The sequence below is a fragment of the Neofelis nebulosa genome, chromosome 2 (assembly GCF_028018385.1).
Source record: "Neofelis nebulosa isolate mNeoNeb1 chromosome 2, mNeoNeb1.pri, whole genome shotgun sequence".
NCBI lineage: Eukaryota > Metazoa > Chordata > Mammalia > Carnivora > Felidae > Neofelis > Neofelis nebulosa.
The window spans coordinates 177577623-177863744 of NC_080783.1; the positions used below are offsets into that span (position 1 = coordinate 177577623).

The 286122-nt window shown below is 46.5% G+C and overlaps 3 protein-coding genes and 3 long non-coding RNA genes across 13 annotated transcripts; 1 reads left to right on the forward strand and 5 right to left on the reverse strand.

The window, feature by feature from the left end:
* Positions 1 to 6690: 6690 nt before the first annotated feature.
* On the reverse strand, positions 6691 to 60591 carry LOC131504689 (uncharacterized). Of its 6 annotated transcripts, XR_009258120.1 has the most exons (9): positions 59314 to 60591; positions 52303 to 52413; positions 14059 to 14180; positions 12376 to 12447; positions 11469 to 11545; positions 10182 to 10305; positions 9566 to 9654; positions 9146 to 9343; positions 6691 to 8782 (listed from the first exon to the last, which is right to left on the reverse strand). It is a non-coding gene; the product is annotated as an uncharacterized LOC131504689 (long non-coding RNA). The 6 variants fall into 6 exon arrangements; XR_009258119.1 differs by lacking the exons at positions 52303 to 52413; positions 59314 to 60591 and adding an exon at positions 19559 to 19689 and having other exon boundaries at positions 9571 to 9654; XR_009258116.1 differs by lacking the exons at positions 52303 to 52413; positions 59314 to 60591 and adding an exon at positions 19559 to 19689.
* LOC131504690 (uncharacterized) lies at positions 30570 to 37484 on the reverse strand. Its single transcript, XR_009258122.1, has 3 exons — positions 37094 to 37484; positions 31252 to 31354; positions 30570 to 30948 (listed from the first exon to the last, which is right to left on the reverse strand). It is a non-coding gene; the product is annotated as an uncharacterized LOC131504690 (long non-coding RNA).
* On the reverse strand, positions 39743 to 42722 carry LOC131504691 (uncharacterized). Its single transcript, XR_009258123.1, has 2 exons — positions 41736 to 42722; positions 39743 to 41493 (listed from the first exon to the last, which is right to left on the reverse strand). It is a non-coding gene; the product is annotated as an uncharacterized LOC131504691 (long non-coding RNA).
* A 631-nt stretch (positions 60592 to 61222) lies between the features above and the next one.
* Positions 61223 to 201861, forward strand: USP24 (ubiquitin specific peptidase 24). Of its 2 annotated transcripts, XM_058717284.1 has the most exons (69): positions 61223 to 61674; positions 90967 to 91132; positions 92796 to 92863; positions 96495 to 96638; positions 97286 to 97408; positions 102998 to 103033; positions 103372 to 103437; positions 107892 to 107957; positions 110464 to 110538; positions 111123 to 111281; positions 111996 to 112110; positions 112318 to 112421; positions 114550 to 114657; positions 114843 to 114938; positions 115029 to 115190; positions 115389 to 115436; positions 117291 to 117350; positions 120738 to 120845; positions 121523 to 121672; positions 122543 to 122674; positions 123528 to 123639; positions 124765 to 124841; positions 126078 to 126218; positions 126403 to 126456; positions 127468 to 127583; positions 131677 to 131743; positions 131868 to 131978; positions 132702 to 132800; positions 132889 to 133062; positions 137567 to 137652; positions 137802 to 137895; positions 138927 to 139082; positions 142156 to 142253; positions 144988 to 145083; positions 145199 to 145427; positions 146065 to 146224; positions 147104 to 147259; positions 149472 to 149542; positions 150207 to 150367; positions 153566 to 153627; positions 156071 to 156262; positions 157250 to 157367; positions 159567 to 159711; positions 161825 to 161944; positions 163198 to 163323; positions 164850 to 164948; positions 165847 to 165929; positions 167240 to 167381; positions 167607 to 167726; positions 168049 to 168269; positions 168684 to 168808; positions 170118 to 170259; positions 170937 to 171087; positions 172315 to 172410; positions 173065 to 173168; positions 174722 to 174835; positions 179425 to 179521; positions 182144 to 182260; positions 182939 to 183031; positions 185054 to 185156; positions 186713 to 186834; positions 187758 to 187871; positions 189758 to 189823; positions 192441 to 192507; positions 193507 to 193585; positions 195614 to 195689; positions 196303 to 196389; positions 196736 to 196846; positions 199109 to 201861. In XM_058717284.1, exons 1-69 carry the CDS (start codon positions 61354 to 61356, stop codon positions 199169 to 199171), a joined length of 7920 nt encoding a protein of 2639 aa, XP_058573267.1. In that variant the 5' UTR covers positions 61223 to 61353; the 3' UTR covers positions 199172 to 201861. The 2 variants fall into 2 exon arrangements, with proteins under 2 accessions (XP_058573267.1, XP_058573268.1); XM_058717285.1 differs by lacking the exon at positions 117291 to 117350 and having other exon boundaries at positions 61224 to 61674.
* Positions 201862 to 216965: 15104 nt separating this feature from the next.
* Positions 216966 to 227400, reverse strand: BSND (barttin CLCNK type accessory subunit beta). The gene is made up of 4 exons (XM_058717287.1): positions 226991 to 227400; positions 220671 to 220765; positions 219018 to 219287; positions 216966 to 218095 (listed from the first exon to the last, which is right to left on the reverse strand). The coding sequence occupies exons 1-4, from the start codon at positions 227165 to 227167 to the stop codon at positions 217681 to 217683; spliced, it is 957 nt and encodes a 318-aa protein (XP_058573270.1). The 5' UTR covers positions 227168 to 227400; the 3' UTR covers positions 216966 to 217680.
* A 6253-nt stretch (positions 227401 to 233653) lies between these two features.
* Positions 233654 to 244285, reverse strand: TMEM61 (transmembrane protein 61). 2 transcript variants are annotated; one of them, XM_058717289.1, is made up of 4 exons: positions 244185 to 244285; positions 243725 to 243831; positions 239746 to 240095; positions 233654 to 234091 (listed from the first exon to the last, which is right to left on the reverse strand). In XM_058717289.1, exons 2-4 carry the CDS (start codon positions 243737 to 243739, stop codon positions 233770 to 233772), a joined length of 687 nt encoding a protein of 228 aa, XP_058573272.1. In that variant the 5' UTR covers positions 243740 to 243831; positions 244185 to 244285; the 3' UTR covers positions 233654 to 233769. The 2 variants fall into 2 exon arrangements, with proteins under 2 accessions (XP_058573272.1, XP_058573271.1); XM_058717288.1 differs by having other exon boundaries at positions 243725 to 244277.
* Positions 244286 to 286122: the final 41837 nt, after the last annotated feature.

Here is a 286122-nt window from a genome sequence, read left to right on the forward strand (position 1 = left end):
CATTTTGCGGATGAAGAAAATGAGGCACAGAGAGGTTAAGTAACTCTCCCAAGCTTGCATAGCTGGCACAGTTAGAATCTGAACTCAGGCAGCCTGTGCTTTTAAAGACCACTCAGAATTGGAGGTGGATGTTCGACCTCTCGGTTCCAGCCCCACCTCCTCCGAAAGTCAGAAGCTATTCACTAAAGTGGGCCCCACCCGTTAAACTGTGGTTTGTCTTGGGTTCATCTCTCTTCTCCCACCCAGAGCCCTCCCTTGGTCTGAAACAGCCCGTGGTCCGCACTGACAATAGACCAGGTCAGCATAGCACTTTTTCCTCTGTGTAAATAAACACTCACATCTCCGCTAACCCCAAGGCAGAAACAAGGTCACCTGCCAATATGTCTGCTAAGCCCCACGCCCCTCCCACCACTGACCATGTTTCTCTTCTTGCTGGCTAACTTGTATAGATTATATGGCTGGGCATCCTTGCCCTCTGGACAATGGGAACAATGGAAAATACAATCAGGAGATTAGAGGAATAGAAAATAGAGGCTGGTGTACTTATTCCTCCCCCTGGCCCAGTTCTCTGTTTTTCTGGTCGCCATAGGCTGGCTGAATCTCCCACCTGCTACCCGGGTCTAGCTGCCACCCCGGGCAGGGGCTTTCACACAGCCTTCTCTTCCTTGGCTCCTTCAGAGCTGGGGATGGTAAAGGAGCCTCTCTGTTGCTTATTCCAGGGTTCAACAACATCCCTTGTGGGTTCCCTACACCCTGCCATGGCGCCATGGAGAGCTCCCACATGAACTTCCCGGTGGGTCCTCATTTGAGTGTGCCTGCCGTTTTCTGAGTGACGCACAAGCCACTTCTTGATCTTCTGGATTGTGTGCTCTGCCATCGCCCAAGTGAGCTGAGACTGACACACAGCAGCTGGTCACTCACGGGTGGCGCCCATCCTAAAAAGCCCCCCAGGCTCGTCATGCTCACCAGCTAACGTCAGGATCCACCAGCTAACGTTGGGGTCCTCATTAGAGATGGTTCTCAAGTCCAAAGCCTGATCCCCAGAGCCGTGAGCCTCAGTCACAAACATGGCCCGAGTGAGTTCCCAGGCACCGAAGCTGGGTGGTGCACACACACAGGCTCTCTAATCCCAACAGCAGCCCTCCAAGCTTTGAGGCATCACCCTATGTTCCAGGCCAGAAACTGGGGTCCAAAGAGATGGACATCACAGCTCTGGTTGCTGAGGCTCGGCTATTGCTTGGCTGTGGAGGGGTGCCCTACATGCCTCAGTTTCCTCATCTGCATGCTACAGATATTCAAAACAGCACCTTCCTCCGAGGGCTGTCAGGAGGACTGAACACTTAGAGTAACAGCACTTAGAGCAGCACTTAGTGCAGCACTTACAGTCACGCCTGGCAGACTGTGACGTCTCAGTAAGCGTTAGGTCTTGCCATCCTCCTAAGGCACGCGGGCCACCCCAGCCTCATTCTGAGCCGCGAGACCACTCCACACCCACTAAGGGAGAGACGGCTGAGGCCAAACAGCTAGAACTGCCCCCCGGTCAGAGTGCCTCGGGGACTCGGAGCCTGCAGGAGAGGCATCCACGGGCTTAGGGCAAAGCAGGCCTCCAGGCGGGCAAGTTCAGGGTGTCCCTGGACCGTCCAGTGCATGCCAAGACCTGGTTATTTTTACAGGCCTGCTGGGAGGCCCCTCCCACACCCCTCCGTGACCACCACCCGACTGTTGGGCTGACCTTTTCCTAACCATCAGCGGCCCCAGAGACGCAGGCACCAGGCCAGGGCCCAGCTCACACCCCGCCTGCCAGAGAGCACACTGCCGGGCTGCCAATTGGTTTATAGTTGTGCTGCTACACCCAAAGACAGAATGGGATGTCTTCGGTTAGAAAGGAAATTGTGGGTTTTGTTTTTTATTGAATTAAGAGTGTCCCTGACCAAGAACCAGAAAAAAATGCATAGGGAGAAAAAATGCCTGGAGCCAGTCAGGAGGCCCAGACTCCAGTCCAGGCCTGTCGCTGGCTCGCTGTGACACCTTGGCTGGTCCCTTCTCCTCCCTGGACCCCGGCTCCCTTGACTGTGGAGTCCTGGGTGGGAAGGAGAGAGAGCAGCAGAGGGAAGGCAAGTGGGTTAAGCAATCCCGGTGGCCTCCTTCCTGTCCAACACTTCAGAAGCTCCCTTTCACCACAAAGACCTGTTACTCTGCACTTTAGAAAAATGAACCTTCTGCAATCCTAGCACCGGTAATCCTGCACCGTGCTTCCTCCCTGCTCGCTGCTCACCGACCAGGGCGGCTGTCTCTCATGAACCCGCAGCTGAAGCCCTCGCCTCCCCTCCCTTTCCTGTCTTCTGAGAGTGTAGGGTCTCAGAACTCACTGGAAATGGTAAAAATGACCAACGTTTGCATCAGCCCTTTGCAATCTAAAACTAACTTCACGGTGATAGCTTTGTTTAGCCTGAGATTGACAGAGGCCTTTCAGATCCAGTCCAAACATAAGGCTTGCCCCTCTCTACTGGAGTGGCAGATTGCATTGTCTTCCTTGTGGAGTCTCTAGCCTCCAGGGTGGCTGGAGGATCCTCTCTTAACAAATGAGACCACTCCCCACCTGGTGGTTTCTGGAAAAGCAGACTTAGATGTAGGAGGGGAATCCCAGTGGTTAAGGGATTCAATCAAGGACCACGGTGGCATCTCCAGACTGAGGATGTCAAGAGCAGTGCCCAATAACGCTTCTGTGAGGTCTGCAAGAAGTCCTTTGAGTGGTTCTTACCAAACCTGATCATTCTACAGCCTGTAACACCAAAGCAGATAGACCTATCTGCTTTGCAGGTTAGAGGAATATTTGGGCTCAAATCAATCTGCAAGGGAGAAAGAAAGAAAGAAAGAAAGAAAGAGAGGAAAAGAGAAGAAGAAACAAAGAAAAGAAAGAAACGAAAGAAAAAAGTTTCAAGAAGGAAAAAAAAAAAAATGAGCCCCTTGAGGCAAAGGTATCTGACCCAGGTCAGACTCTGTAAACAGAACCACATGAATGTTCAGACATGTTGGTCAATTAGCTTAATGGAACATTCACCACACCTTGCAAATGCTTTCTTCTTTTTGGGGGGACTTTAATTAAGTGGCCAGAAGAGGTCTGGTACAGAGGATGACAGATGGGAAGGGATCACCTTAGAGAAGACATTGGCACAGAAACAGAGAAATCTGGGCTGGCTGGGATGCTCAGCATTCATTAAAATTCCCAAAGTGTGAACTCACGCCTGAGTCAGACTGTCAGTGGGGAGGAGAGCGGGGCCCATAATGAATTCTGCAGCCAGAGGCCTATGCCACCGACTCCAAATCCAGCACCAGGGCTGAGGCAAGGAAGGTAGAAAACCAAAGTATGGAGAAGGAGCCTTAGGAGAGCAGGGGCCCAATCCAGAATGGGACTTGCCTTGGTGGCTGGGGTCCACCAAGGGGGCATGTTTGGGCCTCGGCCGATAGCTGGTCTAAGGAGGATGCTGCTGAGGCTGAAGAAACCATCCAGGCATTGCATGGTTGTGTTCTAAGCAGGAAAGGAGGCTTGGTGCTTGGAGCCAGGGGGCCTGTAGGACCTTCCCCAGCCCTCCTTTGTCCATCAGTCCCGCAAAGGTCCGTCTTGACCTGCTCCTCTCATTACTCCCCTCCAGCTCCCACCTTACGCACGAGTCCCAGACTCTTATTAACTTCTCTTACCAGATGTCTCAGAGGCCTTTCAAACTCAAGACTCCCTAAACCAGACTCCTCTTTCTGCCAACTTGCAGCATCGTCCTCTCTGTGCATGACGGGCACAACCATCCACTTGGACACCAGAGCCAAAAACCTAGGTATTGGCCTCGACTCCTCCCTTCCCATGAGTCACCAAATCCAGCCGGATCCCAAGCCCACCATCCCTCGCCACCCTCTACCCGGAATACCTCGGATGCACATCGGCACGTCCCTGCAGAACCTGCCTAGGTCCAGCCAATCTCCAGCAGTGCAGAAACTTCGGATGGCTTCACCTCCTGTTGAATCGCAAATGCCCTTCCCCAGGCTTGCGTCCCAAAGGCAAGCCAACACTGCCAGTTCTCATAGGACTCAAGATCTTAACTTGTTGCCCTAGGGCTCCTTGTTTCTCCTTCATCTGGGACTCCTGACTCGGCCCTGGCCAGGAACCCGGACCCCCCACCCCCACCACCATGCAGGCGCTCAGAGACCTCTCCGTGCAGCAGGTGAGCAAAGGGACAGAATAAGGATCGAAAGCAGAAGAGGTGGAACGACCTCCACTCCCATTTCCCTGGCCAGACCCCAGTCACAGGGCCACACCCAGCTGCAAGGGAGTCTGGAAATGTCGTCGAGCTCCACGCCCGGAAAGAAGGAAAAAGAACACGAATGTTGGTGAGTAAAGCATTTACGGCCATACCTGGCAAGGTTTATCGGGCAAGATTCTGTCTGTTTGGTTAGTTACCAAGTTTAGCCTTGGGAAGGAGATTGACTGGAATTTAAGTAAATTGATTGAAAACAAAAACCAGACAGAAACCACCTTGGGCAGGAGAAACCTGATGGATAGCAGCAAGAAAAATAAAGGTGAAAGGCCCCTTCAGACTCTGCCTCCTCCAGGCAGCCATCCAGCACCAGCTATCTCATATGGAAGATGGGGATTTCCTGCCTTAGAGAGGGTGGTTTAACTCCTGGTTTCTTGCGATGACCCAAGAGACCACAGGACCGGGCCTCCTCACATACTCTTAAGTGCCCAGGGCATCTCACTGGGTTACTGGAGGAGTAATAAGAACAGGAAACAGTTAGAAGATCCCAGGACACCCCTGGGGAGAACCATACCTGCAGCCCAAGCTACAAGGTCAGGCCCTTTGCTTACATCAGTGGGTCTCTTTTGCTAAGCTCTGAGCTACTCAGAGGCAGAGTTTCTCTGTAGTCCCAGGGCCTGGGGCAGCATCTGGCACGCAGTGGCCATGAATCCAGCTCCTCCCTGAACCACAGCCTTCCAGAACCTGGTCTGGGAAAACTGGATCCCGTTAGCTAGGACACCCAGACCTCAAGGACAGGCCAACAGAACACTGGCTCAATAACCTGGCTCTATTTTCCAGATGAGTCACCAGAGGACACAACCCAAGGGGCATTACTAAACTCAGTCCCTTCGGTTTTTTGCCTGCTAAGCGTATGTACAAACCAGAGTTATTGGCCAAAACACAAGTTGGAATGTGGGAGGGGATTACACATTCCTGGAGGAAGGGAAGAGATACTTAGTAGCCCCCCGGATCGGGTGTGTTTCCTTCGTGATGTCGTTTCATCTCCGAAGGACTGCATAAAGGCGGTATTTGGGTGCCCATTTTGCAAATGAGATAACGGGCGCTCGGGAAGTATAAGTAATTTTCGCAAGGCCGCCCAGGCAGTGAGCGGTTGCCTCCGGATTTGAACTCCAATCCTTCTTCAAACCTGCTGTCTTCTCACATACCGTGATGCTGGCCTCCTCCCATCGACGAGCCTGCTTAGGATTCTGTGTCCCTGCTCTCTGCCTGCCCCTCCCCTGCTCATGCTCTGTCTCTCTCTCTCTCTCTCTCGATAAATAAACATTAAAAGTAAAAAAAAAAAAAAAAGAAAAAAAGCTGTAAAGACAAACAAGGAATAAAACTCAACAATACATAAAACCCCAGGGGACAAGAATTGCTGTCATTAAGGAGACTGCCTGTCATCTAGGACACTGGCTTGCTAAGATCTTAAGTCTTTTGCATGTCCTGGTTTGTTTGGTTTTTTATTAAATTTTTTTAATGTTTATTTATTTGTGAGAGAGAGAGAGAGAGAGAGAGAGACAGAACATGAGCAGGGGAAGGGGTGGAGAGAGAGGGAGACACAGAATCCAAAGCATTCCAGGCCCTGAGCTGTCAGCACAGAACCCAATGTGGGCTTGAACCCACAAACCGTGAGATCATGACCTGAGCCCAAGTCGGACGCTTAACCGACTGAGCCACCCAGGCACCCGTGCATGTCCTGGTTTAAATGCCACCTCCTCTAAGGAGCCACTCCCCGGAAGGAATCTCTCTCTCCTTTGCCTGTACTGTTGGGCGGTTAGTCTAGAATTTATCATCTTCATTCCCCAAAGTCACTAAATGGTAATCCTATTGGAAGCAAGCAGCCCACCTTCTTTGCAGTAACAAAAGTAAACTAGTAGCCATCATTTGTCGGGTGCTCCTTATGTCCCATATGCTTTACTTTTGTTATCTCCTATAATACTCATGATACTCTTCCTTCGTTTCACCAATGTGGAAACTCACGGTCAGAAAGATCACTCACGGGGGCCAGGATCCAAACCCAGATCCAAGACTGGACTCTCTCCAATATATGACAACGCACAAAGTATTTACTAAAAAAAACATTTGTTTCATATTTGTAAATTCGAGGGTTCCAACCCCATCACCCTGGGTGTCACTTGAAAGTGAACATGATAGGGGCGCCTGGGTGGCGCAGTCGGTTAAGCGTCCGACTTCAGCCAGGTCACGATCTCGCGGTCCGTGAGTTCGAGCCCCGCATCAGGGTCTGGGCTGATGGCTCGGAGCCTGGAGCCTGTTTCCGATTCTGTGTCTCCCTCTCTCTCTGCCCCTCCCCCGTTCATGCTCTGTCTCTCTCTGTCCCAAAAATAAATAAAAAACATTGAAAAAAAAAAATTTAAAAAAAAAAAAAAAAAAAGAAAGTGAACATGATAATGTATCCATTTTTGATTGCTGCCTAATAAATCACCCCAAATCTTAGTGGCAGAAAAAGACAATCATTCCACTTGCTCCTGATACTAAAGATCAGAAATTCGGGCAGGGCTCGTTAGGGACCACTCCTCTCTGCTCCCCGAAATCTCTTTTTTTCTTCCTTGTGACCTCTCTCTCTACGGCTACTCTGGGCTGTTTACACGGCAAGTATGTTTCTCTCCAAGTTGAAAGCAAAAGCTCTCTTAAAAAGCTTCTTAAATTTCAGAATGTCAGTTCTGCCGCATTCTACCGGCCAAAGCAACTCACAGGTCCAACCTAGATTCCAGAGGGTGGAGAAATGAACCCCCCACCAGTGGGTGGGAGGAGCAGTGAGGACACAGCACAGAGGGACGTGGACCTAGGAGAAATCAACCCACAGGGGCCTTGTTTAGCCATCGGCCCGATACAAATGACAGATTCTGGTCAGAGCACAGAGCTGCAGGATTAACCGTCCACTCCCTTCAAGAAACAGATAGTGCCACTCCTGACCTAGAAATCAGAGCACAGCTGCATCAGACCCAGAACTCTTCGTGGATTTTTCTCCTTTCTCTGCTTTGGTCAGGGTTTGCTATGATAATCCTCACACGTACTTTACAAAGCTATCGACGAACAGTAGCACTTGTACAGAATTGAACGGGCTCTAAGTTCAGCCTTCTCGCCAACCAGGAGTTTTGTTGTGGCAGGGACCATGTGGACCCTTCTGGACCCCGGAAACCATCACTGGCACTGGCACCCCACTGGACACAAGGCACAAAACGGCCCCCGCCGGCACCAGGAGAAACTCCACTGGCCCCTGGGCCACTCTTTCAGAGTCAGAGCCTCTCAAGTGGACATTTCGTTATCTGGAAATCCTACCATGTGGAAAATTCCTGACGGGGCAGGAACTGGAGGAAAAGAAGCTATCTGTCAGGAGAGATGATTCAAGTCCACCGATTAGTGCCGGGAGAGATACAGCCGGTCCTTACTCAGCCTGCCGATCAAGAGCAGATGCCTACACTCAATACTCTCTTCAATGCGTGTGACAAACCACTTTTTCAAGTCCGCTCACTACCTGCATAGTGAATTGTATGAGCTCCCAGCAGATTCAGGTAGTACATGATATCTGCAACGGGGGCGGGGAGTGCAAAAAGGGGCTCTTCTTAAAGATGCGAGCCGAGTGTAAGGAAACCAACAAGGAGTATTGCAACGCCCTGGGGTCCACAGGAGCAAGGCTCCCTGAACTTAGCCATGGTCTCCTGGCTGGGAGAATACCCTGCGATGCCCCCCTCCTGCCACCCCAATCTCCTACCGGTGCTGGCCATTGTCTGATTCCAACCAGAAGAAGCCACAGGGCAATGGAACCCATAGAAGCAGTCTTTCAGGATCAACTTCCCAGGGCACAGGGCAAAGAAGAGAAGAGAATGGGGCTGGAAGGACAAATGGCATTTGATCCAGCATACAGCCCCTCGGCTAAGCAGCACACCCTGGGGTGTTCCTAAAGACCACTCCCTGTCGTGCCTGACTCAACAGTCTTTAAAATCCAGTTTTACCCGATCCCACGTTTGCAGGGAAGAAGGATAGTACACTGGGATTTGTCCAAGAGATACCCTCCAGGACTCAGTGCTCTGATGTATACATTTCAGATAAGAGCTTGGGTTTCCTGGAGTTGCCGTGTGAAAATCCAGTGAGCTCGTGAATGCGTTGCATCCTTCCCAAGTATAAAGCAATCTACAGATATGCTCCATCACATGTGATGGGGGCAGGAGGGCCCAGATATGAAGCCACATCTCCAGTGAAGGACACGTCTCGGCCAGTTCTGTCACACCCATGACCGCGCGCACATCACTCCTCGACCACAGGTCCAGGCAAGCTCCCAGATCCCTCACGGCCACCTCTGTTCTGACACGTGAGGCCAGCGAGGAGTCCGGCCGACCCTGCAGCGTCAGTGATGACCACCCGGGAGGACGTTGGGAAGTCAATCCCTCGGCAGCATGCCTGATGAGCTGGACATCCGTGAATGTCATCCGAGGTTTTGTTTTAGGAACACTCTTCTCTCCAGAGAGGCCCTGTGGGAGCACTGAAACCCACAAGGTTTATTTAGGGGCCTGTGAAGTAAGTTGGGGACGCCAAAGTGCGCAGTCCCCGGGGAACAGCCTTACACGGGCTGCTGGCCAGAGAGATTCAAGAGTCGGCCGAGCCCAAGGCTGTCCCTCTGCACCCTCACAGGACCCTTGCCAAACTCTCGGCAAAAATGGCTCCAGAATTTATGAGGCCAAAAGAGGCTTTTAAATGATTTTTATTTTATTTTTAAAAGAAATTGGAAGAGTGCAGCGGGAACAGCGATATCCCTCTCAGAGGGGGTGAAGCAGCACGAGAGCCCGTGGAAATGGGGTGGAAGCAATTACCATGTGTGTGCCCACTTGACTTACAAGTAAAATATCCATTTTAGGGGCCCCTGGGTGGCTCAGTCAGTTGGGCGGCCGACTTCGGCTCAGGTCACGATCCCATGGTTTGTGGGTTCGAGCCTCGCGTCGGGTTCTGTGCTGACAGCTCGGAACCTGGAGCCTGTGTCGGATTCTGTGTCTCCCTTTCTCTCTGTTCCTCCCCAGCTCATGTTCTGTCTCTCTCTCTCAGGGATAAATGAAGATTTAAAAAAAATTTTTTTAATAAAAAAGCAAGTAAAACTTCATTGGAGGGGGGAAGGAGGAGCAGACTCTGCCTGTGTTTCCCATCTAGTGGCTCCCTGCTGCCCAAAAGACAACAATGCCCCAAGTTCCTTAATCTGGCCTCTCAGAGCCTCCCCAACTGGCCCTGGCCGATTTTTACAAATTTATTTCCCAACACTGTACCTTACAGGCTCACAATCCGGACTCCATCCCTTGCTCTGTTGTGTGACTTTGGCCAAGGTATTCAGCCTCCCTGACTCAGGTTTCACACCCTAACAATAATGGCGTTTGCCCACAAATTAACACATTGGCTGACAAACCCCCTTCTCCCCCCCCCCCCCCGCCCTCACTGCCCCCCCCCCCCCGCCAAAAAAACAACTCAGTAAATAGCAGCTGATAGCAAACCAGTCTCCTGGCTATGCCATGTCCTTTGCTCCCAGAATCCTGGCCGCCCCGCCCTCCACCGATACAAACCCACCCCAAGTTCAACATCTCCAGCTGCTCTAACCACACAGGCCTCTCCCCTGGCCTTGACCTCCAGTCCACCAGAACGCCGGATAAACCAGTCACCCTGCAAAGGTCACCACCATGAGATAAGAAATACTGCTGGGTTCAGCACCCAAAAAGCCAAGTTTACATCACAGCCTCTCCGATGATTCGCCACCTGACCTGCTCCCCAGTCACTCAGCCTCCCTGGACTTCCATTCCTCTTCTCTAAAATAGGGAGAATGACCCCTTCCACTCACTGTGGAAAGTCAACAGGATGATAACATGGAAGGACTGTGTAGTTCTGAAATACCTGAAAAACCCCGGTATCTGCTGAAAAACCCAGGGTGCCGATTCAAATATCCAGGCCACTCCAGTTCACCATCACGAACAAGCAGAATTTCCATGGACTCCTTGCTCTTTCCCCATGCCCATCTCTGAAAAGTGAAAAAAAATTATGTTCAGTTTATGTTGTTGCTCAGACCACAGGAGTTCTAGTTCTCATCTGAAGGTGCTTCACAGTTTACAAGCCACTCATACATCCCCGTGCTAAGGACTCTACAGTTGATTGGAATAGCCAGCCAGAGTTCCCCACGTCAGCCTGGGTCACTGCTCTCCCTCCAAACCCCATGGGCCCAGGGCTTATAAAATTACTTGAAAACCAGAGAGCAACCCATCCCACCTGCAAAGGGCCAAAGCCCATGGGAAAACGGGATTCTTTGGAATGCCCAGTCACATGTAATGGAATCAAGCCAGAGTTCTGTAACCCGAGAAATAAAAGGATTGCTTCTTTTGTTTTATTTCTTGCAAAGGGCAAATCTAGCCCTTTGTCCTTCCCCTGAAGTTTACGGCCCCGGAACAGACAAGGAGAGCCCAATTTACCAACTCCGGCTGCCTGTCAAGGCTATGCTAAGCCACCATGTTTCTTTCATTTTGACCTTCTTGGCTGACATTTCTTAGTCTAGTTGATAACGCACAAAGTGTGCATTTTCTTCAAGATAAAGGAAGCTATCTAGGGGAAGCAGATTTATCTGTAAGCACAAAAAGATTAGTCAATTTGTTTAATGCTACACAGCGCCACAGATGGTGTTAGAACCTATGGCCTCTAATGGTCTAGGTTACCTCAGTGAGATAAACAGTGGAAATCCTGAAGTGGGAAGAAAATACTTAAGTCTGATTGGCAGTCTTGGCAGCTGGACTATCAATGAGAAAACCCACTGGTCCCAGTTCTGCCCCTAGTTCACTGTATAACCTTGAGTAAGTCAGTTCCCTTCTCTGAGGTTCATTTCTTTGTTGTTTAAATGAAAGGTTAGATTAGGTGAATTACAGCAAGTATGTGTCTGTGCCCCATGAGCTCACTCACCAAAGCCCATGCAGACATAAGTAATCAATCTCGGCATCCTTTCCCAGGAAGTAGGACACAATCCAGTGCTTCAGGCCATTGTCACCAGAGGCCAGAACTGGCACATAAAATAAGTAAAACCTACTTGCCATCCCTGAGCTAGATAATTTCTAAGGATTTTTACCAGTCTTGACATTGTGTGATCTATGAGGGGTTAAAAAAAAAAAAAAAAAAAAAAAAAAGCAGAAATCAGGAAACCTGGGGCCATGGCAGCACCCTGCCTCTTTCAGTGCCACTGAGGAAGGATCTCAAAATTTGGGTCTCTGCTGCCTCCCCTGCAAATTGAGAACAACAATTTTATTCTTCTTCATTTTTTTAATGTTTATTTATTTATTTATTTATTTTTTGAAGGAGAGAGCACAAGCAGGGGAGGGGCAGAGAGAGGGGGGAGACATAGAATCTGAAGCTGGCTCCAGGCTCCGAGCTGTCAGCACGGAGCCCAACGCAGGGCTCGAACCCATGAACCGTGAGATCATGACCTGAGCCCAAGTCGGACGCTTAACCGACTGAGCTATCCAGGTGCCCTGCGCAATTCTATTCTTCTTATCTTCAAGATCTTTGTGCAGGTGGAAATAGAGATGAGAAGCGTGTGAACGAGCTTTCTAAACTGAAGTCCTCACTATGAGAAGAACACTGATACTTCTTAAGCACCAGACTGGGTCCTCAGGTTTATGTCCTGCCTCATTTCCCTGCCCTCACCACTGCAAAGCTGGGTTTCTGGCACTTGCAACCAAAGGAAATCTGATTAACAGAGACTGCAAAGTCCTCCAGAACAGGCCTGTTTCCTCTGTGCCTTTGTCCCAGCCCAGAGCCTGGGGCATTCAATTAAGTATTTATTGGTTTTCTATGATTTTCTGTAAGAAATGGTGGCTCCTGAAACAGTAATTGAAGGCCTATTCGGGAAGGTGAAGTGTAACTGCAGGACTGAGCTAACAGTGGTCTCAAATCCTAAGGACAGGTCAGGGTATCCTGCATGGACTTTTCACCTCATGGTCCCAAAATGGCTGCTGTATCCCTAGACCTCACATTCTCACAGTGTGTTTCCGAAGTCAAACGTCAAGGGGGTGGCCAAGGCAGTAAAAGGGAGCTCTTGTGGAATACTTACCTCCTTTTATCCGAAAGAGACTCTTTCCCCAGCTGGCTTTTCCTTATAACTCCGTGGGTCTCCTGATCATCCCTGAGTGCAAAAGAGGTTGGGAGTATTAGTACTTGGGAAGAAGGCAAGGAAGGAGGGTTGTTAGAAATGGCCATTAGGCAGACGAGCAATGATGCCTCCCAGGGGAGGCATTTCAGGCATTCTCTATGTATTAGTTTCAGATTGTTGCTGGAGCAAATTACTACAAACTTATTAGTGGTTAACACCACCAATTTAGGGTCTTACAGATCTGGGGGTCAGAAGTCCCAAATGGGCTTCAGCAGGCTAAAGTCAAGGTGTCGGCAGGGCTGAGTTCCTTTGCAAAGCTCTAGAGGAAAACTCTTTTCCAGTTTCTACAGGCTGCCCTCAGCCGGGGCTTGTGGCCCCTCCTCCTCAGCAGCCTAGGGTCTTAGAGTGCCCCCTGACTCTGCCTCCTTCCTCTATCTCCCTTTCTGATCCAACCCTCTGCTCCCTCTTCTAGCTTTTAAGGCTTGTGGCTTGTGAGAACACTGGTTATCCCACCAGGATAGCCTCCCCATCTCAAGATGGTTAACTTAATCACACCTGCAAATCTCCCTTCGCAATGTAAGGTCATACAGTCTCGGGTCCTAGGGATTAGACAGGGACACCTTCCGGGTGGCTGTTCAGCCTGCTGCACCTCAAGTGATTCCTTGCAAACCTCTTCGTCCTGAGCACAGACCAACTGCTCCTGAAGCAAGGCTGAAAACAAAATGAACTGCAGACTGCAGAAATTTTCTAGGTCTGCCTTGCTTAAATTTCAGTGGTCTACCTTCAAAAGAGCCACAAAGAGGCTAGTTCAGGCCATTACCTGTCTTGACAAGCTTTCTACCAAGCCCCTGAGAGGAGATACACAAAACAAATTTGCAAACAAAAAGAAATGTTTTTTTCCTTGGGTTAAAGGAAATACTATTTTTTTTTTCTTAGACTATCCCACAGCACCCCCCAGTGCCAAGAGGCGGGAAGAAAGGCTTGCAGTTTGACAAAGAATTTTATTTAGCCCACCGTTTCTCAGCTTTGTTGAGACTCCCTAGGCACAGATGCCCAGGCCCTAACCTCAGAGACCCAGATGCAAGTAATGTGAGGTTGGGCCCAGATGTGAGGAGCTTTTGAAACATCCCAAGTGACCGTGTGTCCAACGAGAACCACTGAGTTCAGTGTAGCAATGAATACCATCCAAACACCTACGAGGCCACGGAGGGTCCAAAATAGATACAACCGTGCCCCTCCTTTCAAAGAGCTTCCAGTCTCAATAGACTGTGAAACGTGGCAGAGACGAGCCACAACCAATGACTGTGACACAGAAGGCAAGTTACTTACCCTCTCTGTGCCAGATTCTGCATCTGTAAAGTAAGACTAGTAAGAGTCCCGGCCTTATAGGGTTAAGAGCGTTAAACGATACAAGCCACGTAAAGAATTTAGTGTGGTGTGTGGTAAAAAAAATAAGCATGCAACAAGGATTAGGTGTTCCTGCCAAGTTCCAGGGGTAGAAAATACATGACCCACATGCCACCCTCCCCTGTCACTCAGGGCAGACAGCACTGATCTGAATGCTCTTTCCTGCCGAATCTGGACAAGCTTCTAGGCCAGTCTTCCAGGCCAGGCGCTCTGCGTATGTGGCTTTTCAGCACTCACCAGCTTGTCCGGCTCTGCCTCGGCCACAGCATTCCGTGCTGGTCGGGGCTCCTGGCTGTTCTTGTCCTCTCCACCGCTGCCTCCTGGGTATTCTGCAATGACAGAGGGACCTCAGAGTTCCTCTGAGGGCCAGACACCCAGAGTGACATCATAAGAACTCACACCCAGGGATTAAAGCCACTCCCGCTCACAGAGCCCTGACACCAGCCTTTTGCTAATTGCTTGATTGTATCTGATGAATCTCAGATAGCATCGTGTCGATCCCGCCAGGCGGGGATATTTGTACCCCCCGGTGCATCGATGAGGAAACTGAGGCTTTAAGAATTTTAATATCTAGACGGTGGTAAAATTATTCGGAGGCAAAAGAGTATCCGAACCAAGGGCTGGGCCCAACAAACTTGACCACACCTTTTAGCTTTACCTATCCATAACCTCGTGAAACAGAACCGCTATGCTTTGCCACAGTCCCAAAGTTTCAAGGCTTCCCTCGGTCATGACATTTACTACATTACATTGAAACTGTCCTGTCCAAGTAAGGGTCTCCCCCATAAGACTGAGGTCCCTCTGCTGCTATATTCCCAGCACACACATAAGCATACATATACGCCTTTTCTACTAGTGCCCTACTCATCCTTCAGTGTTATGCTTAATAGTCACCCCTCCTCCAGGTAGCCTGCCTAGACTGTCAGGTGTCCCTGCTCTACGCACCAGTATCAACCTGTATTTCCCTCGTCTCAGCACTTGCCAGACTATGTGGAATATGTTCTCTGACTACAGTGCAATTAATCTAGAAGTCCCCATAATGTCAGGATCTCACCATTCCCGTTTGAGCTCTACGTCGGGCTCTGTGCTGACAGCTCAGGGCCTGGAGCCTGCTTTGGATTCTGTCTCTCTCTCACCCTCCCCCGCTCACACTCTGTCTCTCTCTCTCTCTCTCTCTCTCTCTCCTTCAAAAATAAACATTAAAAAAAATTTTTTTGAAATCTGCCAAGAGAGTAGACCTCAAGTGTTCTTATCACACACACACACACACACACACACTAGCAATTACGTGAGATAGTGGATGTGTTAATTAGCTTAATTGTAGCAATCATTGAACCATGTATACGCATACCAAAACATCATGTTGTACATCTTCAATATATCCAGTTTTTATTGGTTAATCATACCTCAGTAAATGTGGTAGGGAGGAAGAAACACTAAATTATACTTAGTAGTGGCAGCTATCATATTGAGCTTTGCTCCAGACACTCACTACCCTAAGCACTACATAAGTATACACACACATACATATATATATAATCTCACCTAATGATCACTCCAAGAGCCACTTCGGTAGATTATTATCACTTTTCTCCTCTGTGGGAGGTAGGGTTGGGAGCCGGCAGAGAATGAGCCTCAGAAAGGTTGTGAACGGCCCAAAGTCATGCAGTTATAGATACATATGTGGCAAAAACAGAATTTGGAGCCAGATCTGTGTCTGCAGGGCCCAAGGTGGGGACCGCCATGCTCGATGCAGCCCGACTCACCCACAGCTTTGTGCAAAAGCCAGTGGCCCCATGAAAACTCGTCCAACCCTTTTTCCTCTTCCTACTGCGATCTCAGCTACTAGAAAAATTGCTAGATTGTGAACAGTTCATCGAATTCCATCACCAGAAGTTGCCAATGAAGAGCAAAGTGTTCCCGAGAATTGACACCCCCCCCCCAAAAAATAAGGAGCTTGAGGGATTGGTCCTAGTTCCAAAACTTGAGAAGGAACTGTTGAAGCAAATATATATACATTAACTTCCCATCAGAATCTGAGAAAAGAGATGGTTTTGTTCCTTGCTCCCTCCCTGGAACCTACAACAGTGCCTGGCACAGGTTCAGTGCTCAAAAAACACTTTTATTTATTTATTTTTTACTTTTTTTTTTAACTTTTATTTATTTTTGCGACAGAGAGAGACAGAGCATGAACAGGGGAGGGGCAGAGAGAGAGGGAGAGACAGAATTGGAAGCAGGCTCCAGGCTCCGAGCCATCAGCCCAGAGCCCGACTCGGGGCTCGAACTCATGGACTCACAGACCGTGAGATCGTGACCTGAGCTGAAGTCGGACACTCAACCGACTGAGCCACCCAGGCGCCCCAAGCGGAGTCACATTAACCCAGATAATGGTAGCACATGAGTGACGGCAGACAGCAAGGATAACCCAAAATCATGATAAGAGTTCTCCAAATATGGCACAAAAATTTGTTTCACGTAAATTTATAAATATTTCAATGTTTATTTATTTTTGAGAGCGAGAGAGAGAAACAGAGCATAAGCAGGGGAGGGGCAGAGAGCAAGGGAGACACAGAATTTGAAGCAGGCTCCAGGCTCCGGGCTGTCAGCACAGAGCCTGATGCGGGGCTCGAACTCACGAGCTTTGAGATGACAGACTGAGCCAAAGTCGGCCGCTTGACCAACTGAGCCACCCAGGCGCCCCTGTTTAATGTAAGTTTAAATGGTCAAAATTACATCTACTTCTTAAGAGCACAGTTATCCTTTTTTTTCTTAGATCTGCCCTCAAGAAATTAATAAAAATTATTTGATACAAAATAGACTAATCACTAATGCATATTTCCTCTTACATCACTGCTAACAATGATAATATGATCTAAAACATTCTAGTAATTAACGCACAATATATCACATGAATTGTTTGATGGAAAACAGTTAACGGATTGCTACCAACTCTCTAATGAAGGGGCCAGTGGACGTCTACTGGATGGAAGGGGACAGAGGGACAGGTGTGTGGCAGAAAACAGGTCAGGAGCGTGCTTAGAGGCAGGAACTGACAAGTTCAGGAGACCCGGGCAAGAGGAGGCTGAAGCCAGAGGAGGGAATTTCCAGGTGATAGTTAGACAAGGCACAGCAAGAGGCTCCAGGGAGGAGGGCGTGGTACAGCATTCCAGCAGCTTGGCCAGTCACAGCAAACTCCCTTGTCCCGGGACTCCCGTTCACTCTGATCTGCAGACTCTGCCTCCCAGAGGCTCATTTGTGGCCCTTTTCAATTGTTTCCTAAACGCGCTACCTTTCTGCACCGCAATTAATCCACCCCAACCCCTCCTCAGGGAGAGCTAATCCTAAACAAATTAAGAAACTGTTAAAAGAAGAATGCACAGGAATTAAGAGGAGCTCTTTACCAAAGGCTGTTAGAGAACAGGACAAAGTATCTTCTGGGAGTGGTTATGGGCAACCTCCTCCTACTCTTGACTGAACTGCATCTTGAAACCCTATTCCATCCTGATGGTGGGTGGCAAGAAGAAAATGCTACAGGCGGCCACTTCGGCCCGCCGACACAGCTGTGCCCACGTCCACAAGAGGGCAGCGGTGTGTGTGGTCTGAACCAAAGGTCTCCCCCTGCCATCAGCTGCTGCGATCAGCATTAGAAAAAGCAATATAAGATCCAGGGTCAGAGAGTGGAGGTGCCAACACACACACACACACACACACACACACACACACACACACGACACTAAGACCCAGCGAGCAGACCTGGCAGAAACAAATTACAGAGCCAGACTTCTTTCCCTACGTCCGTGGGTCCCACACAGAGATAGAGATCCTGGTAACGGGACACTGGGTCCCCATCCAGACCCAGTGGTGAGAATCTCTGGGGGAGGTTCAGGCATCAGTGATTTTTTTTTTTTAATTTTTCTTTTTTTAACGTTTATTTTATTTTTGAGACAGAGAGAGACAGAGCATGAACGGGGAAGGGGCAGAGAGAGAGGGAGACACAGAATCGGAAGCAGGCTCCAGGCTCCGAGCCATCAGCCCAGAGCCCGACGCGGGGCTCGAACTCACGGACCATGAGATCGTGACCTGAGCCGAAGTCGGACGCTTAACCGACTGAGCCACCCAGGCGCCCCCAGGCATCAGTGATTTTGAAAGCACCCCAGGGTGATGTCCTGCTTACCGCTGCCTCTCAACACAAAGGATACACAAGAAAGAAAAATTTGGGTCTTCTATACTTTCGCACATTTTGTGACACTGAACAGAAAAAGGCAAGAAAATGTGAAACACGAGAACGTGTATATGAAACAACGTGAAAGTCAAAGTCTCAGCAGAAAATAGATGTCTCACTCAAATTGGGTCAGTTGGAGAGACTGAATAAAGGAATTTCAGAAGTATAATCAGAGTGGAATAGAGGATCAGTTTACGGGACATTTACCCCAGGCCAGACCCAGAGGAGGGAGCGGGTAATGGACCCTACACAGCAGGGAGCTGCGGCCCTCAATACAAGGAAGCAGCCAAGGAACAAATACCCCAGACCCACTCTCCTCTGCCCTCTGAGCTCCTGCCAGGCTTCCATTAGGCCAACCTCAACCAGGTGCCAAAGGCAGGAAAACCATTGATGGAGTCCCTTGAAAATAGCTTCCAGGGACAAGGAGCAGGGTGGCAGGGGACAGAGAGACGATCGGAAGTACAAGCAATCACACACAATTCAAACATATATCTGTCCGACAAAAGCTGAATGAACAGTACTGTTTAAAGACGCTATTGGATGTAAAACAACTTCACTTTAAACCCCCGTGGACAAGGAGTAGACATTCTTTGCTAGTTTGAATACAATCTAGGCAAAGTCACCTCTGGGAAAACAATAATTGAGTTTTATTTGGACAAAAGAGGAGTTTCTAAACATCCTTATTTGTTTTTAACATAGTAATGAGCAACTTTTCTTACAACTGGACAACAAAGTTTTCATTAAGTTACAGTACAATGAGGCTACAAACTTCCTGGTTAGTACTATAGAATTTCCTTTCCGAGGCTTAGAAAAAATAAATAATTTCCTTATATTTATTATACAATACCTGTCTTTTCAAAGTGCCACAAATTATCTCATTTTTAAGGTAGTATCTTTACTCACCATCTTACAGATGAGAAAGCTCAAACATGGAGAAGTCAAACCATTCTCAAAAGGTCGACAATGGAGCAAGGGAAGAGGGACAAGGCCAGGCCCTCTGATGCCCCCCCCCAATGCCCCCAGACCCCAGACCTCCAGCCCCCCTGCACCAGAGTGTTTACCTCACCCTGGAGTTAGAGTCAGAAGGTTTACAGTTAAGAACTCAGCAGGGGCTCCTGGGCGGCTCAGTCGGTTAAGGGTCCAACTTTGCCTCTGGTCATGATCTCGCGGTTTGTGGGTTCAAGCCCCATGTTGGGCTCTGTACTGACAGCTCGGAGCCTGGAGCCTGCTTCAAATTCTATGTGTGTGTCTCTCTCTGCCCCTCCCCTGCTCCAGCTCCGTCTCTCTCTCTCCCTCCCTCAAAAATAAATAAAACATAAAAAAAAAAAAAGAACTCAGTAAAAGGGGGTCCCAACTCTAACAGGACCCCCCCCAGGTGACCTGCCCTAGTCACTTCCTTTCTTTGGGCCTCCGTTTCCCGTGAGAGATTTGGACTAGACTTATAGTTTTTAAGCATTTTCGGCAAGAGGACTTTTTCAAGCAAAATCTTACTTGGAAACCAATGATCTGACTTACCAGCTCTGTTCTTGCTGAAGCAGACGCCCTCTTACCCTGTCACTAACACCCCTGAGGAAATTCTAGAGGACTGTTCCAATTCCTTCCAGGCCTACGTTCTGTGAAATACTGGTTCCGTGAGATAGTAGCGTAAGCATTCAGGAAAAGGAGGGAGACAATTCATGCACTTGGTCAGCAAAGCCAACAAATCTCTTTCCTGCAGGAATCTCCAGGGTCTAAAATATGCTAACATGTTTTGTCACTCTCCGAGCTGGCGGTTTAATATAGAGTTGGGAAAAGCGTGATCTACACAAGTGTTTCTCGGTCTTTTCTTAACACCATCCACAGCCAGAAATATGATTTCTATCGCGACCACACACGCACGTGCGCACAGAAACAAGTTGCACAAAATAAAATCCGTCTTTCCTGCACTATTCCGCTTCCTTTTTCCCGTGTCTAAACTCTGTGTGAGAACGTACATGAACGTGCATGTCTGTGTGTGTCCCTGGGTCATGACGCGAAATTCAGTTCTCACCATGGGCTACAGTCAGAAATGTTCGAGAACTGCTGTCTTGGCAACTGTCGGCTCTGTGACTCCAGCCACGCAGGCTGCAGGCTGCTTGCGGGTCTCCGAGGCGCAAATTAACGGATTCTTTTGGGGGCCTAAAACATGGGAGCCTCTGTGCCTCTCCTCACAGCTGAGTTGGGCCAAAGAATGTGGACAGGATGGAGCGAAGAAAGTTGGCATTGCCCTCGTCTGGGAGGTACAGCTCAGGGACAAAGAGGGAGTTTGTCTCAAGGGCTGCCAATCCCGCCTCATTCACAGGCACTAAATTCATTCAGCCTCCACCAGCCCGCAGGCATCCCCTCTCGCCCCTTGGGGCCTGCCAGCCGCTGCTACAAGGGGATAGTGTCAGATCTGGGCAGCTCTCCCTGCCTGATGTGACGGGCATTCAGGTCGCCTGTGAGAATCGGAAATGGAGTCACTCTTGTCTGTTGAAAAACAACATCCTTCCCCCATAACCCCATGTGCTCCCTGCTCCCACCCCCACTCTCTGGGGACCCGGGAAACAAACCTATCTTGAGATGTGCGTCCGTTGTGGGGAAGGGTGCTGGCTGCCCGACGGCTGCTTGCAGGTCCCAGAGGGTCCCCATTCCTCATTCTCTCCCTGACTGGGTGTCCCTCCTTCTTACTCTGAAAGGGCTGCCTTTCCACAGCACCCTCAGCAGCAGCATGGAGAGAGGAGGAAGGAAAGGGAAGAAATCCTACCTTGTTCCCGGCAGCACCTTGGGTACCTCGTATCCTCATCTCAGGTATCCCCCGTCGTATACAGAGGAGGAAATGGGGCTTAGGGAGGTTGTCACTCAAGCCGGTGGATCCCCAGGCTCAAGACCTGCTAAGTCACAGGGAAGAGGGAGATGGCAGGAATAGCAGGTCAGAGGAGTCAGCGGAGGGCAGCCCCAGGCTTAGGCAAAATGGCCTACAGAAAGAAGACCCAAGGAGTCTATGTGTGGGCAGCTGAATACAGGTACGACAGGCGTCACAGGCTGAATGGCGATGGGGACAATGGCGGATAAGGCGCCCATTTTGTAACCACACAGACTCGGGGGGGTTTTAAATTAAGAGTCTACTCTTGAGAGCAGTTTCAGCTTCGCAACAAAACTGAGCAGAATGTAGAGTTCCCACATACTCCTGCCACGCACATCCAAGCCTAGCCCACCACCCTCGTCAACATCGCCCACCAGAGTGGTACCTGTGTTACAGTGATGAACCTACGTGGGGACATGACCACCACCCAAAGTGAGTGGTTTGCATCAGAGTTCACTTCCTGTGTTGTACATGCTTTGACAAATGGATGACGACACGTATCCACCATGACAGTTTCATGTAGAATGGTTTCACTGCGCTAAAATTCCTACCTGCTTCCCCTAACCACCCCTCCCTTTCTCCTCTCACATCTCTGACACTCGGCAATCTTTTCACTTCCTCTATAATCCTGTCTATTCATGAACTTGGATCCATTTAAACTCTTCAAAAGCAAATATCTAGCCTCAGATGCTTTCATTGGACAATTCTACTAAAGGTCTAATTTAGAATTAACACTAGTTCCACATAAACTCTTTCAGAAAATAGAAGAGAATAGAGTTCCTCTCAGTTCGTTTTCTGAAGCTAATATTACCCTGATTCCAAAACCAGACAAAGACAATCCTAAAAAAAGAAAACCACAGATCGATATGCCTTATGAATATAGATGTAAAATCCTTAACAAAATATCAGCAATAGAATCCAGGACATATAAAAAAAGAATTATACACCATGACCAAGTAACATGTATTCTAGGGATGCAAAAATGATTCAGTGTTCAAAAATCTACTGTGCTAGGCTAAAGAAGAACAATCATATGATCGTTATCAATCAATGGGGGAAAGTCTTTTGACAAAATTCAACACTCACTTATGATAAAACTCTCAGAAAAAAAAATAGGAGTAGAAGGAAACGTCTTAATTGGTCAAAGATCATCTACAAAAAAATCCGACAGCTACCATTATACTTAATGAGGAAAGATTGAGTGCTTTCTCCCTAAGGTCAGAACCAAGGCAAGGATGCGTGTTCTCTTGTTCTTTCCATTCTTAATCAGTAGCTTTCTGGGACTTTTAGTTAGTGCAATAAGGCAAGAAAAGGAAATAAAAAGCATATTGATAGAAAAGGAGGAAGTAAAACTATCCCTACTCTCAGATGATATAGTTGTCTATGTAGAAAATCCCCAAAATCCTCAAAAAAATTTTTTTTAACTTCTAAAATAACTGAGTTCAGAAAGGTCATCAAATATGAACATACTTAAATCAATTATATTTGTATACGCTAACAAATGAAAAATACCATTTACTCAAAAAGTAAATGCCTAGGTGGAAATCTAACAAAACATGTAGAAGACTTGTATGCTAAAAATTACAAAATGATTGGGGCGCCTGAGTGGCTCAGTCAGTTAAGTCTCTGGCTTTAGCTCAGGTCATGATCTCAGGTTCATGGGTTCAAGCCCCGTGTCAGGCTCTGTGCCAACAGCTCAGAGCCTGGACCTGCTTTAGATTCTGTGTCTCCTTCTCTCTCTGCTCCTCCCCCACTCACACTCTCTCTCTGTCTCTCAAAAATAAACATTTAAAAAAATTTTTTAGGGGCGACTGGGTGGCTCAGTTGGTTAAGCGCCCGACTTGAGCTCAGGTCATGATCTCACAGTCTGTGAGTTCGAGCCCCGCGTCAGGCTCTGTGCTGACAGCTCAGAGCCTGGAGCCTGCTTCAGATTCTGTGTCTCCCTCTCTCTCTGTCCCTTCCCCGCTCATGCTCTGTCTCTCTCTGTCTCAAAAATAAATTTAAAAAAAACATTAAAAAAATGTTTTTAATAAAAAAATAAAAATTACAAAATGATGATGAAAGAACTCAAAGAAGAACAATGAGAGACATACGGAGTTCGTGGATTGAAAGATTTGACACAGTAAAGATGTCAGTTCTTCACGAATTAATCTATACGTGTAATGGGATTCTTGTCTAAGTTCCGGCTAGACTTTTTGTAGATATAGAGAAGCTTATTCTAAAATGTATACGGAAACAAAGGAACTAAAATAGCTGAGACAATTTCAAAAAAGAAGAATGTGGGAGGAATCAGACTACCTGCTTTTGAGACTTATTCTGTAGCTACAGTAATCATGACCGTGTGACATCGGTGGAGGGACAAACACATAAATCAGTGGAACAGAAGAGGGAACTCAGAAATAGACCCACACAAATACACCCAAATACAACAGCCACCCAATGGAAGAAAAATAGCCCTTTCAACAAATGGTGCTGGCGTAATTAAACATCCAAAGTAGCAGAAAAAAAATGGACCTCAACCTAAGTCTCACACCTTCTACAAAAATTAACTCAAATGGATTACACACTTTAATATAAAATGTAAAGCTATAAATCTTGGGGGGAAAACATAGGGGTAAAAAAAACATTCAAGATCTATAAAAGGAAAAATGGAAAGAATATATTTTATAGATACTAAATTTTTTTTTGCTCCATGAAAGACCCTGTGAAGAGAAGAAAAAGACTGACTACGGTCTGGGAGAAAATGTTTGCGAACCACGTATCTGACAAAGGGCTAGATACATATCGCTGGAAATTTGAAAGTCAAAATAAAAACCAATCTAACTAGAAAGTAGCAAAAATGTGTGTAGAGACATTTCACTGAAGACGATCTATAGACGGTAAATAAGCATATGAAAAGATTTTTAACACTGTCAGCCATTAGGGAGATGCAAATTAAAACCACAGGGAGATACTGCTACAAATCTATTCCAATGTGCTAAAATAGAACAGAGACAAGACCAACTGCTGGGAAGGATTCTGAGAAACTGATCACTCATGCATTGTTGGTCAGAATGTACAATAGCACATCCACTCTGGAAAACGGGATGGCAGTTTAAAAAAAAAAAAAAAATTAACCAGGCAACTACCATACAAACCGGCAATAGCATTCCCAGGCATTTATTCCAGAAAAACAAAAACTTATGTCCATTATGTAAAAACCTGCCCATAGATGTTTACAGCAGCTTGTCTGTAAATCGTCAAAAACTAGAAACAATCCAGATGTCCTTGCAAATGTTTTACAAATGCCAACAATGCCACTTAATAACCATTCTTGTGACATGTCTTCTTATACACACGAGAGCTTAGCAGACACCACAGGAAGCTCTCCCACAGTCCATTTTCACCTTCAAGCTTATTCTAATGACTGAGACAGATTCGATCCCTGATTTTAGAGAGCTCGCACTTTCGGGGGAGACACTGGCAACCAAGCGAGTATAAACAATTGATTGCTGCAGCAACAGCTTGTTGTTACAAACCTCTGTTAGCTCACCGCTCTCCCGACCTAAAAAGGTGCCAAATCCAGTAGCTGACTTCACCATTCTACACAGGAACCTTGGACTGTTTGATACTTTTATGTAAAACTCATCACAAAACTTTCCAAAGGACTAGGTGACAGTCCCAGGAACCCTAATTAAATCTCTCTGGTTTAATTAGAAACACGGAGGTTCTCTGATCAATGGAGCAAGGAACAATTTGCCTGACTTAATTATTTTGTAAAAAAGATAGTCTTTCACCCTCTTCCTGGACCTGTGTATTAATGAGTCCCTAGAGGAAGTAAAGGTATTAAGAGCTCATACACCAGACTCAGATCATCCCAGCTTCCCTCCTTCTTCGCAGTTAACCTTTACTTAACTTCCTTAGGCTTTAGTTTCCTCTCCTGTAAAGAAAGACTTCGTGAAAGTACCTACCTGATTGATAAGGCAATTGTATCGATTAAATAAAATAATTCATATTGATAACGCAGTATGATTAATGCGAATAATTCATAAATAATGCATATTCATGCACAATGCCTAACATGTAGCAATTTCTCTATCCCATGACAGTAGTCCTCCCTCATCCATGGGGGGTACGTTCCAAGATCCAAGTACGTTCAGCTAGTACGGAACCATATATATAAATATACAAACCTGTATATTTAAACCTATGTTTATAGGTTTTTTCCTGTATATACAAACCTATGATGTTGTTTAATTTATAAATTAGGCACAGTACAAGATTAGCAACAACAACTAATAAAATAGAGCATCTATAACAACATATTGTTATAAAAGTCACGTGAATGTGGTTTCTCTCTCTCAAGATGATATTGTGCTAAGAGGGGTGAGGAAGGCATAGTGACGCTGCACAAGGCTACTCTTGACCTTCTGAAGACACATCAGAAGGAGGATCATCCGCTTTCAGACTGTGGTTGATCATGGGTCACGGAGACTGTGGAAAGTAAAACCATGGATAAGGGGGGACTACTGTGTATAACAGCGAAATATTCGGCTTCTTTCCTTAGAATGACTCTAAGGAGGAGTAGAAGGGCAAATCAAAGAATTTAAACATTTTTAGGGGCACCTGGGTGGCTCAGTCAGTTAAGCGGCCAACTTGGGCTCAGGTCATGATCTCACGGTTCGTGGGTTTCAGCCCCACGTCGGACTCTGGGCTGACAGCTCAGAGCCTGGAGCCTGCTTTGGATTCTGTGTCTCCCTCTTTCTCTGCCCCTCCCCAGCTTGCATCTCTCTCTCTCTCTCTCTCTCTCTCTCTCTCTCTCTCAAAAATAAATAAACATTGAAAAAAAAGAAACATTATTAAATCTCATGAAACACATTATCAAATTATTTTCTGAGAATGGCTAGATTGATCTACGTTCCCACCTGCTGTGTAGAGAGCACCCGTCTCTCCTTATCCTTGCCAGCTGTATGTGCTTTTATGGTAAAGTCTTTGTAATTTGATAGGTGAAAATTTGTATATTCCTTTCCTTTGTGTTTCTTTATCAGCAAGGTTGAAAAAAATTTTTAAATACCTGTTAGCTATTTGTATTCCCCCCTTGGTAGATCATTGATTAATATCTTCTACCTACATAATTATGAGGGTCTTCACTTTTATTGACTTGTAGGAGTTCTTTATATATTAAGGGTATTAATTCTTTGACGGCAGTGTGAAATGTACGATATATGCGTGGAAAGGCTGAGAGCAGTTCTAGTGCTTTGTCACTGGAATGGTGAGTAATGTTTATGAGATGTATGTGACCTTTACGGCTTTTAATTCTGCACAAATGGTAAGGCTACCATTGTTTTCTTCTTTTTTTAAACTACCTATGCATCATTTTCCATCCTGCACAGATATGAAGATACAGCTTCTGCTTATTATTTCTAGGGAAAGAGTGGATTATAGTGGGTCCCACTGGTGCCCCCTTCCCTACCTGGTGTGAATATTGCTAACAAATTTCTGCTGCCATCTTCTGCACAGAATTGCCCTGAAGCAACAGGAGAGCCCTCACCAGAGAGGCTATACCACTCCTTCCTCCTTCTTCCTTTCCACCTGTCCGCAGACCTCAACCAATAACGGATTGACGTTCGGGTACAACAGCCCCAGTCGCTTACCGTGAGATGGCACGCTTTGTGCTCCAGAACATTCCCAGGAGAGCAGAAGGGAGCCAGACGCTGGGGCCGACCACACTCTTGCTTGCCTTTTCTCCTCTGCCCTATACCACTTCCCTCTCTCCCCTTCTCCTGGGAGTGTTCTCCCAGTAAACCTCTTAAACAAGAATACCTGTCTCAGGCTCTGCTTCTAGGGGATCCAGCTTAAGGCCGTGGCCTTTCCAGGAATACTCATTTCTATTTGTACCTTTGTTCCCCAGCCATTCTGAGACACGCTTCTTCGTGGCCACCCTGAGCGTACAACTACTCCTTTATGGTTGAGTAAACCAAGTGGTGAATTGTTCAGTGGCTTGTCCGAGGTCAGCTGGTATGTAGTTAACGTTTACTGAGACCCCTGAGGCAAACTAACCTGAGTATGAACTTTTGGCCAATGGCAGCTAGAGCTTGGCCCAGGCCCTGATGAACTGAGATCTCACATCATGTTCCCAACTCCAGGGTTGGCTCCTTCTGGGCAGAAAATGATTCACACTGGCTCGGCAGCTCCAGTAGAAGGTACAGAAAATGACTCACCCGGAGGCCCAAGAGGTTGGAACATGCTGGTTTGCACAACCATACATGGCTGGAGCTGGAGAACCCCATACTGAGTATATAATCTTACGGATAGGGAAGCCAAGGCCCAGAAAGGTGAAATTACTCATTCAAGGCCAAGCAGCAAGGTTGTACAGCCAACAAACAGCAGGCCATGCCAGCACAGGGCGAAACTACGGGCCTAGCTATAATTGCTTCGCCTTCGAGCCCCCTTTTTATCTCCTGTCCCTTCCTTGCTGCTCAAGCTCAGCCCGTGGTTGGTTTGCCTGAAAGCAGCCCTCCTCCACCTCCTCATCAACCTTGCACTCCTGCCTCATCTTTCTCGGTTGCTCTTCTCAGCTCCTGCTCCCAGCTCCCCAGGTGCTGCTGGAGAAAATGGCACTGGCAGACGGGTTCCTGGCTTCCCTATCAGCTGACCCTCGCCTCTGACAGCCTTAGCTACTGGGGTGGTTTGCTCTCCGTCTCGTTCCATTATTGCCCACCCCTTAAAACACATACACTCTGAACAGCTTCTTCGAGAAGAGACATGACCGTGCATGTGCCCCCTGAGCCTTCCGTCCTGCTGCAGGAGAATTGACCTCTGCACCCAGATCCCCATCTTCCCTCTGCCCCTTCCACTGCTACCACAATGCCTCCTGCTCCCTAAGGGCCCAGCCCCTTAACGCAGACCCTCCTCTCTCCGGTATCCAACCTTGCCGTCTCACCTCCACCAATAAGCCCGCAGACTCGCTCAAGTCTCTCCCATCCTAAATGCAAGCCAAGCAACAAAATGCCCCTTGCTTTAAACCCTGCAGTCAAGAGCCAGTGGCCCAGATGCCTGAAGAGGCCACAGTGGCCCGGACCTGGTCCCAATCTCCTCCTCAGCCCCAGCGGCATCCACTCCCCACCTCTGACTCGCTTCTCTGGTGACAGTGAGGTGCTTCTATTTCCCCTGAGAGCATAAGGCTCTTTCTTGCCTTTCTATCTTTGCCCATACAAGCCCCTCCTTCTGGAACATCTTCCCGCTTCTCTCTTTTCCCGAGACTTGGTTCAGCTGCTATTTCCTCTAGGAAGCCTTATTCGCTGCCAAGCGAAGCAGAGCTCCTCTCTGCCTGTGCACCCTGCCACATAGACCACCACCAGGCCACTGACTGCCCTATGGCAAAACCGCGTGGGTCTGTGTCTGCATCTTGCACTAAGCCAGAAGCTCCAGAAAGCCCAGGGCTGTGGCATATCCCTGCTCGAATGGGGTTCCGGCACTGGCACCTGGGAATTTCTCCGTACCTGCCTATTCAGCCTGGCCCTTCCAGTGCAGGTGGTGTCGAGGACCCTCTGGCCGGCAGCGTCAGCCCTTGACGTTGCGACAATGCCGTGTCAGTACAGGTAAAACCATTCCCCTGGCCCTGCTGCAAAGAGCCTCCACTGCCGAAGAAGCTGAGCTCCGCCACCAGGAAGTGCTTGCTGGAGAACACCAGCCCCTTGTGTTTTCCAACACCCAGGAAGGAGATGCATACGATAAGAATAGGTCTTTAAACGTTTGTTTTCCCGTTTTCTCTCTTCTATTCCCTGACCTGTCACAGTGCCTTCCATACCAGTGTCTTCAACACACCCCCTCATCTTTGCTGTCACGTTGGTGTCCCTCTGACCTCACAGTGGCGAGAGTCTCTGCAGAGGATGGGGGCAAGGGACAACCTGAGCATACTCATTCCGTTTTAGGGGGGTATCCTAATTTACCTACCTGTTTGCCTCCAGTCTAGGGTGTTGCTGATGTTTTGCCACTGTGAGATAGGTCTCAAAGAATGTCTTTGGCTGGAGATATTTGCCCCGGCCCCTCCACTTACTGGTTGTTTAGCCTTTGACCTTGAACCAGTTTCTCATCGTCTCTCTGCCTCTGTTTCCTCAAATGCAAAAGGGAAATAATAACTCCCGCTGCCTAGGGTTGCTGTAAGGATCTACTGAGACAGACACTCCAAGGTACTTGGAACAATTGGCAAATGAGTCTTCTGATTTGCTTGAGGTAACAAAATTAATGCTGAATTGATATAATTCCAGATCAAAGGAAAGAAGCTTTATAGTTTAAGAATCATTTACTAAGGGGCGCCTGGCTGGCTCCATGGATGGAGTGTGGGGCTCTTGATCTCAGGGTTGTGGGTTCAAGCCCCATGTTGGGTGTAGAGATTGCTTAAAAATAAAACCTTAAAAAAAAAAAAAACAGAAAAAGAACAGTTTACAGAAAACTCACCCTGTGCCACGCAGTCACTCATGGAGGTAGGCATTATTATTGACCCTGTTTTACAGACAAGGAAACAGATTAACGTGCCAGCATCACTTAGCAAGCAGATAACAAAGCTGAGATCCAAATTCCAGTGATCTGATAACAGAACTCAGACTCTAGTGCCCTTAGCTATCGCCAAGATGATGAAACCAAACTGTGAGATTTCCATTATGTTTTGTCAAATACAGCAAAAATCTAGAGCCCCTCTCTCGTTACCTTGACACATCTCGAAGAATCTTCAAATTCCAGATGAGGAAACATTGTCATAAATAAATCCCTCTCAAGATACTAATCACTTTCTGTTTGTGTTTAGTTTCACCACTTAAATCTAGATAGTTTAAAAAAAAAAAACTACCTCGTTTTTTAAAACACTTGGTTCTCTATGTATCCTTTCCCTCTCTATCATTGAATACATTTAAACTGCTCTGTCCAAGGGGCGCCTGGGTGGCTCAGTCGGTGAAGCATCCGACTTCTGCTCAGGTCATGATCTCCCGGTTCGTGCTGTGCTGACAGCTCAGAGCCTGGAGCCTGCTTCGGATTCTGTGTCTCCCTCTCTCTTTGCCCCTCCTCCCCTCTCAAAAATAAATAAACATAAAAAAAATTTTTATACTAAATAAAAGACACTTTCCCCAAAATGGGAACACCAGTCCTAAAGAAGACAGGCATAAGGGGGAAAAGCGTGGATGCCATGGATAGGTGTGTGTTTGAATCTTCTACCCACCGCTGACTCTCAGGCGGCTTCATACACGTTGCTTAATCTCATCCTAAGCCTCATAAGTCAAATGGTAATAATACCATCCCCACAGGGGACTGGTATTATCATCAAGGATTAACAATAAAATAAAAGGCATCAAACTCGTAATAGACCCTAACTAAATGGAGGCAGGCATTGTTGGCATTACTAACTTAAGGCTTTTTATTTTTCCTTTTTTTCCCAAGTTACTCTCTTACTTTCCAGCTTGCACAGGAAAGAGCTTAATTACTAATTAAGACTTAAATCGTTTAGCTTGATCGCAGTTCAACGGGTTTTCCCTTTACGGTATTTTCTTTTTAGTCAGGTATTCCAGAGACAGCACACCTTAGTGCAAATATTAATGGTGGAATTTATCAGCTCGTCACAAAATATGGGAGGAGGAGGAGGAGGAAGAGGAGGACAATGATAATAAAAATACTTAGGGCTTCACATTAGTGTCATATTAATAGCTACCATTTATTACTCACTCTCTACATGCCAGGCCCAGTGCAAGGAGCTTGATTGTTTTTTCGGACTTAATCCTCACAGGCGTGCAAGTTACGAATCACAATGACCATTTTAAAGATGAGAACACTGAGTCACAATGGTGTTGTGCCCTGGGCTGTACGGACGGAAGAGGCTGAGTTCACTTTCAAACCCAGGTCTGTGGGACTCCAAAGCTCACGTTCTCTCTTTGACATCGGACTGCTTCCCAGTGAACTGGAATCAGCATCTCAAAAGCAATCACGGCCAGTGGACAGACACCCGGGGGATGTCCTGGGTATGTGTGGATCTCTCCAGAATCTGCTCTTTTGATGATCATTCTTTGCTGGGTGCCTGCACTGGAAACCATGACTTCATTTGAGATTCTTAACCCCAAGGCCAACATTTCAGGAAGGGCTCCCCTACCTTCAGTTATAAGCCCACCTCTGCTACTTATTCACCTTGACCTCCTTAACTTTCTAATCCATAAGGTGAGAATAATAATAGAATCTAACTCAAAGGGTTAGAATTAGGAAAACTAAATGAGCTAATATACATGTGCAAATTCCTAGTACGGTACCCGGGAACTTATTAGTTCTTAGCAAATATTTCCGAGTATTATAAAATTAACACATTATTACTAAATGAGAGACTAACCTACTTCCAGTCTAGATGTCCTTGCCCCGTCCTCTTTCCTTCCCTGCATGGCTCCCTCATCCTATCCCCCACGGTACAAAAGCTGTTTGGAGAGTATTTCTGCCTGGGGATAGGAATTTGGGAAGAAAACAAAATTAAACCAATCAGGCTATAAAAATTCCTCTTTGCCAAGATGGCTTTGTGCCAGGCCTGCTGGCAGTCAGAATGTATGAACCAAGGGGAGATGAAGGGTACAATTCCCTTCAGAAAACACCACCGCCAGGATCAATCTGTGGCATGAAGTCAGAGCGTGCCTCCTCTGTGACAGGCCAAGCTGGACTGGACAAGCAGGCTTCGTTGCCCCCAGAGGCCCCTGCAGAGGTCAGACCCCAATCCCCAAGTGTCACCCAGCCCTACTGTCCCAGCAAGAGAGTGAGGGCAGAGCCAGGGCCACCAGGGGGGGGGTCCCCTCTCACGGGGAGGGGCAGGCCTGGCCAGGACGTGACACATCTATCCCCGAGCAGGGGATGCTTCCTCCGGGTACCCAGTGGTGACATAACAAGCATAGGTCGTGAGAGTAGACGTGACCAGAGACCTGGTCAAGGTGGGGAAAGAGGGCGCAGTCTTCCGGGGAGCAAGAAAGGAAGGGAAAGCCCTGAGGCAGTAAGGTGGATAGAAGAGTGGGCTGAAAGCCGTATGCAGCTGGGAGCAGTGAGCTAGGGGGGAGGGTTGTGCCGGCCGAGGCGATGGCATGGAGACTCATCACTTCGCACCCTCTGGCTCTGCTGGGGAATCTGGTTTTGACCCTGAAGTAAATGGAACGTTTTAAGCAAGGGAGACACATGACCAGAGTTGCGTTTTTAAACAATTCACTGAACGGATATTCTTGAGGACCTACAAAGATCATGCAAAATGCTAAGAAGAACACTATGGAAACAGAATAACCCTCGCTGAGCACTCACTCAGTGTAGCAGGGCAATGAGACTAGTTGCCAGATGATCACAATGTCATGTGGAAAGGTAATGTTTCATTAGGAAAGTTTTTTTTGTTGTTGTTTGTTTTTTTTTTTTTAAGAAAAAAACGGCGGGGTGCCTGGGTGGTTCAGTCAGTTAAGCAGTCGGACTTCGGCTCAGGTCATGATCGCACGGCTCATGAGTTCGAGCCCCGCGTCAGGCTCTGTGCTGACAGCTCGGAGCCCGGAGCCTGCTTTGGATTCTGTGTCTCCCTGTCTCTCTGCTCCTCCCCCACTCCTGCTCTCAATCTCTCTCTCTCTCTCCCTCTCTCTGTCTCTGTCTCTCAAAAATAAATAAAGATTAAAACATTTTTTTTAATAATAAAAAAAAGTTGTGAGACTTCGGGCAAAGTGCTCAACCTCTCTGTTCACCAGTATTCCTTTTATTCAAAGCAGACGTTAAAGGAGACATGGGGGGGCGCCTGGGTGGCGCAGTCGGTTAAGCGTCCGACTTCAGCCAGGTCACGATCTCGCGGTCTGTGAGTTCGAGCCCCGCGTCAGGCTCTGGGCTGATGGCTCAGAGCCTGGAGCCTGTTTCCGATTCTGTGTCTCCCTCTCTCTCTGCCCCTCCCCGTTCATGCTCTGTCTCTCTCTGTCCCAAAAATACATAAAAACCGTTGAAAAAAAAAAAAATTAAAGGAGACATGGGATCTGGACCTACGGAGCGTGTATGGGGGAAGGAGGCCTAGAGGTGGAGGATAGGACGGGAAAGAACATCGATAGAGACCCAGAGGCCTTGAACGTGGAAGAGCAAAGCAGCCCCATTTGGCTGGGACCAAGCGTGTTAGAAAAACTGTGGCATAGAAAAGGCTATTAATGCTTTTTGGATTTTTACCAGGTGCTGGAGCCCCGCACATGCGAACACGTTTATTCACAACCACCCCGCAAGGGAGGTGGGATGTCCCTCATTTTCCACTCCAAGCGGTTGAAATTCTAAGATGTCAAGCAGCTTGACGAAGCTCCTGAAGGGTAGAGAGTGGATTGGAACCCACATCCTCTTACCCCAGAGCTCACACCCGCTCCACATGACCACGCTCATGCCTCCCCACCCAACAACCCCCTGTAGCCACCAGGACAGGACAGCATCTTTTCCTGTGGTGGCCCCCCACCCTCCCCGAGCACATTGGGCTGCCGTCACTGAGGACATCCCAGAGCCTGAGCCGCACCTGGGAAGGCAGTTCAGAAAAGAGTACTCCAAAAATCGCTTTGAGCGAAACGATGATGTCAGACAGTGCCTCCCTCCCAAAGGAGGTTCTTTGAGGAGTTCTGCAGTCATTTGGAAGTGTAAGATCACTGGAGGTTTTTAAAGCCTCAGTCACATTACTTTATATTCACACCTCTATGTTACCTTGGAGTAGTAACAAATTAAGCCGGAATCAGCTATTCACACTGAATGATTTTATAACACTTTCTCTGCTCCCACAGCCTGGCTATTTTAAATGCAAGCGACTTGCCTAAGGAAGCAGATAGGGTGGAAACGGCATTAAAAGAAGGTTCATAAATCACTCCAAGATCCTGGACCCTTTACTTCCAGAATTCCTTCTTCGTTGATTCTCCTAGCTCTCAGCTACATAAAAAGAAGGAAGTATGGGCAAGAAAAAAAAAAAGGTTAATTCTATCCACTCCCCCCAACCCCCAAAAAAAACGTTAACAGTGTGTCTTTTGCATTGCACGGTAAATTCTGTCATAAAAACAAACGGGAAACAAACCGGCAGGTCTTTGAGAATGGGATCGACAGTTGAAAGGGAATTGACATTTGGGGAGTTTAAAAATAGATACTCCAATAGAAAGAGCATCTGCCCGCTAAAAATATGAAGCAACACAGTCCTGCCGCCCTCTGAGAGCACTGACCAGGTTATTAGGCTATTTAATAATGCCCTATTTTTAGGGCTGGGAGGCCAGGAAAAACAGGCTGGCTTCAGTGGCTCAAATAAACACATAACGCAAGGACACTCAGAGTACGTCTCCAAAGTATCTAGAACTAAGGGCTTTTCATAAAGCAGAACAAAGTTTTCTGTGGCAAAGCAATGATTTGGCAAAGTTTTCCATAGCTTTCATAGGCTGCTCAGGTTAATGGGAAGGGTGGGGGGCGGGGTGATGGCCTTATCCTTTCTCATTTTGCTGGGATTGTTAGCATGAAAGGGACCTTAGAGACCACCTAAGACTGGATATTTGATGTGGATTGGCTGCCCCCAGTCTGAACCCTCTGATTCCTACGGTGGGGAACCCCCGTCTGAGGAGGGTTGGTGATCAACAGAACTTGCCTCCCTCTCTAGGAAGCTGTCTTCTAGTGGCCCCAGAGCTACTGGAGCTGGGGCTCTAACATATGACCAAACTCAGGGTGTCAGATTCACCTGCTCAGGCTTTGGAGTCAAAAGGTAATGACTCAAAGAAGGAGGGAGGGCGAAGAATTCTTTCCAAGGGTAACAGCAAAGGCAGCGACATCTAGTTCCCAAGGGCAGTGTGGCCAATGGTGCCAATGGTCCAGTGCCCACTGCTGAGAGGAGTGGCATGATACTAAGCACTTGGTGGCACATGGGCTGCAGTGGCTTTATGGAGCCTGGTCCCTCACTGAGATTCTGGTCCTGGTTTGGCCTGTATAATCTTCCTTGTTCTTGCCAGTTCTCAGGGTCTGGTTCTTCAGGCTTCCTGGTAATCCTGTGAGCGGTAAGCCTGTGAGCGGACCAATGTCCTTTCAATCAGTTCCTTTTCTGTTTAAATTGCCCAGAGGCAATATTTGTTCTTTACAACTAAGAACCCTGAGTGCCTGAACAACCCAACCCTGTTTTCTACAGATGCAATTAAGAACGAGAGGACAGGAGTGCCTGGGTGGCTTTGTCAGTTAAGGGTCCGACTTCAGCCCAGGCCATGATCCCGCAGTTCGTGAGTTTGAGCCCCGTGTTGGGCTCTGTGCTGACAGCTCAGAGCCTGGAGCCTGCTTCAGATTCTGTGTGTGTGTCTCTCTCTCTGCCCTTCCCCCACTCGCTCAGGCGTGCACGCACGCTCTCTCAAAAATAAACATTGGAAAAAAAAAAAGTGTTTAAAAAAAAAAAAAGAGAATGAGAGGGAAAAACACACAACTAGTTCGCATCAAATCCAGGCCTCAAAAGCAGGCCCCTGACACAGTTTAGGGTGCTTTCTCTCACATGGGTGCAGGCTTACAGAGGCACAGAAGATGTGTTCTGTCCCTGACTTGTGCTCCATCTCGGATGCCTCCCCCACACCCACCACCAGAGCGGGACAGGTCCGTACTTTCCTCCCCGGGGGTCACCACTGTCATGGCCTACCCACCAAATTGTTTGTATATTTCCCGAGTCATTCCAAATGTCATAACCTACCTACCCTCAGTCACTTTCCCTCTGGGCCCTTCCAGGTTACAAAGTCTCTTTAGAAGCTTCCTTTCTTCTGAAAAAGATTCAGTGAGTACCTCCACATGCCTGACTCTACACAAAGCACTAAGGATCCTACGGGGAGGAAATCAGAAATGGACTCAGATACCATGAACATCACAGGGCAGGAGGGAGACCGATGTTCATCAAATAATCGCACAGGCATGTAACTACAAACACAATAACTAAGAAAAGGATAGGCTGTTAGAATAGCATTTCACCGAGGGGCCTTTTCTAGTCTAGAATTCAAGGAATACTCCCTGAGGAAGTAACATTTGAGCTGAGGTCTAAAAGTCGGTTAAGTTCATCTGGTGGGAAGAGGGGAGGGAAAATTCTAGGCAAAGGATTGGCCTTCACAGGTCCCGAAAGAGAAGCCCAGGACTAGAAACTAAAAGAAGGCCAATGTGCCTGGCAAGGGGAAAAATGAGAAGGGTTGGGCTGAACTGTGGGGTGGAGTGAGGTCACTTGGGGCCTACAAACCTTGTGAAGGAGTCTGCTCAGGGCAACAAGCAGGCATGGGATGATTTTAAGCAGAGGAGAGACACGTGGCCATATGTCCTTTGAAAAGATGGCCGTCGCTGCCCTGTGGAAAACGAATTGGAGAAGAGACTAGAGGGGAGTATTTGCAAGCAAATTAGCAGGTGGTGGCCAGAGTTCAAGGGGGAGGTGATGGTAGCTTAGAGTCAAGAGATAGGATCAGACTGAGAGAGATGTAAAATCAACAGGACTCGGCGTTTGAGGAGATGGGAGAGAAGGTGTTAAGAAGGACACCACACCGCTGGAGAGTCAGTGAAGTTATTCACCAAAAGAGGCAGTGTAGAAGGGTTGGTTTTGAGAGAGACACCATGAGGTTGGTTTTAAGTAAATGGACTTCGAGGTGCCTTTGAGACTTTTGAATGGAAAGGGCAAAAGACGAGGCTCTGAATGTCGGGAGAGAAGATTGGAGGAAAGGTGTACCTTTGAGTGTGGCCTTGCGACCTGAGTTAGCTCCTCTTCGGCCAAGACGAGTTCTCAGAGAGCCCAGACCTCTTAAATCAACCTTTGCCTGAATTCCTTGCAAAACGGAGCACATTTTTGGCAGGAACAGGCCAGAAATCACCCCCAACATAGCACAACTGCTTCAAAGCCAGGCCGCCCGTGGCCTCTGGAGACGAGCTTCAAGCGCCCAATCTCCTCCCTCTGCTTCACTTGTTCCCTGCAGAGTCCAGGTCTGGGCGATTTCGTCGCTTGTTTCGAGAAAAAGAAACCACCACGAAATTTCTCATCCACTTTCACCTCCTCTCCTGGGTGGTCCTATCCGGAGGGAATCTGCTGCGTCGCATTTCTCTTCACCGGGAATACCAAACCCACCGACATGAATTGGGAAACTTCGCTCTCTTTGCCACCCCCCCCCCCCCACCCTCCACCACACTCCCCTCCTTCCTGCGCTTGTCCCAAGCAGCTGATGCTGTGGGCCACAAACCTGGGCTCCGATGTTCTCTGAGTTCCAGTTGGGTCTGGCGCTGGTGGGAGATGGAGAGCTAGACCCATCCCTCCACGTGCCAGTAATGGCTGCACCCCTCCAGGACCTCAGCCCCCAACCCCGGGAAGTCCCTCCTTCATGACTCCAGGTCCCGAGAGGCCTAAGTGGTGGCGGAGACTGCCCACCGCAGCTAGTCCCGGTCGCCCCCGCAGTCCTGGCAGTTCCCCTTCCTGCCCTTGCCTCTATGAAATCATCCCTTTGTCCAGTGCTCTTCCAAATTCCATCCAGGTGTACTTCTGCTTCCTGCCACAGGACCCTGACTGACACACCTGCCCCTGTCCCTTTTCATTAGGGGAGCAGGGGCTAGACGGTTGAAAAATCAAATGACAACAGGGGTCACACAACCGTAAAGTCATGGGCAAAGTATAAGCACCTGTCAGGCAGGGACTCAACTCGCATTTTTGCACCTTCCTGACTTTTTTTTTTTTTTAATTTTTTTTTCAACGTTTTTTATTTATTTTCGGGACAGAGAGAGACAGAGCATGAACGGGGGAGGGGCAGAGAGAGAGGGAGACACAGAATCGGAAACAGGCTCCAGGCTCCGAGCCATCGGCCCAGAGCCCGACGCGGGGCTCGAACTCACGGACCGCGAGATCGCGACCTGGCTGAAGTCGGACGCTTAACCGACTGCGCCACCCAGGCGCCCCAGCACCTTCCTGACTTTTGAAAGCAAACTCCCCCAACCTGCCTCAGAAACACTTCCTGGTGGGCGCGGCTCGTGTTTCTCACCAACGTGGCTAAATTTCCGACCAAAAGACATTTCCGAAGGTCGGTTGACTTAGATGGTTTTTTTTTCCCCCTGCAACACCGAGCAACACTGATTAACAAGGAAAGGTCTGTTAATTTTCAGTGAGTTGGCTTCTATAAACAGGCAGTATGTAAAATTCTGAAGTAAGTAAAAAACCTGTGTCCTCCCTTCATGCTGCTCCGGGGCTTTGAAAGGAGAGGAGGAGGGGCGCCTGGGTGGCGCAGTCGGTTAAGCGTCCGACTTCAGCCAGGTCACGATCTCGCGGTCCGTGAGTTCGAGCCCCGCATCGGGCTCTGGGCTGAAGGCTCAGAGCCTGGAGCCTGCTTCCGATTCTGTGTCTCCCTCTCTCTCTGCCCCTCCCCCGTTCATGCTCTGTCTCTCTCTGTCTCAAAAATAAATAAACGTTAAAAAAAAAAAAAAAATTAAAAAAAAAAAAAAAAAAAAAAAAAAAAAAGAAAGGAGAGGAGGAAAGGAAGGAGAAAAGGTAGCTAGTGATACTCAGCTGTTAGTGACCTGTGACAGCTCTTCAGAGTCCTGGAATAATTCCAAAGCAGTGTATCTGGTTTTCCTATACAGCAGGCTCTCACTCCTGTACCCCCCCAGGTCTGTCTGTCTGTCTGTCTCTCTCTTTCTTGTACCCCCGGAGAAAAAATGGAGAAACCATCAAAAGAGAGTATTTGTTGAGTAATAGTGGGCCAGTATGGTCCTTTGGTGGCCACGCTGGTGGTGGTGGCTCAGAAGAGAGACGTCACTTCGTCTTTCTTAAGGTCTTCTTTTCGCTGGAGTTGGAGTGTAGTCTATGCCTCCGACTTTTGCATAGCCCACATTCCACCTAATCTTTGTTCCTTTCCTCTGACTCTGCTATGGCACCTTATGGTAGCTGACGAGTAGGCATGTTAGGTGTGCCTTTATTATTTTTGACACAGGAGAGTTGTGGTAAACACACACACACCATTACGGCTGATGGATTGCCTAATACTGTATCTGCGTTGAGTACGGCAATAAGCTTAGTCCTAGAGGAAGCAATGATTCACGCCTCCCCCAAATAATGAAAACAGCACCTAGGTAAACGAGCAGGTGAAGGTGGAGTTAAAAAATGTACAAGCATCCCCAACTTCACCTTGAACAGCTCCCCAGAGCCTTGGCTTAGCATTTGAGATTTCCCATTGGCTGCCTCCTCCCTACGTCTCTAACCTTCCATATACAGATTCTCTATCCAAGTCCTGTACGCTTACCCAGGCCTACCTCTGTGCCTTTTCCTCAAACCCAATGAGAGAGATGATCCAGGAATTCATCACAGCCTTTACTTCTTCCCTCTTCCATCCACAAAATATCTAGCATGCACCTATGCTCCAGATGTGGGAGAAGGATGGGCTAACCCAGTCCCAAGCTGACCGGGAGCTGAGGGGTAAGGTTGCCTGACCTCATAACCCTTGCATGGCTTCGACTTCATCGGTAAGATAAAGAGTGGGGGAGGGGGGAGCGGCGCCTGGGTGGCTCAGTTGGTTGAGCATCCGACTCTTGATAACGGCTCAAGTCATGATCTCATGGTTCGTGCGTTCAAGCCCCGCATTGGACTCTCTGCTGTCACCACAGAGCCCACTTCAGGTCCTCTGTCTGCCCCTCACTCTCTGTCCCTCCCCCACTCATCCCCTCGTCCACTCGTTCTTTCTCCCTCAAATAAATAAATAAAAACTCAAAAAACTTTTTTGAAATAAAATGAAGTTAGATGGGGTCAGAGACAGAGGCAGGGAACAGATGACATAAGGTAAGGAACTTGGATTTTCTTTTAATTGGCATAGTAAGCCTTCTAATAATTTTAAGTAAGAAATCTGACATGATCTGATTTAAGTATTTTACTTTTGCATTTTGAAATAATTATAGATCCACAAGAAGTTACACAAAAAATGTACAGACAGGTCTCGAGAACCCTATACCCCCCCCTTCCCCAATGTTAGCATTTATGGAACCACAGTACGGTAACAGCACCATGAAATGGACATTGCTACAATCCACAGAGCTTATCCAGATTTCTCCAGTAGACATGTGCTCGTGTGTGTGTGTGTGTGTGTGTGTGTGTGCATGTGCGAGTATCTATAGGCAATTGTTCTAGGCAATGTTGTACCACGGAGCTTTGCACAACCACCTCCCCAATGAAGATTCAGAGCTGACCCACCGTGTGGCCCTCTTGTAGCCATGCCTACGCTCTCCCCACAAGCACTAACCCTGGCAATCACTAATCTGTTTTCCATCTCTATAATTACAACATTTCAAGAATATTACATAAGTGGAATCGTACAGTATGTAATCTTTTGAAATTGCTTCTTGCACAGGGTATAATTCCCTTGAGATCATCCAACTTGTTGCCCATGTCAAGAGTTCATTCCTCCTTACTATGGAGTAATGTTCTATGGTAGGTGTGTACTACCCATTGGAGGACATCTGGGTTCTTTCCAGGTTTTAGCTATTATGAATGATACGACCATTTGTGTGCAGGCTTCCACATGAGCATAAGTTTTCATTTCTCTGGAATAAATGCCCAAGGGTGCAATTTCTGCATTGTATGGTATGTGAGTTTATTATTTGTGGATTTAGCTTCCATTTACCTAATGGCTAATGATATTGAACACCTTCTTCTGTCATTGCTTGTCCTTTGTGTTTCAATAGTGTCTCAACATGTTTTTTTGCCCATTTTCTGATTGCATTGTTTCTTGAACTTTACTGTTGAATTTTGAGTGATCTTTGTATATTCTAGAGAGAAGCCCTTTGCCAGATAGGTGATTTATGAATATTTTCTCTGATCTGTGGCTTATATTTTCATCTTTAAAAAAATTTTTTTTAATATTTATTTTTTAGCGAGAGATAAAGAGAGAGACAGAGTGCAAGCAGGGGAGGGGCAGAGAGAGAGGGAGACACAGAATCCGAAGCAGGCTCCAGGCTCCAAGCTGTCAGCTCAGAGCCTGACGCAGGGCTCAAACCCATAAACCGCGAGATCATGACCTGAGCCAAAGTTGTACCCTTAATCGAATGAGCCACCCAGGTGCGCCTTATCTTTTCGTCTTTTAAACAAAGTCTTCACAGCGCAAAAATATTTAATTTTGGTGACGTCCAGTTTATCATTTTTTCCTTTTTTTGGGATTGTGCCATTGGTGTCAAATCTAAGGAATCTTTACTTCATCCTAAATCTTGAAGATTTTCTATGTTCTACCTAAAAGCTTTGTGGTTTTAGGTTTACATTTAAATCTTGGTCCTAGTTTTAGCTAATTCTGTGAAGATTAAGTCACATTTTTATTTCTTACCTTATTTGATTCTATTTATTTTTTGCCTATGTATGCCCAGTTGTACTGGCACCATTTTTTGCAAAAGCTATCCTTTCTTCATTGAATTGCTTTTGCAACTTTGAAAAAAATCAGCTGGGCGTATGTCTAGGTCTAATTCTGGGTCCTCTATTCTATGCCATTGATCTGTGTGTCTGTCTGCCAGTGCCATACTGTCCTGATTTCTGCAGCTATATAGTAAACTTAACTTGGGAGTGATTCTTCCCAAGTTACTCCTCCTTTCTAGACCGTTTTAGCTGTTCTAGGTCCTTTGCCTTGACAAATAAATTTTATTTTTAAATTTTTTTTTTTTTTTTTTAGCATTTATTTATTTTTGAGACAGAGAGAGACAAAGCATGAACGGGGGAGGGTCAGAGAGAGGGAGACACAGAATCTGAAACAGGCTCCAGGCTCTGAGCTGTCGGCACAGAGCCCGACGCGGGGCTCGAACTCACGGACCGCGAGATCGTGACCTGGGCCGAAGTCGGCTGCTTAACCGACTGAGCCACCCAGGGACCCCGACAAATAAATTTTAAAATAAGCTTCTCTAATCTATAAAAACTCTTGCTAGGCTTTTGACAGGAATTTCATTAAGCCTGTAGATCAACTGGAAGAGAACTAACATCTTCACCATGTTGAGTTTCAGTAAATGAATAATAAAGGAAACTTACCTTCTTTGATTTCTTTCATCTACATCATCACGTTTAGCATACAGATCCTGTACATGCTTTGTTAGATTTATATTTAGATATAAATAAGTATTTCATTTTCTGAGGGGCTGTTGTAAATAGTATTGTGGTTTTAATTTCAATTTCCACATCTTCCTTGTTAGTGTATAGAATTTTATGTGTGTTCATTTTGTAATCTGATGCCGTGCTGAACTTATTTGTTCTGAGATTTGTTTTGTTTCCTTTGGAGGTTTTGTGGGCTTTTTCCCCACTCCCCACTGATTCCTTGGGTTTGTCTACATGATAGACAATCATGTTGTCTGCAAATCAAGACAATTTTATTTCTTTCTTTCCAATCTGTATGTCTTTTCTTTCTTTTTCCTGCCTTATTGTGCTGGCGAGGATTTCTAGTACTATGCTGAAAGTGGTAAGAGTGAGCATTCTTACCTTTTTCCTAATCTCAGGGAGAAAGCATTTAGTTTTTCACCATTAAGTATAATGTTGCTTGTAGGATTCCTTTTGTAGGTGCTCTTTATCAGGTTGAGAAGTTTCCATTTCTATTTCTTGAAAGTTTTCATGAATGGGTATTGAATTTTTGTCAAATGCCTTTTCTGCATCTATTGATATGATCATGTGGATTTTCTTCTTTAGCCTGTTAATATGATGGGTTGCATTGATTGATCTTCAAATACAAACCAGCCTTGCATACCTGGAATAAACAACCTTTTTGGTTGTAGTATATAATTTTGTTGCACATTGAGGCACCTGGGTGGCTCAGTTGAGCATCAGACTCTTGATTTTCTCTCAGGTCATGATCCCAGGGTCATGAGATTGAGCCCCACATTGAGCTCCATGCTGGGTGTGGAGTCTGCCTAAGATTCTCTCTCTCCCTCTCCCTCTGCTCCTCCTCCCAACTCAGGCTCTGTCTCTAAAATAAAAATAAAACTTAATTAAAAAAATCTTTTGCATAGTGCCAGATTCACTATGCTAACATCTTGTTGGGTATTTTTACACCTAAGTTCCTGAGAGATATTGGTTGATTTCTACTTTTAAAAGATTGCTCTGGTTTCTTGGTGGAGAATGGATAGAAGGGCATGACTGGCAGTTAGTAAACTAGTTAAATGTTGTTATTTTCTCTCAACTTTGAGCTTCTCCCTCAACCTTAATCTGCATTTGCTTCTGAAATTATGTTTGCCTTCCCTGGGTCCAAGGAACACTACAATCTGATTGAATATAACCCTGGTGACCCTAACCCACCAGCTCCAATGAGTTTGCTCCAACTCCAGCAAGAAGAAAGAAACTTTCCATTCCGGCCATACAAGTCCTTGTGTTCAACGTGCCATGTACCTTGTTTATGCCCTACCCCGCCCTCAAGATGTCATTCAAATCTTGGAACCACCTCAAGCTTTCCTAACCATTCCAGTCAGCTGGGAATTGTTCCTTCCTGTCAGCTCGTACAGCTCTTATTGTCCACACTACTCATTGTACTTAATTAATTCACTTATGCAGTCAGGAAACATTCATTGAGCACTTTCTATCTTCCAGGCACTTTGTAGATACTGGGACACAGCTGTGACCAAAAGGGATGCAATGGAATTTATAGTCTAGCATTAAATAAAGGTTCACACAAGCATATATGTGTACACATTATGTTTGTGTGTATATGTATATGTTGTGCATATGCACTGTAAAGAGAGAGAGCTACAAATCAAGATACGTGCTGTGAAGACAAAGTACGGGATGTTTGGAATAGACTACTTTCATTTCTGCACATATTCCGGTGTAGTCGAAGTTCCTTGAGAATAAAGACCATATTCAATACTGCTTAGTCAAACTTAGAATCTAACCCATAATAGGTAAGCAGTGGATGTTTATTAATGATGATAGTGACCATGAAGAGAAACAGTATCGTTTGAGGAAGACTCTTAAGTACTAGGAGCTGAACAAAAGACACTTTGCATTCCTGAAAAAAGTAAGCGATCTATTGAAGCCTGGGTGGCTCAGTCAGTTAAGCATCTGACTTCGGCTCAGGTCATGATCTCGCGGTTTGTCAGTTCCAGCCCTGTGTCGGGCTCTGTGCTGACAGCTCAGAGCCTGGAGCCTGCTTCACATTCTGTGTCTCCCTCTCTCTCTGCCCCTCCCCTGCTTGTGCTCTGTCTCTCTCTCTCTCTCTTAAAAATAAATAAACGTTAAAAAAAATTTTTTTAAAGCAATCTATAGAATGCATTCTTTGTTGGTTTAAAGCACCAGGAAAAAAATAAATTAAAAAAAAATAAAGCACGAGGGCACCATCTCCAAGCGTTTTATCTCTGGCAGGGCTCTGAAAATTGCTTTGAAATGCCTACCTATTTACCTCAAATGTACATGCATCCAATCTCCAAATTATTGTTTTCTAGGACTGTGCATAATGGTGTACTGATAAATGTCCAACAGTGGACTCCTTCAAAACAAAAACAAAACAGAGTTGTAACATTTGCTGGGATCTGTGGTGCAAATACTCCCACCATGGCCAATTCAGAGCTACCAACATGCTGTCACTAAACACAGAGATGGGAAGAAATGCATAGTACTACCTTTGTTAAACACCGTACAGACACAGCACATGTGACGTCAAAAAGCATAGTTAGTAGTAACATATTAGGAAATGATGGGGGCTTTTCTTCTTTGAGTATTGCCTTTTTCAATAAAATTTATTGAATTGGAAGTTCATATAATTCGGGGCGCCTGGGTGGCTCAGTCAATTGAGCGTCCGACTTCGGCTCAGGTCATGATCTCACGGTCCCATCTGTGAGTTCAAGCCCCATGTCAGGCTCTGTGCTGACCGCTCAGAGCCTGGAGCCTGTTTCGGATTCTGTGTCTCCCTCTCTCTCTGACCCTCCCCCGTTCATGCTCTGTCTCTCTCTGTCTCAAAAATAAATAAATGTTAAAAAAAAAAAATTTTTAAAAAAAAGTTCATATAATTCAACTTTAATGACTGTATGGATCAGCTGGCTCAAAACGTTCCTAAAAATTTAGAAATTGGCTCTCATGACACCTAGGAGCCAACTCCCGCACCCCACGGTGCAGCTTAATAGACCCATATATGTCCCAGATGGGATCCCACTATGCTGAGTCTTTAGACACAGGGGAGAAGGCAAAGTTGAATTTTGCTACTGAGGCTGTTTCCCTCAACCCTCGTCTCCAGCTCTGCAGAACAGCTAACAGGCATGCTGAAAGCTTCGGTGTGGCAACACTTCAAGATGGATGGTGGAAGAACCACTGACAGACCACCTGTCCCCTGTCTACTTCAACTAGGAAGTCTGGAAAAGTTAAGCATTCATTTTCCCAACTTCCAGTGAGGTTGAGTGGCCAGTGAGACATGACAGTGCTGGGGGGTGGATAGTGGTCTGGAAAAGCTTTTTGCTTTTCTAGTATAATGACTACATGAGTGTTTTACCCTTCCTACCTATCTCAGATATGAATATGATGTCTGGAGCTGCAGCAGCCATTTTGGAACCATGAGGCAATATGCCTGAGGAAAAGGCCAAGAGAATTGAAGAGCCACCGGCTGTGGGTTCATTGGGCTCCCAGACTAAAACCAAATCTGCATATTCCATCAGACCTGGTGTTGTATAAGGGAGAAAGCACTTATTCCTTTAAGTGCTTGTGTTAAGTTTTCTGCTACTTATAGCCAAAACTATCACCAGCCCGTATAGGAATTAAAGGCAACTGATATAACAGGGATAGTCTTGGGTGGTTTTCATCTTCTTTAAGTTTCACAACACTAGGAGAGATGACATTTATAAAAATGTATAATTTGGGGCGCCTGGGTGGCGCAGTCGGTTAAGCGTCCGACTTCAGCCAGGTCACGATCTCGCGGTCCGTGAGTTCGAGCCCCGCGTCAGGCTCTGGGCTGATGGCTCGGAGCCTGGAGCCTGTTTCCGATTCTGTGTCTCCCTCTCTCTCTGCCCCTCCCCCGTTCATGCTCTGTCTCTCTCTGTCCCAAAAATAAATAAAAAACATTGAAAAAAATTTTTTTTTTAAAAAATAAATAAAAATGTATAATTTATCATGGCTAGTCACACTTTAAAGGAAGGGTGGGGTTTTTTGTTTTCGCTTGAGAGAGAGAGAATATGTGTGCGTGGGTGCAATGTCAGCATGGTAGGGGGAGAGAGGGGGAGACAGAGTCTTAAGCAGGCTTCATGCTGGGCATGGGGCTCAATCCCATGACTGTGAGATGGTGACCTGAGCCGAAATCAAGAGCTGGATGCTTAACTGACTGAGCCACTGAGGTGCCCCAAGGAAGTGTGTCTTAAAGGATGATTTGAGAGAGCTGCAGCTATGTGGACCTTAAAAACTTAATTTCAGTGTAAGTTTGCAAAGGTTTGAACACTTATCCCTCTTCAGTAAATTAAAAGCACATCAGGGGCATCTGGGCGGCTCAGTCGGTTAAGCGTCTGACTTCAGCTCAGGTCATGATCTCGTGGTCTGTGAGTTCGAGCCCCGCGTCGGGCTCTGTGCTGACCGCTCAGAGCCTGGACCCTGCTTCAGATTCTGTGTCTCCCTCGCTCTCCGCCCTTCTCACACTTGCACTCTGTCTCTCTCTCAAAAAGAAATAAACATTAAAAAATTTGTTTAAAAAAAGCACATCACAGACATTTCCTTTGGATAAATTAGACACAAACTACCTATTGATAGACGTAGCATAGCATCCACCCCTACATTCTACCGAGCAAGTAAGGACATTTGTTTTGATTAACAAACTCCAGGAAAGATTTTTCCTTTTATCAAAGTTGGCCTGGGTTTCAAGGAGATAAAGAACAGGTTTAACTCCCTTGGGGCTGGGTGGTGGCAGCTACTGAGGGGGAAGAACTGCTTGCTATGGGGTGGCTGGTCCTCTCCTAGGCACACCAGAGGCCTCTGTTTCCCAGGGATCTGGAATTCTCCCAATGAGAACCAAGAAGGAAACATGGGAGAGCACAGGGCTTCTGGGGCTCAATCAGCCAGTCACCCAGTGGTTAGAAGTCCCTGGGCTTTCCAAATGTATGGAAGGTGGAGGCCTCCCTGACATGAGTCAGGAGGACTGGGAAATTGCACAAAGTTCCAAGGGAGAAAAGCGAGGGTGGGGTGACAGCCGCCACACCAGGAGATACTTAAACATCGTTGGATGCATTCATTCCAACTGGAGGAGTGGAATTCCTGCCAGCCAGCCATTCTCCAGTCATTCAGAGGAGGGACATGTACTGAGTGTCCACTGTCCATGACGTCCTGGGAATGTAGCAAAGGAGGTCCTGCTCCCATAGAGTCTTCAGTTTACTAGAGAAAACAGTTAAAAAGGAGGTATAATGAAATGGGGTGAGTGTTACAATACCTGAAGGCTATTATTTACAATTCATTCGTTTCCCTCTGTGTGATGCCACAGAACGAAGAGAGCGTTGGACAAGAGCATCAGTGAGCCTTGCTTGGTTAAGCCATACATAGACATTCTTCGGTTGTCTGTCCTTGAGTAAATCTCTTTACCCTTTCCATGTTTCTTTTTACTTTAAAATGAGGTCAAGCTAGGTGGTTCTGATTCTATTATTTATATTAAAAATAGAGGTGGGGGGGCACCTGCGTGGCTCAATCATCCAACTCTGGTTAAACGTCCAACGTGGTTAAACGTCCAACTCTTCATTTCGACTCAGGTCACGATCTCACAGTTCGTGGGTTTGAGCCCCACATCGGGCTCTGTGCTGACAGCTCGGAGCCTGCTTGGGATTCTGTCTCCCTCTCTCCCTGCCCCTCCCCTGCTTGCTCTATATCTCTCTCAAAATAAATACAAATAAAAACTTTAAAAATAGCGGTGGTAACTCTTAAGAATATCTCCCACCTGCCTGTGATTGCCCCATTTGGTCAAGTACCATTTCATTGTTTATCGGCGTGTCCTAAAGTGTGTTCCAAGGAATACATTATTTCCTGAGCGTTTCCTGTTTCTACATGGATCTAACTTGGGTTTCCTGGGCCTGCCTTCCTAGTACTCAAAGCCAGATCTGAGGTTGATCAGCTTACTGCTGGCAATACCATCATTCTACAGCAAGGGCAGATCTTTTGAACTGGTTCTTCTACATAAGTATATTTTCAAAGCAGTATTAACTCAAAGTCTTAAGTTCCTTGGAGAACCAAGGATCAGCTTGTAGAAGTCCATAAATCTTTCAAAGGCATGTTAAAAATGGATAAAAAATCTGTGTGTGTGTGTGTGTGTGTGTGTGTGTGTGTGTGTGTGTGTGTTGGGGAAAAAGAGTTCAAGGGGTTCATCAGATCTTCAAAAGTGCCCATAATGCCAAAAGACTTAGGAACTTTAGGCTGGAGATTATGATATAATCTTGATATGGTCTCTCCATCTTCTGAATGTCTCTGTTTCTTACACCTTTTACCATTGTTACTATAGGGGTGTGCATCTTTCCTAGCAGACTATTCCTTCCTTAAGAGTGGAGATTGTATCTTATTGAAACAAGTTACACACACACACACACACACACACACACACACACACAGATTTTGGAGTCAGACAGCAAAACCAACCATAATACCCCTTTCCCAGCTATGGAGATGGACAGCAGAGGGGCACATGACCCCCACTGGCCAATTGAGTTACTTTCTAAGATTTTGCTAAGTGGCACTGGCTGGGCGGGCAGGGGGCCGTGGGATCCTTTCCTCTCTGGCTGCACACAGACCTAAGCTGTGCATAGGCCTGTGTCCTTTCTCGCGAGGACATCAGTCTGTAAAAGGAATGAACAGACTTGGCAAACAGACGGAAGCAGAGGTACAAGAAAGAGAACTTGCTGGTTTCAATGCTCCAAGCTTCTCAGTTGCATGAACCAAAAGACGCCCCTCTTCACCGAAGCAAATTTGCATTCAAATCTGTCCCATGCAACCAGAGTCTTGAGCTGTTCCGTGAGTAGACCTAATAACGTCTACACCTCAGGTGTGGTGAAATTGAAATAGCATGTAATGAAGAAACTGCCAGTGAGCTTTCACCCGGCTTGTGACTGTCCCATCTCAACAGGTACCTTTTATTTGTTCTTCGGTGCGTGCAAAGGGACTCTAACTACACAGGCTGTAACTAGGTTTTCTCTGAGTTGAAAAAATGACTAAATAATTTGATAAAGGCTTGGTTAAACAAAACTCTTTCCCAAGGGACTTTCCAGAGTCTCCAGTCTTCTATGTTGCCTCTTGAATTCCCAGCTTGGGCAAAGTCACATGACCACAGGGTCCTACGTCAAGAAGCATCTGTGAACACGTTTTGGGAACCGCGGCCTCTGTGGCCAATTCAGGAGTTGTGCTGTCACAAACACTGCTTCGGGGACAACCTGACGGTCATCCAGTCCTTTTTCTACTGAAGCAGAAGTCCAGCAGCTTTTCATCCCCCGTTCTGATGATTACCAGCCATGAGCCTTGGAAAGTCACTTGCTTTCCCTGAGTCTCCGTTTCGGTCACCAGTAAGGTGATGATAATAGACTGCACAACATCCAAGAACCCATCCAATTACCCAGGCCTCTGCTCTTGGGATTATGAAAGGTTCTGAGAGGATTGAATGCAGGGGGCAGTGGACACTCTGGGCCTAGGAAGGTCAAGAACGGCCCAGGCGGTTGAGTGGGGAGAAGTGAGCTGAAACAGGGAAATGCAATGAGGGCTCACAGCCATCACTAGAACCAGCTCCATTTTGGGCGGGGGGGGGGGAGGGGGGGGGGGCGTGGATCTTATGCCAACGTTCTGGCATAGCAATCTCTGGATTTTCTCACCTCTCTTAAATTGAAATTTCTAATAGTACTGGATTCTATGGGTTTGTATATTGTTTTATGGGGCCTCATAAAACAAAAGGTTAAAATGACACAATTTTCCCTTGTGGGTCCTCAAAGGCCAAGAAAACCCTTCAGCAAGAGGCAGAGAGCAAAGATCGTCACGATTCAGACTCCGAGTCCTGAAAAGCATTGGGTTCTTTCCGTTCTTATTCAGTTGAAATGTGATCAAGAGGGGTGCCTGGGTGGCGCAGTCGGTTGGGCGTCCGACTTCAGCCAGGTCACGATCTCGCGGTCCGTGAGTTCGAGCCCCGCGTCAGGCTCTGGGCTGATGGCTCAGGGCCTGGAGCCTGTTTCCGATTCTGTGTCTCCCTCTCTCTCTGCCCCTCCCCCGTTCATGCTCTGTCTCTCTCTGTCCCAAAAATAAATAAATGTTGAAAAAAAAATTTAAAAAAAAAAAAAAAAAAAAAAAAAAAGAAATGTGATCAAGACAGCTGTGAACCAAACCCTTTTCTCTTCTGTGACCATCAACTAACAAACAGGAACCCGTAGTGTTCCTAGGGATGCTGGTAAGTGTCAATGAGATGCCAAAGAGAAAACCTTTCGAAAACTGCAAAGCACTCCACGAATATATTATTTTTATTACTATTCCTAACGTTTAAAGTATTAATTCTGGCTTTCCCACAGACATGACTTCAGGCGAGTAATTCGTCAGCTCCACCCTTTATATAAAACAAACGCAGTGAGGGATGGGAGAGATTAACTCGAAAATGATGGGAGACGCCTTTGAAAATTGAGGGTCACTGCAGTACTCACTAATTAATAGTAACCATGCAATTGTGAAGTTATAAATAGCTCCGCATCCTAGCAGAACCCAGAGTGCTCTGCTACTTTTTCACTTGTAGCCATTTTGATTCAGCCCATTAGCTCCACTGGCCTATAATTAGCACAACACCCTGGAAAATTAATCCAGCCTGGTGAGTCAACATTGGGGAAATGAAACAGACCTCTAAATCGTGTTGGAATCCAGCTGAAGTCTGAGAGCCGGGTCCTCCTGGTTTCAGAGGGAACTAAAAGCCTCAAATCTTGATTTTCTAGCTAAAGATAGAGGAGTCCTTCACTGTATTCTCGACAACCGAGTTTCAACGTTGCTATTAAGGTAAATATATCCCTTATTGCAATTTTCAGTCAGTCGGAGAATTGCAGCCTGTTACATTATAGTCATACAATGTATGACTTTTAAAATGCAACTTTGGAGAAATGAAACCTGCTGATACAATGAAGACAAAGTGTCCAAATCTCTACCTTCTGGCAGAGACCCTGAGGTCAGCCTGAGCAGGAGGGTTCGGAGGGCCAGACTAGCAGAGGAAATCTTTTCCTGGAAACTGAGATTGCTGAAATCTGAGCCCAGGGAAAGAGGTACCCAATAGGCAGGGAGGGAAATCACATGTTACTGTAGACAGGAGGCAACAAGCAGATTAAAAGCAATATGGAAGGCTCGAATATGGTGCCGTGAAGGTCGTCAAGAAGACGTGACTGCCAGTTGACCCAAGCTGAACTTGGGCCATCAGAGGCCTCTCACCCACCTTCCCTGTCCTTAGAACGGGCATTTCATTTGCCTTCACCATGCTAGAAGCTACCCCATCAGAGCCTTGAGATAACAATGTGGTACCGAGACCATCTGAACAGTATACATTACTGAACCCTGTTAATGCCTCTACATAGCCTTTTAAGATTTAGCAGGCAGGTGCAGAGATTCATTTGTCTTATGGCCACCCAAGACAAGCCTCATTTAAGTAAGTTTGCTTGCCTATTAAAACTGCCACCTACTAACATGGAGTGATGGAGTGGTCTGCCTCTTGTGTCGGTCTCTCCTGGCCCTCCGTGTACAGGGCTCAGTTTGTGAAACGAGATACGGAACCAGCTACCCAGGAGCAAGGAGATGAAAATGAAGAGCAGTGGGTAAAGACGGGCGTGTGTGCTTCTCCTAAAATGCTTTTTGCTTTCTTCAGCGGGCACATAGTGCCATGTGGAGGTGAGTGTGCGGAGTTAAAGGCCAGGCACTAGGTCATCAGAGAAATAAATGGGTCCTTTCATCTTTCTCTTTTTGTAAAGTCGTTTCACTTTCCAAATTAAATATCCCCAGTATCCTTTCCTTGTAAATGTTTATCAGCTTAAACTGTTTTGTTTCCAATGTACACGTGTGATATGACTGGGGAAGTCTGCACGCAAACTTTCCTAGTGAAATGTCAGCTCATGTAGGGCCAAAGTCATCATCTTCCCTTTTGGTTCAAACTCTGACTTCAGATTACCTAGCCTTCAAATCTAGAAGTTTTTCCTTTTCCTGGATCGTCAAATCCAATCGCCAAATCCTGAAGAATCTACTCTACTTCTGCATAGGCTTCTTTTCATTCCCCCCCCCACCTGCTTATTTAATCTCTTGTGTCCGACACATTAATACCATTTTAATCTCCAGAAAGCACATTCAACCACATTATTCCCTGACTCAAAACATTGAATGGCTGCCCACTGCCTAACAAATTAAAGAAAACTCCTCGGTTTGGCAGTCAACACCTTGGCCTTACCTCGTATGCCTCCTCTCCACTTGACAATCTAATAGCATATATTTATGCTGTGGATGGTTGGATTTGTAACTCACCTGCTACAAGGGAAAGGCCTTCCAAAGTGGAGGTAAGGGAAGGAATCTGCACGCCCAGGGGATAGCTCTGCCCATTAGTCACGGGGCGCCAGGGAAAATTCACTCCGGCTGCTGGTAAAAAAACCAAAATCTAATGTTGGACTACCATCAGGCCTGTCACATCATCTTCTTAAGTGAAGGAAAATACCACATTAACTTTTAAATGACTCCCCATTTGGCAACATACAGTCTTTAGTAAAGGGTGGGAGGAGCCTTGGACTTAAAAATTATGTTTTCCTCTTCCTTCTTCTAGTGTTCTCCATTTTTCATACTGATTTTTTTTTTACATTAAATAATCAGAATCGCATCCCTCTAAAAGTAATTGCTTTCCTTAATCCCCATCACCTATTTGACCCATCCCCTCACCTAAGGAGTGTACTTGTCATGATGAACACCACGTAATGTACGGAAGTGTTGAATCACCACATTGCACACCTGAAACTAATAGAGCACTATTTGTTAACTAATCAGGATTAAAATAAAAATTTTAAATAAAATAATAATAATAGTATCAAAAGGTTTGCGAGTCTTAGAATATATCTTGAGATAATTCTGGGGGGGAAAGCTATCTATGTGAGTTTTACATGAAGGCATTTGATTGCAAAAACAGTATTTCCTCCTTTTTAACTCTGCTTTTATAAAATACAAAATTGGGTCTGCATTATTTTTGTATCATTTTAGTTCATAAGTTACTCCATTTTCATGGTAAAAAAAAAATAAAAAATAAAAGCAATCGCTCTCTTTCCCCCAGCAATATTATTACTGTGTTTTTAAACAAAATACAGTATTAGTAGATTGAATCCAGTAACATATATGAAGTATTGTGCACCATGACCAAGTGGGATTTATCCCAGAATGCAAGATTGGTTTTACATATGAAAAATCAATGAATGCAATACACAATATCAGTAGAATAAAAACCATAAACCACATTGATCTTTTTTTTTTTTTAACGTTTATTTATTTTTGAGACAGAGAGAGACAGAGCATGAACAGGGGAGGGGCAGAGAGAGAGGGAGACACAGAATCTGAAACAGGATCCAGGCTCTGAGCTGTCGGCACAGAGCCCGACGCGGGGCTCGAACTCACGGACCACGAGATCGTGACCTGGGCCGAAGTCGGCCGCTTAACCGACTGAGCCACCCAGGCGCCCCCACATTGATCATTCTTAATAGGAATAGGAGAAAACTATCTCAAAATAATAAAAGCCATATACGAAAACCCCAAAGCAAACATCATTGTTAACGGAAGGATTAGATGCTTTCCTCCTAAGATCAGGAACTAAACAACCATGACTGCTGTCTGCATCTCTGTTCAACACTGTACTGGAGGTCCTGGCCAGGGCAATTAGACAAGAAAATAAACAAAAAGCATCCAGATTGGAAAGAAAGAAGCAAAACTATCTTTATTCACAGATAACATGACCTAAGAAATCCACTAAAAAAAAACCTATTAGAATTAATAAACAAGTTGGGCAAGGTTGTAGGTTAGAAGATTAATCTATAAAATGCAACTGTATTTCTATACATTTGCAATCAAACCATCCAAATTACGAAAACAACTCCATGTGCCGTAGCATCCAAAAGAGTAAAGTATTTAGGAATAAATTTAGCAAAAGAAATACAAGACGTACTCTGAAGAGCACAAAACACCTACTAAAAGAAACGAAAGAAGTAACATGTTCATGGATTGGAGGACTTAATATTGGCAAGATGGTAACAGTCCCCAAATCTGCTTACCGACTCAATGGAATCCCTAATGAGAATCCCGGCTGACTTCCTTGTAGAAGTTGGAAAACTGATTCTGAAATTCACATATAATTGCCAGGAACTCAGAATGGCCAAAACAATCATGAAAAAGAGCAAAGTTAGGGGCGCCTGGGTGGCTCAGTTGGTTGGACTCTTGAATTTGGCTCAGGTCAGGATCCCAGGGTCTGCCCCTCCCCTCTCCTCTAAAAAATAAAAACTAAAAAGATTGACCACAAAGAAACTTTAATCAAGACAATGTGCTATAGGCATAAAGATTGACATATAGATCAATAGGATAGAATGAGATTCCAGAAATAACCTATGTGCCCATGTTTAATTGATGTTTGACAAGTGTACAAGACCATTCAATGGGGAAAGAATAATCTTTTCAACAAATAATATTGGGACAATTAGATAGCCAAATACAAATGAATAGAATTAGACCTTTACTTCACACCATATACAAAAATGAACTCAAAATGATCAAAGATCTATAAAACTCTTAGGAGAAAACACAGGCAAAAACATTTTATGATAGGAAATTTGGCAGTGATTTCGTGGATATGCCACCAAAAGTACAAGCAACAAAAGTACAAGCAATAAAGAAAATAAATAGATTGTATTTCATCAAATCTAAGAGCTTATGTGCTTCAAAGGACACTAGCAAAAAAGTGAAAAGATAAGCCACATTATATTAGAAAATAGTTACAAATAATACACCTAGTAAAGAACTTGGATCTAGAATACAAAAGTCCTACAACATAATAATAAAAAGATGAATAACCCAATTCAAAAAAAAGGCAAAGGACTTGAATAGAAGATATACAAATGACCAAGAAGTGGGATGCCTGGGTGGCTCAGTTGGTTGAGCATCTGACTTCAGCTCAGGTCATGATCTCGCAGTTCATGGGTTCAAGCACCATGTCGGGCTCTGTGCTGACAGTTCGGAGCCTGGAGCCTGCTTTGAATTCTGTGTCTCCTTCTTTCTCTCTGTTCCTCCCTGCTCGCACCCTGTCTCTCTCTCTCTCTCTCTCTCTCTCTCTCTCTCTCTCTCTCTCTCTTTCTCTCTCTCTCTCAAAAATGAAGATTAAAAAAATTAAAAAACAAAAACCAAATGACCAAGAAGCAATGAAAACATGTCCACACAAGAACATTCATGTAAACAGTGATAGCAGCATCATTCATAATACCCAAATGGTAAAAACAACTCAAATGTCCATTATGAATGGATAAACAAAATATGGTATATCTATAATGAAACATTACTCAGCCAGACTATGGAATGAAATACTGACACATGCTATAGGACATGGATAAAGGTTGAAAACAGTGTACGAAGTAAAAGAAGCCAGACAAAAAAGATCACATATTGTAAGATTCCATATACATGAAGTTTCTAGAACAGGCAAACCCATACAGACAGAAAGTAGACTAGTGGTTGCTTAGCACTGGGGGGGATGAGAATACAGAAGAGATATAACTAAAGGGTATGGGGTTTCCTTCTTAGGTAATGAAAACTGTTCTAAAATTGACTTGTACACTTTACATGGGTGAACTGTATGGTATGTGAATTACCTCTCGAGAAAGCTGTTACATATTAAAAAAAGAAAGAGAGAAAAGAAAAAAAAATCAATGCCCAAGTAGAGTATTCATGGTGTAGCCATTAATGCCAATTTTTCTGGTGGCTGTTTTCATTGGTTTTTAAACATATACAATGGGGATGAATTTGCTTCCATCAAAATGTGGGACATTAAGGGCGCCTGGGTGGCTCAGTCAGTTAAGCGTCCGACATCGGCTCAGGTCATGATGTCACAGTCTGTGAGTTCAAGCCCCACGTTGGGGTCTGTGCTGACAGCTCAGAGCCCGGGGCCTGTTTCAGATTCTGTGTCTCCCTCTCTCTATGCCCCTCCCCAACTCATGTTCTGTCTCCCTCTGTCTCAAAAATAAATAAACATTAAAAAAAAATTAAAAAAAAATGTGGGACATTAAATGTCATTTTAGGGGCACCTGGGTGGCTCAGTTGGTTAAGCATCTGACTTTGGCTCAGGTTATGGATCTCACAGTCTGTGAGTTTGAGCCCTGCATCAGACTCTGCTGACAGCTCAGAGCTTGGAGCCTGCTTCGGATTCTGTGTCTCCCTCTTCTCTCTGTCCCTCCCTGCTCATGCTCTCTCTCTCTCTCTCTCTCTCTCTCTGTCAAAAATAAGTAAATATTAAAAAAACATTGGGGCACCTGGGTGGCTCAGTCTGTTAAGCATCCGACTTTAGCTCAGGTCATGATCTCACAGTTCTTGGGTTCGTGCCCTGTGTTGGGCTCTGTGCTGACAGCTCAGAGCCTGGAGCCTGCTTCGGATTCTGTATCTCCCTCTCTTTCTCTGCCCCTCTCTCTCTCAAAATAAATATTAAAAAAAAAAAATTTGGGGCGCCTGGGTGGCGCAGTCGGTTAAGCGTCCGACTTCAACCAGGTCACGATCTCGCGGTCTGTGAGTTCGAGCCCCGCGTCAGGCTCCGGGCTGATGGCTCGGAGCCTGGAGCCTGTTTCCGATTCTGTGTCTCCCTCTCTCTCTGCCCCCCCCCCCCCCCCGTTCATGCTCTGTCTCTCTCTGTCCCAAAAATAAATAAAAAACGTTGAAAAAAAAAAAAAAAAAAAAAATTTAATGTCATTTTATTTTTTCAGAAACAAATTAAAGCTCACTCAATGCCCCCTTGCCAGTGTATTGAGACATTGAATAATAGTCATAATTAGGGTTCCCTCTCCTACTGCAGGGGGGACTTATGCAAATTGTACAGGCTTGTGCATCTACAGCATCATCGGAAGGAGTCCTCTGGCCTGTGGTCTATACTCATTAACACGGAAGGGATCACAGTCTAAGCCTGCATAGGCTAAGGTCTTTTGGAGGAAGGTGATTCTGTCGATTCCCTGCCCTGCTAGAGACTGGGGGATTTTGTAGAGGCTGCAAATCTTGGGCTCAGGCCGTCATTTCCCTTTGAGCTCTACTTCCTGGAGCACTGCAAGCTAGCAAGGCAAGGCTCTTCCTCCTCATCGAATATCCAAAATACTAACTTCCTCCTAGTCTTGGAAAATCTCCCTCTGTCAAGGTCTGCTCCTTTTACCCACTGCCTTGAAGGAATTTTCTCCATCTTCTCTTCTATGGGGTTTCTGCTTCCAGTTATGACAGATTTGCTTATTTAAGATCATCCCTCTTACTGACACCAACTAGACAAGCTGGGCAGAATAGAATATGTGCTTGAAGGCACTGAAAGCTTCCGAGGGAGAACTTGAAGGGCCAAATCGCAAAGAGAAAGGAAGTACAGACAGGTAAGCCCCGTCATCTGGCACTGCTTTTCCCTTTAATGGGCTTGCTGATTAATCAGCAACCAAGTTAATCAGTCAACTCAATTCTCTACCTTTACCCTTTCTCCCTTTTAGATCATCCTTCACACAGTACTCTTCCTAAAATTTAAATAACAGCACCTCTCTCCTTCACATAAATATTTCAGTGGCTTCCCATTCCCTTGGAATGAAGTGCAAACTCCTTATCAAGTTTAAGTAGTCCTCTCAGATCTGGTGTTTGGCCACATTCCCAGATTCCCTTCCCACTATTACCTCTCTAGAGCTCCAGCCATATTCCGCTGGCTTTTAATTCTTCTCAGTTGCTTTCCCCTTACTCACTCCAGGGCCTTTGCACATACTGTTGCAGTCTTTGGATCGTTCTCTTTTCATCTCATATTCATTTTCCTGGCTTTCCTACTTCCTGGCAGATTATAGTTTAAATACCCTCCGGAAAATTTTCCAGATTTCCTACGCTCGGTAATTTTACCCCCATAGAAGGCAAGAAATTTGCCCCTTACATCTTGAACTTCCCTATCAAAGCACCTATCACTCTTTATGATTACTCCTTTATTGTCTGTCTCCCTTTAAAGACAGCAAGTTCTAAAAGGGCAGGAACTGTGTCCTGTTCTCTAGTCTTTTTTTCTCTAGTCTTTCTCCCTAGACACCTAGAGTTGTCTCTCTAGTCCTCAGCCTGGTTCAAAATAAACCCTCACTAAATATTTTTAAAATTACCTGTTAATATTGGAAAGCCCTCATATTTTGTCTTCCACACAGTTCATCATACCTCTCTTCAAGACCTGGCTATTTTTTTTTTTTTCTTCTAGAAGATTCTAGAGAAGGATAAATGTGAACTGAATGTTATTTAAAATTTTTTAGTCCTGGGGCGCCTGGGTGGCGCAGTCGGTTAAGCGTCCGACTTCAGCCAGGTCACGATCTCGCGGTCCGTGAGTTCGAGCCCCGCGTCAGGCTCTGGGCTGATGGCTCGGAGCCTGGAGCCTGTTTCCGATTCTGTGTCTCCCTCTCTCTCTGCCCCTCCCCCGTTCATGCTCTGTCTCTCTCTGTCCCGAAAATAAAAAATGTTGAAAAAAAAAAAAAAATAAATAAAATTTTTTAGTCCTTATAACATTTTAAAGATTTTACTGCAATAAAAATTAAAATGTGAGTGAAAGCATGACTACTCACACCACAGGCCCCTCCCCTATTATCCCAATTCGATAGGGTTTAAGGCCACACTTGCTTTCTTACATGCAAAAAAGTGTGATTACAACTATTTGCATCCTCAAATGACATTCTGGCTTTTCAGCCACTCCAGGATCCGGTTCAAAAATGGCCTTCCTTGTTTTTTGTAGCCTTTTGTGGCTCCTTTCCAGTTTTTATCACAGACTTTGTTTTTCTCTGCTTCCTCTTCTCAGCTCGGCACAGCTCCCTCTGTCATGTTCTATAAACCTGCCACTGTTGATGAGTCTTTTTATGTGCCATCTGAATTGGCCAGCTCGGTCTCATTACCTCTTGGGTTCTGTCTCAAATCTCAGTGGCAAACAATTTTTCCCTTTACCTGTTACTTATTCCCCCCCTTGTAATCCGTTTCTTAATTTGGTCACCGAATTACCTCGTCAGACACCGGGCGAAAATGAATGCCATCACTTTTCCATCATCAAATTTTGTCAGCTTTGTTTAGCCCTGCATCACCAGTGCCAAGAACAGTACCTGGTTCCTGATAAATAGCACATATTTGTTGAATAAATGAAGTATCTTGGTGTATACTTCATGATCGGCTACTTGGTTTCATTTACATTACTTTTGGTCCTCATATACCACACATAAATATTTAAGCACCATTGAGGTACTTGAAAGTTAATGCCACTTAGTAAAATTTTATTTCAATACATACCCTGGAACCTGATTCAGTTCCAGGCATTCTTCCCTGGTAGGTTCTTTTGTTGTTGTTGATGTTGTTGTTGTTGTTGTTGTTACTGTTTAAGAAATGTAAGAAGAAGGATTTGTTTTATTTCCATTCACAAATTGACTTTACTTCCTTTGGGGATAAGGCCTAGCCTTTGTTCCATAATACAACCTTTAATCAGTATACAACAAATGTAGTCACTTCATTTAAATGTAAACAGCGATGAACTCACCCTGGAAATCAAATTGTTGGTGTTTAAAAATATAGGTAGCAAGTAATAGGCAAGAAGGGTTCTGTGGTCCAGGGGAAGAGGTGCTAACAGAGTGCAGAGAATTTTCTGGGTACCGACCCTAATTTAAGATTTGGGACAGGTGGAGATTTCAGTAAGTGCTGGGTTGTCACAGGGAGGGGTTTGATGGGATGAGAAAGGTTAGCGGACTCCAGGGTTCTGGAAGAAACGAGGGTGAGGGCATTAGGAGATAAGCTGAGTTAACAAATACGTAGTGAGGTAAAGAAAAGACATCAGGATCTTGGGAGATGGTGGGGAAAGAACCTAGAAGCATGAATTAAAGGAAACTGAAGGGGGAAAGGAGCAAGGGCCAAGGCTTGGACAGTGGAGTCAAGGAAACTAAAGACGCAGCCCCTGGGGGCTAATGTTAAAGGTGGAAAGAGAAAGCAAGGCAAATAGGCCTCAAAGGGAAGAGGAATGAGTGCTTAAAGGGAGAAACGAACAGCGGTGGGGTCCTCCCGTAAAGGGCAGAAGCAGAGGGGGCAGGGTTCTCCTTCAAAAGGCAGAAACAGAGTCCTGAGCCAAGAGATACAGTAGTGTGAGTAGGTGGGTCAGCATCAGGAGGGGAGCACAGGTCCAAGGAGTTCGAATGAGTCTGTGGCTGGCCATGGGAGGCAGTCTGAGTTTTTCGGAGGTTTTCGCTAGCGCTGGGGTTCGGAGTTCGTAAAAATACGTTTCAGACGCCCAGGGGATTTCAGTGTTAAGAGTTTGGTGGAATACGGTGGGGTTTGGTGAGGGGCAGGTGGCCAGTGACGACCGGAACCTTCAGCGAGGGCTGGGAATCCATTTCAGCAAGGTTGGGGTAGTTTCAGTGAGAGCTGGAGGGATCTGGGTCGGGTTGCGTGTGGGTGGTTTTCGGCCCCGGTGGACCGATGTGCCCGGTGTGGGCATGAATTGAGGTGGGCGTTGGGGTGTATTTCAGGCAGCGCGGCGGGCCAATTTCCGTGGTTTGGGGCGAATTTCTTTTGGGACTGCGGCGCGCGTTTCAGGCCGGGCTGGCGGCGAAGTGCAGCCGCGGCCGAATGAATCCCACCCGGGATGGGGTGCGTCTCGGGCGCGCGGGGGCGAGCGAGGCCGGGAGAGGAGTCCAGCGGGGGCTCTGAGGAGCTTCGGGGTGCGAGGGGACCGCCGTCGGGGCTGGGCCGCACGGACGGCTCGGGGGACTTCGGGGACGTTCCGCGCAGCGAAGGGCACCTCGCCTCCACCCGTCCCGCTCCCGCGGGAACCTGTTGCCGGAGAAATAGGCGGGCGGTGGCGACGGCCGAGGACCCTCCCTCGCCTGCGCCCGGGTGTCTGCGCGGCCCTTTCACCCCAGAGACGCTCCGCGGCGCGGCCCCTCCCTTTACTGTCTAAATTAAAAAAAAAAAAAAAGCCCCCCCCAACACCCGCGCCCGTCCTCGGCGAACCTGGGGCGGCCCGGGCCGCTTCCGGGAGCGGAGGCGCGGCCCCGCGGGCCGGAGGAGGCGGAGGCGGAGGCGCTGGCGGAGGAGGAGGCCAACATGGCGGCGCGCAGGGCTGGGCCGGGCCGCCGCCGCGCCTGAGCGCCCCACCGCCCTCGCTCGGCTCCCGGCGTCCACGCCCGCGCCCAGCCTGGCCGGGCGGCAGCGGAGCGCGCAGGCCGGCAGCGCAGGGGCCCGCTCGGGCGCGGGAGCGGCGCGGAAGCAGCGCCGCGCGGCCCGCCAGGCCGGGGAGCCGCAGCTTCGCCGCTCGCCGGCCGGCGCGGCTCGGAGGCCCGAGCCATGGAATCGGAGGAGGAGCAGCACATGACCACGCTGCTGTGCATGGGCTTCTCGGACCCCGCCACCATCCGCAAGGCCCTGCGCCTGGCCAAGAACGACATCAACGAGGCCGTGGCGCTGCTCACCAACGAGCGGCCGGGCCTCGACTACGGCGGCTACGAGCCCATGGACAGCGGCGGCGGCCCCAGCCCCGGGCCCGGCGGGGGCTCGCGGGGCGACGGCGGCGGCGACGGCGGCGGCGGCCCCTCCCGCGGCGGGAGCACCGGGGGTGGCGGCGGCTTCGACCCCCCGCCCGCCTACCACGAGGTGGTGGACGCCGAGGTGAGGAGGGCGACCGTGACCCCGCGGGAGAGGCCAGCGGCTGGAGTTCCGCGGGCACGGGGGACACACCCCACTGGGCTGGGAGTGCGGAGGGCGTTTGGGGCGGGGGTTGGCTCGGAAACGGAGAGAATGGAGTCCCGGGCCCGGCGGGGGCGGAGGTCACCGGGCCGGGGTCAAGTGGGGAGAGGGACCCCTCCGGAAGGGGCTGAATGGGCCTTAAGGGACGCGGGGCAGGGCTGCGCGGCAGGGTGGGGAGGGGGTCTCGTGGGCTTCGGGCTCTGCACGCCGCAGGGCCGGTCGGCCGGGGATGGGAAGGAGGGTCCAAGGCGTGCATCTGCGATGCGGGAGGATCGACGCGCCAGCCTGGAGTGTGTGATGGGGAGGGCGCGTGTGTTAGGGGTCAGAAATGGGATACTCGTAGGCCGGGCTGGGGGCGGCAATTTCGTGGCACGGGCTTTTAGTGAAGGAGTAGGGGAGGCACCAGGTTCAGGGTCTGAGAAAAAGTGGGATGGGCCAGCCAGAGTAGTGGCCTTTGCTAGGGTCAGAGGAGGACTGCTGGGGTTAGGAATGGGGTTGGGGTTTTAGCCAAGGGCCGGAAAGAGGGAAGATTGGACAGGGTCTAAAAAATGAAGAGGGGCTGGTAGGGACCAGGGAGGAGAGGAATTGATATAAGGCAGGCGGGGGAGGGGGCTATGCGCAATAAGGTCTGGGTTGGGGGGACTGACGTTAATAAGGCCAGGTGGGGATTGGACTGAGGAGGTTAGAAGCAAGAGGCCAGGCTGGGAATCGAAGCTGAAGAGGCCTGGAATTGAAGGATGAAGCTGGGATCAGGTCTGGGCAAGGAAAGTACTGGTCACAGGCAAGGTCAGGAATGAGGGAAAAGTAGAGGGGAAAAGGGATTGCAGTCATACTGAGGGTGCTGTGCAGAGGGACAGGGGACACGGTGGGACAGAAATGGGAGGAGTGGAGGCATCTGTTAAGGAGAAAGGGTTCCATCTAAGCGAATGGCTCTGATCACAGATCTCAAGTCTGGGTGGAGAAAATCAGGCCTGTTTGGTTGGGGATGTGAGCAAAGACCATGGGGAGGAAAACCGACTTTAACTGCAATTTTAAAAGAGATCAACCAGAAACACCAGTGCTTGTGAAATAATTGCTCTGCAGGAAAATGGCAGCTCACCTGAAGAATTTTGGTCAGATTCATTGAATAGTGCATTTCGGGGGTCAGGTAGAGAGCAGCTTGGCCCAATCCCAGAAGTGCGCAGATCTCACAGATCTCAGATTAGTGGGCTTGTGTTTTTAAAATAGAGACTTGAATTTGCATAATTCTTAATGAAGCTAAGCCTTCTGAAAGCATTTTCCCTAAATTATGTTATAGCCTTTTAATTACACGCTTTTGCAGCAGTTGCTCGGGCTGAAGTCACTTGGGGGGAGAAGGTGGCACTTCAAAAAACCGGTTTCTTCACAAGATTTCTTAGGTGCCCAGACTTCCACACACGTGATTGGTTGCCCTTAACTAGCCTGTAACTCGGTTATATGATTGACTAGTGTGTGAAAGTAAAGATTGTTATTATTCCTGATTTGGGGAAATAATCCCACATTATTAAGTAAGTGTACTTAAGTCGCTTTAAGAAATGAGCTTCTCTTTGCAAGTCCCCATCACTCCCCTACTTGCTCATTCCAGTTTTGACCCAGTTTTGCAACCAAGGAGAAAGCCGTTGCTTTTTCTGCAAGTATTTGTATAACTATGATGTTCATTGTATCCTCATTTTGTGAGGAATCTTATTCTTTGTTTCTTTTGTCACACCTTGTAATTGTCTGTAATTGAAAAATCAAATTAAACGATGCTTGGTGGTACTTCAACATCAGCTGTACCGTCCATAGATTTAAGTGCAAAGAAATGGGACTGGCATCTTTTCACATGAATAACGGGCAGAGGAGTTTGATTTTAAGTAAAATCCAGGGAATCTTTATCTTTTCGAAGAATTGTGTCAAGTTTTCATTTCCTCTTGACCCGGGGATTTTTGGCCTGGGGAGGCTGCACCATTGATTTGGAGAGTTCAGGAGGGGCTCCTGGCTGAGGCTGCTTTACCCAGAAGCATATTGGTGGGCTACGAGCGGACACTTTGCAGGCACACGGGAGCCTGTTGAGAACGTTTAACCCAATTTCTGCCTCTAGATTTACAAATCTTCTGCCTGTCACCTGTGCAGCTAGCTGGGTGGTCATCCTTGCTGTAGACAGTAGGAAACTGAGGCTTTTGATCCCGGGAAGGATGCTGATTGTTGTTGAGCATCTCCAGCATGTCAGGCACTGTAGTAGATGCTTTACTATACATTCTTTTAGTCCTCAGTGAGGTTGTTAATAGCATCACTGTTTGAGAGAGACGATTAGTTCGTGGCAGTCTCTTGAACCTGGTGCTCTTAGGGCTTCAAAGACAGTGTGCTTTTTTTACTCTGCTCTCCTCATGGTTTTAGGATCGGCTTCATTTTAGCATAAGAAAGAAAAATTAAGAGGGAAAAAGACGATTTTGAGGCTGGGGAACTAGGCTAGGAATGATGGCAAGCACTGAATCAAGGCATTAGGAGTAGAATAATGAGTGGAATGAAAGGATGATAGATCTTTAGGGTGGAAGACTTCAGAAATTAAGAATTTGTTCAGCTCTTTTGTTTAAACAAACAGCCTGGCAGGGCCCAAAGGGGAAGTGACTTGTCCCCACAGAACCAGTTCATGGAACAAACGGATCTAGAACTCAGGCCTTCTCACTGCATGGCCCGTGCACTGTCTCCCTCCCACTGCCTTCCTTTCAGATGAAGAAGGGTCAGGCTACAGCAGTGGCTTAATGGGGAGGAAGACAAGGGAAGTGTAACAAACTGGCTGACGTTCATCAGCTCTTATAGAACCTACCTGTTCTGTTTCTTAAAAAATGAGTATCTTATTTTAAATTCTGTAAAGTTATTTTTGGTGCACAGGAAATTTCAGTTTTAGTGTCTTCTTCAGAACGTTTTGGGGATAAACAGATTAAATTATAAACGTTAAAAAAGAAAAAAAGGATTACATTTGTTTTTGTAGTTTGGAAACAGGCAGTAAACATTCAGTGCCTTCGGTGTCCCCTGGGCGGGGGGGGGCGTGGGAGTAGATAGTGAAGGTGAAGGTTACATTCTAGTGGCTCTCACTGCAAGCCTCTCATTTTACAAGAAGCGACTTCCCAAGGTCATGTAGTTAGTTAGGGCAATCAGTTTAGTAATTTGGGCCCATGCCGTAATTAGGATTTGGTTTAAAAATTAAATTTTGGAAAATAAAAGCAGTTAACTTCTGGTTCAGGAGAAGCAAGAAGAATGCAGATAAAAAACACCCAGATAGCTAACAGGGGGCAAAAAACAAAAAAAAAACAAAAAAACAAACCAACCCACCCAGATAATGTACCAGAACACATAAAACTGCTCAGAAAGCCACCTTTGCCGTATCCTCCAATTAAGTAAAGGTGTTGCTTCACACATGTTGTGTTTGGTCGCTACGAGTATTGTTGGGTACACGTGATTCATGGGCTCAGTGTCTGGAAGGGACTTTGAGAAACTACCCAGTTTTGATTCTGAATAGCATTACTTCAAAACCTGCCGAAGGCAGATAAGAGTTTGTTCTATTATTTAGGAAAATGGAATCTCACAGCTGCCCTAAGTAACTTATCCAGATGTTTATCACCCCCACTCAGAATTTTTTCCTGTTTCTTACCCTGATGGCCACTGCTAAGGGCATGCCCTCTGGTTCTCTCCTTCCCAGAGCTGGGAGAATCTCTCCCTTAAGCATTGTGATCCTTGATCTAGTCCATGGGATCAGTAGGAATCAACCAGGTGCTGTTGTGGGCATTTGAGACAATTGAACAATTGCGATACGTACTCTATTCATTATTGTCTTATTTTTTAGAAAATACTGAAAATGGAATTTTTTTTTTTTGTAAGGAGATATCAGCTAACAGCAAGAAATACCTTTCTTCACTGTCTAGTTCTGTGATAATATTCCCAGAAGTGACATTTAATACCGTGATCTGACAAATATTGGTAAATTCTTATTTTGTTCCTTTTTTAATGTGGACCTAACTTCTGGGGGTATTTTGTGAAAAGTATTTGCAAGATTTCTGTCTGTATTTCTTTCTTTCTTTCTTTCTTTCTTTTTTTTAATTAAAGCCCCAAAGTTGGTCCTGTTCCAGTATATCTAAATCACATTAATTTGTAGTTCTTTAACTTACCTCATTTCTGCCTCTTTTTTTTCCTTTGATAGTATGTGATAGTTCTAAATGAATTAAAATTTTAGTATCATCAGTGCTTATATTATTTATTTTAAAATTCATATTCCTCAAATAAAACAATCCTGCTACATTTGAGTGTGGGGTAAATATCAAATATGATTTGGTAAATTAAAAAAAAAAGGAAAAAGAAGAATCCATATACAGATTTTAAACTAAGAAGTAAACTAATTCCAAAAAATTGGTTGAAAGTGATGACATAAAAATAGGGAATCTGCAAGGTTAATTAGCATAGCCTAATTTTTGAAATAAGTATTTCCTTATAATCTAGTATACGAATCTCCTTTGGGAATTAGGCCTATGAGTTCATCTAACAGTTGGCTTCTCACCTTATAATTACCTGGCCATATGCTGTTAGAACGAGTGTAATTTGGCACAAAGGAAGCACCTTTTGTGTGTTGGTGAGTGCAGTTCTAGCAGAATCATAGGAGGTAGTGATAGTTTTATACAGCATAATGGTGCCGTTAGCTTAAAATTGGAAACCAGTCGCGATGGTAGAAAAGTAGATGTTTCGGTTTTAACAATTTGAAGCAAGGATTTCAACTTTAATACAACTTAAATAGCAGATATCAGTGTACTGCATACTTCTGTACTTACTGCCAGGTACCATATAACATTGATTTTATTTGAATCAGAGTATGAAGAGGAAAAGTTTTCACTTCTGATAAGAACTATAGTTAGAAAGATTTAGTCCAATAATACTGTTTATATCTAGAGTTCAGTTGTCCAGGAAATTTTCACATTTGAACCCGGAGAGAAGTAAGTAGACACGTAAATACGTAAAATTGAGCCATTGCAAAACATGCCCCCACATTCAGTGCGTTCACTACATGCGTTTCACTCATTTATTGTTTTAACTTCTTTTAAAAAAAACATAGTTCATGCAAATGCTGTTATTCCACGTCCTAGCAAATTGGAAGAGGTTTTGTTGCAGTCCCAACACGAGGCGATGAGCATTTAGAGGGAACCATATTTGATAGTAGTGAGAAGTGACAGGTAGCAGTTCAGTGGTACAGGAGGGGACAGGAAAAGTTGAAAAGTGGGCCCACCCAAAGCAGGCCGGCCCGTGTGTACAGGGCCAAATAAAACAGCTTTGTGTGCTCCATGACCCCAGAGGATGGCTGGTCTTAGTGATGTTGCACTCAAGAAAAGGTTCCAGTATGCTGTTTAGGAAGAAGGGTCGCTGGGGCACCTCGGTGGCTCAGTTTTTGTTTGTTTGTTTTTTCCAATATATGAAATTTATTGTCAAATTGGTTTCCATACAACACCCAGTGTCGGTGGCTCAGTGTTTTAAGCGCAGAGCCTGCTTGGGATTCTTTCTCTCTGCCCCTCCCCTGCTTGCTCATGCTGGAGCACATGCGTGCTCTCTTTTTCTTTCTAAATAAATAAATAAACATTAAAAAAAAAAGGGTCAGGAAGGGGCACCTGGGTGACTTAGTCAGTTGAGTGTCTGACTCTTGATTTCAGCTCAGGTCATGATCCCAGGGTCATGAGATTGAGCTCTGCACTGGACACAGGGCCTGCTTGGTATTCTCTCTCTCTCTCTCTCTCTCTCTCTCTCTCTCTCTCTCTGTCTCTCTCTGTCTCTCTCTCCCCCAGCCCCTGCCCCATGCACGTTTGCTCTCAAAAGAAATAAATAAACTTAAAAAAAAATGGGTCAGGAATGTGGAGTACAGTTTAGCAAGGTTTTAGTTTTTAACCAAGAGAAGGAAAGGAGAAGAAAGTTGGGCGCATGAGGAAGTAAGGTTCAGGTGCCTTGGAAATTCAGACACATGGGGCATTTCAGTGGAAGGGCTCTGGACTGCTAAGGCCCTGCTAAGAAGGTTGTGCTTTGTTTTTAAAAGAATAAATGTTTTCTCTCACCTTCCTCCTAGGGTGTTTTAGTTTCTTTTTTAAGTTAGTAATTCTCATTCTCATTAGTATCATAAGAATTTTTATTGCTTAGTATTGGAACATTTTTTACTCACAGTTGGATTTATGAAAATTACTTGTTAATTAGCACGTTAGCAGTAGGAGGTATTATTTATTGTTTAGTGTTGATCATCTCTATGGTGAGTTTTTGGCAAAGCATTTTGTAGCCTTTTTGTTTTTATGGTATGTTTGTGAGTTCACTTCTCTATCCAGCAATGGGAAACCTGGCTTCCACCATTGGCTTACATTTTGTGTGTGTGTGTGTGTGTGTGTGTGTGTGTGTGTGTGTGTGTAAGGGAAGTGGAGTCTACTTGGTGTTAGCTCTTAACTTTAAGCTGGTTAATAGAACATATAGCTGTACATTTGGTTTATTTTTGTTTGTTCTGAAGAGAAGAGCTAACACAATTAAGTCGAAATATTATTCTGGTAATCTTTCCAGAAATTGAAATGCTTCAGCCGTGATGCAGAGTTCTGTGGAATCTTTTGGTAGGACTGCGTTGAAGATTTGATTTTCCTCTTACAGATAAATATTAACACATAAATAACCTCTTAGGTGCCCACCCAAGTCTTCTCACTTCTAAAGATGAGCTTCCTTGTTCCAGACCCCGGTTTGCTTTTCTGTGGTATCACAGCCAGTTATTTGTGTTATAAAATTCAGTTGACACTATTTGATATGCTTTCACTTAAGTTTAAGGTGTTTGTGTTAGAAATATTTTGCTAAAAAAAAAAACCAAAAAACTGAGTAAAAGGCATGGTGCTTTTTAAAAAAAATTTTTTTTAATGTTTATTTTTGAGAGAGAGAGAGAGAGAGAGAGAGAGACAGAGTGCAAGGAGGGGAGGGCAGAGGGAGAGGGAGACCCAGAATCCGAAGCAGGCTCCAGGCTCTGAGCTGTCAGCACAGAGCCCAACGTGGGGCTCAAACTCACGAACCACGAGCCTAAGTCAGTTGCTTAACCGACCGAGCCACCCAGATGCCCCAGTGCATTCTTTATCATAAGTTTCCAAATGGTTTCTGAAATTAAAATCTTTTTCAGAAAGACTTATTGGTTAGATATTCTGTTGTCAAGACTTTCCAGTTTCTGCTTTGTGTGCTTTTAAGAATCCAGCTTATCAAAAATAGGTCAGCATTCCCCCCCCCCCCCTTCTCATTTCTCACCTCTACGTTGTCAATTTTGGTGGAAAACTGAAATGCTTTCTGAAACCTGTAGCTGGAAATCTAGAGTGAAGCATTTTGGTAATGATTTAAAATCTATTACAGATCCTAGAAATTTCAAGGTATTCCACACTGCAAATGGCAACATCATCTAGCAATTGTTTAATTTATTCTGGGACTCCTTTTCTTTTCTTATTGTATAGCCTATTAATTCTCTAAATATCTCTCCTGCCTCTTCTGTCTATCCCCACTGTTACTGCTCTGTGTTCTATTCCTTTCTTACCTTTTCTCTCTGCCACTCACTGGCACCAGAATGATCTCTCTAGAATGCAAATTTTAATCCCATGATAACCTTGCTCAAAAATGTTTGGTGCTTCCTCATCTTCTCTAGGTAAAATCCAAATGCAAACTTCTTTTCTTTCAAGGCCTCCATTCTTACCCATCTGTTCCTATCTCCTGACTTCCCAGTTTTGTGTTCTCCCTTGCAGTTCAGGGGCCATCTCTTGGCCCACTCGCTCTCCTAATCTCCAGTCTCCATCTGCCTGACTAACACCAATTCATTCTTGTTAGCTCCAGTGCCATATCTCTTTAAGGCAAAAGTAAAGTGGTGGTCATATTTTAGTTAAAAAAGTTATGTTTACCTTACATGTATCTGTTTTTCCACTAGGCTTGAGGAACACGTCTCATTTTATCTCTCTGTCTCTGGCACCCCAGCTCACAATATTTGATTGGATAGAGTGACGAATGAATGGAAAGAAAATTTTAAATGAAATAAAAAGTCAAATGATACTCGAAAGAGGATTGAACCTGTGGTTTGGGAGATGGTACCTTTTGTTCAGGGTTCTGTTGCTTGCTAACTCTTCCATTGGGCAAGTCAGTTTGCCCCCGAGTCTCCATTTTCTCATCTGTAAAATAGTGTGATCTTGGACTAGATCTGTAGTTAATTTTTTCATTCATTGACTTCTTTGAGAAATTAAAAGCGAAGAGGCCTCTCAGATAACAGCGTATGTAAATATATACGCTTAATGTTTAAAGTAAGCTGGTGCTAAAGTATTAATACTATTATTTGGGCTAATGGGATTACTATATTTCTCAATTAAAAAAAATTTTAGGGGCTCCTGGGTGACTCAGTTAAGCATCCAACTTTTCATTTCAGCTCAGGTTATGATCTTATGGTTCATGAGATTGAGCCCCACTTCGGGCTCTGTACTGACAGAATAGAGCCTGCTTGGGATTCTCTCTCTTTCTCTCTCTCTCTCTCTCTGCCCCTCCCCCTCTCCTCTCTCTCAAAATAAATAAACTTTTAAAAAACGAATTTTTAATGAGCTTTAAAAACGTATATAAACTTTATTTAAAAAGACCAACCAAACTATGGTGTTTATTAAAATGGAAATAGCTTTAAAAAAAAAAAAGACTATATTGTGAGTCTTAGGAAAATTTTGCCTAGACCCCAAAATTATTTTATAATTGTGCTATTGTTTCATTTGTGTTTTATCTAATTAAAATGTAGGAAAAAAAAGATTACTATTTCCTAGCATATCACTGGGAACAATTTTCTTTTAACCTAGAATTCATATTTGATTATCTACTTATTAGTTTCCAATTATTTTTAGTTCTAAGAAAACCATGGCTTGGAAGATGTGATTCAGTAGGACTTTCCAAATTTGAGTCAGAGATTAAGCTTTAATAGAGTTTCTGTTCAGTGGGGTTTTTTCTTTTTTTTCTTCTTCTTTTTTTTTTTTTTTTTTTTTTTTTTTTTTTTTTTGCATGCTCTCCCCTGCCATCGAGTATCTCAGCATTTTGCCTTGTTGATTGGATGACTCCAGTATGTTTTAATTGGCCTTTAGATTATCTGCCAGCATTTAAAGACCCTCAAAGGTCTGCAACTATATTTTGAAACCAGCTGTCTTTAGAGCAGAGGGGTTTTTGTTTGTTTTGCTTTGCCAAAGGTATGGAGTAGAGATGTGTGTCTGGCCAACACAGCCTTCCCTTGTCACCTGTTTCCTGTGACCTAAAGCAGTTTTACTCATGATCGTTGGGCTCTTAGTAGGCTCCAAACCAATCTCATCCATTATTTCCAAGAAGCATTCCACTCCCTCGACTTTTTCTGTCACGTATATACTTTAATGGACAGTACTCTCTCATGTCTTTTTGCACAATTTTAAGATGGTGGGATGGCTGTTTCTGGTATTCTTATTAAATGGAAGATAATTAAAGAGTTCTCACAATAAAAACTCTAGATACGTCTGAAATAATGATACAGTTCACATTCTAGTGATAAAAACAGACATTCAGCTGAAAATTGTTAGAGCAACAGAACAGTAAATAGCCCATTTACCAAAACAGCCCTTGATTCCGTAGGTTTTTATTGAGCGGTGATGGTGTGCTAGGCACTGAGCTAAGTGTTGGGAATATAATGGTGAACCAGTCACACATAGTGTCCTCTCTGTGATAGTTTGAAGTCTGTAGATTTCTTGTGCTCTAAGTGGAATACATCATGATGTTCTAATTCAGAAACTAGAGGCTTTGAAGAATCGGGGGTTGAATATGAAAGAGCTTATATCTATCAAAAGCATTTAAATAGTGCCTCAAGAATCTTTTGTGGTAATTTGATTTATAGTGGGATCCATTGCCCAGAAATCAAGTGGTATTTTTCTCAAGTGATACGTCTTTAGCACCATGGAATGTACAGAATTTGTATTTATTTACTTGTTGGATGTTTAATATTAGTAGTTGATGTTTCTCTCAACTAGGACCTCTTCTAAGAATGGTGCTAATTATTTCCTTCAAATTCTGTTACTTTTTGTTCTAAAATCATGAAGGTATGCGTTTTTACCAGAAATGAGAAATTACTCTAGAAACTGGTCTGATTTCAGGCTAAACATTCCTTATGGTTGTGGATAATACAAAAGAGGCTGTTTCAAAGCTAGAGCAGTGTTGATTTTAGAAAGACTTAGGATGGTAGAAATAGCAGTAACTATGTAAATGAAAACTTGTCTGGGATTAGTAACATAAGAAGTCCTTAGTTTATTATTAGTATTTTGGTTTTTGTGGTCAGTTTTACGTCGGAGTGGACTGTCTTTCCTAAAATACTTTAAAAATATTAGTAATTTTCATTTTGTAAGATTTACTTTTCATATCTGCCTCATTTGAAGTGTTTTGGGGAGTTACAGTAGCACAGATCACCCTATGTTTCATCCTTTCGACATCATACTTGTTTTTGAGAAAATGTCAGTTATCTATTGGGCAGTTGGTACTGTAAGTGTTGAAATCATGCCAGGCCTGTGCGTGTGTGTGTGTGTGTAACGTGTGCCGTAAAAACAATTGGTTCATGTTATGTGTATAGATACACTTACATCTGTGCAGAGTAACAAGTGGGTCCTGTTTGCTATTCATTACTCTTGAGGTTTTTATGGCTGAGTATAAACCATGTCTGTGATAGAGGAATTCTAAGCATTTGTTAAGGGGGATCAAAGATGAGGATCGGTGCAGGATGACCAGAGATTCACCCAGTTCATAGTGATTATAATGTGGGAGAGAGATATCAACAATGCTTAGCAAGATACACTTTATGAGACAGAAAAATTATCTGTAGAACTGAGAGTGTTTCTTGTCTGCCCCTCTCCCTACTCCGAGAAAAAAAACCCTGAAAGTGGTAAATTTAAGGATGAAAATGGAAGATTTGTTCAGAGCTGGAAGGGACCATGGGGATCTTGTGGTGTTAAATCTTGCCAATTTAGGAATGAGGACCTTGACCCTGGATCATTAGCAAAGTCAGGAAGGGAGTCTAGCCTTCTGCCTCTTTCAGCGTGTAGTTTGTATTCTTCACGCTGTCCTTCTGACACGAGGAAGTCTTTGACTGTAGGTCATCTTTAATATATCCTTCCTCTTAAACTCTCTGTATTTTAATCACCACCATTTCCTTTGTTAGGTATTAGTTTGCATTAAATGGGCAAAGTTGACATTTGATTCATTCCCCCCCCCCCAAGTATTTGTCTTGCTTTCTCATTCAGTGTTTTTTAATGTCCGTGGTTATTGATGTTTATAAAAGGTAGTAAGGGTTGAAGAAGGGAAGGTTGAGTAAGTGCTGTCACTTGTGAAGGTCTGTGTCTGTCCACTTTAGCATCCCTGTATAGCTGACCAGGATTAGTGATATCCTTGGTCCACCCACAGTTGCACACATGCGCTGGGTACTTAAAAATAAGCTCAATAATCAGTATGCAAATGTCTTGAAACAGTATACCGCCTAATTTGTTTTACATGTGTATCTCTTCCTTAACTTTTTTTTTTTTCTGTGTATCAGATACAGTGTTTATTATAAATATCAACTGGGATGGGGGCGCCTGAGTGGCTCAGTCGGTTTAGCATCCGACTTTGGCTCAGGTCATGATCTCACGGTTCGTGGGTTGGAGCCCCATGTCAGGCTCTGTGCTGACAGCTCCGGAGCCTGGAGCCTGCTTTGGATTCTGTGTCTCCCTCTCTTTCTGCCCCTCGCCCACTCATACTCTGTCTCTCTCTCTCTCCTTCTAAAAAATAAACATTAAAAAAAGTTTTTTTAAATAAATATCAATGGGATGTGTTATACACTTGTAGGTTTGAAATTAAACATTTTTAATGATACCTTGGAAAGGTATCAATATGCTAACAGCATAATATGTGCCTTAGATTAAATATCTTAATGAGTACAGAAGTAAAACAGTGTATATTGATTAACCCTTAGAGAATAACTTGAAAAAACCAGCCTTTAAACATGCTAGGTTTTTTTTTTTTGTTTTTTTTTTTAAATGACTGTGTGCGTGCTTTTTCTCCTACCTGGCGTGTCCTCCTTACCCCTTTTCCCCTCTTGTCATATTGGACCATGGAAGTTAGTCCACAGCACTGCCTCTGTGATCTCTGCACTTCATCTTTTCTCTACAAAGTAGATTTCATACAGGCTTGCGGTTGACGGAGAGTAATGAACGCCCTCCTTATTTCAGTACAGCCAATCGTAATGCTAACATATACCACATGTACTGTTGATCAGGTTTGCTACTGGTTTTCTGGTCGGGCTTGATACCTTCCATTATTTTTCCTCCCATTCATGGTTCTGTTTTTCCTGGTTAAAAGTCCCTCCTTGACTTTGAATAGAGATCCTTACATTCCCCTGCCACAGCATTTATCTTTCCCGTTGGAATTATTCACTTACTTGTCATGCAGACTGAATTGTGAGTCTTCTGAGGACAGGGTCTGATCTTCTGTATTTCCTGTAGCGTTCAGGGTAACACTTGACATAGAAGGTGCTAAATGAAGTGAAAAATTCTGATCTGGAAAATAGGTAGTTTGCATCACCATTCTGGAACACATTTTCCTTCATTTGCAAGTATCAGATAGCATCTGAAAGCTAATCTTGCCTAAGAACCTACTCCATAGCTTGAAGGCAACATAAACATTTTGGGAGTCCTATAACAGATTTCTGTTGTGGGATTTATCTTGTTTTACAGTTTGTGGGAAGGAACTTTTCTTGAACTGTTGCCAGCGTCGTTAAAACGGGCACCATTTTGGTGCATAATAGCACATTAAATTTCAACTTTGGTATGCAGTACCACTCCCTTTGCTTTATAAACTTTTCTATGGCTTGCACAGAAAAATATTGAACACAGGAAAAAACGTGATGGCTGCTGGAAGAAGCAAGCCTTTTTTTTAGCCTTAGGTAGGACGGTTTGCCAGTCTGTTTTTCTATGGTTTTATTGCATGGCTTCATTGAGCTCTACTTCAGTAGGGAGAAGATTATTTGCAGAGATTATCGTTTCTGGAGAAGAAAGAGAAAACATGCTCCAGTAGAATTAAAACAGGAAACGGATTTTTATTGTTAGTTTTTGTTTCAGATTCTTTTGTTTCATTTATCACTGTAATAATCATTAATGATGTTACTGTTGATTTAAGTGGGTTCATTTTCAAGTAAAGCTATTAAGATGTTCATTTTTTATCCCTCTTTTGTCACCCCAATGTAAAAAAAAAAAGATGTGTAGAGGAAGAAGGAGGAAGAAAGAAACAGTAGTATGGGAACCATTTGTTTAACACTGAACAAATATTTATTGAATGCCTTTGACTCTAGTCTGTTCTCTGATTGCTAAAACACAGTTCCTGCTTTTAAGGAGTTTACAGCCTATTGCAGTGGTTATGAATGGTGGGTAGGGATGGCCAGCACCAGGTCAGAATCAATTGGGTTGCTTTTTCAGAATAGCTTGTCCCCAGCAGAGCTTCCAGCTGTCCCAGGATATATGCCAGAGCAGGGAGTACGGGGTAAGACTGCTTAATAAAGCATTAGAAAAGGTGCGTGTTCTGTGGTCAGCTACAAATCCAGTGTGGATGTAATTTGATTGGTATGCTAGATGTATTTTTCCCAAGTTTTCATCTTGAACAATTTCCACCCTATGGAAAAGTTGAAACAATAGCACACCTTTTGTACCCTTCACTTTGAGTCAATGTTTGCAAGCGTTTTGTCACATTTGCTTTCTCTCTCCTCTCTCTCTAACGGCACACACACATACACGCGCGCGTGCGCACACACACATTTTCTTTCTGAATCTTTTGAAAATAAGTTGTAAACGTCATGACACTTGACTTTTAAATACTTCAGTATGAATCTCCTAAGGACAAAGACATTCTTCTACAGAAGCACAATACCATTATCTTAGCAAAGGAATTTAACAGTGATATATTAATATTCTCCATCATTTAATTCATATTTAGATTCCCCCCACTTATACCAAAAATAGCCTTTATAGACATTTTAAAAATAACCCAGGATTGAACTAAAGAATGTGCATTGGATTCAGTATGTCCCTTTAATGTAGTTTCTAGAATAGTCTTTGTATCTTTTTAGTCTTTGGATACTGACATACTGACATTTTTTAAAACAACCCAGTTCTCTTTTCTGTTTTTTAAAGATTTTATAATTGAAAAATACACAAGGAAGTTTTATCATGATCTGTTAAGGCAGTAAGGAAAACTGAACGAAAATATTAACTTCTTCCACCACATAATTTTTTCCTCCTTAGTATGGCTGCACTTTCAATCATCTTTTTCTGACTTTTACAAAACGTTAGCATTTTTAGAGCTTCAGAAGAGAACTTGGATCCATAGGTAAGCATTTTCATTTTAGAGATGAAACTGAAGTATGAAGATACCAAATCTTATGCAAGAACGTGGTTCTCAGCCAGGGGCAGTTTTGCCCCAGGAGATATTTGGCAGTGTCTGGAGACATTTTTGGGTGTCACAACTAAAGGGGTGCTTCTCGCACCTCATGGGTAGAGGCCAGGGATGCTGCTTAAACATCTCACGGTGCACAGGACAGCCCCCCCCCCCCCCCCCCCGCCTCAGCAAAGAACTATCCAGCCAAAACTGTCAGTGATGCTAAGGTTAAGACACTCTGGTCTAAAATCACACGGCTAACTGCGGGACTTAAACTCATTTCTTGACTGTCAGTTCTGTCTTCTGTCCACACATGAAAAACACAGCACCTCGCTTTGTTTCCCGTTGATCCCCCCCCACCCTGCCCCTTCATCCTCATTTCTTCACGCTGAACCTTTTGATTAAGGCTAGTGAATTATTTTCTGGCTATAAGGATTAAGATGGATTAGAACATATTGCTGGAGAGAGCATGGAGTATCTTTCTAAGAGAAACATAGAAGTGCTTTCAGTGGAATTTTGTTCCTATAATAAAAATCTGTGCAGAATAACCTTTAGGAGCAGTTTAGATCATAATAGCACTTCACTTCTGTTTATATGATGTTTGAGTGTATAGAACGCTTTCACATATATTATCTTACTGAGTATTCACCAAAACCCTTTGTATTAAAAGCAAACAAGCGGCCGTCTCCTTTTCACAAGCGAGGGAATAAAGGTTCACAAAAAGTGATGTATCCCGTCTGACTGCGGTTCAGTGGGTATTCGTCAAAATTACATGAAGAGAGATTGCAGTTGAACTTTTATCTGTGCAAAAAAGGAACAAACCATCTCAAAATGTTGTAAGCTCCTGGTCACTGGACATATTTGAGCAGAGGCTCTGGGGTTTTTCTGGGGGTATAGAAGGGATTTACATATCAGATAAAAGTTCAGACACTGGAAGTAGAATGGAGACAACATGTGGCTCTGTCATTGAGTAACACGACCTAACTGGGACGCCAAACCTGTGAGTAGGTAAAGCTTCCTGTACCTCAGTGTCTGATGTTCTGGGAACAGAGGAAAGCACTTTCATTATGCTGCACTCTGCCTTTGGTGGCAGACCCTCACACACAATTCTCTGTGCCTAGAATCCCGTCGCCTTCTCTTTCATTTCATAAGGATTTAATTCACTTGGTGCTTAACATCGATCCACTCACCAAAACGTATCGAGCACCTGCTCTGTGTCGGGGGACCGTTGCACATAATGCAACAGACAAAACAAAAGTCCCGCCCCCGTGGAGCTTACATCCTAGGTACAGGGAGGCAGGCAGCAAACAGGGTAACAAGCAGGATGGCAGCTGAGAAGTGCCACAGAGAAAAAGAAAGCAGGGGACGGCGGGGAGAGCACGCTGGGCTGGGGATGGGTATGGCAGGCCCGCTTTTTAAAATAGGTTATTTGCGGACAGCTTCGCTGAGAAGGTCGCGCTTGAGCAAAGACCTGCAGTGGGTGAGGAGCAAACTGTGTGGTCGTCCGAGGGGAAAGCGCTCTGAGTCAGATTCTGTAAGGGGCCAGACAGTAAATATTTTAGGCTTTGCGGGCCGAGCGGTCCCTGTTGTAGCTACCCAGCTCGCTGTCACAGTGCGAAGGCAGCCACGGACTACACAAACCGGCAAGATGGTCTGTGTTCCGATACAGCCTCATATCCAGAAGGAGAGAGGGGACCGTACCCTGCCGACCCCTCCACTCAAGTGGAGGAACGCCTCGCGCAGAGGCCCTGGCGGGGAGCAAGGCTGGCCCGCTTGCGGGGCAGCGGGAAGGCCAGCGTGGCTGGAACTTAGCAAACAGGGGAAGAGCAGGAAACGAAGTCCGAGGTGAAGGAGGGGGCAGGTCCTCGCCAGGGCCTCAGAGGCAACTCTGCTGATGCCTCTTTGTCAGAAGGAGGAAGGCAAGCCTTGAGGGTTCTGAACAGGAAGGTGACACGACCTAGTGGGAAGGATCCAGAGTCTGTCTGGGGGGCTTACTAGCTCAAGACGCTTATTAAACGTCCGAGGAGAGGTGTCAGAGAGGAAATCGGATAGATGCGTGGAGTCGGGGGAAGGTGTCTGGCTGGACTGGAGCTAAAGTGTGAGAGCCTCAGCTTAGAGGTGGTATTTAAAACCAAGAGACTCAGCCTCTCCAAAGGGCCAGTGGCACTCCAAAAGGACCAACACTGGCTCTTGAGGGGTGAAAAGAAATCTTAGGTATTCTGGTGGTTTTCTCCAGATCTCACCCCTCCCCAACACAGCCTTACTCTTTAATATTTAATTAACGGAGATGAGATGATTGGGAAGAACGTATGGAAAAACCTCCCTGAAGGAGGGATCATGAAAACAAGGTTGGGAAACACCACCTGCGCAGTTGAAAATCCACATTGTAACTTTTGACTCCCCTGTAACTTCACTACTAACAGCCTATTGTTGATCAGAATCCTTTCCTGTAACTCGAACAGTTGACTGACACACATTTGGCATGCTATACGTGTTATGTATTAGATTCTTACAATTAAGTAAGCTAGGGAGAAGAACATGTTATTTCAAATCATGAGGAAAACGCATTGACAGTGTTTACTGTATTTATCAAAGAAATCCGTGTATGAGCGGACACACACAGTTCAAACCTGTGTTGTTCAAGTTTCACCTATACAAGACAACTTCTCGCGAAAACCTCATTTCTGTGATCATCTAAATACATGAATACCCACTAAGAGTTGTGAAAGAAGGGCCATAAGAAATGTCAGTAGAAAAGTTAGAAAATTCTCTGCTGCTTATAACAGAATGAAAATGAATTCCAAGAAAAATAACTTGCAACCAGACTCGAGACACAATGTATTAGTAGCTTGGGGACTCCCTGCCCTTGTCCGTCATCTCTCTTTTTCCAGGAAGCAGTCAGTATTTTAGGAATCATTTTCTCTGGTCCGAAATAATAGAAGGAACACCAGATCTGTACATCACTGTCTCTGAATTACTTTGAAAAATATTTAATACAAAAGACTGACCATCTCAAGATTTAGTGAATGTGACAAATTCGTGATACGGAGTCAAGTGTTCGTGTTTTCACGTTTTTCCTTAAGTACTTGACATACAGGATGCGATATGTTTATTTAAAAAAATTTTTTTAATGTTTATTTATTTTTTGAGATAGAGACAGAATGTGAGCAGGGGAGGGGCAGAGAGAGAGGGAAACACAGAATTGGAAGCAGGCTCCAGGCTCTGAGCTGTCAGCACAGAGCCCGACGCGGGGCCTGAACTCACGAACCGCAGGATCATCACCTGAGCCAAAGTCAGATGCTCACCCAGCTGAGCCACCCAGGTGTCCTGCAATATGTTTATTTGAGTTAATAGATTTATTTTTAAAATCATAGATCAGTTTGGCATCCTCATTTTTCTATATTGGTCGGAAATGTAGATTCTCTTCTGAGTACATTGTTGGCTAATAAAATAGCTCAGTATATGAATTTTTATTAAAAGATACTTGATGCAACGTTGCCCATCTCCTCTCCTTCAAGTTGAATAATTTTATCTGTATTTGTTGAGTCAGTGGGCAGATAGGAACTTATCTGTAAACTGACAGGCTGTGCCTACTTGAGTAGGTGTTGCTTCTTTGATCAAAGAAGGCTTAAATTTTAATAATACATCCTTGTTGAGTTCAAGACTTTTTTAAAACTCAAAGGCAGTTTTCTAAATAAATAACTCTGTGATTAACTTAAAAGCTTATGTAACGATATTTTAAAGCTCATTTGCGAGAGTTAAGTAAATTATCTTGTTTTGTATACTCAGCCACTAGGTAAGTGGCTGTATTGCCTGTATTGACATCGCTTCAGCTGCGCTTTTCATTTATTTTTGGGACAGAGAGAGACAGAGCATGAACGGGGGAGGGGCAGAGAGAGAGGGAGACACAGAATCGGAAACAGGCTCCAGGCTCCGAGCCATCAGCCCAGAGCCTGACGCGGGGCTCGAACTCACGGACCGCGAGATCGTGACCTGGCTGAAGTCGGACGCTTAACCGACTGCGCCACCCAGGCGCCCCCAGCTGCGCTTTTCAAACAGGCAAGTTTCTGGATATGGGCAGTGACATATTTTAACATATCTAACTGTAAATATAAAAGGAAAAATACTTTTGTCAGGATAACCTACTTGTTCAATCTAAAGATCTTTGCTAAACTGTGTAGGTAGGTTTACACTATACACTTGACAACATTTGTCAATTCCATGAAAAACTTTACTTCCAACTCCCTAAGTTGGAAATACTTAGTACTAAGGATTAAGTTGCCATTTTAAGTAAGTAAATCGTAAATAGTAAGTTTCACTCTGAACAGTTTGCCAATAGATGAAATTACAACCGCCACTGTTTGAATTCCTAGCTAGTTTATAGCACTGTGAAGTATTAGGGGAGTTACAGAGGCTTTGTTTATATTTTTATCTGTATTTATGGGCATAAGTAACATTATTTATTTAGGAAACAGGCTAAATTATATCCAGTAATATTAATTGTTTTGATTGTCCTTCTGGCCTATTCAGAAACCCTAATTTAACAACATTAACTCATTTATTTTCCTTAGATGATTAAACACACAAGATTCAGCGTTAATAGAAAATTTTCAGGTTAAAAATGACATTCAAGAACTGTTTGCAAGCTCATTTCTCTGTTGCCTGAATGACAGAATTGTGCATCTCTAACAAATGCTAAATTTACATAAATATTATAAAATAGTTTTTAAAATTAAGGGTTTTTTTTACATTTTAAATGACATTGATGGAATATCATAGTAAGTAAAGGCATTGCCTCAGAAGGCTGAAAACTGAGTTTTTATTACTTAATGTGCTTGAAAAATAATACTAGTTTTGAAATAACACTCTGTAACCTTTTGCTTGGGTTACTGTTTCCCTTAAACTTCTTCAGCTGTGTATACACTCATTCCCACCACAAATGCATGCACAACACCCAGAGGCTAGTGGATCCCCCGGCCCCCAACATTCACATTATCCTGTTCTTTAAAGACAAGAATTGTGTCTTTATCTCTCTCCAATGCCGAGCACCTTGGCTGGAACGTAGAAAGCTTTTAATAAGTGTATTTCTAATTGATTTAGAACCAGTAATCATTCATGGTTACTTGGGTATTGTTTGGATTTGGCATCTGATGAGAAAATGGTGTATTGCATTCCTTAATTCCTATTAAAAGCCCAATACCTCATTTCTGTTGGGAGCTATTTTGCAATAGGACGATTCTGAGCTGCTTTTGCGTGTGTCCTCTTGCTCAATAGGTAATTTTTGCCAAGGACAGGCTCTACTCAAAGCGATGACTCAAAATATTAAACCAACCTGAATTTGGGTTCGTGTCACCATTTCCTCCTCTCTTGCGATTCCCTCTCTCCGTAGTGGCAGCAACCTCCTGTAAATGTAACGCTGCTCTGAATCGTTCGTTAGCCCTCATGTATACTGTGCCAGTTCTTTCTTTCAAGGTCAAGAATGTTAACTGCTTAGGATGAGATTTTTTGCCTGTTAAATCTCAAATATGTTACTTCTAAAACTGCAGATTGAAAACTGTCAAATGGGCATATGTATTATTTTTACTACAGATCATTAGGTACAACCTTGTGTTTTGAAATTCTTAGATATATTTACATACTCACTCATGTTTAGTGACTACAACTATGGAGTTCATTTTTGTTACTCAACTTTTTCAAATAACCGCCTTGAGATTCAATTCACATACCATAAAGTTCACCCTCTTAAAGTATGCATTCACAGAGTTGTGCCACCATCGCTACTCTTTAATTTTAGAATATTTTAATCACCCCCCCCCCCGCCCCAAAAGAAACCTTATAGCCATTAACAGCCACTGTCCTTTTCTCCCTCCTCCCATCCTCTGGTAACCACTAATCGACTTTCTTTGTCTGTGAATTTGCCCATTCTAGACATTTATATAAACAGAATCATATGATATATGGCCTTTTATGTCTGGCTTTTATTTACAATAGTGTTTTTGAAGGTTATCCCTGTTTCTCCGTTGTACAGATATACCGTATTTATTCATTCGTCAGTGTTGACGACATTTGGGTTTTTACTACTTTTCGACTATTACCGATGCTGCTGTGCACGTTCATGTACAAGTTTTTATGTGGACATATGTTTCCTCTCTTTAGGGTATATCTTGTAAACATAGAGAAGACTACAGTTGCTGTGTCCTGTGGTAACTGGGTAACCTGAGGAAGTGCCAAACTGTCTTGCCAAGTGGCTGCACCATTTTGTAATCCCACCAGCAATGTATGAGGGTTCCGGTTTACCCACATCCTCACTGATTCTTATTTCTCTCTTTATTTTTAGTCATTCTAATGTATGTGAAGGTGGCATCTTTGGGGTTTGATTTGCATATCCCTGAGGACCAATGATACCGAGCATCTTCTCATGTACTAATGGCCATTGCTACTTGTATATCTTCTTTGGAGAAATGTCCATTCGAATTGGTTGCCCATTTTTTGAAATTAAAAACAAATGTTTATTTATTTTGAGAGAGAGAGAGAGAGTGCATACAAGTGAGGGAGGGATGGGGCGGTGGGGAGGACGGGGGGTGAGGGGGTGGGGGGGGGGGGAGAATCGCAAGCAAGCTCCACACTCAGCGTGGAGCCCAACAGGGGGTTCCGTCTCACCAGATCTCACCACTGGGAGATCATGACCTGAGCCCATATCAAGAGTCAGATGCTTAGCTGACCTAGCCACCCAGGGCCCCTCGTTTGCCCATTTTTTATTGAGGTGTTTGTCTTTTTGTTCTTTAGTTGTAAGAGCTCTTTTTAGATCAAAGTCTGTTATCAGATATGAAATTTGCAACTATTTTCTCCCATTCTGTGATTGTCTTTTCACTTTCCTAATGATGTCCTTTGATGCACAAAAGTTTTTAATTTGATGAAGTTCAAAATTCAACATTTATATATTTTTTCTTTTAACATTGTGTTTTTGGTGTCCTATCTAAGAAATAATTGCCTAATCCAAGGTCACGTAGATTGATTCCTATGTTACATTTTGAGTTAATTTGTATGTGTGGTATGACGTGGGGGTTTAGTTTCATTCTTTTGCTTATGTATATTCAGTTGACTACCATTTGTGGAAAAAGCTAACCTTCCTCCATTGAATGCTTTTATGCCTTTGTCAAAGATTAACTAAATTACATTGTCACCCTTGTTGAGAATCATTTGACCAAAATGTATGGGTTTTATTCGTGAAATCTCAATTCACTTCCATTGATCTGTATGTTTATCTTTATGCCAGTACCACATTGTCTTGGTCACTGTAGCTTTGTAACACGTTTTCAAAGTGAGAAGTCTAGATCCCCAAACTGTTCTTCATTTTGTTTTCCAAGATTATTTTGGCTGTTCAGGTTTTTTTTTCCTTTCTGTGTGAGTTTTAGAGTCAGCTTGTCGATTTTTGCAAAGAAGTCAGCTGGAATTTTGATGCCAAGCTGAATCGATAGACTCATTTGGCAGGTATTGCCATCTTAACAATGTTAAGTTCCAGTCCATGAACATGTGATGTCTTTCCATTTATTTAGGTCTTCCTTAATTTCTTTGCATAATGTTTTCTTTTCACTGTATGAGTCTTGTACTTCCTAAGTATTTTATACTTTTTGATGTTATACTTTTTGATGGAATTTTCTTAATTTTAGTATCGTTCATGATTAGTGTATAGAAATGCAGTTGAATTTTACTGTTTAATATAGTGTATTCTGCAACTGCAACCTTGCTGAACTCATTTATTCTAGTAGGTTTTTGGGGGACAGGATGTTGGTGGATTCCTTAGAATTTTCTGTATACAAGATCATGCCACCAGTGAATGTAAATAGTTTTACTTCATCCTTTTCGACATGAAGAGATGTCTTTTATTTCTTATTTTGCCTAAGTGCTCTGGCCAGATACTTGATTACAAGATATCCTTCTTTTTCCTGATTTTAGAGAAAATAATTGAGTCTTTCACAATTAAGTATGATGTTAACTATAGATTTTTTGTAGATGCCTCATATCAGGTTGAGGAAATTCCCTTTTCTTTTTTGAGTTTTTTTTTTTTTTCCATCGTGAAAAGGTGTTGGATTTTGTGAATATTTTTTTTCTGATCTATTGAGATTATCATGGTTTTTGTTGTTGTTGTTGTTTTGTCTTTTGTTATGTAGTGTATTCTATTGATTGGTTTTTGTATGCTAAACTAACCTTGCATACTGGGGATAAATCACACTTCCTCGCCTGTATAATCTTATATACTGCTGGATTTGGTTTGCTAGTTTATTGTGAGGATTTTTGTATCCAGATTTGTAGGGATATTGGTCTGTCCATAGTTTTTTTTTTTTCTGATATCTTTGTCCATTTTTTAAAAATCGTGGTAAAACATACATAACATAAAATTTACCATTTTAGCCATTTTCAAGCGTAGTTCTGTGGTAGTAAGTACATTCCATTGTTCTACAACCTTCATGCCATCCATCTCCAGCATTTTTTCATCTTCCCAAATTGAAACTGTATACTCATTCAACGGTAACGTCTTACTGTCCCTTGCGCCCATCCCTTGGCAACCGCCATTCTATTTTCTATCTCTATGAATATGACTACTCTAGTTACCTCATAAACGTGGAAACATACAATATTTGTCCTTTTGTGACTGGCTTATCTCACTGAGCACTAATGTCTTCAGGGTTCATGCCTGTTGTACTATGTATCAGAAGTTCCTTCCTTTTAAAGACTGAATATATTGTGTGTATATACCACATTTGGTTTATCCACTCATTCATCAAGCATCCGTTGACGGCAGGTATCTTTGTCTGGTTTTAATATCAGGGTAATACTGGTCTCCTAAAATAAGTTGGTAAATGTTCCCTTCCTTTCTTTGTTTCTTTGTTTCTTTCTTTGTTTCTTTCTTTGTTTCTTTTTCTTTTTCTTTTTCTTTTTTTTTTTTGAGTGGGGGAAGAGTGTGCAGGATTGATGTTGATTCTTCTTTATTTGGTACAATTCATCAGTAATAGCGTCTGGCCTTTGGCTTTTCTTTGTGAGAAGCTATTGATTACAAAGCATTCCATTTCCTTGGTGTAGGTCCTTTCAGATTTTGTTTCTACTTGAGTCAGTTTTGCCGGTTTATGTCCTAGGACTGTGTCTATTGCATCTAGATTATCTAATTTGTTGGCATGTAATCAATCAATAGTATTCCTTGTAGTCATTTTTATTTCCAAAAGGTCAGTGTTGATAACCCCCTCTTTTCTTCCCTGATATTAGTAATTTGAGTCTTCTTTCTTTCTTTTTTGGTCAGTCTAGCTAAAAATTTCTCTTTTTTGTTGAAAGGAGTTCTCTTTTCAAAGAACCAATTTGGTGGGGCTCCTGGGTGGCTCAGTCGGTTAAGCGTCCGACTTTAGCTCAGGTCACAATCTCACGGTCCGTGAGTTCGAGCCCTGCGTCGGGCTCTGGGCTGATGATGGCCCAGAGCCTGGAGCCTGCTTCCGATTCTGTGTCTCCCTCTCTCTCTGACCCTCCCCCGTTCATGCTCTGCCTCTCTCTGTCTCAAAAATAAATAAACGTTAAAAAAATATTAAAAAAAAGAACCAATTTGGTTTTTTTTATTGTCTCCATTGTTTTTCCTATTCTTTCATTTATTTCCACTATGATCCTTATTATTTCCTTCCTTCTGCTTCCTTGGACTTAGTTTGCTTTTTCTAGTTTCCAAGGTTCATGGTCAGGTTATTGATTTGAGATCTTTCTTCTTTAAAAAAAAAATTCCCTCCAATCATTGCATCATAAGCTTTGTTATATTTTTACTTTCATTCCACTCAAAGCACTTTCTCATTTTCATTATCTTTTTTTTTTTTTGATCCATTAGTTATTTAGAATTGTGTTGTTGAATTTTCACATGTTTTTGGGTTTCCCAAATTTCCTTCTGCTGTTGATTTCCAATTTCATTCCACTGTGGTCAGAAAACACTTTGTATTATTTTAATCCTTCCAGGTTTATTGAGGCTTGTTTTAGGACCTAACATGCTCTATCCTAAAGAGTTTTAAAAATGTCTTTTAGATTTAGTTTGCAGTATTATTTAACTCTCCTATATCCTTGTTCATCTTTTATATTGCTCCATCTATTACTGAAAGTGAGGTATTGAAGTCTCCAGCTTTTCTTGTTGAATGTGTATTTCTGTCTTAAATTCTGTCACTTTTTCCTTTCTTTACCTTGAGTCTCTTTTGTTAAATGCATGCATTTTTTTGTAATCATTATGTTTTCCTGGTGGATCAGCCCTTTATTATAAAAAAATCCCTCATCTTTAGTAACAAATTTTCACATAACATCTATCTTTTTTTTCTGATATTAGTGTAGCGACTCAGGCTATCTTTTGGTTATTGTTTTCATGGTATGTCTTTTTTCATCCTTTTATTTTATCTTCCTCCTGTATTGACCTTTTTTTTTTTTTTATTGTTATGAAACGTCTCTTTTTATCTTTGGCAGTATGTTTGTCTTAACATCTAGTCTGATACCTGTATAGCCACTCTTGCTCCTTTATGTGTGTGTGATATATCTTTTCCCATTCTTTTATTTCACCCTCTTTGTGTCTTTGAATCTAAAGTGTGGCTTTAGACAGCATATAGTTGGATCATTTTTTAAAATCCATTCTGCAAATCTCTCCCATTTTCATTGGAGTGTTTAGTCCATTTATGTTTACCATATTACTGATAATTATAATTTAATTGAGAAGACAAAATTTACATCTACCATTTTGCTGTTTGTTTTCTATGGTTTATGCTGTTTTGTTCTTCATCTTCCATAACTCCTGTTTTTTTGTACTAAGTAGGTATTTTTGAGTATACCATTTTAATTCCCTTGTTTTTTTCTTTCACTATATATATATTTTTAAGTTATTTTCTTAGTGGTGGCCCTGTGGATTATAATTAACATCTGAATTTGTAGCAGTATAGTTCAGATTAGTATCAACTTAATTTCTTTTTTTTGTTTTTTTCTTTTTTTTTTTAATTAAAAAAAAAATTTTTTTTAACGTTTATTTATTTTTGAGACAGGGAGAGACAGAGCATGAACAGGGGAGGGTCAGAGAGAGGGAGACACAGAATCTGAAACAGGTTCCAGGCTCTGAGCTGTCAGCACAGAGCCCGACGCGGGGCTCGAACTCACGGACCGTGAGATCATGACCTGAGCTGAAGTCGGACGCTTAACCGACGAGCCACCCAGGCGCCCCTAGTATCAACTTAATTTCAATAGTGTACAAACATCACTCCATTACCAGTTTTATAATTATTGCTTTGTGCATCAGCCTTTTAAATCAGGTAGGAGAAGAAATACTACATTAATACTGTCTTTATATGAGCGAGATGATGGGGGCTCATGGAGGTGGTGAGAGCAAGGTTAGTTCCACATTTGTGCATTTTTAAGAAAATAGAATCTGTAAAGAAATAGCTTTTACTGGAAAAATAGTTATTAAAATGTCAGTGTGATTAATTTTTAAGTGGTGGAATAAATGGTAGGTTTATTTTTTGCTATTCATGTTTTCGGTATTTTCTATTAAGAGCATGTGTACCTATTTAGTAATTTAAGACAAAAACATAAAAGTATTTAGAAGCTAAATTATTTATGTTACCAACTGTAATGGAGTTCTTAAGTATACTAAGTATAATGTAACTTTTTTTTTTTTAACCCCTATAGGTACACCCCCATCTTTCTAGATTCATTAGATTCTTCCTGTGTAAAGTACGGAATTTTCTTAGATTCTGTATGGCACCAGAATTCTATGCCTTTTATATATTTATCTAACTAAATAGTTTTTAATTTTGAAATAATTCCTGATTTACAGACAAATTGCAAAAAGGACGTTACAACTTTACCATAAATCTGGAATTTTTATATAACCTTTATTCAGGTTCTTCAAATGTTAACCTTTTATCACATTCTCTTTATCATTCTCTCTTTGTATGTGTATATTATCACGTGTATATAAATACGTGTGTGTATGTATTGTTACTGCTTTTCCTGAACTGTTTAAGAATAAATTACAGACATGATGCCCCTCCATCCTTAAATACTTGAGTGTGTATTTCCTAAAAATGAAGATACTCTCTTTTTTAACCTTAGTACGTTACCAAAACGAGGAAATTAACACTGATCCAGTACGAAAGTCTTTGAAGCCAAGAAATAAACTAAAACAAACAAAAGCCCATGCTGCATTCAGTTATTATGGCTGTCTGGTCACCCTCCGTCTTTCATAACTTTGGCATTTGTGAAGAATACAGGCTAGTTATTTTTTAGAGTGTTCCTCATTTTGGGTTTCCTCATGACTGGATTCGGGTTCCGCATTTTTGGCAGGAATACCCCAGCAGTGATGTTGTCGTGCCTTCACGGTACGTCCCTTTGGTACGTACATGAAGTTCGTCTCATTACTGATGCTGTTAAAGACCTTGCACCCCTACCCCCCAAAGGAAGCTCTTAGCTTTTCGGTTGGTTGGTTTTGGCGTATGAACAACAGAAATTCACCTTGCGCTGTTCCAGAGGCTGGAAGTCCAAGATCAGAGTGCCCGCATGGCTGGGTTCTGGTGCGGGCCTTCTGCAGGTCACAGGCTGCCGACTTCATTGTGTCCTCTCACGTGGCAGAGAGCAGGGAGAGAACGCAGCTCTCTTGTGACTCTTAGGAAGCTCTTGGGGGCTCTTCACTTAGTAACTGCTGGGTGCAGTTGATGATTTCATATATGATTTGATCTATTAACTCCTGTGGAAATTAACAATAGATATTTCATAGTAATGACATAACCTGTCATCCAGTTGAATTTTATTTGTATATGCTTTAGTTGTACTTTGATCCTAGGTTAATAAATTGAGGCAGTTAGCAAGTATGCTATTTTGAAAGTATACAGAATCTTTACTCTTAGAGTGTCCTCAGCTTCCTTTAAGTAAAACTATTTTATTTACAGAACTTATTAATTACGTGTCTTTCTGAAGAGAACTGAGTTTTCCGCATATGTTACAATTGTAAACCTACTTGGTCCACCCCCACCCTTCACCCCCAGTTTCCATTGTTGTCTACTTCATTTTTATCTTTTCATCACCTTTTTGATTATTGTCTTATTTTCTTCCCAGCTTAACCGTGAACCTAAAAAAACTAGAGTGTCCCGTTCCTTTAGCCCTCATGTGGGATTGAAAACTGTTTTCTTCTGTGTATTTTTATCACTTCTGCTGTATATTTATGGTCTTTTCCTTAATTGAGGCTAAAGGTAATTTCTTTTAATAGAATGATTATAGAGTGAGTTGTGAAAATATTTAGGGTTTAAAGAAACCAGAGTAGGTATGAGGCAGTTTGGAGGAGGGGCCCAGTTTGCTTTATAACAGGTTACTGTGGTAAGAATTGATGGAAAGCCTGGCAGGTCCCCTATTAGTAGTTGAAACTTTGTTTGCACAAAGTCTTTTTCCACCTTATATATATTAAACACGTACTCTGTGTTAGCCACTGGGTTCTGGAGATACAGATACAGAGGTGGTCAAAACCAGCCCGGGTTCCTGTCTTCATGGAGCTTGGTCTAGTGGGGGCAAACATAAAATCATTCACAAATATGGGGCACCTGGGTGGCTCAGTTGGTTAGTTCAACTCTTGGCTTTGGCTCTGGTAATGATCTCACAGCTCGTGGGTTTGAGCCCCACATCGGGCTCTGTGCTGACAGTGTGGAGCCTGCTTGGGATTCTTTGTCTGTCTGTCTCTCTCTCCCTCAAAGTAAATAAACTTAAAACAAAAATCAATCACAAATAAATGTAAAATTAGATCTGTGAGCCGAGCTATGAGGAGAAGCTCAGGATGGCAAGAGTATAAAATAATTAGGGAAATTTGGTATAGTTTGGATGTTCTGGAAAGGCTTTTCTGAAAGAGTTAAGGATGTACAGGAGTTTACATAGGTTAAAGAAGGTGGATGGGTGAATTCAGGAGTAGTGGCACGTCCATGGAGGTGGATGGAAGTAGATGGATTGGAGAGAAATTTAGGAGGTCTTATCACCAGGTCTTGGAGTGGGGATGGGAGCACAGGGTTTTAAGAACGAGTCCCTGATTTCTGGCTGTGGTGCCTTTCACTGGGATGGAGAACACCGAGAGGAGAGAAGAGAGCCTAGCGCTGAGGTTTGAGAAGCTCCAGTATTTGATGGCCAGGAAGAGGGGGCGAAGAGACAGGGTAGAACAGCCAGACCTCCGGGGAGGTGAGGGGTGAGCTAGTCTTGCAGGAAGAGGGAGCGGGCAGAGGGGCAGACACTGCGGGGAAGGAGAAGGACTGAAACTGCTCATTGGATTTAATGTCGTGGCATCCAGTAATGGCCTGAGCAACAGTGGCTGTGGGAGAGTGAGGGCTCTAGAAAAGCCATACTGGTGCAGGGTCAGGGGTCACTCGGTGTGGGGAGATGGGGACAGCAATACAGAGGACCCTTTGGAGAAACCCGTCCCCTCTGGCAGCGGGAGAGCAAGGATGGCTGTAGGTGAAGGTAGTTTGCTGTTCTGTAATGAGACACTGAGAGAGCTCATTTTTGAAGAAAGGTGAAATGACTTCTGCGAGAGCGGGATGTCACTGTGAGGGGAGTGGACAGTGGCCCAGCTGGTCCAGCAGATGTGACTGTGAGGGAGCCGTGGGGGATCCACACTCCGTACAGGGCGCTACCGCTGGGCATGCATCTCCGCTGTGCTCAACATACACGCATTGTCACGCAGTCACTGATGCGTTTGCTTGTGTTTTTGCTGTGATCCCTGTTTGTCAGAAGAATGATGAAAATGGAAACTGCTCTGGGGAAGGGATCGAGTTCCCCACCACGAATCTGTACGAGCTGGAAAGCCGCGTTTTGACCGATCACTGGTCCATCCCCTACAAGCGGGAAGAATCACTGGGCAAATGCCTGTTGGCGTCCACCTACCTGGCCAGACTCGGTAAGCTCTCCCCCCGCAGGCCCCAGGAGGAGGGGGTGGGCGGGTGGATTGATACCAGGCCTGGCCTTAATCCTCCCTCTTGTCCCTGCCCGTCTGGGTGACATTCGATCATTTACTCTCCTGGTCTCCGTCTAGCCCCCGTGGAATAAAAGCTTTGAATTGAACCACCTGTTGTCTCCTAGCTCCAATAGAGTATGAGAGTCTTCAAAATATAATTGAGAAGCTTTGTAGAAATTGAAAGGAACGTTGTCCACAAAAGCTTGGAGCATTTTAAGGTTCAGTTCAGTGGCTTTTTGTCCTTTAAGAGAAAAAGTACTACTTATTTAGCAAACATTTTGTGCATATTAAATGTTTGGCACTGTCTTCAGTACTTTATAAATATTAAACTAATAGAGTAATAAGCTATCTCTGGGTTGGAGAATGGGTATCAGTGTAAGGACGCTTCTAGACTCTGTACTGAAGAAAAATAGTTTTCCTATTCAGTTCAGTTATAGGATGAATTGGTCCACTGTTTTGTGATTTTCTTTTCCTCATTAAAAGTATACGTGGTTTAATTTACCACCATGATTAAATATGAGGCACATCAAAAGGAAATATTTTGACTGGGATCAGGTTTAATCCTCGTGGCCTCTCGTGGTACGTTCTGACTGGCTTCTCAGCAGCAGCATTTATTGTGCGCCTGTTAGGATGTGGGTGCTGTGCTACGTGGTGGGTCTGAAAAAAAGAAAATGTGTCCAGCGGTATTCCCAGTGATAAGCAAAATACATTTTTTTTTTTAATTTTTTTTTTTCAACGTTTTTTATTTATTTTTGGGGCAGAGAGAAACAGAGCATGAACGGGGGAGGGGCAGAGAGAGAGGGAGACACAGAATCGGAAACAGGCTCCAGGCTCCAGGCTCCGAGCCATCAGCCCAGAGCCCGACGCGGGGCTCGAACTCACGGACCGTGAGATCGTGACCTGGCTGAAGTCGGACGCTTAACCGACTGCGCCACCCAGGCGCCCCAGCAAAATACATTTTTAAGTGTTGTGTGTGTGTGTGTGTTTTTAATGTATTCCAGAGGATAATTTGCAGTGGAGTCATTCATTCACTTAGCTAGTATTCATCACTTACTGTGTGCCAGACACAGTTCTGTGCATTTGGTAACACAGAGTTCATCAGTTTGTTTTAGGGAAGAAGAGTGATTTGGGTATCTGTTGAGAATACTTTTGTTTTTATAGAGCTGTTTAAGATAACAGTAATGGCTAGTAAGAAGCTGCTGTTGGTGTTTTATTAGCTGTTTAATCAGATCATTTGAAGTTACTCTGAAAATGGAAAACTAAGTTCAACCGTTTCACTTCTAATTAGTAACTTATTATACTATTAACCAATGCATAGGAATTGGTTCATATTAACATATTGTGCTATTAACAAATACATTAATACTGTGATTGTTTCTCGGTCTGTTCCTTCAGCAGGAAAAATGTATATGTATATATATATACATATATATATACATACATATATATATATATGTATGTATATATATATTCTGCTTTTAATAATCCCTTAAGAAGTTTTCTATAAATAACTAGTCCCATGGGCATGAATTTGGAATGATACATATGATTTCTGCAAACTGCCTAAAATCTTAGTAAGGCATATTGTTTCGTTTATTTTGCTAAGGTCTTTCCGAGTCTGATGAGAATTGTAAAAGATTTATGGATAGGTGTATGCCTGAAGCATTTAAAAAGGTAAGAAAAAATGCGCGAGTCTGGGTTTTTTTTTTTTTGGAGGGGGAGGGACCGAACAGGCTTTTTGTTTTAGTTTCTTGTGGGAGGCCAGTTTATGGGTCTTGTTCACGTGAAGAATCCCCCAGTATGCACAGAGTCACTCTGAATTTGGGGCTTACGAAGGATTCACTTTTACATTTAACTGTTCGCCCTGTCACATTTACTTCCATCTCTTTAATTGCCGAAGAATAGGTGAAGGCTTACTTACACCTGGAAATTGCGCATCTTCCTAAACTCAGGCCTGTGGCATTGGGAAAGATAATACTTATCCAAATACAAGCCATTTAACCTGATTGTTCTGCCGAGGCAGAAGCAGGCGTTTTAAACCATGCAAAGTTTGACTGGGTTGAGTATGTCTCATGGCAAATGGCACGGGTATGGCAGCATTTCTGTCAGAGCTAGAGCAGTGTGCTTCCCCCCATTCCGGTCACATCGCTTAGAAAGCAATCTTTCTTAACAGGGAGAATAGGAGATCACAGGACTTGTGTTTCTGAAAGCAGTCTAACTCAGCATGACTCCCTTTGCGGGACATGAGTCCTGAATCCCCAAAAGAGCAGAGACAATGTCACAGACACTGTAGTTTTCCCCAGTGCATAGCCCGCGCCTGCCTCTTCTGGGAAAGAGCTCAGTAAATCTTTGTTGAATGAATAAATGAGTCTCCTGCTGTCTTGTCCTTCTGGGTTTTGACATCCATTTTTGTCCCATATGCAAGGAAGTCACTAGAACTACAGATGGGTGAAGATTGTATTTATCTTAAAACCCCGTAAAATAAACTGTTCATTTGTAAACTATCACTCCCATCTACATCTTGGTAGCATCTCCCTCACTTCAAGGCTTTAAAAAATACCAAAATTAATTTTAGGAACAAAAACAGCTGCATCTTTGAAAAAAGTGCAAAATCTTTTAAAATTGTCATTTGGGTGGGGATTATATGGAATCAAGGCTTATGTTCATTTTGGATGAATTTATCTACCAATTTATCGTTTAAGATTATTTTAAACTTTTATGAATTCTGTTAAGAATTACAGTAATTTTTTTAATAGCGGAATTTTTACAGTGTGACAATACTGTAGCACATTGCACTGTGTGTATAAATTTACAGACAAAGAAAATGCAGGCTTATTCAAAGTCGCGGAAAAGGATTTATCAGTGTAAGGAGAGGACCTTTAGGTTGATGATCTCCAGATCCAGAGAGCCCTGTGTCAACGCGGGTCATTGGCAGGTTGCGTATTTGGAGTATATTACTCTGTGTGCAGAGACAGTCCAGAGAACAGTTTTATATTATGTGCTCAGCTGTTTGTAATAGCATAATAAGTGGTCCAGCGGTTGGTTGCTAGGTTGTTTTTTCCCAGAAAACTACGAGCACAAAGGTACCCTACGTTCTGTTGTTCAATGTTTATAGAAAAATGTATGTGTTAAGTTCCCTTTACAGTTAAGAGCTATTAAAAAGGTTCTTGTCCCCATCAAAAAAGCATACTTTTAAACAAATTTTTTTAACGTTTATTTATTCTTGGGGGGGGGGGGGCGGGGAGAGAGAGAGAGAGAGAGAGAGAGACTGAGCGTGAGCAGGGGAGGGGCAGAGAGAGGGAGACACAGAATCTGAAGCAAGCTCCAGGCTCTGAGCTGTCAGCACAGAGCCCGACGCGGGGCTCTAACTCACAAACCATGAGATCATGACCTGAGCTGAAGTCAGACACCCAACCAACTGAGCCACCCAGGCACCCCCCCCCCTTTTTTTTTTTTTTTTAAATCAGAAGAGCTAAGGACTCTGTGTGCCTTTGATTTGGCTACGAGAAAACTCAGTGGTATTTTATATAATTGCCATTGCTTTCCTTAGCTGTGTTTCCGGGTATGATGACTATTTCTCGACCCTCTTCCCTTGGCTTTTCTTACAAGCCACCTCAAATGTTTTATTAGAAGGAAGGTATGAGTAATAAGCAATTGTATGAATGAGGCGCACAAAAGGGACTCTGTTGTCGTGTCTGCCTTCTTCACCTGTTACCTTCAGGCCAGCCTGGATTCTTTACCATGTGTTCAAGCAGGAAAGGAAATCTAGGTCTGGCCATAGCGCATAGTTATGTTTAAACCTTGAGCACAGCTTCCCCACAAAGGGCTGCCTGTCTTTCCCCTCTTCTGCAAGGTAGGTTGAATTCCCTTTTCAGATTAAAAACTGAACAGTGAGATGGCAACAGAAGGAGTGGTGCTGAATTTTATTTTATAGTCGTATGAAGCTTCTTGAGTGCTAATCTCTGCTTCATCTTGCTTTATAATTTAGGTATAGGAGGAATATACAGGCAGGCAAAAAATTCTTGCAAAAAAAGTAGTAACTCATTGGTTTATATAAAGTCGGTGTTATGATTATTGCTCATTGGAGCAAATCGTGCGATTAATTGGTATTTAGAAAATCTGGAACTGAGGTTGTTCTCTGCAGCTAGAGAAGTTTGGGCTCTTTCAGGCTGCTCTTGTTAAGGGATTCTCAGTGTGACGAAGATGGAATTTTTATTGCATAGCATTTTCCCTCTAAAGGGAAATCTTTGGAAAACATGAAACCAGCATACCAATTTGCCATTATTTTATTAAGTGAAACCCTTTGATTTCTCATTCCCCATTCTGGGAAGTTATTCCTGCATTAGATTTCCCCAAGGACTAGAAGCCTGAGGCGTGGAGAAATCCACTGATGATTATCTTAGTTTCATCTGTGCACCTTTTCCCGCCTTGTTAATGAATCTGAGATGCTGTCTGAGTGTAACATGCACGATTGTTGTGTATTTTATGTTTTATATTTAGGAGAAGCAGTGCCAAAGTAAATAGCGTTACAGTGCCTTATCACTTATAGCTATTTTAGATTGGCTTAAACAATTTTAAAAACTGAATATTACTTTTATACATATCAAAAAGGAAAACGTAAGCAAAGTCTGTAAAATATTTCTAAAATTGTTTCCACATTCGTAGTCCTGTTGCCATCTGGTCAACAGGTGGGAAGATGCAGTTCTGACATATAAAAAATCTGACAAGAATGTGTGTGTTCAAATCACGAAATATAACATCCATTGCTTAGATTCCAAGAATATCAGTTAGTATTGGCGGCCACGATATATCTAATAACAGTACTGCACTATGTATAAGATACCTTTTCACATTTGTTTTATCTTTTGATATTGAGCACATCTGTGTGAAGTGGGTAAGAATTTGCCTCTTTACATGAAAGAAACCGAGCCTTGGGAACTCAGGTAAATTTGTCCAAGATCAGACAGCTAGAAAACAGTGGTAGCTCCAGGATTTGGTCTCATGTTCTCACTTGCTCTACACCACTTGACCTCCCCCCAGTAATAATGAAAAGTAGAGAAACAAATGCAAATTTTCTTTTAAACAAACTGCTTCCATGTAAGGGAATTAACATGCAAAAACAAAACTCAGTGTTGACTCTGAAATAAAGGAACGAGCAGACGGGCTACAGGCTTTCCTTAAAGCAAGACATCTGCATAAGAGTAATATTATGGTAATAATCTCTTGATTATTCAAGATTGAACTGGTAAACAATAGACTTTTTCTTTTCAAGTGAGACTCTATAAAGTGCCCTTTGTTTTTGTAGCTCCTGACATCAAGTGCTGTTCACAAGTGGGGTACTGAAATTCACGAAGGAATCTACAACATGTTGATGCTATTAATAGAACTGGTTGCAGAGAGAATTAAACAAGATCCGATTCCCACAGGTCTCCTGGGTGTGCTTACGATGGTACAGTATCTCTAAAATGAAGCACTTTGTGTTTTGCTTTTATTTAAAATACCTTCTGTCTTTCCTCTGACTTGTAATTAATGATGAGTGATAACTAATATAGTTAAAGACCTTAATTTAGCTGTTAGGGACCTTGCTTTTTATTTTAAACACAGAGCAGCCATTCATTCTGTGTTTTCAGTTTTAACGAAATACCTTTCTAATTTTAATAGCTTTTTCAGCTCTTAGAACGATTAAATAGCTTTCCCTCATGTCTTCCTGATTATTCACATAAATGCTTTCACATGGGGTGTTCTTGCGGTTTGGTTTCTGGCCTTTTTCCCTGACTGGTCACAGTAGCTGTGTGAAGAAGGGGACTTTACTGCCCTGCGGCCCACCTGTCCCTGTGGCAGCTCCAGGGCCCCTGGTGCACGGGCCTCACCTGGCCCGAATCCTGGTCTCCCTCCCAGCGAGCCCTGAACCGGATAGGAGAGCCCTGCTTCAGGCATTCACTCCTCTGCACCGGCTAAGGAGTATGCGCTGTAGGGATATTTGAAAGATTCCGCTAATGGAGGAGTCCAAGGCTATATTTTTCTTCTTTTCTCCTGCTAATATTGTTGCTATAGAAATAGGTAATAATAATGCTTCTCTGTTCTCTTTGAATCTAGGCTTTCAATCCCGATAATGAGTACCATTTTAAAAACAGAATGAAAACATCTCAAAGGAATTGGACAGAAGTGTTTGGGGAGGGAAATATGTTTGCTGTTTCACCTGTGTCTACTTTCCAAAAGGTAAATATAGTCTAGTTTTGTCATTTTATAGAGAAATATATTGAAAAAGTTTTTCTGTGCTATAAAAATTTACGTGGAAAGATTAAAACAGTCTGTGAAAAATGACAGTTATTCCATATGGCTCATAAAATCCCTTAACTTTTTTTCAGATATTGCATATTTTTCCATAGCTGTTAACTAACATCATAAAGAATTTTATAGATTCGAAATGATGTTTAGTGAAATGTGGAATGACCGCATGACATCAATGCCCTATTTATTGAATTGTCAGAACCCCAGTTTAATGGGTGTCCCAGTTTCTTATAGATGTTTGAGAGGCTAGAGCATTTGAAATCGTTATAGATGTTTGAGAATCCAGAGCATTTGAAATCGTTTGAAATGACTAATTAAGCCTAGAAAAAATAATCTAGAAGTTAGTTTCGTGCATCATTTTCTTTTAAGCTCCATAAGCATTAAAGCTTTTGTTTTCTTTCAAGCCAAGAACCAATATCTTCATTTTATATTTAAAGGTCTACAATGTGCCAGTGACATTATACCCACAAAGAGTACATAATTTAAACAATCTGTTGACTGAACTCTGGCTTTCGAGAAACAGTGGAAAGCAGTAAATTTAGTAGATAGAAAACTTGTCCATTGCTTTAGTGGAAGCAGAGGTTTAGCTCAGCCATCTTATAAAGAGTGCTAAGGCGTGGTTCCTAGCTTACAGCATAGTGGAGGAGATGGGAAAACAGCATATTACAGGACCATAGGCAGTAGGTGCACTTGTAATAATATGGCCTGCACGAGGGAGTGGTCCCGTCTCGCAGAGCCAGGCAGTCCCCAGAGAGGAGGAGGAGGTTGACAGCCGAGCACAGAGGGCAGTGAGGAGACACTGCAGCTTTTGACCCCCACAAAAACTCTGTGAGTTAGGTACTACTTTTAACCCCATTTCATGGATGAGACACTGAGGCACATAGAGGTTGAGTCCTTGTCCAAGTCTGCAAACCTAGTACTCATGGGAAGAACCCATGTAATCTAGCCTTCTAGTCTGCATTCTTTAGCTACGCGCAGTCTTACTTCCCGAAGTATGAAAATCTGATCCTCAGTTTTGTTGTGAAGATTAAAGGGCAAGTATACAAAACACTAAGCACAGGGCTCCCCTGTAGCAAGTGCCCAGCAGAAGGTCATTCTCTTCCCCTCAGCTTAACATGCGTGACATCTGGGGCCCAGAAAGGTCCAGTCTGTTCATATCCTCCCGTTATTGCAAAGGAGTTTCTCTCCTGCAGAGGCCCTTGCTCATCCCCTTTCCTCTTGCCTTCTGAGGCATTTTCCTCCTGTTTTCTATCCTTTGTTTGGCATCCTCAGTCTTTTCCTCTCTGTTGGATCACTCCTGTTGTATACAATGTGCTCTAGTATTTTCCATCTTTTTTTTTTTTTTTTTAAGTTGAGAAATGCAGACTCTGTGTGTGGGGGTGTGTGTGTGAGAGAGAGAGAGGGAGAGCGAGAGAGCGTGCGTGCATGCAGGGGAAGGGGAGGGGCAGAGAGAGAGAAAGAGAGAATCCCAAGTAGGCTCCACGCTCAGCACAGAGCCTGACGCAGGGCTCGATCTCAGGACCCTGGGATCATGATCTGAGCCAAAATCAATAGTTGGATGCTTAACCAACTGAGCCACCCTGGTGCCCCATAGTATTTCCTGTCTTTAAAAATTCTGCCTTTGATCCCACATCCCTGTCTAGCTTCAGCACGGTTCTTCGTCTCCTCCATACCTTTACCAGAGAAGATTCCACGTTCTCCTTTCCCAGTTATTTTACTGGTTTTCCAAAACTTTAACTTAATGAAACAAAACCAAAATTTCATTAATATCTTTGTGTTCCTCTGAGCAGTACCTAGACCTTGGAATGTTTCGTGTGCTCACTTCCCACCTCATTGACTTAGTCTCCGAGAGTCCCTCTAGCGTGCAGCATCTTAGTCTTTTCCCGCCTTGCTTTATGCTCAACTAGGTATCAGCATTGTTATTTTATATGGTGTTTTGACTTGGCCATATTTAGGCGTTCTCTCTTTGTGTACTATTCCTTCTCTGTCTCTTCCGTTGGGATAATTTTTCTTCTGCCTGCCTACTAATATGTCCTTTAGTAAGTGTCCATTGGTGATTACGTCTTTGTTTTTGATGGCCTGAACTTAATGTTAATCCCCATGCCTTAAAGAATGTTTTCCCTGGGTTTTAAATTCTAGATTGACTGTTACACTTTCAGAATATCAGAGATACCCTGTCAGTGTCTCCTGGCTTTGATTATTGCTGTTGACAAGTTGCTGTTTGATCTGACTGTTGTTCCTTTGTAAGAAATCCACCTCTCCCCCCATGGCTGCTTTTGGAGATCTCCTGTTTCGCTTTGATGTTTGGCAGTTTGACTCTCCTGTGACTGACTGTGGTATTCATATTATTTTGCATCAGAAACATTGGGCGTCTGCATCTAAGGATTAATATCTTGTATCAATTTTGGAAAATTCTCAGCCACTATCTTCTTAAATAATGCCTCTCCTCCATTAATCAGTCTCTCCTTCAGAACTTTAATTGGATACATGTTAAGCCGTCCCTCCTGTCCTCCATGTCCCTTAACCTCTGCTCTGTTGCCCATCTTTCTGTGTCCTTGTGCTCTGACAGGGTGTGATCATTTTTTTCAGCTCTGCTCTAGTTCACTAATTTTGTTTCTGCTTGTGTCAGCTACGCTGTTTACCCTGTTCATTAAAAGTCTTCAATTTCGTTACTTTCCTTCATTTATGTAAATTCTATTTGGTTCTCATTTGTTTTGTCATTTTTTACCATCTCATGTTCTAAACACGTATTTTCGTTCTCCTGTGTGTTTGTCTTGTGTCTGATATCTACAAGTCTGATTCAGCTGGCTCTGGCTAGCTTTAACTTGTTTTGTGTCTGTATGTATATACACAGAAAAAAAAATTTACACTTGTTTGTGTTTGTTTTTCTGTGAAGTCCTGTTTCTTGGAATTTAATCTGGGAGGATGGTTTGAGGCCTGGAGTGAGGGAAAGTTCCTTCCTCCAAGGAGGATTTGCTTACTTCTTCCAGGTGCCTGGAACCACTACAGGCTGGGGCCACTCTAGAATAAATTCTCAGCTCACGGTATCTCAGACCGTGAAATCAGCGTGAATTTGAGAAGTGAAGCCGTGTGAGGGTAGTTCAGTGGCCACAGATTCTTAGAGAATTTTTTTTCTCCCCTGCATCCAGTACCAGAGTCCACGTAGGCAGGCTTCCCTGTTGCTCTCCCTTTCTCCAGGTAAGTTCTTTCAGCTCACCTTACCCTGAGGCTGTAGCCCTTTGAGCTCCAGTTTTAAGTGACTACCTCCTCTTAGTCTCCCAGCCCCCACCTTGGCTTTGGGTCCTGTTTCTCAGGCACCGTAGGGCTGTGAAAATGGAGGCAGGAGGTCACCAGGGTTCCACAGACGCCTGCACGGTGAAGGCTAGCGTGAGTCTGTTTACCTCACACGATTTCTGCTTTCTCTTTGTTTTCAGCCTCTGAGCACTTTGTGCCAACTCAGCTATGTGTGTTTAAAGATTTTTTTTTTAATGTTTTCATCTGTCAGAGAGGTGTTTAGGGCAACTAGACAAAAGTCTCCATTAACTCTTCAGAGTGTGCCAGTCTGCCTTCTTTTTCTGCCGCACCACTGAAACCACCCTCGGTAAGGCACCAGCACCTTCTAAGTTTCCAGAACCCAAGGAAACGTCTCTTAACACCACCCACAGCAGTGGTTGGTCACCATCAGTTTGTCCCTCTCTGAAATCGGTTCGTCTGGCAGTCTCTTGCTACCTCCTACGTCACTTTGCCTTTCTTGATTCCTTGCTTTCTGTCCAGCTTTAATCCAGAGCCGCCCTCTCTTTGTTCAGTATTCTTTCCCCCAAGAACTGTCTTTCCTTCTCACGGAAGCAAATGCAGTCTTTGTGCTGATGGCCCTTCGGTTTGTATCCCTGTGGCCCAAACCTTTCCTCTGAGCACACCATACTTGACGAGGCAACCATTCCTTTTGGTCGCCACACAGATGTCTCCAACTTAGTGTGCTTGAAATGGAACTTCCTATTGTCTCGCCAGCCTTCCTTCTTCTCCCTCTCTGTAAACCACATCACCATCTACCTAGGTGCTCAAGCCAAAAGCATAGGAGTCGGCCACGATTTATCCCTTTTCTTACGACCCATAAGCAACCATAAACATGTCCTTTGAATTCATCTCAGAGGTGTCTTCAGTTGCCTTCTCTCTGCCTCCACTGCTGCCATCCTGCCCCCCAACACCATCCCGTCTAATCTAGTTACCGCATTAGTCTTCCAGCTACTATCTCTCCCTCCACTCTCATTTATCTGGCCCATTCCATCCTCCACACAACTGCAAGACTGGTCATCGTAAAGCATGAAATGCATCGCTTCTGGCTTAAGCACTTTGTTGCTTTCCTTCCAGTCGCAGCCTGCAAGTTTCTGCATGGTGTGCACTCTGCCCCTCTCCACAGCTCTACCTGTGCCGCTCCTCCCGACTTGCTGTGTCCCCGCGGGGTGGTGGGGGAGGTCCCCCAGTTACTCTTGACTGCCGTCCCCAAACAGGACCTTTGCCATTTCGGCCTCTCTGCCTGGACTGTTTGAGTGGCTAAACCGGTCTCATCCTGTAGGATCCAGCTTGAAGACCACCTCTTCAGACAGGGTTTCCACGACCACCACTCTGAGCAAAGGAGGCTCCTTCTGTCTCTCATTTGAAGACCTTTTTGTGGTTTTTCCTTTTGTGGGACTTAGCACAGTGTGAATCCTGTTAGGTGTGTGTGGGTTTGCTTGTTTCTGTTGAAGCTGCTCCAGTATGAGCTCCGTGAAAGCAGGTACCACATCTCTTCATAGTCACTGTTCCCCAAATATTATTCAGCCCCCAGAGCAGTGAATGCTTAGAAAAAGAAAGGAAGGAAGAAAAGACGAGAAAAGAAAGCACTTGCTCCAGGGCACCAATTCGTGGGACAACAGGGGCTAAAATTTAACCTTTTTATTCCTGATTTGCTCCTCTTTAGTAATAATTCTGGATTTCTAAAATGTAATTTTCTTAGAGAATTTGACTCAAGTTATCCTGTACCTTGGAGAGCTTAAACAACTGACGTCAGCTACCCAGAAATGCAAGAATGCTCCATACTGTAGCAGTGGCATCCAAGTACAGACGTGCAGACTCCTAAAATTATATACAAATGTCAGAGACTCACATTAAGAAACATGTAGAAAAGCCTTTTGAAATATTTTTCAAATCTTAATATTTTCTTCTTCCAACTCTTCACTTAGGTTAAAAAGAAATCTATGGTAGGGGCGCCTGGGAGGCTCAGTCAGTTGAGTGTCCGACTTCAGCTCAAGTCATGATCTCACAGTCTGTGGGTTCGAGCCCCACATCAGGCTCTGTGCTGACAGCTCAGAGCCTGGAGTCTGCTTTGGATTCTGTGTCTCCCTCTCTCTCTGCCCCTCCCCTGCTCATGCTCTGTCTCTCTCTGTCTCAAAAATTAAAAAAAAAAAAAAAAAAGACATCTATGGGCTCATGGGGAAGTTCTTATATTGCCAACTCAATTTCTGTTTTCTTTCCTCATAGGAGCCTCACGGATGGGTTGTGGATTTGGTAAATAAGGTATATAACTTTTGTTAATATAGTCGTATTTTCCTTCTTTTAATGAAATTGCTTAGAGTTTGGTATTTTAGGTAAATGACAGCTAGAAAGAACAATAAGAATTTTTTTCAGTTCCTCCTCTTCTTTATCGTATGCTGTTTATACAGATGAGCACCAGCGTCAGGATTTAGCACATCTCCTGCAGTGCATCGCAGGAGCAATAGGACTATCTTTGTGATGGCTTTCTCTAGATCAGTATTACAGAGCACGTTGGCAGAGTAGAACGGTAGCCTTTGTTTCTTGTTTAAATTATTAACGTACAGCATTTTAAAATTAATTTGTGCCCTTTCTCTCCTCAGTTTGGAGAATTAGGCGGATTTGCAGCAATCCAAGCCAAGCTTCATTCGGAAGATATAGAACTTGGGGTAAGTTAAACCAGTCTGTGTGCCCACAGCAGAAGTTCGCTTTATTCGGGCTGGTATGTTACCCAGGGGACGTGGTCTGGACACAGTCAATGAAACGTTACGGTGTTAAGTTATCTCTGCAGGAGCAGTTTCAGTGGCTCTGATAAAGGAATGTTTGCTCCTAATCATAACCAAATTTCAGTGTAGGGTATTTGCTTTTTTTCTCCCCCCCTCATTTCCCTTTGCTTTTGGCATTTGCCTCCTAATTTGTGATGGTTGTGTGAAATCATCTTGCTTTTTTTTTTTTTTTTTTTTTTTTTTAAATTTTTTTTTTTTTTCAACATTTTTTATTTATTTTTGGGACAGAGAGAGACAGAGCATGAACGGGGGAGGGGCAGAGAGAGAGGGAGACACAGAATCGGAAACAGGCTCCAGGCTCCGAGCCATCGGCCCAGAGCCTGACGCGGGGCTCGAACTCACAGACCGCGAGATCGTGACCTGGCTGAAGTCGGACGCTTAACCGACTGCGCCACCCAGGCGCCCCGAAATCATCTTGCTTTTTAAGGACAGTTGCTGTATGTGGCAAAGATATGTGTACATACAGTGTTATGACTCCGTTACATCAGAAAGTCTTCCCTGGTGCCAGGCACAATAAAATATTTCATTTTAAGGTTGGTAGGAAGTTTTTTGGTATTGTAGGACTCCTAGATAACACAGGGCTGTCACAGGAGCTTAGAATCCTCCCTCAGAATCAGTACATCCTCTTTTTACATGGGACTTCATTTTCTCAAAGACATTTAACCTTATGGTGAGGGGAATAACTTAATCTTTTATTTTTCACAGAGGGCTGACTTGTTTGTAACTAGGAGCATTTTATTCTGTCTTCTGGTTGATTGTTCACTTAACTGCTCGTTACGTACTTGGCCGCATGTAGGACACTGTGCTAGCTACCGTGATGTACTGAGAACAGAAGGTGATGGGGTAAAGTCATCCGTTGCCCCTAAGTGACGTAGGATTGTGCTTAGAGCAGCTCTTGCTCCTGCGGAACCGCGACTAATCAGCTAACTCGCTTGGTCCGTCTCTGGGCGAGGGAAGGAACATCCAGGAGAGAGTCTGATGGTATGCTTGGTAATAAACTGACCCTTTCTTGCCACCCACTGTTTATCCTGAAAGATTAAGTGTCTGCCAAGCCTTCTGCTGACACTGACCAGGGAGTGTCTTCTCCCTTCCCTGAATGTTAACTAGGCTGTTTGGCCGTCATTTTGATCCCCATTGAGTGGACCAAGCATGTTAGAAGTGACTACTGATCTGGAAAATAATGGGTAATGATTTAAGAAGCAAAACCGTTTATGGGGCGCCTGGGTGGCTCAGTCGGTTGAGCATCCGACTTCGGCTCAGGTCATGATCTCACAGTCTGTGAGCTGGAGCCCCGTGTCGGGCTCTGTGCTGACCGCTCAGAGCCCGGAGCCTGCTTCAGATTCTGTGTCCCCCTCTCTCTCCGCCCCACCCCTGCTTGCGCTCTGTCTCTTTCTGTCTTTCAGAAATGAATAAACATAAAAAAAAATTTTTTTTTAAAACAAAACCATTTAAAACCAAAAACCTTTTCAGATACAGGGTTTTATCCAATTTACTTATTTCTCAAAAACTGGCTGTATAGGTCATTGGTCATATTAGAGATTAGCTTCGGGGTGCCTGAGTGGCTCAGTCAGTTAATCATCCGACTCTTGATTTTGGCTGAGGTCACATTCTCACCGTGTGTGGGTTCGAGCCATGCATCAGGCTACATGCTAACAGTGCAGAGCCTGCATGAGATTTTCTCTCTCTGCCTCTCCTCACCATGTGCATGCATGCTCTCTCTCTCTCTTTTTTTCTCTCTCTCTCAAAATAAATAAACTTTTTAAAAAAAGAAATTGCTTCATATTTTTAAAATGTTAAAATACTAATTTCTGGCAGAGTTAATGTATTTAAAAAAAAATACAGAGCAGTCCAAGTTTCTACCCTACTTGGAAGAAAATTGGCTTAAAAGTAGATACATAGGAATCTGGACTTACCCTCGTTATTATTAAATATCTTGAGGTTAAAGATTCCTCCAAGATTTTTCCCTTAGGTCAGACCATTTTTCAAACAACCGTGTTGTTTGCTGCAGTTGGTAGAGAATTATATTGCTTAGTTGTATTTGAGATGATGATGAAATTCAGGGATAGGAGAAAGAGATTCCAAAGATTAAGACTCTGATTTTATCAAACAAGGATTAAAATTTCACAATAAATGCCTGCTTCCTGAGCAGTTAAGGTGACTGTGTCCTAGAATAAATATAGGCCACTGAGTACAAGTAAATGCATTCATTTTACATTTACATTTATATTTATATATTTTTGAATTTGAAAAATACTGTGAAAAAGCAACATTCACAATTGATCAGTTAAAAATACCTGCACGGGGACCCCCCGAGTGGCTCAGTTGGTTGTGCATCCGACTTCACCTCAGGTCATGATCTCACGGTTCATGAGTTCAAGCCCCACATCAGGCTCTGCTCACGGCTCGGAGCCGGCAGCCTGCTTCAGATTCTTTGTCTCCCTCTCTCTCTGCCGCTTCCCCCGCTTGCTCTCACTTTTTCTGTCTCAAAAATAAATAAGCGTTAAAAAAATTTTTTTAAATTACCTGCACAAAGTAAGGAATGGAAGGTGCCTGTCCTCCATCCCCCCAAACCCCCACACCTCTACCTTCTTCCTAGGTAATAGCTACCCATTTAACTCATAGCATTTCTGACTTTTGCCTAAATTTATGTGGAATATACCTGTGCACGTTCTTTCCTGCTTTCTCTTTCTTTAAGGCTGAATTGTAATCAAGCTATATGTAGTAGCATGTTTTCGTTTAACATTATATCACGGACATCTTTACAGATCCGTGCTGTCATTGATTTTAATGGCTGTAGTGTGTTCCTGCAACTGTTGTACCATGATGCTGTCATTTATTCATGGGCACCATGTAAATATGTAAATTTGTCTTTATGTGCATATGGTACCATTTCTGAAGGACAAATTCCTGGAAAATGTGATTTTTAATATAATTCATAGTAATAAATCTCTTTCCAAAAAAGAGATTTATTTGGACCAGTCTGTACTCCCATAAACTCGTTTCCTATTTCTCTCTTTAGTACTGAATATTTTCCATCTTTAATTTTTTCATTATAATGGACAAAAATAGTGTTTTGTTATTTAATTTGCAGTACTCTCATTTCCTGTGAATTTGAGCATCTCATCATGTGATTATTGGCTGTTTACATTTCTTCTATAAATTGACATCGTTATTTAGGTTTCTTTGGGGTTTTCTTGTTAACTTTCAGGAATTCTTTTTATGTTCAGCATATCAATGCCATGCCCATTTTATGTACCTGTAAATTTTTTCTCCCAGTCTTTTGCTTCTCTTTTTATTTTTATTGATAGTGTCTTTTGCTAACAGAAGCTTCCACATTTTATAAAAATTCCCCATTTTTTCTTTAATGGCTTTAAGAGTTTTCTGACTTGCTTAGGGAATATTCTCCCATCTCAAAGTTATAAAAATACCTGTTTTATTTTATACTTTTACAGTTTTATTTTTTATACTTGGTTCTTGAATTCATTTAGAATTTATTTTTATATATTACATAAGATAGAGATCCAGTTTAATTTTCTTCCAAATAGGTAACTGATTGTCATCAGAGCCTCTAATGGCTAATCCCTGATTTCTCTCCTATTTTGACGTATTGGCTCAGTCACATGTCACAGCCCCACGTGTACGCGGGTGTGTTCCTTTCGTTGGTTTGTTCGTTCGTTCTTTGCCCATTTCTATACTATTGCTGCACAGCTTTCCTTCCTGGTAGTACCAGTCTGCCCCACGTCCTTCTTCTCTCAGATCTCCTTGATCGTTCTCGTATTTCTGCCCTTTGAATATAATCAAAATGCCAGGTTGTCCTGCAGAAATCCCCCAGAGATTGTGTTTGGAATTGTGTTAAACGTATAGGTCCCTGTGTGGAGAATTGCAGTGCTGGTTCTTTCCGTTCGGGAACATGGCATCTGCTTGTTCGTCTGGGCCTTCCCTTACGCGTTTCAGTAAAGTTTTATAATTTCCTCCACGGAAGACTTCGGTGGTTTGTTGAAGGCACATTTCACTCCTTCGCCTACTATCCCCTTCTTTTTCAAATAAAGACTGTTAGTATTCTACAATATAAGTTTTAAAAGTCTTTCATCCAGTCCTCCAAAGAGGTTTTATTGACATTATTATGATTTAAGTTCTCTTAAATTTCTGGAACAATGTAAATGGATTGACGTCTTGTTACCAGTTCTTCCCATCTGGGGGGTGTGGTTTGTCTGGTCATTCATTCGTGACTTGATCTAGTCACCATTTCAAATTGTCCCTGAAAGGGACGTGTATAATGCTGAAAGGAAAAACACCCTCTCACACTGATGTCTGACCTTCACTGTCCTTGTTTTCAGGCGGTCTCAGCATTGGTGCAGCCCTTGGGGGTGTGTGCGGAGTACCTCAATTCCTCGGTGGTTCAGGTAAGACAGACCACTTTACATTTGCTTCAGAAGGTGACCTAACACATACAGACAGTAATAATTACCTTTTCATCAGTTGGTCAGAATTGTGCCTTATTTCTTTTCTTTGTTCAGATTAGCTATTTTTCTAATAAAAATACTCTCAGAAAATAACGAAAAAATAACTCAAGGTAGAGGAGACTTCTCATATTTAAAAAGATGATTTACCTTTTCAGGTATGAAAAGGTAAACCTTTCAGTTTATCATTTTATCAAATAGAATTTATATATGATTGCATGTATTTTTGTTTCCTTATCTGTAAAATAGGCGACATATATCCCAACCCCCTTCCCAGGATTGTTTAAGGATTCAGAGCCATTATGTATTAAATGAGATCAGTGTTGAACAACCCACTGGGCTTCCTTGCTAGCTAAGTCACTGCTGAATAACAGCTTAACATCGCGTCTTGTCTGATCTCCCGTCCCTGCAGGTTGTAAGTCAACAGGCCATCAAAGAGTCAGAGCTGTGCATGTCAGTTTTCTAGTGCTTAAGGCCTATTATACTTTCTTGCTTCCTTTCCATCTCAGTTGACAGGTTTTACTGAATAAAATGTCACTTTGAAATACCTTCATTTTTTATTTTCTTTGTAAATAGGTCTGTGAAACCTGTAACTTTCCCAGAGATTTTTTTTAAAATCCCTATAAATGGCTTTGAAAGCATAGAGTCCTTTGGGAGCAGTGTTTTTGTATGCACTGTTCCTTCTTGCTAATATCTCATTTTAACAAGGGAGATACGATTTTTTTAGTAGGTTCAGGAAATTTCTACCATTTCTAAGTGTTAAGTGCTTTCTTTAAATGTCAGAGTAATCCTGCAAGATTTTTACATGAAATCAGATGGTGGGCTATTTATGTATTTCTTCATTCTGGATATTGAGCTCATTAGAAACATTTTATGTTCTTTCACCTTATTAAACATATAATCATTAATTTTATAGTAGAAACACTAAGATATAAGAGGCAAAATTATTTGACTTTTTAATAATTTAATAATAAATACTAATAATTTAATAATTGGCTTTTTAATCATCAGGGCCAGGATTGGATTTTTAGATGCTCTCTACCCATGCATTGCCTTGTGGAAATAGATTTAGCATAAATGTTCTAGCTTCTAATTAATATTAAATTCTTTAGAAATTCTAAGTTTTAGAGATGCCTGGGTGGCTCAGTTGGTTAAGCGTCCAACCTTGAGTCAGGTCATGATCTCACGGTTCATGGGTTCGAGCCTTACGTCAGGCTCTGTGCTGACAGCTCAGAGCCTGGAGCCTGCTTCGGATTCTGTGTCTCCCTCTCTCTCTCTGCCCCTCCCTCCCTCCCTCCCTCCCTCCCTCCCTCCCTCCCTCGTGTTCTGTCTCCCTCTCTGTCTCTCTCTCAAAAATGAATAAAGACTAAAAAAAAATAAAGAAATTCTAAGTTTTAGATAAATAAGCACAGTAGACTTCAAAAAGTAAAAAGTATTGAATTTCCAACCAAAGCATATTTGACTGCTTCAAATTAGCCAACCTTCGATTTACTCAGCAATATATTCATGCTCTGAATTTATTCTCATACCATGTTCACATCGTATTACCTGATGTAAATTAATAACGGTCTCTACCACTTGCCCCTTGTATGCTTTGGAAGACATATGTAACATCTGTGTTTTGGCCTTCTTGTCTATAAAATGGTGATCATGCCCTTTGAGCTGCAGTGAGAAGTGAGACGGGGGGTGCCACTGACGAGAACAGCACTGCTTGCCTCCTACCCTAGCAGCCCCCAGTCTTCCCTGGACAGGGGACGCAGGCGTAGAGGAAGAAATCCCAGTTGGATAATCGCCTGGTGTCATTTTAATTCTTTGCTAATGTCTTCTTGGCTTTGACAGCCATATGCTGTCTATCTTCTCTTGTCACCAGATAAGTTTTTAAAAATTATTTTACTTAGTTGGAAGTGAGCATTTAGACCTAGCTAGTATTTTCCTCCTCCTCACTAACTCCTCCTAACTCCTTTAGAGTTAGTTATCGGATCATGCTACCATCCCGGAGTGATGTGTTGTAGGAGTCTTGTCTGTAGGCCTCATTTATATCAGCACACAAAAATAGTGCATATCACAGCATTTTTTTTCGTGGTCTGTGCTTATATGCAGTTGTTAAAATCCAACACCAAATATTTACTTTATTACAGAAATAATACCTACTCATGCTTCATGTTTTAAAAGTTAGTTTATGTGTCTTTGGTTGCTCTTTGAAAGGACCCTTCTGAGATAGTGATGACAGGGATTGCACCCATGTGGTATTAAAGGAGCTGGGGCATGGAGTCGGGTATGGGCCTACTTGGGATGGTAGGAGCTAGCTAGCTATGGGGCTCTTGGTACTAGAATTGAGATCCTTCCATTGCACTCTGTCCTTTGTGAAGTGTGAATGAAGAAGTGTCTGCTCTCTAGCTCTGGGGCAGAATCCGGAGTCTTTATTAACCGCAGCACGTCTTTTCTGCAGCCGATGCTAGACCCAGTCATCCTCACTGCGATCCAGGATGTACGGAGCGTGGAGGAAAAGGACCTCAAAGATAAGGTAAATCCCGTCTCCAGACAGGTAGGCCCCAGAGCCTGTTAGTCCTCAAAGCACAGCCAGGACTCGGGGCAGGGTTCACACACCATCGTTCTTTGGATTCTGGTCATATACAACTCCCATCAAGTTCATTTTACATTTTCTAACCAAGAAATGCTTTTTGTAAAGCATCAGTATTCTGAAGCACCAGGTTGGCATTAAATCAATAGAGTGATTATAGGGTTCTCAGTAAGTGATACCATTCAGAATTTTACTAACGTGTTGATTTAGAGAGTATTCTAACAGGTATAGCATTGAAGAAGCTTTTAAATAATTCAGTACTACAAGCTTATCCAAAGTTGTTTAAAGTAATTTTAGCATTTAAGTTTAACAGTCTTTATTTTGTTGACCTTGAAATTCTCACGGGATCCTTCCCTTTGCTCACCTGTGTGCTAACTTTTGTTTAGAAGCAAACTAGTTAATTGACCATATGGAGTATGAGATACCACCAACCATTGCTGTTGAAAATGTCCCGTACTCATGTGTCTGAACTGGGAGCAAAACGTTCTCATGGCTCCTTTTCTGTTTGTGTGTGCTTTGAATAAAAGAGATTGGTTAGCATCCCCGAGCTCTTGTCTGCCATCAAGTTACTCTGCATGCGCTTCCAGCCGGATTTGGTGACCGTGGTGGATGACCTTCGATTAGACATCCTACTGCGCATGCTGAAGTCGCCACATTTTAGCGCTAAAATGAATTCCCTCAAAGAAGTAAGTTTTGTATTTGTTTGTAGAAGACTTAAAGCACAGACGCTTTAAGTTCTGCCAGAACTTGCGGTCATTAATATCAGAATGTTGAGAAATGAAGCAAAATAATTTCTTGTAATCATAGAAAAAAGAGGTAACAGTGATTGTATATAAAATGGTATCTGTGTTCGTAATTGTTAACGCGATCTTTCTACATGTGTTACATTCAAAATTCATTCCCTGAAATATTTGGAAATATTTAGTGTTTTTGTGAAATTGCCCAGAGAGTGCCCTTGTTGGCTTCACATTCTTTTTTTTTTTTTTTAATATTTTTATTTATTTTTGAAAAAGAGAGAGACAGAGCACGAGTGGGGGAAGGGCAGAGACAGAGAGAGAGACACAATTCAAAGCAGGCTCCAGGCTCTAGGCTCTGAGCTGTCAGTACAGAGCCCCATGTGGGGCTCGAACTCATGAACTATGAGATCTATGACCTGAGCTGAAGTCAGATGCTCAACTGACTGAGCCAGCCACGTGCCCCGGCTCCACGTTCTTTTTAAAGAGACATCAGGAATAAGTAGTCTGTTAACTTATTACAGTAACTGGCCTTTGATACATTTTGGCTAATTATCAGACCACATTGCAACACTGTAAAAGTCACAGGGTATGTATACATATATATGAAGATTTTGATTGTGCATATTTGCGCTGGATTCTGTGACAATAATCCTGTCTTCTTAGGTAACCAAACTAATAGAAGATAGCACTTTATCCAAATCTGTGAAGAATGCTATAGATACAGACAGATTGTTAGATTGGCTGGTTGAAAACTCAGTTCTGTCCATTGCACTGGAAGGTAAGTTGCTTTTTAAAAACATATATTTCTTAACACGTAGTTGTAAGTGATGTATTTTTATATCAAAGAAAGGTGTGAAAATGTTGTTTTGACTGTATTAGCCTTTAAATCTGGTAGCGAGTTAATATTGCTTTGAATTAATAGAACGGTATTTAGAAAGTCAATGTTCACTGAATCTGTCTGCCTCTTGGGTGTTTCTTCCCTTAGGCAACATAGACCAAGCACAATACTGTGATCGTATAAAGGGGATTATTGAACTCTTGGGCAGTAAATTGTCTTTAGATGAACTTACTAAAATTTGGAAGATACAGGTAAGTTGATCAGAATTATCTTTGCCTTTTTCTGACATTTCTGTCAGAAGGAGAGGGAAGGAGAGTGGTGAACAAGCAGGGAAATGGATCTTGTATCCTGCTTTAGTCAAAGCGGAGCTGCTCCAATCTGTTTTGCAGTTCAGGGCTTCTGCTAAGATTGTATATGTGCAAAAGGATTGCACTACTCAGAAGATGTAAAACTACCCAGCCAGTCTAGTCTTCTCATGTCTGAGATTGAAAAAAATGAAAAGCTTTACCGCAGGCCACACGGCGGTTAGGAACTATATGTCTTTTGTCTGTCAGTCTCCTGTTCTTTTCACTGTGTTTGCTTATCTATGTTCATGGATAGGTGTTTCCTGTTCAGTTCTGTTAAATGAGGATGAAAGTAACACTGAGTTTACAGACCTCAGCTTACCAGGACCCTCAGCAGCTGTGACAGAGTCAGCCACACCCTTCATTTTCTTTTTCCTTCGCTCTGTTAATATCCATTTGACTCATTTTCCTCCCACTTTTCTGGCACCCTCTTCAAGTCTCCTTTACTAACTTATTCTCTTCTACTTTGTAAATGTTAGTTTCTTTCAAGCCTTAGTCCTTAGCCCTTTCCTCAGTGTATAATTTTCCATTAAGCAGTTTCCTCCACTCCTGTGGCTTTGACTGCTTTTGGATGCTGCTGACTCTCAGAATTCTGTCCCTAATCCATACCTCTTCTTGGCCCTCCAGTGCAGTGTATGTAAATGTACATATAACTCTTGTGCCTTCATGCATGCCATCTTGTAGGCGTCTCATATCCAGTATGTCAGTACCTAGTCCTTTTTCGGTCTGTTTCAGTAATGGTGTTAGCCTTCATCTAGTTGCCCAGCCAGAAAGAGGCCTGGAGCTCACCTTGACTGTACCCTCTTAGACACCGTATCAGTCAGAACCTGGTCAGGAAACAGAAGCCTCGCTAGGTGTCTCAGAGGGAACTGGATACTGGGGGTTGTTGACAAAGGTGTTGCTAGGGGGGAAGAGCAAAAGAGAGAAGCAGGAATGCTGGGGGAGCAGAGTGGGGAAAGGGCATACAAAGTGCAAGGAAAGGAATCTGCTTTTGGAGATGCTTTCGCTGCAAATGCCGGGATTGCCCGTGAGCCTGGCACCCCCAGCAGGGCTCCTGGAAGCCCGTGCTGCCACCAGGGCCAGCACCTGCGTCCAGTCCCTGAGCACAGAGCAGTGCCTCTTTCTTCCCCCTGCCTTCTCATCTCCCCGCAGTGCCTCCCCTGGGCAGGACCTAGCGGGAGCATAGCTAGTAGAGGAAATGTGATTGGCAGTCTGGCAGCCTGGCAGCAGGGAGCAGACTCTAGAACGTTAGGTGCAGGACTGACAGAAAACCATCCTGGGTCCTACAGATCTTACTTCCCATGTCCGCTTTCGTTGATTGAATACCCTCACAGAATGTCCTGAGTGTAAGTTGTGAGTCCACATAAGGCTAAAGATTAGAGATCATGATGGATACAATGTATATCCCTACTGCATGCAGTGAATGTTTGTATATGGCAGATACTGGAAAATTCTTGTGGAATTGACTCTAAAAATGTCCCTGCCTTTCAAGTCCTCCACATGGTGAGCAGTGAGGCATGATGGAGTCATGGTTGAGGTCAGAAAGTGAGTTTCAGCCATAAGGACAGCCACAGGACCTACATCTCTGAAGCAGAAACTTACTGCCCAAGGAATAAATAGCTATTCATTGAAGTTACAATGTATCTATGAGCAAAATAGAAAAGGAGGTAAAGACTCCCCTCAGCCGGAAGTGAATGTAAAGTCCTGAAATCAATTTGAATCTTTATTTGCCAGTCGAAAATACTTTGCACTCCCGTTGAAGTGAATATGTCAGATTGAGCACTTAATTGTCATCTTTTGAAAGATTTAATACTGCTAGGAATTTAACCAAGGCCAACTGATGGCCATTAACAAGGGTCCCTTCCTTTAGTTTTGCCAGTATTCTCATGCAAGGGAATGCCAATGAAACTAGAATCAGTTTATCTTTATTGCTGTTTTGCTTTCCTCTTCTGTCAGTTGCAGGAGGGGGGGATGGGAGGCTGAGGTTTTTTCCAAGTTCCAGGACTTAACTTGCCCCCCATGTTTCCTTTTCCAGTCGGGACAATCATCTACTGTGATCGAGAACATCCATACTATTATTGCTGCAGCAGCTGTCAAATTTAATTCAGATCAGCTTAATCATTTGTTTGTTCTCATTCAGAAGGTACGTGTCCAGTCAAACGTGCTAGCTTTTTAAGTTTTTTCTAAAAGAAGCTTCCCCCTCTAAGCTGGAAGCATCTAAACATACACTCTTCTTGCTTTATCGAACCTTTCTAGCTCAGGTGTAAACTTTCTGCATATTTTGCCGGTTTGATACAATTGGATTGTCTCGCCTTTTCCCTTCCGCAGAGCTGGGAGACGGAAAGCGATAGAGTAAGACAGAAGCTGTTGAGCCTGATTGGACGAATAGGCCGGGAAGCTCGCTTTGAGACCACATCTGGAAAGGCAGGAGGATGAAATTAATCTTTCCAGCTCCACATACTTTATGCGGTTGTTCGTGCATGTGTGGGCTCATCTTGTGTGGTGTTATTGTAGGTGTTAGATGTACTCTGGGAACTGGCCCATCTTCCGACCCTGCCCAGTAGCCTTATCCAGCAAGCCCTGGAGGAGCACCTGACGATCCTGAGTGACGCATACGCGGTGAAGGAAGCAATCAAGAGAAGCTACATCATTAAGTGCATAGAAGATATTAAAAGGGTTGGTCTTACCTTCGACCTCCTTTTGTTGTCAGAGCATCAGTAGCATTGTCTGAGTAATTAGGACCCAGTGATTTTCTTAGCCTATTATGTAAATCAAATGTGCGACCTGGAAACTCTTACCTTAGAGTCCGAGATTCGGAAATTGTAGGTACTACTTCTACCAAGTCACTTACATTTCTCTCAAAATTCATTTCAGCCCGGAGAGTGGTCAGGTTTGGAAAAAAACAAGAAGGACGGATTCAAGGTAAGACTTTTCACATGGAACCGCCCAAAAGGTATACTGATTTAATAATTTCTTTTAATAAGTGTTTTGGTGTTTCTTTGAGTAATGCCCGGAAACTGCCGTCTATTCACAAATCCAAGGTCACGTTCACAGGGTAGTTTTATTATTTTCATGAAATTACAAGACCTTTAACTTAGTTTCTTCTTTTGTAAACTAAATGCGAAGTGTGCACCGTTTTAGTGAGTCCAATGGGTTCTGCATAAATACCATGCCCATTTTTCTGCCATGAGGGAGAAGTGGAGAGTGGGAGAAGAAAGAGAAGGGAAGAAGGAGGTTCATTCAGTGCTGGCACATAGTTGTTGTTCAGGTGCCTAGTTCAGAGGTGTTCATAAAGTGATTCCTTGGTGAGTCTTGCTGCTAGGACCCAATACTAGGAGGCGGGCGTAGGCGGTGACAGCCAATGGGGCCACTGCTCTGGGAGCCCTTTGCCTCAGGACTCCGGCCTCCAGCCTGCTGGGCACCTAGGGGCTGCCCTTTGAAAGCATGGTTAGCAGGGTAAGCAGTGATGACTGTAGCTCTCCCGTCCCTGCAGTGCTTAGACATCCAGTCTGTGCTCCGGAGGGCTGATCTTGGGGCGGCTCATTGGAGCGACCTCCCCTGTTGCGGCAGGACCCCCACCCCCCACCCCCCCGCCCCGCCCCGCCAAAGCAGTGCCCCCTCTAGCCGAGGCCCTTGGGTTGCCCAGACCAAATGGAAAGCCTCATAACAGGAGGGATTTCGTTTTATTGTAACATAAAAAAAGGTTTTGGTGAATGTGGCTTAGTAATTTCATTGGCTAAACATTTTTCTTGGCTTTCATTAATAAGTGTTTCTTTAAAGGTTCTTGAATACTGCTAATTTTCATTGGTATATTCAGAGACTCTTAGCTCTTGTTAAGAGGCCGTGGTGAGTCAGTGAGCTTTTATTAAGTTATATTTGGTCATAAAGTTTAGTTAGGGACACGTAAGAACTTTGTGTTTTAGATTTCTAATGCCGAAATGTGATCAGGTGAATTTTCTACATATAACCTAGCCTTAGAGATTTTCAAAAAGTCACTCACAAATTGGAGCTGATGATGCTCAGGTTTTAAGGAATTGTTCCTTTAATTCAACAACATTGCTCTAGCTCTCAGATACAGTGTGAATTTTTCCAGTTCTCTCAGCTTAGCGATTCAGATACTTTGTTGCAGTCTCTGTCTTTGTGGTTGACCCTCATCCAGAGTGAGTTGTGTAAGGAGTTCAGACCCTTCCCTAGTAGTAGCAATAGCAAGACGAAAAGGTATCTGTAGACAAACAGTCTTGTCTTCTCAGCAGCAGACACATTTCTTTATAAATCTGAGGGTCCCAGCTCAAGGGACTTTTTCCTGCCTCCAGGGAAATGGCTTTTGAACCCAGCACCCCTTTCCCGCTGCCTGCTCCTTCCTCGCCGTGGCTCAGCATGACTTCGCTCTTCTAGTCGTAGCGTCGGTGCCTCATTGTTGCCCCTCTTTGCGGTCACTTCATTCATGCCTGTTGTTTTATAACAAAGCTCAAGTCACGTGGCGATTTTTGGAGTCATTTTGTGAGACTTGAAAAGAGTGCCCTTCCGTTTTTATTTCCCACTGCTCCCAGTTAAAGAAATTCTGATGTACCGTGATTTCATTCCAAATAATACCTTGCGTTTACATAGCACTTTTCAGTGGACTGAGTGCTCTCGCACATTCGCTCTGAAAGTACACATGGCTGAGGGGGGCAGCGGGAAGATCAGAGCCCCCTGGATCTGGCGCCAGGCAGGGGGGTGAGTTATATCCTGCCACTAAAGGTGTTTTTCTATGCTATGCCCTTTCCTGCCAGGCAGCAAGGTGGGCTGACTGGGGATTATGTCTCCCTGCCAGGCTACACAGAAACTAAGCAAAGGGTAAGACAAGATCACCCACCTCTTACTCCCCTCCCACCCTCAGCTACCTCTGTTCCCCCAACTGATTCCCCTTCCCTCTGCTTTTGACACTTTTAAAATTCCCAGATTCCACTGTTGTGTTCGGAAGTTCCGACCCTTATTTCTTAACTTTATTTCTGTAGATTCTGCCAGGATACCTACCCTTGGCTCCCTTGGTCCTCTTTCCTTTGCTTCCTTTATACCTTCCACTGTTTACCCCCAACCCTCTCCCTCTTATTTCACTCCTTTTCTCCCTTCAATTAAAAATTTAAATGTACGCATCCAAAAAAAAAAAAAAAAAATCACTAAGCCAAAAAAGTCGTTTTTACTCAAGTAGCAGTGTTTGGGTATTCCCTAAGTCATTCTCTTCAGCACCACCCCTGCCCCCCAGCACAGTGCCTGGCAGCTTCTAGGTGGATGCCCGCCCCTTCCTCTTATTCCGCCCCTTCACCCTGTGAGGACACTAAAATCATTACTTACCCAGAGTGGAGTGGCCTCTACTTGCCAAAGCACGTAATTCAAAGCAAAAGTAGCAAGATGTCCTCAGTACAGCCTCACAGTGATGTGGTTAGCACAGGAGGAAATACTTTTTTAAAAACGTCCTCCCATGCAAAAATGTGTGCTTTGAATCTAGGGTAAATGGCTAGGTCTGGAAAAAGAAGACAGATGAGAAAGGGGGGATGTTCAGCTTTGAGAAGAAAATTCAAGAAAGAATACGAAAGTGTTCTTTAGAGACTTAGATTGTGATAGAGAAGTTTGATCCCACCGACTTTTTATGTCTCCCAAGAAGTCGTGGGAGGCCTGTTTCAATATGAGAGAGCAGTGAACTTTCCGTGAGAAGTCGGCGGTAGAATGCACTGTCTCCTCATCACGGGAAGCACTAGGAGACTAGCCGTTAAACCAGAGTGACTGAGGATTTAGGCATAGGTTTGCAGGCTATACCAATTGACTTTGAAGGCTTCATCTGATATTGAGGTCTAATTTGGACATACCGTTACCGCCTACTTATGAAATCTCAGCTCCATTACCAGGCATTATCAAATGTGCTCATTTTAATTGTTCACCGTAGTCTCTTGCCCTTTTGGTAAGCGGAGAAAAATAATTTAAATTTTTCTTGAAACTGAGCAACATCGTGTCGTGGATATGATGGAATAAATAACATCTTTCCTGTTTGCTAAACTTTAGAAAGGCCATATCAGAAATACTTTTTAAATTGCAATTTTATTTGATTTCCTGAATTCTATTGGATGGTGAGCTACTTTCAAAGGATAATTTTCTATGTTAAATAAAAATATTCTAACCATAATTAACTGAAATCATCCTAAGACTGCTTTTTAATATATCTGATTATTTGCTAGAGGGTTCATGTCTATATCCTCATGTTTATAATCCTTTTGGTAGGTATGAGTTTGGACTTAAGCCTTAGGGTTTTCATCTTTGTCATTTTGCAACTCTTCTGTTTTAGCACAAATACGTAGGTGATCTTGCAAACAGTTGGCCTTTAATATATACCTTATTTCTCTGATTCTAAGATGCCAGTGACTGCAACCCGCATCACAGATTTCGTAAGTTGCAGAGAAAAGAAGCTCCATTTTAGTTTTACCATTCTTTAGTTTAAATTCATACTCGAGAGTTTGCATCTAAGCCTCTTTCTGACCAGTCTGTACGGCTTCACTGGCACAGTGCTTTTCATTATCTGCTAGTGACTTTGACCTCCGTAAGAATGCCTGTATCCTTCCGAGGCATGTTAAAAGACTGTGGAATTTTGTGTCCTTGTCCTTTTTTGTAAAACTCAAGCTGCTTTTTTCCTTAACTGAGTCAAGTTGTGTATACCACAAGATAAACAGCTTCTCTTGAATTTTGGGTGCAACCTTTGGACAGAGACATTTAGTGGTGGGTGACACGGCCCTTCACAGGGTACGAGTCTGTCACACCAAATTCTCCTGGCTTTGAGACTGAGACCACTGGCAGGATTCTTTGCTTTTGAGTTGACAGACACGACAGGCTAATCCTGTTACATCGTAGTGTCATCTCTTTGACAGTGTAAGTAGCAAATTTGTGATCTAAATTCAAGTTAAGAAGCCATCCTTGTTTGGTGCTACATATATGAGGTCACAACTAAAATGACGGGTAGATGAACAAGTAGATACCTTTCATATACAGCTAAGGGTGCACGTACGCAGGTAAGGACAGCTGTGTCAAAACTTTCTCCCCCCCCCTAGTGGCTGCTCAGTTACTTTTGACAAAATTGTAAAAAGTGTCAATTTCAGAAATGTTGAAATTTATAAAACCTGTATCTTAGAATCCAGGAAATACGGTATTTGCGATTGGTTGGCTGATCTCCAAGAAGACCAGTCTTGTTTTGGGCAATAGCTCGCTCTCATTTACATATTCAGTAGTATGCTGTTTTTCTGCCAAAGACAGAAAGTAGGTTTTTTCAGAAGTATTTTCTGCCCCATAAAGGTCTTCAGGTTACTGAAAGACGTGAAGAAGCAAGAAGGCTTTGAAAACGAAAGCAAAATTCAGCCTTGAAAATAAAGGCTAAGGACCTAAAACTTGTACTCAGTTTTTTAGACACTTAATCGATTATTTGATTAATAGTGTTAAACTGACAGCCTTCCAAATTTTACAGATCTCTTAATTTGAAAGTTGTTCTATATTAGAGAGCAGTTCTGTTTTTAAAGATTATTTCACGAACATCAGACTTTTCAGATACGTACTGCGAAGATCTGGATTGTCCTGTACCAGTTTCAGAAATAACATTTGAAAGTGTTTCTGAAAAATACAAAGTACAAATGTAAAGTGGCTGTAATAATTAATAAAAATTGAATTCTCTCTTGCAAAATTGTTTTAACTAGGAGATATAAGCAGGTCATGAGTATTTTCTTGAATATATAGACCACTATCAGTGTCTTGATCATATCATTGGTATCTTAATCATATAATTGTAGAAAATCATACTTCTATACCATTTTCCTCACCAGCCAGTCCAGTATTATCCAAGTTAAACTTTGCCCGTCAGTTCATTTGATCATGTCAACATGTCCTAGCAGCCTGTGCTACTTAATCTATCCTCTGAAATTGCTAATCCCTTGTCGTCTGTTTTTTGCTGATGTACCCTATACATTTACTGTCACTTCACATCCACTCCTGTTTGCAGTTCTTGGCCTTAGGAAATTGCATGCGGAATAAGAAATTGAAGACTGACTTACGAGTGCATGGAGATGAGCTGTAAATGAGCAGAGTGGACAGAAAAATAATAGAATGTCTAGCATCAAACCTAATCGACTTGGGAAATTTTTATAGCTAATAAATTTTGCCTGCCATTTATTTCTAGATGTAACTCATGTAACTTCTTTTTAACTCTAGTCATCTCAGCTTAATAATCCCCAGTTTGTGTGGGTGGTGCCAGCCTTGCGTCAGCTCCACGAGATCACCCGCTCGTTTATAAAACAGACCTATCAAAAGCAAGACAAGGTAAGAGAGCAGCTGTATTTGATCAGCATACAATTCTACCTACTTACACAACTTCTCTAATAACAAAACATAAATAAAATGGCTGAGTTGTAAAGTCACTATTTTACATCTTTATGATTATTAAAACAGCTCATTTATATTCTTTAATAATCTTGAGTTCAAACATCATTCTGCTTTCATTTCTACAAGAGCTCTTCTTTTGCAACATCCTTGATTCATTTCCTTTTTATTTCCTTAATTGATTGACATGATTATGCCAGTTTTTAAAAGGCTGAATGGTATTTTAGAACTGTGTTCGAAAAGATTTAAAGACATTTGATCTCAGGAAGATGAGATTGTTTAAAGGACCCAGAGCTTCTTCAGTGTACGAGACTTAGGAGGAAAGACCTGAAAAGTACGCAAGAAGTGAAAAGATTCTTTTCTGAAACCCGTCTTTTAAAAAAAAGAGAGAATGTCTCTAGAAGCAGAACATTAGCAGAGAAGTTTATGAGTTCCCTAGTAAGTGCACATACTAGATGATTTTGTTTGCTTTTGTGTAGGGAATGAATCCTCAGTGAAGCAACCCTTAGATTTGCAGTCCCTCACTAGGGCTACGTGCTGACGCGGAAGCTTCTGCTAAACTCACAAAATGACTGCAGATTCTCATGCCATTTTTCTTTTTGTTGTTTTTTGCCAAGAGCATCATTCAAGACTTGAAGAAAAATTTTGAAATCGTGAAGTTGGTGACCGGAAGTTTGATAGCTTGTCATCGACTTGCAGCCGCTGTGGCTGGACCCGGAGGCTTGACTGGTTCCACGCTGGTGGATGGCCGATACACTTACCGGGAGGTATCCGGAGCTGTGCTTTCGTGTCGCGCTTTACAGCATCCGTTTGGCTATTTGCGCGCAAACTATAAACACGATACCAGTAGGGTGTTGCACTAAAGAGGTGGCATGAGGTTTCTTTGTAGCGATGGAGCAGTTTTATGTTTTGACTATAACCATTTTAAACAAATTTTTATTTATTTATTTATTTTTTTAACGTTTATTTATTTTTGAGACAGAGAGAGACAGAGCATGAACGGGGGAGGGTGAGAAAGAGGGAGACACAGAATCTGAAACAGGCTCCAGGCTCTGAGCTGTCAGCACACAGCCCGACGCGGGGCTAGGACTCATGGACCGCGAGATCGTGACCTGAGCCGAAGTCGGCCACTCAACCGACTGAGCCACCCAGGCGCCCCAACTATAACCATTTTAAAATAACAGTTTAGGAAGTTGTTATTTGTGGGCGAATCATTCAGCAAATCACCTTAGAACTGCATACGATAAAGTGATAAAGATGACCATGTTTCCTCTGCCTTTCATATGAAATGATAATGGTCTATGCTGTGGAGAACTGCTTTCGTTTTTCAAATCAGTTGATTAGTAATACTGTTTTTAAAAATTAGAAAAAAAACTTAACCAGTGTTTACGGTATTTCAGTTTGAGGTTACGGAGATGATATTTTACTGCCATCCAACTTGACTAGAAGTTGTAACAGCCTTGAAGTCGTTTCCACTGTATCGTGCTGTTAACAGATGTCTCGCCTTTATTTTACCCTAAATTATATGTGCAAGCGTTAGGTAGAATTCTTGTTTTAATTTTTAAAAAGTGTGTTTTAATTTTGCTTTTGCGTAGGAATGCCTGGAGTTAACTAATTAGCATTACTTCTTTTTGCAGTATTTAGAGGCCCATCTAAAATTTCTAGCATTTTTCTTGCAAGAAGCCACTCTGTATCTGGGTTGGAATCGTGCCAAGGAAATCTGGGAGTGTCTTGTGACTGGCCAGGATGTTTGTGAATTGGATAGAGAGGTAAGAAAATGGTAGTGTGGCTAAAATAAGGCAGAGGTGGGGCTTCTATAGTTTACCTTTTTTATGGGTCTCATATCGTCGATTCTAAATGCTTCTCAATTTGCTAAGCACACATTTATGCTGATCGGCCAGGAGCTGTAAGTGCTGAAAAAATACATTATATGATCTATATCTATGACATAAACGTATGAGTTCGGTAATTTTTATACCATTCTGGACAAAACCAAATTGAGCCGAAAGAGCACAGCTGAAGAATTCTCGGTATGTCTTATAATTTTTCTCACTCCCATGGAACTAATTTCAAGTCACCAACCAAGAACTTTGAGTTCCTGCAATGATGTCGTACGGCAGAAACACAAACACAAACTTCTTTGTTGTATTCTAAACACAAAGAAGAATAAATGCCCAGACAGATTGTTTTCTGACTATAATTAAACAGCTGAAAATAGATTAAGCCAGGAGCAGAACACCTGACTTGGCGTATTGTAACGATGAATTGTGTGCTCATCTCCGTTTGCAGAGTTGTAACTACTTCCTAGGATTGTTGAAAGGACTGAATAAATGCCCGTGCCCAGCACAGTGGCTGGCACACAACAAGGCTTATGAATAAACGTTAGTGGGCAAGCCCAAGTCTAACCTTCATTGAACAGTAGGAGTGTATATTTTCATTATCTGAGGGAAAGGCTGCTAGGAACTGCTTTATTTGGCTCTGGCGTTCCAGGCATTTTCGTTGTCCCTGGTAATACAAATTTTTGAAGCATTGAACATAGCCTATCTTCTGTCTCCCACTTTGGAATAAGTATTTGCCTAAAACGAATTTTAGTTATAGGGTAATGTTTGTCTTAATCCACAGATGTGTTTTGAATGGTTTACAAAAGGCCAACATGATCTCGAGAGTGACGTTCAGCAGCAGCTTTTCAAGGAGAAAATTCTTAAATTGGAGTCATATGAAATCACCATGAATGGTAGGAAGAAAACTTCAAGTCTTTTTTTCTCAGTTCTTTAAGAAATGTGATTCTTTCCTTTCCCTGTAAGCCCACTTCTCAGAAGCAACTAAGCAGTCTGGATTATCCTTCTGGACTTTTCTTTATGCGTATGAAGACGTATCTGTGTATACCTGTGTTTATATACACAGATTAATTCCTTTTTATGTGAATAGTATCTCGTGATTCACTTTAAATTATATGGCCTTACCATTTCAGTTGTCAATTGGTAGCACTTATCAGTATCATTCTATTTTATGGCTGAATAATATTTCATTGTATGAATGTACCACATTTTATTTATCCATTCATCAGTGATGGATACTGAAGTGTTAATCACTTTTGGCTATTACTAATAACACCGCTGTAAGCATTCATGTACAAGTTTTTGTGTGGACATTAGTTTTCATTTCTCTTGGGTATATACCTAGGAGTGGAATTGAATCATATAATTAACATTTTGAAGAACTGTCAGACTATTTTGCAAAGTGGCTGCACCGTTTTGTAATCCTACCAGCAACATCTGAGGGTTTCAGTTTTGTCACATCTTCACCAATCCTCGTTACTGTCTGTCGTCTTTATTCTAGCCGTCCTGGTGTGTGTGAAGTGTTATCTCGTGGTTTTGGTCTGCGTTTCCCTGATGACTAAGGATATTGAGCATCTCTTCATGTGTTTATTGACTGTTTGTATATATTCTTTGGAGAAATGTCTGTTCGGACCTTTTGCCCGTCATGAATTGGGCTGTTGGTCTTTTTATTGTTAAGTTGTGAGAGTTCTTTATATATTCTGCCTAGTGGCACCTCATCCGATAGACACTCTGCATGTATTTTGTCCCATTCAGTGGGTGGTCTTTTCACTCTCTTATAGTCCTTTGAAGCACAAGAGCTCCTAATTTTGATGAGGTTCAATTTACCTACTTTTTATTTTGCTGCTCGTGCTTTTGGTACCATATCTAACTAACCGTTGCCTAATCGGAGGTCTTGAACATTTATGTCTGTTGTGTCCCAAGAGTTTTACAGTTTTGGCTCTTGATATACTTTGAGTCTCTTCCTTGGTTATCTGTGTTACTTAGAGTGCATGAATTTATCTGACCTTCTGTAATTTCAGGGTTTAACTTATTTAAGACTTTTTTTGAAAATGTGAATCTTTGTGATCATCGATTGAAACGACAAGGAGCTCAGTTGGTAAGTACCTTCTTCCAAAATCTGGATAATCTGGATAGTCTAGTAAAACATAGCAAAAAAGGTGTTCTAATTGAGAGAAAACACGACCTTTTTTAAAGAATGGGCATCACCTCAACTGCGTCTTTTGCTTTGATGACAGAGCTTCTCTTAGAGCGTAACGGAGGCTCCCTTTCTGGCACAGCGACACCTTGCTAACTGCCCGGGAGAACAAAGTTGACTTCTCATCCCTCCATGCTTCTTGCTGACCCAGGGCAGCCAGCATCCTCCTGTGGCTATGTGAATGCAGGACAGGGATAGTTTTATCGAAGCTTCCAGCTCCTCAGATCCAGTAATGGATGTGTTCCTAAAAAATAACAACATCTTAGGGCGCCTGGGTGGCTCAGTCGGTTGAGCGTCCGACTTTGGCTCAGGTCATGATCTCACGGTTTGTGGATTCGTGCCCTGCATCAGGCTCTGTGCTGACAGCTCGGGGCCTGGAGCCCGCTTCAGATTCTGTGTCTCCCTCTCTCTCTGCTCCTCCCCTGCTCACACTCTGTCTCTCTCTCAAAAAATAAATAAAAGATTAAAAAAAAAATAATAACATCTTTCATTCTGAAGATGAATCTTCGGTTCATCACGGCGACAGGGATTTGGGGAGAAAACTTTAGGAACAGACAGTGAAGCAGGAGAGTGTGAGGATCTGTCGAATGTATGCAACTTATGTTTATATTTACATGTGAACCTTAAAAAAAGAAAGGCAGTAAATAATGGTCTTTTTTAAGAACTAACTCTTTTTGGTTGAAGGCCTGGCTTCGTGGATGGTACAAATTTTTACAAGATCTTGTAAGCTTGGATCCTGCCGTTTGAACTGAGCTTTGGGAAGACCCGATTGAGCCTCAAGGATTATTAACCACTTCTAGCCTGGCTCTGTTTCCTTTTGAGGACAAGCTCCTGAAGCTGGTGCTCCTTCACTCCTGTGCTATTTTCTGTAACCTGCTTGGGTAGATTTCCAGCTTGGGTTTAGGAACATCTGGAGAAAACTCTCCATATCTCCCCTGGTTGCCATGGACATAGCCCAGTGTTTCTGTGGTTAGTTGTTTTTGATTTAAAATACAGTACAGTAGTGCTCTCATAGGTAGCTTGGCTTTCACAGCCTTAATGCATATTGAACTGAAAGGTGTGGACTTAATGATATAACAGAAAATAATTGTAATTTTGTGACCTTGGTGTGCTGTATGATTTTTTTCTTTTGAACAGTATGTAGAAAAGCTGGAATTGATAGGAATGGATTTCATTTGGAAAATAGCCATGGAATCACCTGATGAAGAAATTGCTAATGAAGCTATTCAGTTAATCATAAACTATAGTTACATTAATCTAAATCCCAGATTGAAGAAGGTGGGTATCAAAGGACAGAAGGTACTTACACACAAAACAGAAAATTATATATATATATTTTTTGATAAGTTCTGGCCTTTGGCATGCCTGAAAATTGGCTTTTTTATTTTGATGTTTTCTCATTAATAATGATTGCAATTAAATGTCGGACTAATTTTAATTTCCATGTACCTCTTTCTTTTAGGATTCCGTATCGTTACATAAGAAATTTATTGCTGATTGTTACACGAGATTAGAAGTGAGTGGCAAATTTTATTTAACATGTTTTTGAAATAAACGCTTTGACATTTTTCCTTTTATAATTTTCTGTTTGAGATCATGTGTCATGTTGATATTTGCGGCTGGATTCTGTCGAAGAATTTGTCAGCCGTATTGTATTGTCACAGAGGGAACAGACATTTGCCAGGATTCCCCCAGTACAGAAATGTCCTCCGCAGGGAAGCTTTACTTCTCTTTCCACCAGGTCTCCTCCCCACTCCACCCGCCCCCCGTTTTTGGGGTATGGGAACTGTCTTCAGAAAACGGGCCTACTCGACATTCCACATTTCTAGAAGGTTCTTCTCCCCTTTTTCCTTTTCTGCCCAGGGATTTTATGCAAGAACTTGTTTTTCCCACCCTTGCCCATGTTTCAGCTGCGATTATATCTTAGATGCTATTAAAGGCCATAGTAGGTGGTATTGGTTGCCTTTGTCCATTAGAAGCCTGCTGTGTGATACTATCTCACATACATTTCCAGTGCCTTGGCTCCAGCATGACGGTTAAAGCGTTAAACAGTCATTTCTGTTCTTAAGTTGTGTTTAAGTTTTTTACCTGTTCCAGAAACGTAATGCTACTGCCCCCAGAGGTCAAGAAGTTAAACCTCGTGATGACGAATACGTGCTTGAATCTGTGCAGGATTTTCATAGTTCTTCACCCAAATCTGTGACTTCACCCAAATCTGTCATCATAAAAAGCCATTTAAAGTATTCAAGTACCTTAATTAAATGAGGTACTGTTTAAGTATTCACATATGTAAAACAGTAGTTCTCAGCCAGGGGTTATTTTGCCTCCCAGAGAGCATTTGGCAATGTCTGGAGACCTTTCTGGTAGCAGTAGGTGGGTAGTGACTAGAAATCAGAGATGTGGCTAAACATCCTGCAAAGCCCAGGACAGCCCTCTAACAACAAAAAGCGTCCATCCAGCCCAAGATAGCAATTGGCCCGAGGTTTGAGAAACCCTGATAATAGAATGATGGTTTCATGTTTCACAGGCGGCCAGCTCAGCACTTGGTGGCCCCACTCTGACGCATGCAGTGACCAGAGCAACAAAAATGCTTACGGCAACTGCTATGCCAACCGTAGCAACATCCGTTCAGTCTCCATATAGGTAAGTGTGCAGAAATTACAGCACGTACTCACACGATGCGTAAATACACATGTACCTGTTTGGAAAAATAACTGGCTTCTTTTTTGGTTGATTTTCCTCATTCTGTATCATAGTTTTTGCAGAGAGTCGTATCCTGAGAAATTGCGTATTCCTGTCATACATCCCAGATCTGCATTTTTTTTCTGAAGATCCGTAGGTCATTGTCACCAGAACCAAGTAGTGGTCTGCCCTGATCCTGTGCCTACTGGACAACTTTTGTTGTTTTGTTACTTTTTTTTTAAATTTGAATTCTTTCACTTTGACTCTGTGTAAATAGGAGTAAGCTACTCTTTACAACAGACTAAAGATATACTCGTTGTGTGAAGAGTAATTTTTCAAGTTTGAAGTATGTACTTACTGAGACATAACCTGTCTCCTGGTGCCCAAATCCAGGGCACTTAACAGCATGCGCAAAATGAGACGGACGGTAATGATTAATTAAAACTGTGCATTATAATAACATCATAGTTAAAATATTATTTCCTTAAAATTAGTTTTCAATAACTTCTAACAAGAACTTAACCCCCAGATATTTGTGTTCAAACTTTGAGCTGAAGTCTCCTGTTAGATTGCCCTGTTTAGTGTTTTCAAATATTATCGGTGAAACCCGAGTTCAGTATTTGCTATAGTTCTTTGATACAGTGAGGAACATAGGTGAGTATTCAGAAACATTAGACTGAAGCAAAGCTCAGATGCTACTGTGAGGTTTTCTGAGCCTTCTATTCTTAGTAAGCAGCCCCCAATCACTGATGCCCAGGAAACCTTGGCAGGTGTTCAGAACGAGGCCTGCTCTGCTGCCCTCTAAGTGATGGGTGCACGTATTGTCTCTCTCTGCTCGGAATGACTTTATGTATGTACATATGTTATTTATTTTTATTTACAGTTCTTCTTGTTTTTAAAGGCTCCCTTTAGAATACGAATCAAAGCAATAGCCTTGCTCACATTCATCATCTTTTTTTAAATGAGTACTGTGGGGGCGCCTGGGTGGCTCAGTTGGTTAAGCATCCGACTTCGGCTCAGGTCACGATCTCACAGTTTGTGAGTTCGAGCCTCATGTCGGGCTCTGTGCTGACAGCTGGGAGCTTGGAGCCTGCTTCAGATTCTGTGTCTCCTTCTCTCTCTTCCCCTCCCTAACTTGTGCTCTGTCTCTCTGTCTCTCAAAAAATAAATAAATGTAAAAAAATTTAAAAAAATAAAAATAAAAAATAAATGAGTACTGTGTAGTGATACTAATATTAGAGAGGCTCCAATAAAATTCAACCCTCTTGGACTTTTTTTTTTTAAATGCCAGAAAGCAGGGCACCTTGCTGGCTCATTCAGTAGAGCATGCAACTCTTGATCTCGGGGTTGTGAGTTCAAGCCCCACGTTATATATAGGGATTACTTAAAGATAAAATCTTACCAAAAAAACCCAGTTAAAATGGCGGAAAGTGATTATAGATTCAACTCATGACCTTTGCGTTCCCACATTGTTGGAAGTGTATCTTAAATAGACTCTCATTAAGAATGCATGTTAAGAGTAGGGGTACCTGGGTGGCTCAGTCGGTTAAGTGTTCAACTCTTGGTTTCAGCTCAGTTCATGATCTCATGGTTCGTGGGTTCGAGCCCTGCGTCAGGCTCTGTGCTGGCAGTGTGGAGCCTGCTTGGGATTCTCTCTCCTTCTCTCTCTGCTACTCCCCTGCTCACTCACTCACTCACTCTCTCAAAATAAATAAACTTTTAAAAAATGCATATTAAGGGGCGCCTGGGTGGCGCAGTCGGTTGAGCGTCCGACTTCAGCCAGGTCACGATCTCGTGGTCCATGGGTTCGAGCCCCGCGTCGGGCTCTGGGCTGATGGCTCGGAGCCTGGAGCCTGTTTCCGATTCTGTGTCTCCCTCTCTCTCTGCCCCTCCCCCGTTCATGCTCTGTCTCTCTCTGTCCCAAAAATAAATAAAAAAAAAAACGTTGAAAAAAAAATTAAAAAAAAAAAAATGCATATTAAGAGTCTTTAGTTACATGTTTGTAAGATGTGGTCCATCTTTATGACCTAGGTCCTTAATGATTCATTTATCTGACAAACCAGAATAGAAATCCAATTTTGAACTATTGGATTGGGATTTCCAAACTGCAACATCTTTAAATAAGTGCGTTATTTTTCTCTCTTTTTACTAAGTGTTTTTTATTCTGAATCATTTCATTTCATATTTGACTGACTACAGAGCACAGCCACAGGATAGTTCTTAACTGTTCTTATTATAAACTCCAAACACTGTTCATAGGAGTGTATAATTTCAGAGTTGCATTTGAACCACGACATTATAGTTTCTTATTTCACTGGTTTTGACAGAACTTCTCAGTGACCATAGTTCCACCTTTGGTGGCGGACGGGGGAGAGTTATTCTCTCATCTCTACAGTGGTCTGCAATGTTGTCTGAGATTTAATTCATTATTGAGGCACAATTAAGATAGTTCACTCAATAATTCACTTATTATAGGGGCACCTGGGTGGCTCAGTCGGTTGAGCGTCTGACTTCAGCTCAGGTCATGATCTCATGGTTCATGAGTTTGAGCCCTGCGTCGGGCTCTGTGCTGACAGCTCAGAGCCTGGACCTGCTTTAGATTCTGTGTCTCCTTCTCTCTCTGCCCCTCCCCTGCTCACGCTTTGTCTCACTCTGTTTCTCAAAAATAAGTAAATGTTAAAAAAAACACTTTTTTTTTTAAAATAATTCTCTTACTATAGCATTTAGATATTCCTAAAGCTTCCCCACCTGAATATCAAATTCTAGTTCTTGCCCGTAGCCTGAAAGAATTTAGAACTCTGTTAAATATATTTAACAGCATATTTAACAAACTCTTTCTAAAGTAGAATTTTCAGTACTGCTAATCAGCCAACCAGACCAATTGTTAGAAAGTGTTAGTACCTCTTTTCGGATTTAGAAAGATGCCTGTTTGAAATGCCTAGACTTTCTTTTCTGGGAGAGCACATGTTTAAATTAAGGACATTTGGATTTCCATCTCTTGATGTTAACACACGTAACGTTGTCTTTAGAATCAAATATGGAGCTGTGAGTACATAAGCTGCTGGACGTTAGAGTCTCGTTAATTCAAATAATAAGTAATATTCCCTAAGTCTGACCAAAAGGGATCTCGGGTCTCATTTTCAGGGGTTAAGCTAGCACTTAACCTTGCTGTATGTTGCCTGTTCCAGAGATGGTTGTCTCCTGATGAGTGTTGATTTCTCAAGCACTTTGAAAACCTATAGGATAATAATTCATAACACTTGTGTGTGTTTTTTAAATTCTTTTTAACATTAAATTATTTTTGAAAGAGAAAGAGAGAGACAGAGTGTGAGCAGGGGAGGGGCACAGAGAGAGAGAAACAGAATGTGAAGCAGGCTCCAGGCTCTGAGCTGTCAGCACAGAGCCCGAAGCGGGGCTCAAACCCACAGACCGTGAGATCATGACCTGAGCTGAAGTTGGACACTTAATCGACTGAGCCACTCAGGCGCCCCACACTTGTGTGTTTTAACTCTACAGAATGTTCATTTAAACCAGATAAAACAGTTGTTTGTCCTTCCTTCCTCCTCATTCTTAAACTATTTAGAACAGCAAGTCTTATTTGTGGTACACTTACTGGTTTTCAGCCAATTCAGAACTTTGTCAGATTCCATGTGTTTATAGAATTAGGTGGCATATTTTAGTGGTAAGATTATGAGACTCAAACCTACTGGTTGTTCATTCTTGGTGGATTGATGGACAGACAGGCCTGGAGGCCCAGGTCCTCCTTTATGGAACAACTGTGTAAAAAGACAGAAGGGAAAGGACAGAAAAGGAAACATGGAGGGGGCCTGCCTGTCCTCCCTTGCTCCATCAATGCACAACGGCTGTGAGCTGGCTGAGTCGCCTCCCGCCCTGGGTGACGGGGAAGTTTAGTCTTTGCAGATTTAAGCCTTCGGCCACTGAGGCTAACTGCGTGGTTTTGGTGAAGCAGACTGGAATCGTGCGACTTATTTCAAATACGTTCAAGTCTTCAGTTCATTTCAAATATGCTCAAAAAAAGTTTTTTAATCTATAGATCCACTAAACTTGTAATAATCGAGAGACTGCTGCTTTTGGCAGAACGCTATGTGATCACTATAGAGGTAAGCCTCTCTTCTTTTTAAAGCAACTTTATCATCCTGTCATTAGACTCGTGTTAGGTGTGTACGTTGGAGACTTAACAGTGACGCTGTGCGTCTGACTTGTTTGACTTCTATCTTTTTCAAGGATTTTTACTCTGTTCCACGAACTATTCTACCTCATGGTGCCTCATTTCATGGACATCTTTTAACTCTCAATGTCACGTATGAGTCTACCAAAGATACCTTCACTGTAGAGGTAGGTTTACGTTAAGCCCTGTAGCCATTTTCATACTGTCTCGATTCCTTCCCACGAGCACTGCGGAGCGGGATAGCTCCATGGGGAACTATTCTGCAAGCTGTTTAGCAAACAAATATAGACTAAAGGCCTGCAGCGAAAGGGAACTGATGGGTGTACAGAGGCACATGAATAAGTATATAATATAGCATCAGGTGGTGATGAGTGTTCTAAAGAATAAGAATAAAGCAGAATAATTTGGTAGAGAGCCAATGCGTATGTGTGAAATGTCATCAAATGGGCAGGGAAGTTCTCTCCGAGGTGGTGACATCTGAACAAAGGTGGAACAAAGTGACAACAAATAGTTTCTGCGGAAGAGCATTCCAAGCAAAGGGAGCAGCAGGTACTGAGGCCCTGGCGAGGGACTTGCGTGGCTCACTGAGTGACAAGCAAGGTGGCTGGTGTGAGGGGAGTGTAGAGAGAACGGGAAAGAGTGGAGACGGCAGCAGCAGAAGGACTCGAGATTTGATTCACAGGAGATGGCGAGGCATGGGGGGTGGGAAGACGGGACATTGAATTACTGCGGAAGGGAAGCCTTACAGGGCGGGGAGTTTTGTCCGTGGGTCCTCTGCTCTGTTCCCAGCTTCTGGAACAGCGCCTGGTACGTAGTCCGTGCTCACTAGCAGTTGTTTAAACGGACAAGTAAACAAAAGACTCCCAACAGCGTTTAATTTTGTCGTACAGGCTCACAGTAATGAAACCATAGGGAGTGTGCGATGGAAGATAGCCAAGCAGTTGTGCTCACCTGTGGACAACATACAGATATTTACGAACGATAGTCTGGTAGGTTTAAACCCACACTCTGTGGCCCTTCAGCCCGCCGTCAATGCCTTCCTCTTCCTGCCAGTAATTAAGAAACCACTTTTCGCAGCTGACCGTGAATAAAGATCAAAAGCTCCTCCACCAGCTGGGCTTTTCTGATGAACAGATCCTCACAGTGAAGACTTCGGGCAGCGGGACCCCATCCGGCAGCTCCGCGGACTCCTCGACCAGCTCCAGCAGCAGCGGCAGTGGGGCCTTTAGCTCATCGTACGCCATGGAGCAGGTACGGGGTGCCGGAGTCAGGTGACCAGTCAGAATTTAGGAAGCCCCCGGAGACTTGGATGACCTCTTGGGTCCTCTTCTCCCAGACACGTCCTGACCGGTCACGATGAGGTTCCTAAGGGAATGAGCGTAGACAGAGGAGAGGCCAAAGGACCGAGCCAGGGAAATTCTTCGTATAGAGATCGAGGGTGAAGAGGACCCAGCAGGGGAGACAACAGAAGAGCCAGAGAGGAAGGGGAAAGCCAAGCGAGTCCTGACAGCCGAGTGAAGACAGGGTCGCAGCAGATTGTTGACTGTGCCTCTAAAATACACCTAAAACCTAGTTACTGTCGTCTGCCTCCATGGCTTCCACACCGGTCCAGGCCCCCGCCATGCCTCGCCTGGAGTGTTCCAACAGTGCCTCCCTGCTCTCACGGCTCTGCCCCTAGACCCGTTCAGTCTCTTCTCTGTACAGTGCCTGGCAGCCCGGGGTCTTTTTAAACGCAGTCATGTTGTGCCACCCTCAGCCCAAAGACTCCCAGGACTTCATCTCAGAGTAGGAGCCGGGGTCTGCCGGGCCCCACAGGGCCAACCTCACAGACCTTCGTGGAACCTCTCTGATCTCTCCTCCCTTGGCCCCGCCTCGCTCCCAACCCCTCCAGCTGCACTGGCCGCCACGTTGGTCCTCAGACTTAGCAGCGTCCGTGCACTTGCTCGTCCCTGTGTCTGGAACGTTCCTCCCCAATATCCAGGTGGTCCCCTCTCACGTTCTTCGGCTCTCACTCAAATGTTGCCTTCTTGGTGGCAGTCCTGTTTACGTTCTTAGCTCCAGCCCTGCACTTCGTACCTCCCGTCCCGACTTAACGTTTTCTTTAACGTACCGTGTGTTTTATCTTATGTAATGTCTCTCTCTCCCCAGTGAAATATAAACTCCATGAGAGCAGACTTCTGCCCGTTTTGCTCACTGTTGTATCCCCAGCACCTAAAACAGTGCCTAGAACATAAAAGGTACACAGTCAGGATTTTTTGAGTGATTTCCTGAAATCAGCCCGTGTACTTTGTACCCTCTCTGTGTCAGGACCGAGCTTGGCACCAGAGATAAAAACCAATGAGACTGGCTGTGCTTCTTAGCTTCTATAGTCCAACAAGGAACGTCACACCAGACCTTATGTAAAGGTATTCTAATAGCATGTGAAGGTTTTTTTTTGTTTTTTTCATATTTGTATATATATACACATACTGCCTTATTTCCAATTACAAGACCTTTGTGTATTATGTTTTTTTACCTTTAGCATAATCTTGCCATTGATCTCAACTCCTCAGGGTCAGTATTAGTATAATGTGTTTGTTTTTTAAGTAACCGTACTTATAGTAAGAATTTAAGGAAGATCCCATTCAAGGGTAGCATTATGACAGTTAATTAACAACAGAAAAAAATGTACAAACATCCTTTTACTTTATTGCACTTTGCAGATTTTGGGTTTTTTTTACAAATTGAAGGTTTGTGGCAACTCTGCACCAAGCAAGTCTGCTGGTACCATTTTTTTCCAACAGCATTTGCTGACTTTGTGTCTCGGTGTCACGTTTTGGTAATTCTCACAACATTTCAGACTTTCTGCTGTTACATTTATCATGGCGATCTGCGGTCCCTGACCTGTGATGTTACTGTAATTACTTGGGGCACCACGAACTGTGCCCATAGAAGACGGTAAACTTAGTAAAGGTTGTGTGCGTTCCGACTGCTCCACAACCAGCTCTTCCCCTTCTCTCTCCCCCCCTCCTCGGGCCTCCCTATTCCCTGAGACAGCAGCAATACTGGAATCAGGCCACCATTTTAATAACCCTGCTGTGGCCCCTGGGCGTTCAGGTGAGGGGAAGAGCTGCACGCGTCTCCCTTTCGGTCAAGAGCCAGAAATGACAAAGCTTAGTGAGGAGGCGGAAAGCTAGGCCTCTTGCACCGAACACTTGGCCAACTTGTGAGTACAAGGGAAAGTTCTTGAAGGAAATTGAAAGCGCTACTCCAGTGAGCTCCCAAAGGATAAGAGAGGGAAACAGCCGCATTGCTGATACGGAGAAAGTGTGAGTGGCCGCGATGGAAGGTCAGACCAGCCGCAGCATCCTCTTAAGCCAGAGCCTGATCTGGAGCAAGGCTCTAACTCTCCTCACTTCTTGGGAAGGCTGAGAGAGGTGAAGAAGCTGCAGAAGGAAAGTCTGAAGCTAGTAGAGGTGGATTCACGAGGTTTAAGGAAGGAAGCCGTCTCCATAACATGAGATTACAAGGGGAAGCAGCAGGTGCTGCTGTGGAGGCTGCCGCAGGTTCTCCAGGAGATCTGGCTCAGAGAATTCATGAAGGTGGCTGTACTACGCAACAGATTTCGGTACAGATGAAAGACCTTCTATTGGAAGAAGACGCCATCCAGGACTTTCCTAGCTAGAGAGGAGTAGTCAGTGCCTGGCTTCAAAGCTCCAAAGCACAAGCTGACTCTTGTTAGGGGCTAATGCAGCTGGTGACTCTAAGTCGAAGCCAGTGCTCCTTCACCCCTGAAGATCTTAGGGCCATTGGGAATGATGCCTAATCTACACTTTCTGTGCTCTATAAGTGGAACGACAAAGCCTGGGTGACAGCACATTTATTTACAACATAGTTTGCTAAACCCACTCTTGAGACCTGCTACTCGGGAAAGAAGACTCTTTTCAAAATACTGCTGCTCAGTGTTCCTGGTGACCCAAGAGCTCTGATGGAGATGTACGAGATGAATGTTGTTTTCATGCTGGCTAACCCAGCATCCGTTACACAGCCCATGGATCAAGGAGTCATTCATTTCCACTTTCAAGTCTGAAAGTCCTGAGGCTATAGCTGCTATCCATAGTGATTCCTCTGATGGATCTGGGCAAAGTAAATTGAAAAACTTCTGGAAAGGATTCACCATTAAGATGCCATTAAGAATATTTGTGATTCTTGGGAAGTGGTCAAAATATCAACATTTGCAGGAGTTTGAAAGAAGTTGATTCCAACTCTCATGGATGACTTTGAGGGGTTCAAGACTTCCCTGGACAAAGTAACTGCAGATGGAGTGGAAAGAGCAAGAGAACTAGAATTAGAAGCGGAGCCTGAAGGTGGGACTGAATGGCTGCAATCGGATGATAAAACCTGAACAGAGGAAGAGTTGCTTCTTATGGATGAACAAAGTGGTTTCTTGAAATGGAATCTACTCCTGTGAAGATGTGAATATTTTTGAAAGGACAGCAAAGGATTCAGAGTATCACATAAACTTAGTTGATAAAGCAGCGGCAGGGTTGGAGAGGACTGACTCCATTTTTTTAAATGTTTATGTATTTATTTTTGAGAGAGAGGGGGAGGGAGGAGACGGAGACTCCCAGGCAAGCTCAGCACTATCAGTGCAGAGCCCGATGTGGGCCTCGAACTCATGAACCATGAGATCATGACCTGAGCCGAAACCAAGAGTTGGATGCTTAACCGACTGAGCCACCCAGATGTCCCGGATTGACTCCACTTTTGAAAGTTTTGTGGGTAAAATGCTATCAGATAGCCTTGTGTGCTACAGAGAAATTGTTCGTGAAAGGAAAAGTCCATCAGTGCAGCCAACTCAATTGTTGTCTTATTTTAAGAAATCGCCGTAGACACCTCGGCCTGCACAGCCGCCACCCTCACCATCGGCAGCCATCGACATCCAGGCAGGACCCTCCACCAGCAAAAAGATTACGACTCGTTGAAAGCTCACATGATGGTTAGCATTTTTTAGCAATAAAGTGTAATTAAGACACGATACATTGGGTTTTTTTTTTTGATATAATGCTACTATACCCTTCATAGACTACAGTAGAGTATAAATGTATATGCACTGGGAATCCAAAAACGCACTCGACTCTTGCAGTATTTGCTTCTTGCTATGGTCTGGAACTGACCCTGCAATATCTGAAGTATGCCTGTACACAACATCTTCAAGCTTAACATTTTCAAATCATCTCCTATTTATCCTGAATTTATTAAAAACGTTCCTTTGTATAATGACATTCTGTAGCGATGTCTAGTTTCTTAACTTTATAACCAAAAAATAGTACTTTAATCACATCTAAATCTCTTCTGCGTGTTGTGTGTGTTTATACATTTGTACTACTATAATTTTGCTCTTAAATCTTTCATTACCTTGTTTGCTCCTGATGAGCCATGATCAGCTTTTAATGGTGTCTACTCTCCATTCTGTTCGTTATACCTGCCCATCATTTTACCTCTCTTCCACTGCCTGCCTTTTGGTGCCTTAGCCCCTCACCTGCAGGTGGGTAGGAGAGAGCCCTGTAAGTAGACGCACTAGAAAGTAATGGTCCCGCCGGTCTGTTCCCGGGTGTTGCTCCATAGGGCAGGTAAGCACGCTGTTCCCCTCAAGCTTTGTAGTGGCCAGTCTTTCAGAATTAGTCATTTTATTGTTGGCACAATATTTCTGTTTGGTTAGAAAAAGAGAAAATTCTTTCGTCAGTTTGTATTTATATTTTGCTTTTTTCCTCAGGAGAAGTCCCTCCCTGGTGTTGTGATGGCACTTGTATGTAATGTGTTTGACATGCTTTACCAGCTCGCCAATCTGGAGGAGCCAAGGTATGATGGAAATATTTATGAAGCATGAAAAAGAGAAAGCTATTAAAGTTAGGGAGCCCAGCGTATTTTTACTTTACATCTGTCAGGAACAAATGACTTTGTTCTTGAACCTGACTTACGTGACAAAACTTGTATTTGACAAATTTCAGGATAACTCTACGCGTACGAAAGCTTCTCCTGTTGATACCCACTGACCCAGCCATTCAGGAAGCCCTGGATCAACTTGATTCTCTAGGAAGAAAGGTATAAGCATCTTGGACAGTTACCTAACTGGCATGGAAATTTGATGTCACGATTCAGTAAAAATACAACCGGAAATCACTTTAAAGGCCATGTGATACCATCTTTCCCATAACAGCTCTTCTTTAGAAAATTACTTTCACTGTAAATGGAAATCAGAACTTCATGTTGACTTTTAAGAGATCTAGAGTCAGTAACGACATCAAGTTTTGAATGTCATGTATTTCCATGTTCTTCTTGTTCTGTATTAAGAAACTGAAGCCCAGAGAGAGGAAGTGTCTTGTCCAAGATCAGATTCTAGTTCTGATTCAGCAAAGATGTTTTTCTTCTGTCATGATGCCTCTCTGAATGTGATTGTTGTGTGTGTTTGAGTTGCTGGCATAATTATATCATTTCATTTTTTCCACAGCTGATGTTTAAAGTTCATCTTAATTTCTAGAATGTTGTTCCTCAAGAATTTTATTATGTATTGAAATTGTATTTTATCTGTAATAGTGTTTAATTATGTTCTCAATAAGTTCACGTGGAACAAAGCCATTAGAAGGTATGAATTCACGTTACCAGTGGCTAAAGGTTTAGATCAGCTCGTGGTCTTGTCGTACACGGCTCAGGTATTATTTGTGGGGAGAAGAAAATTAACGTAATTCTAAAACATATCACTAGTACTGGCTGAAAACGTTTTCAAAACTACCACTTCTACAATCTTATAATTTTAATTACCGGTATTTAGTAGTGCAGATGTTAAAAACATGGAAGCAAATAAAAATGACCTTGCTAGTGTTGCCTGGAAGACATTCTCAGACGCATTCATGGTAGGGTTGGAACGCTGTTGAGCACGTACAGTTTGTGTGATGGAATTTGATGTTTTGTTAGTAATTACAAAGCGATGTGTCTTTGAGGTTGATTTATAGAAGATTTCTTTGGTGCAATTATAATAAAGAGAAAGGAATGTTAGAATACGCATCAAGATGTGTTTCTCTCTAATTTGTGCTTCTAACACATATATTCTTGGTTTTCATTCTTGAAAAACTTAGAAAACATTACTGTCCGAAACGAGTTCTCAGTCCTCAAAGTCTCCATCCCTGTCCTCAAAGCAGCAGCATCAGCCAAGCGCCAGCTCGATTTTGGAAAGTCTGTTTCGCTCTTTTGCTCCGGGAATGTCCACCTTCCGAGTGCTCTACAACTTAGAAGTAAGAAGGCTCATTTCTTTTCGTTTCATTTGGACAGATTCATTTTCGTTTGCAGATTCCTGCATTTAGATACCAGAGATAAGTAAACAGGTTTCTACTTGTATTGGATGATCTGTGAAAAAATTAGATTTCAAAAAAAAAAAAAAAAGTAAGAAACAATATAAATGGAAACATTTTGTCGTTTTGGGGCCTTAGAAGATGCTCAGGCTTTTTTTCACTTTATACCTATGTATGTTGCTATAGTTGCAAAACAGCATCTAAATAAATAGTGAGGAAGCCTTATGTAGTAAAATACGCCATCATCTTGCTCTGGAAATTTAGCAAATCGTCTAACACGAGTTGTTATCCTCAGTCTTCTCATTACTAAATGCATCCTAACTTTTTAAAGAACGATTGTAATTTGTTGTTCTAAATGAAGCAGCGAGGGGGTGGTCAGGAAGTACATTAACCTTCTTATTTCAAGGTTTTAAAAAAAGGCTTGGAAGAATTTAAACAAAAGTGCATGTTTATTACCCTCTTTTCCCCAAAGTAGCTTTAAACTAGTAGATTTAGTTCGATAAACATCTGATAACTGTATGAGGTGTGCAAGTCATTGTGGCCACTAAAGGATGACCGCTGAAAAGGCAAGATATTTGCTCCAGAATCCTGAGTGAAATGTAAGGAGGCTACATCCTCTGCGTCTTGAGAGCAAAGCGTTGGGAGAGTGAACAGGTGGAAATAGTGCCGTTCTTGGAGAGCGAAGGGTCAGGCCCTCTTGCCATTTTCGGTCTGGAGAAGATAAGGCCCTGAATGATTTTGCTTTGTCCCAAGTTTTATTTCATCTGACAGTCTGATTTGGAGTGTGTAATTCTACTCATTCATTTTTCTGCGTCACTTATTGCCTGTGTGTTCGAGCTGTATTATTTCATATTGGCCTTAATCATTCTTGTGAAAAAAATACGTGGGGTTCGAAACGAGAAAATATTTAGCAAATGTTTTTAACATAAAGTATGTCTTTATTTAATGTGGACATTTAAAAATATGTTTAATATTCCAAGGCAGAATTGCCCATTAATTTTTGGTCAATTTAAGCTTATAAATTTTTCAGTACTTGCCAGATTTATCATTTGCCTTTGAATGACTGTCTCAGAAAAGTTAAAGTGTAAACCTTAACACCCATATTTGAGAGCACCTAGAAAAACGGGATGGCATGACAATGAATCTGGCTTGTCACCAACTACCTAGGTTGCCACATCTTATAAGGACAGTGGTTGTAAAATACCTCCAGCACAGTTTCAGGGAAATCCTTTGATAGGTTGTTTTTTGCTTTAACACAAAACATTTGGAAAACCTAATACTTTCAAAAACACTTTTTTTTTTTTTTTTACTGACTCCTGAAAGACTAATTTCCTTGCATTTCAGTCTTCCGCTTACTTTTGCCTACTAGGTAGCTTCAAAGTGGATATTCCAAATACCCATTCCTTTGAAGAAATCTTCCTTCTTTACTACATTGTTGTCCATTGAGCATGAGGAGTACGTGCATGTGGCTGTCTGCTCACAGGAAGGATTAGAAAAACACTGTAAAGGATTAGAAAAGGATTGTTAACGCTCATAACCTGAGGTTGAAGAGCCTGTTACCCAAAGAGCACTTTAGGAAGATAGCATCTGTAAAAAAGAAATCCCATGCTAAAAATCTATGCACATACGACCCATGGATTCATAGAAACAGACTTTTCTAGAATTGAGAAGGATCTTGAATTGTATCTACTTTAAAAATACCTTGCGGGGGCGCCTGGGTGGCTCAGTCGATTAAAGGTCGACTTCAGCTCAGGTCATGATCTCGCAGTCTGTGAGTTTGAGCCCCACATCGGGCTCCGTGCTACAGCTCAGAGCCTGGAGCCTGCTTCGGATTCTGTGTCTCCCTGTCTCTCTGTCCCTCCCCCACTCACACCCTGTCTCTCAAAAATTATTAAATGTTAAAAAAAAAATTTTTTTAAATACCTTGAGGAAACTGAGGCAGTGGGTCTTTTTTTTTTCTTTTTTTAAATTTTCAATCATAACTAAATAAGCAGTTGTTTACTGAGTCTCATACTATTAGTATGATTATTTACTAGAAATAATATCTGCCGTACCAGAATTTTCAGTTAAGCTTTCCTTTAGGTACATGTGTCAGTGTCATAAAAGGGGCATAGATGTAGGAGGGAGTTTGAAGTCACTTAGCCTTTTGGGTCTCAGTCGTGTAAAGTAAAACACATAACAAACACCCGCAGGGTGAGATATAAGAGAGAAGGCATGCTAACAGCCTCATCCTCTTTTGTTGTAGGTGCTCAATAAATAAGAGTTTGAGAATCATTATTAGAGAGCTCGTCTAGCATTTTTTAAAAATACTTATTTATTTTGAGAGAGTACACGCACGTGCACATGCATGAGTGAGCGGGGGAGGGGCAGAGAAAGAGAATACCAAGCAGGCTCCGCACTGCCAGTGCAGAGCCCAACTCAGGGTCAGTCCCATGAACTGTGAAATCATGACCAGAGCCAAAATCTAGAGTCGGACGCTTAACTGACTGAGCCACCCAGGTGCCCCTCGTCTAACGTTTTTAATGAATGGGCTATTTTATAAAACTTTATATACTTTTTCGAAAGCATATCTAGCCTATCACACGGAATCTGAAGTGGGCTGGCTCTAGGCTCTGTGTTCAGCACAGAGCCCGAAGCAGGGCTCAAACTCATGAGCTGTGAGATCAAGACCTGAATCGAAGTCGGACGCTCAACCGACTGAGCCCCCCAGGTGCCCCTGCTCTTGTCTAAGTCTGAGAGCCTGAGACATCCACTTTTGCTGGTTTCATGAAAAGAACACACCAGCTTTCTTCAACAAAACAGATTTCTCTTGCCAAGCGAATAGAACTTGGAAAACGTGAATATTTCCATTGCGACACGTTAGCCTCCTTATACTTCTGGGGGGGGGGGGGGGGGTGGGAACAGCATGCAGCACTTAAAGAGACTCAGACTCGAGTTATCTGATTCTTTTACTTAGTGAAGGAGTAATTTCTGCTGGAAATGTTGGGATGATTAATTGTATTTATCTGTTTTCAAGGTTCTGAGCTCCAAACTCATGCCAACAGCTGATGATGACATGGCAAGAAATTGTGCGAAATCCTTCTGTGAGAACTTCCTCAAAGCAGGAGGGTTGAGGTTAGTCTCACTGTGATGTTACACAAGTTGCAGAGAACGGGTGTAGTTATCGTGGCTGGTTTCTCCTGCCAGGCCTTGCTTCTGCCTACAGGGTATTATGTGAAGCGTCACGAGAGGTATAATCAGGAGTGACGTTTCAGTCTTCAGAACGCCTGAATTCATTCTGTGCCTTTTGGTTCTTTGGAGAACCGGCAGAAGCACATCTCCTTCCCTCTGGTAGTTGAGGAAATTCTTGAAGAAGAGAGGAAGCAGATCTGTTTCTGTTCGTTCCCACCTCCGTTTCACACCAGGTGAATGTGATTCCTGGGAATGCCTGCTCTACGAGGCACTCGTGCTGGGGATGCAGAGATAACTTAGATCTCATCCCTGCCCTAGAGCGGTTCATGGTTTTAGCAAAGAATAACAGTTATTGTAGGTCCCAAAACAGGCTAATAGAAAGTCCTTGGGGGCGGGGGCAGAGGTTATGGAAGATAGTGCTTAAGTGGTTAAATTTTCATGGGATAATAAGATTAGGAAGCGCTTCACAGAACGTGGCGTTTGAGCTGGGAATTGAGAAGTGAGCAGTCATCCCCTAGGGGGCTCGTGATGAGAGGGCCCGCTAAGCCAGAGAGGACGGGGTGAGCACAGGCACTAAGGTGCGTGGCCTGTCCTGGGAACCACGGTAGCCTGGGGAGGTCCCGAGCACAGGCAGAAGGAGAGATGTATGTAAAGTAGGGCCACCCTGAGGAACTTCAACCTTAGCTTCTAGACCGGGGAACACAGGAGGTTTCAGAGCCAGGCGTTGCCTGGAACGCTCGCTTTGGCTGCAGTGGGGACGATGAGTAAATAGAAGCGGGAGAGGTAGAGGCAGGGAGAGCCATGCGGAGCTGTGTCAGTGGCCCAGAGCAGAGTAACAGGTTGTAAATGTAGGGCGCCGGTAACTGACATTTATAGGGTAACGTGGGCGAGTCTTATGACTAGAAGTACCGGAGGAGATTGCAAAATGGCCCTGTGATTCCTAGCCTGGGACAGTGAGCAAATGGTGAACATTTGGTCAGTGTGGGAAGTAAGCGTGGAAGGAGATGGAGGGTGCGGGACATCAAGAGGGACGGACGTGGTTGGTCAGGTGAAGTGCATGGTTTGGCCGCGATGCCCTCGAGGGGAGCGGAGAGCGGCATTGGAGACATGGAGGGGCCAGTGGTGTGTGAGTGGCGTTAGGGCACGAGTGTTTCAGCGGTGAGCGTGAGGGCAGGAGGTGGAGTCAGACTGCAGGCTTTACGGTGAGCAGAGAAGGGGGTGACAGTGACAGTGACCGGAAGAGAAGAATAGCTGAGGGGAAAGTTTGCTTTTCTGCCTTTGTTTTTACCTCGGGGAAGCCTAGGTTGCCTTTGCAGGCTGTCTTAAAAAGAACGACCAAAGGAAAAGGGATGATCCCTGGGGCCAAGTTCTCCTGCTCTGGAAAGAAGCAGGCCTGCCGTTTCCTCAGGTGAGGAAGCCATGAAGGCCGGAGGACCGTTGAAGGAATTCCTGTGGGAGGCCTGGTGGGGAAGAGGCTGAGCCGAGACCTTAAAGGGAATGGGCCTGAAAGAACCCCCAAGCGTATGGAAGGCCTACCGCTTGGGGCTTTATTTGTTTTCAGAATCGCAGAGGTGTTCTCAGTGAACACTCATTTCTGATTACTCACTTCCGCTTACAGAGCTCTGGCGTAAAGGCGTTTTACTGCTGGCTTAGTTTTGTATGTCAGTTAACCTCCATGTCAGGCATTGTTCTGAACACTGAGAACAGAGCAGTGAACAGATTAGACAAACTCCACATCCTTGTGAAGCTTACCGTCTAGAGGGGGGAGATGAGCAGTAAAGAAACAAAGGTAAAAGGTTATGTCGGGAGGCGAGAAGAGCTGTAGACAAAAATGAGACAAGCAAGAGGGGACGGACAGGGTTGTGATTTTCAGTAGGGTGATCAGGGAAGGTGTCACTGATGGGGTTATGTTTTACAAACATCTGAAAGAGGTGAGGAAACGAGACCTGGAGATCCCTGGGGGAGAGCCGTCCAGAAGGGCAGTCAGTGTGTGCCCCTGCGTGAAACAGACCTGGTACCTTTGGAGACCAGCAGTCCCGCGTGGTTGGGGTAGTGGGAAGGAGGCAAAACAGGGACACATGAGGCTATAGACATACCAGAGGTCAGCTTATGTAGAATCTTACAGGTTCGCGTGAAGACTTTCTTCTCTGCAGGGAATCAGAGGCCGTGGAGGATTTTGTGCAAAGCAGTGCGATGATCTCACTTATATTTTAAAAGGATCACTCTGATCTTTTGAGAGTAGATTTTGGGGGTGGAGAGTCAAGAGTAGAAGCAGGAAGAACAGTTAGGAAGCTTTTATAGGAATAGAGATTGTAGCGGATGTGATAGCTTTATTGAGTTCACCAATTCCAGGTATGTTTTTTAGCTGTTAGTTCCAGTGATAAGATAACGGTTAATCAGTGAACTCACAGCAGTTAGCGAGAAGGAGGACTATCCAAATGCTCTATCTTTTGGCTAAGCAAGAAATCTAATGCTAAAGGGACTGGGAGGGTTATAGGTATCATGGGAAATCATTGCTAAAAATATATCTGGTCCATGTGTATGTAAGGACCTTGTAGAAATTGTAAGTAATTGATAACATTTACATGAGCAATTAAATTACTTAGAGAAAATTTCCTATGAAAGAAATACAAGTCTTTATTTCATTTTCTGCCCTTTTCTTTTGTTTTCTTTTAAGTTTGGTTGTAAATGTCATGCAGAGGGATTCCATCCCCTCAGAAGTAGACTATGAAACAAGGCAGGGAGTTTACTCCATCTGCCTACAGCTTGCAAGGTAGGTAAATACATCCTACTAGTCTCCCAAGGCAGTATTTTTCTTCCCAAGCCCTATCATTTTGAGTAGTTATGAAATGACCTCAAATAAATGTAGCTTTTTGTTTCCTTTGAAGATTCTTACTTGTTGGGCAAACAATGCCCACATTGTTAGATGAAGACCTCACCAAAGATGGCATAGAAGCACTTTCTTCTCGCCCATTCCGAAACGTCAGCCGGCAGACAAGCAGGCAGATGTCCTTGTGTGGTACCCCAGAGAAGTCCTCCTACCGACAGTTGTCCGTGTCCGACAGGTCTTCTATCAGGGTCGAGGAGATCATCCCTGCTGCGCGAGTTGCAATACAGGTAAGTGATCTGTTGGCGTCTTTCCTCTTTGAAGGAAGTTATTGACGTGAATATGGACGTGAATATGGCCTTCAAGGAACTTCCAGTGAGCAAGAAAGAGACCACTAGTGCAGAAATGACTGTCATTCAAGGCGGGAACCATCAAGGGTTGCGGGAGTGCTACAAGGGCAGAACATTTGCGGGCCTTCAGAATAAGAACAGTAATCGCCTTCACCCATGGCTGTCGTGGATGATTTTACATAGCAGGTGGCATTGGTGTTAGGCCTCAAAGACAGAAGAGATTACAGATGGCGAAGCATGGAGAATTGTTCCAGCAGGAGGGCAGGTGTGAGCAAAGGTAGAGAGACAGAACAGAGCTTGTAGGGAAGGCCACGGGGTCGTTCACACAGTAGTGTGGGAGAGGAGAGTGGCAGGTGTCTGAAAGCCTGAGCGTGGAGATCAGTCTCTGTGTTACAGGTAGCAGAGAGATACTGAAAGTCTTTTAACAGTATGGAAGCATGAAAAAGGCTGTCCTTCTGGATGATCTTGGCGGAAAAGAGTCTCACAAAACTGAGACCAGTGAGAAGGTTCTGGAAGTCAGTAGAATAATCATGTTCCAGTACTACCTTTTCTCATGACTCTTTCCATACTTCTTTAGACAATGGAAGTAAGTGACTTCACGTCTACTGTGGCTTGTTTCATGAGGTTGTCATGGGCTGCGGCTGCAGGACGACTGGACCTCGTTGGGAGTAGCCAGCCAATTAAAGAAAGCAATTCTCTGTTTCCTGCTGGAATTCGAAACAGACTCAGCAGCTCAGGTACTGATTTAAAAGGACAGAGTAATGAGCTCGTTGGGCAAGAAAGAAGCTGTAAGAGTAACCTATGCATAGGCTTGTTCAGAGTCACGAGAAGAAAGCCTTTTCTCTTGCTTTTGAACATGAGTAAAAAACCCATGAAGCTGTGCACTTAAGACTTGTGCACATTACTGAACTTGTGCCATACTTCATCGAAGAAAACAAGCATTGGTACGTAGAGAGTAAGTGGGGAAACCAAATCAAGCAGAGTTCTTAGCTCACTGAGGGTTGTAAAAGTGCCAAGAGGCGAATAATGGTGGCTGTAATAAAAACGCATCTAGAATTCCTACCTGGGAAAGTCATTTTCTTGATTTGGCTGGTTATTTTCTGCTACGCTTTTATAAATAGCTTTATTTCTCAGCTTCATTTGGTTTCCCTCTTCAGTTTGTGTGTGTGTGTGTGTGTGTGTGTGTGTGTGTGTGTGTACCTCAGTATAAAAGTTTCAAAAACGTATGGCATTCTTACAGTGAAGCGCAGAAATGTTAAATGTACATGCTTTTTGGGATTTTTCTGTACGAATAACCCATCTAGATCAGGATGAGGAACATTTCTAACATCCCCACAAGACTCTCTCATGCCTTCCAAACTGCACTGTTCTCCCTTCTGTCACCTCAAATGAGTTTCGCCTCATAAGTGCATATTTTGAGTGCCTCCAAATGTGTTTTAAAGCAGTCAGGGTCAGATAAAGTGATAAAGTGTCTCTTGTTTCCTAGACCAAAATGTCAGATTGCCTCTTCGCACCCTTTAATTTCACTTGAGGCTCCCGGGGCGCATTAAAAGGATGTTAGGGTACCGTGAGGGTCCTGTGGGGTCCGCAGTAACCTCCTGCTTGCCTCTTCCCAGGAAGCAATTGCAGCTCTGGGAGCGAAGGGGACCCAGCAGCCCTGCACGCAGGCATCTGCGTGCGCCAACAGTCTGTGTCCACCAAAGACTCCCTGATCGCCGGGGAGGCTCTCTCTCTTCTTGTCACGTGCCTGCAGCTTCGGAGCCAGCAACTGGGTATGCAGGAGGCTTGTTTTCCCTTCATCTCTTTTAGGGAAAGGCCAGGTTTCTGTTGGCCTTCATAGATAAGGTCATACTAATAGAAATGGAAAAGGGGGGAAAGTTGGCAGGTGGAATAAGTAAGAATAGTGCTTAGAGTAGTTAGATTCTGAATAAGTATTTATTGAGTACCTTCTGTAAGCAGGGTTCCACAGTAGGTGTTGGAAGGGCACTATGCCTGCCCTCCAGGAGCTTACTGTCTAGTTGAGGAATTAAGACAACCCACATTTATAGCCCATGAACCATCGAACTACAATTACATATCAGTCTCTAAACTGATGATGACTCTAGTAGTCAAAGTCACGAAACTTCAGATTTGCCCTTTTATCTTCATTTGTGGGCTTTGGCAGACTGGGGCTGTATTGATCCTACTTTAACGTTAGAACACCGCAGGGTGTTCTCATCACACTCTCTTCTCTGTCTGTGCCCCTTCTCCCCACGATCTCATCCACCGTCACAGCCCCAAACTCCTTCCAGATGCAGATAATGTCTGAATTTGGAGCTCTGGCCTGGACCGCCGCCCCGACCCCTCCACTGGGCTCTTAGGTAGACTTCCCAGGCTTGACGGTTCCACAGCTGAAATGCTCAGCTGGCCCATGTCACACACATTTACCAGCTTAGTTAATAGTGGCTTCATTCTTTCACTTGCTCTGGCCAGAAACCTTGCAGTCATCCTTGATTTCCTTTTTCACACCCATTTCTAATGTGTCAGCACATTCTCCTTCCAACTGTGTCTAGATTCCACCCTCTGGTACCACTGTCACTGTCACAACCCTCTGATCCAGCATCACCCCTTGCTTGGATTATAGCAGTAGCACCTTCACTAATCTCCCTGCTTCTACCCTTGCAGTTTACTCTCCACACAGTAACCAGAGTGGACCTCCTACCATGTAAGTCAGATTGTATCATCCCTCTGTTGAAAACCTGGCAGCGGCTTCTCAGGTCGCACTGAGTAAAAGCCAAATCTTAGTTACTAAGGCATTCGAGGCCAGACAGAGTCCACCCCTTTGATGCCTCTGTGCCTTCACCGTCTACTGCTCTCCCCTCACTCCCTGTGCTTTGGCCACCCGGCGTCCTGGCTGTTCCCCAGCACTCCAGGCACGTTCCTGCCTCAGGACCCTCGCACCGGCTGTTCCCTCTTCCTGGTGTGTTCTTCCCCCATCTTTCCCACGTGGCTCTCTCTTCCTCATTTCCTGCAAGTGTGCTTAACCTCACCTACTTAGTGACATGTTGTTCTCTGCCCGCCTTTTTAACGAAGTCACAACCCTCCCCTCATCCCAGCACTACCTAAACCCCTTACCTTGTTTCTTCTTTATCGCTTATTGTTTTATAGCATAGAATATAATTTGTTTACTTACTATGTTTATCGTCATCATCCCTTCCCCATCTGGACTGTAAGCTCCACAGAGACTTTTGTCCATTTTGTTCCCTACTGAATCTCTCACACCCAAATACTGCCCAGTATGTAGTAGGCCCTCAATAAATATTTATTCAGCAACAAAGTCTTAATAGTTCCACTTTTAAAAATTGTACCAACCCATAGGTGTCCTGTTCTTCCCTTCTGTTACCAATTCAGACTGCCTGTTGTGTAGAATTGATCATTATGTGTTTAGTAGAATATCCAACCTCTTTGTATAAGACACTCAAGGTAAAGCTAGAAAAAACTCAGACATTTATAGAACGGTAAGTAGTGTCCAAATGGTTAGTTTGAGCAAGAATGCTTTTGAAGACAAATATAGGAAGTATAAGTCATTATGAAATGCTTTTGAGCAAATGCCATAATCATAGATCAATTTTTCTATCATTATTTTAGTGATATTCTCAAATCAAAATGAAAGAATTACAGCTTCCCTTCAAGCTTTTTTATCATTTGTAATTTTATGGTAGGGTACATTTTATAGTTACAGGTATTGATAGTTTATCAAGGCAAGATATATTTATAACCAGTATGTACGAGACACCGTGCTGAAATGTGCAGGCACAGAGATGACCAAGAGTCTCTCGAGGGGAAACTCAGACGTGTGGAGGCAGTTATGGGCAGTACTGAATTCAATTCCATGTAGAAGAAGAGACGAAATTCTTCTGTAGTTAAGCATAAATTTTTCAGAATTTTGAAAATGCATTTGCTGACTTGTTTCCCACCCCCAATTCTCCTTATTCTTACCGTTAGCATCTTTCTATAACTTGCCCTGTGTTGCCGATTTTATCATTGATATTCTGCTTGGATCACCAAGTGCTGAGGTAAGAATTTTGACCGTACTAAAAAAATCCCCTTGGTCCTGCTCTGTCGAGGGCCCTTTGGAGGCCTGTGACCCTGCGTGGAGTACAGAGGAATGGCATTTAGCCCTCTCAGGAAGTCCTCCGAAGGGGGCGGGGACCACTCTGAGAGCAGAGTAACCATTTGGACTCTCTGCCCTCCCTTCTATTCCATATTCAGAAGTTCAGAGACTAGTGCTAGGGTCAGTTGTGTGTGTTTGTAACAAACAAAACGTTGCGGCGGCGTTGAGTGTCCGCCGCTGGCGTTCAGTGTCAACGTGTTGGTCACAATCAAGAAAGACCAGCTGCAAGCCGTGAACTTTCACTGGATTTTCTCATTCTGATTTTCTTGTACGGCCTTGAGAATTCACTTGGAAACACTTGAAGAGTTTTCTTATTTTCATTTTTATCAAATTATCAAACTATTGATTGGCGTAGGAGAGAAGAATAATTTGGGAAATCCGTTCTCAGACTGCATTTGTTTTTAATCAGTCCTAGGGTATTTAATGTCAACTTTACCATTAGTGATTAAACCGTTCACACCCTTATAGTATCCTTCAGGTCGTGGACTTTGGAGGAAAATCCTTTTGTAAGCAGTGTCTAAGTGTCGGTTGGTGTATGTCCTTTGCCACTCACGATGTAATTTCAGATTCGCCGTGCTGCCTGTGATCAACTATATACTCTTAGTCAGACAGATACTTCAGCTCATCCAGATGTCCAGAAGCCAAACCAGTTTCTCCTAGGTGTGATTCTCACAGCCCAGCTACCTCTCTGGTCCCCAACTAGTATAATGAGAGGAGTCAATCAGAGGTATGTAATCACGATGAAAAAGCTCACGGCATACAGAAAGAGAATCATGATTTGCATGCTGCCCCCTGCTGAGGTCCACAGTGCATTACTCAGATGACAAAAGAATTTCTCCTTTCCTCTTGTACCCTTTGTGCCCCGAGAGAGGGTATTTCCATTCTTATTATCCCCATTCAGGACAGGAGAGTCAGAAGAAACAATACCGGGCCTTCTTCCCCTTGAATTACTTCCCATTCTCACCTCCACCCCAGCTGGTCCACCACCCTCAAGAGAAAGAGGAGCTTTCTTTCTGAAAGCTGGTTGGTGAGAGGCTGAAATTATTGGAGCCCGATCACTTTTTGAAGGTCCGACTCCTCACGTCCTTGCATGCATCCCTCTCTCAGAGCAGTGTGCTTCCTGACTTCATGTCCAGATATAGCTGGGGCATCCTTCTGGCTTTCTTCCCTGGTTTTACATGAGCCTGGGCACGGAGGGAATCTGCGGTCCAGGCTGATAGAGCGGCTTGAGTAAGTCCGTTCTGCCTGCCCCACTGTCCCTCAGTGGGCCAGCCCTCATGCAAGGCTGCCCCGGGCTAGGCCCAGGATGGGAGGTGAGGGGATCCCATGCTGACCTCCACTTTCTTCAACTTAGCTTCACCAGAGAACCCTTGCCATGGGGCTCATGAGGTGCCACTGAGATTTGTGAAATCGGTGTCCACTTGCTTTGTGTATCTGCTTTACAAATTAGAGCCCTGGAAGGGAAGGAATGTTAGAGCTACTCTAAACCCCTAAGTGTGGCTAAGGATCCAGACCCCTAAATTTGGATCCAAACTCGGTCTTTGGAAGCATACAGTTCAGTAGCATTAAGTATATTCTCATTATTATGCAACCATCTCCACCAGCCGCTTCTAGAACTTTTTCATCATCGTAAACTAAAACCTTCTGCCCATTAAGGAAGCCGTTGAATGAAAGACTAATAAACTTGACTCCATAATAACTAAAATACTCTGTGTGGGAAACTAATACCATAAATCCAAAAGTCAGTTGCCCGACTGGCTGTATAGATTTGTAACATGCCAGACAAGAAGCTGATTTTCATAATGTATATAAAAAGCTGTTAGAAATCACTAAACAAATGACCCAACAGCCAAATTGAAAAATGGGCAAAAGACACGAAGAGACGGTTCCAAAACAAATACACGTGGGTTGTTTTGTTTGTGTTTTTTTAATTTTTAGATTTGCTAGATTTTTTTCTTTTTACTGCAGCAAAATATACATACAATTGATCATTTTACTGATTTTTAAGTCTGTAATTCAGTGACGTTAAGTACATACACATTGTTGTGCATCTGTCCCCGCTGTCTGTTCCCAGAACTTTCTCATCATCCCAAACTGAAACTCTGTATCCATAAAACAGTAACTCCCCGCTCATTCCCCCTCCATCCATTCTCCTATTTCCGAGGTTCCTCCATGTCATAGCATGTGTTAGTTAGGGTTTCATTTCTAATTAACACTGAAAAATATTTCCTTTATCTGTTCTTTCTTTTGTTGCCTGTGCTTTTGGCATTGCATCCAAGAAATGATCACCAAATCCACTGTCACAAAGTTTCCCCTCTATGTTTTCTTCTAAGGTTTTTAGTTTTCACTCTTATGCTTACTTGTTTGATCTATTCGAGCTAAATTCTGTGTGTAACATAAGGTGCCCGACTTCATTCTTTTCCATGTGGGTAATCCAGTGGTCACGGCACCTTTCTCCCATTGAATGGTTTTGACAACTGATGAAAAATCATTCGACTGCTGGCTTGCTGACTGATTGATTGGCTCTTCGTTTCTCTTCCATTGATCTGTGTGTTATCTCCATGCCAGTATCACATGGCTTCATTGCTGTAGCATTGTCGAATTCTTCCACCGTTGTTTGTCCTCTTCATTGTGCGAGCCTTTTGCTTCCTTTGCTAAGTGGATGCCTAAGTACTTTACTCTTATTGATGCTTTTGTAAATGGAATTGTTTCGTTTTTCATATTCTCCATTGTTGGTGTATGGAAGCAGAATTGATTTTCGTGTCACAATTTTGTATCTTGCTGCATTTACTGATTAACTCTAAATCTTTCTGTGTGGACTCTGGGGTTTTCCACATGTAGGATCACGTCATCCACAAACAGAGAATTGTACCTCTGTGTAAGCCGTTTTTTAAGAAGTGAGCTATTGCACTTGTGCTTTTTGTAAGACTCAGATTATTTAATAGAACTTAAATTTAAGAGTTTGATTTGATATTAAATTTCTCAAAACTCAGGAAAGAAAGAAAGCATTGGATGAGTTTTTAACATACCTTCTCAAAGAATCTCTCGGATGTAGAGCATTTAACTTCACCTAAAATTGAATCTTTAGTTATATGTTTTTTATAATTTGAAATGGTGTTTCACAACTTACTCTAATGGCCGTGTTTGATACATGTTTTCCTTAACAGTGATGACTACAATAGCTATTTCTGTGGTCTGACTATGTGCCATGCAGTAGGCCAGGTTCATTGCATATAGTCATCCTGTAATGCTCACAATGGACAAATGAGTTTGACAGTCTTATTGTCTCTTTAATCATCATATTTCTCAGTTCATTATCTCCTCATCATTAGTGCATTCTTGAGCCTTTTGTGTGTGTGTGTGTGTGTGTGTGTGTGTGTGTGTTTATTTCCAACACTCTAACAAGCATTTTAGAAATTAGAAACCAGACACATTTTCCCTAGACGCCCAACTGTAAGTGGTGGAGCCAGGATTTGAACCAAGGTCGCCTGACTTTAAAACTTGTGCTCTTTCCTGAGATAATGACAGAGAAGCTTCACTGACCACCCTGGATAAAAGAATTTACCTTCTGTTTTTTCTCTTACTGCACTCCGTTTGCCTTCTTAATACCACCTTTTGACATATGTATTTTCTAATGTGTTGACTGTCTTTTTTGTTCTTTGTCAGCTCTTCTAAAACAGTTGCAAGCATATAGTGTGCCTAGTCAGTGTCGGTATACACAATTTCTATAGTGTATCTGTATCAGCAAAGTCATGAGTGTATTTCTTGCTAAGATATGGAAGTTGAATTAATGTAAAAGCGGTTATTTCATGCTTAGGAAAATTCCCTTGTTTGGCTGTTTTATGAGCCTTTTCTTACAAGGGAGATGCTTTTTTATTTCAAAATCTGACATTTTTTTAATACTTGAAATCTTATCTTTTTTTAGACTACTATCTCAGTGTATGGAGTATTTTGATCTAAGGTGCCAATTATTAGATGATCTGACAAGTAAGTAAATGTCTAACTTTGATTCATGTAGGGGGAGGGGAGAGGGAAGAGTAGAAAAGAAAGCCAAATGGACATTTCTAAATCTGACTGAGTGTATCTTAGATAAAAATGAGATTATAATTACTGTTCGAAGTTGAGTTTTATTTTCTTGAAAATAGCGTGCAAACCCATATACCAGTTCTCTGTTCTCCAATTATATATGTAACCATTAATGTGTTGAGAAGATTTGTTGGTTTTAAAAATTGTCAAAGACACATGTTTTAATTACGCTGATACAGGGCCGGGGGGGTGCGGAAGAGGGGAAAGTGGGTGATGGGCCTTGAGGAGGGCACTTTTTGGGATGAGCACTGGGTGTTGCGTGTAAGCGATGAACCACGGGAACCTACCCTGGAAACCAAGGGCACTCTTTACGTGCTGTATGTTAGCCAACTGGACAATAAATTATATTAAAAAAAGAAAAAAGAATGACTGGAAAACATGTTCATACTGAATAAAATTACTTTCTTCTTTGAAGAAAAAAATAGTAATAATTACACTGATACAGAACTATTAGGAAGAATCTTTTCTCTCTAGTATAGTGAATTCTGACCATTTTAAAGGCTGATCATTGAAGGAAGGAGGGAATCTCTGTTGAGGTATATTGATAATAATAGAAATGAGTGATAGAAGCCAGTTAATTATTTTGTGTCAGGTGATTGAAGTATTGTTAGAAATTTTAGTGTTAGAGCATTTGGATTTTGATTGTACTTTTGTATAACGCGAATGTATGTCGGGATGCTCTGTGTAAGTTTTAGTTGTTCAAATCAAGAGTCTGTCAGTTTATTTTCCATTCTTTACGTAAAAGATTTGCCTCATCTTACAGAAAATAAGTAAAGTAAAAATCAGGCCGAACAAAAGTACTGATTGGAAACATTAATTGGAAAAGAATGTCAGCGCTGGGCAGTTACAAAGAAATACCTTGCACGTATGCTGGCTGTCAACCTCCACAGTCAGAATTTGGTTGTGAGGTTTGCTGGGGGACAGAGGTGAAAAAGGAAGAAAACCGAGTGGTTTCTCAAAAGAAACAGATCTTTTTGCCAGCACTTAAATCTGAGAGAGACTTGGTGCAGAGGTCTTCCGTGTAATGCACATGTGAAGACGTAGTCATTAGTAAGCCTCAGGAAAAGTCTCCAAGGCAGATGCCTTCATCAGTTTCCCGAAAGTGTCTCTTGAAAGTGGGAGACACGGTGCTCTGAGCAGGACAGTGAAAAGGCTGTGTTGGAGCCTGAGATAATGTAGTCTGAGTGGATGTCTCAATGCGGGGGTCAGACCTGTTGTATCTGTCATCCAGAGAAGTGAACGGGTGACATGTCCATCTAACAGTCCAGCTGAATGCCACATTCTTCTGCCAGGCCGCTGGCAAGGTTTGCTCTCTGGTTTGGACTCGGAGAGGGTGGGTGTTCTGCTTTGCTTCTCGAGGACTGGAATCGTGAGTTGGCTGTATACATGATACATACAACTTCAGAAGGCATGAGCACGCTATTAACATAGGCCTTCCCTGTGGTCATCGAGTGACTAATGAGGGATCCAGCATCCATTATTGGGATGTTGAAGGCAGAGTGGGAATATGTCTGGAAACAAGCAATGTTTGCCATTTGGGGAGTATTTTGTATCTGCCAGTTCCTGTACTAGGCACTTCATACCTAGCACCCTGAGTGTAGGTGTTAGCCTCATTTTGTAAATAAGTGGATTCAGATCCAGTGCCGGTTCCGCTCTGACCCTGAAGTATTCCTTTTCACCTGATGCTGTGGGGCCCTACCGCTTGTGGCTGCAGTGCAGTGGAAGGAGAGCACGGTCCGTCTTCTTCTCCTTCCCAGTCCCATCTTCCAGTATGGAACCTTGCTTTAATCCTTGCTTACAAGAAAGTAAGGTAACTTACTACTGTAGAGCAGGGTGGTTCTCAGGGTTTGGGGCACTATTTGGAAACCTGCACTCTGCTACTGTGCTGCGGACCTCTGTCTCCTTTGCGGGACCCCCTTGGCCTAGGTGATGCCGTGGGAGCCTCGGCTGTCTTCGTACCCTCCATCCCTGCCTTCTCTAGAAGGGTGTGCTCCCAGGGGGCACCTGCTGACACCCCCTGGACCAGGAGCTTCTTTGGAGCAAGATTAGCCCCTTCGTCTTCTATCCTCAGCGTATGGCCCACTGACCCGCACAGAGGGGCCCTCAATACATGTGTGGCTTAGGACTGAGAGAGTGGGGGGAAGGAGTGAGTGTGCGAAGCCGTCACGTTCCTCTGAGGCAGCAGATGCAGCCCACTGTTGATTAGTGACAGCTTTCTCAGATCGCCAGAATGGAAGGGTGGGACTTGACTTTGCCTGCTTTAATTCAGGATTTGGACTCCATGAAGGGAAATCCTTTTTTCTTTTCTTTGAAATGGATTTTTTTTTTTTTTTTTCCTTCTTAGCCTCAGAAATGGAGCAGTTAAGAATCAGCCCGGCTACCATGCTCGAAGATGAGATCACTTGGCTGGATAACTTTGAGCCTAATCGCACGGCTGAATGTGAGACCAGTGAAGCAGACAACATCTTATTGGCAGGACACCTACGGCTCATTAAGACCCTTCTTTCACTGTGCGGGGCAGAGAAGGAAATGCTTGGTAATTATTGGCTTCCTCTTACCATGTGGCAGAATACCTCCCTTCTCAGTCCTTGCCGTAATAGTGTTTGTAATTAGGAGAATAGGATAAGTGCTCAGTGCTCTGTAGAAAATTGACCCTTCAGGTAGTAGGAGGTTGTCTGGAATTTTAGTGGCTAACAGACTTCAGGTGTATTCTACCTGTGTCATTAAACCATATGAAGAAGTTGATAGCGTTCAAAACGGTTGGTTCACATAATGTCTTAATACCAAGTAAAACTTACAGTTCAAAATAAGGTTTTCTCTTCTTGCTGTTACATACCTTATAAAATATTATCTATTATAGATCTTACCTCTTTTAAGGGTAATTCTTATCTGGGAGGCAGCCCCCAACCACTACCCCCTGCCTCGTGGGGTACATATGAATATCCTGGGGTACATGTATAATTTGTCAGGGCATATTCAGTATTAGAAGGTACATTCAGAAAACAAGTCAAAACATTAATTACCACTTTTATCACATGAACTAAGCTCTATAAAAATCTTCTTGGCTACTGGGGATACATAGAAAAGAGTGATTCTACACCAGGCTAAGAAGGGTACATCATTTTACCTAAGGAAGGCAGGATTTTAAAAGTTTCAGAAACCCTCCTGTGGACTCCCCTATGCCCAAAGTAAGAATGAAGTGTTCACTCGGACTGTTCTGCCTCGTGTTCTTGGCATTTGTGTTTCCAAAGTGAAAGCATGACTTCTTTCACTCCATTGTCAGCTCATAAAGGAAGGTACCCTCACTTGTCTTTGTTCCCTGTCCCCTGACCCTCCCACCCATCCCCACCCCTCTGCCCCACAGACCTTTGCCATGTGTTGTAAGTGCTCAAAAAATAAGCATCAAATTAAATTGAATGCCCTGCCATTGGGTGCCTTTGCTGCTCTGATATGAAAGTACAAAAACAGAGTCTTTGAATTAAAATGTGTTCATCCTCAACATGAATATTATGCTCTATTCCAGGTTCATCACTCATTAAACCATTGTTAGATGACTTCCTTTTCCGAGCTTCTAGAATTATTTTAAATAGTCATTCTCCAGCTGGCAGTGCCGCCATCAGTCAACAGGACTTTCATCCAAAGTATGGAAAATGCACGTTGTGTTCAGTTTTGGTAAAAATTCTAATTCGAAACTTTAGTCCAAAAAGCTTTTCTTAACTTGGAGTTTGTTTCCATCTTGTGAGTGTGTGTAGTTATAAGATATTATCCACCCTATGAAGAAATGCATGTAAAGGGGCTCAGGATAAGCCTGCCTGGCACATAGTGAGTGCTGTGCAAGGATGCTGGTGCCATTATTATCATCAAATAAGAAGAGTAAGTAGTAAATAATGTGCTTAATTTTGTCGGTAGCAACTTCCAAGACAAACCGAGATCAGAAGAATTAAATCCAAAGTTAGAGTAAATAGGCTCTGAATCTTGAGTTTCTTCTAGGAAGAAAGCGTAGGTGCTTTTAGTGCATGAACCTTGTGATTTGCTGGGTATTGCCTGTGTCCTGACGATTAAAACTGCTAGTGACTTATTGTGGTAATTTTAGAATCAAATACTGTGTTCGTTTTTATGGGTAGAAATTTGAAAGATCTTTCTGGAATGTTGGCCCTACTTGGGTGCTCCTGGAGCTATAGGAGGAGGCTGCCCCATGCTGCCATGTTCCTTGCTGTAAATCCAGCTTACTCCATTCTTACGAAAACCAGACTTAACTGAATAATCCTGAAGAAACTGGGGATTTGGTATTTAACCAGTGAAAAACACTCCCGTATAATTTCAGTGGTTATTGAAACGAGCAAGGCACAAGAAGCAAGAAGATTTCATGGAATCTCAAGCGGTATCTTTTCATGTATGAGTATTTCTCTGTGTAGCTTTCCTTACTAGCAAAATCTGTTTCAGGCAGTCAACCTTCATTAGAACTCTTGGGGTGTCTCTCAGGCTTTGGCTCCCATCTCACCCCTGCCCCAGTCTTGTTCTGGAAGATCTGGCACTGGCTCCGTGGGGAGTCTTTTATTAAAGTAGTAGAAATACGTGAGTATCTCCGTTTTCAGTGAACGGGGAAAATAAATCTTTAGCAGTTTTATTGAAATTTTTATTCGTGAACCCTCCTTGTATTTATTAAAAGTAATACCTCCATCAGCAAGGAGTTGGGTTTTTTAATCATACACTGTGCCTTAATTAGAAAAGGCAGTGTTTTGTTTCATCCCTCCCCGTGCATTGAGTGAGGCTCACTTATCACAGTGACTCCAGCTGTTTCCCGTCTGAACCCTAATGCCAGAAAGAGCTTTAAAATACACAGTATTTTCACAAGTGACGTTTATTCTTAACACTAACAAAGGAATTTCGTAATGCTTAGCCTGTGTGTACGGTTCCTCCTATTCGTTCTTTACCTGTCCTTTGCAAACCAAAAGTCCAAGGAAGAGGCAAAGGACAGGGCCAGCTGCTGGCCATTGTCCTCAGGGCCTGGCCCAGTGCTGATCTAAGAGCCCCACAACCCCTCGTGAACACATCTCCCACACTGCACCCCATACATGTTTCTCTCAGAGGTTCGATGTCCTCTTTTCTGTGTATCCTTCCTAACCTGTGATCTTCTCAGTAATGTAAGGTTGGCCTAGGTGACAGTGAGAAATTACTGTCCATCCCCAAAGTGATTTCTTCTAAACGTGAACAATTATCAGAAGCCTTTGGTTTCCTGCAGACTGCCTGCTAGTTACCTTTTATTGTCATTTGGAACAAATTAATTTGGCAAACCACGTATTTCTGTCTCCGTTTTCTCAGCAAGATGAAGTTGATTAGTGTCCTCGAAGAATTTTTTATCACCAGACACGTATAAAAAACATTTACGGGTATCTCTTCTGATCCACATAGCTTTCTTTTCCTGCCATTTAGATATTTGAATTTCAGGACAATGTCTACAAAAAGCTTCCTTGCTACCTACTTTGAGAGAGAGTTATTCTCATGTTTTCCTTGGTAAAAGTTTCAGACTCTTTATCCTCCATTTTTGCTGTTCCAAACCTTAGATAAAAATACTCTGGACTCCTAAGGGGGACATTTCGCTACTTTATCAGGCCAAGAAGATATGTAGCTCTTAACCATAACCATTCCTCCTGTATTCATGGCCTCTTCCTTTAAGTAAACACTTCCCGCTGGATTCCTAGAGCTCTGCCATCAGACCCGATTAACTCAGTTTGAGGAATTGCAGCTCTAATATTTTCATTTCAAATGTTGATTTAGTTTAATGACCAACTCAAGTGGATTATTCACTGTTGGAACTGACTTGCATCTTTTGTTTGTAGGTGTAGTACAGTGAATAGCCGACTGGCAGCCTATGAAGTCCTTGTGATGCTGGCTGATAGCTCCCCGGCAAATCTTCAAATTATCACAAAAGAACTGCTTTCCATGCATCATCAGCCTGACCCTGCTCTCACCAAGGAGTTTGATGTACGTTTCCTAGACCTTGATACACTTGAATTTTTTTTAGGATGCTCAAACGTATAACTTTAAAGCCTGTGTCTGCATTACCCTAATCCCAAAGAAAGTCAGTAGTATTCTTTTGCTTATCATGTTCCCATACTCTAATGAAGCATAATCTACTAAATTACTTCATACCATGGTAATACTGTATTATTCAATGATACCCTTTTTACTAATTAAAGAGAAGACATTTTTAAGTCACTTGATAATTACTCTCGGTAAGAAGTAGCATTGCAGCCTATGTTTTGAGTAACTGCGCGTGGTACAGGGCCAGGCCGCGGATATACATACTCGAACGTTGGCTCTGTCACAGTGCGGTCTACATTCATTTAAATTCATTTAAGATTTATGGAGTTTAGAATGCACTAATAGGTGTGTTGGGCTTTTGGAGCTCAAAAATGCAGACAGGATTCCAGCCCTCAAGAAAGTCGGTGTCGACTGGAAGAGACAGACCCGCAGGCAGATAATTTCAATATAATGTGATCGATTGTGAGATCCGGGTCATGTCCTGAAGGCTCTCCTCGCAGAGGGGCACTCTACCACCAGACGGCGGCGTCTTAGAAGGCGTCTTAGAAAGGATGAAGCTGGAAAGAGAACTCCCAACGCTTCACAAGCTGGTGGGAAGGTGATTCCACAATGAGAAGGACGTGGGCGGAGCTGTGGAGCCAAGCAGCAGCTTAGTATCCATTGGGAACTACAGGAGGGGAGCAGCAGACCAGGAGCCGGAGGACGCTTTGAGCTTTGAGAGCTGCTTTTGTGTTTTCCACGGACCTTGTGGAGTCAGGCCTACCCCTTCGGACAGCTGAGCTGAGTCGTGTGCGGCATACAGGTTAGGCAGGAAAGGAAGGTGTTCTAGACAGAGAAAATCGCACTTGCACAATGAAATGCGAGCGTGTAAATTAGAAACGGTTTTCGTATCAAAACATTTAGTTTACAAAACGTGTGCTTTAGTTGTACATAGTTTATTTGACAGATTTAAATGGAAATTTTATTTTTTTCATAAGTCAGGGATTATTATGTCAGCGTAAGGAAGAAAACATTTTTCTCATGTAAATACTTATTTTTTAGCACTGTTGTGAATGAGTTTTTCTTATCTTGTAACTTTTTAAAAATCTGTGCTTTGGACTCCACAAATACATTACCGTATTGATTAGATCTTAGAAATCACCCTGCTCTACGTGTATGTCAAATGTAAGTGGAAAATATATAATATTTAGCAATTCCTTGAGGTCTAAAAGACCTGCAGGGTTTTGTGGGTTAGTTATAATATGGATGCAGGTACTTAATACATATGCAGAACGGGTGATTCTGGGCATGGCATTAGAACCAAGATTCTGCTTAAGTGGCATTGCAAGGTGTGTCCTATCCATTTCTACTTTGAGAAGTGCCGCGTTCAACTTTATCCAGGAAGACTTTTCTAGATTATTTCTAACCAGAAAAGCATTGTAATGGGATCTGTGTTAGGACAAAGCATCTTTAAGTGAAATGCTAGCGTATTTACCTGTTCCTTTAACTGTATGCTGATTAGCAGTGGTTCCACAGAAGAAGCTTACTTCCTTAAAAAGGAAGGGAGGGAATATGAGGCTTCCTTGACCATCCAGATTGGTCAGGAATCTACAGAGTAAACACTGCATAGAACCCTATTCCATTTGTGCAGAGTGCTACCTCAGTTTGTAAGTAGATCTGTTTACTTGCTTGATGTCTCTGTAATCAAGTGGGCTGTGAGCTCCTCGAGACATTATCCCTGGCACGGTGCTGGCACACAGTAGGTTCTTAATAAATATTTGTTGAATGGTAATCAAGTGACAGAATGCGTGACTACTAGATGGGCAAACAAACAAACATGACACGTTAGGTACTTTATGAATGGAAAAGGAGCATTGAGGTATTAGTATTATTAGCATCTGCGGAGGTACTTCCAGAACATAGGTTTTGTTAGCGTGACTCCTAAGCCACTGGATGGATAAATCTGTGGGTATATCTCTTTTCCCTCTCAGACATCTAGATAAGCATGGTGAAAATGGGCTGCTGACAGATATACTAATTCTCTCTCTACTGTTCCTACTCCTCTCTTTTCTAGTATCTTCCCCCTGTGGATAGCAGGTCCAGCTCAGGGTTTGTGGGGCTGAGGAATGGCGGCGCTACGTGTTACATGAATGCAGTCTTCCAGCAACTGTATATGCAGCCTGGTCTGCCTGAGGTGATTGCTTTCTTCTTTCCTGTTTGGTATGACAGATAAAGCGCGCAGTGGCTGAAAATGGTCCCATATTCATATATTGCAACATATAGGGGTCAGGAGCACTGACCACCACCATGCAGTCAAAAATATAATTTATATATTGCATTTTGGGTTTACTAAAAATCTAGACATCACTAGGGATTCTTTAGTCACTTCTGAAATCCGTGCACATCTGAACACATTGTTTACAGTCGCATGTTTGGGGTTTTTAAAAATTTTTTTTTTAATGTTTATGTATTTTTGAGAGAGCATGAGCAGGGGAGGGGTAGAGAGAGGGGGGGAGACACAGAATCCAAAGTAGGCTCCAGGCCCTGAGCTGTCAGCACAGAGCCCGACGCGGGGCTCAAACCCCCAAGCTGTGAGATCATGACCTGAGCTGCAGTCAGACGCTCAACTGAGCCACCCAGGTGCCCCCACAGTCACATGTTTTTATAAATCTGCTGAGGGAATATGCTGCCTGTTTGACAGCTAGACTTGACCAAATAGGATTTTTGAACTAAGTTACTGTCAAATTCTGTTCTATAACATTACTAACATTTTTAGTATTTTAGAAAAATTTAGGTTCTGTCATCAGTGTTTTGTAAGAGTTCAGTTGACTCTTGAACAACATATAGGGGTCAATATAGCGCTGACCACGCCCCTCGTGCAGTCAAAAATCCACACGTAACTTTTGACTCCCCGCTGATGTTAACCACTAATATTCTACTGTTGCCTGGACAGTTAACACAGATTTTTGTACGTTATATGTATATATGCGTAATATAGTGCAATATGTATTACATATTCTTACAGTAGAGTAAGCCAGAGAAGAGAAAATATATTTATAATACTGTACTGTATTTATCACAAAAAAATCCATGTGTAAGTGGGCCCACACAGTTCAAACCCACGCTCAAGGGTCGACGTATAGTAGAAGCTTGATACCGCAGTCAGTAGTGTTGAGAATATCTCCGTGTATCATGGCACGTTTAACCTCTCATAGAGATAACTGGTATTCCTCATTCTAGCTTTTCGTAATCAAACAGGCTCAAAGAAATGATTTGTTCATGTTTCCACCAGCTAGGAAGTATGGAGGCTAAACATACTGAGAGTTGTAGCCACGCTCAGACATCCGTAGCGCTGTGAAAGCAAGGTGGGAAGTACCTGTGCATATGTCCGTGTTTCCTGTGGAGCAGTGAACTACCTCTAGCTTAATGCATTGCGTTTCTTTCCAGTCGTTACTTTCAGTAGATGATGACACAGACAATCCAGACGACAGCGTATTCTACCAGGTGCAGTCTCTCTTTGGGCATTTGATGGAAAGCAAGCTGCAGTATTATGTACCTGAGAACTTCTGGAAGGTATTTCACTCAGTCACTTTAGATAGTTAGATCTAGTGATAATTGTTTCTGTCTTTATTAACTCCAGACTAATCCCGTTGCCAAGAACCTATAGAAGAATGGGCTGTACCATTCTTCTTAAGACCAGTATTTGATTTCAGATGATTAGAATATTAAGAAAAGTCATTTATAATTTCTAGGGATTTGCTAATCTTAACAATTTTGAATGTTTCTCATGATTCTTATTCTGATTCTTTGGATATTTGTTTAAATTAATGTTCTAAATATTTTTTTATTCTTTTTTTGTTTAATGTAAATTTTAGTGAACGTATAGCGCAATATTGGCTTCAGGTGTAGAATTCAGTGGTTGATCTCTTACATTCAACACCCAGTGCTCATCCCAGCAAGTGTCCTCCTTAGTGCTCATCACCCATCCAGCCCATCCCCCGCCCACCTCCCTCCATCAACGCTCAGTTTGTTCTCTATCTTTAAGAGTCTCATATGGTTTGTTTCCCTCTCTCCTCTCCCCACCCCCTTCCCGTATGTTTATCTGTTTTGTTTCTTAAATTTTATTTATTTATTTATTTGTTTATTTTTTGAGAGAGAGAAAAAGAGGGAGCAGCAGGAGCAAGGGAGGGGCAGAGAGAGAGAATCTTAAGTAGGCTCCATTTTCCATGCAGAACCGATTCGGGGCTCTGTCTCACAAACTGTGAGATCATGACCTGGGCTGAAATCAAGAGTCAGATGCTTAACTGACTGAGCCACCCGGGCGACCCTCTTAAATTTTACCTAAGAGTGAAATCATACACTATTTGTCTTTCTCTGATTGACTTATTTTGCTTAGCATGGTACATTCTAGCTTCATCCACATCATTGCAGATGACAAGATTTCGTTCTTTTTGATGGCTGTATAAATGTATACACACACACACACACACACACACACACACACACACACACAGATATATATCACCTCTTTATCCATTCATCAGTTAATGTGCTCTTTTGGGCTCTTGCCATAGTTCGGCTATTGTTAATATTGTTGCTGTGAACATTGGGGTGCATGTGCCCCTTTGAATCTGTATTTTTGTATCATTTGGGCAAATACCTAGTAGTGCAATTCCTGGGTCATAGGGTAGTTCTATTTTTAATTTTTTGAGCAACCTCCATACTATTCTCCAGAGTAGCTGCACCAATTTAAATTCCCACCAGCAGTGCAAGAGGTAAAGAGCATTACTTTTTAACATTGCTCTACTCTGTTTCGCAGGAGGAGTACCTTGTATTTTCCCCTGTAGTTTGGAAAGTTCTAAGACAGAAACTTCTGTGGCCTCAGGTCCCAGCCGGTATGGTTTCCCAGACTTGTTTCGGTTACACAGAAGCCAGGGAAAAGCATAGATAACCAAGCTCATCTCACTTCAGGACAAGTGTCTAATGTCCTATTAGTGAACTTGGTTTTTAGAAGCATTTGAGTGCTCTTTCACATCCGTGTTCTACTCTATTCAGAGATTGCTGCTTTTCCTTTAGCAATATATTCTTGTCTTGCACAGATTTTCAAGATGTGGAACAAAGAACTTTATGTGAGAGAGCAGCAGGATGCATATGAATTCTTCACTAGTCTTATTGATCAGATGGACGAATATCTCAAGGTAGAGAACATCTCACTTTCCCTCTGCCTCCCTCAAACTGTAGTACGAGAGCAGAGTTGCAGGATTTGGGCTGACTGTGAAACCTACAGATCAGAAAGTGGTCATCTGTAACACCCCACCTGTAATTCATTTCCTCTGGGTTTGAACATCAAAACAGACACAGATCACTGAATGATGGACTTCTCTTCTTAATTCCTCCAACACTTGATGGAGAAGTATGTCATTCTTAATCTGTACTCCACAGTAACCATTTGTGTCCACGTGCTCTTCCAGAGGTTGCCTGGCCTCGGGAGTGCTGCCCTCGCCAGTGACCTGACGGCCCTGTGCATAGCAGCCCAACTCAGCCAGAGGGGCCAGATTAAAAAGTTATTTGTGGTGATGTTTGAGCCCAAAGCTTCCTGCCCCCACCCAGCGTAACGTGTGACAAACTTCCTAAGTGGTGCTGCCTTCTAGTTATAGGGCGTCCTCCATCACTGCCATTAGCTGTCCCTCTTCTCCTTAGTAGGCATAAGTCAGATGTCCTTTTTGAAATAACTTAGGAATTGATAGCATTTTATCCACAAGGAAGAAAAGATTGTGAAGAGTTGCTACTAACTTGGTTGTTGCGGCGTGGGGAGAAGAGTTCGGAATCGTCACGGAAATGACAAGCTTTTCTTGTCACCAGCTGTGACTGGCCCCTCTCCTCTTCCTTTGCTGGCTGTTCAGGCTCTTCTAATAGCCAGTGGGGCCAATGGGTTATAAGCCTCCTATTCATTCCCAACTTAAACTACCATCATGACTCTTTATTTTAGCTGTTAGTTGAAATCTGTGCTTTAGCTTAGGTCTAAATAAAATTCTATCTAAGTGACCTAGAAATTCTAGGGGCATCAGCTAAAATTCTAACTTTTGATTCCAACAGAAAATGGGGAGAGACCAGATTTTTAAGAATACTTTCCAGGGCATCTATTCTGATCAGAAGATCTGTAAAGACTGTCCTCACAGGTTAGTGAAGTTACCACGGACATCAAAAAATGTCATCATTGTTTTTATTTTTTTTCTCTTAATAGGTAGCACGTTATTCATTAATTTTCATTCGTATTTCACTTGGCTAAAATGACAATATCTGAAAATCTCAGCTGTTAATCTTTTTAATGATTATTTATTTTGAGGGAGAGAGAGAGAGAGAGAGAGAGAGAACCGGGGAGGAGCAGAAAGAGAGGAAGAGAGAATCCCAAGCAGGTTCTGTGCTGTCAGTACCGACCCCGATGTGGGGCTCTAACTCATGAACCAGGAGATCATGACCTGAACTGAAATTAAGAGTCAGACACTTAACCGACTGAGCCACCCAGGCGCCCCAGCTAGTATCTTTTTTAATAGTATTTTTATTCCCTAAGCTACTGTAACAATTTATTGATACATTTTTATTCAGACAAGTTCTATAATATTCAGGCTCGTGATCATCGCCATGCTTATTAGTATTAAGTAAATCATGATGCAAGCAGATTTCCTACTCGTGTATTTAAGGCAAAGCTTTAAGAATGCTTTAAGTTTCATTTGTAAGTATGTGGATTTCCATAGGAAGTCACAAATCCTCAAACAGGAAAATACGTATTCTCAGGGTTATCCTGATCCAGAAATCAAATTTGGAAGCAATATTTTTATAGTAGAAAAAGGATTCAGTATTAAGGTAAAAACATGGAAATTGCTAATTGGCTACAGTCGTAATGTACATGATCGTTGTTCTTTCTATTTTTATTTTTTAGTTTTTTAACAGTATTTTTTTTTAAGTTTATTGTGAAAGAGAGACGAAGAGAGTGTATGTGTGAGTGGGAGAGGGACAGAGAGAATCCCAAGGAGGCTCCACGCTGCCAGTACAGAGCCTGATGGGGGCTCGATCCCACAAACCATGAGATCATGACCTGAGCTGAAGTCGAGTCAGACACTTAACCGACTGAGCCACCCAGGCGCCCCAGTCATCGTCCTTTTTAAATAGTGCTTCTAGTGTGTTGTGAATCTTGCATTTGTTGACAGACTTGCAATAAACCTATGAAGGTTTATTGAGTTAAGTTTCTTTGGTTTCCATGTCTAAAATTTCTTCGTTGAAATTCCTAATTGTTGAGTGATTTTGAACTGCCAAAAACTGGTATTTGTATTTGGCAGTGTACCTTTAAAAGGATGAGGGATGGCACGTGTTAATTTCACTGATCATGAATGTAGACCTGTGTTCAGTCTCTGCTACTGTGGTGGTGTCAAGATCTTAAATTGTTTAAATTCCATGGTTGATTGTGTTTTTTCTGTGATTTGCTAATCAGATACGAGCGTGAGGAAGCTTTCATGGCCCTCAATCTTGGAGTTACTTCTTGTCAGAGCTTGGAAATTTCTTTGGACCAGTTTGTTAGAGGAGAAGTTCTAGAAGGAAGTAATGCATATTACTGCGAAAAGTGTAAAGAAAAGGTATTACACTTGCCTTTTTTGAAAAACAAGATCAATTTGTTACTCATTTAGTTTCTCTTTATGTTTTATGTAGGAACAGTATTAAGCTCCACTTGTTGCTTCCATTAAATTGTGTCTTTCCCTGTTTTCACATGGGCGGGAAAGGCCTGTGAAAATCTGTGACCTTTGTATGACTTTGCTGTTTTCTTTCCTCCATGGAGATAATTGGGTTTTGCTTTTCTTTAGAGAATCACTGTGAAAAGGACCTGCATTAAGTCTTTACCTAGCGTCTTGGTAATTCACCTAATGAGATTTGGATTTGACTGGGAGAGTGGACGCTCCATTAAATATGACGAACAGATAAGGGTAACTTATTTTTTTTTCCCTGAAATTTCTTACAACCATTACCTCACTTTCTTTTCTGCTGTTTACTTTTTATATTTTTAACTTTCATCCCCACTGTTAAAGGCTATGGTCTCAGCATTCTGAGGGGTACACAGCCCCTTGTCTTAAGCAACTGCTGCCCATGGACAGGCAGATCCGTAAACAACCCTCCTATCTGGTGATAGAGGGGAGGTAATCCTAGCTAGAACTAGGAAAACATCCCTCTTTTTTGAATCTGACTTAATTGGGTATTGCCGTGGATGTTACTCATCAACACTAATGTTGTCCTTTTGCTTTTAAATAGTTTCCCTGGATGCTAAACATGGAGCCCTACACAGTTTCAGGAATGGCTCGCCAGGATTCGTCTTCTGAAGTTGGTGAAAACGGGCGAAGTATGGACCAGGGAGGTGGAGGATCCCCACGAAAAAAAGTTGCCCTCACTGAAAACTATGAACTTGTCGGTGTCATTGTCCACAGTGGGCAGGCACATGCGGGTCACTACTATTCCTTCATTAAGGACCGACGGTAGGGGTCTCACGCGGTCCCTCCCCCTGCCTTCCAGTAGTCCTGCCTCCATCCCGCTTCCTGTCTCTCTCCTCCATTCCCCCTGCCCTCTTCTATCCCTCCTCCACTCCCCCTGCCCTCCTGTGTCTCTCCTCTGCTCTCCCTGCCCTACTTTATCATCCATGCTTATGAGTGTAGTGCAAAGAAGCTTTAGCACTGCTCTTTGGTCATATTTCATATTGGATTTTTAAAACTTAGTATAACAGTTTTTACCTCTTTGGTTTGAAAAGTTGTTTTAGAAATTTAAGCGTTGTCCATTTGAAAATACCCAAATAGAGTCATCTGCTCTATTTGTAGACAGTATATAGAGATAAAGGCTGGGGAGGGGGATGTTGGGTTTCCATCTTATAACATTTGTTTCCCTGTGGGCTTCAGGGGGTGTGGAAAAGGAAAATGGTACAAGTTTAATGACACAGTCATAGAAGAATTTGACCTAAATGATGAGACCCTGGAATACGAATGCTTTGGAGGAGAATATAGACCAAAAGTTTATGATCAAAGTAAGTATTTACAAGTGGATGTTTCACATTAGTTTGTTTGTTTGTTTGTTTGTTTTTTAACTTACGGTTTTCTATCAAATTGGAAGCAGTATTCTTTACATAAAAATGTAATTTTATTCTTTTTACATACCACTTTTCAGGCTGTATAGATCCACACACTCAGAGATAGGCAGAGTGGAAATGTTTAAGCTGCTTACAGAATGTTTTTTAAAATAATTCCTTGCAGCAGCACTGGGGGAACAGGTGATAGAGGAAGAGGAAGAAATGAATATCAGAGAGAAACTAACGAACACAGAATTTCAGCCTTAAAAATTGTTTCAGAGGAAGTAGTTGTCTGCTAAACTTCTCACATTTCCTTTTTACTTTCAGAGAGGCACGATGAATTAGACAAGACCCCTCGAATGCCTGTTTTTGAAACCGTATTTATTACGTAGTGTGGCAGTCCTTCTCTCCACAGCCACTGCCCCCCCAGAAGAAAAACTATGAGGAAAACGACATCACAGAATCCAATCAGAATTTGCCATGGTGGGGGGGGACATTTTGTAGAGATCTTAGCATTTCTGAAACCTGATTTTGCAATATTTTAGGGGCATTTAAAATTTTCTGCCTGTATTTGGGTCAGAAGGAAATAAGAGAAACAGGTGAAGGAAGTAGGAGGTACAGACTTCTAATTAGAATATAAGTAAGTCACAAGGATGGAAAGTAAGCCTAGGAAATCGAGTCAATAATATCGTCATAAAGCTGTATGGCAACAGATGGTGATATATGTATCTTGGTGAGCATTTCATAGCGTGTATAATTGTCAAAACACTATGTTGGCTACCTACAACTAACATGTCAACTATGCTTCAATTAAGAATTAAAATGAAAAATTTCTGTGTCAGATTTTGATGCTGTGCCATGGTAGTCCTGTGTCTAATAATAGTAACCTTTAGTTACTGGTTAAATCCAGTATTGTTGCCAAAACTTACCTAGATTTGGTTGTTCTATGCAAAAATGGCTAAGTGAGCCAATTATAATCCCATCCTGTGCCACAGAACTTCTTTTTAAATGTTCCTTGCCTTTTGTTTAAATCTAGACTCGCCTAGGAACGTTTATCTTCTTTACCCCATCTTTGTACAGCTTCCTTACGGGTCTTCTGTGTCACCTTCCAAGCAGTATGGTACAAGGACACCCACTTTACTTACACTTTGCATTTAAGTTTTGTAAACATTTGCTGGGTTTATGAGCCTTTCTTTTAGATCGTCGAGACAAGAAACCTTCTTTATTCTATTTACAAAGGCTTCTTTCTTCATGTCTTGTTATAAAGCAAACCCGTATACAGATGTTCGCCGAAGATACTGGAATGCCTATATGCTCTTCTACCAAAGGGTCTCTGATCAAAACTCCCCAGTATTACCAAAGAAGAGTCGAGTCAGTGTGGTACGGCAGGAAGCTGAGGATCTCTCTCTGTGAGTTTCTCTTTCACATAGTTTGCTGTGTGATTTCAGTAGGTGGTCATTGTAATCTTGAGTACAGTGTTTAGGATTTACAGGTAACTTGTTAAACAAACTAGAGAGAAATTCTAAAAAGAAAGTGAGTAAATCTCTTTACCCCTTTTCTTATGGCCACCTTTTTATTATTTCCTTGGCAGAAGTTATTTCGTATTTAGAACATGCACGTAGGGGCCCCTGGGTGGATCAGTCAGCTGAGTGTCCAGCTCTGGCTCAGGTCATGATCTCACGGTTCATGAGTTCGAGCCCTGCATCAGGCTCTCTGCTGACAGCACAGAGCCTGTTTCAGATCCTCTGTCCCCCTCTCTCTGCTTTCAAAAATAAACAAACTTTCAAAATATTAAAAAAAAAAAAAAAAAACATGCATGTAAACTATTTCGTTCTAGAATCGAGATTTTTTTCCAATCTCAGCATTTATCGAATACACTTTATAGTCAAAGTGTGGCACTTTGCCAGCACTGTGGGTTTTTTTTAAGGTCGTCTTGTTTACGAATTTGCGTTTAAATATATTGGATCGGTAAAGTACGCAGTTTATTGTTAAGCCTCGTACCCTGTGTACGTAAGTGTGTCGGGTTGTGGTAAGTGCTAAAACGGCAGCCGCTTTGTACCACACGGTTTTCTGATTCTGTCCTTAGGTCAGCGCCGTCCTCACCGGAAATCTCACCTCAGTCCTCCCCTCGGCCCCATAGGCCTAACAATGACCGGCTCTCTATTCTAACCAAGCTGGTTAAAAAAGGTGAGAAGAAAGGGCTATTTGTGGAGAAAATGCCTGCTCGAATATACCAGGTAAGACCCACGTAAGAAATTCTAAGGGAGAAAAATCACATAAAAGTCCAAACCTGCCCCGTAGGTCCAGAAGTACTCCTGCCGGCCTCCTTGTGGACTCGGTTGGACCTTGTGTGCCTCATCCAACCCACCTCATCTCACGAGTCTTTTATAACAGGTCACAGAGGTGTCCACAGACTCAAGGTGGCCGGCACTGTCACTGGCCTGCTATGCGGCTGGGGGTTGCCACAGATACACAAGTGGGAGGGAGTGGCCGGTAGAGACAAACGCTGCTGAAACTAACTTACCGTCTGGAGAGGAAAAGAAGTTAGGGTTCAGTATCTTTGGGTAAAACTAGTATGACAGTGATAACCACCAATTATTGAATATCTGCTCTGTGCCACGTGCTTTAAACAAATCCTTAATTCTTAAAAACTCTTGTGAAGTAGTAGGTCTTATTCCCATTTTTCAGATGGAAAAACCGAGGTCAGAAAAGGAGAAATGTGAGGCGCCTGGGTGGCTCACTCAGTTGAGCGTCTGACTCTTGATTTCAGCTCAGGTCATGATCTCACAGTTCGTGAGATTGAAACCCGTGTCGGGCTCTGCGCTGACAGCACGGAGCCTGCTCGGGATTCTCTCTCTTCCTCTTTCTCTGTCCCTGTCCTGGCTCACGCACATGTGCTCTCTCACACTCGCTCACTCTCTGTCTCTCTCTCAAAATAAACTTTAAAAACAGAAAGGAGAAATGACCTACCAGTTCACAGAACCAGGATTTAAATTCGGAACTGTCCAACTACCCAGTCCAGGCTTTATACATAAGTAATCCAAAGCTGAGTTAGCCAGAACCAGAGAATTTAAGAAAATTGTGGAGTGTTTCGTTAAGAGAGAAAGATTTAAGCCATCTGATACAAGGAAAACGTGAATTTGGTTGTGCTTGGGAGAGCTCTGTGTGTCCCTTCCAACCCCAAATAACTGGTTTGACTTCACTTGTCCCTCATATGGTGGTTTTCCTGAATTTCCCAGAAGTATTTGGTTTGATGAATAATAATTCACCTTCTTATAGCTTCTTATATTTAAAGGAAGATTTTCCTCTCTCCCTGTTTAAAATTTCAAAGCTCTAGAGAAGGGTTTTTGTGAACCTTTTCTAACTTAATGTAAAATCTTTTCTACCTAATGTGTCATTAAAAATCTTCCACGTGCTGAATATTTTGCCGTTTCTTAAAAATAATTACTGATTTTCTTTTGTAGATGGTGAGAGATGAAAACCTCAAGTTTATGAAGAATAGAGATGTATACAGTAGTGATTATTTCAGTTTTGTTTTGTCTTTAGCGTCACTGAATGCCGTAAGTACTAGTTGGCTTGTTAGTAAAGGACTAAGAAAGCAGAGTGAAAGCTGTCAGCTCAAGCGTTCAGTGACAGCCCTCGGTTGTTAGCATTCAGCTTGGATGCCCAGAACGTTCCCGCAAATAATGTCACTCACTGGGTGATATTAAAATACTGGCGGTGCTCAGAACATATACTGCGGATTGTGAATGGGTGCGGGTGTCCACATACTGGCTTTTTAAAGTGCTTTTTAATTTTATAAAGAATCTCTGAGAATAGCCATGAGGCGAGGTCAGTGAATATTGGGCTTGGTGGAGATTAATTTGTCCGCATTTGTCATCAGACATCTTCAGACTCAAGATGAACTTCCAAGTACTTCTTTTTCTTGAGTACCATGATTATGATTTGCCAATAAGGGAGAAACTTTCTTAGTCTGTTGACAGTGTTTAACATCCTGTGGTCTAAAGGCTCTATTTTGAGAGGGCTTCATAAAAAAATGAAGAGGATGTCTTTTCTTAACCTTTTTAAAAATTTAAATGGAACATTTTTTCTATAATAAGCTGGCTAGATTTTTCTTATTAGTGTTTAACTTTATTATAAGTCATTCAATTCATAACATGTAATAATCTATAAAACACCTTTGAAAAATGCTGTGTTTTTTCACTCTCTCTCAGACTAAATTAAAGCATCCATATTATCCTTGCATGGCAAAGGTGAGCTTACAGCTTGCAATTCAGTTCCTTTTTCAAACTTATCTACGGACAAAGAAAAAACTCAGGTAAGAAATGATATGTTTTGATAGTCTGTTGTGACCAAAGGCACTGATTAATTCAATTAAAATTGAATTCATAAATTCAAAGCATTGTGAAGGCACCTACCTAATATATTCAGATGACTAAGACATGGTTCCTATCTTTAAGGAATTTCTAATCTCATAGGAAGGATAAATCAGAAGAACCAAGGCATAAATGCTGTACGTCTTTGGGAACTGGACAGAGTCCTATCCAAATATGGGGATTGGGTAGGTGATAAAGACATTGGGGTTCTCAGAGAATTTTGAAAGGCAAAAACAAACAGAGGGAATAATCTAGGTGAAAGGGGAAAACCTGAGTAACGGATAAGACTTGCCTGAAGAGCTATGAATGACTAGTGTTGTGCTCATACATGTAAGGACTCACTGGAAGTGAGGTCACCTGTGGGCTTTGAAGGAGCCCGTCAAGTGTTGTGAGTGCCACAGAGGGGAGCTGGGCCTTTGTTCACTGGGAAACCATGAAGGGATTTTGAACAGGGGGCAGTATGCACAGAGGCACACTAGATTTGGACGGCATATTGTCCACCGTTGGTTTTTATCTTCAGCACCTGGAAGGTGCCCGTCACATGGTAGGTGCTGGGTGAAGAGCTGTCTGTGGATAAATGGGTGAGAGGCGAAGAGTAAGTTACCCGCTGGCCGGAGGAGGTACCCGGAGCAGGGAGGGACTCGGGTGAGGAAGGCAGCTACAGTCAGAAGACCGGGACAGTTCTGTCCTCTCTCGCCAGTCCTGTGCACTTCTCCCACGTATGGGCAGGTTTTTAAGAAAGACTCTGCAATCAAAAAACACTGGAGAAGAAACAGATATAATGGCAACTTCATTTTCATGCATAATAAGATATATTAAATGATACTGATCTTTATTCTTCAATTGGAAAAGAAGGACTACTATGTTCCTTTCTTTTAATGTCTGGCATAGGACTAACTAAGGAATTGCATAACTTTTGTTTGTGAAGTTGGCTTGAGCTGTTGGTACATCGGAGACTTTCCATTTTGTTTATATTTACCATTTTGGGGCTTGAGAGAGTGGAGGGGTGTTACGTGAGGTCATGGGCAATTTAGTCATTATACCTCATTGTCTGCCCAAATGTTTTTCTTCCATAAAGCAGGATATTAATAATTATAGCAATGAAGTATAAAAATGATGTAATAACCTATTTTGAAGGTGGGCATTTTGTGAATGTCAATCGAAGCAAAACAAAATGCTGCAGGGCAGACGTTTTTCCCAATTAAAACTGTTTGAAGAAGATGAAAAGATAAAAGTTAAACTCTAAGACTTAAGCTTCTTTACACATTTTTGTGGGGAGGAGGGACAGGGATAGGCGAATCACATCACAAATACCAAAAGATGCAAAGCACTGGCTTCTGGGGTGCATGAAGCCATGTTAGTCAGCGGTCATTGGGTATTCAACTTACCCTCTACCCAACCTCCCCCAAAAATAGGTTAACTAAAACCAAGGTGACACTCCGCGGGGTTATTTGCGGGGGTCTGTCTTACATCTCTGTCTTTGCTTTTTTTAAAGGGTTGATACTGAAGAATGGATTGCCACTATTGAAGCATTACTTTCCAAAAGTTTTGATGCTTGTCAGTGGCTCGTTGAATATTTTATTAGTTCTGAAGGACGAGAATTAATAAAGTAAGTGTCAAGATCTTTTAATTAATTAAAAGAAATCTGTGTCTCTTCTAGTGATTTAGAGCTGCAATTTCTTGTGACTATTTTTATTTCTACTTGAAATTGCTTTTCCGATTGGAGTCAGTTTTGGACTTTTTTTCCCTAGAAGCATGAGGAACTGTTCAGGTCACTCTAAAATCGTTCTTTCGTAAAACTGTCTCTGATGGACTAGACTCAGACGAGTGTTCCGTGAGCGCAAGGAAAGCATGTGTGCACATAGCCACACGGTCACAGGCAAGCATGGCCTGAACTCCTGCTGTGGCTCGGGAGATTCCAGAATATGCGTCCCCTCCCTCAGGGACTCACAGTCTGGTGGCAAGGTGGAGAGGTCAGCAATGCCCGGTTACTGCATAGCATTACCACAGTATTAGACATCTAGCTGTGTTTGGATTCTACTATTTTTCAAAAACTTACTACTAGTATAATACCTATGGTAGTACATTTACCTACATACCTGTAATAAAAAATAATTAGCTTTTTCTGGTGAAAAGTCTAGATGCTCCAGTCACTGTGGATGTTTAGCCTGTACTCCCAGTCATCCTTGGGCCAGTTTCTCTTGTCCTTGGGGGAGTGCAGTACTTACGCACAGGCTCTGTGATCTCAGTGTCCCTTGTCCCCAGTGGGCCCCTCCTTCCTCTCCTCACCCCTCATGCCTGCCATGCTAGCACACCCCACCTCCAGCTAAGGACCTTGCCTCGGACTTCACTGAGAATATACGAGTCACAAATGAGCAGGCCTCTATCCCCAGCACATCGGAGCCTGTTCTCGTCATCTTTTCTCCTGTTACTGTGGGGGAGTGTCCTGTCTCCTCTCAAAATGAACGTCTACATGAGCAAACCCTTTATCGGCTCTTACTCCTGCATCTTTACCTTCTAGAATTTTCTACAGAGTACTTCTGTCAGCATGCGGGTATGCTCTGGTATCTCTCAGCTCGAACAGACAACAGAGAATTCAGAAATACAAGCTCGTTTCACAGGGAGCTCACAGTCTGGTGGCATGTTAGCTGACCGAAACTCTTGATCCCATATTCCTTTCATCTCTAGGTCTGAGCTCCAGACACTCATTTGCCTACTTGATGTCTCCACTTCTTTCTCTAATCTACCTCATACAGCAACAAAAGTGGTTTTTTGAAACAAACTGGATCACATTACTTCTGTGCTTGAAAATTCTTCAGTGGATCCCTGTCAGACGCCTAATAAAATCCACAGCCTTTACATAACCCACAAAGCCTTGCATATGGTCTCACTTCAGTTTCCTCACGCGGGTTTGTTGATTCCTTCGACACGCTCAGCTTACTTTCCTGCCTAAAGACCCTTGTACCTTTATTGCCTCTATCTGGGATGTTCCCCCATCCAGTCCTGCATCTTACCCTTGAGATGTCAGAGAAGCCGTTCCCTTCGGATGACCCTATCTAAAGCCAGTATACGATTGCTCTGCTCTGCTGTTGTACCTGTCTCCTCACTAAACCCTGGCTACTTGAGGGCAGGAGTTAAGCGTGTTTGGTTCCCTATCGTACACAAAGAGCCTGGCACATAGTAAGCACTCCGCTGTTTGTGGGTGCGTGCGTGCGTGTATGCACCCGCGCACATAACACACAGAGAGACAGCAAGTAACCATTCATGTGAAGTGTTATGTGTGCCTGGCCCTCTGGAGTTTGCACTGAGATGAACTTTCCCGTTTGTCCAGTGTAATTCCAAAGTCTCTTCCCAATAGTAAGAAGCTGAATATCCTAGAATCATCACATATTTGGAAGGAACATTGCAAATATTTAGTTTATTCCCTTATATCCAACCAGGCTTGCTTTGAAATATCTCCGGAGGAACTTGGTGACTCCTCTGGGAGGATATGTGGTTTGTTAGTGTTCCTCACGGTCAAGAAGCCCAATGAATTACCTAATCTGAATTCTTCCTGAGAGAGTTTATTATATTTTTGTCTCTTTATCGCTGTCAATTTGTCACTGTCGGTTGCTGAATTTACATTTTGTAATTTTATAATTACTTCTTTAGAATTCTTAAGATAACCTAGGTTGCCACTGTTATAACTAAAATAACTGTCCGTGTGAAGGGCTGCCGTCTCTTAGGTCAGAGCTTCTCAGTGCTGTGCTTTGTTTTTTAGGCAATGGTCAAATGTCACTATAATTGTAAAAATCTGAAGCTGTGGTAAACATTGCTAGAAAATCGAGCTCTATTAAAAATTGATCTAAATTAAAACTACTAAACGAAGAATATTTTACATCTTCTAAAAAGGTTTTGTTGTGGAAGCACTTAAACATACAGAAAGTAGCCACAGTGAGAGCCCTGTCCTGTGCCACTTCCCGGGCCCGGTTGCCAGCACTTTACCCATCTCGTTGCCCACCCTGTTGCCCACCCCCCGGCGCCCACCACTCACTCACAGGCCTGCTTTTTTTCCGCAAGTATTTTAAAGTCAGTCTCAGACATCATATAATTTCACTATAAATTTTTCAGCATGTGTCTCTAAAAGGTAGTTTTTTTAAAAAAAAAAATAAGCACTTTACCATTATCACACTAAACAAAAACACTTCTTTTTTTTTTTTTTTTTTAACATTTATTTATTATTGAGAGACAGAGAGAGACAGAGCACGAGCAGGGGAGGGGCAGAGAGAGAGGGAGACACAGAATCCGAAACAGGCTCCAGGCTCCGAGCTGTTGGCACAGAGCCCGACGCGAGGCTCGAACTCACGGACCGTGAGATCATGACCTGAGCCGAAATCCGATGCTTAACCAACTGAGCCACCCAGGCGCCCTCAAAAATACTTCTCTTATATCCTCCTAAATCCAGTCCATATTCAAATTTCCACAGGCATCTCAAAAAGGTTTACTCTTCCACTGAGTTTATACAAATCAGGATCCACACAAGCTCCACACGCTGTTAGTTTATACATCTGTTAAGACTCTTTTAATGTATAATTGTTCTTTTTCCCCCACCACCTCCTTTTTTGTCATGCCATCTTTTTGAGGGGCACACTGGCCATTTGCCCTATAGAAGTCCCCACATTCTGGATTCGTCTGCATTCTCATAGGGCCTCCTGGTATCTACGATAGGAAATGTGGAGTGACCCCTGGAGACAGGCTTTCCAGAAGAATTATACCCGAATCTGACAAAGCCTCTGGAGCTGAACATTATAGGCACACTTGTTATCTCTAACTTTCTTGTGGCTGCCACTTAAAGTCTTAGTGCATTTGGAACACAGCCTTTTCAGTCTGGTGCACATTAGGTAGCTCCTGGGCAGCTAGCAGTTCCGGGGAATAAGCAGCAGAGTGACCACAGAGAGCTCCGCTCTGATCTCTCTCTGGGGAAAAGAAGGCAGGCTCTCCACATACCCCTGAAAGGGGAGGAAGGAAATACCAGTGCTGCACGCAAACAGGTACCAGAGCAGCGTTCTGCTGGCACCTGGAGGACGTGGTCATCAACATTCGGCTGTATTTAAACCTCTCATGTGGAATAATGCGGACTTTCTGTTAAGAAATATTAGAAAAGACGGGGCGCCTGGGTGGCTCAGTCAGTTAAACGTCCGACTACGGCTCAGGTCACGATCTCACGGTCCGTGAGTTCGAGCCCCGCGTCGGGCTCTGTGCCGACAGCTCAGAGCCTGGAACCTGTTTCAGATTCTGTGTCTCCCTTTTTCTCTCCTCCCCCGCTCATGCTCTGTCTGTCTCTTCTCAAAAAAATAAATAAATGTTAAAAAATAAAAAGAAATGTTAGAAAAGATAGACAGGTTTTCACTTTGCTGATTACAGAATGAGTTGTCACACGGGAGTGCGTGTATGAAGCAGAACACAAAGCATGGCTGGAGAAGCACACTCCAGGGCACTCCCACCCCCTCAGCCCCGAGAGCAGCACCCCTGCCTCTGAGGCCGCCGTACCACCGTTCCACATGTGTAAAGGATTGAATTAGGTTGTGTACTTGCGGGGCACGGTGCAGTAGCTGACCGTACCACCAAGAGTGCTGAGACGACGAGGCGTGTAACAGACCTTGACTGCTGTGGTCATCACCTCCATCCCCATCACGGAGGGAGAGAGGAGGGAAGCACCACCACTTGTTTAGGGGTCGGGTAATAAGGCTTGGGGAGAAGAGAGGAAAGGAAAGAGATAGAAATCCTGACATACGGGTGGAGGAGGAGGGGCGGTCTTGACTGTGAACTTTATTGCGTTACTCTGAGAAATTCAAGGGATGCCCCTGGGAGAACCCCTTAGCCAACAGAATTTATAAAATTTTAGGTCCTTTGCTTTCGTATCTCTTTATGTCCATTTATCTCGTTATGCTGTTACATTTATACAAATACTCATTTCAGGAGAAGGGGGGAAGAAGGGGGAAAATCTACTTTCAGCGCCCAGGGGTCTGGTTTTCCTGTTTGGCCGCCTTCCCCCTGCACAGTGGCCTGAGACAGTGTCCCAAAGCTCTCAGGAGCCTTGACCCGAGAGCTTGGAGGGATTTTGTTTCTTGGACAGTAGGTGGGCCAGGTGTTGGGAAGGTTAAGTTATAGAAGTTCCTTCTGCCTTCTCAGCACGCACCTTTTCTCTGTGTGTTTTAGGATTTTCTTGCTGGAGTGCAGTGTGCGAGAAGTACGAGTTGCCGTGGCCACCGTTCTGGAGAAAACCCTAGACAGTGCCTTGTTTTATCAGGATAAGGTCGGTCTCATTTCTTAAACGTTACGTCTACATTCTGTTTCTACCAAGTGTCTTAAATTGCACGTAACAAGAAAGAGAGCCCAGGGTTGGAGTCTGGTAATTCTGCCTTAGAGAATGCACCTCCCTCAGTCTGCCTTTCTGGTAAATGCCAGGGTAGAAGGCACACTGTCCTTGCCTCCTCGTACCCCAGAAGTCAGGATAGGCTAGGAATTTGGGTCTGCTCTGGTCTGCTTCAGGCTTTTTCTCTCTAGAGCACTCCTTTTTCAGAGTCTTCGCTCAAGACTCTGTTCAGTTGCACTGAACTGAGACTAACCTGAGTCTTGAGACTCTAGTCTAGACCCACAGACATTTTGAGCCGCACTTGGCTTTGTCTCTTTCCTAACAAGCTGTTTCCATGATCCAAACCTGCGGTTGGCGGCCAAAGCAAATAGTGCCGTCCGTCTAGGAAGGAGCAGCAGCCAAGATGGTTTCTTCATTGGTCTCCATTACTCCTAATCTTTGCTCCTGTTCTTCTGGATTTCTTCTTCCTGATTCTGTTTCTGCAACATATTTTCTGGTTCACAGTTCCACACGTGCTAAACTAAACCGTGGTATTTATGACTGTCCTCAAATTTCAGATATCCCCCTAAGTTTTAAGTCTTAGGGAAATAAATGACATATACTGTAAGTCTGATTATTATTCAATCTGTTATTAAGTCCTAGCAAATATAGCACTTCTTCCCAAGTTTGCTGTTTCAAACAGCTGACACCACATGGAAAACTTTGAAAAATGTTGTTTTCAGATCTGATTGGCTCCTTATAGACATTGGCTGGAGGCAATGTGTCTCAATGAACTAAATGCAAATTCTAGGAGTTGCTGCTTCAGATTCAGACGTTGGCTTTGCTGTTCCACCTTGAGCAAGTCCTTTTGTTTTTATTGTCTTTATTTAAAAAAATTTTTTTTGAGTTTATTTTGAGAGAAAGAGAGAGTGCAAGTGGGGAAGGGGCAGAGAGAGAGAGAGAGAGAGAGAGAGAGAGAGAGAGAGAGAGAGAGAGAGAGAGAATCCCAAACAGGCTCTACAGTGTCAGCTCGGAGCCCGATGTGGGGCTCGAACCCACAAACCATGAGATCATGACCTGAGCTGAAGTCAGACACTTAACCGACTGAGCCACCCAGGTGCCCCCCAAGTCCTTGAAGAAAGATGCTAATCCAGTTACAGTACTTAGCTCCTTCAACATTGCCTGACCCAAAGTTCACCGTAAGACAACCTAAGGAGCTTTGCTCAGCCCAGAGTGAACAACGAGGTCAAATAGGCCCTTTAGGGAAGACCCAGAAGAAGACCATGGCTCAATTCCAGGAATTCCAAGGAAGCTAAGGTTTACTCTAAGGCACTGGTTTTCAGTCAGCTTAAACAGCAGGACCATTTTTCAGACCTCACCTTACCTGGATGCAGAGTATGTAACATCAGTCATTGGGAGCCGCTTAGGACAGTTCGAATACCATTGCTCTGAAATACCCTCACGGAGCTCTTCTACGATACTTAATGTAAGGGCCTTCTCGCTGTCCTCCTTCCTCCCGTGTACCAACCCAAACAGAGGATAAACGCAAAATTAGTGCAGTCTCCCTCCAGATGGGGTCAGGCTATGGCGTAGTAAGTGGTCCACCAACCTCTAGAGGCAGGACTACAGGTGGTAGAGAGGGAAGGTAGTGGTGGAGGACGTAAGCACGGAAGCCATTGCCTCAGTGAATTCTGTTTGACACCCAGCTGATGTATTTTATGCGTATTTCCCCCCCATAACGGAAATGGTGCCTCTGGCCACCCACCTTATATTGTAAAGTACTTTGAAAACGAAGTGCTATATCAATGGTAGGTTTTACTGTATTTATGACGAGTGTGACAGGATGGGTGGGAATATTTCAGAAGCCTGTGAACACCATCTTCAGGGGAGATGAGCTAACAGGAGTAGTGAGCTGGTCTTAATTCTCCAGTCACAGATGGATTTCTAGGGACTCGTCCAAAACCAGTTGGGGTGGGAGGGAAAGAAGAAGCAATGTGATTACCAAAATGGTTTCTAAACAAATAAAATGTTTTTCAAAGCTTTCCATGAGGCGTCCGCGGGCTCTCAAGTAAGTTCACAGTTGAGTTGATATTACCGTTGTCATTCTGTCAGGCTGTTGCTCTCCATTTGCTCCATTGGCTTGATTTCTGGCCCCTATGCCTGTGTCTGTGTTTTTTATTCTTTGCATCTGTGATTATGTGAAGACGTAGCATAGTGGAGGGAGGGACTCAGAAATGTTTCCTCTTAAACATCCCCTCCCCACTTTTCTTTTAAGAGACAGAGAGAAATTGGCTCTGCAAAAAATGTGACCATTAGGCCAATGAGTCCTGCCCTTGAATCTTCAATCGAGAAAACAAGACTAGGCTTTCCTCTTAATTGTTTCTACAGCACCAGTCTTTCCCTGGAGGATAAAAGTGATGATCCGTTTTTGCTCTCCAAAGCATAAATCCATCTGAATCTGAGACTGGATTGTATCAATCAGACTTCCTTTTGTTCTTGCGGTGATTTACTTCAGATTAATTCCGTTACAAACGTCTGTCTTCTATTCTTTTTCTTTACGTGATTTCGTCTTTCCTCAACCAGTTAAAAAGCCTTCATCAGTTACTGGAGGTCCTACTTGCTCTGTTGGATAAGGATGTCCCAGAAAACTGTAAAAACTGTGCTCAGTACTTTTTCCTATTCAACACTTTTGTACAAAAGGTAAGTGATTTTTTTTTTCTTCTAATATCTTTTCCTTATATCGCAGATTTTTAGTCTCAAGGAACTTTTTATACATGGGAAAAATTTAAACGGGTCAATATTGGATCTAAATGTAGGGTTTTATGAGCATTGCTTCTTAAAAATCTTTATTTGTGGATTCTGTTACTTGCCAGAATTCTGATACAGGTAGATACAGTTACTCGTTGATAGCAGGGGGTCTGCATGAAAACTAGTGCCTCCTCGCATGTCTGGCAGCCATTGTGAAGCAACGTGAAGTTGTTGAAACTCAGGAGGTTTTTAAATTACATTTTTAACCATATTTTCTGTATGTAAATCATAGCATTTAAAAACTTACTGACCCCTGGGGCGCCTGGGTGGCTCAGTCGGTTAAGCGTCCGACCTCGGCTCAGCTCTTGATCTTACGGTTCGTGAGTTCGAGCCCCATGTCGGGCCCAGTGCTGACAGCTCGGAGCCTGGAGCCGGCTTCGGATTCTGTTCTCTGTCTCTCTTTGCGCCTCCCCTGCTCATGCTCTGTCTCTCTCTCAAAAATAAGTAAATGTTAAAAAAAAAAAACAAAAACCTCACTGACCCCTTAAAACTTCTCGTTTAACTGTGTTTTTAATACAGATTTTTATCTGGAGAGATGTATAACTTGTCATTCTTGATATCTTGTGACAGCAAGGTATTCGGGCTGGCGATCTTCTTCTGAGGCACTCAGCTCTGCGACACATGACCAGCTTTCTCCTCGGGGCCAACCGGCAAAACAATCAGGTAACGCCCTCTACTTTGTGGCCCAGTACGATGGCCATGGTTTTGTCACCACGTTGTCTCCCTTTGTAGGTGATGAATATATTTCATTTCATAAGAGTCCAGATACTAGCACTATGTAGCCTTTAAAATTCTTTGGAGTTCACTTGTTTTTACAGCCTCCTTAAAGATAATAGTCTCCTCATAGATAATTAGTCTGATAATAACTCATGGAGATGACTAGAATATCCGTCAAAAAGTGTTCTAGGAGGAAAGATGGGCTCTGCCTGGGGGTTTCAAAAGCCTTTAAGAAATAGTGGCATTGGGACCTCCCCTTGCCACCTGGGACTGTGAGCAAGGCCGTTCTGGTGGAGGTTGTAAGTGGGGTGCTGGTCACAAGGGCAGAGTTCAAACAGGAAGTTGAACGGTGATGCACTGAGTGATGCTGTGGATATAATGCTCACGGACAATGAAAGGGAAGTTGCGATAAGTCAGGCTAGTTACAGCAAAAGAGGACTCTCCTGGGGCACCTGGGTAGCTCAGTCAGTTGAGTGTCCGAGTCTGGCTCAGGTCATGAGCTCTCGGTCCGTGAGTTCAAGCCCCGCGTCGGGCTCCGTGCTGACGGCTCGGAGCCTGGAGCCTGCTTTGGATTCTGTGTCTCGCTCTGTGTTCCTCCCCCACTCACACTCTGTCTCTCAAAAATGAATAAATACTAAAAAAATAAAATAAAAAAAAAAAGAGGACTCTTCTGTGTGGAGTTTCTATATTGCTGTGTTTCTCCCATTATTGTATTTCTTCTGTTTGATAGACTTAACTGTGAAACATGTGAATGTGCACTCACGATGAACACTAGTTACGGAATGTTTATTACATGCCAGGCACGCTAGTTACCTTACACACTGTACCTCGGATACGGGTCAGTAAAATAAGCATTCCCCTCCCCGCCGCATTCTCAAGCAAGAATCAAAGCTCAGAGAACGTCAGCGAGTCATGTGAGGCCACAGAGCTTAAAGCGTTGTGGAGCAGAGATTCGGACCAGCTCTGCTTTCCCTGCTGTGTAATGCATCACGTAGGAGCGCCTTCCTTTCTCTGTGAGAGGACACAGACTTGCGGGCCAGGCCTCCTCTCGGCCGCCTGTTGTGCCGCCAGTTGCGCTCTCCAGTATCAAAACCGAGTGCTGCCTCCATAGCGTGTTCCGTGGGTTGATATCATGTTGAAATTTACAGTGGCTTGTTTTACTTCGCGCTGTATCCTCTCAGACTCCACTGACCCTGACGATTAATTGATACTGACTGTGATTTAAATAAGATTTAATTTAATTAATAGTGTTACAGAATTCGTATTGTTTTGCTTCTATGGAGCACATATAATATTGAAAACGTTTTCTTTTTCTGGTTTTCATTTCTGTATATATATATATTTTTTTAATCTCCATCCAAGTGCGTTAGCATATAGTGCAATAATGATTTCAGGAGTAGATTCCAGTGCCTCACCCCTCACGTATGACACCCAGTGCTCATCCCAGGGTCTTCCTTCAGGCCCCTTACCCATTTAGCCCATCCCCCCACCCCCAGCCCCTCCAGGAAAACATTTTCACTTTTAGTGTTTCATGTGACCCACACAACCACGAAGCGGACGGGTATGTTGTCTCTGCTGTTCCACAAAGAGGCCAGGTGCCGTTACGGCAGAGAACTTGCCCCTGTCCAGCAAGCGCGGTGAATGGCACAGGAGGGCCATGGCTCCGGCTCTCCAGCCTCCCGGGTTTTCCCCATCAAACTCAGGTATAGGAAAATTACCCAGCACTCGAGAAGCATGCAATACCTGACTTCACAACGTAAATGGAACTGTTTCAGAGCACAATATGTCTACAGGAAAAAGAAATACAGGCTGGCTTAAAACCCATGACTTTCTTTATGCTTTGACTTCTGTCAGACACGGAGAAAGACTTGTGGTTCAAAACATCATGAACCAGCCTGTCCTTTCCCTTCTTTTTCATGGTACTTCTAACCCACACAGTGACGCTCAGTCTGTTTTCACTGTCGACAGATACGTCGGTGGAGTTCAGCACAAGCACGAGAATTTGGGAATCTTCACAATATAGTGGCGTTACTTGTTTTGCATTCAGATGTCTCTTCCCAAAGGAACGTTGGTGAGCTTTCATATATCCTTGATACAGCAGAAGAAAGAAGGCAGAGTGAATTTGTCAGTAATGCACAGAGACTAATAATGTTAGCAATTAAGTGAATATTATTCTCGTTTGGCTATTTGATACTTGAGGAACACTTAAGTTTTTTTGTCTTAATGCATGTTAAATTTCACCTTATTAGTTTGTCACAAGAGAAAGTCGGTCATTTATTTGGTGGGGAGGGGTATACAAATATTTTTTAAAAATACTCTAGGATTAGAGGCTAATGCAGAGTTCACTCATTACATTCATTACTATAATTGGCCCAGCTAATCTAGTGGGGAAAATAGCCAAGTGTGGGTTGCAGTCTCCTAGCTGTGTGAACTTGACCTTTCTGATCCTAGATACAAAATGGAAATATTAAAAGCATAACTCCCCAGGTATAACGAGGATTAATGAGATAAAATGTTAAAGTACTTTGTAAAACTGAAGACGATTCAGACATGAATTATGTCATGGACATGTGTTTGGATATAAGAGGCAATAGTTGGTACCTTTCCCGCTTTGTCCCCCAGAACCACTAGTCTGTCCTCATTTAGCGCAGCTGAGACACAAGTCGCCTCTGTGCTTAATCCAGTATCCTAAGTTGTGTGTGCACCACATTTTTATACCGTGCCCGGGCCTTGTCAGGACAGCACCAACAGCAGTGACAATAGTAATACAAGAGGGCAGCTGGAAAGTATTCAGTGTTTTCTGTGTGCTGTGTGCTCTGTGTGTGTGAAATCCCCTCAGCAAACCTGTGAGGGATAGTCCCCTTCCACAGACGGGGAACCAGAGTACGGGCAGGCCTCGGAGGTTACACAGGCCCCAGCTGGGAAGTGGCACAGGGGTGGGTATGTGAGCGCAAGCCTCTGATCACCAGCAGGTGTAGTAGGCGTCCCTGTCATCTGACCAGGAAGATCTGATAGAAGTCCCGGGCATCACTCTGATCTGGAAATGCTTCCTGACTCTGGAGGACCACTGGGGAGCGCTCAGATGGTTGCGGGGTAGTTTGTTTCCTTTACTCTGACTCATACACCTAAAAAGACAAGGCTGCCTAATCTGTGAGCTCAGACAGGTTTGTAAAAGAAAGAGTGTGAGTCCTTGTTTTCTAGCACGTGGGGCAACTCACCCCTTCCATGCGGGGTGATTCTGCTTCGCATCGATGGTGTTGGCCATTATTAGAGGGCACTTGTTTGAGCAACTAATGTCTCGTCCAGTGTCCCTTCAGACGGCATTTGAGCATTTTGTTTCATATACCATTTACATTTTACTTCTTTGAAAGATCGTCTTGGGTGGGGTCACTAGGAGTCTGGAGATGTAAGTAGTCGCTCTGACAACTTAGGCACACGCTGTGAGAAGTAGGTAAACATTTTGTCCTGTCTGCATGCCCGGCTTCCCCACCAGACTGTGAGGGAACAGGCTGTAAGTACTGAGCAGTTGCGTATATGAATCTCAAGAGCATCGCTTCACCTTGTAGATTGTCTGCTCTGTAAGATAACATCAAGTGAGATGGGTTTGCTTTTTTTGGTCCCCTAAAGCTCCTGGTGTATTTAAACAACGGCCACCTATTAGCATCGCCCCCTCCAGCCCTCTGCTGCCCCTCCATGAGGAAGTAGAAGCCTTGTTGTTCTTGTCTGAAGGGAAGCCTTACCTGTTAGAGGTAAGTTCTTGATCTTCTGGAACCATTTTCTTTTTCATTATTTTCTCTTTGCGGAAACATGCCCTTTGTGATATTTTGCATGTCGCTCCGACGAAGGAGAGTATTGTTAAGAGAAGCAAAGATTCTTTCAAATCAATTTTTCTTCCTGGGTATATGTCAGAAAGAAATGATCCACTGAAGAAAATTTTTATCAGTCCTCTCTGCAAGTGAGGATTGGACCCTCGGGGTCCAGCCCAGCTAATTTCCCCCCTGCCCCGCCCGGGTCTCAGGAGGAAGTGAACGACCCCATCAGTTACTCAGTTTATTATCTAAAGGTTTTGTTCCCAGTCTTCTGTGTGGGAGACTACATACGGCTCTGGAGCACACGCTTTTGGTAAATCTCAGGAGTGTGGGAGTGGGCTGCTCCCAGCCCTTCATCGTGTCACACGCCGTGTGGCTGACCTGCAGCTGGCGTCCTTCCCCTTCCGCCCAGGGCTGCCTACTGCTAAGAATTTAATCTGCCAGACCCTCTTCCGAAACTTGATTTACATGTATAAATCTGTGAGCCGTATATCATACTGGTGGTTTAATCATGTCAACAGTGCTGTACTCTGTATCTTTTGGTTTCTTTAGCTTAACATTGTTTACTTTAGGGATCTGTCAGTGACTCTCTTCATTTAGTGCTGGCGGTGGTGGTGCATTTGGGGCATTTATCTTTGAATATCCGATGAACGCGACTCCCCTGGGGAAAGAAGGTGTTGTGCACATTTGCACAGATTTTTTTTCCAGACCGACTTAGGCCTCTGGCAGTTAAGAAAGCCTGTTGTGAGGTGATGTTGAAGAGCTTGACCCTGAGTACGTCTATTTCAGTTGAAGTCAGAAACAACACATCGACAATTAACCCGGCCCTGAGAACGTTTCCTCCTTTCATACCCTCCCGCTAGGTGATGTTTGCTTTGCGAGAGCTGACGGGCTCGCTCCTGGCGCTCATCGAGATGGTCGTGTACTGCTGCTTCTGTAACGAGCACTTCTCCTTCACCATGCTGCACTTCATTAAGGTAGGGTCTCCGAGAGAGAGCCGGCGCGGGCTGGGGGCCTGCCGCCGAGCCTGTCGGGAAGGGCACCTTTGCTCCCAGGAAAGATGCTGCTTTCAGCGACCTAGTTGCTGTTTCTAATCAGAAACATACTGTAGGCCCCTTCTTAAAAACTAAAGACTGAAAAGAACCCAGAGTCTTTCCATTCACCGATAATCACCACGAACCTTCTCTTAGGTTTCCCTTTTATTTTCTGTGCGTGTATTTTACCATAATTGGAATTTTACCGTCTTTACGACTTTGTGTCCTTTTTTCACCTGACGTTATAAGTATTTTCCCACGTTATGAAGTTACCTTCGAGGCCCTTTCATCCTCTCGTCTACCATCATTTACTTAGCCATTCCCTTCCTGGCGATGCACGTTTGCCTTGGGCTCAGTTGTTAAGTACTTAGAACGTACTTCATGGTTAATCATATGCAGTGGCCACCATTACTATGTAAGATGGGCTTCCAATTCCAGGTCCTTTTCACCAGGCAACATTTTAAACATCAAAAGTAGGTTTTTCTTACCTCCTGAAGAGGTGACGTAACTCATTAGGAAGCTCTGATCAGTACTGGACTCTTCCATACGTTGCACTTAACTGGGCACCACGTGCCGTTCCAGCCATTTACACATGGAACCCTCAAGTGGCCCTATGATGTAAACACTACAACTGTTACCATTTTACAGTTGAGGAAACTGAGGCACAGAGTAAGTAACTTGCCCGGTGTCCCGTAGCTAGTAAGTGGCAAAGTGGGAATCTGAACGTCGGCAGTGTGGCTCCAGGGCTGTGCTCTCAGCCATATTGCGTACTGCCTTTCTGGGAATTACTAGAAAAACCTTGAAGCCAGCACATATTTTTCTGAGTTTTTAATCTTGAATGTTTTTAATTATACGGATAATGGACGCCTGCGTTTTCTTTGTGAAAAATTAAGACGTGTGATAAGGCCAAAGTCCACCAAGCAACCGTGTCCCCTCTCCGTCCTACCTCAGGGGTCAGTCCTGTCCCCTTCGCTGTGTCCTTTCAGGCCTCTTTTTGTGAATCATTACCATATATATTAGTTTCTGCTCACAGAATCTCGGCCACCCCTTCTTACCTTCTTACCTGCACCAGGACTTGTAATAGTGACACCTATAGGGTTAAGAAGTGGCAGGTGAGCAGTGGATTGTGTGTTCAGACTGTTCCCAAAATGTGTTTGCCCTGAGCCTTTTCTGTGAAGACCTGTGTCAGAGGTGATTGAGTTCCTCTTACCCTTTACTAATTATACGGCCTCAGGCAGTTTCCTCCTCTGTTAAGTGGGAGGGAAGTATGACTTAACAGAGTGTGACACGCGGAATGCCCCCTCAGTACCGGACCTGGCACCTTGAAGGGCAGTGTTGTAACGCAGTGTCCTTCCCCACGGTCCACATGCGTGAGGCCGGTAAGGCGCCCAGCGGAGCGTGAGTTTTACGAACCGTGATCCCTTCACCTAGTGTGCCTTGGCGAGTTTTCTATTCCGTAAGCTGACCTTTCTCACATATATCACTCATAGCATCCTTACCCCAGAGCGTATGTTCTGGAAAACAGAGTACGTTATGTGTGAATGAAATAGACACAGAAATTTGGGCCTGTTTGCTTAAAATTCTCTTTTCCTCTCTGCCTTTCTTCCTCTGTCCTTCCTAATTGCGTAGTGTGGTATCCTAGTCTCGCAGTGTTACAGTCCGTAGAGACTGCTTTAGTCCCAGGCTTAGCCCAGAGAGGACAGCTGGCCCAGGGTCGAGCCGACAGTGGTGGATTTAGAACGGGAGCCCAGCCCTGTTGCTTTTGCCACTCTGATGAGCTTTCCACTGAAGACTCACTGGAATTTTTGTGCTTCTAAAAAATTTTTCAGAACCAACTAGAAACGGCTCCACCCCATGAGTTGAAGAACACGTTCCAGCTCCTCCATGAGATACTGGTAAGTGAAAAACGTTCTGATTCTCCTGTGCTGTTCACTAGGGTTACTGGTCAGGGCGCTGGGGTGGCTCCATTGGTTGCACGTCCAACTTTTGATTTCAGCTCAGGTCGTGGTCTCAGCGGTTGTGAGATCGAGCCCCATGTCAGGTTCTGCGCTGAGTGTGGAATCTGCCTAAGATACTCTCTCTCTCAGGGCGCCTGGGTGGCTCAGTCAGTTGGGCATCCGACTTCAGCTCAGGTCGTGATCTCACGGTCCGTGAATTTGAGCTCTGGGCTGACAGCTCGGAGCCTGCAGCCGGCTTCGGATCCTGTTGTCTCCCTCTCTCTCTGCCCCTCCCCTGCTCAAGCTCTCTCTCTGTCTCTCTCAAAAATAAATAAACGTTAAAAAAAATTTTTTTTTCAAGATTCTCTCTCTCTCTCTCCCCCTGCTCCTCTCTCCTTCCCTCTCTCCCTCCCTGCCTCCCTCCTCTCCCTCCATCCTCCACTCACACTCTCTTTCTAAAATTAAAAAAAAGAAAATAGTCAGCTTGTTCTAATCAGCTTGTGTTTGCAAACAGAAAGTTCATGTCCTTATATCGTCTTGTACTCGCTTGGCCTGCACTTAGTGGGTCCTCTTTACCGCAGTCATGTTTCTGTCATTACTGACTGGGAGGCTAGTGGTAAGGAAACTACCTCGTGGGAACTCACAGTGGAGCGAGGGAGCCCGCCAAGTATAGGCAGTGACAGTGCAGAGAGCAAGGAAGTGGTGGCCGGGGGACTGTGCCGAGCACTGATGCCGTCTCCTTCAGACCTCAGGATAACCGTCACGTAAATTGCTGCTCTACAGTTCATTCACATCTAAGACCCCGCTGATGGCCCACGTGCTACTAAAATTCCTGCTTACAAGCCACGAAACGGGAATGTAATCCACCGTAGGATGCATTCCAATTCCGGATACGGAGGAGAGGCAGGGGAGAACTCAGCTGTAAACAGTGAAGTCCATTATTGGTAGAAACTGCACCTTAGCAATGTGGAGGGATTTGCCCAAGGCCACCCTTGAATGGAAGGGACAGAGTCAGGATCTGAGGGACAGAGCCAGGCGACCGGCCCCAGAGCCCGTGCTCTCCACTAGCTCGTTTGCAGGGCCCGTAAGGAAGTGGCGTCAGCAGGAGGAGAGGGAATGGAGTAGGGCTTGGGGAACAAAGCCCAGACCAAATCGTGAAAGGCTCCGGGTACCAACGCATGTGCGCGTTTTTCCTGTAGGCCTGTGGTTGCACACTGGTAGCCGGGTTCTTGAGAAACCAGGTCATGTGACACACTGGCCCCATTTCCTGGATGCCCCAGTCACCCAGAGCAGTTAGCAGCTTGCCCCGCTCAGATGAGGCACATACTGTCCAGTGCCCCTCTGTCCTCACTGCTCCTTATTGTCATTCCTAGCCCACTTGGTTCATTTCCTGCTGTCCTGGCCTGTGTAGACATTTCACTTTGCAACCCCTGCCATCACTGTTGGGCGGCATGGGAAGGCTTTAACAGGGGAGTGATGGGACCTGACTTAGGTCATAGAAAGGTTCCCCTGGCACTTGTTTTGAAGGACTGACCGAAGAAGGAAGCCGGGTTGGAATTGGAAAACCACACAGGCATGTGTGGCAGTAACCTGAGTGTGAAATAACAAGGTCCGAATGGCAGAGAGACAGGGTAGAGGCAGCAAGGAACAGGTCTGGACGTGTTTGGTGGGAGAGGCAATCAGTAGACCTTGATGACTGGTTGTGGGCCGGCAAGAGCCCAGCCCAGGGCTCGCTATGCAGACGGAGAGTCCGGGTTTCCGGTAGGTCCCTGAGACTTAGCTTAGGCCTTGGGACAGGGTGGGCATTCAGTGAACATTTCTGAATAAGGACAGACACCATGGATACCATTTATAAAAAGCCTGTCTCTCTGGTCCTTTACCTCCTTTTTAGTCCTAGCACTTTTACAAAACACAGAAGATTGTTGCCCCTCAGGAGAAGGACAGTGTATTGTTGGTCTGTTCAGCAGCAAACCACTTGGCCTACTGCCCTGTGCGTAGTTCAACGCCAGGCACAAGAAGGACGGCCATAAGCAGGACACAGATCCAGCCCTTTGCGGCTTGGCATAAACCTCCATGCAGCGTGGAGAGACTGTATTGTAGCAAAATTTTCACGTGGTTTTGGCAGACAGTTTAGACCCTAAACCTCTTACCCTTGGGATCGTGCAATACACGTCCTTAGAGCCCGCTAGGTTACTATTGACAGCTGTGGATATAGTTGGTAAGAACACATAGACAGGAAGCGAATGGATCTGCAACTCTTCCTGAAGTTTTTCATCTTTAGTTTAAAATTTAAGGGGCGCCTGGCTGACTCATTCAGTAGAGCATGTGACTCGATCTTGAGGTCTCAAGAGTTTGAGCCCCATGTTGGGGACTAGGTTGTACTTAAAATAAATAAACAAATAAAATAAAATTTAAGATACTGTTGAGATACATGTCAGTGACACGTTGTCTGCATTGGGTTTTGTAAGTGAGGAACTAAACCTCTTGAACAGAATTATTTTTAAAAGGCACCAGTGCGTGCCATCGCACAAGTCCCTTCTTTCATTCACTGGCCTTTGTCTCCTTCCTGTCACAGGTCATTGAAGATCCCATACAGGTGGAGCGAGTCAAATTTGTGTTTGAGACAGAAAATGGATTATTAGGTGAGTAGCCTGGCCTTCCTGAGAAACGTCTGTAGCAGACGGGCAGATGGCCTGTTATGGCCGGCCTCCTCCCTGACAGGTCTGCCCCGGGGCTCTTCCCCGCGGGGGACCTTGGGGTCCCGTTCCTGGGGCAGATAAGAGTCAGGGATGCTGTGACTTTTTTCAACAGCGAAAGGCTGCTTTCTGAAGTCAGAAGTCTTTCATTCTGCTCTGCAGCCACTGGGGAGGGAAAAGGACGTTGTCATGCTCATGAGATAGGATTGTTGTTTTGTTTTTACCTGTGGTATGAATGCACCCAGATTTCTTTTATCTACTTGTAAATTTTTTGTCAGAAGGCTAAAGTGGCTTTAATGAGCTGTTTCTTAGAAAGTGTGGTTAAAAATAGTCCTCTTCAACATCCACCACCCACCCGTATTTCTAATTAATCTGAGTCATTTTAGATTTTGCTCTGTACCAAGAGATTTAAGACCTCTTATTCCAGAAAAGAAATGCAAGCTAAAAAGCCGTGACATTCAAGGCCACTGAGTGGCACCCAGGCTGCCTGGAACTTCCAGACCATGCCCTCCTCAAGGGCAGGGACCAAGTACTATTTACTTCTACATCCCCAAAGTGCAGAGCAGGAAGTATGTGTTGAACTGAACTAATACCCTATATTTCCATTTATCAAACTGAAAGTGTTGTAACCAGTCTTCTGTCAGTAGTATGGTGGGTAGAAAAGCTCGAAGGTCTGTTGAATAATCAGTAGAAGTTTTAGTTCCTTTTGGCTCTCCTAAAAGTCACACCTCCACCGCCACATAGGTTTCTTCAATACTATTCAGTGTTTCTGCCCATCAGCATATGGGGAGTCCTGTTGAATCCGCGTCCCCATGCTGATAGTCCGTCCCCTGTCTGCTGATCAGACCAGCTGGCTGTAAGTGTTCAGAACAAGAGAGTAGTGTTATCGGGACCCGCCTGCAGTGACCTGCTTTCTTGTCACAATTTCCTGTTCTCTCCACTCAGCTCTGATGCACCACAGTAATCACGTGGACAGCAGTCGCTGCTACCAGTGTGTCAAATTCCTCGTGACTCTTGCTCAAAAGTAAGTATCAACTCAAAACGCAGGGAGGAGATGGTGTGTTCAGTTACAAGCCGTCTGGCCAGGAAAAAAATCTGCCTCGCTGGAGTTCCTAGAGAGCCTGAGTCAGGGCGTGCTTGCTGGGGTGGTTCAGAAACCAGCGCACGTGATCTCGAGGAGAGGTGAAGGGAATGTCCGAAGAGCAGCAGGTCTTGCGGAATCCAAGACCAAAGGCTGATCCGGCAGGGCTCGTGCAGGCAAGGCAGGAATCAAGGCGGATTCGGGGACCTTAACCAGAGTTCATGCACTCGGGCTTGAGATGGCTTCAGGCCATGTAACACCACTAGCACCTCTGTCAGGCGGGTGGATCCCCGCTTTCCATCCGGTCTCTCCAGAGACAGAACAGTGTTGTAGCTGCCTCCACGTAGGAGCCCAGGCCCTGTGCTGAGTGCCTTGCCCCACTCTCATTTAATCCTCGCAGCCACTCCGCGCGGCTGGATACCGCTAGTCCCGCGTGGTGGGCGGTTTAAGCGGCGTGCCTGCGGTCAGAGCGAGGGCTCGAGCACAGGCGATGGGCTTCACGGAACGGTTCTCTTCTCCTTTGCTTAATTGTGGTAAAATACACACAACACAAAAGTTACCATTTCAGCCACCCCTAAGTGTACAAGTCCACAGCGTTAAGCACGTTCGCGTTGCTGCTCAGCCGTTGCTGCCACCCGTCTCCAGAACTTTGTCAGCTTCCCAAACTGAAACTCCGTACCGACTAAACAGTCACTCCCCATTCTCCCTTTCCCTCTTCCCCCAGCAGCCCCCCTTCTCCTTTCTCTCTCTACGAACCTGACTCCTCTAGGTGCCTTATGTAAGTGGAATCCCGCAGTGTTGGTCCTGTCGTGACTGGCTGAGTTCACCTCGCGTGATGTGCTCAAGGTTCATCCATGTTGTAGCCTGTGCCAGAATCCCCTTCCGTTTTCAAAGCCCAGAATACTCCCCGGTTGGCTCTACCACATTTTGTCCACTTGGCGGTCGACAGGCACTCGGAAAGCCAAGGTTGTTGGTGTTAGAAGGAACCGTCGTGGTTTGCTGCTTCGGCTCCCCTGGGTAGGACATGGGCAAACAAAAAGCCAGCGTGACTGCATGGTGACCCGAGGCTACGGAGCACGTTATGCCACGCCACTGGGTCTCCATTTATCTTGCCCCAGAATTTTACCGATTCTTCAGCATGGGTATTGCCATCCTTGGATTTGTACCCGAATAAGAATAAGAAATCTCTTGGCCTTACTCTTGCTGCATTTGAGTGTCCTACACAAATTAAATGAGAGCTCTGGTGAAATAATGGGTGAACGTGCATTTTCCCAGTGACATAGCATTGTGGACATGATGGAGATCATCCCTGCCACGGTTGTGGGTTCGTTAACCAGGCTTGATATGGGCGGCATGACATGAGAAGTACTTGCCTAAGTGGCATTTCCAGGTAGTGTTGGGGCCTCATGGTATGTCTGATGCGGGTACATAGTCCAGATAGCAGTGTCTTCATCTGTGCCTCTCTGTCCCTCCTGGAACCTGCATTGCACACACACAGGATCCCCGTGAGTGCTGTCTTTGACTCTGAGGGGCAGCTTTCTAAGTGGACAAATAAACCTGCAGAGAGAGGGGGGCTCCAGACCATACTTTAAAATTGGTTTTCCGGGAATTATCACTCGCGTCACAAAAGTGTAAAGACTGGCTTTGATTCTTTCGAGAATCATTTCTGTAGTTAACTGTACAGTGTGTCGTGGGGTTTTCTTGTTTATTTTTGAGTTTCCGTCTTTGAATTGTAATAGGACTTAGTGGATGAACTGGTCCTAGATCAGAGACCTTTCGCTACACGTTTACTTTCTTTTGCCTTTTGAAGTTTAAACGTATGAATGTGTCTGAACCAAAAGCAAGTAAAAAACTCTAGAAAGACAACTGAACTTTAGCAGAAGTAGCATTTGTGTATCAAAATCAAAGGGGATGAAACAAGTATATTTGCAAGGAAAGCATTTGGCTGATAGAATATTCCCCAATCACCAGGTGTCCTGCTGCTAAGGAGTACTTCAAGGAGAATTCCCACCACTGGAGTTGGGCTGTACAATGGCTACAGAAGAAGGTAATTGCATTTTGAACTTTTCTGGCTATCACATAGGAATCAGTAAGAGCACATCTTTTTTGTTTGTTTGTTTATTTTTGAGAGAGACAGAGAGTGTGAGCAGGGGAAGGGCAGAGAGAGAGAGGGAGACACAGAATCCGAAACAGGCTCCAGGCTCCGAGCTGTCCGCACAGAGCCCGACGCGGGGCTCGAACTCACGGACCGCGAGATCATGACCTGAGCCGAAGTCGGACGCTCAACCAACTGAGCCCCCCCAGGCGCCCCAAGAGCACTTCTTACCAGGAAAAACCTCTTCATTTGGAGACTGGCCTCAACGTTTGGTCAGACTTCAAACTTTTTTCAGTACAGCTGATACCTATCATGACACATTAAGTTTGCGTCTTAACACAGCATCTTAACTGTATAGGTAAGAGAGCAGGTGATTACATAAGATGTAGGATCTCACTGAGGTCTTGTGAGGGGACGTGAAACCCTCCAAGAAAGCATCTCCTGGTGTGTTAGACCTGGGTGGGTCTGTGTGCTGTGTTAATGCTTTTTATATTCAGATATCTAATGGTGGAAATTGTGGACTCCCGTGGGCTTGTCTGATGGCGTCTTTGACTTTCCATCTCAGATGTCAGAACATTACTGGACTCCACAGAGTAACGTCTCTAATGAAACATCAACTGGAAAAACCTTCCAGCGAACGATTTCAGCTCAGGTGAGGCCTCTCTTTTGGTTTTGTGTGGCTTGAAATCCCACAGGTAGGATTTGTAGTGTGTTTCACACTAAACATCGTAGTGCGTTTAGCGTGTGCCACGGCCTCGGAGCGACGAGAGGTGTGGGTGGCGAATGAGAAAGGACAGAAGAAGGGAGTTTCTGTGAAGAGACAGCTTGTCATGTGGCTGGCAAATTCTGTGCCAGAGGAAAAGCGGTGGGGGCCGCAGGGGTGGGGGGGCGCCCTGGCTGCTGCCGCGAAAGCAGCCCCTGGGGGTCAAGCGACGGGGAGTCTTTCTGGTGGCACCACACACCCTGACTCCCTCCTCTCGTGTTCACGTCTCTCACAGGACACCCTGGCATATGCCACAGCTCTGCTGAATGAGAAAGAGCAGTCCGGGAGCAGTAACGGCTCGGAGAGCAGTCCCGCAAACGAGAACGGGGAGAGGCATTTACAACAGGTATGGCTGTGGCCCGCGGCCCAGGGGAAGGGGCACCGCGCCCGCTCTGAAGCTTTCCAGAAAGAATTTCCATAATCAAGACCAAAGCAGACCCCAGCTCCGCCCTCTAGCGATGCCGTCGGTGGGGGGGCCTCTCTGGCACTGTGCTCACAAGGCAGAACAGCAGCAGCAGGGAGGGGACTGCAGGGCTAGGGGCTCAGTGCGCGCTGGCCCGGGTGACCACCTCCAAGATGGTCCTCGTACAGCCGGGCCGCAGGCGCCTTCGTTCCAGCTGGCTCATGGCACTCTGCCGGCTTGCCACAAGTCCCCCCCACCGCCCCCCTCCTGTCGCTTTCACCAGCCTCCCCAGAAACACGGACCCTTGAAAGGAAGGGCCATCGAAACACCTACTTGTCAGGGGAGTCAAAGAATAATTTTAAGCTTATTAAAAAAAAAAGAAAAAGAAAAAAAGAACACTTTCAATACGGGTCGCTCCGGTAGAAAAAGGAATGAAACATTGCTGGCGCGCTCACCGATGAAGCAGCTGTGAATGTCCTGCCGAGCGTCGCGTCTTCTCTCGGCCTGTATCACCTTGCGCCAGGGCGGTCTCCTCCGTGGTCCCGCCACAGTGCTTGGCACAGAGGGCTCATTAAACGAATCCTGTTGATGTTGTGTGTGCCATTGTTTTCTAACCTTTCAAATTCTCACAACAGCCTCTTGAGGTCCCTGTTACCCTGACTTCACAGAAGGGACACGGATGCCCAGCACGGTGATGTGGTGTGACCCAGCAGTTGCCCTCGTCACCTACTCTGTTTGCAGAGAAGATCAAAGCTGTGGGACGAGAGGTCTCACAGGTGCCAGGCTCACAGGCCCCAGGAGCATGTGTCCCCGCACGCGTGTACCCGCACCCTTGCCCACCTGGAACCTCTCCCTCTCCGCACGTCCCTTCCAGCAGTGTTTTGACACACCCTGTTCTCTCCTGTTCTTTAAAAACGACTCTCTCCCCTCTCTTCCTCTTCCCTCTTTCCCCGTTTGCACAGTCAGACTTCTCCAAGAATTGTCAGAACTTACAGTTCTTCTCTCTTGCTCCTCCTGGGACCTTTTCCAGGCTGACCCCCTGCCTAGTGGCTGGCTCACCACTGGACAGGGGTGACAGGTGGCCTCCACTTGTCAGGCCTGGTCGTAGTGGAGCACACAGCAGCATGGGACCTTGCCGGCCGCTCCTCGCCTCTGGACACAGTCTCCCCTGGGGCCTCCACGGTGCCTCACCCTCCTGGCTTTCCTCCAACCCCTCCACCTGTTCTCTCTCCGTCTCCATGGCTGTGATTCTCCTGGGTGCCAGCCGGGGCCGTCCAGCTCCTTCCCTCAAAGACCTCTCACGGCCAACATGCCTGATGCCTCCGCCCACCCCAGCGAGGGCTGGCCTTCCTTGGTGTCCTTATTAGAAACAGCGCCCTGTGTAGCAGGTGTCTTTCTGGACATTCCTTCGCACGCTGCAGTCCGTTCACCGATCCTGCCAGGTTGCCGTCTTAAACATCTCCCGTGCGTGTCTTGCATCCTCATAAGGACCAGAGTGTCCTTGGTCTCTGAGGATGCCCCTGTGTCACTCTTCCTTCCCTCAATGGGTCTCCATTGCTGTTAGGATAAAAGCCAGAATCCTCAGCACAGGCCTGCTAGGTTTGGCCCCTGCCGACCTCTCTCCCCTCATGTTCTGAGTTCTGGATGCTGATGGCCTTCTCGGAGTTGATCAGCTACCCTCTTTCCTTTTGCGTGGGGCTTCCCCCACTCACCCCTAACTCCCACTCGGCTTATGTGTCACTTTGCAGAGACTGCCTGCCCGCTCCCCACCCAACCCCCACCCACGTCAGCCCCAACCCACGACAGACATCTAGAACTTTGTTTGCGTATCGGCTGAAGGCCGCACGGCTGGTGACAGAAACAGAATTCAGGGGTGAGCCAGAAGCTTCCTGGTCTTCGGCAGGCAGTGCGACACACTGCTGGGGACGCAGCGGTTCACGCGGCTTTCCCGAGCGTGGCCTGCATTGTTGTGCAGGAACATGGTGACCCGAGGGCTCAGTGACCACACGAGAGCATAGAAATGAGAGTTTTGCACAACCAGGAACTGTCAAACGCAGGGTGTCACAGTTAGGTTTTTATTTCCCTTTGATCAAACGTGGAGCTGTTGAATGCGGACATTACCGAACACAAATAAGTCCCTCGGTGTTGAGAAGCTTTTCTCTAACTTGACCGTGCATGAACTTAACCTCCTTCTCTTTTTCAAAGGGTTCAGAGTCACCCATGATGATTGGCGAGTTGAGAAGTGACCTGGATGATGTCGACCCCTAGAGGAACAGCATGCCCAGCGTGCGCTGAGGAGTCACAGCTCCAGTACTGGGTGTTCAGCACCCTCTCAAAATCCAGTTCTCACCCTTGAGCCCTTTAGAAGAGCCCGAAGCTCGGACTAGGAGAGCCTGCCGTGATCCCAGAGGAGCGTGTGTTTTTAAAGAAGGCACTCTTGGCCCCTGGAGAAGGTTCAGGAGCTGTTTGGCGGTGGGAGGAGGCCTTCCTCCGGATCACCTGTCCCGGGGCACAGTCCAAATGTGGATTCACAGTTCTGTGGAAATTCTAGGAAATAAAGCCGCTGGCAGACTTTTTCGTTTCACAAACATACAAGAGTGAATGAGGGTAAAGCCGTTGCTTTCTCTTTGATGCTACAACGGAAGTTCCTTTGGATTTTATATTTAAAAAAAAAAAAAAAAAGCAAGCTGCCTTTAGATAGGCGGGGGCAAATTTTTAATCTTGCAGTAACATTGAATAGGAATATCCAATTTAAAATGATGTAAAGATAGGTAATAAAATTCCTTTCCACTGTAAAATAGTAGTTGAAGAACTCCGTTTACACAGACCTTTGTATTTAATATGTCTCCCTGTTTGTATAGGATCTCAGACGGGTCAGGATCAGAGCCCTAGGCATGAAGTTGGACCGTGATGAAATGTTACCAGGATCAAAAATTGGGAAATTTATTATGCTCTTTAAGGTATTTTTCTGATATGATTCAGGTTGAAAAGAGCAATTAAAAAAACAAAAGTGTTCTTCAGAAGTACAGGGTTCATTCTTTGATATCAATCACTAAGGAAGTTGTGGCATTTTTCCCCAAATTTTGAAAACAGCAAAATAAAAAGCACTTTAAATTATAACCTTACGGAGTTTGACTTCATAAAATCACCTTTCTAATGCTTGGAGACATATTGAATAAACTGTAGTCTTAAATCATGTGATCTGCAATCATTTGCTTTTGCTTAAAACATAATTATCGAGACCCTTTGGCGCTGGTTGTGTATGAAGTTAAATATTTGAGTTGAGAAACACTGCTCTGTGAGTTGTAGTAATTTGAACGGGGAGAAGGAATTTGAGACCTTGTTTCTCTGCAACATGACTAGCAAACAGTGAAAAGATTGGGACAAGATTTACTTTCCCAGAAATAAGCAGGAAGTAATTGAACAACTGGCCACTTCGTCGGTATTTCCCAATTCTAGCACCATTCACTCCTTTCAGATTTGGATCCCAGAGGGGAGAAGGGATATGCCACCGTACTTCATATATTTTGTGCATTTTGTATTTTGAGTCACATTTTACCTTTAGTTATGTGCTCTGCCTTGTTTTCAACTCACCGCGCACAGAACTAGGGAAGCTTAGGAAGTGCCAGGTTGCCCCTGTCGGTTAGATTTGCCAAGTCAAAGAGGCGTGGCCAGCCCCAAAGTGCCTTTTTGGTGGCTTTCCAGTTGTGTGGACACGTGACAGGACAGCCCTTCACTGCTGTGCACCTCGGCACCCGGCCCCGTCACTACTGAGCGCTGAGGTGACTGTGCAGCCGGCCGCAGCCGGTACCCGTGTCTACAGCCCGCCGCAGGCCAGTGGTGGCCATTGTCAAGGACGCTGTGCAGAGGGAGGCCGCCTTTAAGAACAGAACTGCGCCCTCGGAGAATTGGTCAGAAGCAGTTGGCAAATTGTCTATCGTTCTGCCGTCCTTGGGAATTCAGATGTGAGGTTTTAAAATCAATTCTGAGAACACGGATACTCCCCTGTCCTACTGTTTTCCCTACCCCACCCTCAACCTTCTCTCCGCCCCCATCCTCACACAACGATTGCGTAGGACATGACCTTGAAATGCCGGTGATGATCTGTGTTGGGATATCATCGCTGGCAACTGCACTCTCAGGAGCCCAAATTCAGGAGTGAAATTGCCACTTCTAGTCCCTTATTTCCTATGGAAACAACACCCCCCGCCACCCCCAGGACCTGCTGTCCTCACCGTAAAGCTTCATCAGGATCGCCCGTCACTGTTGTGTGTCATACGCGCTGGTTAAGTTTGTTTGTGTCATCGCTGCAGTGGACATCACTTCCTCTTTGCCGGGAACCACTTGATTTCCAACGGCTGCAGTCTGCAAACCTGCTGATGACTTTTTTTTTTAATGTACAACAAAGTGACAATTACGACAGGCTTACCTTGGAAGAGTTGTCATTTTTACTGCCAATTTTTTGGACGAAGATGTTTTTATAAATCTTTCAAAATGGTCTGCACATCGAATAGGAATTGCACAACTAACTCAATGCTGTGTGTTCTCAAGAAGCTCCTTTCGTGAGGCCCTCCGCAGGGTGCCCGCTCTGCCCCGTAGAGGCGTCTGGGAAGGAAAACCAACGAGCAGCCCAGCAGGTATCTTGCCCATGACTTCTCCTGGAGCGCTCACATGGTCACTGGCACTAGAAGCAATTGTAGGACCTAGGGCATCGTGTCCTCGGACTCACCCTATCTTGCCCCACCCTCCCTGCTAACATTGAGGCGTGTGCAGTTACCTTCTGAGCTTGGAACAAGCAGACTGGAATTTTCCTCTGCTACCTCTTGTGTACAAAATCTTGTTTATAAAATTTCAAAAGGAAGTAGGTAAACTAGGGAAGAATCGTAATCCTAAATTTGGATCATGAGTGGCAGAGTTCTTAGCTTCTAAGGGTATAAAATAAATTTTTCAAAAATGTAGAGTTGGAGTCTCGCCGGCCTTTTTCTGCACGGTGCGGGGAGGGGTGCCCTGGGCCTGTGGCCTGGGGTTGCTTTTGGAACTTTGCACTGATGACGTGAATAAGGCCCCCCCTTTAACGATGAGAGGTGACGGGTCTTCTGAGCCTTGTGTGGTTCTCTCCTCTGGATAGCCTGATCATTTTAGGGTTCATGTGCCAAACTCAGGCTGATGGCCTACGGACGTCTCCCCTGTAGCTTTTAGGCCTGCCAAGCGGTCCCAGCATAAATCACGTCCCTGGTCCAGGTGGGCTTCTCGCTAGACCCCAGGGGTCTCCGTCTCACTCCTGATGTCCTGTGCGTGTGCACATGGCCCCTATCCCCTGGGATGTTTGCTGCTCCACACTTGGCTCTTCCTTAGGCACACACCCACTCCACACGCAGTGTCCGCCTACGCAAGACCCAAGGTGCTCCCTTCCCTCGGTCCTGGAGGGGCCACAGCGTGGAGATCTACCGAACCCACCCCTGGCCCCGCGCCCCCTTGGGCGAGGGAGGGGAGGTCCATCTCTGCATAGCAGGGCGAGGTGCCTGTGGGCAGAGACCATTCCTCCTCCCTGGCACGCAGGCTGTTCGCATCCGGCAGTAGTTAAACACCTTCCGTGATGCGCAGTGGTCAGAAAATGCGGTCTGGGAGGATTTTTGTTTTGCAGGCAGATTCCCCTATCTATGATATGGGCTGCTTAGAGGTAGGCCTCGCGTAAGACCGCTGCCCTCCCCAACCTCACAGAGGCTGGGAATCAGGAATGCCACAGGGGCACCAGTTCCCAAAGAGGGGGCGCCCAGCCGCCTAGGGGACTCAGGGAAGGCAGATTTTATCCTACGACAGGCATATGTGCTCATGACTAACTCAGCCATTCCACGAACTCATCAAGTGCCTCGTATAAACAGGGCATCATCCTGGACAGTCAAACTCAGACAATGGTCCTGACCAAGCTGTTTTTATTTTACAAGTCACCATATAATAAAAAGGCCATAAAACCCAGAATAAATTTCTTCGAGTTATAAAAGCGAAACGGAGGTCTAGAAAAGCTTGCTGTAGAAAGACAGTAGAGACAGCTGTTTACAAACAGACCAAATAGAGGAATCTTGCTTGTTTGGGTGGGGGTGGGGGTAGGGGAGTTGAGGGGAGCTGCCTTTCCCCTCCACCCCTCAGAAGCCCCTCTCCCCTGACCCCCGGTCACAGTGAACCTGCCAGTGCCATTCACCCAGCGCTCTGTCCCGCCTCAGGTCTGAGTGCCCCTTGGGATCCTCACAAGGTTACTACAAAGATGGGGTGCCCAACCTGTGCAGTAAAAAAAGGCTTGGCTTTACAGCCAGATCTGGTTTACGTCCAGGCCCTACCTCACTTCCTGGCCACCCACCCCACCCTCTGGTTCCCAGTTTCTTCTTCCCCAAAGTGTGGGTGGCCGTGTGTCCCACACAGGGTATGAGCGAGGGCTGGGTGAGATGGGGAGCGGGCCCCGCGGCCTCCTGTGCAAACTGCAAAGTCCGCGCTGGGGGATGCCTCCCGCAGGCCGTGCTGGGCGCACGGCCACCGCCACACCCGCGCGGGAAGAGGGCTGCTGGGAGAAACAGGCCCCGGGCGCCCATCAAACACCTGGGACGGTCTCCTGCCTCTGGCTGGGTCTCTGGCACCGTTGCCGGTGGCTCAGGGGCGGGCACGTAGACCTAAGAATATCACCAACAGAAGCGTCTCCCCGGGTGAGCCCTAGTGGCGGGACTGGGGGAGCCCGCAGGCCACCCAACTGATGAAGATCCCTCTCCCGAAGGAGCGAGGACCTGAAACAAGGTATCCCGGCGGCCGACCCATGGTTCGTTCTGGCCTCAAATGTCCTCATCTATCCCATGGGCAGAATAGACCCTGCCTTTGTCCCAGGGCTGTTCTGAAACCCTGGGAGAATGTGGGTGGAGAAGCACGTCGGACCTTAGGAAACAGGGGCCAGACCTGGGGAAGCACCGCCCTGTCAGCGCCTATCCAGCCTGCACCCCCATAGGTGTGGGAAACTGATCGGTTAATCAGGGAGCCCACGGGCTTCTCCAAAGCGGGCAGGTGAGGAGCCATCTCCCTGTTTCACACTCACTGCCCCTTCCAGCCCTCAAGTGCCCCCTGCCCACCCGTGGGAGGATGATCACCTCCTTCACGGAGCCCTCGGGGTCGTTCTGCCCACCTGTGTTGGCGCCCGGGAGCGGCGGGCAGGAAGCTGAGTGCAACTTGACCCGCATAAATAGCGGAAGGGCCGGCACCTGCACCCTGCTCACCCGGCCTTCCACTTAGCACAGGGCAATCGAGGCTGAGCGGTCACGTTCTCCCGGGCAGGGAGCCCACGTCCCCCCGAGTGCCAGCGCCACAGCTCCAGGAAGCTAGAAGTGTCCCCTGCCCCTTGGGGCCCAGGCTGGGGGGTGGGGGGGAAAGAAGGGGGAAGGAGGAACCATCTCAAAGCTCAGCCAAGGCCTGGGACCACGGCTCCAGGCCTGGGCGGGGAGGCACTGGGACCCCTGGGACGCCTGCCCCCGCCCTGCAAAGACCAGCTTCGGCCAGTGGCCTCCTCACTGGCCCCGCCTCCTGCACCAACTCTTGGCTCCTCACCACATGGGTGTTGTCCCCTTCGTAGGTCCCCAGGATGTGGGAGGCCCGGGGTGGGGGAGGACGCCACAGCCAGTCAGCATCCAGCCCGCCTCGCAGGCCACGGTGACCTGCCAGGGCCCAGGGACAAAAGCAAACGCGTGTGCAGCAGCAACACACGAGGAACCAGGCCTGCAGAGCACGGGTCCATCACGCCAATAGCAAGCTCGCGTCCCCAGCCCTACGCCTCCTCCGGCCTTCCCTCTCCCAGTCAGCAGCAACGCCATCCGCCCAGGGGTCCCCGCAGCCCTCCCCGCACATCCAGCCCATCCGGTCTGCGGGCTCCTCCCTCAGGCTCCAATGTGCTCCACACCCAACCCTGCACAGAGGCCCCACTCCTCGGTCTGGACAGTCACAGTGGGTGTCCGCTTGTCTACAGCTGGTCTCCCTGCTCCTGCCCTGTCCCCTGAAGTCTTCCCCACGGCCAGAATGAACCTGTGCCAACCCGGGTCAGACACCCCATTTCCCTGAGCACACCCACACCCCAGGCTCAGAACCCTGAGGGGCTCCCAGCTCATTCAGGCAAAATCCAAAGTCCTTACTGTGGCCCTCAGGCCCCATCTGACCTTGTCCTGTCCCCTCTCTGGTCCCCCTGACTCACTGGGTTCCCATCCCACGGGCCTCCTGTCTGCTCCTGTTGTCCCCCAGGCAGGCTCCCCATGTGAGAGTCTTCACCCTGGCTGTTCCCACTGCTGGAACGCTGTTCCCTACAATGTCCTCCACCTTCTGAGTGAGGCCTCTCCGAAACAACGCCCCCACCCGACATTCCTTCCCCTGCTTGCTTCTCCTCTATGGCACCTTTTAAGTGCTCTGTATTACGTTTTTGTTTACCGCCCTTCTCCCCCACGGAAATGGACACCCCAGGAAAAAAGGGCTAGTTGGGTCTGCATCCCCAGCGCCCAGACAGTGCTGGGAACGCTGCTGTCCTTGCTCAATACAGGCTGAGCAATGGACCTGAGACAGTCCCTGCTCTCCAGAAATGCATCATCCAGACCTCACACTCAGAGTCTTGTGCTTTTATCAGCCTCTTCAAAGTGCATTTTAAGAGCAGTCTCCCCAGGGCTTCCCATTAAGAAGCTCCCTGTGGCTTTTTAAAGGGAAGAGAGGAGACAGCTGTTGATTGCTGTCTGAAGGCCTGTGCGGGCAGGCCTCGGGCCCCAGGCTGTGTGCGCGCCTGCTCTCGTGCTCTCTCTCTCTCTCTCACTCTCTCCCTCTCTCTCTCTCCTTGCTTGCCTTGCTGGCCACTCCTCCACCTTCAGCACTCAGCTCATATGTCCCCTCCTCCGGGTCACAGCAGAGTCCTCTCTGTCCCCAGAATCCAGTGGGGCTCCTGGCCCTGAGTAGCGTCCCAGAAGACTTGTTAAATGGATTAATCAAGGAACGCAGGAGTACTGCATTTTGTTAGGCAGCACTTACGCATATTCTCTGCAGGGGGAGCCATGTGCCCAGATTGCAAGGCTCCCTAATCGGGACAAAAGCACAAACTGGCCCAGCTACACACACGCGCGTGCGCGCACGCACACACACACACGCAGTTCACAGTGGGCCCGGGGGGGGGGGGGGGGCACAGGTGCCCGTAGCACCTGGGTCAGTGCAGAGCCTTAGCTGGAGGTTCTCTGTCACCTCTATTTTCTCACTGAAATAGGAAGCAGGGCACCCGCTGGAAGGCAGAATGGGGGAGAAGGTTTGGAGGTTTGAGGGGAAAGAAGGTCTGAGGTCGTCCTCCCGGGGCAAGGCACATCTCGCAGGGCTTAGGGGCGTGGGCTCTGGGGCAGGGCCATTCAATCTCCTCCGTGCTTCTGTGAAATGAAACAGAAAATGAAATAAGAGGGGACGGGTGAAGGGCTAGAATGCGTGGGTTTCGGGGGCAACCTCAAGGGCCCCCTGGAGGTCCGAGGCTGATCATTCAGGGAGGCCACAAAGCGTGCACGTGTCCTTGCGGTGTTCGGCCGCGGGGGTGCGGGGGGCAGAGCTGGCGGACAGCTGGGCGGAAGCAGAGCTGGGTTTTTGCCCACCGAGTACGGTACCTAGCGGGGCAAGGGCGCGGAGGGGGTGCGCTGGGGGTGGATGGAAGGCTGGCCCGGGAAGTTCCGGCTGGGTAGCAGGGAGACAGGTGAGGAGGCGAGAGGGAGCCAGGCGTGAAGAGTTGGTTGGAGGCATCAGAGGGTGGTAGGTGCGGTGGGCGTGGGGGAAAGCGGGAGCTGGGAGTGAGCAAGAAAAAGAGAAAGTGGTGACCGGGAAAGGGGGGTGTCCGACACCTAAGCTCTGGAGGAGACACAGCCACAGGGAGTGACAAGGTTCTTGACCTTGCACGACAGAGGGAGCAGGGCTGAGGGAGGGTGGTGGCAAGGTCTTGCAGGGGAGGAAATGGGATTCCAGAGCCCCGAGAGGGCTATCTGTGTGCGCCCTGGAGCCACCCAGCAGGAGAAGGTGACCATGAGCTAGGCCTTCTGTACATAGGGATGCCACCTGACGACAGGAGCTTCCATGTTGACATTTATGGAGAACAGGACAGCGCTCTGGACGAGGCAGTGAGGAGCAAGGAGGACCCTTCCCCACCTCGGGCCCCAGGCTGCGGGAGAGGAGAAGGAGGCAGCAGTGACCTTGGCGGGAGGGGGGGGGCGGGGGGTGGGGAAGGGGACCCCAGGCAGAGCAAGAAGGGGAAGGAACGTTCCAAGAGGCATTTGAGGGCGAGAGGGCTGCTGGCAAAGGACCAGGATTTTGAGGGCAGGCACAGTGGCAGGTTTCAGGAAGGGAGGAAGGAAGGAACTAGGAGGAAGGGAAGGGATGGGCCCAGGGAAGAAGGCCCCTCAGGAGCGGTGGCGGTGCCCAGCTCGACCAGCAGAGGGCGCCCAGGGCACAGCGTGAGAAGCCAGCGCCTCATCGCCCAGGCCAGGCAGAGCCCTACCGTTGCTGGTGGCCTGCTTCAGCTCCTGAGACCAAACCCTGGCCTGCCTTTGGCGAGCCCACAGGGAAGCAGTTAGGAGCACCGGCCTTATTGATGAGAGGCGGGAGGAGACGGTCACACAGGAAGAGATAGGTTAGGTGCTGTTGATAGGATCCAGTTGATAGGCACTGGATCCAGGCAGGCTTCCTGGAGGAGGCAACTCAGGACTTGTGGTCCGGCTATAAAGAAGCGACAGGCAGCAGTGCAGGGCCCGGCTGGAGACATTGGGACTGGAGGCTGGTTTTTAATGTCTCCTGAGGTCCCCGTCCCGGGTGGGGGGGTCCTGGGAGGTTCTGAACAAAAGAAATTCATGGCCCGAGTGCCAGCCTCAGTAATGCTTTAACCTGTTCCCAAAGCCCCTGCTCAGGAGCGACACCAGACCCATCATGCCCTACGAGCCTCCACCTCCCCACCCCCCCCCCTCCCCAGGGGTGTCCCTCCATGCCAGCTCATGGAGACAATGGAGGCCAGTGACATGTATTCATACACCGCTTCTCCACACCAGTTCTCTCCCTGCAGGCTTAAAGGGAGAGATGTCCAGCAGGTTGAGGGGCCCCATCCTTTCCCCCTGCCTCCTCCAGGAACCATCCTCCGACATCTCTCTGTCTCCACCTTGTGCACACCAAGGCTTACGGTCCCCTTCTCCTGTCAGCCTCTGAGCACACGCAGATCTCTTCCACAGTAAGAATAAATAAAAACAAACAAAACAGACCCAAAGCCCCACCCCCCACTCCGTCACCGCACGTGTTCCAGGCACTGTTCTAGACCGTGGGGTTACATCAGTGCCCCAGACAAACTCCTGCCCTCGTACAGCCCTCACTCCTGCGGAACGTAATACACAAAGATGTCAGTATGCGCTGTGGTAGAAGAGCTCGGGAGAAAGATGGAAAGGGGAGGGGTGGGAGAGCCGCACTTAGAGATAGGGTGGTCCAAGAGGGTCCGGCCCCTGCCACTGTTCCCAGGGCTCACGCCACACCTCCCGCCCCACCCTCACCCCTGCACACTGAGCTGGGCTCAGTCCCCCAGTCCTGCTGTGCCCCTCCTCAAGAGTGCCCCAGGGACCATGTGTGTCCGAACTCTGGGGTGGGGACAGGGAACCGGTCTGTGGAAAGTGCAGACTCCCCTGACCGACCCGCAGTCTCTAGGGCAGGGCCGGGGAATCTGCATTTCACAAGCTCCCCCAGGAGATTCTGAGGCAGCCCAAAAAGTGTGGGCTTGCTCCCTGGACATGTGGCAGTGCTCGAAGTGGCCCAGGCTGCCCCACTCCACCCCGCAGCCGCAGGCGGGTCCACTCTTCCCTTCTGGAGTGCCTGTACATCATTCTAGACGGCCTCAGGGCTGCCTCCTCCAGGCAGTACTCTCAGAAACAGGCCTGGGAGGCCAATGAGACAGGACCCCAGGCTGGGCTCCAGGACAGGGTGCTAGTCCCAGCTCTGCCAACTGAACCCACGGTGCGACCCAGAGCGAGTCACTGCCCCTCTCCGAGCCTCAGTGTGCTCATCCATAAAATGGTGACGGTAACTCCGACCTCTCCAAGGAGATGTGAGGCCAGATGAGGTGACAGTTCTGCCAATGTTTTATGTTCTCATGGCACAAGGGGAGGGGCCCATCACAGTGGACACGCGTGGAGGAGGCGGGGAACGGTTGGAGGGCAGTCGCATCCCTCCATACAAACAGCCCCTGTATCACCAGTTTGCATCCAGAAGACCCCAAGTGCTTGCACCCAATTTTCATCAACTGCCCCGGGGTCTGGGGTGCAAGGAGAGAATCGGCCAGCAGCCCCAAAGCCCCAGGCAAGTGGGGGTGGGGACCGGGAGGAATGTGCCATCGCAGCTCCCAGCCACTGACCCCGTCACCCCCAGGCCAAAATATTTCCATCACCTCCAGGTCAGGGTGTTAATGATGCAGGGAAGGCAGCCATCTGAGCGCGCAAGGCCAGAAGCCCTGAAATCCACAGGGCAGTTAACCACCTTGCCCCTTGCCCTCAGGCCTTGCATCGCAGGGGTGTGGAAACTGAGGCTGGGGAAGATCCCGCAGGGAATAAGGGGTAGAGTCTGGACACCCCACCTCAGCCAGGGAAGCTAAAGGTGTTCCCCGGGGAAGAGGTGGGGTGGCATTGACTGGCATCCTGTTACTTTGATCGGAAAAACCGAGGCTCAGGCAGACGGTTTGAACATCACACTGTAGAAGACGAAGGAAGCAGAGAGAAGGAAGAGGCAGGAAAGGAAGCGAGAGAAGAAAACTGGAGTCACTGGGGACATCAAACTGTTCCAGACCGATTTACTTTTTCCAAAGGAAAAAGATGGAGAGGGTCATAGCTGATAATCCAGATTCCTCGGAGGAGTGAACACAGGCCTAAACCATCTGATGGTCCAGTCTGCCCCCGCCACCACCATCACCATCCCAGAAAGAAAAAAACCCTGCTGTCCCTAAGTGATCCCTGCCCCTGGTAAATCTCTGCCCCCTGCTTCTCCTTCAGGGCTGTTTTCTTTGATTCATCTCGGATGCCACTACCTGCCACCCTTGGGGCGAAGATCAAATTAGCTAACGTGTTCACGAATCAGCAAACAGCACCACGGGGCACACGGAAGAATGCTGGCTCTCGTCAGGACAGCCCGTGTCCCCGCGCAGCACAGCGGTGACCCTGGGGACATTTGCCAAGTACAGAATCAACACCGGTCTCTGCTGGCTTTTTCCTCTTCTTTTCCCTGCTTTTCCCCAGGGTCACTTTCACAGAGATAATCCGGGTTTGTCTGGGGAAAAGATAGCAATGCCACTCGGTCTAAACCTGTGTTTGCAGCCAATACAGGTGCTGCCTGTCAGCCCCACCTTGCAGACCCCACAGCTGCCCCGTCTTCCTGGGCCCTGAGGCCCAGCGCGGCCTTCCTACTAGTCACCCAGTCACCTGCCCGGCCCCGCTGAGAACCTGCTTGGCTGGCAGACCGGCCAGCGGAGAAGGGTGAGGAGGGACGTGTCCTGTGGGAGCCGAGAGACGTGCCTAGGCCAGGAACACGGGGACACGGGGTCTGGCTTCAAAGCCCAGAGGGAGAGGTGGGGACTTTGGGGGTGCTGGAGGGGCTGGCTGGGAGCGGGGGAGGACAAGAAGGCCACAGGGGGTGAGTCCCAGCCCCTTATAGCCACACCGGGGACCTTACTCGCTCCAGTTCTCACGAAACCTCAGGTTTGCATGTTTCCCTGGGACCATGGCATCTGCCCTGCCTCCCTCAAAAGGTTGGAATAACACCCTGTTTCAGATGGGACCTTTGTAGGTCAAGTTCAGCGCCCTCACTCCGTGCCGGAATCTGTTCTCCAGCATGCCCCCAGGCGGTCCATTGGCTTCCCTCAAATTCTCTGATCAGATGGGGGTGAACGACTTCCTGGAAGCCCAATATTTTATTTTTTTTTAAATACAGCTAGCATCACTGCTTATTTTCTGAGTGTAAAAATGCTATTTCTTGATCATTATTTACATGATCCCTACACAAATTTCCTAAAGGAGAGTCCCATCACCCAGAGATGATCTCTTTTGAGTTTTTTCTATTCACAGCTACACACAGGTATATATGGGATCATATTCTTTTTTTTTTTTAACGTTTATTTATTTTTGAGACAGAGAGAGACAGAGCATGAACAGGGGAGGGGCAGAGAGAGAGGGAGACACAGAATCCGAAACAGGCTCCAGGCTCTGAGCCGTCAGCACCGAGCCCGACGCGAGGCTCGAACCCACGGACCTCGAGATCAGTGACCTGAGCCGAAGTCGGACGCCTAACCGGCTGAGCCACCCAGGCGCCCCTATATGGGATCATATTCTACATCTGTTGGGAATGAGTTCAAACTGCAGACACAGTGGCTGGAACAAATCAGGCTAAACTACCCCACAGAGCTGGAACACCGGCGGTGGCTGACTTTGGTTCACCCCCTTATGGGCCCAAGCCAACGAATTTCTTTGCAGGTCCCATTAGCCAGGCTGGCAGTAGAGAATAGAATCGTCATGACTGGCTTCGGATCAATCAGAATTCATCGCCTGGGAGTGGGCATGAGATTCCTCCATACAAAATCAAGGAAGGAGGGAATTAACAGCGTTTGCTGCGATCTGCTTTACAATTTCTCTTTTTATTCATTTTATACCAAGAACTTCTTTCCACACCCATAAACACACACTCGGGGGCATGGGGGAGATGGGAGATTGGAAGAAAGAAAAAAAGAAAGGAGAGTGGTCGTCGCCAGGGGCTTGGAGGTGGGGACGTGGGGAGTTAGTGTCTCGTGGGTACAGGGTTTCAGTGGGGGTGATAAAAGCAGAGATGGGTGGGGCGCCTGGGTGGCTCAGTTGGTTGAGCCTCCGACTTCGGCTCAGGTCATGCATGATCTCACGGTTCGTGGGTTCGAGCCCCGCGTCAGGCTCTCTGCTGTCAGCACAGAGCCCACTTCGGATCCTCTGTCTCTCTCTCTCTCTCTCTCTCTCTCTCGCTCTCAAAAATGGGTGTTGGGGATGGTTGCATGACGGTGTGGACGCCTTAACATCAGTGACTGTTCACTCAGAAAGCGTGAAGATAGCAAGTTTTATGTTATGTGCCTTTTACCACAGTAAAAAAAGAAAGACTCAGTCATTGATGTAACAGGCATTTATTGAGGGCCTGTTGTGTCACAAGGACTGAGTTAGTTAGGCACTGAGGATGCAGTGGTGAACCTAATAGGCGTCGTCCTTGCCTTCAGGGAGCTCAGGGTCTAATGAGGAAAGCGGAAAGTCACCAAAAGGATCCCCAAGTAAATGTGGCGGGACAGCTTTCGGGTAGGCTGGCCAGGAGAGGAGCGTGGCCCTGTGAGAGCAGGGGAAGTCGGCCAGAAGAGTCGCCATGTTTATGCCGCCATGTTTCTATGTTGCATAGCTGTAGCTGATCAGCCAGTCTCCTGTTGCTGGACGTTGAGCAAGGCCACAGGTAACACCCTTCTGTCGGTCCATCTCGGCACCCCTGATTAGTTCCTCAGCATGAGCTCCCGCGTGTGGCCTTGCAGAGCGCGGGGTGGGCGGTGCTGAGACGCTCCCCGCCCGCTGCCACGTTGACCCCCCGCCAGAGCCTGTGTCCTCTCCTTTCCCACCAGCAGTGTAAGAAACAGCCCTGTCCCTCCACGCTCCGCTAACACCACCTGTCGTGACCCTCTTTACGAAATGGGCCCGATGTCCTGAGTAAAATACGGGTTCTTGGTGTTTTCGGTGTGCATTCCTTGGATCATTCCTGAAGCCGACCATGTTTTTCCCTTTGTCTCTTTTACGGGGTGGCAGATCTTTCCGGTGGCTGCACTCTTTTTTCTTTCCCTGCCTGGTTGTTAGCTCTCTCTGTAAAGAACGGTAACCTCTGTCTGTCAGATGTGACTGCTCATTCTTTGGGCGGCTCCGAGTGTCCCAGGTCCTCCTTCTATAGACACTGTAGCTTGTCCTGGTCAGTCCCATCGGCCGGGCCCTCTGCACCTGCTCCAGGGAAGCATCTGCAGTCCACCTGATCGGGCCCCACCTACCCGCCCGTGTCCCCTGCAGCCTTTCTCATCCTATCCTAGGCTCCACGCACACCTACCCCTGGGCCAATTCCTGGAACGTGGTGGGGTGACTCGGGGCGCCCAGCCCTCGTTCCAGCCGGTCTCCCACCCCTTTCTTCCCTGGTGAACCCTTCAGGACTCAGCTCGGTTCGAGTGACCTCTCTGAGGAGCTCTTGCGAACTCCCCAGGCGGGACCAGACCCCCACCGTGCTTCTCATGGGAGCGTGGGCCCCCCAGACGGGCACGGGTCAGATGCCTCTCTCTATCCCCAGGGCCTGGGACACGGGGTGACATCAAGCAGGGGCCTGATGAGTGTCTGTAGCCAGAAGAGATGGAGGAAGGAAGGAATAATGAAGTCTACCCCTACCCTTCCCTGCCCCCAGGCTGGCTGATCAGGCATCCGAGGCCTGCAGCTGCCCACCTACCCCTCCCTGCTTCAAGTCTGCTCCTGTCCGGGTTTAAACGTGGAGGATGTGCAGGTGGCCTGGGAAATTTTCACCCTGTGAAAAACCACCTGTGGGACCCGATATCTGACCTGGGCACTTTCTGGGTCTCTTGGGCCCTCACTGCCATTCCCCCCCCCCCCCCCCCCACCCAAGCAGTCTCTGAACTAGGCTGCCTTGGCTAGGACTCTGGTGTCTCCCACAGAAGATCCCGCCTCTAACCGAGGGTTCCCCGTTCTGCACGGCGGGGCTTGTGGTCCGCCTTGGGGAATCTAGGAGACTGGATCCACCAAGCTTCAGTCCTGACCTGACATCCACCCAGGATTGCCATCACTCTCCGACTGCCAATTTGTAAGCAGGACAGAGCGGATCCACACTGTGCAGACGAGGACACGGAGGCCCAGAGTGGGAAGGAAGGACTTGCTGACGTTGTTCAAGCACCTGCTGTGCGCCAGACACGTGATATCCCTTAATTCTCCATGACATCCTCCCCATTGCGTAAATGTGGACACTGAGGCTCAGAGAGGGACGGCGACTTGTCCAAAGTCACACAGCAAGGAACTGGCAGAGGTTGAGTGCAAGTCCAGGGTGTGGGATTTATTTTTTTTAATTTTTTTTTTTTAACGTTTATTTATTTTTGAGACAGAGAGCATGAACGGGGGAGGGTCAGAGAGAGAGGGAGACACAGAATCCGAAACAGGCTCCAGGCTCTGAGCGGTCAGCACAGAGCCCGACGCGGGGCTCGAACTCACGGACCGCGAGATCATGACCCGAGCCGAAGTCGGATGCCCAACCGACTGAGCCACCCAGGCACCCCCAGGGTGTGGGATTTAGAACAAACATGTCGTAGGTGGGGCTGATGGATCTGTCCCCAGGGCAGTTGTGAGGACCAGTTGGGATAAAAGGCACAGTGTTTAAGGACTGTTAATAAAAGTGAAATCTTGTCTGTGTCCACCTAGTCACATGGCGAACAGGGACAGAAGCCCAGGGGAGGCTGCAACCTGCCCAAGGTCAGGGCAAGCCCAAGCTCACTGCCCCCGGGACCACTTTTTTGTCCAGTTAAGGGCAGGGACTATCCCTCCAGGGCCTTTTCCTCCCCAGAGAGTGGAAACTTCCCAAGTCCCTCTGACCCAACTGGAGGGTGAAAAGAGCCGGAATTTCTGCCATGGTACATGGATCTGGAGCCTGGGGCTGAGGGCTGACATCCCCGGGCTCACCAAGGCCTCCAGACCTGAAGGGCACCCCACCCACCCCTGGACCATCATGAAGACCTCACCCGCCCTCCTCCCAGTTCATCAACCAGTGAGAGGGGCTGTCCCAGAGGCCCATGTTCTTAGAGGAGGCTGAAAGTCGTCAAGGCCAAGGGAACAGAGCGCAGCGATGGGATTTCAGATGTAACAAGCCAGCGAGGCAAATCATGGACTTTGGGAAGGTCAGAGCCAAATGGAACGAGAGCCCCGCTGCCCCCTTGCTCGTCAAACTTTTAAAAAGCTGCAGACCCTTCCTTTCAAATGGAATCCACATCATGTTCTCCTCAGCACCCCCACGTCCCCATAGTCATTGGCAAGCCCCCCACAGAGGACCCCCAGGCAGTGAGCCCTGAGGAAGAAGAGCCTGGCAGCCAGGAGCCAGCCTGGCCCTCACAGCTAGGCCCCCAAGTCCTGTTGAACATGAACAATTTCACGGAACATCGGCATCAGGCGAAGGCCGCTCTGTGCCCATGACGGTCAAGGCAAATCAAGGCCACCGAGTTAACTGTGGCTGAGCCCAGGCAAGCAGGAACACACAACACACAACACACAACAGTGAGCACACACCCGCCTCTCGTGGCTGGTCCGTGAGCTCTGCCCGTCTGCCAACGACCGAACGACAGCATTAGCTTGGGCCTAGCCTTCCCTCCTTCTAGATCGGACGGATTAATCAGAGGGTTAGTCCTGTTTCCCGCCAGTACCCGGTGTAGGGCAGAGCCCCACTTCCCCAGACCCTCCCTCGAAACCCCTAACTCCTCAATAAGCTCTTTCTCACCCTCTCTGGGACATGGCTGCCTTGGGGTCTGTCGCCCTCATGGCCATAGTGAACCCAACTATTAACTATGCGTGAGCTCTGGGTGGGCTTCTCCCGCAGGGCACTGGCAGATGGATTCTATCAAACATCTAACTCTGCAAAAGTCAAAGGCAGGGGGCCATCTCACCTCCCTTTTGCACACGAGGAACGTGAGGGCCCCAGAGGCGACCAGACTTGCCCCAGTTTGCAGAGCGGGGTGAATACATAATTTATCCTTCAGCTGGGACAACTTTGATAGTGAAAGGGTCCACGAATAATAAGTGGGGACAGTGGGCATAGACCAGGACTGCCCAGCGCAGGCTATGCATATGGGATCCCCATCATGCTGCAAGACATGGGGGGGGGGGGGAGGACCCAGGACTGGCAAAGCCTGAGCCTCGCCATCTCTCTCTGCTGCCCCAACCCCCCCCCCCCCCACCACGTGCCACTCCCCGGGACAGGGTTAGGCTCTCTGCTGGCGGGCCTGGCAGCCAGAGGTTCTGGGTTCTCTGGGGAACGCCCCGCAGTTGTGATTCAGGGGCACGGGCGGCTCCTGAGATTCTGTGCCACACAGCTGTCCCACATGGTCACTGCACTGCAGGTGGTGTTCACTTTCCAGAGAGTGCCCACGGTGCCCGCCGGGCACGATGCCTTATTCATCCCGCCCAGAGAGGGGATGGGTGGTAGTTTCACATAAAAGAATTTGCAGGTGAAGGTGACCCCTTTAAACATCGAACACTTTATTTTAGCTGTTTGCCCAGACGCCCCTTCTGATGCAGGTCACCTGCTCCCCTGACACTGCACCTTACTGTCCACTGTCTCAGGGCCACTGGCGGGAGCATGCGACGGCAGAGGGGAGGTGCCCCGCGGCGCCCTTCACCATAGAGGCTTTCCTACTGGGTGGGGGTGGTAATGACCCAGAATGAAGGGGGAGGTGCGTCTCCAGGGGCGTGTACTTCTGACTCAGCACACTGTCAACCCCTCGGCTCCTGCCTTGGCTTGCACTCTGCACTCTGTTCCTAACTTACAAGATGCCAAGCTCAGTAGATCGTAAGCTCTTGGCGGGCAAGAACCTTCTGGGTTCGTGTCTCTCTCCCCCTAAAGAGTCCAGCGTAGTGTCTGGGACACCGTAGGTGCTCCGTAAACACCACCGGAATCAAGCTGAATCGAGCCAGGAGGCTTCGTTTCACCCACAGTCCTAAGCCAACGCAGATGTAGTCTGCAGGGAAGGGGGTTTCTGTGGGGGCTTTTCTGCCCGCCTTTGTGACTCCTGTGCATGCCATTTGGAGGTCTGAATGCCAGAGAATGAAGGGGTGGGGGGCTGAGAGTTCGGGGATGGCGATGGGGGCAACCACCTGCAAAAGGCTCTGCTCAGGCTTGTAAGCCTTCAGTGACCACTGGCTGGAGCGCAGGAGATACTGAGGTGAGGAGAGTTAACGTGCTAGCCTCGAGCAGCCAGCCCTGCTCCGGCGGTAAGTAACTCGTTCCGGGAGGCGGTAACACCAGGCGAAGCTTTCAGAGGAGGGACATCTGTGCCGGCGTCTGAAGTCTGAGCATGAAGTTGCCAAGACATGCAAGGAAACAAAGGGCACGCTGGTGGAGGGGACAGCTTGGGACGCGGTAGTGGGAGGGGGGCGTGGAATTAGAGAGAGGAGGTTGTGGCGTGGGGCCGGCCAGGGGGACAGTCGGAGGTCAGCAGAGGCGACTCATGGAAGGTTTTGGATCTGGGGCCGAGGGGGCCACAGGAGGGACGTGGGCAGACGGCGTGGTTCACTCCGAATGGGGCGTGAGGCAGGATGGGGGGGTGGGGGGCGGGGAGCGGGAGCGGGATCGGGAACCCTGAGAGGCCTTCACAGAGGATCAGGGTAGCACCAAGTTGGGTCCTGCTCAGAGGCCAGCTTTGGGGGGAGGCGGAAAAGGCTCTTGAGGGCCCCCGCGGCAGCGAATCTTCTCAGTGAATCACAGCGTACCTTCAAAGCTTCACCACAGGAAACTAACAGCTGGAGAGCAACGGCCCACTGACTGCAAACATCCCCTCCCCATGCACTTCTTGGAGCCCCCAGAGTGCTCTCAGGTCCACTGTCTTGTGCAAACCTCCACACAGCCCCATTTGGCAGACAGGGGCATCGAGGCCCTGTGAGGTGGCATGAGGGTTAGCAGTGGTGCAGGGCTAGAACCCGGGGAGTGGTCCCATCTCAGCCCTGGGCGTCGGGCTCAAAGCCCAGCTCCTTGTCCGGAAGGGGGTCCCCAGGGCTGTCCGGCAGCCCATAGTACAAGTCTTCTCCTTCCTGCTCTGGCTCCTCTGTACCTATGTCTGAAGGCTCCTCTTCCTCCTTCTTTGTCCTTTGGGACTGCTGCCCATAGCTGGACAGGGCGGTATCCCACCATTGCCGCTCTGGAGGTGCGTCCTCTGACATGGGGGCGTCGATCAGGGCAAAGTCATGGAAGCGGTCCAGCGGGCACTTGCAGGCCCAGGGCTCCCCAGGTGGGGGGTGAGGCTCATCCTCCTCAGGCGGAGATGGGTTGAGGCTGCCTTCCTCACTGGAGCCCACATCCAGGTCATCTTGGAAGGAAGCCAGGGGTGCAGGGCCCTGGGGACAGGCCCGGAGGCTGCAGGAGCAAAGGCCGAGAGGGTGAGGGTAGCCCTGAGTCAGAGTGCCTGGGTCCAAATTCCAGCCACTGGCTGCAAGGCCCGGGGCAGATGAGTTCACCTGTCTGGGCCTCAGTTTCCTCCCCTGTAAAGTGGGAGAAGTAATCATACTCACTCCTAGGGTTGTCTCAGAGGATTACAGCGCATAGTGGGTGCAAAGCACTTTGCACAATGCCTGGTACATAGTAGGTGCTCAAGAAATGGGCATTATTATGTTATTATCCACACCGGGTCCTTCCTCTGCCTCTCCAGCCACTCAGGGGTCACCTTCTGTTCCCTCGTCTGCCTCCCACATCAGACACGGAGCTCCTGAGGGGTGGGGGGCCTTCGGGGTGGGGGGCAGGCAGTAGGTTCCAGCAATGGCAGTAGGATAAATGAATAAATGGACGCAGGAGAAGCCCAGTTCATAAACAGCCAGGGAAGGGCTGGGTGGGGAGCGCCCTGCCAGAGGTCCCAGAGCACCTCAGCAACAGAGCCCGCATTTGAACTCAGGTCGTCAGGCTCCCTGCCCCCAGGGGAACTCACAATGAGCATTCAGAGAGTGCAGGGGGCCGTGGTGGGCCTGGCACTTGAAAGCACTGTCCCAGTTCTCACAACAACCCTCTGAGGTAGGAGTGATGATTCCCATGTGGGGGAACTGAGGCCCAGGGGGATAAGAAGCTCACCAAGGCTACGCAGGAGAGGAGCTGGGATTTGAACCCGGGCCCGGCTGACCAAGCTCAGACTCATGCATCTGCTACATCTGCTGCCTCTCAGGGTGTCCCCACCCCCATGCCCTCTCTGGTCCCAGATGTTCCCCCACCAGCCGTCAGTGGCCCACAGCCCCTCCTCCTTCACCCCAGAACTGGGCAGCATCCCCATTCCTGCACTCCGTGCACTCACCCAAGCCTGCTCTCAGTCGGGCTTCTCTCTTCCCCGTCCTCATCTGAGCCCCTGTGGATGACCACCGCAGCCTCTATCCAAGCCTGAGCCTCACAAGGGCCACCTTCTCCTCCACCACTGGTTCCCAGCTGCGGCTGTCCCGGCTCAGGAGCCAGCAGGGGACGGGGGTCCTCATGGTAGCCCATGACCTTCATCTGGATGTGGCTGAAGTCAGGCAGGCTCTGGTCATAGGCAGCTTCCTCCCACAGCCTGACGTATGGGGGCTGGGAGCTGGGTGGCGCACAGCAGACAGCGGAGACAGGACAGACAGTTAGGTGGGCAAAGGTCCACACAGGAGGAGACATCGGCGTTCCCCCCCCTCTTCCCCCGGCCCCCCTGTTCTGGACATCCGGTCTCCCCAGGTCTCCAAGAAGCCTTTGGGGGGATGTAACTGTACCCAGTTCGTGGATAAGAACACTGAGGCCAAGAAGGCGTGCCTCGGACAGCAGGTGGCAGAGCTAGGGCTCCAGCCATCACGTTCTCTATGCTGTCTGCAGCCCCTCCGGAAAGTGAGGTTCGGAGCCTAGCTCCCTCACCCAGGATCACACAGGTGAGCCCAGAACTCAGAGCAGCCCGAGCAGCAGCTCTGTGCAGTGGCCCTTCCTGTGGGACCGATCCCGAGGCTGACCCCTGTGCCCACCCAGGGTCTAGCCACCTCACTCCCTTGGGGACATTCGGTCACTCTGTGCGCCAGGAACAGAAAACACCATCCCTGCCTCCTTCCCTAGGCAACGCAGACAGTTCCAGGGCCCTGGTCACAGACCCTGGACGTGCAGCTTAGCGCTCTGAGCACAGAGCCATAGCCTCCAGGGCTGGGGAGGGTGGCCGGTCCCACTCCCTCCCCAGGGTCTGGCCCATCACTGACTCCCTGCGAGGTTTAAGGCCTGTGGTTGTCCTTTCTGAGCCTCAGTTTCCACATCTGTATAAAGGGCCTGACCCCCGGCCCCCCCCCACCCCCCCAGTTCACAGGGTCTCTATGAGGACTGAAGGAAGTCACGAGTGCATTACTGGTTTAGCCTCTGGTGCAAAGGAAGCGGTTCCTACGAATGGTGACACGCTTAGGGAGAGGGCCTACCATGCACCAGGTTCTGTTCTCAGCACTTTGCTTATATTATCTCACCTATCTCTCCCCGAAGCCCTAGGAGAAAGGTGCTATCAGTATCCCTATTTTGCAGGCGGGGCAAAGAGAGGTAAGTCACTTTCCCCAAATCCCACACGGCTGTGCTTGGCCATCGACATGCCCCCTGTTTGCCGTCACAAGGCGTAGTAGCCGTCACAGCTATTTGGGATTTGGGGCCACACCTGTTCTTGATTTCTGGCCCCACCACTACGTCACTCCAAGACAGGGCAAAGTCCCTGAGCCTCAGTTTCCTCATCTGTAAAGTGGGAATAATAACGCCTAAGTCGTAGAATTGAGAGTTCAGAACAATCCCCGATTATTAATAGCATGCTCCCAGTGCGTGGGGAGGCAAAGCGGAACCTGCGGCAAAGCAGAGGAGACACCGCCCGCCCCTCCCACCCAGACTCCATCACTCTCCTCTGTAAGAGGAGGCTGGCCTGGCCTGAGGGGCTGCCGCTGCCCCCCACCCCCACCCCCGAGGGCCTGGCACCTACCTCTTCATCTCGGAGGCGAGCCCATTCTCCAGCAGGCCCAGTGCCTTTGGGGACAGGTTGCCTTGGAAGTCAGAGTCAGCGGGTATGAAGGTGATCTGCGAAGCAAAGGAGAAAAGGCTTCTCTGCAGCTCCCCTGCCCATCCTGACCAGGGGGGCCCTCGCCCCGCCGCCGTGTGACAGGAGAGGGGCCGGCTCAGGACCCAGCAGCGGCAGGGGCGGCGGGAGAAGAGGGGGAGGGTGTTTGGATCTCTAGGCTTCTGCTCCCACCAGGATCTTCATTTCACCCAAAAGACATTTATTGAGCACCAGCTGTGTGTCAAGCACGCTCCTTGGGCCTAGGGGGCAGCAGTGAGCAAATGAGACAAACATCCCTGCGCTGGAGGAGGTGGTGTCTTCTCGTTTCCCGGGGTCCTCGTCCAGTGCCCAGAATGTGCCTGGCACACAGTGGGTGCTTCATCCATATCTGGCCCGTGAGTGGAAAGAAGATCATTGTCATTGATTTCTGGGCACAGAGGCTGCGGCGGGGGAAGGGAAGGGAATGGCTGACGTTGCACCCGCTAGTCCCTGTCCTTGAACTTTCAGGGATCAAGAGGTCTCTGCAGGTGCAGCACATGGGGTGGGCGCCTGGTGGCAGAGGGGAGGCAGGTCATAAAGGAGGCAGTGGGATGAGACAGAAGGAGCCCTGCTTTGGGGGATCCAGGAGACTGGGGAGAGTCCTCCCTCGGGCAGCTCATCCCTCCTCTCAGAGCCTCTACGTGCTCCTCTGTAAAATGGGCTAGCCTCGAAGAGATATTTGCAGCGTTGTTCACAACAGCCGAAAGGTGGAAGCAACTCGAGTGTCCAACAACAGATGAATAGATAAAATGTGGTACATACATGCAGTGGAACGTCCTTCGGCCTTAAAAAGGAGGGAGGGTCTAACACAGGCTACGACATGGATGAACCTTGAAGAAATAAGCCAGTAACGGGCGCCATGGGTGGCTCAATCGGTTGAGCGTCCGACTTCAGCCCAGGTCACGATCTCACGGTTTGTGAGTTCAAGCCCCACATCGGGCTCGCTGATGTCATCCTGTCAGCACGGAGCCCACTTCGGATCCTCTATCCCCCTCTCCCTGCCCCTCCCCTGCTTGTGCTGTCTCAAAAATAAACATTAAAAAAAAAAACAAGCCAGTAACAAAAAGACAAATTCTGTACCAGTCCACTTGTATGAGGTGCCTTCAATAGTCAAAGTCATAGAGACAGAGAGTAGAATGGCAGTTGCCACAGACTGGAGGGAGGGGGGTGGGGAGTTATTGTTTAATGGGCGTAATAGAGTTTCAGTTTTGCAAGATGAAAAGGGCTGTGGAGATCGGTTGCACAACAATGTGAATTTAATTAACACTACTTCAAAATGGTTAAGACGGCAAACTTCGTGCGATGTGTATCTTACCACCATGTTTGTTAAATGGGGCTAGCGAGACCCGTCTCCTGGGGTTGCTGTGCGGATTCCATGAGATAACGTATGAGGAATTCCCCAGAACAATGCTGGGCACATAGGGGCCGCTCGGTAAACCATAGTTTGATGCTACGGGGGATGAAGTTGTCTGGCCTCTCTGAGTCTGCTGTCCTCAACTGAAAATCCGTTCAACAAATATGTGATGAGACTCTACTATAATATACGAGAGTCGTGAATAGTCTCTCTCTTCCTACAGAGCGCAATGAGTAAAAGACACTTGTTTGCACCGCAAAAGCTCCCTCCTGCTGGGGAGCAGGGGATGATGGGTAGAGGGGTTCTTAGAACTCCTATGAGTGGTAAGCTTCCCCCCAAATGTCTAGAAATAAGGCAAGGGTCTTGGTATCTTCCACACCTACCAAGGATGCCCTGCACTTGCCAGCTGGCTCTGTACTTCTTAGAAGCTGCCCATTCCTCTATCTAATTACCTCATGGCTCAGTCACCACCTCCCTCCCTTCCTCCTCCCCCTCCTCCGCCTCCTCCTTCTCCTCCTCTTCATCAACAACACGATTAGCACCCCACAATCACCACCACTACCATCATCTCTTTCACCGTCACCATCGTGTCACAACCACACCACCATCGTCACTGTCACCACCACCACTATCATCTCCATCAACATCATCACCTTCACCATCACCACCTCCACAGTCATAATCTCCATCAACATCATCAGTATATCCTTACCACCACCATCACCACCACCATCACCACCATCATCATCATTATCACCATCATCATCTCCATCAACATCATCTCCATCAACATCATCACCATCACCATCACCACCATCATCATCTCCATCAACATCATCTCCATCAACATCATCACCATCACCACCACCATCACCACCATCATCATCATCACCATCATCATCTCCATCATCATCATCTCCATCAACATCATCACCTTCACCATCACCACCTCCACAGTCATAATCTCCATCAACATCATCAGTATATCCTTACCACCACCATCACCACCACCATCACCACCACCATCATCATTATCACCATCATCATCTCCATCAACATCATCTCCATCAACATCATCACCATCACCATCACCACCATCATCTCCATCAACATCATCAGTATATCCTTACCACCACCATCACCATCATCATCATTATCACCATCATCATCTCCATCAACATCATCTCCATCAACATCACCACCATCAACATCACCACCATCGTCATCCCCATCAATATCATCCCCATCAACATCATCACCATCACCATCATCTCCATCAACATCACCACCATCACCATCATCTCCATCAACACCACTATCATCATCACGATTACCTTCATCATCATCATGATACACCATCACTACTGTCACCACAGTGGAAAGCCTGAGGGGGAAGGAAAGGCTGGAGCATGTTAGAACACAAGTCCTTTTAAGAGAGGGACAGGCAGAGTTGAAACTGGTGAGGGGATACCAGACTACGAGGACCCCAGAACATCAGACTAAGGAGTTCAGTCTTTACCCAGAAGCAATGGGAGCCCTGGAGGAGTCCTCGGCAGATGAGGACACAGGCAGATTTGTCTTCAGGCAGAGCAGTGAGCAGTCCCCAAAGGGAGGTGGCAGAGGGAGCGAGGGAGACCCGTAGAGAGGACAGATTCATCAGCCACCAATCAGGGGCCTGGACCCGGGCTCCAGTAGACCTGGCAGGAGAGGGATTTGGGGGAACTGTGGGTAGAAACGGAGGCCAGACAGGGAGAGGCCCTGCTTTCTCTGCCAGCCCTTCCCTTCTCCCAGGAGCCCTGCCTTACCTCAGCCTATGGGCACAGCATCCCTGCTGCCCCATCTACCCGATTTGCCCCAATTCCTCTGCCTCTGTCATGCCTGACGTCCAGCCGACCACCACATCTGACCAAGTGTACTTCAGAAATTCCATGAGATAAACTCAGGAGACGTGCCAGTGCTATGCCCGGCCACAGCAGGCCCTGCACATGTGATGAACTAGTTCTTCTCGGTTCCTACAGGCTTGGGTTCAAATTCTGCCTCAGTCCAGGGGCCCACCATCTCTCACCTGGACCGGTGAGGAGTAGTCCTCCTCCACTGGCCTGGTTGCCCCCGAACCTCCATCCTTTCAGATGTCAGCCTGGGAACATTCCTGAACTGCAAGGCTAATCGTATCCCCAGGCCCCGCGGAGCTGAGCCCTCTCTGTCTCTAGCTTCCTTCCGACCTTCCCCTTGCAGCAGTCATGTGGACCCACTCCCCCTGCCCTTTTACCTCGTGTCTTGGATCACGCTGTTCCTCCTTCCTGGAAAGTCCCTCCCCATCTTCTCCGCCTGGTGGACTTCTACTTAACCTACAGAGGCCAGCTCCTCTTCTCCGCGAAGCCTGCTCTCTCCCCATCGGGCAGAAAATGGTCTCCCCCATGAGACCCCCAGCCCCTCAGGACAGGGACCGCTTCATTCACGTTACTCTCATATCTTAACTGGCTGATTCCGTTCCCTTATATCTGTGTTTGCTTCAACCCGGAAAATTCCCATTTGTCGGGCACTGAGAGGCAGGGGAGAATGGGCCCCGACGGCCCAGGCCCTGAGACAATGTGGGAGGCGGGGGCCTCTCCTCCGGTGACACCTCCCTGGCCAACAATACACCTTCCTTCCCGGCCTCGGTGTGCTGGCTCGCACAGCCTGCGTCTCTGAAACACACACCCACACAGCCCCGCACCGGTGCTCACACGCCTGCACACACGTTCAGAGGCCTGCCCAACGCCACACACGCCAATTCTGAGGACGAGAGTGTGATACGGGGCCCCCACATACAAGACCTCCCTGACTCCTCCCACTGGGCCACAAGAGGCTCCCGGAGGTGGGGGGCAGCCCCTGCCAAGGTCACAGAAGAGGGGCGTAGGGAGGAGGGAGTTGCCTCTAGGCCCGGTAGACACCAAAGCGGGTGCTGCCTCCACAGGAGCTGAACACGTGGATCTATCAACAGTTACTCATTAATACCCAGTAAGATTCCCTCTCCCCTCGCTCCCTCACTCCCCACCGCCACCCGGGCCCTCACCTGCCCCCCAGAGCCAACCTCGGGTAAAGTGGGAGAGGGCAGGAAGGACACCGCCCTCCACACCCCTGCTGTCCCCTCGCCGGGCCCCAGGATGCAGCCTCCTCTCTGGGAGGAGGGTGACAACGGAGGTGGTGACGCAGGTGGCAGGGGCCCCGAGGACCTCTTCTCCTGGTGACCTCCACTCAGGGCATTGCACAGACAGAGGCTAGTTGACTGTAAACTGCCCGGTGAATGACTACAAACCAGTCCAGACCGCCCCAGCACCAAACACACTGACAGCCCGGGGCTGGCCCACAGAGGGGGCAGGGCTGGGGAGAGCCAGGTCCCGGCCCCCAGGAGCTTCCTCCCTCCCTCCCTCCTCCCCTGAACCCCTGAGCACAGCCACCCAGGTGGGAGGGAGGAGGGGGGTGCGGGTTGTGGGGGCTGCCTGGGGCCCGGAGCCCTACATGTCAGGACCCGCAGGGCCCTTCGATGCACCCCCTTTCCGGCACCCTCTGCCTGACACACGCGTTGTACAAATGAGGAAACTGAGGCTCAGCGAAGGAAGGGGTTTGCCCAGAGTCTTCCAGACGGTTGGAGACAGACCCCAAGTTAGAATCCATGCTTCTCTCCTTGTCTCCCTGGGTCTGTCTGACCAGCTGTGTGACCTTGGAAAAGTCACTCATCCTGCCTGGGCACTGACAGATCACAACGCCTGACATGCCCCACACATTGCTGGGGGAGACCATTAACAGTGCGATTAGAAGCCCTTCTCCTAAATACAGCACCCTACAGTTTATAAAACATTCCTACATCCCATCTCTTCTCTGTTATTCATAATAACTCTGGGAGGCTGGGAGAAATAGAAGCTTGGGGCCCATTTTACAGATGAAAGAAACTGAGGTTCAGACACTCAAAGGTCACACAGAAAGTTTGAGACAGAGCAGGAACTAGAACTCAGGACTCCCAAACCAGTGCTCTTCTCATCATTAAGTCACTCATAAGGCTAGGAGTACATAAAACCGAAGAGAGCACTGCCCAAGCCACACGGTCGAAGTTACCCCTGACCCACCCTAGAACTCTCAGCGGCTCTGGGACACAGGGATAGCCCTCGGAGGTGGACACACACATCTGAGCTCTAAGCCCCAACTTGGACACTTAGGGGCTGAGGGACCTCACTTCCTGAGCCCAGTGCCTCTCCACTCTAAAATGGAACTACAGGGGCACCTGGGTGGCTCAGTCGCTTAGGCCGCCAACTTGAGCTCAAGTCATGATCTCACGGTTCGTGGGTTCGAGCCCCGCGTCTGCACGTTGGCAAAGAGCCTGCTTGGGATTCTCTCTCTTTCCCCTTCTCTGGCCCCTTCTTTCTCCCTCTCTCTCTCTCCGCCCCCCCTCCCTCCCTCACTCTCTCTCTCTCTCAAAAATCAATACATAAACTTAAAAGATAAGAGAATACGGAACTACAGACGGTACCAAAAAGCGCAGGATGAGGACAACCGCACCGTGCGTGCAGGGATGCCTGGCAGGCAGCAAACGCTCCTTAATATTGATGTCAAGCACATGATTGTGCGTGGGGTTTCACTGTGTCTCCCACAGGGCTCAGGGCTCCGGGTCCAGGGGGCTTCTGATCAATCCTGATGAGGAGGAAGGGATGGATGGATGGATGGATGCTCATGAGGGCAGAGGGAAGAAAAGAGAGTAAAACAGGGGAGGAGGAAAAGACCAGTGAAGGAGGGGGCGCTATGCGGGGAACAGAGGCAGGGCCCCCGAGCTCCCTGGGCCCGGGCCCGCAGCCCATCTGAGGCCACCCCCACCTACCTTGGGGTAGCACTGGCACATGCTCCAGACGACGCCCCCAATCACCATGACGCAGCCCATGGCGTAGAAGGTGCCGTAGACCTGGGGCTGGTCATGGCTCATGAGGAACGTGCCGAGGGCCAGCAGGAAGAGCCCCAGCACAATGAAGCCGATGCGGAAGGTCTTCTCATCAGCCATGACTGTCTGGGGGGCCGGGGAACCAGGGCACACGCCCGCACACACCCACACAGAGAAGGAGGGCGCTCCGGGACCACCGGGGACTGGGCTTCGGGTGGAAGGGAGGGCGGCTCCCTCCGGGTCCAGCTCCAGTCGGGGGTGCACAGCTCAACCCGGCTGCAGGAGCTACGCTTCGATGGGCCAGGGCCACCCCCCCCCCCACCTTGACTCCCTCTCGCCTTCCCTCTGGGCCCGGCCAGAGCCTGTGTGCGTGTGTGCGCGTGTGAATCTGGGCGAGGGAGAACATGAGGGAGGGAGCAGGGGAGGTTTCAGGGGCTGGGCTCCGGCCAAGGCTTTGACATCACCTCATTTGCCTGCGTGGGGCTGAGCTGGGCTGGACAGGTGGCCCCATGCCGTCCGGCCACGGGAAGCAGGGCATAAAGAGGCCCCAGCCGAAAGATGTTAGCAGGCCGCCGGACGATTCCAGGGCCCCACCGGCTAGCATTTGAGGGTCCTGAAGAACTCTGGACTCTTCAAGGTCGTGTGCCCCTCTGGGGTTCAGTAATAATGGCTCCTATTTGCTGGACGGCGGCTGCATGCATGACACTGTTCTAAACGTGCCACAGGTTTTAACCCAATGAAGGAAATCCTGGGAGGCAACTACTCCTACCCCCACGCTACAAATGAGGACAGAGGGGTAAATCGCCCAAGGTCACACAGGCAGAGCAACTAGAATCTGAACCCAGAGGCTCTGCACCCGGCGACCATGTGATATTGGCTAACTGTAGATGAAAATTTGCAGGGCGCGCTCTGGGGGCCAGGCTTGGATTCTGGCTCCTCTATGGGGGGGGGGGGGCAGTATGCCCTTGATTAAATTACTTCTCTGTGTCTCAGTTTTCCTCCTCTGTACGACGGGGATAATAACAGCACCTCCCAGGACCAGAGTGACCGCCAGGCCTGCCTGGCTTCCCTGGGTTCCTCGTTCCTTTCTCATACCCTGTGCTCCCCTGCTTACAAAGAGCTGCCCCCTAGAAAGTCTCTGTGCATTAATGCCCCTGTAGGGTGTGAATGACTGACACCCTGACCTAGGAAGATGCCTTAATTCTAAGAATGGCATTTTTTAAATGTTTGAGAGAGAGAGAGAGACAGAGAGCACACGTGGGGGAGGGGCAGAGAGAGAGGGAGACACAGAATCCGAAGCGGGCTCCAGGCTCCGAGCTGCCGGCACCGAGCCCTACGTGGGGCTCCAACCCACGAACCGTGAGATCATGACCTGAGCCAAAGTCCGATGCTTAACTGACTGAGCCACCAGGCGCCCCTAAGAATGGCATTCTCGTGTTGGGGTGTCAGTCCTGGGAACGGGCTGATGGGACACATCAGATTCCTTCATGGGACTATATGGAAACAAAGGCCATCAGGATCTCTAAAAGAAAATGGTAACTTGTAGTTCCTAACAGGGTTGAGTTGCCACCGCGGGACACAAGGCTTTCAGATGGTGTTGTGACTTAGTAGGTTTGGGGGGGGTGGGGGGAGGAGGGGGGTTCTGTTTGTTGTCACCACCTTCTCCCTCCTCCCCATCTTGAGCTGTGCTCGCTCCGGGGCACCACACCTGCGCTCCCACCCTCTTCCTGGTGCTATGGCCTGCAAACGCTTTTTCCAGGGGAGGCTTGGGGGGGGAGGGGTGGGGGGAGGGGAAAAGGAGAGGGAGAGGAGGAGGGATCCCCTGTAATAGACCCTCACAGTGAGAGGTTGCTGAGGGGTCAAGAAAGGCTGAGAGTCACCTGGTCACATCCAAGTTTGACTCCCCAGGTGAACTTGGGCTGGTGGCTCCACTCTGGACTTGAGACTTGTCACCTGAACACCACAGGTGGTTATCAGGCCACCTCCTAGGTACCCGGCAAGGCAGTGACCTAATGGAGGAACAAGTGCTTTGCAATCTGATTATCAACCTGGCCGGACCCTCCAGGGCAGTACTATTATCATCTTAAAGAGGCTCAGAGAACGGAAGCGACAAGCGCCCTTCCCAGAAGAGGGGCTTCAGCCGGTGCGGGCAGGTCCTGGCGCAGGCAGGTCCTGGCGCAGGCAGGCAGGGAGTGGATCTGCGTGGTCGCCGTCCAGCAGGAGCCTCTCGCGCCCCCTGGTGGCCGTCGTAGCACCCGCTCTGCAAGACGCTCACGGTCCGGGCAATCAGGCCTTCTCTGCCCCTCAGCCCACGTTATCCTGCCCGTTTCACAGGCGAGGAAACCGAGCCTGGGGAGTGGCAGGGACTGGCCAATATCTCCCTAAACTGGGTCGGTGGCTAAACGAGGACCGGGACCCGTGCAGCCCCAGCCCCAGTGTAGATGAATCTGGTCCTTAGACTTTCAGGGAAAGCCTCCCAAGTCACCAGAGCATTTTCCTCTGCGCCCCACCTTTTGGTTCCTCGTCATGACGCAGCCTCCTTTCCCCCCTTTCTCTCTTAAAACAAAGGGGGGGAGCGACAAGTAAGCTCTGGGACAAGTATGTGGTCAGTACAATGGGTCTGATGTCACCTCTTCCACAGAGCCGCGGTGACGGTTCAAGGGGAACATGTTTGTCCGGAGCGTTGGAAACGTTCCGCCCTCCGTGCTTCCCGCTCCCCTCCCACCTGCCGGTGGCCTTCACCCTCCTCCCAACCTCGAGGGCGGTCGTGGGAGCAGCGGTTCAGAGGTCTGTCATCTTCCAGCAGAGGGCGCGCTAACCGCTGTTTCCTTCCTCCAGAATGCATTCAGGATCCTCTGGAAATCCTCGGAGGCCTGGGGGGGGTGGGGGGGGGGGAGGGCAGATCACACCCATTTGACAGATGCAGAAACTGAGGCTCATGGAGGCAACACCTGTAAATAGCAGAGCCAAGAATTCAAACCAGGTCCCCAGTCAGTCTCTTGCCGAGCACCTACTACACACACTCTGTGAAGTGTGAGGGAGGCGCTCTGATAAATACGGGCTTTCAGAGAGTGATGGCGCTTGGGGGGCACAGTAAGATAAAGGCTCTGAGACGTGGGTGAGGTCCAGTATATGCACAAAGCAGAGTGAGGGATAGACTGGCGGGGGGCGGGCAGGGGAGGGGTGGTGCTGGGGAGGTGGGAGGAATGAAGGGACAGATTCATAGAAGGGATCCTTGAGAAGTCATTTGGAGTTCTGTCAGGGCAGGAAAGGCAGTTCCGACAAGGAGATCAGCAAGTGCAAAGGCCCAGGGGCAAGCAAGCACTGACACATGGCTGGAGTCAAAACTCTAAGTGCCATGCACCTCCCCACCCCTCCACTCCCCTACCTCCTCAGACCTGCCCCCCCCCCAAGTCGACTCCATCCTTCCAGCATTATTCAGGCCATCACCTGGATATCCTGGCCAGCATCCTTACTTCCCCTCTCACATCCGCATCCTGTTGGCCCTACCTCTAAGATGTCAGAATCCAATCACTTTTCACCCCCAACTGCTGCTCATCACTCAGGTCCCAGCCCCCATCATCTCTGTCTCCCTAATCGTCTCTGCTTCTACCCTTGCCCCCCAAAGTCTCTTTTCAACCCAAATGCCAGGTCAGACCATGTCACTGCTCTGCTCAGAACCCTGGAAGGGGGCCCCGTTTTATCAGAGTAAATGCCAGAGACCTCAAAATGGCCCCCAGGCCCTGGATAATTTGCCCGTGCCGCCCACCCCCTCTGCCCTCTGAGCCCATCTCCTGCCCTGCCCCCTCTCACTGGACCCCAGCGCCCTGGCTCCGTGCTTTTCTCAGGACACAAGGCACCCCAAGGCCTTTGCACCTGCTGTTCCTTCTGCCTGCAAAACTCTTCCTCCAGCCACTTGCATGACCCCCCCCCCCCCGCCGCCTGCACCTCCTTCAAGCTTTTGTCCAAATGTCATCTTCATGTTGAGGCCTCCCTGCTGTGACATCTAAAACTGCAGAAACCCCCCCCCCGCCGCCCCACTGCCGAGGTGTTCCCTGTCTTCTCTACCAATTTACTTTTCTCCATAGTACTCGTCCCCATCTATCATGCTATATACATTATTTATTTGTCTTGTCTCTTGTCTCTTTGTTTTGTGCACTGTTGTATCCCTAGAGGCTAGGCTAGGCTCTCCCCTGATTTTGGGGAAGGGAGGGATGGGTAGAAGTTCCAGTAGAGAGGGAGGCCAGAGAGGGAAGCACGGGCAGGGGGGCCTCCTGGGGTCATGCCAAGGTATCTGACATCTCTGAGAGGCCAACGTGGGGTCTCTAAAGGGGGTACGCAGGGGAGGGTAACATGGATGAGATTTTAATTCTACAATTATTCTCTAGTTCCAAAAACAGGTTGGAAGAAGCAAAACAGGGTGGTGGAAGAGAGGAGCAGTTGCCAGGCTCTAGCAGAAGCCTAGGGAGAGGAAAATTAAAGTGAACAATTTTTAGGAGCGATTAGTTGCTGAGGGTAGGGGCCAGGGGGTAGCTAGGGAGTTTCCTACTGGAAAATTTAGGACTAATTTGAGGTGGCATGCTTCAGGGGGCAGGGTGACCAGCCAGCCCAGAGGGAAACAGAAGCCTGGGAGGAGCCCAGGGACAGCTTGGGAGGGGCCTGATGTCCCAGGCCCAGCGGCAGCACCACATATAAACCCTGATTGGTGGGTGAAGAAACCAGACGGCTGCATCCAGGAGGCAAGAGTCCAGGAAGCAAGCTGGTGCCTACTGGGGGCTGTGGGAGTGGCAGACCCAGCCTCACGGGGCTCCCCCATCCTGCACCCTGCCAGAGGGTCCCCAGTTGACAGGCCACTGTGGCTCAGAAGGGGACGGTGGCTTGCCTCGCAAGGAGACTGGCTCTGTGGTCTGGCTCGGCCTCCAAGACACTGGTGACCTTGAACAAGTCACTGCCCCTAGTGGGGGCTCTTACAGATAAGCCCCGCCCACCCCTGCCGCCTCTAGCTCCCGCTGCCGGCTCCCTGACCCACCTGGCTGGGGAGATTCCTCGGTTTGGGGGAAGGAGGGAATCTGGGCTCTGCGTCCAGAGCCCTGCGTCCCCTGGGCTCTGGGGTCCCAGCCTGGGACCCCATTAACTCCTTAGGAATTGCAGAGATCTGATAAACCCCCCTTCCCCATCCTCATGATACGTGTGAGACTCTGAAAGTGTGTGTGTGTGTGTGTGTGTGTGTGTGTGTGTAACCAGCTCAGCATCACACAGGAAGGGGAGGGTGGAGGCGGGATTCCAGTGTATGTCTCCACAATAGTGGGAAGGGTCGGGGCAGACAGGAAAGAAGGAGAGGAAGGGAAGGAGGCAGGAGTTGGTGATGGGGAGGGAGAACATTACAGAAGAGCCACAAGATCTGGCTCGCGTGGCTGAGAGGGCCCAAGAATGAGAACAGAAGCGACATCTATCCCTTCGGTCCGTCGGCGAATATTTGCTGAGCACCTCCACGTGCCAGGCGCCGTTTCTAGGCCTCAGGGACACTGAGGTAAAGGAAAGAAATACCTCTGTTCTAGCAGAGTTTCCTGGTGGAGAGAAACATACAATAAACAAAGAAACGAGAACCAATTTTAAAAGGTAAGATGTTAAACGGTGACAGGTGTTATTTAAACAGTAGAGCGGGGGGGGGGGGGGGGGGGGGGGGGCTGGGGGCTTCTGTGTTACCGGAGTGCTCAAGGAGTTCATGGGAAGGGGGGCACAGAGGGATGGGATGGAGGTGAGGAGTGGGCTGTGGGAGAGGGAGAAGGCAAGTGCAAGGACCCTCTGCAGCCAGAGCAAGGGCTCAGTTTCCTTGCCTGCTAAATGGGAACACCACCTGTAGCAGGGCAGCCTTGATGATGTGAAAGGATGGCATACAGTAGGCCCTCAGGGAATGCTGCCCCGATCCAGCTGACTGAGCCCCGGGGCTTGCTGTGTGGCCCTGGGAAGGTTACTTAACCTCTCGGAGCTGGCTTTCTCAGCTGGCGAATGGGGGGAGGTAGAAAAGAAGGATGCAGAATGGAGCTGGGAAGAAAATAGACATTTCTGCCATGATCTGGAAAGTAAGGGTAGGTAATGAGCTCCCTGTCCCAGGAGGTATGGGAGCTAATCGACACCTGCCATGGGGTTAAGACGTGCACTTGTTATTTGATGCATTAGTACTGCGCCTACAGGGTCAACGCGAGCTCACAATGCCAGCTGCTACCGTCTCGTCTATCTGTCACAACCCAGCTCCTCGGGTAGGGGCCGACGCCTCTGTCGTTCCCAATTCCCATCATATACATGAGGAAACCAAGGCAGAGAGGGCAAAGCCACTCGTTCAAGGTCGCTCAACCGGCACGCGGTGGAACCCATGCCCAGGCGGTCTGAATTCAGAGCCCACATTCTTCTGATCACAAGCTCAGTGTGTGGCCCGAGGGCCCCCACTTTCTCATCTGCACGTCAAAATCTCCCGGCTGCTAGCTATCTGAATGAGCCATCTCTGACATTCTGGCTGGGTCCCCCCCATGACTTGCAGCCCCACCAGCATCGTGTGCAGCAGAAAAACCATCCAGCTGGGCCCAGACAACCCACGGAGTCGCGAGAGAGAATAAAATGGATTTATTTTAAGCCGTTTGTTACACAGCCGTAGGTCGATAAAACAGCATTCAGCAACAAACATTTGCTGGGCGCCTCCTGGGTACCAGGCACTGTATTATGCACTAGAAGCTCATCTGTCTCCAGCTTTGGAGTGTGCCTCCCCCCACTGTCGTCTGAGCCGGGCCTGGGCAGGAGCACGCGGGGGCGGGGACTGTCTCTCCAGAGAGGCCGTTGACAGCACTGATGATGCTCTCGTAGCTGGGCGGTGGCAAGGGGGGCTGGGTCCCACGCAGGGCATCCCCGGAGGCACAGTCCTTCGGGCTTTCTTCCGCGGGGTACGCAGGGGGTGTCGGGGGCCCCTCGGCAGGTGGCGTCGGGGGCCCCTCGGCAAGTGGCCAGCCCACGGCCTCCTCATAAGTGGGGATGCCAACCACCTTTGGGATCCTGCAGGACAGAAGAAGAGAGGCTGTAGCAGGGGCAAGGGCAAACGTACTGCACGCCAGGGAAAGAGCAAGGGAGGCTGGGGCTGGGGAAGACTTCACGCCCCGTCCAAACCCGTTGTGGGCCCCAGGTACACACTCAGAGCTTGGCATGAGTCAGCTCTCCCAACCGCAGCCCTCCCACTCTGCCCGCCCCATCCTGTGAGTTCCCCACACGCGCTCGCTCGCTGCAACTCCTCAGTTCTCTCTGCCGGGAAGGTCCATCCTCCCCCGCCCCCTCCCTGCTGGCCCATCCCCACTTGTCCTTTGAGGCTCTTCTGGGAAGCTTTCTTGACTGGTCCCCCCTCTCCGCACAAAGCTCTCGCTCCCTGCTCTGGGCTCCCAGAGGGCTCTTCCCCGATACTGCATTGACCCTACCAGGTCCCCTAGGTTGTCCCTGAGGGCAAGGATGGACTTTGAGCATCCATGGGCTGAGGGCAGGTGCCTGGGGATGTTTGTTGAAAGAAGGATGGCTCATGGGCAGAAAGACTTCTAGCTTATTGTAATAATCCCTTACAAGATCCGGAGTTGTAGATACTCCAGGCGGGATGGGAGACATCGATTCTCCTGCCCATCTAGATGCTTGAGGCCCCAATATGGCAAGTCTGCGAAGTGATTACTTCCACTTGCATTCCTCCAGAGATGGAGAGCTCACTACCTACCAGGTCAACCACATCCATCTCTAAACAGCCTGGGTTTCCTGTGACTTGCCCTACCTCCAACAAATGAATGACCCCGCAGGGACTTGAGGCACAGACCAGGTCCTCTGTGGCTTCTGTGACTGGCCCCCACAGGTTAGATTCAAAAAACAGGTTACCTGTATTCTAGCCTCAATGCCGATGGGAACAAGGCTGGCCCTCAGTCCTCTCAGAACCCTGGCGGGTCACCTCTGGGGAGGTGGTGCTTCTTTCCCTTCCCAGGACCCCAGGGGACAGGAGTGTCATTGATCCCACGTCTGAGCTGATTCCCCTTTGGGGGTGATCCTGCCAGATACAGGAGCTGACCAAGTGACCTTGAAGGTCGCTTCTCGCACCAAGTGGCTGAAGGGCTGGTTATGAGCCTGGGCTGTGGCTAGTTCAACTCTCTGCTCTGCCACATTCTTGGTGGTAGATCATGGGTCAGTAACTCCATTAATCTGAGCCTCAGTTTCCCCATCTATACAATGAGGACAGCAAGGGCACCTACCTCCCAGGACTTTATGAAGATTAATTGAGATAATACAGGGGAAGGGGCACTTAGCACATGTTCCGTGAACAGGAGCTGATAACAAAATCTCAAAAGTCTCTGCGAGGAAGGGGTGTGGGGGACAAAAGTTATCATAGATCACCCGCATGGTAAGTGCCATACAGGCTGTCGCTTGCTCAAAGTTATCAGTCTGGAGCTGGTGGGGAAGCAGTTCAATGCATACCATGGGTTCTGCCGGTGTAGACAGGGGAGGGGCTGATGGCAGGAGGCTGGCCCCGGGGGGGTCAGAGGAGGTAGTGGAGGGAACTTCACTCCAGGGGCTGGTAGGGGGCAGTGCTGGGTACCTGCTGTCACCCCTCACTTGAGCATCCATCCCCCGCCAGGGACATGGCCCTTCTCTGGACAGCGTGTCTTCTCAGCCCGAGCCAACCGCAGCCATCAGAGTGACCCACTGGGGAGGCAGGCTCGCTTCTCCAGTCATAGACAGAGTCATGGAGTAGGCTGGTGGGGAGCTCAGGGTTAACCCCCAGCCTGCATGCCAATCTGATAGAGGGCACCGGCCAGGAGCCAGATCTGGGCTCCCCATCCAGTGCTGTGACACATCTCTCCCACAGACCCTCCTCCTCTGGAAGGCAGCCCGGGAGCCCTGCTACTGAGGGAGCTGATAAGGGGTCTCAGTCTCCCCTCAGCTCCCAGCATCCTTTGCACGTGAGGGCAGGCAAAGAATATTGCTTCTGGAGGCAAGCAGGCTAGACCCCACTGTCTCGTGCTGTGCCTTGTTCACATGACCCCTCTGAGCCTCCTTCTCCTCATCTGTAAAATGGGGATGAGAATTCCCATTTTATAGATTCAGGGGAGGGGAAAATGGAAAAAGCTTTGACAGCACTTGGAAAAATGCGGGTAATACAGCTTCCAGAGCCCTATGTCTCCCTCTCCGCCACCCGCCCCAGCCACACCCCTGCCACTCCCTGGTTCCCCAAGGCCTGGAGATGCCAGACAGATTTGGGGTATGCCTGGGACCACCCAGCATGCAACAGGTGGCAGGGCAGGGCACAGATGCCAGGGAAGCTCACCCCACAGCAGGAAGTTTGCTTAGAGGGCAGACGTAGAGTGGCCCTCGTGCCACCTGCTGTCACATTAGTAGCCGGCGTGGCCCAGCCAGCCCCAAGTCCTGTTCCTATGGTCCAGAGGCTGGGAACTGGGGGAACAGGAGGCCCCATGCAGAGCTGCCATATCACACACACACACACACACACACACACACACACACACACACACACGTGGTATATTCTGGATACGGCGCCCTGCAGGGGTGTGGGGTGGGCCCGCCGCTCTGGTCCCCAGGCCAGCAAGCTCCAGGGGAGGCTGGGGCAGGCCCCGGGGAGGCAGGAGGCCTGGGCCTGGCCTCAGCTCTGCCACCCTTCAGCTGAGTCAGGCAACCACAGTCGGGAAAGGGAAAGGGACAAGGACGGAATACTATTTGCCCAACGTGTAAACTCCCTAAACGTGTTCAGGACTACCCTGGGGGCTCGGCTCTCAGCCACAGCACAGATGAGTAAAGGCCAAGCATCAACCAAGCAGCAGAGCCCCCAGTCCTAATTGCCAAGCTCAAGCCAACGGCACCTATCGCCCTTCTTCCCATCCCAGCCTTGAATCTCCCCACACCTTAGCGCCGTCCTCTGTGAAACAGGCCTAATCCTAACACTTAACTCCCAAGCCGCTGAGACTCAAATCAGGCAGCGGGCACTAGAGTGCACTGCAAGCTGTAAGGCATAGTCATACGCAGCCGCAAAGCTAAAGTGTGCACGAACTTTGCCAGGCATACACTTCCCCATCTATCACCTCATCTGAGCCTAACAGCAATCTCAGGAGAAAGTTCTGGCACGGCCACATGACAGATGAAGAATTAGATATGGTTCGGAGAGTCTAAGTAACACGCTCAAGGGCACACAGCTTAGAAAAGAGCTGACGCTGACACCCTCACGTCTGAATAGACCCGTGCTTTTTCTTTTAAATTTTTTTTTTAACGTTTATTTATTTTTGAAACAGAGAGAGACAGAGCATGAACGGGGGAGGGTCAGAGAGAGAGGGAGACACAGAATCCGAAACAGGCTCCAGGCTCTGAGCCATCAGCACAGAGCCCGACGCAGGGCTCGAACTCACGAACCGCGAGATCGTGACCTGAGCCGAAGTCGGACGCTTAACCGACCGAGCCACCCAGGCGCCCCGACCCGTGCTTTTTCTGCTATACTCACTGAGGACAGGGGCCCTGGGAGGCCTCCTGTCCAGCTACCAGCGGGGCCAGATGCGGGGCTCACCAGCAGCAAGGCTGGGCTGTGTCAGCTTTCGGGGACAAGAAAGGGGCATGAACAGAAGCAGCCTCCCCGACATCCAGCCATCCTAGTTCTGAACCTAAGACTTGGGTCTCCGAACCTGATGGGCCATGAGCACCGGCCTGAGCAGGCTTCTTCCGCAGCCCTGTTGGGAATGAAATCCAACTGGTCCCACCTGACAGATGCTACTGTGGCCCAGACCCCGTTGAGTCAACACGGCTGTGTGTACAGACAACATCCGCCCCCAGCAGTCCGGCCAGGCTAGGAGGGTGAGCAGGGACAGGTTACATTTGCATCACCCTGAGGCTTGGCCTGGTTCCCCTCCAGTCACCCACCACCTCGCTGTGTGACCAGGTAGGTCATTGGTCTCTCTGAGACCCGGGCTTCTCATCTGAGACGTGAGGGGACTGGCTGGAGGCCCTGCCCTTCCCTCTCTAACAGTTGGGTCAAACCAAGGCCAGACCATTGTACCAAATGGCCCCTGGTGAATACTCTATTGTCTCTGACCCCAGGGAATCGCAGGCCAGTTGCAGGAAGAATTTGTTACATTCTTTAACTCACAATACTGTTTTTCCCTCTCCCTAAGGGAAGAAGGGTGTCCAGGTCCCAGACCAGCTCGCTAGTGTCTGACTTAGCCCCTAACACACACAAGCTTTGCAGCCAGTGGGCTCTGCCACTTTTTAGCTGTGTAACCTTCACCTTCTTCTTCCATAAACGGCAACAGAAATTCTTACCTTGCAGGCAGACAAGACTGGGGATGCATGCGGGCCGCCCAATATGGAGGCACAGCCCATGCTTGACTGAATGAATACATATATAACAAGGGCACACATAATGCATCATTTTCTCCCCCAGGTAAAAAAAAAAAAAAAAAAAAAAAAAGAGCTCTTGGTATCTTGGTGATGCTCTGTAGATGTATATAATACAGAGATACATACAGAACAGACAAATATGCAATATATCTGTGGTATGAAAATTTCACGGAGGGGGTGTGGGATTAAGAAAAAAATGCCAGGGCGCCTGGGTGGCTCAGTCAGTTAAGGGTCAGACTCCTGATCTTGGCTTAGGTCATGATCTCACAGTTCGTGGGTTCCAGCCCCGCGTCGGGCTCTGCACTGACAGCACGGGGCCTGGAGCCTGCTTGGGATTCTCTCTCTCCCTCCCTCTTTGCCTCTCCCCGGCTCGCTCGCACACTCTCTCTCTCAAAACAAACAAATAAATAAAAAAACATTGAAAAAAAATGCCTAAAAGGCTCCTTAGAGGGAGAGATAATTTTTAAAAAGGTTGAGAAATACGGTCTTAATGCAAGATTTTGTCTCCACCCCCAACCCACCCCGGAGCCTTTGCACATGCTCTTCGGCCCGTCCCAACCGCGTCTCTACATTATCCACTTCAGGAACAGCTGACACTTCCTGTGCACCTACTGTGTGCCAGGCACTGGGCTACGTTCTACACAGACATCATCTCATTGGATTTCCCCCATGTCCCCTGAGCTAGGGAGCAGTGAGGGTGCAGACTCAGTTCAAGTCCCGACTCACACACACATTAGCTGGGTGTCCTTGGGCAAGTTAGTTAATGTCTTGGCACTTTGGGCTCCTATCTATAGATGGAGTTAATAACAGTCCCTACTTCAGAGAGCTGCTGGGAAAACAAAATGAGTAAATACATGAAAAGCACTTAGAACAGTGTCCCGCAGATGGTAAGTGCAGGTATTTGCTATTATTGTGCTATTCTTATTCCTGTCTTATTTCAGATGAGGAAGTTGAGGCTCGGTAGGGTTGTACAATCTACTTGAAGTCCTACTTGCTAGTTAGTGATAGAACCAGGAGAGGATTCCAGGAGGTTTACCCCTGGGCCTGGGCTCTTAACCCCTCTGCTACTCTGCCCTGTATGTACCATGCTGAGCTCAATTGCCACCTCCTCCACGAAGCCTTCCTGGATTTCTCCATGTCTCTACAGGACCATGTCCATCCCTCTCTGACAGCTCTAACTACCCTGGTTTGTCAAAGTCTGTCAAAGGGCTTGAAACCCCTCCAGGACTCTGCTGATGACAGTGCTTTATCCACCACTCCCGCCCATCACCTCCACCCTCCCTGCTGACCTGTAGCTCTCCTTCTCCGAGGGCTCCACAGTGAGGTAGTACAGGTCTCTGGAGAGGTGATATGGGTCCCATCGGGGAGGCCCCCGGGTGCTGGCCTTGATGGACCACAGCAAGCCGAAGAGTAGTAGCAGGCCGCCTGCACCGCAGCAGAAGAAGCTGACGGACCTGAGCAGGGGACTGGGGGCCTGAGGCACCGGATGCCCCGTGGGAGGGGCCGGCTGGCCGGGCTGAGCACCTGCTTCTCCTTCACTCCACCAAGCAAAGCAGAGCGTCCCAGCTACCAGAAGCACCGTGCCGCTGACCGTCATGCAGTAATGGAGCGTGGAGGCCGCTCGGCTCACGTCACACGTCTGAACACAGAGAAGGGGAGACAGGAGGTAATGGGCCATGAGGCAGGCCTGCTGAGGTACTGCAGACCCACGTTTTAGTCCTCCCCTGTCTGAGGTCACGGTGTAACCTTGGAGAGGCCATTTGACTCCTCTGTGCCTCAGTTTCCTCATCTGTTAAACAGAGATGACACTCCCGACTTCGCAGGGCCGTTTCGAAGGCCACAGAGAATGTGTCTCAAGTTACCTAGCACCATGCCTGGGGCCCAGGAGCTCGGTAAGGGTGGCTATGTTCACTCTGGGCCTCTCCGGGCCTCCTAGGCCCCATCAGCCTGGTGGGTATGACTCCCACCCCCACCCCGTCTACTACAGGCTGGGAGGGAAGAGAGTGAACACCTGTTGAGTCCAGCAGGCCTTCAGGGTCGAGACCTGCTGGTTCTGCATTGCCTCACCTCCCCTGGTCACAATCCCAAGAGGTCGAATTTGACAGAGGAAGGCACCGAAACCCAGGGCAGGTAAAGGAGCGAGAGTGAAGTCCCGAGTTGAAATGCACGACCTGAGGCACTTTGTGCAAAAAGGTGTTCACCATGGCCTTATGGATAATGGTCCTAATTTGGAAAAAGTCTAAACGTCCAACTATAGGCAACTGGTGAATAAACCATGGTGTACCCTCTAGATGGGATGCCAACAACTCGTCTGAAAAAACAAGCTCAGTACAAATGTTTAACAACAGGGGAGACGTGTATATCTACCTTCTTTCAGCTTTTTTTTTTTTTTTTTTTGAGAGAGAGAGAGACTCTTAAGCAGGCTCCACACTCGGCACGAGCTGGAAGCAGGACTTGATCCCATGACCCTGGGATCATGACCTGAGCGGAAAAAACAGTCAGATGCTCAGGCGACTGAGCCACGCAGGCGCCCCTCTTTTTTCAGCTTTGTATGCCAAATTACGCATAGGGTAGCATGTCAATCGGATAAAGAAAAAATGCACAGGAAAAATGCAAACTGGGAGGAAAACTGGCCCCAGAGCATACAGACAGGAAGAGGCTGAAACCCACGTCCACATTGTCCCCAAAGCCAATCTCTAGGCCATTGTACATGCTGTTCCTTCTGTCTGATAACTTGCCATTATCTCCCCTCAAGTCTCAGATTGGTCCTCACCCAAGAAGCCTTCACTTCAACACCAAGTGCCCGGGCCTTCTTGCATCACAGCACTTCTCTGACTGTGCTCAGCCTCTCCTTTGCTTGTCCTCCCCACCAGCCAGTGAGCACACTGAGGACAGGCCCATATTGGCCCCGTTCACTGCTGTATCCCCCAGTGCCTAGCACATAGTAGCTGCTCAATGAACATTTGTTGAAGAAATTCTCTTAAGTGAGGGAAGGCGTTACTGGGCAAACACTTGTTATATGAACAGCCTCCCTTACAGCTGGGAGGGGCCAGGACAAGGGAGGCGACACAGGAGTTCGGCAACTGCAACAGCCAGCCACGGAGTGGAGACCTGCCTGGCCTTGGTCCCCATTCTGCAGTTCTGGGGTAAGCTTACCAACCGCTCCGGGCCTGTTTCCTTACCCTTACAAAGGTCAGGTTCTTTAGCAGGCAGCTAGGAGAAGTTAGAGACACCGTCCTTTTCCAAAATCTGAGTCAGTGAAGCAGGGGGCTGGGGAACTCACAGACCCGAGACTTCAGGGATCAGGAATGCCTTCCAAATGAGGGCTTACCCGGCCAAATATGCTGCACCCAAACAATGCCCTGCTGTGTAGCTGCTAGCTCCTAGGAGAGCTGAGGGGCATCATGTTCAAGATACAGCAGGTGAAGCTTTAGACTTCAAAAGGGCATGTCGTCAATTCTGTTTAAAAGCACACGTGCGTTGCAGGGCGGGGGGGGGAGGGGGAGGGCGCCTGGGTGGCTCAGTCAGTTAAGCATCCAACTTCGGCTCAGGCCATGATCTTGCAGTTCGTGGGTTTGAGCCCCGGGTAGGGCTCTGTGCCGACAGCCTGGAGCCTTCTTCGGATTCTGTGTCTCCCTCTCTCTCTGCCCCTCCCCCGTTCTGGGTCTGTCTGTGTGTGTGTCTCTCTCTCTCAAAAATAAGCAAACATTTAAAAACACATACACGTGTGTGTACATGTGTACCTATGAGAGAGAATGTATACATGTAGCAGGGGTGTTCTAAGAGTGGACCCCAAATCTTTCTGAGCCCCCAGACCACCAGCAGCGTGTAGAAAAATGTCATCCGTAAATCACCTGCCGTTCTCTTCCTGTGAATCGGTCTGTGGGGCAAGTGCCTCCTGTCTCCATTATTGTGGGGGGAGTTGATGAACCCGACTCCTCCCTCTCCAAAGTTAGACAGCTACGAGAGGCTGTCGAGAGGGAGAGCTACAGCAAACAGCTTGGAAAACCCACTTAAAACCCACAGCAGATCAGTAACAGTTCATAACTGATCATAACTGTATACCAAGGCCCCTCTTCACACTCCCCACAACCAAGGGAGGTGGGTAGGGCAGGGCGAGAAAATTCCTGCTTTGCAAATGAGGAGACCTAGCCCAGAAAGGTGGAGGACTCTGCCCAAAGCCAGAAATTGCTTTGCTTCTCAACCCTTGAAGAACTTGCTTCTGCACAGGGCAACTTCAGATGCCCTTAAACTTCTATAAAAGCAATAGTTGCTCGTGGTGAGAAAAAGAGAGGACCCCAGAAGTGAATCAAAATGCAACATATGAATCATCATTGCTTCCGCCCCTCAGGATGAACATGACCTGCATGTGAGACGTCCCCTTTCCATCTCTCCCTTGCCCTACGTACATGATGATGGAGGCAGCAGACGTGTGCTGGGCATTTACACAGGCTGGGCACCACCCCGCGCTTTATCGGTGCCCCCGACTGAATCCTTGCAACAGCCTCATGGAGCTTGGAGGGTGACAGCTTGCCTGGGGTCAGTGCCAAATTTGAACCCAATGCTGGGGACCTGGGGACCTCGTCCTGGGGAGTCGTCTGTCCCCACCCAGGGCCCTCATTTCACATCCCCCCCTTCAAGACCCAGTCCAAACACCACCTCCTCCCAGAGACCCACCTGCTGCTGACAGCCCCACCTCCCACCAGCCAGAGGAGGCCTATCCCTGCCTTCGATTTATCGCTCCCTCTAACTGCGGCCATTCCATGAGCCCTGTGACCTTGAAACTGCTCAGCATCTCTGAGCTCAAATTCTGCCTCTCAGGGAAGAGCAAGTGGTAAGACGAGGCGGCAAGACAGCAAGCTGTAATGAAGCACGGTGATACAGAGCTGGACAAGGATGGACCCTGACTCTGACACTGTGCAATTTATCTAGCTTCTCCACGCCTCAGCTCCCTCCTCTGTAAAATGGGCACCATTACACTGTCTGTGCAACCAACAAGGGAACTCCAAGTGCCACCCTTCCGGAAGAGCTAAGCCATCTGAACAGGAAGTGGTCCAAACCATCCCAATCAACTTCTGGGTAAACTAAGGCCCTGACTGCCATGCTCAAGGCCACCCGGCCAGTTAGAACACAGGAAGAGGACCTGGGTGTCCACTCTGCACCGCCAAGCCACCGAAGTCAAGGTGAAGAGAGGGGGTCCAGGCGGGGTCAGCATTAGGAGGCGCTGAGATGCTCAGGAAGGAAGGAGAGGAGGAAGCTTATACCCACCTCAGATGAAGCCATCAGGCGGCAGGTGGTCAGGCGTGGTCCAGGCGCAGGGACCAGAGGGAGGTGCAATCCTGGGGATGGCTGTCCCTCGGGTTTGCAGGAGGCTCCTGGAGTTAGGGAGCAGCCCTGTTGAAGGTCCCCTAGCCCGGTTTTCCGCGTTCCCCCGAAAGCCCCAAGGTCGGGCTCTCCGTCTGGTCCAAGGGTATCCGAATGCCCCCCCCCCCCCCGCCCGCAGTCGCCGTGGGTCCCACCCGCTCCCGCCACCCCCTACGCGGTGCAGCGAGGTGCCCAGCAGGCCGCACCCCACGCGTGCCTGCCAGGGGGGGGGGGGGGGGGCTGTGATCCCCGCAGGGGCTCTGCGAGCTGCAGGGGCGCTCTGGGGCGCCAGGCGTGCGCGGGGCCGGGCTTCGTCCTCCGCCCCCGACTCGGGCTCGAGCTGGGGGGGCACCGGCCGCCCCACCTCCCCTGCGATCCCGGTCCTCGCGTGCCGTCGGTCAGGCCAGAGACTCCGGGTGGCCGCTCTGGGAGCTCCAGGTGCCGCGCCTCGGCGGCCGCCGGCCCCGCCCGACCTTAAAGCGACAGCGCGACCAGGGAGGGAGGGGTTAGGGTTTCTAGGCCGCGGGGAGCGCCGGGCAGGGGTGGCCACCATGGGGAGCTGGCTGTCCTCGCAGCCGTCCCGCCCCGCTGCCCCACTGGAGCGGGCTTGAGAGCCCAGACGGACTCCTCCCAGAGCCACCAAACCTCAGTCCCGGTCGGAGAGGGCTCTAGGAGACCTGAGCCCATGCCTCCTCGCTCTCACTCTACAGGGAGGGAAACTGAGGCCCAAAGAGGGTTTACCGCATACTTCTTGGTAGTGACTGGCTTTTGCTTCTCAGCGCACTGAATCTGAGAGCAGGCCTCCCTCCAGGACCTCAGATCCTGAGGAGGAAGGCGTTCTCAGAAATAACGGCTGGCATTTACACGCTTCCCCCAGTCCCTGCAGGAGGTCTCTGCCCTGGCCCTGAGAGGCTGGGGACACTGGGGCTTGGGAGCAGGGACTCCCACCTGCTGTGTAACCTAACTTCTCTGCACCTTCTTCCTTCTGTGGCAAAGGAGGGCTGATGATTCCAACTCACAGGTCTTCCGGGACTGAATGCGTTAAGTGGGGCAGGTTAAGTGCTAGGCCATTACCAAGTGCAGGCTAAAGGCGGTCTGGGGGGACAGGTGATTTAGGAGTCTGCAGGTCGGGTGAGGCGTATGGAGGTGTATGGAGTCTTCTACAGGGGGACACCTGAAGACTCCTAGAGCGTCAGGAATGGGGCATCGTGTCCAGGCTGAAGGAGCAGTGAGTGCAAAGCCTGGGCAAAATCCACAGATCCATGTTGGTCAAAGAGAGCCAGCCCCTGGACTACCTGAGGTCCTGGTTTTGCTTTTGTCTTTTCCTGCTGCTCCAACAAGCCAGGGGACTGGGCCACATTCCCCTCAGCCACAGCCAATAGTTCCCCACCAAACTGGTGGTGACGAACTGTCCTTCCAGCCCAGGGACACAGAAGGTCAGAGCAGCCTGTCCAGCTGGGATCTAAAGCTCAGAGAGGGGAAACCGCTGCCTCAGTCATACAGAAGGTCAGCAGCGGGGCCCAGGTCCCCGGTTCCTTCACTCCTTGTCTCCAAGGAAATGCCACCCAAGAGCATTAGTGTTCTCTGAGCACAGACTCCTCTGACTGTGAGGTCCTTTTCATCTTGGCTGTGTGTGAGCCTCAGGGAAGCTCGGGAGGCCTACAGAGAGTTGAGAAGTGGCTGACCTCAGACCAGAACCTCCTTCAGCTTTGCTGTTCTCAATCTGGAGGTGGGGACAAGCTGGTGGGGACCAAAGGCCCCCAGCAGCCCCCGTGGTGCCCTCATGGACTTGCTCCGAGGACAGAGATAAGAGGAGGAAGCTCCTCCTTGAAGCACCCTGCCCCACTCACTCCTGCAGGGGCAGGCGTCCATGCAGGGCGTGAGCCCCTCACTGATCAGGACCCATCGACCCCGCCACTCCTCCGTCAGTAGGCCCGGGGGTACGTCACAAGTTGGTGAGGTGGAGGTCCCCACTTGGGGGCACCCCTGACCCTGCTTAAACCTGAGTCCCCTGGCCCAGGCTGGACACCAGGCCCTGGAGTTGGACAGGTTGTGTTCTGTCCCGACTCAGCCACCTCCAGGCAAGAAGACCCTGGCCACATCCTTTTCTTGGACCTGCTGTTGCTTTATCTATAAAGTGGAGATCGTGGCCTCTCCTTCCCAGGGTAGCTATGAGGGTTAATAAGGCCTCATGCATAAGAAGCTGGCCTGGGTGCACTCTCACATGGCATCGTGGCTCTATTTGTGATTCTCTCCTAGATGATGGTGACCTCCCCAAGGGCAGGGACCAGATGTGGCTGGGCTCAGGACCCAGCCAGGCCCAGCACCGCCGGGACCAGAGTGCTCGTAGACCCTTCCTGAGCAAGCAACCTCACACTTTCCTGGGCACCAGCTGGGCGACTCGCAGGAGAAAATCGGTGACCAGCTTCTGCCTCAAGGGGGTGGAGAAGAGAGTTACCGCTTGTACCCACTTATCACATGTCACCAGCCATCTGCTTTTCCCATTAGCTGTCACCTCAGCTAAGTCATCGAGGCTGAGTGAGAATGCCAGGGTTACATAGCTAGTAAGTGAGGGGAGGCGGGTGGGGAGAGGGGGTGCTAAAACCCACATGGGTCTGAATCTTCTAGACCCATATGCACTTTTCCATTTTAGCCATATTGGCCCCTCCTCGGTTCCAACCAGGGCTGCTGCTAACACCTCTCACTGGCCTCTCTGCCCCTAGACTGTCTGCCCTTCATGCTGCACCAGCCTGAGCGTCTAAACCAGCACCCCAACCAGTCCCTCCAGTCCCTCGCCCACCTAAGACTTTCTGTGCTTCCCCGGTCCTCTCAGAATGATGACCCCAGCTGCCGAGTATCCACTCCCCAGCTTCATTCCCCGTGCTCCCCTCAGGCCACTCCTGAACTCATGTTCCAGGGTGTTCCAAGCACAATGCCAGACCTTTGCTACAACCGGTGAGCTTCACCTGATGAGCTCACACACTTCCTTTAAGACTCAGGTCACAGGTCACCTCCTCTGGGTGACTTTTCCTCAATGCCCCAAAGCAGAACAATCTGGTCCCTCTCCCAAGCTCCTACAAGTCTGTAAAGTCCATCATTACCCTGAGCCCGCCGACAAAAAACCACACGCCTTCCCTTCTTCCGTTCCAATGAAAAGAAATAGCTGGGGGCGCCTGGGTGGCTCTGTTAAGCATCCAACTTCCGCTCAGGTCATGATCTCGCAGTCTGTGGGTTCTGCGCTGGGAGCCCGCATTGGGCTCCAAGCTGACAGCTCAGAGCCTGGAACCTGCTTGGGAGTCTGTGTCTCCTTCTCTCTGCCCCTCTCCTGCTTGTGCACGCTCTCTCTCTCATTCTCTCTCTCTCACTCTCCCTCACAAATAAATAAACTTAAAAAAAATAGTGGAGATTGCAGAGAATTTAGAATATATCAATAAGTTAGAAGAAATCAGGGGCGCCTGGGTGGCTCAGTCGGTTGTGTCCAACTTAGGCTCAGGTCATGATCTCGTGGTTTGTGAGTTCCAGCCCCGTGTCGGGCTCTGTGCTGACAGCTTAGAGCCTGGAACCTGCTTCCGATTCTGTGTCTCCCTCTCTCTCTGCCCCTCCCCTGCTTATGCTCTGTCTCTGTCTCAAAAATAAATAAACATTGAAACAAAAAGAAACTTTAAAAAGAAATCAGGATATCTGCCTTCACAGATACAGAGACCTGTAAGAGAAGAAAAACATTTCCCTGGGTATAGCCTCATCTGCACAGGGTCTGCTCACTCTCTCACCCCTGCCCTCGCACTCTCACCTTTTCGAGCAGGCTGCTCTGGGGTCCATGGTCCCGGGCCACATTTGGAGAAGCAACGAGAAATTAGCACTGGAATCAGGCTTCTCGGGGTTGTTATGGGGATTAAATGAGTTATTGTATAATGTGCTTAGCAACAGTGCTTGGCTCATAGTGTTAGCAATATTGGCTATTATTATTACTATTATTATTATTCTATCTGTACAAAGAAAGAAGCAGTGAGAGAATCCACGATCTTCTGGGAAGAGCATCCTCTTTCTCTCTTCCACCTCCTGCTTCTTGGCCTTTTCCAAGACCACCCACCACCTAGAGACAACCAGCCCCTGTGACATTATGACATAATGCTTTTCCAAAAGTGCACGTCTTACAAAGATCTGATCATGCATTGCATACCATTTTTAATAAGCTTCTATTTTCATTTAACACAGTCTATCTTGGATACCTTTCCACATGTCACTGCACTCTCATCATTTGCTCACATGTCTCACTCACCTACAGACAGCATCTTGTGGGCAGGCATAGATAGACATCTCATGTCCCGTGCCCACCCTTCTCCCCCACCCCGTGCCATCTCAAAGCTGGCACACCATAAGCCCACTGTGAGTGTGTGTCACGAACAGCATGGGACGTGCAATGGTGGGTTCTGTTCCCTGCCTACGAGCACAGCACATGTCCCTAGGGAGGGGAGAAGGCTCCCAGGGGATGCAGGTTCTGCCAGCAATGCAGCCAAAGCCAGTCAAGGCCAAGGAGTGGGAATATCTTTAAAGAACAATCTCTGAGCACATTCCCTAATGCCAGATGGCAGCAGGACTCTGAGGCTCGGCTTCATGAAAGAGGGGGTTTAGACCAGTGTTCTCAACCCACGGTGATTTTGCCCACTCTTATTCCTCAGAAGACATTTGGCAACGTATGGAGATACTTTTGCTTTCACAACAGTGATGGGCTGAGGGATGCTGCGGGTATCTAGAGTGCAGGGGCCAGGGATGCTAAAAACACCCTATAATGCTCCCACAGCAAAGAATGATCTATCCCAGGTGTGGGTGCCAAGATTGAGAAACCCTGGCTGAGACTTAGGCTTGGGAGACTGCTTGGTTCAAAGGATTTCAGTGTTCTGCAGAGAGAAGGAAAAATAAATAAATGTGACTGTATAATATAAAGACATATAAGAGAGAATGAACCTGAGATTCCAGAAAGTCAACCCCATTTTCCTAGGAGCCTTAGGAAAGTCTCTGAAATTTACATGTAACTGCTAAAGGAAACTTGCCAGAGTGTCTCTTGTACATAACAGAAAGAGGGGGCCTGGGTGACTCATTCAGTCAGTTTCCCCTCTGACTTAGGCTGGGGTTGTGATCTCCAGGTTCACAGGTTCGGCAGGCATCGGGCTCTGTGCTGACAGCTCAGAGCCTGGAGCCTGCTTCAGATTCTGTGTCTCCCTGTCTCTCGGCCCCTCCCCTGCTCGCACTATGTCTCTCTCTCTCTCTCTCTCTCTCTCAAAAAATAGATAACCATTTAAAAAAAATTTTTAATTAAAAAAAAAAAAAAGAACAGAAAGAGGGGAGCAGGGACCCTGGCCCCATTCCCAGTCAGCACAGGGGCCCTTTGTGTCTGTTTTTGCTACTAGGCTTCTGTGCTGGCTTTTCTTTGGGAAGGAAAAAACCTCTGGAGGTAGGGGTCGGGTGGAAAAAAGGTTTGAAAACCACTGATCTGTTTTGATCTCTATTTTATAGGCCCAGAAAAGGAAAGTGAGTTGCCTGAAGTCACACAGAGAATCTTAAGTAAAAGAGGAACTCCTTATGGCCAGAGCCTCTTTTTACCAGCCTCTTGGCCACTATCCAGAATCACTGATGCCTTGGGCTAGGAGTCAGATACTTAGGGGTGGGGGACAGGCGCTGGCAAACTATGTCCCACAGATCTGGCTCACTGCCTGCTTTTGTATGGCTTAGAATTAAGAAAGGTTTTTGTGCTTTTTTTAATAGTTGAAGAAAATCAAAGGAAGAGTAATATTTCATGATACATCAAAAGTGTACAAAATTTGAATCTTAATATCCACAAATAAGGTTTTATGGAAGCACGGGCATGCTCATTCTTTCTATGTCACTCTTGTACTGCAGCATTAGAATTAAGTATTGTGACAGAAACCAGATGACCCCTAAAGCCTGAAATACTAACTTCCAGGGCTATACAGAAAATATCTGCCAGCGCCTGCTCAAGCTTCTGCCTCAGCCCTGCCACCAATGTGCTGTGCAATCCTGGGCAAGTGACAGAACCTCTCTGGGCCTCCTCACCTACAAAACTGGGATAAAATGTCTTCCCGTAGCTGAGTGTTATATTTGTGTTCTATTGCTGCATAACAGATTACCACAAACTTAGCCATTTAGAATAACGCCTGTTTGTGACCTCAGGGCACTGCAGGTCAGAAGTCCAGATGGGTTCAACTGGGTTCTCTGCTTAGGGCTTCACAAGACCAAAGTCAAGTCAAGGTGTGGGCTGAGCTGGGCTATCTTCTCCGGGGAAGAATCCTGCTTTCAAGCTCATTCAGGTTGTTGACAGAATCCTGTTCCTTGTGACTGAGGACGGATGCCTTGTTTTCCCTCTGGTGGCAGCCAGGGACCGCTCTCTGCTCCCAGAGGTCGCCCTCTGGTCCGGCCCTGAGGCTCCCTCCATCTCAGCAATAGAGACCCTCTCTCAGCCTCACATCTTTGCACCTTTGCATCTCTTTGACTGCCTTCTCTGCTCTCCTTGGAAGGAAACCCTGCTTTTGAAGGGCTCCTGTGAAGAGGTTAGGTTCGCTCATCTCTGTCTTAAGGTCAGCTGATTATAATCTTAATCACATCTACAAAACTCCCCTTGCTGTGTAACCAAAAGGCAAAGGTCACGAGTGCCATCTGAGAATTCTGCCCACCATGGGGCTGTGCCAGGGGAGACCCGGCACGTGTATCATAAACACTGTCGTTACAGGATCGCGATCTGTGCGCCTGCTGCTGAGACCGCCCGTGTGGAGAGACAGTGTTCAGAAAGAATTCAGAAACAAGGCAGATAGGGAGCAGACCTTGCCTCTGCATGCCCCAGGATTTCTAGGCGTACCAAAGGGGAGCCTTCACCAAGGCGTCTGAACTGGGCTGTGACGCAGGCAGGATTTCCACAAGCAAGGGAAGGTCCAGGACTGGCGGTAGGCAGGACCGCTTGCTCAAGGCATGACACAGATGACCGGTATTATGTCATTCTTAAGTGGACAATGGACATGTATATTTTTTTAACTTCAGAGAGAGAGAGAGAGCGCACGCATGAGTGGGGAAGAGGGGCAGTGGGAAAAGGAATCTTAAGCAGGCTGCAGGCTCAGTGCAGAGGCAGATGCCAGGCTCGATCCCACCACCCTCAGATCGTGACCTGAGCAGACATCAAGAGTGGGACACTCAACCGACTGAGCCACCCAGGTGCCCCAACAATGGACACATTTTTAAGCTTTTGTATAAACCAGCCTATTCAAGGTTAAAACAGAATCAAAGTTAGCATCCATGGACTGCCTCCCAAATGCCACACACTATGTTAGTTACGGTCGTATACTTAGGTCCTAATTCTCAAAGGGCCCTATGTGGTAGGAATTTTGTTCACAGCTCTATTGCAAAATTTGATTCACATTCCATAAAACGTAACCATTGAAAGTATACGGTTTGGGGGCACCTGGGTGGCTCAGTTGGTTACGTTTCAGCTTGGTTTCAGCTCAGGTCAGGATCCCAGGGTCGTGGGATCAAGCCCTACATCAGGCTCCGGGATCAAGCCCCACATCAGTGAGCGTGGAGCCTGCTTGGGATTGTCCCTCTCCCTCTCTCTCTTCCTCTGCCCTTCCCTGCTCTCTTACTCTCTCCCTCTCAAATTAAAAAAAAAATTGTTTTTAGTAAAATAAAATAAAATAAAATAAAATAAAAATGAACAATTCAGTAACCTTTATTATGTTCAGAGTTGTGCATCCATCACCGTAACTAATTTTAGAACCTCATCACCCCAAAAAGAAACCCCGTGCCCCTTCCCGTCACCCTCTAGTCTCTCCGTGCCCCGCCCCCTGCCCTAGGGCAACCACGAATCTCCTGGGTCCACAGTTCTGCCTACTCTGGACATCGCATATACGTGGAAACACCTACGTGGTCTTACACAACAACGTCCTTCCTTTGCATGATGTTTTCAAGGTTCATCCGTGTGGTGGCGTGTAACAGCATTTCGTTCCTATCTACTGCCAGATATTCTATTGTGTGAATCTATTACATGTTGTTTCCCTGTTCGTCCACTGACGGACATGCGCGTTGTTTCTACTTGTTGGCTGTTATGAAGACAGCTGCTGCGACTGCTCGGGTACCAGACGTATGTTTTCACTTCCCTCAGGTGTACAACCTAGCTCATGCGCTAACTCTCTACTGAACCCACTGAGGATAAAGGAGGAATTTTTATCTCCACTTTAGTTGAGGAAACTGAGGCTCAGAGAAGTGAAAACAGCCGCGCAAGATCAGAGAACAAAGCAGGCTTAAACTCCGGGCCGTCCAACATCAGAGCTCTATAGGTCCTGCCTCTGGATAAACATATAAAATAGTACAGAAGTCTCTGAACCCTTCTCCTTTTAAAATATTAATTTCTTGACAGCGGAGCTCTTTGTCTGCTTTATCCGATATATCCAAAAAGTTCTGGTGCCCAGAAGAGGCTTGACGCATAGTAGGTGCTCGATACATGCTTGTTGAGCAAAGGGGAGGATGAGTAAGGAAGTGTGGGTGCTTAGAGGTGAGAGAGTGAGGTGGTGGGAAATCCACACCATAACTGTTGGGCCACAGTTGTGCCCGACGTGCTGCCAGGATGAATTTTTCAGACTCTTGGAGCTGGTTCCAGCCACCCCTGCAAGGGACGTGCTCTTCCCCTGCAGTCAACCTTGAAAGGCCGGTCATCTCTCCAGTGGCGCACGGGTTCCTGGAATTCTGCGCCTGGGAGACTATTCATGGACAGGCAAGACGCTGCGTCCTCTGAGTTCCTGTTCTAAAAAAGGAAACTGCCATCTGTGGGTAAGAAGAGGATTAGGACTTCAAGGCCTCAGCTTCCTTGGAAGACATTTTCTGCCCAAGTGAGACGGCCCCAGGCTATTCTGGGGCCTCCCGTTCTGGAAGGGCTGAGAGTAGGCTGGCTGCCTTGGAGCATGGGGGAGATAGCCCTGGTCGGGTCTGAGGAGGAAATCTTGTCTGGGAGCCAAAACAAAGGGCTGAGAGCCGGGACAGTCTGTGGATGGAGGCCTGGCGACAGCCTTGACTCCAGGGATGACGTCCGGGAGCTTGGGCAGACACATAAAAGGGCTCAGATTCTGGGAAAGCCAGCCGTTCTCTCTGTTTCCAGAGATCCTGAGAAAGATACAGCAAGCCCGCCTCTCAATATGCTGAAATGGGGTGGAGTGGGGGGGGGGGGGGCGGAGAGAGGTGCCCTAGCAGACAGGAGGGGCTAGTTTGGGTCCTGACTGTGACTTGTGCCCTTGGCCAAGTCTGTGCCCCTCTCAGCCTCAGTTTCCCTGTCTGTAAAAAGTTGGGGGTCCTCTTCAGCTCCTGGACTCTATTCTGGGGCTTAATTCTCTTTCTTCCTTTCCGTGCTCCTCTTATCCTGAAGGACTCACTCACTAGTCTACAAGTTCCCATCCAAGTCTTACTAGAAATCCTGGACACTGATGCTCCAGTGTCAGAGCTTTCTTTGCAGGTATATGGAGGCTCTTCTGGAGTCACCTGCCTCTAACTCAGGATTTCTTGCATCCTGTACTAATCCACTCCCAGCCCCAGCCCCACTCACCCAACAGCTGGGCTCCCATAAGCACCTCCCACTCAGCCTATTCAAACCAAACCCTCACCCCCGCCCCCCCACTAAGATGCCCTGTCTCACGTGGCCAATGTTCAGCAAGTGGCACTCCCACTCACCAGCAGCAGCAAAGCCGGATGCCGACAGAAAGGTAATCACTCGCCACCTTTTCTGGGCCTGGTTTCTCAACGGGTAAAACACGAGGGTTGCATGTGACAGCGTCTATTGCACTTGATGGTGTCTAAGCCTGCTGCAGGCCAGGATGCTCTGATTTTATTCCATACCTATCATTAGCCTGCAAAGTGACCCTGGCCAAGTCATTCTTCTCTGTGACCTGTTTCCCCATCAGTAGTTGAGATGGTTGGACCAGAGGAGTTTTGGACTCGGGGAAGTGGAAAAAGCACTGATGTTGAAAGCAGGAGGCTTAGTTATCAGTTCGCCTTGTGGCCCTGGGCCAGTTCCTTCTGAGGTCAGGCCACAGTTTCCCCCTATATCGGATGGGGAAGGTTGGCCTACCTGCTTTCCTGGGCCCTTATTCTCCTGCCTATGGTATTCTGGCACTCTGAGATTAAGCCTCTTAGGTCATTTAGCTAAAACTCCAGGATATGTTTGTCTCCTCTCATCATTCTGGAAGCTTCCAGATTGTTCTTCGGAACAACTGAAGGTGCCTTAATCACCCTGACTCCCCAAGCAGTTAGAGAAAAGTTGGCCAGCAGGAGCTTATATTCCATTATTTTAAACAAAAAAAAATTAATATTGCATTCACAGCCTATCTACAAAGCCCAACCAATTTTCTGAATTTCACTAAAACACCCTTGAACATCTACTTAACAAATCACTGAGCGTGTCTACATAATAGGAAGTACATAACCTCTATAAAATATGAGGTATTGACCTCATTGCATGTTATTGACACACAGTGACATTACACAGTATTGGGCACACATTGTGTTTGTTTTCTTTCAAAGGACATGTACCATAATGTAAATTATAATGAAATGATATATCAAATAAGTGAATGCAAGAACCACTTAACATAATAAAACAAGTAATCCAACTTGAATGATCACCCTAATCGATAGGAGAGTTTTTGGAGTGAGGTGTGGGGCAAGAGAAGACGGTACCATGAGTAGTGGCTGAGGCTGCCTGACCTTGATCTGTGTCCAGACCCAGGAACTGGCAGATGCCCTTCCCTTCTTGACACTTTCGACTCCGGAAGCGAATGTCTCTGACCCAGTATCCGAAGCCATGGATGAATCGTCGGGACAAAATAAATCAAAGTGGACATCTGTTTGCTTTTCCTTGGTTTACAGTTAGTTACACAGCTCTGGGACCACGCTCCCCTCATTGCATTTTTAACTGCGACATGTCTGCTCATGCCATGAGCACGCTCACTGGTAATCACAGTCGGTTTGTCTCCTTGACAGGCATGAGTGATGGCCACGTCATCCAAGCTCATTCCACCTATGTGCCCCCACCCTTAACACCCTTCACCACGTCTGCTTTTTCGGCTAATGAGGGCCTCTGTGGGCCACTTGGGCTCACCCACTATCTTCGCAGGCTTTTCGGTGTATTTTTCGCTTAAAATGTGAGCAACATTGCTCAAAGATGTGAGCAATAATGTCCAGCTCTCCTTTGGCCCTCTTCTGCCCCCACTAATCCCATGTCCTCGAATACCCCCCTTTCTCTTTCCAACAAGCACAGATCATTACCACCTGCCTAGTCCCGTGCTACTTTGCCCTTAAAAAATGAAAAGTGGAGAAAGAAATATACAACCAAGCAAACTCTAGCTTCCTCTTCTCTGATGCTTGCAGAGGAGGGCGTTGCCACTCCCACATCCCATCCCCAAGAAAAAATAATATGGCCCAGTCCCACTCCCATGTGCCCTGGGCAGAAGTCTGTGACCCCACCCTCCTTGGTGACCAGATGTCCTCTGAACACACTGGACTTTGGCCCTTTCTACATTGTCCTGGTCACTGGCATGGCTTCAGTCCCTACTTCTAAGCCCATAAACCTCTACATGCCCCCTCTCCCCTGAACTTCAGATCCACTGCCCTGGATTTCCAACACCACATGACCATACCCTCAGCACCCTCCTGAGGCTCCAGCGCCCCTCCTTGTCCCTTCTCCTCCTTCACCCTTCACATCTCATCAATAACCATGTTGCTGATTTTGCCTTGGAACTATGTTTCATCCAGATCCCTCTCCTCTCCATTCAGAGACCACCACCCCTGTTTCCGGCCCCAGCATCTCTCCCCAAGACCATGCGACAAATGCCTTCCCAGCCCTGCCTCCTCTGTCCGGTTCGCCCCGCCCCACCCTCTTGGCAGCTAGTGTATCTACTGCAAACTCTCCTCTGATGGTGCGGTGCCCTCTGCTTGAGACGCTTCAGTTTGTCAGACACCCAACTTAATCAAGGCTAGGCAAGAAAAAATTTAACGTTAGGGCAATGGACTCTCTCAAGGAACCATGAAAAGGGCTGGAATGAAGGCCATGTTGCCTTGACTCAAATACTCCCAGGATTCTCGCTCGATGTTTCGCGTTTCCGCCTTTCCTGGTGCAATTGCTTTCACTCTCTCCTTCTTCACGCCAGTTCCCTCCATGGGAGGGGGAACATGGCCACTTGCGGTTGCCAAGCCTTATAGATCCTGTCTTCCTCCCTCTATCACCACCAACACCAACTACAAGCTTTGGTTCTAAGCTCAAACGGTGCCAGGGGCAATCACTTGGGTGAGGTGTCCGCCCCAGACCAATCAGCTGTAGCCAGGCAGTGGGGTCATGTAGCAGGGAAATGGCCACACGGGGCCCATCTCAGCATATCAGAACGTTCCTAGAGATGAGGGAAAGTGAGCAAGGCAGGCAGCCACTCGGGCTAATGGTAGCTGCTGCAAATATCTCTACACTCATTTTAGTGCTGCTCTTACATTTCAGTCGGGGTCACGTGGCCCTCGAGAATTTGATCAAAGGCACAGGCCTCCTCCGTAGGAAGACGCACATCCTCACAAAATTCTGCATACAATTTCAAGAGATGGCGGGGTGCCTGGCTGGCTCAGTCAGCAACAACGCATGCGGCTCTTGATCTCAAGGTCGTGAGTTCGAGACCCAAGTCGGGTATAGGGATTCCTTAAATAAATAAAACTTTTAAAAAGAGAGAGAGAGAGAGAGAGAGAGATTTGTAGACCGTCCCAAGCTCAATCTGTGGATTTCAAGTTAAGAACTCGTGCCTTGGAGTAAAAGTCCTTTGTCTGGTTTCCTGGCATGATCTGGTCTCCCCCCTCTGCACTCCCCTCTGCCCAGAACCTATTCTTCAGCCACGCCTACAGGGACAGGGTTGGCTTCACTTTTCACTTCGCACCTCTCCATCCCCACACCACACTTTCAATTTATCCTGCAAAATTCAGCTCATGGGCCCTCTCCTTCAGAAAAACATCCCTCCTGGGGCGCCTGGGTGGCTCAGTCAGTTGGGTGACTGACTTCAGCTCAGGTCATGATCTCACAGTTTGTGAGTTCAAGCCCCGCGTCGGGCTCTGTGCTGATGGCTCAGAGCCTGGAGCCTGCTTCGGCTTCTGTGTCTCCCCCCTCTCTCTACCCCTCTCCTGCTCACGCTCTGTGTCTCTCTCAGTAGTAAATAAACGTTTAAAAAAATTAAAAAGAAAAAAGAAAAACATCCCTCCTTCCAGCCTACCCAAGCTGAGTTTCTAGACTCAGATTGCCTCTAGATAGCCACACACGTCATGGCAAATAATTCTTAGTAAGGTTTGAAAAAAATCTGGAAGCTTTCCGGGTAGCAACAGAAACATAAAACACAGACATTTGTGAAGAGACACTCTTGACTGTCTCTCAGTAGATGTTACTGTGGTCTGGGTGCAATGGGGCAAATCCAGTCTGCCTTCTGTTTTTGTAGTGGGAGCTGAGCCCGTGAACAGGCTTTGAACTCAGAGTAGTTTTCACAGCCGTAAATGGTTGGGAAAAAAAAAACATATCAAAAGAAGAAGAATATTTGGGGACACATGAAAATTACATGAAATTCAAAAGCCAGGGTCTATAAATAAAGTTGTATTGGACGCGGTCAGCCTCATTCGTTTGCATACTGTCCATGGCTGCTTTTGCCCTGCAGTGGCAGAGTTGAGTAGCGGTGACAAAAACCAGATGGCCCACCGAACCTAAAATATTTACTTTCTGAACCTTTGCAGAAAATGTTTGCTGACCTCTATTCTAGACCTTCCAAACAACCACCATATCTCACTGATGGTAAGACGTCACCAGTCGTATGACACAATCAACTTAAGTACCACCGAGGAAGAAACGAGGCTGCTAATGAGACCTTTCTAACAAACCCCAACATCAGAGAGGTTACTGTTTGGGAGGGGGATGCCTCTTTGGAATTGACTAAATAGATTGTTCCTGAATGCTTATTATGTGCCAAGTAATACGTTAGCATTTTATATTCATTTTCTTAATTAATAATTCTTAGTTATTCCTTATCCCTAATGAAACATTTCCCAAGAGGAAATAGCTACTATCTCTATGTTGCAGCAGAGGAAACAGTTCAGAGAGGTTAAGTGACTCACCCAAGGCTACACGGAGGAGTCAGAGAGGCTGACTGAACGGCTGACTCTTTTCCACTCTGCCAGGCTGTCTCTAAGTGCCTGTCCAGATGGTCGGTCCCTTCCCCCCGAGCTCTGTGCTTCAGCATAGTCAAGAGGGACTGAAGGCTCTCCTGGTCCCGAGGCTTTGCACATGCTGTTCCCTCTGCTGGCGCACCCCCGCCCTTCTCATCCTTCCCGTTCCAGCCAACCCATCGCTTTCCTGAGGAAGACTTCTCAAAATGGATGAGTGCCCCGTTTTTGGATTCCCCATAAAGGGCCTGCTTATCTCTCAATTTCTCCAGGGCTTAGATCACATTCTTCAGAGGCAGGAATTTTTCATCCCTACAGCCCAGTACCTAACACAGAGAGCTTCATGCAGAGTCGGTATCTGGTGCATGTGGACTGTGTGAGTGAACGAGGCCATGGAAGGACTAGCAGTTGGGCCCAGAGATGAGGAGGACAGCAGAGGAAGCCCCAGCCTGGCTGCTGAGGACTTGGTCACTTCTGTACAGCGGGGCTGACCTGGCATCTGCCGCTCCCCCACAAGGAACCTCCGCGTGCTTGTGTCCCTTGCTCTCTACTGCAACCCCCTTGACAGAGGGCAAAACAAGGCAGGGGGAGAAGACGCATAATAGCTCGCACTCACATAGCGCTTTGTGACATGGCAGGCACTGTTCTGAGCGCTTCACAAGATCACCTCATTTCATTCTCCCGGCAGCCCGCTTCCTAGATGGGGAAACCGAACCGCCGCAAAGTTAAGTCACCTGACCACGCTAGCAGGTAGCAGAGCTGGGATTTGAACTCATACAGTTTGGCTCCAGGGTCTGGGCTCATACTACAGTGCTATACTTCTAAGTCAACAGAGCCTGCTGAAAAGGGCAGAAAGAGCTACTGAGACCAGCCTCTGGCAAAGGGCTGGTTATAACCAAATCTGACTTCCGGTCATTCCCTGGCTTAGCAGGCATCCAGGCAAAACCAGCCTCACTTGTCTCTTCCCTAGGAAGAGAAAGTAGGCCAAACCATTTGCACAGAGGGTAACCTTTCCTGGGAATTTTATTCAAGGAGGCGTGTATCATGCTCGCCACCATCCAGGAGGCCCTGAGTCACTAAGTGGACAATGGCTCCTATTATGGTTTCCCAAGGGCCCAGATCTGCAGGAAGCCATGGCATCCTGGAAGCCATTGACTCTGCTTCCTTGGAAATCCCAACGTGGGAGTGCAAACTGGAGCCTTACTCACCAGGACAACCCAATGCTAGTGAGTTAACACGCACTGGGCAGGTAGCAGAGGAAACCTTGTTCTACCTGTGAGAGTTGCAGTCACTGTTCTGAGCTCCTGTCATCTGGGGCTGATGGTTAGGACACTCAGGGTCCAGCTCGAGATGGGCCACATACTGGCTGTGAGACCCCGGGGGGCTCACTCACAATCCTGGGCCCAGGGAGGATCTACCCTCATGAGAGACTCTCCCAGGCTATGGGTACCCGAGGGCAGGCCTCACATTCACCTTTAACCACCTCCCCCTCCCCCCAGCAGTCAGCACAGGGCCAGGGACAGAGCGGGGGACTCTGTAAATGTTGGTTGGAAGAATCCCACTGAGGTGATAGTGCAGTACTGGGTTTGAGGGGCTCTGACTAAAAATAATAAGAATAATTCAACCAGCTTCCATGTGTTTTTACTCCCCCCCCCCCAACAACTGTATGAGAAAGGAATGACTTTTTTTTTAATGTTTATTTATTTATTTTGAGAGAAAGAAAGGGGGGAGGGGCAGAAAGAGAGTGACAGAGAGAATCCCAAGTGGGCTCTGTGCTGTCAGCACAGAGCCCAATGTGGGGCTCGAACTCAGGAACCGTGAGATCATGACCTGAGCTGAAATCAAGAGTCAGATGCTCGACTGACTGAACCACCCGGGCACCTCAGGATAGGAATCATCTTTATCCCAATTTTCCATTTTTGGAAAGCTGAAGTTCTGAGAAGTTAAATGATGTGCCCGAGATCGCACGACTCGTCAAAGAGTTGCATTCTTGCACCAATGGTGGCTGCCATCCGAACGGAGTTGTTTGAATGAGGACCTATGTTTTGTTCTTAGAATCCTGGCCTGTATTTCCCAGGTTGGGGGGCAGCTGCAAAATGCATAGTAGGAAACACCAGCTCTTGGAGACAGCCTCCTAACCTGTGCACACTATGTCAGGGTTCAATTTGTTCAGCAACACAAGAATCCCAAATTTATTACGGGGGAGTGGTAATAATAAACACTAAAGGGGCGCGTGGGTGGCTCAGTCGGTCAAGCATCGGACTCTTGATCTCCACTCAGGTCATGATTCCACAGTTCCTGAGATAGAGCCCTGCGATGGGCTCTGTGCTGGGCAAGGCGCCTGCTTGGATTCTCTCTCTCCCTCTCTCTCTCTCTGCCCCTCCCCCTGCTCACTCTCTCTCTCTCCCTCTCTCAAAATGAATAAACTTTTTAAAATTAAAAATTAAAAAAAAACAAACAAACCCTGTGAGTGCCACCTTGTGGTGAGTGCCACTATTACATGTCTAATTGTGGTGCTTCGACAACTGAGGACACATTAATGCTGTGGTTTCCCAGGCCACAAGGGCCACAGGAAAAGTGAGGGCTCCAAAGACCTCCACACGGCTGCGTCCCCAGGGCCCGAAGCCCAGACTTCCAGGCCCAGAGAGTTCACAAATGGTCTTTGATGGCCCAAGGCCGAGGCCCCAGGCACTCCCCAGGCAAATGGGGTCAGTGGGTCCTTGATCCCAGGGGGTGCCATGTCCTGAGCTCCTGCCAGAGCCACTTCTCCCCTCCCTGCCTCAGTCTCCCTCCTCCCCATCCCCCATGCCCATCAATAGCACCCACTTCCACAGTGGGGATCCTCCCCGGTCTCCCCACCTTCCCATCCTACCCAATTGGCAGATCTAAATATGATGGGCATCCTTCCATTTCTCTCCTTTCCATCACTGTTCTAGTCCAAACCACCAGTCTCAATCCTGTACAACTTCTAAGGCCCACTTATGGGCCTCACCACCTCCACTCTTGACTCCAGGGCTATCTCTCTGTGCTACGACCTGAGTCAACTTTCTAGAAGGGAAATCTGAGCAATGGAAATTTCTCTGTAGAAAACCTCCAGGGGACAAAAGTAGGAGAAATGTGCAGAATGGATATATAAAGGATAAAAAATTAATATGTGAAGAAGTTATTTTTAATAGTACCCAGTGCTTGGCCTATAGCCATTAAATCCCTACTCCTCAACGTGCATCTGGGACCAGCAGTGTCTTTTGTCAAAGACCTAATTACAAGACATTAATAAAAGAAATTGAAAAAGACACAAACAAATGGAAAGATCATCCGTGCTCATGGATTGGACGAATTAATATTGTTAAAATGTCCACACTACCCAAAGCCATCTACAAATTTGATGCAATCTCTATCAAAATTCCAATGGCATTTTTCACGGAAATAAAACATACAATCCTAAAAGTTATATAGAGCCACAAAAGACCCGGAATGGCCAAAGCAAACTTGAGAAAGAAGAACCAAGCTGGAGAGATTATGCTCCCTGATTTCAAACTATATTACAACAAAAGGCAACATACAGAACGGGAGAAAATATTGGCGAATCATATATCTGATAAGGGGCTAATACACAAAAGACTTTAAGAACTCATTCAACTCAGCAGCAAAGAGACCAAACAATCCAATTAGGAGATGGGCAGATCTGAACAGACATTTTTCTAAAGAAGACATCCAGACGGCCAGCAGACCCATGCAAAGATGCTCCACATCACTCCTCATCAGGGAAAATGCAAATCAAAACCACAAAGAGATACCACCTCAAAACTGTCAGAATGGTTAACATTAACAACTCAGGCAACAACAGTTGTTGGCGAGGATGCGGAGAAAGAGGATCTCTTTTGCACTGCTGGTAGGAATGTCAGCTGGTGCAGCCACTCTGGAACAGAGTATGGGGGTTCCTCAAATAATTTAAGACAGAAATACCCCACGATCCAGCAATTCCGCTTCTGGGTATTTACCTAAAGAAAAATGAAAACACTAACCTGAAGAGATATATGCATCCCATGTTCCTTGCAGCATTATTTATAATAACAGAGACATGGATGGACAGCCCAAGTGTCCATCAATGCATGAATGGGTAAAGAAATTGAGGCATATGGAATATCGTTCAGCTGTAAAAAAAAAAAAAATGAATGAAATCTTGCCATTTGCGACAACATGCATGGATCTTGACAGCATTATGCTGAGTGAAATAAGTCAGATAGAGAAAGACAAATGCTGGATGATCCGTCTTATATGTAGAATCTAAAAGACTGGGGCGCCTGGATGGCGCAGTCAGTTAAGCGTCCGACTTCAGCCAGGTCACGATCTCGCGGTCCGTGAGTTCGAGCCCCGCGTCAGGCTCTGGGCTGATGGCTCGGAGCCTGGAGCCTGTTTCCGATTCTGTGTCTCCCTCTCTCTCTCTGCCCCTCCCCCGTTCATGCTCTGTCTCTCTCTGTCCCAAAAATAAATTAAAAACGTTGAAAAAAAAAATAAAAAAATAAAAAAAAAATAAAAGACTAACAAACAGACAAGAATAAAAACAAAAACACAAGCTCATAAATACAGAGGATAGATTGACGATTGCCCGAGGTGAGGGTAGAGGTGAGAGAAATGGAGGAAGGGGGGTTACAAAAAAAAGTAAAAAACAAAACAAAACATGTTCATCTGTAGTCAAGCTCCGTGAATAGTAACTGTTCAGTACTTTCCTATGTCGGAGATGGCTTGCTTCCCTTATTCATACCTAGGAACTGATGGTAATGACTAAATAAATAAAGAAAGAAATAGGTCAGGTAAAAAAAGAAATTGAGGCTTTTAAAGAAAAGGAAGTAGCAACTCTTTCCCGGAGCAAGTAGGCAAAAAGTAAAGCAGGTGGAGGCCAGCAAAATAAGTTATAAATAAAATAAAATCTAAAGCTGGCAGATGGGGCATGTGGAGATCGGGAGAGAGAGCAGAGCTAGGCTGCTGTGTGACCCCAGAAAGCCACTTGCCCTCTCTGGGCCTGGGTTAACTATATGATAAAATGCAGGCCCGCAAAGAGGAAGTAGACTCCTCTTCCTCTCTGAGGTCCCTGAGTTTGAGCAGTGAGGCCCCATGTTCGGCTCTGTGGCTCTAGGTCCGGTGGAGCGACGGAAGAAGCAGAAGCTTCTTGGGGTCAGATGGACATTCCAATTGTGATTCCACCACTTCCAGGTGGCCTTCACTTACTAGCTGTGTGCCTTCACCTCTCCGTACTTGATTCCCTCTTCTTTTTTTTTTATTTTTTTATGTTTATTTGTTTTTTTTTTTTTTGAGAGAGAGAGAGTGCAAGCAGGAGAAAGGCAGAGGGAGAGAGGGTGACACAGAATCTGAAACAGGCTCCAGGCTCTGAGCGGTCAGCACAGAGCCCGACGCGGGGCTCGAACTCATGGACCGTGAGATCATGACCTGAGCTGAAGTCCGATGCTTAACTGACTGAGCCATCCAGGCACTGCTTGATTTCCTCTTCTAAATTGGAGGGTCGTGGGAGGTCTGCACGTGTGCTTTTACTGCAGTGCCTGACTCATAGGGAGCCTGTTTGTCTCATTTCCCCTTCATTTCCCTAAAATGAATGCCGAAGGTAGCTTTGAAAATAAATCCCCACAGGCTCTTGGGGATGCAGGCTGGTGTGCAGAGCCTGGCCCCAGACCCACGGAAGGCCAGAGTTCCAAGGGACGTTACAGAGCTCCAGACCTCGCCACCACGGCCCAGGGAGGAAGGTCAGGCAGTCTGTGGACTGATCTGGACAGAAAGAAGTTGTGGGCCATTTTGAACATCACCCCCCTTGTACCCCTCGAGTTGCAGGTAACTTAGCTACGGTCTCAGGACCTGCGCCCCCGCCTAGCTGGCTGCAGTGGGTGGGGGTGGGGGAGAAAGGACTGGAAGGAAACTCGTATTTAGGTATCTACAGTGGCTAAGTGCTCCACAGACAGCACTCACCATCCCAACAGTCGCACAAAATAGATACCATTTCCTTGTTTCGCAGAAGAGGAAACTGAGGCTCAGAGAGGTGAAAGGATTTGCCCAAGGTCTCCTGGCTAGTTCAAGACGGAGTTGGGGCTACGCTCAGGTCTGACCCCAAGGGTTGGCTTTTTTGCCATCACAGTGAGTATACATGTCCATCCTCCCGGATTCCAGGAATGAGGGTCTCATTCATCCCATTTTTCAAGGCCAGAGCCACTCTGATGAGCGACGGGGTCATGCTTTGCTCTGCTCTGCCGTTCCCTGGAGAGTACCGTGCAGTGCAAGGGCTGCTGGAGGGAAAAATGGGGCTCATCGACCCCAAATTCATGCACACGCATGTGAGCGCGCACCCACACAGCCACCGTCACATGATGTTGCCCAGGGGGGGCAACTCCACACTTCAGGAGCCCCCTGGGAGGGTTCTAGATTCTCTCTCAAAGTTCTGCATCCAGGCATCAACTTACTCGGCCTGGTTCTGGTGGCTAGGAATCTCACTGCCTTCTTGCCGGCCTCCCCGCCTGCTGTGTGGGTCTGTCACTATCCCTCTGCCACAGAGCCCTCCCGATCCCCCAGAGGCCTTCCACAGGAAACAGTCCCAGCACCTTCCTTGAGGGTCCCCACAACCTGGCTCCTGCCCACCTCTCCAGTGCCCCCGCCTCCTGCCCTCCCACTGGACAGCAGCCGTCCTGAACCACCCGTGGCTTCTCTCCCTCTTGCCTCCCTGCATAGTGGTTTCTTCTACCCAGACCACCTGCGCCCCGCCTGCCCTCTTCCATGTCCCCTGCCACACCCAGGCACTCCTCTGCCACTGTGTGCCTCTTGCCCCTTGCCAGTGAGTAATGTGCTGTGCTGAAAGCAGGCTTATTCACCTGGGGTCCTGGGGCCCAGCTGGGCCTGGGAGTCTCTGGATATCAGCTCAGAGATGAAAGGCTAACAAGTGGTGAGGTAAGAAGGAAAGAATACTTGCCTTAATACTTACTTAAATCACTCGGTTTGGGGGCTGGACACAAGGGGCACGAGGCAGTGTCTGTCTCCTGGCGTCCTGGATAAAGCCAGTGGTGGCAGAGCCCAGACTTCCTAGTTTAGGATTCCTTGTTGAGTCAGACCAGCTTCACCTTCTCCTGTTCAGGGAGGAGGGAGGGAACCCCCCCCCTCCACCCTCCCTGCTCACCGCACATGCGGTCACCTGCTGCTTTGTGCTGCCACCTTGTGGCCTCATGGGGAGAGCTTGTGTTATTTTTCACCCCAACGGCTAAAGCTTTCAAAGATTTGGGGTAAAACCAGTCTGAGTTGATTTGATCATAGTAAATTTGCCTCCCCATCTCCCTAATAAAAGAAATATTTAAGTGCTAATCAGCAACAGACCACCAGTATGCCCACTCTGGGATGTAATTCCAACCAAAGCCGCGGTCCATGATGCTCTCTCAATAGCTTACGACTCCTTCCTATGGATAAGTGTATGCTTTGTTTGTATTATGTCTTTCGGGATTTCGAGGATTGCCCATTATGGGTTGGGGAGAATGTACAATCATGTAGATTAACTGGACCAGACAATCCAGGCTGCACTTACTTTGTTCCGGGTACTATCCTGGGACTGGGGACCCATGGAGAGCGACACAGAGCTGGTCCCTACCCTCATGGAGCTGACAGTCTGGGGGCAGAGACAGAGCTTAACCAAATAATCACATAAATATACAATCTGAAACCAAGATAAATGCATGGAAAAACATGTACATGGACCCATAAAAGCAAAATAATAGGGAAATCGTTTCTAGTTTGGGGGCTCTCAGGAAAGGCTTCCCTGGGGAAGGAACTTTTGAGCTGGGCTCTGAAGAATAAGAATGAGGAGAACAGCACTGGGTGTGGACTGGCTTGTGTCTCGCAAATTCATATGTTGAAGCCCTAACTCCCAATATGACCATATATGGAAATAGGACTTTTAGAGACTTAATTAAGGTTAAGTGAAGTCACAGTGTTGAGGCCCTAATCCGATAGGACTGGGTCTTTATAAGAAGAGAAGCAGATCTCCCAGAGATCTCCCTCTCTGTGGGAGCACAGAGGAAAGGCCATGTGAGGACACAGAGAGAAGGTGGCCACCTGCAAGCCCGGGAGACAGGCTTCACCAGAACCTGAGCCTGCTGACATGTTGTTATGAGCCTTCTGGCCTCCAGAACTGTAAGAAGATCCATTTCTGTTCGTGAAGTTATCTGGTCAATCTGTGCATTTTGTTATGCAGCCTGCGCAGGCTAGTACCAGTCCATAGAAAGGTCCTGAGGAGGACAGGAGTCTGGTCTATGACAGGTGCTGAAAGAGATCTGTGTGCCCAGAACACAGAGAGAAAAGGAAGGGAGAGGCAGGTGGAGCCCAGCGAGGGTGGTGGGTGACCGCCTTGGGTCTCGCAGGCCAGGTCCGTCCAGGAGCAGTGGGAAATGAGTGAGGGCTTCAGGCAGAGGGTTGACATCAGGTGCTTTATTTTAGAAAGAATACCTGGTGCCACCTAGAAAGTGAATCAGAATGAGCCCAAGCGGCTTTCAGGGAGACCTGTGAGGAGGCTGTTGTGCAACCAGGAGACAGATGGTGGCAATTTGTGCTAGGGACATGGTGGGAGAGAAGTCTCTTGACTGCAGATATTCATAGAAAGCAAAATCAGTGGGGCTTGGCGATGGAAATGGGGAGGAGGGAAAGAGGGCATCCAGAATCATAACTTCTAGATTTCAGGCTTATCCGCCAATACACAAGGGTGCCACTTCCTGACATGGGTCACTGGGGGAGGATTGGGTTTGAAAGAGAGTACGGACAGGTAGGGTTTCAGGCAGCGTGAGATCGAAAGGCCCGAGGGTCATGCACATGGAGATGAGAATGGTCAGTCTTGCTCCTTCCCAGCGATGTGACTTTGGGTAAGTTACAGGTCAGTTGCCCACCTGCCTGTTCTCCCTCCGGCTGTCTGCTCTGCCCCAGCCCCATATCTGAAGCCCGGGAACCTAGGAATAGGGTGAGATATTGCTCCCAAGATTATGTTACCTTACATATCACATGGCACAGCTGACCTTAAGAAGGAAAGATGCCTAGCGTGGGCCTGATATAATCACTGACTTTTCTCTGGCTGGCAAGCAGAAGAGAAAAGCAAAGATTCCATGGCACTAGGGATATTTGACACGTCATTGCTGAAGATGGGGGGGCCACGTGAGAAGGAATGCGGGTGCCTTGCGGGTTGAGAAAGAGGCCACAGCCAGTAGTCAACAAGGAAACAGGGCCTTGGTGCTACGGCTCTGCTGATTGCTGTGTAACCGCGTTACTTCATGGCTCTGAGCCTCTGTCACCTCCTCCCGTAAAAAGGGGCAGTGATCATAGCTGCACCAGGTTACTCTGTGTGACCTGCAGTGCTCAATGTTTCATGTACACTCAAGGGCTTTTCTTGAGACTGAATGAGCCCATTCATGGGAAATAAATGAAACAGCACCTAGCATATAATAAGCGCTTGATAAATGTTAGCCATTCCTGGTTTCCAGGAGTCTGGCTCCAGGACAAAACCTGATGAGTAATCTTTAAGGCCTGACCGTGGCTGTTACAAAGCTGTACCTGACAGGCCTCGGGGGAGGCTGCCTGCCCACACCACATGGGGCCCACAGCCCATGCACCGTGCGCCTGGAGGGGAGTTGCAGTCAGCATTTAGGCCTGGATGGCCAATCTGTTACACATGTCTGTATCCCTGGCTCCTCCATTTGAGGCCCCTATCTGGGGCTTTAGACAGAGGTCTTCCTCAAATGAGATCTCCAGATCAGGACGGAGAAGGGAGCCAGGAGGACAAGACATTTTTCTCCACTCAGTAGTCTGGAATCCCAGCCCCCCGCCCCTCTTCCTGGAGGAGCCTCTTGTTTGGGGGCTCCCTCTGATCCTTTGTGTTGTGGCTGAGCCACTCACTGTTCCACATTCTATTCCACCAGCAGAACATATGCTTGGCCCCTTGCTTCCACTGTTGCAGGGGTTAAAGACTTGACAATTATACTCATTTGGCTTCTCTGAATCACCTACTCAGTTCTCTCCAGGCCATTGATCATTATCAATGATAATATTGATAGTTTCCTCTGCCTCCATCCATCTTCCCCTCAGGCCCCAACATGAAATCCTTGAAACAGGATTCTTTTAAAGGTTCGACGTCATATTACCCTTGGTCTGATGCCTTTGCGCGGGCTGGTTTCCAAGGGCACAATGTCTGCACTTTGTACTTAGGGGCTGGCACAGCCGCTTCTGCCCAGGCTTCACCTCGACACCCCACCAGTCCTCTCTAGGAACTCCTGCGGCGGGCACCCACACAGGAGGGCCCTGCCCACGTGGCCTAGTTCCCACTTGTCTTTCAAAACACTGCTCTGGGGATGACGTCTTCCCGGGATCTTCTCCCATGCCCCCAGAGCACGTGCTGCTACTGTCATTGTGTTGTCCACCCTTTGTCACAATCTCACAGTACAGATCAGCTTCTTGAGGGCAAGGACAAGGTCTTATTAGATTTTGTGTCCCTGTGCGTAACACAGTCGCCTGCACATTGAAGGCATTCAGGAGGTGTGTGCTAAAGGAGAGAGGGAGTGATGAGGGGAGAGAGGAGGGGACAGGAGCAGGGAGGGGAGTTTGAGGGGGGGCGGTGGACAGGCGAGAAGGAAGAGAGAGATAGGGGAAGAGAGAAAAAAAAAACAGTGGAAAAATTCAAACTCTTTGCTTTTGTATTTGAGGCCTTGAAGAATGGCTTCCTTTCCAGCCCCTTTCTTGGTGCCCTCCAGCCTGCTGAATGCCCTGAGTACCCAGAGCACAGCATACTCATTTATGCGTCTACACTTGCTATGACCTCTGTCTGGACCATGGAAACCCCTCACTTATCCTTCTCATCCTCTGTGTGGTGAGCTTCTGGTCACCTCTCCCTCACCTCCTTTCAGACCTCCTTATTCTTCTTCCTAGCTTTATTTTTCTCCATCTGTCATTAAATATGTCATCTGTCCATCCAACCATCTGCCCATCCATCCATCCATCTGCCCATCCATCCATCTGTCCATCTATCCACCACCCATCTATCCATCCATCCATCCATCCATCCATCCATCTGCCCACACATTCATCTGTCCTTCTGCAATTTGACTCTTTCCACCTGAATGTAGGTTCCATGAAGGGAGTTTTTTTGTCTATTTTCTTCACTGCTGTGTCCCCATCATGGAGAACGGCCCTGGCAGCAAGGTCTTCAATAGTCCTTACTGAATGAATGAATTCCTCCTTCAAAATGCAGTCCAACTCTTCCTTTGTGTGAAACTTACTTGCTTCATCTACCTCCCCACCAGGGAAATCCCTGCCTTGCTTGTGTTACTTCTGTGCCTTATACACAGTTTTATTTTCCACCTACCACACTGAGGGTTAGATGTCTATCTTAGCCAGGTTTCCTATAAAAAGAACCTGAGGCAAAAGCTTTGTTAAAGGGTACCATTCCCAGGAAGCAAGAGGGAGGGGAAAGGGAAATGAGATGGGGCGGGGGGGGGGGGAAGTAAATACAAGGGTTTAGAGAAGTCAGATAGACTCTGCTATGTACTGAATTGTGTCCCTTGAGTTCATATACTGAAGTCCTAGCCCTCAGTGTGATGGAATTTGGAGGTGGGACCTTTGGTAAGTAAGTAGGTTTAGACAGGATCATGAGAGTGGAGCCCCATGATGAGATTAGTGTCCTGAGTTTTTTTTTTTTTAAGTTTATTTTTGTTCTTGAGAGAGAATGAGAGTGAACAAGTGGTGGGGAGGGCAGAGAGAGAGAGAGAGACAGAATATCTGAAGCAGGCTCTGCACTGACAGCAGAGAGCCCAATGCGGGACTCAGATTCATGAACCATGAGACTGTGACCTGGGCCAAAGTCGGACGTTCAACCGACGGAGCCACCCAGGTGCCCCGAGATTAGCGTCCTTGTAAGAAGAGACAACTGAGAACTTCCTCTCTGTGTCTTCCATGCGAGGACACAATGAGAAGTCTGCTGTCTACAAGCTGGCAAGGGTGCCCTCCCCCAGAGACCGACCTTGCTGGCACCGTGATCTCAGACTTCCAGCCTCTGGAACTGCGAGAACACCTGTCTGTTGTCTAAGCCCCAGTCTACGGTGTTATAGCGGCCTGACCAGACTAAGACAGACTCACTGTATTTTGGAACAGCCCTGGAGCATGCAGGGCAGGCGGCAAGCGATTTATTTGCTGGATTGTTCCCGTCTCTTGCTCACTCTGGGCATTAACCCCCTGCACTGCCACATCATGCTGCTTGGCTGCTGGGCAGCTGCCGGGAAAGCCAGGGCCTCTGGGGGTTTGGTCCGGCCCAGCCAGTAGACGGGAGCAACAATCTCTCCTTGTCAGCCGGCGCTCCTCCGTCCGTGATAACCCGTCCACGTTTTGAGGCGGGACTTGATGCTAAGGCCACCCCAGCCAGGAAGCAAGGCAGACGGGCTGAGCAGGTGCAGGGGGCAGCGATTTCCTGACTCTGCCTTTAAATGGCTCCATAACTGAGCTGGGCCGACGCCACATCTCTAAAAGTAGATTCATGTTGCCTGTTCATAGCGTGGCTGAGAGAAATAAGGTGATGTCTCTAACATGGCCAGCCCACAGCTGCCAGGGATCGCGCTTTTACTGTTGTTTCTGGCTGCTAGGAGTCTCCTGCGGAGCTCAGCACATCAGAGCTCTCATTCAGCGTTCCCTGAATAGACCCCACCAGGGTGTGCAATACCTTGCTTCCAAATGCATAAAGAACAACCAGGGTTTAAACGAGGTGGGGCAGGGGCACTGGTCGAAGAGGGCTTTGTCGGTAACTGAGCTTGACTTCAAGGAACAGGCAGGGTTTCACTTAGCCCAACTGGATGGGAAGAAAAAGTGGATCTCTTGTCCCTTCCCCACATTAGTTTTGGCCTCGACCACTGTACCATTCATGCTTGCAAAAAAATTAGTTGAATTAATAAACACAAGGTGACTTGGCTTGCCCCCCATCACCACTAATTGTGTGTCCTTGAGAGCAGGAACCAACCCTTCTTCCTACTGTACCCTACTATACTTCCTACTATAGCGCAGTATCTTAACACGTGGACGGTGAGATTCGTTTGCAAGCAACATAACCCAACTCCAGGTATTTGGACAGAAAAGCAATGCATTAAAGGATCTTGGGCAGGGGCACCTGGGTGGCTCAGTCGGTTAAGCGGCCGACTTCAGCTCAGGTCATGATCTCGCGGTCCGTGAGGGCTGTGAGTTTGAGCCCCACGTCGGGCTCTGTGCTGACAGCTCAGAGCCTGGAGCCTGTTTCAGATTCTGTGTCTCCCTCTCTCTGACCCTCCCCCGTTCATGCTCTGTCTCTCTCTGTCTCAAAAATAAATAAATGTTATAAAAAAAGATTAAAAAAAAAAAAGGATCTTGGGCATCTCAGTGCAACTCTGGGAGGCCTGGAGGACGAGCCTCGGAGGATATGTAGCCTTGAACAAGGCCACCTAGAGCCCCTACTGCTGCCACAGTGCAGTGGCTCTGGCTTGCACAGCAAACACCATGACTTGGGTCCTGTGCTGCCTCGGGAAACCAAATGGAGCTGCTGCGGCCGCTGCCCCCACCCTCACCACAACAGAGTCCACACGGTCCCTGCCTCCCTGACCTCGAGCTGCTGGGACTGAGCCGGAGAGGCTGATGCCTCTGACTGCAAAGCCCCAGCTGCATGGGGCGGGGGGGGGGGGGGGGGGGGGGTGCTGGGAAAGCGTGGATAGGGCCCGCAGCTTCTGGGTATGGCACTTGCCACCCTCCAGGACTCAAGAGTTGGGAAGAGGTTTAGCACTGAGTGCTCTGAGAGAATTTTGGCTTGAGGAAGCAGGGTGCGCCCGTGCGCCATGGCAGGGAAGAACTCAGAGAACGTGCCGTCCCCCACGCTGGTCCTGAGCTCAAAAGGTATGCTGTGGAATAGTTTAGAATAAAGGCCGGAGAGGTAGGGCAGGGGCACATTCAGAGGGCCTAGAATGCCAGGATAAGGAGTTGCTGCTTTAGTCCGTAGGCAATGAGGCCATCGCAGGTTTTTGAGCAGCTGTGAGACACGAAAAGTGGCAAGGAATAGAGCAGGTGATGGGCTGGAATGGGTATTGAAGTCAGACAACCTGTATGTGCCAAGGACAGGCCTTTTCCCTCCTCCCCAAAACACAGGACCCTCACATTCATTTCCTTCTCTAAAACCTCCCAGCTGAGTCACTACCCCGGGGACCGAGATGTTGGCCACACTCCTCCACAGAGACAGAAGCAATGGGAGAGTTGTGTTTTTCTCAAGTAAAGGCACAGTTCTCACCTTGCAGGATTATCTGAATATTCCATGATTATCTGAATATTAAATGAGACAAAGTACCTAAAGCACGCATCACATAGTAGGCCTTTAATAAAAGGTAGCTAATAACTATTTGTTGAGCAGTTACTATGTGCCAGGCACCCCTCACTACATCCCTGTGAGGCTATGTGCTATCCCATTTCGCAGATGAAATGTGGCCCAGATTTGCTCGAGGCCACCCTGGGAACAAGCGGCGGAACGAGGATTCGAACCCAGATATGCCTGTCTCTTGAACCAGAGTTCTCAGCCGCTGAGCTCTTTCTCGGGGCAGAGCTGAACTTTAGGATTGTGAATGCGGTGGCCGTGAGTTAGTGGAACGAGTTGCAGAGGGAGAGATGGGGGCCATAAGCCCATTTAAGCAGCAGGCTGGCCTCTAAGCTTCATATGCCTGTGATTCTTTTGGTGTCACTGGCCCCTTAAGAAATCCTGAATTCTCAAGGTCAGAGTCCGCTTTAATTCACCTTCGTAGCCTCAGCCCCTGGCCCAGCACCCAGCACAAGTAACACTGTGTGTGTGTGTGTGGGGGGGGGGGGGGAATGAACGAATTGAATGTACTTTGCGCTCCCAGACAACTGTCCTGTCCATCTCCGTGCCCCCAGTGCCCGGCTGGGTCTGGCACGTGGAGGGCCCTCATGTGGTCACCGGGCTCCTCATAAACCCAGAACCTTCCCCGAGAAGCCTTTAGACCTCGACTTCATCCCTGCTAGAAAATCGCCTCCCATCTACCTGGTCTTCATGGACAATTTAACCTTCCTAGCTCCCGTGCACTTCTTGTTCTCTGCTGGAGCCTGATTAGAACACCCATTGAATCCCCTTTTAACATATTGTGCCCTGGCAGTGCTCCCAGTGCACTCCAACCATAGCCTCAGCCCTTCCCCTCTCGGCCCAAAAACAGCCCAAACGTAGGGACTATCATCTCTATCTTCCCAAGGACGAAATGGAGACGAAGGCTGCCTGCTGAGGGCAAGACCTGGGATTAGAAGCCCAAGTCCTGTCGACTCTGAACCCTGGGCTTTTCTTCAGTCCTCACCACTGGTAGGAAAGCCAAAAACGTATCTTCCGTGCAGTCAGCATTCATGTAATAAAAGGCCCTTCTGTGGGTCCAGCATTAGAGAAAAGCATACAACAGCTTCATCCCTTCTGTGTGTGTGTGTGTGTGTGTGTGTGTGTGTGTACAGACACGCACATGTATACTTGCACACCCGGTACTCACTCCATAGATGCTAGACTCACCACAGTTGCCTCCAGGAATTCAGAGTCTCATGGATGTCTTGTTTATTTATTTATTTATTTATTTTTAATTTTATTTTTCGATTTTTTAAAATTTACATCCAAATCAGTTAGCACATAGTGCAACAATGATTTCAGGAGTAGACTCCTTAGTGCCCCTTCCCCATTTAGCCCATCCCCTCTCCCACACCCCCTCTAGCAACCCTCAGTTTGTTCTCCATATTTATGAGTCTCTTCTGTTTTGTCCCCCCTCCCTGTTTTTATATTATTTTTGTTTCCCTTGTCTTATGTTCCTCTGTTTTGTCTCTTAAAGTCCTCATGTGAGTGAAGTCATATGATACTTGTCCTTCTCTGACTGAGTTCACTTAGCAGAATACCCTCCAGTTCCATCCACATAGTTGCAAAAGGCAAGATTTCATTCTTTTTGATTGCCGAGTAATACTCCATTGTGTATATATAGACCACGTCTTCTTTATCCAGTCATCCATCGAGGGATATTTGGGCTCTTTCCATACTTTGGGTCTTGTGGATAGTGCTGCTGTAAACATGGGGGTGCACGTGTCCCTTCAAAACAGCACACCTGTATCCTGTGGATAAATGCCTAGTAGTGTGATTGCTGGGTCGTAGGGTAGTTCTATTCTGAGTTTTTTGAGGAGCCTCCATACTGTTTTCCAGAGCGGCTGCACCAGCCTGCATTCCCAGATGTCTCCTTTATTTTTAAGTTAATATACCATAGAGTATATTAGCCAAGGTCCAGTTATGCCAGCAGAGAATTTGGTATGCAGAAATGAAAGCTGGTTCAAAATGGCTGACGCGGGAACGGAAAGGTCAAGAAGAAGACACTGAGATATCATGGAGGGAGCAAGGGCAGGGACTGCCTCACTCCTAGGGCTGGGGGTGAGCGAAGGGAAGAGGCTGGACTTGTTCAAAGTGAACTCTTGGAGAAGGGACCCGGGGGCCTGGGACCCAGCTCCTGGGGAAGAGGTGCAGGTCCCTGGCACTGTGCCCCCGAGGCGGAGACATGGTGAGGATGTTCTTCAGGGAGGGGGGAAACCACGCACTGGATCAGGAGGGAGCTGCTAGTGCAACAGAGGTGTCGCCAAGGTGAGGCCCGCGGGGAAGAGCAAAGCCACCGACGTGCTCAGGAAGCACGAGGGAAGGAGCAAGTCCCTTCTCTCCGACCCACCCAGTGCTGGCCAAGTGCTTCCTCCCTCTCCCTCTCTCCTCTTTTCCCCATTCCTCACTTGCCAAGGGAGCAGGCGCACAGATCCTGACACGGGGCCACTGGGCAAAGCGGACCGATGTGGTTTACTCGGTCCCAGCTCGAGCCTCAGAGCGGCCGAGTGTGAAAAGGTAGGGCTGGAGCTGAAAGGCAGGAGCTTACTAACTGACACACCAGGTAGGGAAGGCTCGGGGCTCCAAGCCAGCTCCCGAATCCTTATCCTGCCCCTTCCACTGACTTGCTCTGTGGCTGGAAGCAAGGCACTCTACTTCTCAAAATCTCTGTTTCTTCTGCCGCAGAATGAGAGGGGAGCTCTGACCTCCTGCTTCTCAACCTGTGGTTCTCATACCAGGAGCGTCACAATCACCCGGGAGCTTGTTGGAAATGCAGTCTCCGACCCCACTCCCGATGGCCGGGATGAGACGGTGCATCTTAGCAAGATTCCCGGTGCACAGTTAAGTCACAGAAAGACTGTGCTAAGTGCCCCTCCGTGCCAGGCCCGTGGCGGGTGGGTATAGCAGTGCGACGGAAAGACATGAGGTTTACAGTCAGACAGATCTGAGTTAAAATCCTTGTTCTGCCCTTAGCTTCTCTTGACTTCAATTTCCTCATTTGGAACAAAACAAAACAAAAACAAAACAAAAGGTGGGGGAGGGATTCCATGAAACTCACAGGATCATGGTAGGGATGAAATGAGATGAGGGGGCGCCTGGGTGGCTTGGTAGGTTAAGCGTCTGTCTGTTGATCTCAGCTCAGGTCATGATCTCACAGTTTGTGCATTTGAGCCCGCATCTGACTGTACAAAGCCTGCTTGGGATTACATCTTTCTCTCTCTCTGCCCCTCCCTGTCCTCTCTCTTTCTCTCTCTCTGAAAATAAAGAAACTTAAAACAAAACAAAACAAAACAAAACAAAAAGACGCTCCCTACACCAGCAGGGCTCAAGATTATTTTGTATATCTGTTAAAGAATCCGTATAGATCAGGACACCAGGCCAGACTTCCTAGGAGCAGTACTGAAGCCAGGCCTCCAAGAATTCATAGGATGTGACCAAACCACCCTCCAAAGAGACTGGAATCTAAAAAGACTTTTTTTAAAAAATCCGGAAATGCCAAACATATGTTCTCTTCTCTAGAGCTGTCTCTAGATGGCGCAATAGGAATGTTGTGACCCAAGGACTGTATTGGTTATGGGACCTTGCAGTCGTAATGGCTCTTTTATTGGCCTCAGTCCCCACATGTGTAAAATGGAATCATTTTGCAGTAGACATTACTTACATAATGAAAAGATATTCCTGTAGTGGTTTATTTTTTAAAGAATGCCTCCAGGGTCACCTGGGTGGCTCAGTCTGTTAAGTGTCCAACTCTTGATTTTGGTTCAGGTCATGACCTCACAGTTCGTGGGTTCTAGCCCCACATTGGGCTCTGCACTGACAGGGTGGAGCCTGCTTGGGATTCTGTCTCTCCCTCTCTCTCTGCCCTTCCCCTGCTTGCTCTCTATGTCTCTCTCAAAATAAATAAAGATAAAAACTTCAGGGGGGTCCAGGTGGCTCGGTTGGTTGAGTGTCTGACCGGCTCAGGCCATGATCTCGCGGTCTGTGAGTTCGAGCCCCGCGTCGGGCTCTATGCTGACCTCTCAGAGCCTGGAGCCTGCTTCAGATTCTGTGTCTCCCTCTCTCTGCCCCTCCCCTGCTCGTGCTGTCTCTCTCGGTCTCTCAACAATAAATAAATGTTAAAAATTTTTTAAAAATATACGGTCACATCTTTGTTCTTCAAATTAACTGCTCGAGTGCTCACCTGCCCGTCTCAGAAAAGACAATCTGTCTCTTAAGACACCGGTCTCCTTTCCAGCTAGCCAAGAATTCCAAAGGTTCTGGATTCCAAAGGATTTGAATTCCAAAGGATTCAAATCCTCGCTTTACCATTGCAATGACTCACCACTGTCAGAAGGTGTCACTGTTCCACACCGCTGCTGCGGCAGCCCATCAAGGGCACCCCTCTCCTTCATTCCAACAGAAGAACAGCACAGCTAGGCATGGCCCAGAACCCAGCCCTCCGCCTCCCTGAGTGGTTGCTCGGCCACCAGACCCTTGTGGCGTGCAGTCCTTTGAGGCTTTTGATGCTCTTCCCCTAGCTCTAGGACCAGGGACGAGATCACAGTGTCCACTTGCTGGGTGTCTAGACTTTCAGACTTCGGGGAAAAGCACTTGGGAGGTTGGGGGTCTCAGGCCCTCTTCTCCAGGAGTGCTGGATTCCTACATATATATTGGCCTATGCTCCCTTCAGATTCTTTCCTTTACCTATGACCCCCTTTTTTCCTAGAACAGTGTGGTTGTGGCTGAGCCTGAGTCCAGAGACCCTGCACAAAACCAAGTAGATCAGCACTAAGGCAATTTGCTTGAAAACCGCATTTCTGCCTTGCCAGTCTTCTGCTTCCTAGAAAGGTCTGGGAGGCTCTGCATGGAGTCCATGAGTGAGGTCACCCTGAGACTGGGGGTGCTGAACAGGAGGAACACAATGAACCAGGGAGGGACCTGAGCCACACCAAGGCTGGGGGGTGGAGGAGAAGAAGGGGCAGAGGCAGGCATGAAGTTGAGCAGCCAGGCTGGTGGAAGGAGGGTGCCAGGTCCCATGCCCAGGTGGACGGGAAGATAGGATTTCAAGGAGGACAGAAAAGGGCTGTCTGGATTAGGCAATTCTAAGTCATAGGCAGTCTACCTGCGAGCCTTTAGGAGAGGGTCACGGGAGCCAGCGTGGGATAGGGATGAGGAAATGGGGACAGGTTAGGAATGAAAGAATGGCATCGCTGGAAAGAACATAAAGATTATTTTTTAATACCACTAATGTTAGGGGCGCCTGGTGGCTCAGTCGGTTAAGCATCCGACTCTTGGTTTCAGCTCGGGTCATGATCTCCAGGTTCGTGAGTTCCAGTCCCACATCGGGCTCCACGCTAACAATGCAGAGCCTGCTTGGTATCCTCTCTCTCTTCCTCTCTCTCTCTCTCTCTCCCCCCTCTCTCAAAATAAATAAATAAACTTTTTTTAAAAATCACTAATTTTAGGGGCGCGTGAGTGGCTCAGTTGGTTAAGCGACCAACTTCGGCTCAGGTCGTGATCTCACAGTCCGTGCGTTCGATCCCCACATCAGGCTCTGTGCCAATGGGTCGGAGCCTGGAGCCTGCTTCAGATTCTGTGTCCCCCTCTCTTTCTCTGCCCCTCTCCTGCTCATCCTTTGTCTCTCTCTCTCTCTCTCTAAAAAATAAATAATAAAACATTTTTAAAAAACCGCTAATTAAGGACAAGAAGACAGACGCTTAAGAGGTTACGTGAACTGTGACCACTCGGCTAGTAAGAAGCAGTTAGTTGCGTTTAACATGTACTTGTCGAGCATCTGTATATGAAGAATTATTCCAAGCCCCAGGAGAGATACCAACACGGTAAAGAGGAAGTCTTCACTGTCAACGAATAGGGGATAGAAGTCATGTGGTGCATGTAGGGGAGAAGGGAACGGGGTTGAATCTCCTAGTCTCCTTTTGTCTTCACAGACACCACATGAGTGGGATTTCGTTTTCTTTGATTGGCAGATAAGGAACTTTAACCACAGGGATAGGATACACTAATTAGAGGGAGATTCAGAACTGAAACCCAGGTTTATCTGATGGCAGGATCTAAGTGCTTTTCCTAACACTAATATAATTCAGGCACTAAAAACCAAATGGGTTCAAAGGAAGAAGCTGCCTGCCTCTCTCTGGGAGTTGTAGGAAAAGTTTCGTAAAAGCAGTTGTACTGGATCATTGAAAAAACTCGCAGACAGAAAGCCACCGGGTAGGAGAGGATAAGGTAGAAACGGTGACCAGAGTGCATGGGAAAAACTGCAGAGTAACTTCCTGTATGAAGAAAGTCCCGGAACTCAGTTCAGCTGGAACCAGAGTCCATGTAGGGCAACAGTGGGGACAAGGGGAGAGTGGGAACTAAGGGCCATAGCATATACAGACCTTAGAAAGCCTGGAAGAGAAACTTGAACGTACTCTGCAGATGCTACTTCAGCAGGGAGATGACACATACAGTCCGAGCGAGGCTGTAGGAAGACGAACCTGTCGGCATATGTGGGTTGGTGCAAAAGTGAGAAATGGGAGGCCGAGGACAAGTTAGGAAGTTGCTGAAGTAGAGCAGGGCTGGAAATAAGTAAGCGGTCAGTGGAGCTGGAAAGAAAACAATGATTTATATTGCTGTAATACAGATGTGTCTTAATACAACCCATCTCTATTATAACTATATAATTGCTGAGTACATCTGTTCAGTAATAACAGAGATATTTACTGAGTACTTACTACAACGTGCGCACCTTGCTAAGGGCTTTATAAGCGCTAATTCATTTGCTACTCATAGCAGCCTTACGAGGTAGAAACTATCATTAGCCTCATTGTACAGATGGGGAAATGAAGGCTTTGAGCAAATGGGAAACACACCCGGGGTCATATAATTAGTATCTGCAGAAAACGGAACTCAACCCCCATGTGTTTGACCCCAGAGTCCATGCTGTTACCCACATGTTACATACTCAGCCCTCATGCCCATGTCTTCCCGGCTCAGCCTCCCCTAAATTAACAAGATTCTGATGGAAATGTAAGCCCTGTAGAGTGGGATGTGGAATCCTGGTTCAGCTATTTAAAAGCTGACTGATACTGGGCATGTTACTTGACCTCCCGAGCCTCTTTTCCTTCTGTGGACTGGAGACAGCAGACCAACTTTGCAGGGCCGTTGAGAAGGCCCAAGGTGGAAGCCCATGGAATATGCCTGGGCAGTGCATGGACACTTAGGAACAAGTGGTCAAGGAATGGTCGTTGTTAATAATAATATTACAAGGGCCTTCAGATGAGGGCAGCCAGGCTGACAAAAGGACTAGAGATTATGTCATCTGAAGACCAGTTAAGATGAGTGGCTGTTTTTATGTGGAGGAAGGGAACTGTAATAGTTACCTTCAAATGTACAGGGTTGTCAAATGGGAGGAGACAGGGAAGACTGATTCAGCGTGGCTCAAAAGGGCAGAACTGGGACCGTGGAGGCTACTCTAGGAGATTCTAACCACCTGAGGTGACTCACACTGGGAAAACCCTCTTTGCCAGATGGTGGGATCCTGTTACTGGAGGGCTTCCAGAGCAAATATTTACGAAGGTTTACAATAATGGTCCTCATGTATAGGTATGTAAGAATCACTCAGACAGCTTGCCAAAACCCAAATTGATGCGTCTGCTTCCAGAACTTTTGCTTCATAAGGCCTGGGGTGGGGCCTGAGACTTTGCACCTGTCACCAGCTCCCAAGTGATAGCGCAGCTAGCCCATGTTTACACTTTGAGAACCGTTCCCAAGAGGGTAATAGCTTCTAAACCCCAGACCTGTTTAGTTGGTCCCTAACGATGCTCCCAGAAGTCAGAAAAATTATGAAATGTATCACATGTTTCACAATTGCTAAATGTGTTCAATGTGAAAGACTGCTCTTCATTCCAAGACTATGACCTTCTGACTTTTTCTGGTGTCGAAATTGCCTTTCTTTCGCCTAAAGAGAATGATAATAGATGATGGTTCTTTTGTTAGTTGGTTTCTTCACATGGCAAAAGAACAAGCTGGAAACCCTGGGGTGGTTCTTAATTTAAAAAAAAATCCTTTTGGTCCATGTACTTCTAACATCGAGGACGCGCTACCCCTGGGCAAGTAAGAGTTTCGATGAAGTGTTTTCTCTAAGAGATCCCTTCCAAAGTTAAGTTCAGGCATCTTTTAAAAAGGCATTATACACCTCTTTGCCTGGCGGAACAGCTTACTCAGAACATATTTGACCTTCCATTAATGCTTCCAGTGATCATTAAGCACATCTAATACCATAAAGTGCTCTCAGACCCACAACCATGCCCTCAGGGAGGCTACTTACAGAGGACTGTTTGTCCCTCATTAAACCGCCCATGTGTCAGCTTGTTCTTCTGCCTATCATCCAAAGAATGTCAGGCTACCAAGCTTATTAAATCAGTGGTTTCATTTTACACATCAATTTAAGTCAATAGCCTGTGACTTTGAGACCACTTGTCTCTTACAAGGAATAAGGGTCATAGGCTCAATAAAAGATCAAAGAGAGTTGCCCCTTTCTGTTGCGAAATGGTAATGGCAGGCAATTCTCCCTGAGAACTCACTACATGCCAGAACTTACCTAGAGCAGTGAAGTAATTTGCCCGAGGTTAATTTATGGGAGTCAGGATTCAAACAGAACAATCAGAACGAAATGGGCACCGCCAACCTTTACTCTGCCCGGTTCACTGGTGATTCCAACAGTGAGCTTCTGTAGTCTGGCCACTGAGTGAACGCAGATATTGTTTGTATGTAGTTTGGGTACATGAAACTATTGCTTTTTGTGTGTTTGTATGTAGTTATTTCAGTATGTGTGTACGTAGTGCTTATGTGCTTAATCGTTTTTGTTTAAGGGATGTTCTGCTTGTTAGAAGAAATTGAAATGATTCTCATCCAAGAATCAGGCTCGGGATCAGTTGACTTGGAGACACTGGCCTTGTGCTGTGTGCTGGGCACATGGAGATTAGGAGATGGCTCTACTCCCCCAAGAACTGCCCTTGGGAATGCCAGTAAAGCGTGGAAGTTCTCTGGGCTGCGAGTGCCAAGGATAGAGATCGGTAATGCCCTAATTTCTGCAGACTACCTTTCGATCACCAAAAGGTGATCACCGACTGGTCAGTCGGAGACACTGGCTTCAGTCCTTCCTATCTAGAAAGCACTGACAGCTGGTCATTATGGCAAGCTGAAAAAGGAGACTGGTGGCTGGATATCCTTTATAGTGGGCTGGTCTTAAGCGAACTGCTCGCGTGTCTGTTGAGAGACACAGGACAGGCCAAAGGGCACCACCAGCTACGTGGTCTGCAATTAGTACCATCAAAATAACCATGGCATTCTGTAATGTCGGTAAGGGTGTAGAGATATAGCTATTCTTGTACCCCGTGGATAGCATTTGTGGAGAGCAATTTGTCAGTTGGGTTTAAAATATAAAAAGAAATTTAAGAAAATTTCATGTGTTCGAAAATATGTGTGATAATGAAACTTTACTGGAAATTTTCCCGTCATAGATTCCCCCACAATGGTCTGTCAGAGTGTGGACTGTGTCTAGTTCACCGCTCTATCCCCAGTACTTTTCACGGTTCCTATACATCAGTAGTCTCCACCTAGAATTGATTCTCCTTCTTCTGCTGGATGTTGCTGTATCTTCTGGAATGATGGTCATTCCAGCCATCATCATAGAAGATAACCTGAGAATGACAGTGTAGGCAGCTGAGAGGAAGATCTGGATCTTTCAAGATATCACCGAGCCAGTGAATTAATGAACTCTGGGTCAACCTATGTTCAGACTTCTTGCTACATAAGAAAATAAGCACCCGGGGCGCCTGGGTGGCTCAGTCGGTTGAGCGTCCGACTTCGGCTCAGGTCACGATCTCGCAGGCTGTGAGTTCGAGCCCCACGTCGGGCTCTGTGCTGACAGCTCAGAGCCTGGAGCCTGTTTCAGATGCCGTGTCTCCCTCTCTCTCTGCCCCTCCCCCGTTCATGCTCTGTCTCTCTCTGTCTCAAAAATAAATAAATGTTAAAAAAAAAAAAAAAAAAAAAGAAAATAAGCACCCTTCTTCTTGTGGCTGTTTGAGTTATGTGCAGCCCAAAGCATCACAAGTGAGAGACTGAGTGAATGAATGAATGAATGACTCCATCCACTAGTATAAGAAAGCCAACTCCCCTACAATCCAGTTAAAGTCTTATCTTGGAGACTTGGAAAACTGCTTACTCTTCTTAAGAAAGTCAAGGTAATAAGACAATGAAATCTTGACTACCTGAAATTAGTTTTCTGGATAAACTTTTAGGTGAAAGCGGCACTTTGCAAGGGAAAAGAACATTTTATTAGGGCTTAAATATATATTATTAATGTAATTATTTATTTAATTATTAATTTAATAAATATAATATTAAACTTATAAATATATAAGAACCTCTTATATATATAAATATATAAGAACCTCTTATATATATAAATATATAAGAACCTCTTATATATATATAAATATATACGAACCTCTTATTAGGGCTTAAATATATATTATTAATTTAATTATTTATTTAATTATTAATTTAATAAACATAATATATATTTATATATTTATATATAGGGCATATATATATATATATATATATATATATATAAAATAGTCTTAGAGAAGTTTCAGAGTCAAGAAACATTCAGTCGAATCTCCTAAATGTTAGCAAGCGTAAGCATAACTTGAAGACCTTTTTAAAAAGCCAATTCCTGGGACTCACCTCTGAAGGTTTAGATGCAGTGGGATGTGTGAGTCCAGGAACTGGCATTTTGGCCAGCGTTCTGAGGTGGATTGTCTGTAGACCACATTTTAAGAAACCCTATTCTGAAATTTCCACTTTATGTCATGGAACTGAACCACAGGAAACGGCACTTCCCCCAGTAATCAAGGGAGCATATTCAAGTGATGGAAAAATCCAGAAGATGAGAGCCATATTTTGGTTTATCTACTCACCAGATTAAGACACTGATCAGGCAGGTTTAGGCCCCCCAAGTCTGATGTCCCTATTTATTAAAAACAATATGGATCGGGGCGCCTGGGTGGCTCAGTCGGTTAAGCGGCCGACTTCGGCTCAGGTCATGATCTCACGGTCCGTGAGTTCGAGCCCCGCGTCGGGCTCTGTGCTGACTGCTCAGAGCCTGGAGCCTGCTTCAGATTCTGTGTCTCCCTCTCTCTCTGCCCCTCCCCTGCTCCTGCTCTGTCTCTCTCTGTCTCAAAAGTAAATAAAAACATTAAAAAAAATTTTTTTTAAATAAAAACAATATAGATCAATAATCTGCTGCATTGCTACCCCTCAGACTAATCGCAAGGACCAAACAATCTCAGTAGATGTATTGTATGCATATAAGGAGATGCTCTTTGTTAGGACTCTGGTGTTTATTGAGCTCCTTCATAAAAAAAAAATTATTGGGGTGCTTGGGTGGCTCAGTCAGTTGAGTGTCCAAGTCTTAATTTTGGCTCAGGTCATGATCCCAGGGTAGTGGGATGAAGTTCTGTGTCAGGCTCCGCCTGAGTGTGGAGCCTGCTTGAGATTCTCTCTCTCTCCCCTCCCACCGCTGTCTCTTCCTCTTAAAAAAAAAAAAAAAACAAAAAAAACCCCAACAATTTGTATTGATTAGGTTATATTCATTATGAAAGAAACGGGGACGCACATTATAGGAAGTCTGCTACGTTGTCAAACTATAAAAGTGATTTTGCTGACTCTCCAGTTAATCTGAGAGCTTGTTCACCAGAACATCCTATTCCTAAGCATTCTGACTGGGCTTTCATGTAAATAATGTACAGTTATTAACAACAATGTGCATTCATGAAGAGACTCCCCACCAAAGGGAGCTTCCTTGACTTGGGCACAAATTAATGGCCCAACACCCACGGGATGGGGAAAATATTTGCAAATCATATACCTGGTACAGGATTAATATATAGAATACATAGAGCACTCCTAAAACTCAACAATGACAAAAAAAAAAAAAACACCCAAAAACCACAAACCCGATTCAAAAATGGGCAAAAGATTTCAGCAGACATTTCTCCAAAGAAGGTATACGAATGGCTAATAAGCCCATGAAAAGATGCTCAACATCACTCATCATTTGGGAAATGCAAATCACAACCACAACAAGTCACCACCTCGCACCCACTAGTACAGCCACTATGAAAAAGAAAATGCAAACCAAAACCCAGAAAACAAGTGTTGACCAGTGTGACAAGGATGTGGGGAAAATGGAAACCCTTGTGTATTGTTGGTGAAGACAGAAAATGGTGCAGCTGCTGTGGAAAACAGTTTCCTGTTAAGCATAAAATTATCATCGGATCCGGCAAGCCCACTTCTGGGTATATACCCAAAAGAATTGAAAGCAAGATCTCGAAAGGATATTTGTCCGCCCGTGTTGATAGCAGCATTGTGGACATGGCTAACGCACAGAGCCAACCCAAGTGTTCATCAATGGATGAATGGATAAGTCAAAAGCGGTACATACAATGGGATATTTCGACCTTAAAAAGGAAGGAAATTCGGTAGTATGTCACAACGAGGATGAACCTTGAGGACATGATGCTATATGAAGTAAGCTACTTCTATGAGAAACTTTGAGTAGTCAAACTCAAGTCAAGAATGGTGGTTCTTCGCTCTGAATGAGATGGGGGGGTTGGGGGAGGGGAGAACGGGGAGTTATTGTGTAAAAAGCACAAAGTTTCAGATGAAAGGAATTATGGGGCTGAATGGTGGTGATAGATGCACTACAATGTGAATGTATTTAATACCACTGAATTGTCCCACTTAAAAATAGCTAAAATGATCATTGTTGTATGTGTTTTACCACTATAAATAATCCTCTACAAACAATTAACGGACCCAAGGTAATAAACTGTATGATTTGATTCTGTTCATACGACCTTTACCTCTGGAAAAGACAAAACTATACAACTGAGAACAGAGCTGTGGTCACCAGAGGCTAAAAGTGGGAGAAGGACATGACCTCAAAGGAGGGAGTTTTTGGGGGTGATGATTGTGTTGGTGGTTACAAGAACCCCTCCATGTGCTAACATTCATAAACTGTACACAATCATAAGCCCTTTTGCTACATGTTCATTTAAAAGGTAAAATTAATTAATTGGCCCAACTGGAGGTTACTATTTTTCTCACCTCAACAATAGCAGCCCCAAAGGTTGAGGTTTATGGAGACAGAAAAGAAGAATCAAAGACGCAGGCGGGTAGGCAGGAAGAGAGAATGAGAACATGCGGGGTGGGTAAACAACTGTTCTGTGTATGTTTTTGTTCCTTTCCTTCTTTGAGAGTTCTCAGTCTTATTGAGGCTTCTTCCTCCTCTTCCCAAGGGTAAACTATTCTGATCAGCAGTCATTTCTAGGTTTCTCCTACAAAGCAAACACACTTCAGTCTAACGGTGATGTTTAGGTGGAACTTAACTTTCCCAATTACCTAATAGTCCAATGACGCTCAGAATGGTTAAGGTTTTTGTGTGTGTGTGTTTTCCTTTTTTTTTTTTTTTTTTTTGCTTTTTTGTTATTGTTGTTTTAGGATGGTTAAGCTTTTAATTTTTTTTTTTTAACGTTTATTTATTTTTGAGACAGAGAGAGACAGAGCATGAACAGGGCAGGGGCAGAGAGAGAGGGAGACACAGAATCTGAAACAG

Bases quoted from the DNA above. Each gene is read 5' to 3' on its own strand.
- USP24 (XM_058717284.1), top strand. From the start codon at position 61,354: ATGGAATCGGAGGAGGAGCAGCACATGACCACGCTGCTGTGCATGGGC. The intron at 137,653-137,801 runs GTATGATGGAAA...GACAAATTTCAG, and splicing joins GCCAATCTGGAGGAGCCAAG to GATAACTCTACGCGTACGAA. The intron at 150,368-153,565 runs GTATGTAATCAC...ATCTTTTTTTAG, and splicing joins ATGAGAGGAGTCAATCAGAG to ACTACTATCTCAGTGTATGG.
- BSND (XM_058717287.1), bottom strand. From the start codon at position 227,167: ATGGCTGATGAGAAGACCTTCCGCATCGGCTTCATTGTGCTGGGGCTC. The intron at 220,766-226,990 runs GTAGGTGGGGGT...TTTGCTTCGCAG, and splicing joins TGTGCCAGTGCTACCCCAAG to ATCACCTTCATACCCGCTGA. The intron at 218,096-219,017 runs GTGAGTGCACGG...TTGCTCCTGCAG, and splicing joins CCGACTGAGAGCAGGCTTGG to CCTCCGGGCCTGTCCCCAGG.
- TMEM61 (XM_058717289.1), bottom strand. The intron at 234,092-239,745 runs GTCAGCAGGGAG...TCTGTCCTGCAG, and splicing joins TCGGAGAAGGAGAGCTACAG to GATCCCAAAGGTGGTTGGCA.